The sequence below is a fragment of the Cygnus olor genome, chromosome 3 (assembly GCF_009769625.2).
Source record: "Cygnus olor isolate bCygOlo1 chromosome 3, bCygOlo1.pri.v2, whole genome shotgun sequence".
In the NCBI taxonomy this organism is placed as follows: domain Eukaryota; kingdom Metazoa; phylum Chordata; class Aves; order Anseriformes; family Anatidae; genus Cygnus; species Cygnus olor.
In genome coordinates, this window is record NC_049171.1 from 60,904,539 (window position 1) to 61,158,839 (window position 254,301).

A 254,301-nucleotide genomic window follows, 5' to 3' on the forward strand; every position below is an offset into this window, starting at 1 on the left:
TGTAAAGTTTCCATGACTAGTTCCTTACACAACATTTCTACCAGTAAGCTATTGGGGTAATATACTCCAAAGTCAGGCATGACATTGTCCTACAAAAAGTGTTCATAGAAAATGGATATCCCAGCATGTCACCCAGTTACAGAAACAAAAATCTAAATATATTTATTCTGTGGAAGAAAGTAAGGCCACCACAAGGTGATGGAAATCTACAAGCCATTGTTCTTTGGGAAAGTCAAAACAAACAAAACTACATTTGCCTGACCAAAACCCGATGAAGTAGAGAACAAAATCTCGAAATACCATGCCTTTTTGAACAGTAGTGAGTCACAAATTACAAGCAAAATTCATATTCCTCTATAGGGTAAGGGTAATCCCTAAAACCTGGAGAGGAAACTGAGAACAGAAGACAGGAAGGCCCTGAGGCTTTTAGAAACTGCTGAAAAAAAAACACAACACTATTTCCATAGTAGGCTGGAACACGTAAAAAAAAAGCCAGAGACTCTCTGAATTCTGACACATGAGTAGGGCAGTACAGAAAGGGTGATTTTCTGATAATGCCAGCTTTGTCTGAGGAAGGCCAGAACAGTGGATGTCAATCATTCTGCACTATAGAGAGACAAATAGCCAGTTGGGCTAGAATATTAGCCAAAATACTTATGAACTGTGTGATTGCCAAGTACAACTAAAATGTCACTGGAAAGGTTAAGAGTATGTTTTCTTACTGGGGAATTCCAGAGGAACTATTACAAAAAAAAAAAAAAATGACCATGGTTTATAGGGCAAAGTTTCAAAGCTTTTTTGGCAAGATATAATTTCCACCGCTTTATCACCAGCCTTCAATATCCTCAAGCAAAGGCAGAGACTGGAAGAAATGTGCAGACAAGATGATCCTTCCTTGGCACAGCTACGTACAGATCAGCTCCTGTTATGTCAGCTAAATAAAACAGACTTCACAGGGAAGCACTTGCCTTCTCTGTGATGGATGCTTGAAAAAACTCTCATCTGTCTGTTCATCCATCTATTTGTAGAAGATAGAGGTTATACAGACTATATTATGACAATGTCCAGTTGTCTCTGCACCATTTAGATTTAGATGGGAATTTAAGATGAGGAGCAAAGGTGAACAATATCTGCAAAAATCACAGGAAAATTTGTCTCAGCAAAATCATTAGCGTGTTTCCACAGAAAATGCTGAGGTATTATCAGGAGTGCCTATAATTGCACATTTAAACAGAAACAGCAACATTGCAAGGCCCAGAGGTATCTGAAGTCAAAAAATCACATGATTTTCCAACAGAAGGAACCTCTGGTAGTGCAAAATGTAAAAATAGGTGTAATACATATCTACTTTAGTTGAAGGTTTTTATTCCTCACAGCTGCACAGTCAAAGGAACCTGTGAAGTATGAACCGGTATGAGATTTCTGCCCATCTTTAAAACATCCTTACAGCAGCTCCAAGCAGTGTAATCAGCTCAGGACACTTATTTGACCAAGCCTGAAAACTAGGGACGCACCATTTAAACATTGTCGTTGTTGACTACTTCATCAGTTACATTAGAAGCATTCAAAATGTTTCTCAGTTCTGTCCAGATTCCTCCAGAAGCACATTTCATCTGAGCCAGGGTAAATGCCTTCAGCTTCATTCTGGATCTCTAGAAGATGCTGGTACCAGAGGAGAGAATGTGTTTGTTTGTCTGTGTGTGACCGTGTGTGTATGTTAGCCTACCACACTGAAATTTAGGACATCTGAGGTTAATTCCTGCCCCTTCCTGTATAATCGTACAGTCCTTACATGCCTGTCAAGAAGTCATTTGTCATGGATCCATGCTGGCACTTGGTGTGTTGCCACAGCTGATTTCTGGTACCTCATCCTAAGAGCTGTCCTACTATCCAGTTTTATTTGTGCGGAGTGTGGGGGTGTAAGCAGACATTGGCCTCTTCATTGAGTTAAAGCAACATCTGACAAGTTATAGATCAGTAAGGAGGGATGCTTTACTTATTCATATGCACCTCCCAGCAATTTAGCTGGTGCCTTAATTGTCTCGTTTAAGAAAAGTGAGTTGCCTCTACTTGCCGTATTTCTACCCACTAAGCACTAAGAATCCACCTCATTTTAGCATTGTCAGAGCTACGAAAGGTTTTGCCTCCTTTCTTCCTCCTTTTATTTTGCACAGCAATCACACCCAGTGCAAGACTGCCTTCTCATAGTGACCAGTTTAAAAAGAATCAGATTCTCAAGAAGATGGAATTGTTCTGTAATGTTTGCTTATGTAAAATTGATGTGTTTAAAAAAAATCGCTCCGCAGAGGAACTACCATCATACCTGTCCTTCTCACTGACAAAAGAGAATATCCCTGAAAACTGCATTTTACCTGAAACTGGAATAAACCATTTTAGTGAGAGTTCCATGTGAAAGCATACAGAGAGGTAAGACACTAAAAAATAATATATGATTTAAAGTGAACAAAAAATGAACTCAGCATAATGAAGTTAGTACACTCTTGCTTTATTCTTAATGAACAAAGTAGTAAATATTTTATTACAGACTTAAGACTAATAGGTGACTAAGTAAAGGAAATTTTTTCCAATAATAATGTCTCATGACAACTCACTTAGCCAGTTCTCACAGGAAGAAGAGGAAAAAATATCCACCTTTGACCTAAATGTATGGACCAGAAAAGCTGTATATGGCTATATCTGATCCTTATCTAGCAATCATATCCCCATCAAACTGAAGTCCAAACAATTGCACCCAAAGCAAGTTCACCTCCGAGAAGAAGTTAAGCACTCTCAATGCTCAGTTTCTGTAGCATCTCCAAAAATAACCGAGAAATCAGAACCCAACTGCTGACCTTGTGGTACTACAGGCAGATGATGATCCAGCTCCCTCTTCACAGCTCTTTGTGCTTGACAGCGCTGACAACACTAGAGCTTGTTTTCGTCAATATACTATCCAGATATGACTCAGAAGACATATGGAGAATAGATATGTGTACTAGCAAGATTCAATTTTTAAAGTCACTTTTCTGTTCATAACCACACTGAAAAAAAAAAAAAAAGAAGAAAAAAAAGAACACAACACAAAACCAAACAACAAAAACATGCAAAACTGACAAAAACTGTCACTAATACTGTCTAAATCATTAGCTGGTAATCTCCTGGCCTTTAACTTCAGTGAGGGTTGGAACGGGGAAAAGTGCTTAATGTGTAATTCTGGAAAACATCTATTCAGGGAAAATTCTTAGATTAAAAAAAAAATCATTACAAAAATAAAAAAAATGAAAGATTATGACAGTTGAACACATAACCCAAATGTATTGGTTACCACTAAATAAATAGATAAATAGATAGATAAATAAGTAATTCAGTTTGCTATGGAGACTTTTGCATCACAATACTTCTGGAAAATAACAGCTGCATATACATAGGAGAATATGCTTTCCACTTGTGCAGCACACCTTTGAAGCTGTATGCATAATGTGGCCATGTACTGGGCGATCTATAATCCATACTAGAAAGCAACAGTAGATGGCCTACTTTTCACAAAAAGTGAGAGCTAGAGAAAACCACATTGTGCCATAGGGAGGGGAAGCACATGCATAGCCTTCATTATTAATTGGCATACACAGAAAGAGCAAGCAGAAACAAGACTAGTAAAAGAAAGAAGGGAATTCTCCCCGGAAACATATGGGAAGCACAACACAAAAGTAATAAAACATTAAAGAATAGAGATACAAACACCAGTGTGTCCAGAAAGTGCAATCATTAGCAATGAACATAATGAAAGCACTAGAAGTGTGACTGCAAAAGTTAATGGCTTCTCTTACACGTGTGAGAGAGTGCACAGCAAGAGACTAGGGTATCTAAATAAGAACTGTATGAAAGAGTCTTCCAAGTATCGTTTTCTATATAACTCACCACCCTTCACCAAAGGGAGAAGTAAAGGAAAGCACAGAAAATTCCATTTTGACACCTGTCTTCTAAAGCTGTTTTCATTTTCACAATTTATCTTTGTAGTTCCTGCACAACGGAGCTACAAAAAGCAAACACTTGCAACAAGTCAGTCCTGCAGTAGACCTTCTTTTCCTTTCACTTATGCCACCGGTTTACTGCAGCAACTCCTCTTCAAAATCGGCACTAAGGCTCAAATCCCTAAAGAAAAACAAGCACCCAGCTTCTGTTTAGGCGCCCTCTGTTCAGGAAGCTGAGCATACTGCCTGTTCAATGCTTTTGACTATCCTTTTCCTATCTGGTTGAGCTCTCAAACCACAAGTTTCCGAGTGCTGTCGATGAACATTTACAGGGTACCTCAGGAAATATTTTTTCAGGTCCCCAAACCATTTGCAACACTGGAAAACCAGTGCATGTGAATGAATGCAGATGCAATGGTGCTCTCAGTTTGAAAATTTACTGCTAAAAAGCACTTTGTGAGTGCGCTTTGAAACAGAATACACAAAGTTTGTTGGCCATGAGTACTCAATAAGAACACAGTGATTGCTTCAGAACAATAGCAATCACCTCCTTAACCACTTAGCCTTACTTCTAGTTAGGATACAGCACTTCTTTCAAAACTAATGGTGTGATGCAGGAGAAGTTTAATTGAATGAAATGGAAGTGGTTACAGGCACAAGGAAGTCAGGAAGGAGCACGGCGCTATTTGGATACACGGTGTTACTGCAAACATAATTTGACTAGCTCTTAAACAGCAGTGGGTAACAAGGGTTGCAAGATATAAAAGGGAGGTAATTAATTTTGCCTTGACCTGAAATGATTACTTTTCTTGCCAATCTTTTGGCACCTCCTACTGACTAATATAGAAAGGAGTGACATTGGGCCTGAGGATGTAAAACAAACACAGTGCGAAAGAAAAAGCTTTACCATGCAGCCTACATTAGGCTACTACAGCAACAGGGCAAGTGTGAAGGAAAATTTAAAAAAAAAAGAAAAAAAAAAGAAGGGGGTGTTTGATTCTACTTCATGATACCCAGTTAGTGCAATGCTGGCAGAAAGATTGAGAGGGGGAGGGTATAAGCATCTAAAATATTGGATTATTATAAGAGGATAATGGACTAAGTGGGAAACAGGGTTTTGTGTGTGTCCATGACAATTCTACAAGATGGGGTTAGTAATGAGTTAGCCTGTTAAAAAGCCTCTAAGAAAACACACCAATGAGTGAGTCAGGACCATAGGAGACACATCTCCTTTACTTATCTTCCAGTACAAAATTTTTTGATTTTATAATTTTATTTTTACTGGACTTTATAGCCAATGGGCTTGACAAGACAAGAGGCTGTCCACACTGTTATTTAAACCAGTGTAAATGCAATGCATTTCCTTCCAATGTATCACAGTCAACAGGACAAGATGATAGAAAGACTGCTGTAAGGGGAGGATCACGCCTTCCTCCCCAGTGATGTGACATGGAAACCTTAAGCAGTGGGCGTCTATGAGACTTTGCTGTGTTCTGCATTGCACAAGTGGATAAACTTATTTGCACGTGCTCACCTTCAGCAGCACTACTATGGTTTACAGATTAAGCTCAGCTTTCAGTTACAGCAGGGTAAACCTAGAGTACCTCAAAAAAACATCAGAGGAGTCAATTTACATTTACAAGAGCAAAAATGGGAGAAAAGCAGCAGGCTGGATCTTCTGTTAAAGCAGTGCAAAGGTGCACTTCAGAGGACACATTTAAAAGCAGCTACAGAACAAAAGCCACTCTCCTTGCCAGCCGGGCATACATTATAGTAACCACACCCTACTAGGTAAACTGTACATAGAGCAAATCACTTCTTTTGTGAATAGGGTTTACTTTATCATTTTGAAAGGCATATTGCTATGTCTTGACATATTAGAATGCTTAAATGAATCACTTAAGAAAATAAACGTATTTGCCTATGTTTACATTTATTTGTCCTACCCTCTATTATTAACCAAATTTGTCTAATATTTTTATCACATCGCGTTTAAAATAAATAAATAAATAAACACAGCAGTTGCCTTTGAAATACTCATTGCTAACAGTAAAATAAAGGCAAGAATACGCGTAGTCTCCTGTGTGGCAAGACTAGGTGGAAAGGATGTATTGCTCCAGGTGCGCTGATAACATTCAATGTCAGCACCCCACCACGTTTCTAATTTTCTATTGCTTTGAATGTTAGTGACCCGCTAGAGGTTAAAAAAAGATGGAGCTGTAGGTGCAACAAGTGCTTCTTCTTGTCAGTGCTGTGTTTCGACAAGAAAAAACTAATGAAATCGTTCTGTGTGGTACGTTTCCACAACACGGGCTGCCCTCGCAGCACCACCAAGCCTGCCCTGCTCGGGCAGCCCGCTCTGCGCGGTTCTGCTGATGCCTAAGGAACCGGTGCCACTTGCCCCGAGCCTCATTTTGCACCTACTATACTGTGCCGTTTCAGAACAAATGAAATAACAGCTTCTGTACAACATATGTTCAGTTCCTATAGTACTCTATTTTTGCAGTTGGAAGGCCTCAGGCATTGCTCTCCTTCCAAGCCATACACAAACAAAGAGGGTTTACCACAAAAAAAGAACCTCTGCTGAAGCGTGGAAGGTTTACCTTCACTCCCTCACTCGAGATCCTAATTTCACCAAGTTGTGTCCCTTCCTTTCGCTCTGGTACTGTGTAGCTTGAACCTACAGTTGTCTCCCAGCAGCAGCCCAGGTCCATCTTGGTTTCCCTTAACCTTTTAAACCAATGGGATCATCCAAGACTTAGCCATGAGGAGAACCTAGATGTTATACCTGGAAGAGAACAGTGCTCCTATTCTGTTGGTAGTCCTTTTCATACAAAATTTCAGTTGATTCAGTCTAACCTTATCACTGAATACTTACTTCTACCTGACCTGGGCTAAGGCCAATGTTCACTTTAAAAATGAATGAAGAAATAAGGCAGTCGGCTGGTATCGGCCTACATCACTGCTCTCTTATTCTAGTTCTGTATGAGAACGCGAGGCAGATTTGCAGCGTAGGTGCTCTGGTATAATCTGTGGCTCACGCAGTGGTGTAGCGGGCTCTAAAAGTGCATGTGCCGAAACCATGTGTGAATGTTCAAGATCTAGGCTATGCCGTCCACACGGCTGGAGCAGGAGAGTCAACAGAGCTCCTCCTTTCTCTGAAGACAGGGACATGCTACAAAGTGTGACGAGGAACAGGAGCCCGGTCCTGCAGAAGAGACTGCAGCCCTAGGCTCTGCACAGACAGCAGTTTCCAGCTGCTGATCTGGTGGCATGGAGGTGGCCACATCTCCTGAGGCCCATCAGTTCACCACACATTTTGGCCCTGACCAGGCCTGCACAACGTTGGCCTTCAGCGGGGCAGGGGGCAGCCATTCCCACTGAGGCACTTGCTGCCCTCAGGGTCCCCATGGCCACACAAATTGGTGCGGTGACACCTCCAGCTGCCTTTGAGGCAGGAACCCTCCCCAACGCCAGGGGTGCCAGGCATGTGCTCGCAACCAACACATTTTACTGGAAGGAAGATGTTGATAAACATTGTTGGACATAAACTACATCTGCGAGTAAAGGAACCTGGGTACACAGACTCCTTTAAGTGATTTGGTGCTTGACACAACCAGCATTAAACTGGTATTAAACCAGAGTAAATCCCCTGCCTCTCTCCCCAGAGTTTTTAATCTACCCTTATCTTATTTTAAGAGCAACTATGTTAGGAAGTCTACATTGGGGGAAACACACTTTTTTTTTTTTTTATTTTGCTTCAAATGTGTTAACAATAATTATTGAAAATATTTCTTGCCAAAATATCAGAAAAAAAAAAAAAAAAAGATTTTCAATGATAAAAATACCACAACTGCATTTGAAACTTTACAGTAACTACAGTCTAAAAGTGAAACTAAAAAAAGTGAAAGTTGCTTATTGTTTTTCGCTGCACAATCTGAGAGAAATGCAGAAAGTAAACAAAAAGCAGATATTAACATGCATTTATAAAAATGCTTCTGGCACTCTAAGATGCCTTCGGACCAGAAGGAAAGAAAGGTGAGCATTTATAACACTCATGGTAGAAAGAAATGTTTTTGTGATCACATAAATTGTTAGACACTGATTTCACAATATTCCTTTCAGATTCTTTGACAAACGTAGAAAAATTAGGAATAACAAATAGGTAGAGATGGCTCGTGGGATTATCCAAAGTCTAAAAAGAGTTTATACAGATACCTCCGATCCATCTGGAAAATCCCAGTGTAAGGGCTTACTACTCTTCTTCTCCCAGATAAACTTCCTTTAAAATTCCTTTTCTATTTGGTTAGCGTTGGCAATACTTGGCCCAGGTCATGCCAGCTAAATGGTAGATCACTACAGGAAGATATTAAGGATGAACACAACACATCGTGGGTTTGATGTTTAACTAGGATTCTCGAAATTTTCTTAACATGCTTTTAACTTCACTTTGAGGATTTTGTTGCAGCGGAGGTGCTGGAAATCAGGTAATTCAATGTGTATTTACCATTTATATAATTACTTTTATTAAATTACTTGTATAATTTGTGTAAGTAAAAGATCACCAGAACACACAGTTATACTGTTTACAATTGCTCTGTCAGTTGATGCAATTACTATAAATAGGCTCAGAGACATCACTAATTAATGAAGTTGGAAGGGTAATGTAAGAAGCCTACTACTGCACATCTAGGGCATATGATCTTTAAGTTCAGATGCAGAAGGGTGATTTCTTTTTCTTTAGGGCTTTGGCGAGGATTTACTAAAAAGAACCCTCACACCCCAAATTGCCTCAGGATACACATGCTCAGGAAAGAAAATAAAATAGTAGAGTCATGGTTCATTTTTAGCTAAACTTTTAACATTAAAAATGAAGCAACACCAGTGAAGTGTATGTACATGCCTTACTGATTTTAGTGGTTTTTATATATGCAGACTTGGAGAAGACTGATCTTTAAACCTGGAGTGATGTTGTTATTTCCCTCTTTACTTTGAACACAATAAAAATGTGTTTTATTTGCAATTTTAAGTATTTTTATAAACCAAATGTTTTTTTTTTTCAATCTGGGAAGAAAAAAAAAAAAGTATTTATTCAGAGTCACTTGAGAAAAAATGTAGTCTTACAGAAAACCTTCAGAAGAAAATTGTGCATATTAACAGTTCTCTTGAGAGCAATAGACATTCTTTGCATTTATTCAGCAAATTTACATCCAAATCGGGAAGATGTTGGATTTGTCTCAGCTCACATTGAAATATTGCAAAAATCAACAGGGGAAAATGCTTCCCACAGAAGTAGGAAGAAATAACCTTGCACAGTTCAGTTTCTACCTCTGTGGGAAACTGTAGGCAACATGACCACACCATTTCACTGAAATGCACATTTTCAGACACAGAATAAATAGTACCTACTAACTGCAGATCTAATGCATCCTGCTACAGACTTGTAGCTGCACTGACTACAGGCCCAGCATCAGGCCTCCTACATACATAAGCAATACACCCCTGCAGAGCCGCGCTCAGAAGTCTCTCTTTAAATAGCTGCCTGCGAAGGATTTGGGATTAGATCCTAGCAGAGCTGTAGAAGTGTCATCCCCATTAACTATAATGAAAGCAACATTTTGCACACAAAAATATATATATATATACTCTTGTGGATTATTATCAGCTTTGATTCTGGATCATTTACTTTTTTTTTTTTTTTTTTCCAAAGGAATGAAAGGCAATATTCCCAACACTCGGCTACAGCATGGACACTGAGATGTCTTTTCAAAGGAGCCCATGCAGTTTTTATATCTTCTCTCTGATTTCCTTCATCCCCAAACACTTTACCCAATACTCCCCAAATCTTTACCCCAAAACCACCTCCAAAATAGAGGGATCTGAGCGCCCAACTTCTCTGCTGATGCCAGCACACACTTTATAAAGTTATCTGAATCACAGAATCATGGAATATCCCGAGTTGGAAGGGACCCACAAGGATCATCGAGTCCAGCTCCAGAATCTGGGTTCAAAACAGAGCTGAGTTAGTTTCCCAGTTCTCCCAGTGCCATTAGCATTAAAGCACTCCCTTCCTGGCAGAGAAACGCTGTGCAAAGACGGGAAGATTTCACCGCACAAAGCACCTTCCCCCCGCACTTAGTCCCCTTGTGCAGCAGACCCATTTCACAGCTAGGCAAATGGAGGCCGGGAGGCGGGCAGCTCCCGTCGGAGGTGTGAGCAGGGCGAAGCAGGCACGACACGCTCATCACTCGGGACAACGAGCGATCCCGTGAAGACGCCTCCTCACGACTAGGGGAGACGGGCGGGCAGGGCAAATCCCTCCCGCTGCAGGACACACGGGGCCCGAGGGCCCGAGGTGACCCGACGGGGCGGTCGCCGCCCCCGGCCGCCCCCCCGGGGCTCGCCCGCGGTCCCGCGGCGGGAGGCGCGGCCCCGCCCCGGCCCGGCCCGGCTCGGCTCGGCCCGGCCCCCCCCGGCGGCGGCTCATTGATGAGCCGCGAGCCTTTGAGGAAAGGGCGAGAGCGCCGAAAGCGCTGCAGAGCCCCGATTTTTCAAAGTGCAGCGTAGCCTGGGAACTTTGCATGTTTCGCCATTTTTCGCGTCCTGACTCATTTCTGTATCAAAAAAATGTGCTCTTTGGAGCTCGGCGGACACCCACCGCCTCTCCCGAGCAGCGGCGGCACATCCACAGCGCCTGGCAGCGGCGAGGGGAACTAGAGCAAAAATCCCCCGCGCTACGGGCAGCACCCCACTGTGTCCCCCTGACCCCCCCCCCCCCCGCATTTCACACTTTCCGTCGGGGGGCGAGGGCTGCCGCGGGCAGCGCAGCAGGTGCACCCGAACAGCGCCCCTAGGACCGGCGGGGAGGCACCGAGGCACCCACCGCGGGTCGCCGAGCCCCCCCCCCCCCCCCCCCCCGGAGCGGGGCGGGGATCCCCGCTGCCCCACGCGAGGTGGGGGTCCCCGTGTCCCCCCGACGTGCCCCCAGCGAAAGCCCTCCCGGCGCGGGGGCTGCGGCCGCACCTTCGAGGGGGTTGAGGGCGGGCAGCGGCGGGAGGAAGGGCGGGAGGCGGAGGGAGGTGGGGGGGGAGGAACGGGGGGGCCCCGCCGGGCGCAGCGCCCCGAGCCGCCCGCCCCGCGCCCCGCCGCCGCGGTACGGGGCCGCCGCTCGGCGCCAGGCGCCTGCGCACTGCAGGGGCGCCAGATTTGGCGGGAGGGGGAGTGTCCAAAAGGCCTTTGTTTGATGGCATCTCTGTTTACAGAGTTTACTCTTTAATCTCAACCTGTTTCCTCCTCCTCCTCCCGCGGCTCCTCGGCACTCCGGTGCGCGGCGGCGGAGCGCCTGGGCGCAGCCCGGCAGCAGGGCGCGGGCTCCCCCCGTCCTCCTCCCCCAGCGGCCGGTGCGAGGATGGCCCGGAGACCCCGGCACAGGTAACCCGCCTGTCACACGGCGCCGCGGACACCTCGGACCGGGGGGCAGCGGCTCGGCAGACCCCCGACCCCCGCCCGGCACCGGGGCACCCCGCGGCACGGCAGCGCCGGGAGTCCCCCGCCCCGAAGGCGCCGGCAAAGCGGCGGTCCCCGGACGGGGCGGGCGGCCCCGAGCCCCCCACGCGTGCCGGGGGGACCGGGGCTAGGTGCCCACGGCACGGCGGGGCTCTGCGCCCCGCAGCTGCCCACCGGGAAGATGTCGGGCGCAGGTAGCGCGTCCCGTCCCGTCCTGTCCCGTCCCGTCCCGTCCCATTCATTCATTCAGTGCCGGCGGGGTGGGACGGCAGGTGGGCGGCGGGCGCGGGGTTGGACTCTTTTTTTTTTTTTCCTTTCCTTTTTTTTTTTTTTTCCTCTTCTTCTTGGCTTGATTTTGCAGCCGCGGCCCCTTTGCCGTCAGGAGCGCCGGTACGATTGCGCCCCGCCAGGTTTGGCTTCTTCCCGCACACGCCGCTCGCCACATGCCGGGGCGCGGCGGCGCGGGCGGGCGGCTGCGGGAGCTGCGGCTCCGACGGGGCGCTCGGCGGGAGCTGTCACCCGCGGCTCGCCTCCGGGACGGGGGCGATCCCTGCCGCTCAGTGCCGTGCCGTGCCATCCCGCGCCGCGCCGTGCCGTGCCGCGCCGCGCCGCGCCGTGCCGTGCCGTGCCGTGCTGTGCCGCGCCAGGGGCCGGGGGCAGCGACGCCCCGGGGGCTGCGGGCTGGGCTGGACGGGACGGGACGGGATATCGATGGATGGCGTGGCGGCGTCCCCCGCTGCGGGGCGGTCGCGCAGTGCGGGCTTGTTGTCTAATTAGCCGGGGTCGGCGGGTCGGACACGTGGAGGCTTTTTCTCTTTCTCTTTGCAGCCCGGCATCCTCCCCGCTTCCCCTCCCCTCCCGCCGGGCTGCGTGTGACAGGGGAGAAAGTGGCGCTCCCGCCTTTCCCTGCCCGTCTGCGGACGGCATTCGGGACCTCGGGGCGCGTTCCTAAGGGAAAAGGGGGCTCGCGGGGCGGCAGCGGGCGCAGGGCCGCCGGGCGAGCGCCGGGCCGTACTTTCGGTGCTGGCGGGGGGGTGCCGCCGGGGCTGGCTATGAATCAGCCGGGCTGTCTCTCCCGACAGCGAGGGGCAGCCGTCGCCTGCCTCGCGGGCGCCTCCCGCAGGGCCCCGCCGGGTGCGGGCTCGGCCGCCGGCGGCGGAGGGGGCGGGGGCGGGGGGGCCGGGGCTGCGGCAGCACCGCGGGGCGCGGAGCGGAGCGGGGCCGGCGGCGGGAGCGGGCGCGGGCTCTGCCCCGCGGGGCCGCTGCCCGAATTCCTTCAATCACGGGAGCAGCGGCGAGTCATTTCCTCTCCGCCCCCCTTTTTTTTTCCTTTTTTTTTATTCTTTTTTTTTTTTTTCGTTTTTTTTTCATTTTTTTCTTTCTTTTTCTTTTTTTTTTCCTTTTCTTTCTTTTTCCCTTACTACTTTTTTTCTCTTCCTTCTTTTTTTCTCTTCCTTCTTTTTTCTCTTCCTTCTTTTTTTCTCTTCTTTTTCTTTTGTTTCCTTTTTTATTTTTTTTCCTTTCCTTCCCCCACCCCCCGTAACGTTACCCCCTTCACCCCCTGCCGCAGGGAGCCGCGCCCGGGGGGCAGAGGCGCAAAGCGACGCTTCTCCCAGCGCCCGCTGCTCCTTTGAAGATGCCGGGCGTCCTGAAATCCCATGGCCCCTCTCCTGCTGGAGAGCACGGGTAGCACGGCGGGGCTCGCTGCGTGCCGCGGCGGTGCCCGCCAGGCCCCGGTTATTTAAATAACCCGGCTGCCTCGCTGGCATCGCGGCGGGATGGCTGTGCCCCGCTGCGGGACGCGTCCCGGGTGCTTTTACCGCCTGCGAAACTCGTTTTCAAACCGATACTTGGAAATGGAGCCGCAGAGCTTCCTTTGGCATCCGGGCAGTCGCCCAGCTGTCTCCGCGTGTCGTTCCGAAAAGCGAACCCGCCGTCCGTGCGGGCCCCACAGCGCTGCGTTGCCTGTGGGGCCATGCAGGCTGTGGGGCTGTGGCACCGGGGCGTGAGGCAGGGGCACCCCGCAGAGGCCGGGGGGGAGGCCGGTGGCGTCAGGGCGGGCACCGGAAAGCATCCTGCGACACGCAGGGTTCGTGGCACATGCCGCAGGCCTGAGGGCTGAGGGCGTGATTAGCCCCGCGTAGTTTCGGAGAGTCTACACTCAGCAGCTTGCATCTGGGGAGGTGTTGGCATCTTGGCTGAACAGCCCGTGCTTCCCTCGCTGCAGCTCGACTTAAAACGTGATCTCCCGACAACGGGATAACAGGGGAAACAATGCCCGGTGGTTACCTGGCGGAGGGTACAGTGGATTGTTTTATTACGAAACGACTTGATTTGAATGTCTCAGTCACACCTAAACATGCCGTACCGTACCCCACCATCAGATACATCACAGATAGCTTAACATCGTCCCTTTTCTAGCACTGTGGTTTCCATCTCTCAGCTAAAGTGTCAAAACTGCTGTTCATATCTTAGAAGCTGGAAATAAAACATTTCCCACCAGAGAGACAGCTCTTGTTGCAAAACACTCCTTTAGTTAACTGGGTAGAGCAAGGGCTGTTTGTGAAAGCAGTAATAGAGTCCTTTCTGCCCATGGATAGCCTCTGGGGAAATCCCTTAGTCATGAATTAGGTGAGTAGCAGAGTATTTCAAAAACACTATGAGGTATTTAGAAGTGGAGTAGAGGTAATAAAGTCTTAAGTTAGCAAACTGGGTTGTATAAAATAGCTCAGTCATTCATCTGTTGGTTGCAGGATATTAAATATCCTTGTCCTCGGCCCTTGTCTGTCTAGACCCATAAATGGCAGGCACGTTTTACATTAGTTTATTGCACATTAATGCTACCACTTACTGGCTTTACTTAATTAGAGAAACCTCTGACTTCACATATAGGGTTCATAAAGATAGTCTCAGACAAGGTTATTACTGGTCAGCTTTTTGTATTTGCACACAGTCTATCTTATTTGGGAACAGTAGCGCTATCTGTTCTATTAAACATAAAAACCCCCTAATATTTTTCAGAACGTGTGGCATGAGTTAAAGATTTTGAGCGTGTACTTGTGTAATGGACACAGCCTCTAGTTCTCTTTATTGTCCCAAACATTGTATTTTAATTTGAAACCTTCATTGGTTGAAAGTTTGCCAAATGTGTAATTCACCACTGATCTAACAGTATGAGCAGGTCTAAACATGCACAGTAATAAGAAGGTTGCCAGCCCTTTGCTTGTATCTGTGGATACCAAAAACAGCAGAACCAGTTCGGAATACTAGAACAACAGAATGCAGAACAAAATCTTGTTGTGCAAGTTTTAAAACTTTTATCTGTGTAACCTTTGTAAAGATTGTAGTGTTTTCTGTGTGCTTTGTAATTAAGCAGCTCAAGTCCTCATGTTCTGCTCTGTGTCTCCCTGTGTTTCCTTCTGCAGTATATACAGTAGTGATGATGATGAAGAAGATGTCGAGATGTACGATCATGATTATGATGGTCTGCTTCCTAAGACCGGAAAACGTCACCTAGGAAAAACCAGGTGGACCCGTGAAGAGGTACATACGAGTTCATTCATCTCCAGCATGTGAAAAGCCAGAGAGAGAGCAGGGATCACGTTCTTCTCTGAGTTACTTATTTGCATGCCAACTTCAATAACAATGCCATGCACATGAACAAGGATGTTTTCCACCTATTAGTTACATTCAGTGCTTTACTTAGCTTTGAGAATCACTGTTTTCTTTTAAATAAAACCCATGAGCGCCATTTTTTTAAAATGGCCACCAAGGTCTATGTTACAGGTATCTGAGTCAGTGCAATCCCTGTTGGAGAAACAGCTCAAGAGTCACCTGCAGCAATGCTGGGCTGTTAGTGCTGCCTCTTTTTGTTTGAGAATGGTTGCCATGCGAGGACTGGCGTGTGCTCAGTGTCCCACAGCAGCAAACAACTGTGGCAGACACTGCTGCAGTCCTTTTGTGCCATTTGAAATTTGCACTTTAATTGCAGCGTTATGATTCTGAGTGGAAATAAATTAAAAGCTGGAAGAAAGAAACCCAGCGGTACCAAAATTGAGCATTCAGAATGTGTTTTGCTTCTGGAGGTCAGAATGCGTCTTAGTCACACTACCCTTGTGCTGACTTTCCAGATAAATTCTGGTATCAAACTCCTTCGCCAGGTGGATGTCCTGTGGCCATTTAACTGGTTTGAGCTTATTGTGAAATACATTAATATGGTTATTAAGTTATGTTTTGACTTTCTCCTCTCTGACAATGTATATTGATATATAAACAGTGGCAGGTCACCTCTTGTAAGCGTTTTTTATTTTTTTAAATCATAGCCTGCTCTTGCAGAGATGGATGTGGTCGTGATACAGTGTGGGAGGAAGGGATGGCAGCGTAGCCCAATGGCCACTTTCCTGTCACATGAACTGGGAGCAGACTGGGAGGCGCTAATGGGGAAGGGGAGGGTCGCTGCCCTCCTCTTATCTCTTGGGGCACTTCTCTCTTGTGTTGCACGACCTCGATCTTTCCCAGGACATGACATTGCTTTCTTTTGTCTTCAGGGTCTATATTTCTGGCCTTACTATTAAAAATGCTGGGACAAATTTCTTGCTGTTGCAAGTATGCAAAACTCCCTCACAACAATCAGGAGCAAAAAGGAGCCATTAATTTTATTGTGCATTCATTGTATGCGGACCAGCAATGAGCAAATTACTGGAACTCCCATTACTTGCAAGACATTTAAAGCTTGAGGCTGTGATTTTCAGAGGTCTCCAGACAGCTGGGTGCCTGAGTGTTACTGAATTTCATTGTTTTTCTGATGCTTGGCATCTAAACATCCATGCGCTCCTGTAAATCCAGTACTAGAGTAACAGTTACATTGCTTTGAGCAGTAAAATGGGAATGTCAATGCAAGTCAAACAAGAGCACAGAAAAAGTCAGTCTTCCTCCTACAGCACAATAAAGAACCTACCAAAATCAATTTCTTCTGATCTAGGCAATTAAAAATATGAGAAGAGTACAGACCACCTCTCCTTACTCTCAGGACACGACTGAACAAAAGAAATAAATGCATAAGGAGCTAAAAAGGGGCCACTTTTTTTTGAATACATCTCATCTGCATTTTAAGAGATTGCAATATTAATTTTTTTTTTTAATGATTCAGGATGAGAAACTGAAGAAGCTTGTGGAGCAGAATGGCACAGAAGACTGGAAAGTCATTGCCAATTTCCTTCCTGTAGGTGGACATTGGTTTCTGTTTCCAGTTCTAGTGACAACTCTTTATCAGAGGTTTCCAAGTAAGGGAAGGGGGAGTGGCTTTTCATAGTTCATTTTTTTTTTGCAGAAGATATAAAACCTCCACAGTTGGGGACCTCAGAATTTTGGTTAGAATATTGTGGAAACCCTTATCTTAATTTTCCTTGCATTTCTCAGGAGGGGTTGGGAAACATCAGACAGGCTACAGTGGAGGGTAGGGAGATGTTGCACAGTAGATGGTCAATATAACACTGAAACAAAATGTCTTAGCACAAAGGAAAAGTAGCTTTGGTGAATTATAAGTGAGTGGTTTAGAAAATAATTGTTTTGTGAACACTTCAGCTCTTGTAGAAATACTACATGTGAAAGCATGACAGCTATTGTACCAGATGGTGAAGATACAGCTTGTGTAGTTGTGGCCATACAGTCATAACTGCAGAAACTATGGAAATATTATCAAATTCAGTGAGCAAGCTGATAGTTCGGCACCTTCTTCTCAGACTTCCCAAGTCTTAAGTGTTTAGTACAGTACAGACCTACTGTACCACTCACATGTTTTCAGTTCATTTACAAAACTCCCACGTGTTTAGTCATCGTAGTTGGCAGTGGAATATGTTGGGGACAAGTGTACCTAGATAAGAACATTATCAGTCTATGTTCATCTGTTTCAAAGAATGATCTACTTTGCATGTTTTACATTTCATTAGAATCGGACAGATGTTCAGTGCCAGCACCGATGGCAGAAGGTACTAAACCCAGAACTTATCAAAGGTCCATGGACTAAAGAGGAGGATCAAAGGGTAATCAGTTTTCCTTTCCATCTGATTAATACCTTAATAATGGATTCCATGTTTTGGGGCAAAACTCCAAGAGACTTCAGTGGTCTCACCTCTAATGTGGCCTAAGGCAGGACTGATCCTTTAGCATCAATGTTGAGTATTTGTTTGCATTGTGCTTTCTGAGTTTTCTACACAAATTAATTCATGTTGCTTTACAGCACTGTCACATAGAAATGCAATCTAGAAATGTCTTAATTATTGCCAGATTTTTTTCCTTTTGGGTAAAAGTATAAATGGGAAATGGGGAACCTTAATCATGTGTTAGTTTTACCTTGGCAATTTTGAGAAATGTTGTTGAAACTGTTGCTCCACCACAGAAAAAAAAAAAACAAAAATCATTGATTCATTATGCATCATTAAATACAGGCAGTTTTTATGTCCTTCTTTGAAGGTAATAGAACTCGTGCAGAAATACGGTCCAAAGCGCTGGTCTGTCATTGCTAAGCATTTGAAGGGAAGGATTGGAAAGCAGTGCAGGGAGAGGTGGCACAACCATTTGAATCCAGAAGTGAAGAAAACCTCCTGGACAGAAGAGGAAGATAGAATTATTTACCAGGCACACAAGAGACTGGGAAACAGATGGGCAGAAATTGCAAAGTTGCTGCCTGGACGGTAATGATATATACCTTCAGCTTTTAAATAGGAAAAAAAGGGAAAAGCTGCAGGTCTGAGCAGGCTGTTTCAATTGCCTCGGCCTGCACATTATACATCAAAAATTTTGGAATCAAAACCTGGCAAGCCAGTGACATCAATGTGTGTTTGTCTTGGTGGGGAACTGTACTATTTGGTCAGTACGTGGAACAGTACGATATTTTTACGTGCTTTTAATGTTTGCCATAGTCAAAAAAACAGTAAGTAGAGCAAGACCATGACAGTTTCCTAAATGTATGTGCAGTCTTATTTTGTGCTTTCAATTAATCGACAAGATTTCAATTGATTTAACAGTGAAGGATCAGACTCTGCAAGTGGAACTTTACATTCAGCTAAGGGTATACCTGCAAAGTGACATCCCATCTGTTTATTCAAAATGGTTTAAGAGAAGGCTGCTTCAAACATGTGTAATTGCTCATGAATCATCCAGACATTTTTGACCTGTTAAAAATCCACGTATAAAATAGGAGAAACTGACTTTCTCTGACTCCAGTCATAGAAATACTTGTCTCATTGAAAATATATCCACAAGTTGTGTGCAATTTCAGAGATTCAGTATCTTATATGCTCTGTAGTAAAAGTGACTCGACATCAAGTGTAGTCAAGCAAATAATGTAAGCAAAAGAAGGTTTTCCCTTTCCATTTTTATTCCTGTTACCTGGCAAAACATCTTCAAGATGTAACTGTAATGCCTGAGATCATGATATCCTTTTAAGTGGGCATTCCATACGTTTCTTTTGCCTCCAAGAAGAAAACAAGAAAACAGTTGCCACTTGGAAAGTTTTTCTGTAGCCTTCACACATCACAGATACTGATGTCAACAGTATCGTGTGGTGGTGATTTTTTTTCAAGTAGAGGAGCTGTTGCTAAGAGTACTCTTACAGTCTCACAGAATTGATAAGTTTGCTTTTTCTGATTCATGTATTCGAGAACTTGAATCTTAGTTTCTCTGCAGCTAAGAAAAATCACAACAGCTTTGTTTACTGGATTTGTGTACATAGGACAATGTCGTCATTGTCTAGGTGACCAGTTGGAAAGTTGTTTGGGAGTTAGTCTTTTCACAGCTGTGCTCCATATCCATAGTCTTTCCTTCCAGCAATGGAACACAATAAAACAGTAAGACTTACAAAGATGACGTTGGCAGTCTTCAGGGCAGTCTCAAAGGGTTGTTGGCCTTCTCTCTCACCTTACCTCATGGGAAAGAGGTGAAGCTGAAGTTGTTAATGTCTCACAGTTTGAGTACTTCAAGCTTAGAGATGGCTTCAAAAAGTGTATAAACAACAGTACCCCATTTGTATTTTTCCCTGCCTTTTATAGTGAGCATCTTTCCTGAGAGGCTGAGAATAGTGTCTGTAAAGGTCAGGGCCAGAGGATGGTCAGGGAAGGGCTCGAGGTTTAAACAGAAATGCTAACAGCAGTTTCCTGCCCATTCACCTCAGTCTGAATTGGAAGCACTTGCTTTTAGCACCCCTCACTTTTAACATTGGTATTTCTGTTGCAGGACTGATAACGCTATCAAGAACCACTGGAATTCCACCATGCGCCGCAAGGTTGAGCAGGAGGGTTACCTGCAGGAGTCCTCCAAAGCCGGCCACTCCTCGGCAGCCGCCGGCTTTCAGAAGAGCAACCACTTGATGGCCTTTGCTCACAACCCGCCTTCTGCCCAGCTCCCGGTGGCCAGCCAGCCCCCGCTGGGCAGTGACTACCCCTACTACCACATCACTGAGCCACAGAACGTAAGCTCCCGAGAAACGCTTCTCATTTTTGTTTTGCTTTGTTTAATGGGTGGGTGCGATTTGGCCGTATCTGATTCCAGGAAGAGGGAAGGGTTTTTTCCCAGTCTCCGAGGACATGTTTGAGGTCAGGCAAGGATGGCTTTGGCTTAAGCACTGATGGGTCTATGTACACTTCAAGTTGACTGCTGGTGTTCAGGTGGTGGAATCAGGTTTAGCGGTTTTAGTGTATTGTAAGCAATGGAAATGTTTTGAGTACTGTTTCTTACAGTGGTGAATATATATGCATTTTGAAAATCAGTTGAATCTGGTTAATTCTGTATTGTATGTCAAAATCTCCCACGTTCACTTCAGTCATATTCTGCTTATGGGTTGCCTGTCAGAACCAAGTAAACAAGTATTGTTTTTAATCTGATTCCTTTCCTATTAGTGATTAATAATGAAACAGGCCACTGCTTTAAACACTTACATTGTAGAGTTTTAGACGATAATAAATTGCATCTTTTGCATTTTCACTTCAATTTAGAAAAATCTTACAAATGCGTCTATAAATTATTCATCTTTTCTCATTCAGGAAGGGTACATACTTCATATATGAATTTTCTTTCTTCCTCTGTAATGCTCACTGTCATATTCCTAAAAGCTGTTCATTTTGCTTGTAAATGTTTTTGGATTTTTTTTTGCTATTTTGTCTCCATAGCTTATAAATTTTAAAAGCAAATTTTTGTTTAACACAAATTCACAATGCCAGCAGATAACAGTGTCTTTTGTTTTTTGGCCTAGGTCGCTGGTCAGATCCCATATCCAGTAGCACTGCATGTAAATATTGTCAATGTTCCTCAGCCAGCTGCTGCAGCTATTCAGGTAGATAATTTGAACATCATTTCGAGAGTCAATTTGTTAAACATTTGCTAAGTCAAAACGCAAACATCTTACATTAAGGAAACATTTTAATGTAATATGTGTGGAGAGAAAATGGGGAAGGTGGGGGAGTTCTGACAAGGCTAATAATTGCTTTTTCTGAAGTGAATTTAACACACAATAATTGTCTTCTGGTGTGGTAGCTTTCACTTTCTCCATTTCAAATGTCTGTACTGAAATTCAGCAGGGACTTTGATAGTGGAAAACACAATTGACGTTTGTTTCATCTTTGAGTCTAATTTGGCTATTATAACCACAGGACGGCAAGCCATAAGCATTTTAGTTGCTACATCCTATCAGACCTTTATCTTTTCTTTTCCCTTAACTCTTAATTTCAGAGACACTATAATGATGAAGACCCTGAGAAAGAAAAACGAATAAAGGAATTAGAGTTGCTACTAATGTCGACTGAGAATGAACTGAAAGGGCAGCAGGCATTACCAGTAAGATTGTCACTGTGTGCTTGGATGGAGGGATAGCAGCATTACCCCAGTGCTTGTCTTTTTAACTTTTTACTCCCCCTTTGCCTTCGATACTAATCAAGGCTCTATATTTCCGTTTTAAAAGGATGAAACATAGCACATGTATATTCTGTATCTGCCTTGTAAATTCTTTGATAAAAAAAATCAATTTGCGTGTATTTTACTTTGCAAAATGGGAGCAGGGCTGGGCTCTGTAATATTACATAATATTGGAACCGTGATGATCGTACTAAAATGAAAAATCCCACAGATCTTAAATCAATAGGATCTGCATTTCTGAAAGTGTGCAATGGTTCATGTGATGAAAATGTAGTGCCTGTACGTTAGATTTTTCTTCTCTGTTGTATTCTTCTCTGCAGCTGTGTTTTATACTTTGTAAGCTTCAGACTTGGTGCATGTTTGACAGTTCGTTTTACTTCTCCGAATAGTGTTAGATCCTTCATAACTGCATGTGTGGAACAAATGCTGGCTATTACTGAATTCTCACACTTTGTTGTATATGCCATTGGATGTTAATATGTGAAAAACCTTACTTAGTCACTTAACACCATCACCAAAGCCAAGAATCTCCCCAAATCATTTTTGAAGATAGGTGATAGCCAGCAGTTTCTTTTTTTTTACATATATATTTTTTATTTTTGGGTAATATTTAAATTAATAGTAAAACAACTGCATGCATGGTACGTTAGTTTGGCCACTTTTTAACTTTAGTTAATATTTTGCAATTTCTTCTGTTGCATGATCACACTGGAAAGAAACTTCTGTTAATTTGTTCTTCTGCTTTCCTAACCACGTTGATTTGACAGCCTCTTCATTGCATTGGTGTAAGCTGTAGTGTTAGACAGGGATAGAAGAAGAAAAGGAGATAAGCAAACAAAAGCAACTCTAACTCTAAACCCTTTAGCCTTTTACAGTGCTGAGTGCTCACTAGGGAAATCCTGCCGTTTCTTGCTTCTCACAGAAAATGACTTGCAGACAGCTTTTGAACTTTTTGGAGTTAACGCAGTTTGAATTGATAATATGTTAGTCATGATACATGCTCATAATCCTGGAAGTAAATTATGAGGTAACTTTGGGATAACAAATAAGATGCTGATATTACTTAAAACGAGATCTTGCACTGATGAAAGGAAACATCTTGACAAATGTTTCATAGGCATAAGTTTTTAGATGATGATGCAACTACTTTTATCTTTCCTCCAGTGGCATCTGACACCTTGTGCAATTTCATTGCTAAGTTCCTTCTGCCTTTTCCCCCCCCCCCTTTTTCTTTTTTTTTCCTTCTTCTTTTAGACACAGAACCACACGTCAAACTACCCCGGCTGGCACAGCACCACGGTTGCTGACAATACCAGGACCAGTGGTGACAATGCACCTGTTTCCTGTTTGGGGGAACATCACCACTGTACTCCATCTCCACCGGTGGATCATGGTTGCTTACCTGAGGAAAGTGCATCCCCCGCACGGTGCATGATTGTTCACCAGAGCAACATCCTGGATAATGTTAAGAATCTCTTAGAATTTGCAGAAACACTCCAGTTAATAGACTCCGTAAGTAGAACTGCCGCCTCAGGTGAATTTGTGTGTGGTCAAGGAATAAGGGGAGAGGAACTGGGACCATCCTAAAAGTGTTTTTCTTCTTTGTTTTTGTTTTTTCTTTTTCGAAGTAACTTCTAACTGCTACAAGATCTGAAGCTTAGCTTCTGTATAACGACACACGGTTGCTCATAAACGAAGCCCCCATTTGTGAAAGCGTGTGTTTTTTGTGGGTGTCACCCTTTTCTGCTGCATCTTGTTATTGGGAGTGTGATTCTTAGCAAACTACACAATAGGAGTTTGAAACAGTCTCTTACTATGTTGCATCTCCTTAAACTAAAATCAGAGACACTGTGGAAGATTTTAAACACTGAAACAAAACTTTTTTATATTTGAAATGACACATGCTGTAGGTTTATGTGTGGCTGCTCATGTATCTGCATCCTTTTCTAAAACTTTTTGTCGTAGCATCAATAGCTGCTTCTCAAGACTTAAGGAGCTTGTCCTTGCATATGTGAAGAAAACGTGGATTTTAACTTATAGGCAGCTGAGTGACATTGACATGTCTTCTTCTCATTATGGTCTCCAAGAAACCATGTGTAACAGGCATGGTGCGTTGAAATAGGTTTGTTGGTGGCACCCTGCTTCGGCTGCAGAGATGGCTGCTTCACGCAGTGCCATGTCCCATTCAGCATGTCCAGAACAGTAATGCTGGTTTAGAGGAGACCAGTCTTGGTTTAGAGTCCAAGGCGCTCATTTCTCTGTAATGATTTTCTGTCTTTGTACCCTGCAGAAAATGCTGGACAAGCAGATAGTAAGGACCTCATTTGACTCATTGTTTCTTTAGAAGCTCAGTTGCCAGCAACACTGCTAGGGTGATAGCTTGATATGCTTGAGGTATCGACCGAAAACACACAAAAGCCATCAGAGTATTACTACTCGAATAAACAGGGTCAAGTGGAAATGAATTGGGAAAGACTTTGCTGGTGGTGGTTACTGGTATATCCTAGCGCTGTATTTTCATGAGGTGGCACTATACACTGTCTTATAGCTCCGTGCCTCCCACGTTGTTTCAGGATCCTTCATCATGGGGTGATCTCAGCAGTTTTGAATTCTTTGAAGACACAGACACTTCGGCTAGCAAAGCTCCCTCAGGCAGAGCCGCACAGCTTCAGCACAGAGCGGCCAGTGCATGTAGACCTCCAGGACACCCCACCACAAACCTGAGCAAAATCTTGTTGAGTCAGGGCCTTCCTGGCTCACCAAAGTCCTTGTCTGCCTCACAGGGCAGCCCGGCTCCGTGGGTGCTTCTTCGCAAAAGGAGAGGGCACTCCAGCCCCTTAGCCAGTGGCCACAGTAGCGCCTCGGTACTGGCTGACGGCAGCAGCTCAACTCCTAAGCGCTCCCCTGTCAAAAGCCTGCCCTTCTCTCCCTCGCAGGTAGATCAAGACTTCTGCACAGATGTTACTAATTCTCAAAAGTCACCGCAGTGTTAACAATTTAGAAACTAATCCCTTGGAACAAATGACTAATTGCCGTTGCGCTTGTTGATTTCACTCCGTGTTTGAATCTTCTCACTGCTCCTAGTCTTCACCACTGGGTCCAGATCACCAGCAAGCTAACTGTTGATTCTCTTCTTTTAAATTCATCTGTGGGGCTTGGGTTTTTGTTTGTTTGTTTGTTTGCTTGATTTGGATCATTTTTGTAGGAGAATACGATTGCTTGCTTTGCTTTTGCTGTTAACTCTTTCAACTACCAGAGTTTAACATTTCTGATCATTTGTAATACTTTCCATCTCTGTCCACTTACAGTATGATTCACATTGACATAGAAAACCCCAAGCTGCATTTAAATAGCATTCAGGTTGTGAGACAAACTGACAACAACCAGAAAATTCAAATCGTGGCTCGCCATCCTCAATACCAGCCATGTGGGGTAGAGTGGAGTAGGAATGAGGAGAAAATTGGCCTCTTAAAATTGCCTGGTGTGCACTTTGGAATTCCTGTCCATTGTTACTTTGTTTCACAGCTGTGGCACTATTTAAAAGTGTTGTGTTTTGGATTTGTTTGTCTGTTTCTGTTGTTTTTGCCTTGGTTTGGCGTTAGTCTTTAAAGTCAGAGAAACACTATTGCATGAAGGTTACCAAAAGATTGCAAGTAATGATCTCCCACTATATCTCCAGTTATGCATTAGGTATTTTAATCATATATCGTTTGCCCAGTGAAACGATACCACGACACTCACAGATTTGTAGACACTAGAAACGGAAGCCACATTTTAGGTTACTAAGTAGAACTCAATGCAGAAGCGATTTTCTCCAGACTGTTACCACTGCCTCCTTTTCAGTCAGCTGTCTCCATTCCAAAACATTCCATGCAGCCATCACAGGAAGCAATTTTCATTTTATGCTGTGATAGTGGAGCACTTTGTTTTGAGAGAGAGATGATAGGAAATTTTGCTTACTGTCGTAACTGCTTTATTTACTACTTCAAAAATTCCTAGATTGTCCTAATAAATCTTTGTGGAGTTTAGCCCCATCTCCTGTGAGTTTCTTTTTGAAACATCCCCTACTCATTTTCACTTGGTTCTTACCTCGAGCAAGAGGTAAGACTCTTACCTTACTGCTCTTAATATTAATTACAATATATGTGCAGAAAATACAAATCAGGTTTTTAAGATTTCTCTCGTAAAGTAATGGAGAAAGTTTCTGATTGGAACCGAGTGTCATTTTGTTTGTAATTTCCCACTCTGGAAATGCTAGTTTTTGCTTCCTGAATGCTCCAAACTGAGTACAGTTTTGTCACATAGTCTGATACCCCACATGCACCTGCCCATATTGTAGAAACAGGAGATTTACTTGCAGCAATGAGAGGGAAATGGTTTCTTTTCCTTCTGTTCAATAAAGTCAATTTAAGAAGTCAGCCTTGCAATCTAGATGGTCTTGCTGATTTTTCCTTTTCCTGCCTACAGTTCTTAAACACCTCATCCAATCATGAAAATCTGAACCTCGACAACCCTGCGCTAACTTCCACACCGGTGTGTGGCCATAAGATGGCTGTTTCCACCCCATTCCACAGGGACCAGACTTTCAAAACTCAGAAGGAAAATCATGTGTAAGTCTGTAATCACATTTTGTTGTCAGATTCTTTAGGGTTAATTTCTTCAGGTTTGCACACAACCAAAGTTCTGGGTAACTGTATGCTTCCTGTGGAGATGTGCTCTAATACATTCAGATTTTTCTTAGTTTGGAGTAAAACTTCCACTGTATAACTTCAGAGATGGGTTATTGTCATTCACATAGACTCACAAGTTTTTTTTAAACAAAGCCATTCTGCCTTACCACAGTTAAATAGATGTTCTTCCAGAAAAGCAAAATGGAGTATATGATTGATGGAAAATATTTTTCAGAGTCTTATCACTATCGTTGCCTCTATGCGTGTATTTTTGTAAGGTGCTAATATTTCTAAGCATGTTCCTTTAAAGTTTTTCTCCCTCTTTCTAAAGTTTCAGAACTCCCGCAATCAAGAGGTCGATATTGGAGAGCTCTCCGAGAACACCCACTCCATTCAAAAACGCACTTGCAGCTCAGGAAATCAAATACGGTCCTTTGAAGATGCTGGTAAGAAGGAAACAATGATAAAAGTTGCTTTGATATTAGTGCAGAGGGATGTTCTGGGACTTGCATGTAACGTTTCTTCCTTTCAGCCTCAAACTCCGACTCATCTTGTAGAAGATCTGCAGGACGTTATCAAGCAGGAGTCGGAGGAATCTGCGATAGTGGCTGGGCTACATGAAAGTGGACCCCCTTTGCTGAAGAAAATCAAACAAGAGGTAAATCACAAACTTACCTGAGGCAATTTAATTCAGCCCTCTTTGCTGAGAAACTTAGACCAATACCATTTTCTGTTAAATAGCTGTGTCTGTTTTTCTTTCATGTGAGCCCCAAGATCTTAGTGTCGGTTCTATATAGTGTACTAGGCATGCCTAATTCATCTCCCATTGATTTCCATAGAAGTCTTTTTGCTGTTTTCAGCAGGGGTTTGCTTGGGCTGTTCTAATGCAGTTTTCATTTGAAACTTAAAAAGAAAAAAAATTAGACAGGAATTTGGATTGAATCTTTCTAATATTGGTGAAAACTATAGAAGAACCCCACAGGGACCAAGCTACATGGAGTGACTTAGAAACCTGAACATTTGAGGATGTTGCATTATATTACTTTGTCACTAAAATTCTAAAAATACTTATATTCTCAAGCCTTTTTAGGGGATTAAACTCTTGAATACTGACAGAGCACTGAGTGCAAGTATTCAAAGTTTTATTAGGAGAGGATTTTTTTTTGAGAACCTTGAACATGCTTTTCAACAAAGAGCAAGGTTGCTGTAAAAGAAAGTACTGTAAATGCATTGTGCACAGCTGTGAAGAATATTTGTTCGATTTGTTAAACAACTGACAGATATATCTCCTTCTGGTCAGTTAGGTACTGTTTTTTTCATGGTTCCTTTCCTGCTTTTAGGTGGAGTCTCCAACAGATAAAGCTGGAAATTTTTTTTGCTCGAATCACTGGGAAGGGGAAAACCTGAACACTCAGCTCTTTACACATGCATCTACTATGGAAGATGTGCCAGTAAGTGCAAGCTTTCACACCACTAAATGATTTTTTTTTCTGTTTCGCACCCCTTTCAGTTCTTAAAAGGAAAAGATTTTTATGGTTGACCTTTCTCACCAGTAGGCATTACTAATTACATCCATATTGTTTTCCTGTATTAAGCACATAAGAAGCAAAATTGTGCTCTTAATTAGATCACTGTGATGCATATAGAAGGCCGCAGAAGTTGCAGTCCCTGAAAAAGCCCTTAGTCTTTATAAAAAGCGTGCACGTGGAGGGCATCTGTGCCTGCGTATAGAAATGAGTGGGTCACAGAGTTAAAACTGTTAAAAGAAGAAGACACTCTGTTTTGTTTTGTGCAGAGAAGACCTGGTATGTTCGTGGTTCCCTTTGTCCCACCAGACTGCTTGGTGCTGCTGTTGTTCTTGCACTCGGGAGTTTCAGGCTGAAGTGTGCTCCCAGGCAGAGCATGCGTTTGTGGCAGTTCAAAGTCAGGCCGGGTTTGCTTTTAATATGTTCAAATTCAGGTTGTTTTCTTGAGTTCCTGACAACATTTTTTTTCTTTCCCTGTTCAGAATCTTCTTACCAGCTCCATTTTAAAAATGCCAGTGTCGGAAGAGGATGGTAGTTTTCACAAAACATTTGCCGTACCTAGGAACAGGCCACTAGCTAGTCCACTGCAGGTAACAAAAAATACCCTTTATATATATATATATAAATGTCCTTTATGTATATGTATATGTATATATGCCTAATGCTTTCTGACAGACTGATTTTAGGCTGTTGGATAAGGGACAACATTCAGATGAACATGGTTGAGGATCTCAGCATGCTTCTGGATGCAAGGAGATGGTGCTCAGAGCAGTGCTGGGGAGCTGAGCGTGGCAAAGCCCTGCACGTGGGGTGCTGCATCTCAGCAGGCTCCGGTGTTGCAGGGGTGGGATAGTCCCTGGCTGGCTTTCACACCGCGCCAACCATTACTCACCAAAGCAATTCCCAGGCACGGTGCGGGAGCTAACGTGGGCCGGAGGCTTTTTCCTGCAGACTTGTTGGACGCGGTTGTGCTGTTTTGGAGAGCGGGAGGGTTTGATAGTAGGGCGCTGGCCAAAACTTGTTAGCCAGCCTGGGGCGGGAGGAGGGACTCCGGCAGCCACGGTGCGCAGGTTCGGGTGCGCAGGTTCGGGTGCAGCCGGGGTTCCCTGAGCGCTAGCTGCGGCAGCACACTGGAGGTGCAGGAGCCTCCTAAACGCTCCTTGTACGTCCTGAGGCCTCTGAGCTGAACTAAATGTGCGACACTTTTAATGCAAGACAGATGTCAGGCTGGGTTTTGGGCACGTAGGCTTCTTCCAAGTGCTAGCAATTGTATACATTTGCTATGCTTTTGCTGTTACATCGGGCCTGATCCAAAGCCCACCAAAGGCATTAGCAGCCTTTTTGTCAATTTGTGTAGGCTTCAGATCAGGCCCTCCAACCTCTTTCAGAGAACAAAATGCAGTGTAGATAATGATTAATTGTACTTTCACCACAACCCTTCTTTTTGAGGTGGATGAATAAGTGATTTTACATCCCTTCTCCACATGGGTGAGTTGAGGGAGAGCGTGTCATTCCCCAGAGTGAGTCACTGTCAGACTTTTTTAATTTAATTTCCTTAAATTATAACTCCACAGTTCCTGACTTTCAGAAAGATAGTCCACGTGGCTAGAACTTTCTTTCCCCTCTCTCTCTAAAATTTACAGTAGGGGTTATTTGCAGTAAAAAAGAATGAACAAAACCTGGTTTAGATTAAGCATCTCTAGCCTGGCATTATAAGGATATTAAAATTTCACACATGTCCCCGTTTTTGCATTTCAAACATCAGTAATATATGCTGATGGCAGTAACAGAACTGTGTGAGAACTGGATTTTTATTTCGTAGGAATTCCATGATTTCATCACCCATTTTCCCTTTGAAATGTCAATGAAACAGCCTGAAATTTAAACAAAGCAAACCACTTCCGGATGAAACATTACAGTTTACTGTGGAGCAGGTTTACATTTTGCATTGTAGAGTCTTTTGGTGAGAACAGCTTCGGGGAGCAGGGTCGGTGTCTCCCCTCTGCAGGGGGGTGTCCACAGGGGCAAAGACTCACACTCACACTCACTGATTTGCTCTTTGCTCATGAGCTGCACCACGGTGGGGGTCCAGAGAAGGGTTTGAAGACTCGCCCTCTCCCTGCTATCTGAATTCAGGGCAGTCGTTTGGGGACTGACCTCGAATCATCTCATGGCGGAGCAGCCCAGGGCTCCCACTCTGTGGGCACGTGTGCCTGGGCTCTCTGGTGCCTGGCCACATCCAGCACGCGGACCCCAGGCTCCGCAGTAGACTTAGGGCAAAATTTTCAGGTAGCTAAACAGAACATGGCGTGGGTTGTCCTGTTACATGGTGGTTGCCTGCGCTCTGCCTGTAATAAAAATGAAGCATCTGAGGCGCCTGTAGAGTAGGATCTTTTGATCTTGGGTATAACAATGTTATGTTTCCTGCTATCTAAAAATAATTTCTTTACAAGCTGCTATAAACGAAAGGGCTTGTTTAACCTACTCTTCTAACTCATGCTGGTTTTGGCCAGGAAGTTTATACAAATAAGGTTGTGGGCTATTCTGGATCCCATTCTTTAGTCCTTGGTCAGGAAAAACCTTTAGTTTTGCATGCTAAAAATCAGGTATTCTCATTGTTTGGATAAAGATGACTTTTGCTTAGGTAGAACTGAGTTAAAAAGGATTTCCCAACTCATCTGTGTTTAAAAAGTGTTGAACTGAAAGAAAAAGCAGTTGTAAAAAGCCCCCAAATGAATACTTAGTTGCGGCTTCTTTGTGTACCAGTATGAAGGTAAAATTATTCTACTTGCCAATGAAGAAACACTGAGTGTTTCAACTGAAATGTAACCTAAACAAAAAAAATGAGGTTAGAGGCATATGTGTCTGCAGCATAGACAGGTTTTTCAGAATGAAATACAGTCATTTCATGACAATGCTGTACTGGGTGTCCACTGCTGCACAGTCTTAGTGCCACAGCTATGAGGGGAAATCTTCTTCCCCAACAAAGCTTGCTTGGCCCCAAGAGGGGAATTTGGTGTCATACAGCACCAAAAAGAGCTGTGGTCTGGATCTGATTCATGCCAGAACGGGTGCGTTGCTGTTGTGTCCCTGTGTTTCTCCCCATCTACAACAGGGCAGCCGTGTGCCTATCTTGAGGACACAGCCTGTCTAAAGGGTGCAAAGGTGCAAAGCAATTGAAAATGCTGGTATTTGCGCTTCATTTTTGACTTGTAGCATTTTGTACGTGATCAGATTTTAGCGTCTTACTGTTCTGTGCTTTCCATCTTTTTGTTGTATTGCCCATGTACACGTATTCACACGCAGACACATGGATGCACACACACTGAACTAAATCCATCGATTCCATGCAGGTAGAAATGAAACACCAGGGAACTCGTCAGGGTGAAATTTAATTGTGGCTGCATATGTTTACATTGCTGCTGTTAATACTTTGGGACTGATCCAACAATTCTTACTGAGGCAAATTCTCATTGACTTCAGTCCAAGTACGAATTATAGCACTCTTTCCACATTGGGATATGTGCATGGAGAGGGAAGAGAGAAAGAGTGCTACACTTTTTTTTTCCCCAATACTCTTTTAATTGTTCCTAAAATTCTATTTTGTTTTAAATTTCAACTTACATAAGAGGGAAGTAGTATGTTTACCAGCCTGCAACATTTTTCATTGCTTTAGTAACTTGCACCGCATTTACTTAAAGAAAAAGATTCATGGCTAGCCATAAGCTCAGCAAAGTGTTTGATTACTTACAAACGTTCAAAGCAAACTCTTAAAGGTATTTTTGACCGCATTTTGGATGCACAACTGATCATACACAACTTGGTAAATGATAGCTGATGACCGTATCAGTTGGCATGATGTGATTCACCATCACTTGAGAGGAACAGCGTGTGACATCATTCGGCAGGCAAGGGCAGGATATAACAGCACAGGGAATGTGGCAGTATCAGTATTACTTGTCAGAACAAAGGGAGAAAATGTCCTTAAACCCAAGGAGTTTGGGGTTCATTCTCATTTGATCCCCTCTGTGTAAAACACTGGGTGCAAAAGCATCTGTGTGTAGAACCTTTCTAGTAAGGTGTGAAGATTCAGCCTGCATTTTTGTCCTGCAAGGCAAATCTTATGGTTTTGCATTGGGTATTCTCTTTCTGGCAGGAACAAGAGATGTCTTGCCATCCCCAGGTGTGCCTAAGCATGGAATTAGTCTTACACTGCATTGCATGGACCCCAATATTTTTGCTTTATAGTGGTAGAGTTAGTTACAACCAGTGTTCTATATTTTTGTCACTCATACCACGCTCAGTTTCAATGCAGGGAGATCTTGGCCTCACTAGGAATTTTTTCAAGTGTTAAGATTCTGGGGTAGCGTATGAAGCCCACATCGAGGCAGACTGATGACCTATACAGAGCATTTGCTTGAATTGCACCAAATAAGTGGTTACATAAAAACTATGTTTCTGGCTGTTCCTGTCTAAAAGTTATGTTTTATTTCTCATTATGTTCTGTAGCCAGTCAAACAAGTAGCAGTACATAATTCAAACTATCCTAACATAGACATTTTAACAGTTAGAAAAGTAGGCTAAATTGTAGGCCATCCACCTAACCCTGCAGGCTATCAAAAGACACCATGAAATGGAGCCTTTTAAGAAAATAGCGCTGCTTTGATATCTTCTTCCCCCAGTAACAAAGGAAACAACACAAGGTAAAAGCCCTGCAAGCTAAAGAGAATGTTCTTAAACCCATAGCTCCTGTCACTTTCCATTTTTTAACCACAGACTGACACGTTTCAGCTCGAATTTCCTGACTTTCAGCGGTTTATGTAACCCTTTTCTTTAAAGAGTAAGTTTAAAGGATTTTAAAACAGTTACTTGGTTAACCTTTTCAAGAGCATGAGCTGTCATTAGCCTTAATTTTCTCCATTTAAAAAGCAAGTTGTGGAATTTCATTTACAGCTAGTTGGAAGACAGAGCTTATAGGCGAGGCAGCAGGCTCTCCTGCAGCAGCAGACCTCAAGAGGAGCCTTTCTCTGGCTTTCCTCCATGCCTCTTTCAGGGAAGAAAATCTCAAAGTCTCATACTCTGCTTTGTTTAATCTAGGGAAAGGGGAAAACATGCTGTGTTCAAGTCCTGTGAGTTTCAAGATTTACATAGCAAAGAAAAGTAGCTGTGAAGTTCTCCCGCACCAAAGTTATCTGTTCTCTCCTGATCTGTACAGGAGCTGTGCTTTGCGCAGGTGAGGAAAGCAAAGGGAGGTTGGAAGGTACAGGTCGGTCATTGCAGGTTTTCTTCCCAGAGCAGCAGAATTTAGGTTGTGAACAGTTCAGGAGTTGTAGCTGCCACGAGCAGGTGATGGTCTTGCAGCTTTCAGAAGCTGTGGAGCAGTTGCAGAAAAGGGAAGGCTTGGCAGTCAGCCATTTGCAGCCATGTGTTCTCATCTGTGAATAAAAATAAAATTACTTAAGGTCCAAACTAGAAGGGTACCGAAGATCCTAATGTGAGTTGCAGGTGCTCAGACCATTTCCATCTCTCCCCCATGAGTCTTACTTAGAAAGCTCATACTTCTCAAACAGGAGTTTTGTCTGAGTAAGGGCTTCAGGGTTAAGCTCTTAAAAGCACCATCAAATAGCTCCGCCTAGCACTGGTATCAGGCTTTTAATAAAAGCTGAAGAGTTTGGCTGTTTTTTTCTTGCACATGTAGCAAGCTGTATTTCTGAACAACTGCAGAAACCACAGAGTTTGGAGAAAGTCTGTCCCACGCCCCAGAGAAAAACTCGCAGAAATAGTACTCTGCCTTAGGAAATGGAGTGGAGTAGTAGAGTTGTTAGCTGGTCTTTGCTGTCTGCTCGTGATCAGTAGAAGAGCTTCCCTTGGTTCTGCATTCTTACGGAGTAGAAAACCAAACTGTTATGCATTATATCCATCACATCCTGCTGGGAAAATCCTTTGTTTAGGGCACTGGCATTGATTGTTTCAGTGCTTAGGAAGGAATACTGCGTTTCTGTTGTAAGCCTTCTCTTCTGTGGCATGTTCTGCAGATTTGGCTAATGTGACGCAAACGTATGTAACACCAGCAACTTTGCTGGAGCTGCTGAAGACATCTGTCAGCGCAGCGGGGATTTAAAATCTGTCTTTTAAAATATTTCTTTGCCCAAGCACTCATACAGCACTTGCAGCAGTTGGCGAGCTCTGCAGGGCACTGCTGCAGTGGCGTTTGGTTTTGCTCTCCCGTCACAGGCAAGGTGTCGTGATGCAGGAACTCTCGTACAGCGCATGAAGAGGCAGGCTCGAGTGCAGAGAGTTCGAAGAGCACCTTTCCAGAGGCTTTTCTTTCCTTACTCTTGCCTGTTTTCTCTAGATGGTCCAAGTTTTTATTTAAAGTGCTTTAACTGGATATCCCAGTTACAGCTCTGACAGCTTGTTTACTGTTCATATCTGCCCAAGGGCAGCTGAAGGCACATTACAGGATAAGTGAGGTAGTCCTGCTGCCAGGAGAAGGATGTGCTGGTAGGATTACTGAGGTTAAAAAAAAAAAAAGAAAAGAAAAAAAGAACCGGGGAGAACAACATAGCTGGAACTGTACCATGGGTCTGTAATTTTATGCTATGGGAACTCACAGTAGCATACCTTCTTCTTCCCTTACTCCCAGTTTTAATTTTAAAAACTGCTGTGCATGGAAGAGAAAAATGCAGCTATGGAAATACTGGCAGACAAGGCTTAAATTCTTTTAATTAACAGCAAAATTAAGAGTAGTGTCCTGCTCTTTGAGCCAATAAAAGACATATTTGGAATGAATCATACTGCGGAAATCCCTTTCTTTCCCCACTGGCTAGGGATTTAGGTGCCAAAAGGAACACCTCACTCTTAGACGGCTGAATTTAAGTGGAATGAATCCCCTGAACTGATGAAAACATGCACATCAGTATCAGTGGGTTTGGGGTCCGGCCTTTTGGCTTCTAATTACAAAGCTTCTGCATTTCCATCCATTGATCGGCAGAGTTGGACCTTTAAAAGTGATAGGGGAGATAAAATGAGCTTTCTCCAAAAGGAGTGTTTTAACTGTGTTTCTGGGCTGTTTTCCTGCATGCCCCTAGCTTTTTGCCCGGTTCTCTTCTCTTCTGATGAGTCTGGGAAGCGCTGTTGTCTGCCGGGCACTGACGCTTTCTGGTAGCAGAGCGCTGTCGATACTTGCTGAGACACTGACATGGAAGGAGACAACGTGTTTCTCAGCCTCCAGTTTTGCTTCCCCTTTTTACTCGGTGATCCCTAAGCTGCGGGTGTTCAGCCCCGGAACCTGGGTCGTGAGACCCAGCGCTCCCTGCCAAGGGTGGAAGCGGAGTTTCTCGCATTCAGATGACTTTCACACATGCCTCCGGCGCTGCGCTGCAGGGCTGGCAAGGCGAAGGCATTGTGCTTTGTTATGTACTTGCTGCTCAGAGCCAAGACTTCACACAGAATATGTTTATTAAAAATGCCTACTGTAAATGTTATGTGAGTTCCCCGGGATAAAATTGAAAATTCCCAGTAAGTAGGCTGCTTTAGTAAATACACCACTTTGGGTCAAATTCTGCATTTGCCATCTTCAGTGAGACTGGAAAGTTAGTCTCATTTTATATATTGCCCTAGGAGGAAAAAAAAAAAGTGTAAGGTATTTCTGGGAAAATAATACCAAGGTTGAAACTCAGTGAGGCAGCCTGTCCCACACTGTCTCTGCAGCAGAATTTCGTGCAGGCAGGAGTTGGGGATCCGACTGATCCTCCCATCGCTTCCCATGCCGACTGCACCCTGATTCCCCAGGGTGCTGGGACACCCTGGGACACCCTGGGAGAGGGCAAGGGGTTACAGCCCATGCAGCTTCTGCTGCTCCTCTGACATCAGGCTAAGCGAAGACCAGGCTTTAGGTGGAATGAGTGACATGTAGCAGCCTGCTGAGATGTTGGAGATAGCAGGATACTGATTTTTTTTTTTTTCTTTTCTAAGCACATGGCTGTTAATACAAAGAGCTCAGTGTAGATACTAACAATTAAGCCTAATTTATGAAATCGGGACACTACTTGCCTGAAGTTACTTCCAGTTTTTAAAAATTGGGCTTTTCCTAATATGTTTCCAGTTATTTAGGGGACTGCTGATCTAACTTTTTTAGACCAGTGCTTTGAAGCTTTGGAAGATCACAGGGAAACATTGGCTGGACACGTATTTCTGTCCTTCAAAATGATGGATATTTTGGAACTACCAATTGCTTTTGAGGTGCACAGACCAAATCTGACTTCTAAGTAAGACTAATGGCATTGCACCAGCCATTAGCTTGATACCTGATTGATGCAAATGTCTCTGAGATAATACGGGAAAGTGCGTTAGTCCCACTGAGGAGCTATAGGAGGTTGCAGGTTCCCAGCTGATGTAGGCACCTTTGTAAAAGTTACCCTGGAAGCTGTCTAAGCAAAACATAAGAGAAACTGTGGCATGTCCCATGCGTGTCTGCAGCACACAAAAAGTGTGTCACACCTGGTTTTGGCTGTGGTGTGTACCCGAGGCTGAGCCACAGCACAAAGTATACAGCCCACTCAGGCTGAACAACACCAGAAAGAGGTGTATCATGTTTGTTCACTTCACAGAGGTGGCTTTCCCACAAAAAGCTGCAGAAACTAATGATTTGAGGTCAGGCCTTGTTCTCCTTCACACGGAGAACTCCTACTGAAACTCGGCAAGAGTTTTGCTTGCAAAGAGATGTCAGGAGCAAAGGCAACATTTGGAACATGTCTACAGGGAAGAGAAAGCCATGTCTGGGGAATCGCAGAGGACTAGCATGCTTGTCCCCATCTTGGTTGTGCTTGTTCTTTGGTTTTGTCCCTTTTGAGCCTGTAAGCTCTCCAGAACAGGGAACCTCCATCCTTGTGTCTGTACCAGTACCCTGATTAGGGCAAGTAATGAAATTTATCTACATTTTGTATGTTGCAGAGCCTTTTGACCATACATACGCACCAGATAACACTGTTTACAGTCTGAAGAGCATTCTCTGAGAGCGTAGTTTAAGGATCCTCTTGCACAGCTAGCAACTAGAAGGAGCATCATAAAGAGCCATGGGCATGTCAGGACACTTCTGCTCTTAGCAGACAGTTTGCAGTCCACTCATTATGCTTCATCCAGTGTCCTAGTTATTGGGAGGGCTTTGGCCATCTTGTTGAGTGATGTAGATCTTGAAATGCAAAGATGATTCTGTTGAAAGCAGACGGAAACAGATTTGTCTCCTGATTTGTCTTTGTTGGTGGATCTTGGGCTTAGACCTTCTTAACCTCGAAGAGTACTTTGACCCCCCTGTTGGCAGGCAACCTTCAGCTGAGGACAGCTGTGTGCTTTTTTGGAATGCAGGGCGTTCATGCAACTGCTTCTATATAACAATCTAGTTTTTATTTAGGGCTTAATGAATACCTCAATGTGGAAAAACAGATGGACTGAGTAAGTGAAAGAGTTCAAGAAATAAAACAAAACGTGTGTTTAAGTGTGTGTGTTATACTGGTAAATTCCAGGAGCTTTGAAATTTCTTTACTGTTTATAGCTCAAGGCAATGCGAAACATCTCGCATGTGTAGTGAGTAAATAAACACACTGCACACAGCCTTCTGTGCAGATATGTTTATCTCACTTTAACATTATACTAAATGGTGTCTCTAACCTCCATAAATACCACAAGAAGTAAAATGGCTTACTTGATAATTAAAATGCTGTTTCTGCCAAGGGTCCCCCCACATCTCTTCTCTTTTGCCAGAGGAGCTCTGCTAATGGGCACGTGCTAATCGCTGCGCACAGGTGAAAACAGCTTTGAGTGCAGGCCTGTTTGTTAGCTGTGGTCAGGCCATCGGGATCATCGGGGTGGTTCGGGGAGTGCAGAGGCATTGCAGCTGCATCGTTAGAATGAGGGCTCAGCAGTCATTTTTCTGTGGTTACTGCACCAAGCATAACTGAAGGTTTTAACCTGCCTGTGCCCTGTTGACTGTAAAGTCCACCTGCAAATAAAGTGTCTGTTTAGACCTTTAATGGAGAGGAAAGATAAAAGGCGAGGCTGTAAATGTGGACTTGTAGAGAAGAAACCGAGTGGGAACTTGGGAGGTTTTGAATCCTGGCTCTGCTGGGTGGTCTGGTCTGCCCATCCCTCAGGTCGCAAGCTGGGAAGCAGGGACAGCATGTTTTTGGCTCTTGTGTCAAGGCTTCACTTTCTGTGGAGATGGCACAACATCCCGCTGCAGGTTCGCGCAAATCTTAATGGCAAGTTTGCAGCTCAAGGGACGCAACCAATTCACTTGATGTTCACCCCAAATCTCCCCACTGTTTCCTTCCAACTCAGCATCTGAACAACGCTTGGGAGTCGGCGTCCTGCGGGAAGATCGAGGACCAGATGGCCCTGACCGACCAGGCGCGCAAGTACATGGCCTCGTTCCCAACCCGGACTCTGGTGATGTGAAAGGGCCGACGGACTTCTCCGGAGAAGCATTATGGTTGTCAAACACTCCACGTTCGCTGGGAAGTCCCTGTTCCTCTGCGTGAAGACTTTCATTGAATGGGAGACAAGCCTATCTTTGTTGTGGTACAACAGTTGGGAGCAGCACGAAGTGCATTTAGTCACTGAGCATATATATTCTTGTTGGATTTCACCCAACTTAAGAGGATTTTTTTTTTTTTGAGTAAGTGATACTTGCCTAAATTATTAGGTACTAAGTTTTAATCAGTAATTAATGATCTTAAGTGCAGACTTATAATACAGGTAATTTTTTTTTTGTACTTTCTGAGATCAAGCAGACCTAATGCACCAGTATTGTTATTTCAGTGATGTGCTATTCAGGGGTGGGGTTTTGTTTGTTTCTTTTTTATTTTTTTATAATAAAGAGCAGGTACTCAAACAGATTTATTTTAAATCACTGAACAAAATGCATTGGTGTAAAATACCGAAGTGAAAAGCATTACTACACACGCTAGTCTGTGCAAAGGGGGAAAACTGATCCAAGATCGTGAATGCTCAGACGTCCATGCCTCTTGAAATACTCTTTCATCCTGTTTATGGTTCTAGACCATTATACATTGTGTGTTTCTGTTGGGGGGAGTTAATTAGCTTGCTTTAAAAAAATATTACTGTATGAAACATAGATTTATGAGAAAAATTATATTTTTATTCAGTAATTTAATTTTGTAAATGCCAAATGAATACTGTGTTTTGCTGCTACAGACCTTAGCGTGTAGACATGCTGCTAGTGTAAAAGGAGCAGTAGAGCTTTATATGGAAAGAAAACAGATGTTGATGTTAGCTAATTGACTATGCACTAGCATTTCAGACCTTTTTATTTTAAATTTTTTTTACATCATTTATATTTTTCCCTTTTTTTTATAAGCAATATTTTTGAACACTGTTCCTGGGAGATTTTTTTGTCTGGATGTGTTGTTTTGTTTCTCATTGGTTTATAACAGCATGCATTGCACCTTCACATGTTTGGGAGAACACTGTCTTGTTCATGTTGTCTGTTTTGTTCCATGTCTAGCTAATTGTTCCCTAACTTGGGTCTTGTGTACTGAATCAGGTTCTTAGAAATACATGGTTCTTTGTACTGCCATACCAAACCTTTATCGATATGGCAAAACACTGATTTTATTTTATTTTTTTTAATTTTTATTTTTTTTAATAACAGCCTCTGACTTTGCTGCCTTAATAGCATTTGGTGCAGCTTCATCTGCACTTAATTTTTTATATGACAATGTACTGCCTTGTAGATAAATAAAGTGTGTTCTTTTTTACTTAAACCCACATGGTCTCCTAATCTTGTTTGTCTTTAATGTTTTGGCAATGTTGTTATAGGCAACAATCAAGCCACGAAGGTTTTTTTCCAGCACACTTAGATAAGTGAGGAAGAGAGTTTTGCACACCATAGGTAGCCTCAACATCCTCAATTCTCATTGATTGTTAACAAAGTTGAAGGAGCACAGCACAAAACAGTAGTTGGCAGGTTGTGGGCTCAAGGTGCATCTGTAGGGACACCAAGGTCCAGATAAGCTTCAGCTGGTGGGAGGGTAATTGCAGCTTGTATGCAAAACTGCTGTTCTACCAAAATACTGATTAATCTATTCCATCATTTAAGACCATCAGATCAAGAATCAACTGAATAAGAGCAAAATATTCTGGAGCTCCAGTGCTGTGGAACAAACTTTTTCACACCTGTCTTTCTTAAGAAACCAGAGGTGAGAATATAGTTCGAAACCCCACTGCATTATGCTCCACAGCAAGTTACTGGGCAGACCTGAGGACATTCAGCTCCAGAAAAGCTAGAAAATATAAACAATTGGCTTCTTAAAATAATGAAAGAAGCATGCAACTTGCAAGGAAGAATTTTCATTTTATTTAGGGGCCTTAAAATGCATCTTTTGCTGAGGTTTCTGCAAGTGCTCCAAAGTCATTCCTGAGAGCGGACTACAGCTCTGTGAAGGAATCAATTGAGGTCAGTTCCAAAAGGTCTCTGAAGGCTGCTGGCGAGGGCTAGGGTGCATCAAAGCCCCATGACTGTTTGGGGGAGAGCTGTCCCAGTAAGGACATATAGGAATATTGTTTGCAGCTCTGCTGCTGCCGTGCTCATACAGAGCATCCCAGGGAGCATCACACTAATTTTAGAAAGGGGAACCTGAGCTTTCCAGGATTGGGAGGTTGGCAGGAGGAGTGGAGGTGGGTAGATGGAGAGAAGAAGGACCAGTTTCCAAGCCTATGTAGCGGAGGGACCCAGGCAGAGGCAGCCCCTAGGTAGTTTAGGAGCAGTTGCTGCAGGCAGGCCCCCAGCGCAGGGTATGGATTACAGAGGAGAGGAAGTCTGCGGGAGCGCTTGCATTTGTGAAGGTTGTGGGCTCAAGCCGTAGAAACACTTGTGCAAGATGCATAAGGGGACTGCAGGGCTTCATGGGGTGCAACTTGGGAAGAGGGAAAGGTCTGTCTTTGAGGCATGCCACAGCTTAAGCAATGTGTTGCAGTTTAAAGGAAAAAAAAAAAAAGGAAAAAGAAACACCAAGCTTACAACAGGTCTTAGAGGCAAAGCTCTTGCTTTGTGAGGCTCCAGCTGTAACTGCACCAGGCATGGCAGAGTTCAAACAGGTCATTATCCAGCACCTTGTGCAGAGCAGTGCCAGGAAGCATGGCGGCTCACTCTGCAGGTGCCCAACATGAGGATTTTCTTCTTCCTATGCCTTCAGCTGATTTAAAATACATTTTTAACATGCAAAGTCATTGCAATAATTTTGTTGTTGATGGGCACACTTACCTCTAATATGGAGGAAAATGTTTCTTTTTCTCCTCTCTCATTTCACTGAAAATGTAAACCACTTGCTAGATTAAGGGTGATTTGCATATGATTCTGCATGCATGTGGCACTCAGCATGAGCGAAGGAAAAGGCTTTGTTTGAATGCTGTAGCCCAGGAACATGATTATTTTTCCTCCACCAATACTCGGTAAATTTCCTTTGCAACAAAAGTGCCACCTCCTACAAGTATTTCTCACACAAGTATCCCACAATGTGACTGTGTTCTGTTTACAGTCAAAATACACATCTTTCCTTCAGAGGTCCAAGAGGTGTCCTATGTGTCTGTTAAACTCTGTATTGAGTATTGACAGGCAGGCAAGATTTAACCTGAGTCAGGTCCCTGTAAATGGTCTTGGTGATAGTTATTTGGCCTTAAGTGGCCCTTTTTGCAGGTGTATAGCCATCCCAGACTCATTTAAAGCTAGAGTAACCTACCAAAATGAAGGGAAAACAGGTTCAGTCAAGTTCTCATTTAATGGAGGGTAGATATTTAGCTCAAATTCCTATTAACCTTTCTCTTCACCGTAATTACAACTTAATAATGTTGTAAGTGGGAATTCTTTTGATTTCTGAAAAGAATGTAAATTATCATTTCAGCATGTGCCATTAATTAAAAACGAAGAGGCAAAGGAGCCAGGGCAAAATTGAAGGAAAATACCAGACTGTGAGGTGTTTCCCAGCTAGACTATATAATTCTCTAGCTTTCCTCAGCACACTGTTCCTCAGTAAAATATACTCTATGCAGAGAGTCCCAGGGGTTCAAGTCCCACAGGTCCTACCTATGTGAAAGCTATCAGCCTAAACTGAAAAAGTGCCAGAGCTTGGAATGTTTGGGGAAAAACAAACAAACACACACACATGCAAAAAAAAAACCAACCAAACAAACAAAAAAAACACTACAGCTTGAATGAATGAGACAGACATTGTCATTAGAAGCCAAAACAATAAGTCTGCTGAGGGTAAAGCACAGAGTGCAGCACTGAATATTCTGTAGCAGAGACTGATCTTCCAAAAAAGCCAGAAAAAGTTTTTTTTCTCAGTATTTGCAATCTTGATCCTCATCCACACCAGCTAAATCAATGGCCACCAACACTCCCTCAAGCCTACACAGCCAGTCATGTAGGCAGAGGGTGTTTTGTAGAGTTATAGGGTTATATATGTTGATGATATATGCTATCATTATAGTATTCACTTCCTCTTACTCCTGCCATATTCAATTGCATTTCTGCCTTAGACCTGATTTGGGACAGGGATGATGACAAAGGACAGAAAGAAAATCTGTTAATAGAAATTTGTTTTAAAAACCCTATCCCCCAAAGTGGAAAAGAGAATGTTAAAATACTTCAGTTTGGGGAAGAAGGAATGATTCTGAGGCACTGTTCTTCATCTTACGCGTTTCCTTTTTCCCTGGCTTGGGTGGAGTCAGTCAATAGCCCAGATGCTGCTCAGGCTCAGCTGGGTGGCTTTTTCCCTGAGCAGCCAGGGAAAGACCGTGGGCACATCTTCCAGTTACTGGGATAATGTCTTGGTTCAAACAGAAGCTGCTGTTCCTGACCAAATGTGCTTGTTCCCTTTGTTTGATTCTTTTCTTTGAACTTGACTTGGATATTTCAGACATTTTCACTGAAGACCCCTGGTACCATTGTAGACTCTATGCTTTCTTTGCTCTTAGTGACTCATGCAGGTAAGATAATGAAGATAAATCATAAAGGTCCAAATTCTGCCTTCAGACGTGCTTGCAAGCTGGCACTGGATATACAGCTCATTGTTAAAGGCTGGAAAATGCAGCCACTCCACCATTATTTTTCCATAAATTATTTGTGATAATTTTACTTTTCACAATCCTTCTTGACACCTAACATTTCTAGAAGGCATCTTTCCAATCCACTTGAGTATCACAACAACTGCTGATGTTATTTTATTTTTTAATGAGTGTCTGCTTCTCAGGCTGCATGGATTCCCATTTATGAGCTCATTCGACTTACACCTGAGGAAATTTCATTCCATGGAGAAACAGCTTTCCCTACCTGATCAAGTTACTGCTCATCACTACAGATGCAACAGGCACTCTTCACACACATCTGCCAGAGAAGTGTTCACCAACAGCGAAGAAGAAAGTTTCAGGAAGCTCTCCCCAAGCAGGTTTCTACCCTAACCATCGAGACCACCTCTGTATCTCCCAGTTCCTGCCAGCCCAGCTGCAAGCCCGCCGTGGCTGTCCCGATAAAGTCAGCAATGTGAGAGTCTTGAAAGTGTGCATGCAGGTGTGCTTTCCTGCAAGCTCTATCTCTGGTCGCTGCCTCTAATGTTTCATTAACTCTCTCATCAGTGTGCATCAATATAGGAGTTATCTGAACTCGGAGGGAGGCTGTAGCTATTTAAGCAATGGGTTTTCAGCATCTGGGTTCCTATTAGCTCTAGGCGGAGACCTCAGAGGCACCGGCTCAGCCTTCCTGTGCAGATAAAGGTGTGCACTGCGCCGCTTGCATCTGCTGCTGGGTGGGAGATGGAAACCTTCACAGGATTTTCAGCTTGTACCTGACCAACCAGTGCTCACTGCACATCACAATAAAACCGAGAAATAGCCATGGTTTGCTTCAGTCAGAGGTCTAAAATATCTTTCAGTGAAGTAATGGAGAAAGGCAATGATGCTTTTCTTTTCCTTTCAGCTCTGCTCATCCTCGTGGCCATCCTTGGTCTTCCCATAGCTGCTTCTGGCAGACTCAGCTCCATTTCAAAGTACATTCCCATTACTGGGTTTGGCCCAAACCCCACTAAAAACTATTTGCAAAAAATAGCTGGTTTCCATGACCTCAGTGATTTCAAGCCCATACTTCATGTGGATGGAGAATATGGATTACTCCCTTCTCACAGCTGACAGGCCCCAGCCACCCCTCTCTCAGGACAGGCCCCACATGCTTAGGCCTGTAGTCCTGGTACCCCCGGGGTAAGGGATTGCCCTCGCTGAACAGCAAGCTCAGGTTATAACTGCAGTACTGCCTTCTGGTCAAGCCCCATCTGTGCACCACGACCTTTCACTGGGGTGACTTCGCCTCTTATGGTAGGATCTGACTCACCACCTTCTCAGCAGGGCCCAGGATGGGGACGATGCCTCCTGCAGCCCAGTGAAGGTCCTGTGGTGGCTCCCCATGGGGAGACCTCCTGAGTTAACACTGATTAAGGTATGCCCTTAACTTTTTCTGATCAAAGAGGTTAGAGTAATCCTTTCTTCACCAACCTCTGATTTGTGGCCACATCCTCTAACAGAAAACACATAACAAACGCCATTCATATGGCGATAAGCTACAGAGCCAATGTGACAGTCAGCCCGCCATCACCGCTCTAAAAAACATCTCTTTCTAGTTCGGATTTTCATTGCACCTGTGGCACAGCTAGTTCGGATCTCACAAAAAGCCCCCCAGTTACAAGGGAGGAGTGAGCCTGACACACACCTGCCCCACAATTTTGCCACAGGCATCATAAAGCAGCAAACTCACTTACATGATGATTAAAATAAGCTGCCAGATTTTTTTTTCCTATTGTTAAGTTGTCACTTCTAAGGCTTGCTACACGGTCTGACATACAAAAAATAGCTGTTACCATCCTCTCTGGCACTGGATCAATGGAACAACCAGGTTTTTATATGACAGCTTGAATGGATAGAGTGTGAAATTTAAATGATACCTCGGTTTGCCTTCCTAACTGTCAGAGGGGTACAAGTTCTTCTTCCTTCCTCTTTAACACCAGTAACTGACTTTTTTTTTCTTTTTTTTTTTTTTTTTCCTCTGAAGGATTTTCAATAGCAGAAATTGGTCTATTGTTTAAAGGACAGGAAGTTTTCCAGAAGGCCTTAAGAGCCCATAGGCTTTTAAAGCTGACAGTGAAGGTGTTATAACTTCAGCCTTGCTATGCCAAAGGAGGTTTTTACACCCTAATCCAAACTTCCCACTAGATCTGAGGTTTGGGAATGCAGGAAAGCCTGGTGGGTACACACATAGGTTTGGTCTTACTAGTTTTCTATTTGCTGTGCATGTAAGTTGGCAAAGGGCAGGTTGCCCTAGTTCTGGAGCAATGCTCCAGAAAAGTATTACAGTGATGGAGATGTTATGAGAAGCTGCATGTCACAAAACAATGCAACACAACATTTTGCCCTTGCATTTTCTAAGTCCCTGAATCTCCTGAAGAAGTTTTCATTCCGATGAGAACTGCTGTAAGTCAGCAAAGGAGAAGCACTGACTTGCCCCAGGAGGTGATCTTTTTCTGTTGTGTTTACTCATGTTAAGTGCATGCAAATACAATCATCTCTCTATATATATGCAGTTACTTATCTGACTAAAAACTGTAAAGATGTTTTACTGAGGAGGCCCAAATCATTACTAGCAGGTTGAACGTATCATAGGTCTTATATCACATGCTTTGGTAATGGAGACTCTTGGCCACCAGAACAGAAATCGCAGAGGATAGAATTCAGACAAACATCAGACTCATAAAAAGAGAAAACGATCCAAACAAGAGGTTGCTGTGAGAACATCTTCTGCGATGAGAACTGAAACTGCAAGTCACTGGTTTTCATTGAAAGCAATGCAACCAAGAGTCTGAAATCAGTCATGTCCCCCAACTGATGAGTCGTCTGAAAATCTGCCACCTTCCAGAATACATGGATCTTGAGATCTCTCATCTTGCTCATTTGTGATCACAGATTTCTGTAAAAGGGTATCTCTTGTTTAAAAACAAATAAAAATAGAGATTCCAGGGGGAAAAATAATGTCTGAAGTTGTCCAAGACATTTTCTTTCACCCAGTGAATAATAGATTAATTTTTAAATTTTTAAATTTATGTTGCAAGTGATTTCACACAAGTCCATTTACAGAGGTTTGTCCAGATACACTGCAGCTTAGAGTGGACTGGACTTAATTTCACAATCATGTTTTAACCTAATTCATGCATGCCTGATGCAAGCATTTCAACTAGAGTCAATGGGAGTAATCATGTGAATAACACATGAGGGATTCGGCCTGAAAATCCCTACTACCATCATTTGTGGGTCAAGGTTGGTCTGCTTGAGGAAAAGCACAATGCAGTGACAACAGTGAATGGCCTTTACATGGTCCATTTCCGAGAGATACAATGATACCACCAAACCACCAGGACTGTAGGCACATAATGAAAAGTGACAATGCAGTCATTTGTGAAGGATATAAGACAGTCACAGTAGTTAGGGCAACATTTGCATAATCACATTAACTTTAAGGACCTACTTTAAAATTGACCTAACAATGGTTGTCATTGTTTAAAGCCACAGCTGTCCATGCTGATCTGACAATATGCTTGGCCAACTTGTGTTGCAGCCATCTTCTTCAGGAGGATTGAGAAAGTTTGACTGAAAAAATCATGGGCTCCAGGACATCCTGTGAACGCTTGGCCTCCCATCATGGTTCCGGTATCTGGGAATTGAAGGGTTTCAAAAGTGTACTTTTTTCAAGCTGTTTTGTTTTCATTGGGACTGAAGTAATATATTGACATGGCTTTCCTTATTTTTCAGTATTGATCATAAAGGTTGTGTAATAAAACACACGCGGACTAGTTGGTAAAACATGGATGGTCTAAGCCTTGGTTATTTGAGATATGTATGAGTTACAGCTAGGATTTGAAAAGGTCAGAATGTTTTACTCATGGCATGACGTTTCAGCCACGTGGTCCTTGTACACATATGAAAGAGTGGACTATTTCTGTCTTCATATGTGCTTTGCACAGTCATTTTCCCCTGCAAAATTGCTGATATTTAACCAAAAATGTACCTGGGAAGGGTTCAGTAGAAAAATATTTACTTAAATTATCAATACATTTCACGCTAGCTGGCCATATGCAAAGTTATGATGAAAAAGCAGATTCTTACTACCTAAGGTTTCTTTTCTTTGTTCTCATTAGAAAGGCAGCCTTTGTCCACCTTGAAAAACATGTTTATTTTAAGTATTTTCAGGATTCTCAGTCAAGCAAGGTGGTACTGGATTAGCTGCAGGGAACTTCAAGTTTCAGTTAGAGTGTGTCTTCTTTGAATAACGCTAACCACAGGTAAGAGAATGACTAGAACACATACTCTAGACTGGAAAACAAATAAAGAGAAATGTCGAAGAAAAAAAAATGTTGTAGCAGAAACGGTTCAGCCCTTTCTGAGAATGAGGTTGAGGAAAACTAGTTTTTCCTTGCCCTGTTATGCCTAGTTAGCATAGCCCAGCATAAGCTCATGAACTTTAACTGACTTTTTGTTTTGCATTGCATATACCTGTGATTAAAAATCCATTTAGACTCCACACTCTCACTTGGTCTTAAACCATGATACCAAGTTGAAATTATTTTTATATCATTTAAAAGGGAGAAGCTCTCCTGCCTCCACGCTGTGGATCTAGGACTTGAAATTTTACAAGGGCATATTGTTTGTGATTCCCGTTCCCATGCAGATCCACACAAATTTGAGCAAGTCATGACCTCTGAAGATTTAATTTGGCACACGAGTGGCAGAGGCTCACTACAGCTTGACAGCTTACCTCCTTGCGGAGCCTCTGGGCAACGCACACCAGCCATTGGAGGCTGCAGCTGGCCATCTGTGACCGTGCTCCTCGCCCTCTGGGGCTGCTGCAGCATCACACAGCAGCTCAGCTCAGCTCAGCTCAGCTCAGCTCAACTCCTTCCATCTTCCAAGCGGCCTCCTGCTGTCCCTCACTGAGGCTAACGGGGAAGGATGTTACCTGACACAAGTGCAGAGGGATACAGAGCAATGCAGGTACAAAGACAAGTTGGAAGCAATGGGAACTACTGGCTAGGATCCATATGTAAATGTGTGTATGAGTGTGTGCACGCACATAAATGTGACTGTGTAATGAAGATTAGTCTTATCATGCACATAGAGAAAAGTGGGGAGTGAGAGGAGGGTGAATTAATTGCACAGAGAACCTCAATTCTGACTCCCCTAACTTTGAAGTACCACACTCCCAAGCCTTAATGGTCTTTTAATTTATACTTTAAATGATAATTTTTGTTTTGATTATTCAAAAGATGGGCAACATTTTACACTAACACTTTACATTCAAGCAAAGTAATTGAAAAGATGCAAATGTCTATAATGAAAAGATATGCAGAATGCACTTCTGTGTTAAGCACGGGTAAAATGAATAAGCATATTAATATAGGCAAAGCTTCATTAACCACAGTGTTATTTAAATTTCAGGCACTTAGTACTTCATGAGGATCAGCATTCTTTCCTCATACTCATATCTGAACATATTAAGTCTACTGGAATAGTTCAATATCATTACGTGAGAACTGCAGATACAGCAAAGATAGGGGTGAAATCTATGAAACTTCTTCAGAAACACCTATACCGTTTCAGCACTTTTATCCTGTTTCAATACTTCAGAAAAAAAAATACTTTGGGTCTGAAAGAAAATACAGATTTATATCATTTAGACTCACAAGCATTCATTTTCCCACACCAAGGAAAGCCTCAGAGGTGAATACTGCTGAAAAAGAAAATGCAATGGTTGTGCAGTACTCTCTTCTGACAGTCAAAATCAGCCTTTGGCAGGTTAAATGATGTAACACTTTCATTTGATCTTATTTTAGGTATCCCCTATAGCAGTCCCTTTATCTTAAGTTAATATCAGGATTCATTATTTACTTTTGGAAATCAGCAGTGTGCTACTTATACAGTCCCATGGACTTGGTTATTACCAAATGCAGTTCTATTGCAATGAGTTAACCATATATTTAATTATGCAAAAAGTCTTGCATATGTTCATGCAAATCAAATAGTAGAGATCGAGGACTGAATAGATATTTTTCAATGTGACAAGAATGACATGAATAGCCCTGGGATTTCTGTCTAGTGACACTCAGTATTTCACAGGAAAGATTAAAATGTGTAGAGCACATAGGTATGAAGAACTTGGGAATCGATCAACATGCTGAGTAAGTGGAGTGCCAAACACCTTCCCATCATTAGACATGTCTGGCACCACGTGTCTATCAAGAATATTTATGCATTCACACAGCAAAACACAAGGAAACAAATGCCATTCCAGCACACCGTCACATACAAACCCATACATACAACACGGTTAAAACCTGCCTTAAAACAAAACTTTACCAAGTGAAAGCCTAACAATAAAACAGCATAGCTTTTAACTCAGACCTTCTCCACTAACTTGGTTCATTCAAAGTTTGTACAACCAAAGAGGAAGTTCTCTTCAGAAAATCACACTTACCTTTTGGGCTTGGTTCATTTGAGGCAAAAACCTTTTCATTTGTATAAGTGATCTGCATTCATGTAGTTCAGTTACTACTATTTGCTAACAGATTAGAGTATTTCAGGTTTCAGCTCCACCAATTTTACACAGACTATGCCACTTCCACAAAATCTGTGTGTGCATTTGGAGAGCAATTTGAAATGATGTCAAATAAAAGCTCACAACAACATAAAATTGCCTATTTACAAATAGCACCTATTGGGAAAAAAGTACAGACAATAAATGTCACAGTAAATTCAACCTGTCTGTAAGATGAGAAATAACTAATGCATCTGGACATAATACAAGGCATAGCAATAGCATTATAACTGCTTTATGTAATTCCCCAAACAAAAGAGATATAATGAGTCATTTATCTAAATGGCATCAATATTCTGCCAAACATAAGATAACACTGAAGAGTGTGGATAGAAAGTTCGGAAACCCATTCAGATACGATGCAACATAGGATCATGTAAGCGCTCATCAGCTATCATGAAATGTGACTCATTTACAGCACAGTAAGACAAAGTTTATAGGGAGAGCAATATTTTTTATTAGACTACTTGATACAGCTTCTTAGACCAATAGTTGAACCAATGCAAATATACCACAGACTTTGTTTTTCTCTGTAGCAGATAGCAGAATCTCATCTATGTCCTTAAACAACCACAGCTACAAAAGCATTCATAAATTACATGAGACACATGGGACAAAGTGGTGTCCCATGACTATATGTGAAACTAGCATTGCGAACTGAGTATTGACCAGACCCTCCTACACAAAGTTAAATGTGTCCTTAACACCACAGGTGAGAAAGTCCAAATATCATAGAACACATAGGAGCACACTGCCTAATAAACCTGATAAGATCCTTGGTTCAACTATTATTACATCTTGCCTTGCACAGCAGATGGTGGTGCCTGTTGTGGTACAGACAGGTGAGATGGTGAGATCCATCTACAAACCAGCTCAGTACACAGGGTACTGCAGGTCTTGACATGTGAGATTTTCTTAATCTTTCTTAATACCAGTTATTCTGTAGCCACCTACCCATGCTATGTACATAAAAATACACTGCTTACAGGAAGATGAGCATGAGAAGGTCATTGTCAGCTCAAAATAAAATTAATATAAAAATAACATCAAACCAACTACCTACTCTAGAGCCCTCACATATTTCATTGCAATATGCATGTGGGCTATTTTCAGCTGCTGTAACTTGCTGATCTCCATTTAGCAACTTCTGTATTTTTTTCCTCTTTATAAGGCACTTTGAAGGCGTGGGGCTATACAGCAGTGATGTAAAACAACTATCTTAGAAAACAACCTACATTAAACATCTGTTTGTATCATTAAATAAAAAGGGCAAAAAATCAGATGGCTTTTGTTTCTAATAGTATTTCCAAAGCCCACACAAACATTACATAGCTCTCTTACTTTTCCATTGGATATCTTTCTTCCCTCTGCTAAAGGTCCTTTCATAGAAACTGTTAACCTAGCAAGTCTTACGCTTTCCTCACATAAATACCTCCACTCTTACTATGGCTGTTAAATTGTTGCTTATTTCTATCACAAGAGCAATTAAAATATCAAGGAGAACCTTATTGTATGACACAATGTAACACAACCCCAGAAAATTCCCATTGTGCCAACCAGAATTTGCTGTTACCAGATTTATTTAAGAGTATTGTATTGTCAGGAGAATAGATCCAGCATCTACAAAGGGTCTCTGTGTTGTCTGCTGCTCTACTACTGGTGATGAAGGTACCTTCAAGGGCAGATGAGACTATTTATTTTCATCCTACACCAGCACATTACGACATAAACCTATAGGGTCTCTGTGAGAACTTCTTTTGTGAGCACACATCAAGCCATACAGTTAGTTCCCCCATGCAATCCTTTGCCTTGTATTGGATTATTGGAAGAAATACAACAGCCCTTCTGTCAAGGAAATGCACTAATGATATGGCATGGCATGTATTATAAAGTGGCTGCTTGTCCCTTCTGCATAATGTCGCTCAGTTTGGGATTCCTTTTGGGATTGTGTCTTCTAAAACAAAGAAAGGGAAGTGAAGGGAAGGGAAGGGAAGGGAAAAATGAAAAGAAAAAGAGAAAAAGAAAAGAAAAAGAGAAAAAGGAAAAGGAAATAAAAAGTAAAAAGAAGAAGGAAAAAGAAAAGGAAAAAAAAGAGGGAGGGAAAATTCTCAAGCTATTTCTTCTGAGTTGAGAACTCCACACCGTGGCTAGGCACACAGAGCCTGCTGCCTGTTGTGTGCTTTGCCATGCTATGTGGCAATGCAATAACTTTGATCCCTGGGGAGGTGAAGCGGAAGTTGGTCTTCACCATTAAATTTTTTTATAGACAGCAAAGTCCATCCTTCCACCTGCATCCAAAGCACTGAGGCAGCTGGCAGAACAAAGTGCTAGAGAAAAATAGTTGACCAGAATCTATCTGAAATTGCCAGCATACAGGTGCAGTCTTGTTTTTCATCTCAGTCGCAGCAGTCCCTAGTGACTGTCAATGTTTTACTGAGACTAATTAACCCTTTTTTGCCTAGGGGGAACCAACTTAAAAACCAACACCAAAACAAAACAAAACAAAAAACACCACCCAAGCTTAAAATTACATGAGTAAAGAAAGCATATCTAGTCCAAAACAGTGCCACAAACTAAAAGGTTGCTACAAGGGTGAAAAAGAAACAGCCAATGTATGAGGAAAACTTCGCATCTTGGGATCGCCGAGGCTGTTCCAAGCACTAGCATGTTGCTTCTCACACCTGAATGAGGAGGTAAAGATAAACAGAGAAATCACCCACTGCTGAAGCACAGCCAGTGCTTGAGTGTAAAGGAGGAGTTGTTAGAAAGGAATAGTAAAACTAAACAATAAACTTGGATAAGTACTGTAGACAGGAAGTCAGGAAATGTAAACAACTGAGAAGATAAGAGAAAGATAAGAATTTGAGGATAGATAAGAATTCCCAAAACTCTAGCTTGGCTGAGACGTCAATATTAAACATTCCTTTGGATCTTCATGAAGAAGAAGTGGCCAAGGAGCTTTCCAATCTTTAACCTTCTTGCTCAGAGAAGCCAGGAAATACAAATGATCTGTGAAAAAGACAGGGCCATTCCTTGTGATGCATTTTCTTGTGCTCCTTCTCGGCCCAGTTGTTCAGGTCCTAAACTATGGGTTTGCATTACTCCCCCGGGGAGATTATTCCACAATCCCAATGTTAGAATTTTTCCATTTACATGTAGTCTAAGTGACGCTTCTCATTTTCATCTCATTCCTGCTGCTTATAACTCTCCCCTGAAAACAAAATATCCATCATTACTTTTTACAAGTTTCAAATATGTACCTCATTTTCATTCACTGAAATAATTTCACTCATTTCACTCCTGGTGATGCCCAAACTCTGGTTTGAGTCCCTCCAGCCATCCACTGCAGCCACAAGGAGGAGAGGTTCTCGCCTCCTGCCACCATCACCTGCCACCGCAGTGCAGTCATCTTGGCATGATGGTCTATTATTCCCCTTCTAATCACACAGTGAGCATGTCTGACTTCACTACCAGAGAACTTTTGTCCCTTGTGGAAAGTATATTTGGTCCAGGTAACTTTTTACCCCAACACAAGTTTTTCCACTTCAGCGTTATTTATGACCCAATCACACTTTTGATTTGTCACAAATAGAAATAAACTGACAGCTTCCCATCCACCACCAAAAAAAAAGCTGAGCTAGACCACAACAGAAAGGCCAAACAGGTTAGCAGCCTCTGGGCTTACTTTCACCTTCTTCCTTTGGTATGACCACATTAGCAGGAGAGGAAGGCATATGCAGGAAAAATAAGGGAGACATTCACTGCCTTGCTCTGTTTTTCCGCCAAGCTTTCGTGATTTCTGTGCCTCAGTTTCCAGGGTGCAGATTACAGAAGAGTGCTCTGCAGCTGGTCTCCAGCTGTGACAAAACCCAAACTCAGACCTGCCAAAGTCTCCGTAGCCATAAATAAGGCTGTTTTGGTAAACAGAGTAATGCATAGTGCTGGGACTAAAAGGACAAAGCCTGGAAGGCAGGGCCGTGATGCAATTGCTTGGCCACCTTTGGCTGGACCGCACTCAGACGTCTGCTGCTGTGCTTGTTGTACCTTCTGTACCCCTCGCTTTGAAGGGTACCATGCACGGACTCTGTGAAAGGAAAATCATTTTCCTTGCCAAAAACACTTCAACAGCAAGTGTTGGACATTGTATGGTGACAAAAATAGAAAATACACTTGGAAGGCATCTCAAGAGGTCACTATGTTCATCCTCATGCTGATAGGCAGCGTGAAGCCTAAGAGACATTTCTACAATAGATTTGTTTAACCTCCTCTTACATGTCTTCAGTGGGGGAGACGCCACAAGTTTCTTCAGGCCTCTTTGTTCTTAACAAAGTGTTTTATTCTGAAAGTCTTACCTGCATCTTCCTTGCTGCAGTTCAAGCCCATTCCTTCTTTTTCAATTGGCAAAACACGTAGAGAACAGTTTCTTATTTTTCTCTTTGCAGCAATGTTAACAGTTAAAATTAACATATGATCATCCTCTAATGCAATGGAGTGCGATTTGGAAATATTAGTCTTTGGGAGCCTTCAGCTGAAATACCATGCAGCTGAGTAACGCAGTATGACAGGATGTGTTCCCCGCCTGCAAAGGGCTCCCAAGTCCAGGGCTCAGGACCTGACTGGATTCACTGTTAGACTGAAATTCCTCAGCAAGTGGAATTCTGAGCTCGCAGAACGACTTCCTCCCATTCATAAATCATATCACTTTGCATATATTTGAATGGTCAAACCTCTATTTAGTCCCTGGAATGATTTGTTCTTTCATTAATGGAGACTAGATGAAAGCCGCAGATAACGGCTCATGGTGATTGAACATGAAGCACAACTCCTTTATTGTACAGGATCTGCAGCCCGAGCACCATGGCAATAATCTAATGATGCCAAAACTTGGATGCCCTTCAAATGCTTTGGAACAATAGGTGCTGTCAGCATGACCTACACAAAGTACCAGCAACCAAGCAGCCAGAGCCTGAGGTTACCCGTTCCCTCTTTCCTTGTGGACGGTGGGTGAGCGCAGCACCTCCGGGGGCACCCCAAAAGCTGGCCAAGGACCAGCATCACCCAGACCCAGTGCATTTGGGCTCCTCATTCTTACCCAGACCCCTAAAACCTGTCTGCCACTGGCACCACGGCTAAAACTCATGCAGAGGTGAATCAGGTCCTTATAGAGTAGTTGTGCCAAGCAGCTCCCACTGGCTTCAGTGGGATTTGCCCAGCAATGAAGCGTGTAAATATTTACGCTTTCAGAACTTCCACGTTTTAAAGTCAACCCAAGGATCAGCCAGGGTAAGGGCTGTGGGGTGGAAGCTAATACCTAAAGCTGCTCCACTTTAAAGTAGATGGTGGAGGAACCTTTTCAGGGCCACGTGCGCCACTCACTACAGACAATAAGTCGATTGAGTGTGTTCAGCTGTGCATCAGGCCCTGTAGAAGAAATGTCCAGCTTCCATCGCTTGCCACCAAACCCCAAGTTATTTTAATGGCTGGTGGGATTACTCAACATAAATGCTATAAAGTCCATATGTACTCTGTGTAACATAAAATTAAATACGTTCAGCTGGAGTGAATGCATTTTACTTGCAGGCAAAAAGTGATTTCTCAGCCTAATACGCAGAGTAAATTTGGCGCTTTCAGGGCGTTTGTGGGAATTGGAAAGGGTGGGGAAAATAACCCAACCTAAACATGGTGTAGTTAATTTCCTGACTGTTATTTCCCTCTTTTCTGCTAAATGGTTGCATTCACTGACTACATTATTTCCTGAATAGAAATGGTGTTAATTCTGAGCTGTGGAGAAAGAGTCCTCCTTCTCTCCACGTTGAGAAAAAATGTGAGATCATTACAAACCACTCATTGACTGAAACCACAAAAGAAGAAAAATGGACTTGAAAAAAGGCCCAGTTCTATAACAGTGAAACATTTCCAGTTGGACTGTGGTATTTATTTTAGTTTAAACATATTGCTCAGTGAATTATTGAACTGGAGGTGCATAGGTCAGAACCCACCAGGAATCCCCTCCTTTCCTATCACAGTAGTAGTTTATTTTCCAAAAGCCTAAGTGGTTGCAGCCCATATCAGTCCAGTTTCAACCTAAAGATACTTACAATCCTTAATGAGGGTGTGCTTACCATTGGGATGAACACTGGAATTGCAGCATGACCCTCTGATCTTTTGATGCTGCATTATTATTTCATATATTGTAAAACAGGCACTGTCTCCTCACTCACTTGTTAACATATTTGTGTTTTGTTACCAAATCAGCACACCATCCTGTATGCTAGGCGTGCATTCCTGTTTGTGGGGGACAGCAACTTGTGTCCTTTCCTTGCCAGCTTATCCAGCATTTATCTCCTCTGTCTGTTTTGATGGTAATTATCACTTATGAATGCAAGAAACCCGAGGGGAAAAGAACCTCTCTTTCCCTGCCATGGAACATACTTCAAGGCTTTGAGTTTTCCTGGCCAGACTCCCACCCCAGATTTTTGGAGCTCCTACTGGAGCTTTGCTCTACTGGGTTTGCTCTACAGTCTCTGATAGCTGCCAGGGGAGAGTGTGTTGTCATAAGTAACAGTCGCCAAGTACAGCTGAACAATCCTCCCTTACAAAGACAGGCCTTTTACAGAGCTTTTTCATCTCATGTCTGCTATTGCCAGCCCCCCCCAAAACAAGATCAACACAATTGCCTATCCAAGCCATAAGACTGAAAACCATGAGTTTACACAACTATGTAAAACAATCCTCAAAACTTAGTCCCATCATAAGTATGGACTCTTTGCCAATTACTTACTGAGTCATACAGGTGCGTGACAGCTGAACCTTTGAGATTCTGCTAGACAAGGGCCTGAGGACTGTACATTGTCAAGGCATCCTTACACAGATTAGCTCTCAGGCTGTCTCCAGAAGAAATGTTAGTATCTTCAGCTAAAGGCAGGGAAATTGAGGCTGGGGTTCAATTTACCCAAGGCAATGCCATAAATCACTGGAACAGCACGATTAAAACTGAATAGCCATGGGCTCATGAGTTCTGTAGAGAGATTCAGGGTCAGGATTTTTGCTCCAGTTAGAGATTTATGACAGAGGAGGTAATGAATAAAACATTTTCACCGTCATTTTTTCTCAAAGAGCAGTTAAGTACCAGCACTGATCTAGTGGGTCTTACAGATGATATTTTAGAGGACGAAAAAGGCAACTAATAATAGTACATGTAACAGAGAGATGAAAGGAAATATATGACCATCTAATTTAAATGTTCCCAGAAATACTTCTTGCTGTGTCACACCGCTGTCAGATAAAACTAAGCTAGTCCACAAAAGAGAAAGAAATAATAATAGCCATGCTATGTAAAAAAAAATAAAAATCACATAGACATAGATCATACCAAACAGAGGGCTGCCTAACTTGTTGCTTTCTATAAAAACCTAAAAATGTTTAAGCACCGCTGTCATGCTTCCACTGCTGGGCCCGATTTGTCTACAGGTTTCAATATGCATTGCCCCAAACTAGAGCAAAGTATTCCTGCTGATGCTTCACCAGCATAACTTGGAAAGAAAAAAGCATCTGATCTTACACATCTTATCCTTGCTAATATCAACACCCAGATGGCTTTCTTTAAAAAAAGGCATAGTGTATTGTTGATTCACTTACTTTGTTTGAGCCTACTGCCCCTAACATTTTTTGTAATAAAACCAAAATACATTTCATATATTTACCTTTGGTTCCTTCTTCCTGTACTCTGCACAGATCTTACTGACTGTTATTTTAGTGATTTGCATCATTTGTTCCATTTTCCAAAATCATTTTTAATTATGATCACTCCCTACAGACAGCTTGCAAACTCCTGGTGTCACGCACAAGTTTTATAAATACTACTGCATCATCCAACTCATTAATGGAAATAGTGAATAGAAGTGACAGAGAGCTGACCTCAGGGACCTCCCTTGCAATATCTCCCTGGTATGATAACTAAACTTGGGTAAGTCTTTTTTGAATACAGCTTTTCTTTTTTAATTAGTTATGCATCAACTCCTTATGATAGTTTCATCTAGACCATATTTCTCTTCTTTGTTTACTAAAAATATCATATGAGACAGTATCAAAAACCTTACCAAAATCAAAATTTTTCAGTCTTATTCATTTAGATTAGTTATATTACCAAAAAAGCAAATTCATTAGAATAGTCAATGCCAGTGTTTTTCATACAAAGATTTTTCCTAAAAACAGTCTTTAAATAAGCACAGAAGTTCTCTCTGAAAAACTTTCAATACCTTCTACATTTCCTGTGACACTGTAATTACTATTTTTTAAAAATTACTGTAAAATTGCTGCTGATATTTTTATTAAATACTGATGAAACATAGGATAATAAAATAGGTCATTGAATATTTAGACAACAGTTAAAGATTAATCTGATTTAAGTTAAAATATTATGAAAAAAGTCATGAAAACAGATGCAAATTAAATCCAACAAAATGGAAACAATCATTTCAATGTCTTCTGTGAAATCATTTGCTTGGTTTTCAGGTAGCACTAAGATCCCAACAGCTTTAAACTCAATTTGGCTGAGTACTTTTCACCCTACAGCAGACACTTCAGCACGTTAGGACGGAGGCAGTAAAAACCAGTTCCATTCACACCTTTCCAGTCAAAGAAAATTACAAGGATAGAGGCAAACAACCAGCCAACCAACCTAAACAAGAAACCCCGAGCTTCAAAAAGGCCGGTACAAAATAAGGCAGCTCTATCAATATTTGCCCACATTTGCCCAGGAGTGAAAAAGTTCTTTGAGCTACACGAGGCACGAGCGCTTGAAGAAGTGAGTCACCCTGCGGGTGTCCGTCAGAGGGCTGCGTTGTGCTCCGTGCCCGGGCGGCTGGCACGCTGCCACCCCTCCGTCTCTCCATTTCAGCTGGAATGTTACAGAGGAGGCGGCAGGCCAGCAGGGAGCAGAGAGCAGCTGCGAGGGAGAATGGGAGCAGCACCGCCAATCCCATGTCCTGCCCGGAGCCCTTCATCTTGCGTCAAGTCACAATGGAAGCTCCAAGTCACAACGGAAGTCTGCAAGTGAGGTTAGCCACCACTCAGTGGATATTTCGGGTACAAATATATTCTGCAAATTTGGAATCTGGGTCAGCCCATTGTGAGGTCCTAAGAAAGGTCCTAAACTTGCCTGATTTTAGGTTTAGGAACAGATGGCAATGCTCCAGAAAAAGATACCAAGAGTTCAAACAAATTAGGAACAGGTTTCCTGGATGATACAGAGCTAAGTTTCCAATATGTGTTACCAAACATTCAAAAAAGGCACAAGAAAAGAAAAATCAAACATTCACAGATGTTATGGTGCTACTCTCAGCATGGGAACCTGGCAGTGTTCAGATGACTCAGTGAAGCAACCTCAGCCTACAAAAAGACTGAATCTTGGCAGTGTCTGACCTGTGTGTCAACCCCGGTGTGCTACACCACTTACTCTTTCCTCTCCATGCAAAACTCGTTCCCAGAATTAGCTAAACATCAGGTTTATCATGTTTAGTGACAGGCCCAATCTAAATGCACTTATTGGTTAGGCTGACAGGGATTTTAGTTTTACAGCATTTTCTTCCAAAGCTTACAGTTTTTCATAGCCTTAGGAGGAATCTTCATTGTTAGTGGTATGACCATCAGCATTACTGGTCCTGTATTGCATCCTGTTTTACTGGCATGAAAATACACCAGTGAATGAATGCTAAGTATTGTTGTCCACCCCCTACTCCCTCCCCCCCAAAAAAGCTCTCCCAATAGACCAAACTGAATCAAGCTGTTGCTTGACAGTCCGAACCAATCTGATGGGTGTTGGGAGGTGGATCTCAGTTACAGGTAGAGCAGGAGGCAGAAAACCTTAGACTATGTCTACACAGGCCTCTGCCCTTCATCACAGCATTTGACCAACAATTAGAACCCCGGCACTATCAGAATTCTTTTTCCCCCCATGAATTCAGGCTGTTCACAGACCTAATTTCGGGCACCGAGTCTGTATCTCTTGGCACACAAACCTGATGTCAAAAAACTGCCTCCAGTGATTCTCAGCAAACACCAGGTGCTCAAGTTTCCAAATGTGACCTGAGAACTTATGCTATTTTGTTGCCAAAGAGTACAAAGAGCTAAATTCCAGCAATGCTGAACAACTGAGGCACCTTGGGGTCCCAGGCAGGAGTTTCCTCCAGCAAATAGTGCCTGCAAGGCCATGCCCTTCACTGCACAGCAGGGCAGTGGAGGGCGATGTGCAGCTCCATGCCTTCTGCCAGCCTTTACAAGTCAATGCTGTGTCATCAAGGAAAGCCACCCCAAAATATTTATTGTGCCAGAGCATTCTGCCTCCATTAACTGAAAGACATTTTTAGTCACCCTCAGCTGTAACCTGGGCTCGTCAGTGCCCGCCATGCTGCTGGTTCAACAGGAGGAGTGGTGGGAGCCCTGCCGGTGCCCTTAGCCACAATGCAGAGCGAGCACATTGACTGCCCCTTCTGCCCTTCTCCTGATGTCACTTTCTCATTATGACATTATACCAAGCCACAATAGGGATTAACCACCCCCCTATAAGCTTATTATAGGCTTATGCAGGCTGTTAAGAGCTTGGCTTTACATGGCATTTCTTTTAATGAGTCCAGGGATGATGTCACTCCTACAGCCATGACTGCATATCCCCATTAAGCACTAAAATTAATGCAGAACATAAAATTGAGTTGCTTTATACAGTGTCCACACAAAGGTGTCAAAAACCCTGATGAAATGCAGAGAAAAAAAAATGGCTGATGATGCAATGGCAAAATAAAAACTTCAAAGTGGAACTAAAGGAACATTTCCAGTCCATGAAAAATAACCACTGCCAAGTGAGTAACATGTGGCGATGACAACTAATTGCATTTACTACGCACCTCTCACCTGCAGCAGTGGATAAACCGACAAAGGCTTAATTTGTGCACATTAAAACAAGAAGTGCAAGCAAGGAAGCAAAACAACCTATTCTACTTACCAAAATTTAGGAAGGGAGAAAGAGGAATTTTCTTCTAATTATACAGATGTGCAGTGCATGGAGGACCTATTCGAATCAACGTTAAGAACGAAAATTTGATTTGTGAGAAATTTGTACTAATTCTCAACTCACAGAATTTCATTGCAACCTTCTCACTATTATTAAACAAAACTGAATGTCTTTAGCATGGGCAGAGAAACAACGATAAGGAGTGATCGAAAAATAGTTAAACCAGCACTGAGTGTTTCAGCTCCAACTCTGAATTTCATCACCAGAAAACATGGCAAGGGCCTGCACTGACTCACGAAGTGTATGAAAAAGAGGTTCCTTAGCTGAACATGCCCACAGAACATCATTAACTGCCTTTCTGACTCCCAGAAGAGTAGGATCTAAGCCAATATATTCTGCAATGATTTCCTTTCCAGCTAGTACCTCTGCCTGCACTGACTCTGCCATGGCCACTCCATGGTGTTAGTGAATGTGGCTCTGGGAAATATTTCTAAATTCAGAGAAATCATGGTAATATTGAGTGCTCTAATGCTTTATTATTATTATTATTATTATTTTTATTTTTATTTTTATTTTCCTTTCCAGCTATACCTGCATTTTATGTGACTACAGGGTTTTCAAACAGCTATATCATAACAGTCTGTCGCAAGCGTATTGGGTGTTTCAGTTTGCCAGACCTGTCATAATAAATTAATTACAGGATGTTGCAGAAATGGCTCGGTTCCAGCAGCATCTTGCACAGTTTAATATAGCCCTATTTCCCCATTTCGATGTATTTGTGGTTAGATAAATCCTCAGAAAATTTACAGCTGCTACACACTAGTTTATTATACTCCCTGCCTGTGCAGGCGATATAAGTGCAACAAGAATTTGATGTCTTCTCAGTGCATAGATTTTACTGATACTGCTTTACCAGTGTGGAAACATTTTTCCGCTAAAAGTGGCGTCTGCAGTTTCTGAGTATTAGACAGACCTTGTAAATTGTTTGCCACAACCAAACACAGTGCAAATTCATTGGCCTGACAAAGTCCTCACACACACATACACACACCCCAAAGCCATCAAACAGGTGGCTGGAGTTCTGGATGGAAACTCCATAGTAGAGCTATTTTCACTTATGAGTACAAGCTATTTTTGCAGTCATCCAAGTTAGTGTATGTTCATTGACAAACTACAGCCATGATGGGGCTACTGAAAGCCTTGCCAGCTTTGCTGAAACTTTGAGAAGAGGGGTTTATTCACCCTGAGCAGCTTGCAGGACTGGAACTCTCAACATACGTGTCACCGCTGGAGAACAGACCATCCTGAAGGGGAAGGCAGCAACCAACCAGCACAGAACAGACAGCAGGAAGGATAAAACACTGTGAGTAAGGCACATCTATACATACGAAAAGGATCACATATTTAATGTTCAAACCAGCAGCTAGATGTTTGGTGTGAAAATCTCATTGCTGCTGTAGCTACTCTAAAGCGGATAAAGAGTCTGGAGGGGAATGGATCAAGGCAGAGGTGCGCACTGCAAAAGACAACGACTAGAAAGGTGCCCTCTGAAGACCCGTGCCCGAAGCAGAATTAGGGAACCAAAGCCTCAGCTACCCCAGCAGCATGAGCTGGTACATAAGCCAGATACTTGGAGCTTTCTGGACTGTAGCTCAGAGATAGAACAGTGCCAAGTTATGAATTGCTGGGAAGCCACAGGAGAATATTCTTCATGGGTTCTAAGAGTCCACTCAAAAAGCTCCTGTAAATAGCACAACATTTAAATGTATTAAAAGGTGAAGTGGTTAAATATCTTAATTTCTAAAGCCCAAAAAACATGACTGAAGCCACTAAAGCTCTGCTATAACACGCCTTCCCACTATCTTCTGTTCCTTCTTCTAAAGTTCCAATTTCTAATTGCCACACTCTTGCAAGTCTCCCCCACACAGTAGTTTTCTTCTTAAGTTGGTTATTTCCCTCTCTCAGACCTCCGCTTGTTTCTATTCCTTACATGCAGCAGGTTTGCTCCTAATGCACATATTTATACTTCAAGCAGTAAAAGTCCTTGAACTGATGCAATATGTTTTTACAAGTGCAGGTGTACATCCATAAATTAGTTTGTCCAAAACATTCTGGGCAGCCATTGGACAGAATGCTAAGGAAAAACACCTCAGTACAAGCCTGTACCTGACCCTTTCCAGCCTGCCTTTACTATTCAGAAAATACTCCTATCTCCTCCCAGTTTCCACATCCACAAAATAGGCTGTACTGCACACATACTAATTTCATATGTGCTAGAAAAGGATCATTAAACACCCCCCCACTCTTTGTGTTTACCAAACAAGTGTTTTTGCTTTAGTCTGCTCCCGCCTTAAATGAAGTATTTCCTATTCACCTTAGTAATTAGAGCAGAAGGATGTAGTGAATGAAGTGCCTCATTATCAAGTTTGTATCCACAGTCTCTGCAGAATGGCTACCATGCCGGCTATTTTTCATAGCTGTCTGCTTTCGCTTGTAATGGGCCATTGTTAACCCTAAATGATCCTGACATTCAATTCTCTGTCAGACAATTGGGTCCAGCCGGCAGATTTAGTTCACTAGTCAACAGAGACTTTCGGTTGTCATGTTCCTCTGTGTTCCCATTAGCCCTTGTTTGACTGCGATCCATCCCCTACTGCCTTCTGAATTAAGTGATGCTACAAATACAATTATTGCGTTTTATGATGTCTGTTCCTCAAATTATTTTAAGGAAAAAAAATAAATGCAATCTGATAGCTATTGGGAAACACAGGAAAAATGTGCCATCCCTTCTTTCCTATTTTCTTAATTTATACATTCATTCTTCACAGTACCTCTGACAAATTACAAAAATGTAATAGGAGCTGTATGTAGTAACCACACACACAAAAACTAAAAACGCCAGAACAATGAAAGACCTACTGTGCTGTTATCACCAGGCAGTTATAAATATCTAATATTTACCCTTTTTTAAACCAGTTTTTATCTGTGTTGTTCTAGCAATGAATTAGTATCACCCTGTAAAAATTCCTCAAACAGATGTTTATAATTCTGGTATTTCAAGTCATGGTTTAGGGAGCAATTTTGCAGGGCACTCATGTTTTAGGGTACTTAATGTAGTTCTTCAGCTTAAAAAAAAAAAAAAAAAAAGGAAAATTTCAGGAGGTAATCTGAATCCTTCTTGAATTCTTGTCTTCTTCTAAATACTTGTACAGTTTTCAGCAAATGTATACAATGTTCATTTTGAAGTGATTTGAAAAATATGTAGGTTGCATTGAAATAGAAACAAGAAGCATTATACGAAGTTAAATTTCAAAACTTTTCTAAACTATTATTCTATTCTGAACTGTTTATGTTTTATTCTTTAAAAGAAAAGAAGAATGCTTTTTAGAAAGAAAAACTTTAAAATGCCAACAGCAACATCTGAAGAATGATTCATCTCTCAAGAAAAACTGTTTTTACAATGAATGTATTAGCCATATTTCTGAACAAAAGGTAAAAACTGTAATTTCTAGTGTGCCCTGTTAATAATTTGTTGAGAAGTGATAATAGTCTGAAGGTTCTAACTTAAATACTGAAAGAACACTTCAACTTTTTTTAATTGCAGGTCCTTATTTTTGTTCATTTTCTGGTAAATGAATGCAGAAACCTCTAATACCGCAGTGATTTGGTATAAAGCAATAGAAAAATCCAGCCAACCATGTGATAGGGAGGAAAAAAAAAATATAAAAACAAAACAAAAGATATTGCAATTACAAGAAAACATTATGAAAAGTTTATTTTCAACTCCCTGCATTTTCATGTTTGGCTCTTATCTGATTTCTTCTGCTTAATTGTTATTTGGAACTGTGCCTTGGAAGACACTACTGCTGCCTCTCCTCTCAATTTGGAAAGTGTGGCAGAGCAGCTCTATTCAGCTTCAGAGCAGTGAACATAATTGGAGCCCTAGTTCGCAAGCATGAAAGGAGGTGCTGTGCCTTTGATTAGAACTACCATCTCTCTGTGGTGTTTATCTGAAGTGTTATTTCTGTCTTCAGCATCCACAATGCCAAATTAACATTTTACAATGCCTTCCAATGAGCTCCGAGATCTTGGCTACTGCTCAGCTCTCCCTGACGTGGAGCCTGATGTCACGCTCTGCCCTTCTTTTAAGTGCAACCCTGGACATTTTAACGAAACCTAAGATGTTGAGATTTTTCTCTTTTCTAAAATCTTTAAAACCCGCATGTCATGCAGAATTATGAATTTGAATATATTGCAAAAGTAAAAGCATAAGAAGCAAGTAGCCTTGCTGGAAGCAGGCAGTCCCTGGACTAAGATAATTTTACAGAACCTATGACTGGGAAAGAGATGTTCATAATGTTCCAATACACACACGTGTCCCATTTAGGAGAGAACTCCATACACATGCACTAGGCAAAGCCGAGCTAGGACTGCTGGCAAAGAACCATTACCAGTGGGCCAGTGGGGCCAAAAAGAACATTTGCTGCTCCTTCTTACTCAAAAGAAACAGGTTTACAGGTTTGTCTGGTTTAACATGTGCAGGGAAGGTATTAGAATATATAGCAACTAGTGCTCTGCATCTGGGTGCATTTCACACATCAGTGCCCAACATTGTTATTTTCACTTCTTTTTTTAATGGAATCAAGTGCTCTGTCTACTAAATAAGGGCTTTCTAATTTTATGTTATTTATTGCTTCAGAGGGGGAGGAGGAAGAATTTCCTAGCAGAGTAAAAATAAACTGGACATCATCAGCCAGAAAAAATACCAGCACTAACTGATAGGAAGTGTTTCATTTAATATAAAACATAAATTATTTAGAATTGTAGATAATTAGCAAAGTTATTAGTAAAAGTTCACAACATAATACTCAAGCAAAAAAAAAAAAGATTAATGACACATACAGCTGAATAAAGACTACAAGAAAAAGTATAACAATACACAGTTTGATAATGAAATATTTCATTCAGAAGAAAGAACACTTATTTGGCAAGACTGCTGCCAAAGCAGCCAGGAACTCTGACAAAACTGCAATGCACCTTTATTATACGCATAAAAATCTCATTTGAAAATATAAGTGCCTGGAATTTGCAACACTTATTTGGATTGGAAAGCATGAACAGTCCCACTGAAGTCTGACCAGTTGCATAGGTAGTTACTCAACAATTTGCTTAAGTGCTGCACTATGTGGTCCAAGTGAATATTTCATGTCGGAAAAAAAATAATAAATAAAAGCTCATGTTTTCAGGTACATTGTAATGTCAGCATTCCTTTGGAACTTCACCATCCTGAACACTGCTCTATTTTATATACAAAAAAAAAAAAAAAAGCTAATTCAAGAACTTTTGTTGTGGTTGGGTTTGTTTTGTTCTAGATCACACTTTTGGACTCAATTCTCTGCTCACAATAGACTGATCTGCAGTCCACAGAAATGCCTGCTTAGCCTAACTTAGGATATAACCAGATGGTTAACATTGTATTTGTCAGTGGGATTCTCACAAAATATGAAAGTGCATTTCAGATTTTACCAGTCTAGTGAGGAGCTGGACATTCAAGTTCTGTTAATTTCAAGGAACCCTGATCAAAATTATTTTGAACAGGGTTACACCACTGTTAAGTCACAACTGCCACCATTTTGTGTATTTTAGTTCTTTGTTGTTGTTTTTTCTTGTCGATCTTAGAAGCAAGATTGAAGTTGCATCATTCAAATACATTTCTGTGTGTATACTGAATGTCACATTGGTATTTGGAATTAAATTATGACTATACGTCATAGCATTCAGGCTCAAAGGCAATATTTGTCTTTCCACTTTTGCTCAAGTTCAAGCCTCTCGCTGCCCTTTTCTTCTTCTTCAATTCCACCCCATGGGCTGTAGGTTCATTTTCAACACCATTAGCTGTAACTGATGATACAGAAGAATCGAGACCCATTAAGTTGGTCTGATTTTCTGTCTCGTTCTTCTGTATCCTTTTCTTCTTTTTCTTTACACCTCTAGGGGAAAGTGGATATAAAAAGAGTAAAAGAAACACAAAGTTAGCTCAAATTTAGAGCTTTTTCTACACACAGCTGATGCATTAAAGCAATTGTCTGTCTGTCCCCCTTGAGTACAATGCTCAAACAGCTACAAAAACTACCATTCCACTGCAGAACAAAGACAGAAAAAACATGAGGACAAAATGAGACCACTCTATTAGCCTGCTTTTCAACATGTCATAGCACTGCTTTAAAAAGAACCTCTCATGATCTTAAAAATCAGCAAGTCTTGTTCAACAATCAACACATCATTAAAAATACAAATTACCACTCTCCTCCAATCATAAAAGCCATTGCACTTTTACTCTTTTCTAAGCTCAAACACCAAAATACTTGCAATTTAAGAGAAATTCATGTTTTATTTATTTAACCATTGTATGGGAGACAGGCAGACAAAGTGCAAAAGATTAGTTTTTCCATTTGAACTTACCTAAACTATGATATGTTCATAGAATTAGTGATTTTTATGTCTATTTGTGCTTCTCAGACTTTGTACAATGACAAAACAAGGCAAGCTCCTGTGTTTTTACCAGTTAGCGCCTCAAACAAGGGAACCAGGCTGGTCTTGTAGATGTTGCCAGTGACTATGCAGATGTTACACCACTTCTACCATGCATCCCCATTCTTGACAGAAGCTGTAACTTTATATATACAATACTCATTTAAATGTAATCTATCAAGAGCAGGTACTGTCTTTGTTTAAAATTTGTATTGCATGTAGCATAAACTGATCTTTCTTTGTGACCAGAACTATTAATGCTGGATGCTGCTGAAATATGTAAACAAGCAGAGGAATCAAGACTGAAGAATGCAATGAGATGGTGTAGTTTCCCAAAAAACACTGCTGTAAGACCATTACTAATGGTGATATTGTGCTAATGTAATAATTTTTATAGATTAAAATGTTTACATATTGGCCTTCCTAATGGAATTAATACTATCTGCCTGTAAGTTTTATTTATTTCTTTTAAGCTAAACTGTTTATTCATGAAAATGTGAATTGCTGCAGCTCTAATACCAGAACATCCTGAGGGAAAAGGTTCAGGAAGTTAATACCCTCTGCATTACGATTCCTAGGACAAGCTGAAAAGTATTGCCACCTGAGGAAACCAGAGATCAGAATCATAATTAACCAGTAAGTACAATTTTCTACCAAACTGAGTGTTCAGCTGGGTTTGATGTGTAATTATTGTAAATCTATGGAGAGAGCACTACCTTGTGCAGCTCAAGAAAACTGTAAAATGGGAATATATCTAGGGATATACAAGTCTGTGCTGAGAGATGATATCTAATCATTAATATTCAAAGGGTGAGGCTACCATGCAGATTTTTGGCATAAATTTAATCTACTCAAATTTTGAGAAGAGGTGTTCATCTTTTCATTATTTGAACATCACATCAGATGCAGCAATGTAACTAATCTTTGAGATGCTTGGATAAAAACCTTAGTTAACATCTATTATATAGACATTTCTGTTTCTTCTAGAGTCTGCAGAAGACAGGTTAACTGCTTGGCTAAGATAAAAATCAGCTGCCATCTTGGATAATTATTTTCATGTTGAAGATAACTGAAATAAAAAATAAATTGAATTGAAATAAATAAATTGAATAAGTGAATAAATTGTTGAAATTTATTTTCATGTTGAAAAATGGTATTTTCTATCTGGAAATTCTGAAAGATAGGTATTCCATCAGAACTTGCCCTTCAGTTTCTTTTGCAGCAGGTACTGTGGTCATAATGAATACTGTTCTTTATTAGGCAAACCATCAAACAACCACTTGGAAGCTCAAAGATACTGTGAATTGTGGAGGTGCAAAGTTTCACTTTTCCATACAGAACCTGCATACTTGGTAATCACAACTGAACTGATTGCTACAAAATTTAGTTACTGATCGGTTCCTTTCATGTATTAGCATATGACATGGATGTTAAATATGTTTTCATAGAAAACAGGAAGAAAATGGAAACTTTTGAATCGAATATTTAATCACAGATTGGACTGGATCTCAAGTCACGTTGAAATCGCTTTTAGATGCTACAATAGAAAACTTTTCCAGTTAAAATCTTAACTCTAGCCTTTGTGTCATTTTCTAGATATTTCAACAAGCCAACTGCCATGATACAGGAAAACTGCAGTTCTGTCACAGCGCCCGTGGGTCATGGTTTCAGGTACAGAGAAGTGACAGTTTTAATGAAAAATATGCAGCCATGTTTCTGAGATGTTTTACTATCTAATGCGTACTACATGGATAACCTCTAAACAGAAACATTGAGCTGTCTTTCAAAGTAGTGGCAAAGAGAAGAATATCCTCTTCCAGCTACTAAAACATAGCAAGAACTTATAGTCTCTTCTGAAAAAAACAAAAACAAAAAAATGGTGTTTGCGGTCACTTCTATAATAAAAGACAACTGAATTACATTTCATTGTGTTCTACTTCATGGAAAAGCTTGCAAAATATATACTTTCAAGGCAGCAAATATATAACAAAGCCTAGAATGTCTGGTCAAAGTGAAGCAAAATACAATACAGCACCGTAGTACTGAAACATCTGTTCTTCTCCCTTTCATATTAGCTCTCCCCTCATAAGGTATAGCATCAAACACTATCTCATGGCATCTTTCACTCTCCCTCACCAACAATCAGGTGTAAATGGCTCAGTGCCTTGAGAGTTTGTGAAAGAGGCTCTGAAACACTGCTCTTCGTCCAGACGAGAGAGCAATGACATGAAGCACGACTTCAGATTGCCATCTCCATAACATTCCTACTCCAAAGGTTCAGGAGGAGGGAGTACATTCCAGCAACAAAGGCATGCAGGCAGCTTCCCTCAAATTTTTGAAATGTAACTGAAGAAGTTTGGGTTCTATTTCTTCAGCATGATACTTCAGCCTGACCTCTTCTCAGGGTAGACTTAGCTTCCATTAAAATGAGTATTTCACATTTGACATGACTTGAAATTCTTGAATTTGATTAAATAATTTGTGATTCCACATTTTAAATCTGTGGTCCCGCGTTAATCAGTGTTTGCCTGGGAAAAGGCACTCAAACAAATTGTTTGCTGAAGTTCTACTAACACTGTCCAGTCATCAAATTTTTGATAATGGTTTCTGACAGACTGTATCAACTGTCACAGTAACTGTACTTTTAAGGCATTTCCTTCCTTAAGTCCTATCAGGATAGTCATGCTCAAAATTCAACCCTGAATTATACCAACTTATTACCAACTTATAGTTTTACAGTCCCTTTCTCATCAAACATGAGTGTTGAACTTTCCACTCATAATTTATATTCAAATCTAGATACAGGTGGAGATGTAAAAAAAATCATTTAGGATTTACAGAAGTTAAAATTAGATATGTAAGTGCATCTGCAACGCTGAGGGAGGGTTATGGGACCAGTCTGGAAAATAATCAGTGAAATAACTTTGCTTAGATGACAGATACCTAAAGTGGTAGATAAAATACCTCAAGAAGTATTTTCAGATGATTTTTTCCAGGTACAAATGATTGCAATAGCTAAATATATTGTAGCAGCTCCTGTTCAAAATGTTGAGATCTTATCTGCTTACAGCACACAACAAATGAACACAATTTTTAAGAAATGCAAGTGTCACAATCAAAGATGGTAGCTTGCACCTTCTCAGTACGTGACCTTTTCCAATTTGTATTACTTTTTAGAAGGTGTAAAAATATTTTTTAATTTGTATCAATAAAGTCTAATACATAACAAAGGAAAGCCATAGGACAATCCCGTGTCCCTTAGTTTTTATTCTGATGTACATTATGGTATATGTTTTTGTTTGTATATGTATATAGAAATTGTTATTTCCTTCACATTTTAAGTGTGAAGTACTCTTTTTGAATAAGTATCCTAAGGTTACCTTCTTGTTTTGCTTGCTAAGACAGTTTCCTAACAGTAGTTACAGATGTAACACTGCAAATCATTTCAAATATTTCTTGCTTACTGTGTTGCAGGTGAGTCTCTATCTGTGTCATGACCTGAGATACATTTCAGGTCCCCCGTCTTACGGATGACTGGTGACATCTGTAAAAGAAAAAAAAAGCAGGAAGGTAGAAAGAAGAAAGACAATGGGGCCAACACATGTACATTGAAAACCCACCAGCTTCCTGAATAAGGAGAGAATATACCTCGTTTGAAAAATAATGTCTATCAGCCATAAAATGTTAACTCCTATGTGGTTATGAACAAGGAAACAGTAGCCTGGTTTAAAAAAAAAAAAAAGCTACTTCCAAATAGAAGACAGTTCAGGTATGTGTAGAAACAAGAAGTTATGAATCTGCTAAACTTAAAATACAAACAGTCTGTGAAAAGTAAGTTATGTCTGCTACTGGAGAATGCTAAAAAGCCATCTCATTGCATAGTTTTAACAAGAGATGCCTAGGCTTTAAAAAAAAAAAACACTCCAGGTTGCTTTACTACTCAGGGCTCAAAAGAAAAAGAAAAAAAAAAATGCAATTAGCCCTCTGTAAACACTCTAATTCCATCAGGAAGACATCATGTCCCTTTTAGATTTTTTTTTCAGTTAGTACGAGACCTGAGATTACTGTCTTCAGGGACACCTTATTTTCTCTAGCTTCTTCCACCCAGACCATTCACAAATGTCTTATATAAACCATACAGCTTAATTTTCACGGAGGACAGAAGCCAACACAACTGACAGACTCGCTCAGAATTTGCTCTTTTGGAACAGGGCATACACACACATCCAGCCATGGACTTCAGGCCTCCAGAGCACCCACAAACAACAACTGTGGAAAGCAGGACAGCACGCAATGCTATTGGTGAAAAACTGTTGTGGACTTCAGGTTGACAGGATTGCTACATTCTTTAAGTGTCTGGTATGGTATGCATGAAAGAAAAACAGGAGTTATATCCAGGCAGCTGTTGTGACAGTAGCAACTGGTCCCTACAAAGAAACTGGAGAAAAAGTGTCATGTCCTAGAGCCCTAGGCCAGAGAAAGCAGGGACAGATTAGATCTGGTACTTTCCAAAAAGTAATATTTTTCAGGGACTAAAGAGAAGAATGGGCTTGAAACTAACTTGGCCCATGCTTATGATTTTTTAGTTCAGCTTCAGATTCATAGCCTGCCTAAAGCAAAACATTGTTCCTGAATTCCTCGGATGGCCCTGGTGTTAAAAAGATCAGCCCATTCAGTTCTGCCAAGCATAGATGTACTCATTTGCTTGTAAATAAGATGTTTAATGTTCTGGTATCAGCTTGAATTGCTCCAGGAAAGAGCTAGTTATTGACGTTACTGCGCTGGAAAGGCTTGGTAAAATATGAGCAGTATTTGGAAGGGAGTGCCATTCAGCAACTCTAGAGTGCCCGACAACAACACAGCATCTAAAAAAGTAGCCACAAAGTCAACAAGGATTTTTTGGAAGTAACAGAAAGGGGAAAAAAAGATAGTTCTTGACACTTCAGTCTGCCAACTGTTTATTTCATTTTGTGTGACCTTATATGCAAGGTATCACTCTAGTGATAGTCACTCTACATAGAATGGAAACAGAAAACAATGGGTTGCTTCACAACCTTTTTTTTTTTTTTAAATAAATTAAGCATTTGTTTCAGTATGTTGAAACAGAGTGAAAATACCCTGTTTTCAGACACTAAATTTATCCATCGCAGATTTCAAAGCCCTAATAAAAAACACTTAAAATTTCCCTGTCAAGTGCTATTGTCCAATTTTAATTCTGGGTAAAGTGAGGCACAGATTAAAATTGTCTTGACACACAAATAAAGACTGTACTAGAAACAGAACTCATATTTCCCAAACCTCACTTTTAGGTCTTGAAGAGTTTAATTACTTTCTTAAACTCAAAATGGAATTAAATAAAATAAAATCTAGTCAACGCAAGTAGTTTAATTAAATTTGAACTTTTTTGTCTTGGTCTTGCTCCCTAGTATTATTTTGTTAGTTTAATATTATTTTACTGCTGAGTTAGAAGAAACAGGATCAAGCTCCCATTGACTTACTGATCATATTAAGCACACTGCCCACAACAACCATGTGCAAACATTAGTCATTAGAATTAGTCTACTGAAATAACAGTTTACTAGATTAATTTAGACAAAAATCAGCATATTACAATGTACTAATGTAGCATTGGCTGGGCTAGGAAAAAAATCTTCTGTTTCACAGACAAAATTCTTGTTAATACAGCAATAACTTTAGACTAAGTCAATGGTACAATTAAACAAAAGGAAGAAATATAATGCCATTCATATGAAAACACAAGTGACTGATGTAAAGGGAATGACTCTTAAATAACTAATACTTCCTACATCATTCGTAACCTTGTAGCTCCTTGCCATACACAATAAGGCACTCCCTTTACTTGCAGTCAGAACTAATTTTTTCCCTGAAAACCCTATGTGAACAATGCTGAACTAGTTTTTTTTTTTGATGTTCCATTTTTAAGCTAATGTGACAATCTCTATATTGTACTAATACTATAATTAAATATGGATCTTTCCAAAGTCCATTCCGCCAGAATTCCCTTAAATGACACTACAGAAGACTGACATCTCTTACATTTTAAAATACTTTCGAACACCAAAACACAAAAAATTATGCTTGTTTTACAGTCAGGAGGTTAAAATACCCACTAAATTAAGCTTCTTAACTGAAAGTTCCTATGATCTGTTTTTAAAACTACTTGTTACACAGGCTTTTATATATTCAAGCACAGCATTTCAGCATGGGTACCAAGGAAAGAAGAGCACACAATTAGACTACCTTGGAAAAGCTGTGTTCAGCTGGCATGGTAATTAATGAGAATTCCTAGGGTACATAGGGACAGACTCCCAATTCTCCAGAGTACTGTTTGAATATGATAGCTTTCTTACCTCATTCCTACAAACTTTCAAGCACTTAATGAGGCAGGAACTGCACAGATACAAGATCTTTTTGAAGCAGATCTCACTGCCACTACCTTCTGTTCTTCACTATCCCACTTATCCTTGCGTCATTCTTAGCCCAGTCCTCGACCTACATTTCCCATCCCAGCGACGTAGGCAAGCAGTAATAGTACTGAAGGAATAGGTGAGGTGGGGGCAGATGCAAGAAGGCAGTGCATTAACTAGATGGTGCAACAAGAGGATGAAAGCAGCAGGAGGAGCACAGTGAATGAGGCAGTGGAGGGTAGGGGAGCAGGCAAGAGGTATACAGCTAATGAGGCTGTAGTAACACTTGTATATGGAGAGTGCACCAGGGGCATGCTAATATAAGAAGCAGGCAACAGAATTCTAGAGTATGGCTGAGGAGACTGCTTATCTCCTTTTCCCATTTCTAAACCTCTTTGACCTCTGATTTTGCATGGGCATATCTCACGGGAAGCTCTGAACACCTCTCCACTATTGTCAATGTGTCTGTACTAAGATTCAGCAAACTCTGCATTGTAACATGGTGTTAGCTATGAAGTTCATCCACAGTGCAGAGCTTAAACATTCAAACCAAATTACCAGAGCTGCGTTTGTTCTAAACAAAAAATACAGTAAATGCGTCAGGTAATTAATATTCATATCTTGAACTTTTCTGTTCACAAGAACAAATACTGAACACAGTACAACATATGAGTTCCTTGTGCAGTGCCACGAGTGGTGTTGTTTTGTTGCCTTATTCTAATTCTCCACCCTTTGAAAAATACAGCACACCAGAAATGCAGGAGACACCATCAGTTCATCCCGAAGTTTCTTTTGCTTTGTTTACTACCACAAAACCAAAAATTGTAATAAAGCCTGACATGTTTACTGTGTTACTTTCCTTTTCTAGAGGACACGCTTGCTGTACAGTTCATTTGGCCTTGATTCTTTGATCCTTAATACTGTTGGTGTTTCTACACAAGAAGTGACCAAGACAAAAAAATAAAATAAATGAAAGGCTAAGTATACAAAAACAGTTCAGTTCCTGATCCCTGTTGCAGAATCCACAGAAGTACCTTAAGCAATAAACGCTCCCTGTGCATTCATGGAAAGAATCAGATGCATCAGAACACACTTCACAGGAAAACCTGAAGCAGAGTGCATCTAAAGGAATTAACAAGGACAAAGTCTTATCCTAACTCTAGATTTTTTGCAGTACTTTCCTCTAGGCTGCATAGAGTTGTTTCTATAACCAAGGTCTGGAGAGGTAATCTGACAGGTTAAGAGGCAGATGGACAGGATGGAATGGTGCATGCAATCTGAATTTATTTTCTTCCTCTATTTTAGTGATGCAAGCCATGAAAGTAAATGCTCTAAACTTTCCCATAGAAGCTGTTTCTACAGAACCTCATCTAATTAAAGATTCATTGGATCACAGACAACAAGAACAAACATGTCTGTGTATTTTAAATTAGTCTTTAGGACATTAAACTCTTTTTGTATTAAGTCTATATTTTGTTTTCTACTGCAGTCCATGGATGAAATGATTTATACCAACATACTTTACCACCCAAGACCTATGTTAAAGCCTCCTCTCAAAATTTTTCTAATGAGTCAAGTTTGGAAGAAATGATTGTGACACCACACCACACTCCTTATTTCCCTCATCCTATTCTGTACCTACCCAAAGATTTCCCCATTAAATCAACAATTGACAGGAAGCTTTGCTAGTGGAATTGCATAGATTTGTTTTGCCCTGACCTTATTTAAATGCAATAATTATATATATATATATTTTATATATATATATATATATATAAAGTTCTCTAATATTAAGTACCAACCTATCTAAACCAGATCACCATATTGTCAACCCTATGTCTAAAATTATTACCTCAGTTACAAGTATCTAACAAAACTGCAGCTCTGTGTACATAAAAGACATTGAAATGAATTTGTATCTTTCCCTTGAAAAGCAGCTAAACCACTGAAGTGTTCGGGACTATGCTAACATTCACTAGCTTCCGCATCTAGGAATGCTAGAGCAACAGGCACAGAGGACTTCGCCTTGTCCAGTCTTTGAAACTGCGAAATCCTGGGCCTGCTCACAGCTAGGAGAGACCTGCAGGAAATCTAGTGGATGAAAATCATAATTTTAAGTGTCACAGCTGAATACTGACAAATACCATATCTCTGAAATCAAATCACTGGAAGACTGTTTGAGAGACAGCAAAATAAAGAGGAGGAAGAGTGGAGACAAGATGCTTCAGACTGAAGCACTATGGTTCAGAACAGGTGTTTTTGGTCTTGAAGTCTTGGCATCTGGGAACTCATCTGTGGTTACAGCTTTGCATTAAAATTTGCATAAAAATAGTTCAATCCTCTTCAGAAAGAGGCTATGAGGACCCGAGGAGAAAACAATGGGGAAGAGAGAAGTTAGCTTGTTTTTGAGAGCTATCTTAACAATATAAACGTCGCTCAATAGTATTTTTGGTTCTGCTTCGCCGGTTCAGCGTCTCAGCCTGATTCTTCCTATCTTTAAATAGACCACAGTCACTTACAGCAAATGGCTATGGATGTCATATCATCTTTGACTTTTTCCCAGTAGATACTAGTTTGCTTATTAAACAAATAACTTTTATTTCAATAACTCAAATAACACTATAGACACAGGCACAAACATTTATGAGACAGAACTCATAGGAACCACAGAGGTGGTTTTGGACCTGAAAAAGAAAGAGCTACCAGCTGACAAATGAAGTAGCAAAACAAATGCTTAATACTATTCAATCTGAATAGTACAAGCTCCATTTTAAAGGGAAAACAGTATCTAAAAATAACAAACTACAGAACTAAAAAGATGAAATATGTTAAGGTCAGATTTTGCTTGAGGAAAATAGTCTATTCCTAGTAGATGGTACCATAGTAAATTTCTGTCAGAAGAAAGGTTTCTTCTAGAACAATCAAAACAGTTACCAGGATTTGCGAAGTTGTATCTATCTTATGCCTATTCAATAATTGCTGAGGAAGACCACACAGCAACCTTGCAGACTGATTCTAAAAATGCACGGCATCTTTCAGCCCGGAAGGTGTCAATGCCTTTAGAAGAGATCTGTAATCACATTATACAAGAACGAAGCCCAGAATTATCAGCTTCACCATTCTAATTCAATTGAATATCACATTTTAGAGGGTTTGCAACCTTTCTGAATCTTCAAAATAGACACACATCTGATGTCTGAAAGTCTTCAGCTCTATTGATTGAAAAAAATTCTACCATGCTAATTTTTATAAATGTTTCTCAGATTCTCAGATCTTTCCAGTCCCTCCTTTTCCTAACAGTTGATCAGTCAATGAATTGTTTCCCAGTAACCTGAAGAAAGGCACAATTAAAGAATGAAACAGAATCAGAACAAACTACAAAATTAACATTTTTGACGAAACTAGCAAAGTTTCTAGCTAGTATTTTTGGAGATACTGTTGAGTAACTTTGTTATGCTTTTTAATTTTTAGTTATAATTAATGAATTGTGAGTCCACAAAACCAACCACATTGAAAGAGCTCAAGCCCAGAGGAAAAGCCTCAATAGCTTGGCAGGTTATTTTACAGATGCTAGGCTGTCTTATAACCTACTCTGGGGAAAGAAGAGTGAGAACATGAATTATTTATGTGAACACAGTGATAATCTCAGAATTTGTTTAAATATACATACAGTCAAATTTTGATGATCTCTAGTTAGATTATCCAAACCATGTAATAACAATGTAGTTCTAGGAAGTAAACAATTTATTTTCATGCTTATGATCATTATTTTACACCTTGACTTAATTTTTCAAAGATAAATATACTAGGAAGAATATTTTCTTATGATTTTAACTGATATTTTAAATTACTGCTTTGTTTTGTCCATCACTCCTTCCCACTATTCCCATATAACCCAACTGAAATACTTAACATTCAGAATCTTTTTAGAGGCATTTCACATAAAAAGTGGTAGGCCAACCTAAATTATAAAACCTGTTCACAAGGCTTTTAGACAGCAGTACATTTCTGGCCAAAAAAAAAAAAAAAAAAAAAAAAGGTACTGTATTGAATTTGAAATGTCTCAGACTTGCCAAAATTTTACAAAACCCCAAATTCTGATTTCTAGCACAAACCTATTTGAATTCCTGTCTTTTCTGCATTCAGCTTAAGGCACCTGAAAACAGCAGATTTACTGGACCAGCCAGATGGTAGGTCTGTCCCCAATACTTGGAATTCTTCAACAGCATAGTGAGAGCTTCACTCCATGAAATTTCTATTGGCAGTTTAAATGTATGTTGTAATTAAACATGATTATGACCTAATTTTGTGGCTCGGGAGTTAAGTAACTCATAAGGCAGGAAAACGAGGTTTGCATAAAATTATTATGTTATGAATGCAAAGCTGATGGTAGAAATCATTTTGAAAGCTCTTTGAACTACAACAAAATGGCCTGTATTTGCAAACATTAATATTGGACCCTAAGTATTACACACTCTTCAAATGTTAATGATTCCATTTAATTCACTCATCGTAATTTCTGATGCTTAGCTAGATAGTTAGGTACTTATAATATCCGCAGTTGGAAAACTATTTTTAATAAGATTATCTGGTATTGTGATTCAAACTACCGTATTCTTCATCTGCATTTCAGGTGCCCTTTTTAGACTAGTATGGTAGCAAAATCTCATGAGTAGCTGCTATGATGATTTCCACAGTAATAATATTTTTGCAGTCTTAATTAAATATTTAAATATTCCTTAAAAATACATAAAGAACAAGAGATGTATCAAACCTGGATATAACTAAGTATTTGGGAAAGTATGCTTGTGGAAAAAGGCAAAAAAAAGAGCACAACAACAAAAAATATCGGTTATATTTTATAGTCTGTTTTAACAACTTAAGCAACAACTTAATTATTTAATACATTTTCTGGATTTTCAAAGAAAACATGCTTCCTTTTCTGTCAAGATAAAAATCATAGGGTATTACAGAAAAATGATTTTTCATATTTCTCATGTAAAAGAAATTGGTATTTCCTTTCAGCTCTACTAATGAAAAAACCCGAAAGGAATAGGAAGAAAAGTTGCTGTGTCACTGCTGCAACACAGGAACTGCCATAACTGATCAGACCCCCAGTGGTCCTCTGAGCAGTCTCAGAAGTATCTGGTATTGCCTAAAGTCAAAGCACTATAGAACTTTCCTTCACTATGACAAACAGCTCAGTGACATTTGTTTCGTCTATGCAGCACTCAGCAGTTTTTGTAAAACCATTGCACTTGAAGGCATCTCATGCTTTCCAGAGAGATTTAATTCATTTGCTGTAACTTCAGCTCAGTATCTTTTTGGTGAATTATACAGCATATATGCAAGTATGCTAAATACTTGTGTAACCTAAAAAAATAAAAAAATAAAATAAAATAAAAACAGCAGCCAGATTTGTGTTTCCTACTCATTTAGATGCTTTTAGAATCTCAGCCATTACATCAGCCTTACACTTTTTATTAAAAAAATTAATCCCCGAATGTCTAAGTTTTAATAGTGTCTTGTAGTAGCTAATTTGCCAGATAACTAAGCATGGCATAAACAAGAATTTCCATCTCTAAATACTGGATGTGTTCCATTTCAGCTTCATGTTCCCTGTTCTTGTTTAACAACAGGAGAGGGGGAAAAAAGATTGCATCCAATTCACCTCTCTACACCATGTATTATGGTGTACTCTCTTCTTCATTGCTCATTCTTTGACAGTATCTAACTTGTAACCATTATACCAATCTCTTATGCCATTTTCTCCAGCACTTGAAAATGTTTCATGACTTTTCTTGACCCCTGGTGATTTTGTGGTGTTGATCAATGCTACACAAGATGAAAAGCAACATATCTGCCTGCTTTTGGACTATTATTGTATACTTTATGCATTATACCATTTGAATATCTGTATGGACTGTATGTGCTTTACCACAAAATTCAAACTAATGATTAATGATATGGTAAATTTAATTTAAAGTGCCAGCAGAATCACAGTGAAGAAAATTTTGATGAAACATTACTAAAACTGTTACTGGAAGAGCTACTAGTAATACAAAAATGATAGAATAGTATGTCAACCACAGACACTTGACAAAATCTAGAGCTAATCAAAAATGACTTATAAAGTTGAATAACAAATATTGGTTGTAACTGACAAATGTAAGTTAGCGTGCACAAAAATTGTTTTGATCTAATTAACAAACTAGATTTCTACTAAACTAAAACAAACAAACAAAAAAGGATTAGGACAAAAATGATCAAGTCTTAATGACAATAACTACCTCAGCTCTTCCCCTGTTTCTAATCTGGGTATGTGTGAAACAGGGTGAGTATAGCAACATATTCCCTCTGTGATACCCTTCTTGCCTCCAGCAACATAGATAACAGATAAAAGAAATCCTCCTGCTTTCTAGTAATGAAGTTATTTTTCCTGAATTTGTTCCACTCTGACTTTGGAGGAAAGCATGTATCTGGAAGTAATGCAGCCTTGCCTTTCTGGGACAATGATATTTGACTTTTAGTTTCTCAGCCATGAAGTGGCAACAGATACTTCAGATTAATTATTACTACTCGATGTGGTGATTAATTTCATTTTTAAAGTATAGTTAGAAACATAACACTCATAACATTCAATTTACAGCAGCTGGCTTCAACAAGACGGTTGGCTTCAACAAGACTGCCAAGTGAGTAATCTGTACTAAATAATTTAATAAATGTTACCTCCCTATTCACATATACAAAAAAAAAAAAAAGTTACACAAAGTAGGTTAATAGAAGTGGCTTTGAGCGTTTTAACCTTCAACATTACAATATATTACATAGCAAAGATACACCATCTGATAAAAGAAAAAAAAGTAACCAAGCCACTCTGCATACTTTGAGTCCTGTAAGTCAGACAAAGTATTAAATTCAATTTTAGAGAAGTATATAGAAAAGTCAAATCACTTGAAAGGAATCTGAACAAAAATCCCCTTTAAATTGGTTATATTAGTAGTAGTTGACTAAATGAGTAGCTGCTGAAAGCATACTTAAGAGGGCTACAAACACTTTGGAATAAAACAATTCTTAAAGTCTAACAGTTGCCGAACTCATTTCTATTACTACTTTGCTGTTTTACAGTGTAAGACAATCATCATCTTTATTTCACAGAAGGGGAACATAAGCTACACAGAAAGTTAGTAAGTTTCTGATTCTCTGTCTAGAGAAGTGAAAATTGTTTGGCCTGCTTTGAACAGGGCAGTATTTCAAAAGATCTGGACAAAAACTACCACCTTAATATTTTTTTCCATCATGTACATTTTCTCTAACGTTACTAAAAACTGGCTGCTATTCCTTTGCTGTTTTGTGCATTCCAGCTTCTAACTAAAATCACAAAAATAGGAATGTTTCTGCATGGAATACAACATGTGATGCGTAAACAACAATGCTGCAACCCAAAAGCTGTATACTATGGGAGTGGAGAGACTTCATATCTGATCAAGAGCTTTAACAGTTGGTAAAAACTCTTGTTTACTTACTTAAAATGTACTTTAGGGATAAAAATAACTAACCAAGGAGAAAACCCCTAAAAGTACTATTTCAGTAGTACCTTACATATTACAGCAAAAAACAATTACGCCTGGAATTAAGAAAAAGGGATGGAGTCAGAAAAACCAATATACTGCTCTGTTTAAGGTTTCTTGGTATTTCTTTCCTTTATTCCTCCAAACTATAAAGTCTCCTCCTGAGCAACCTACAGGATGAGAGCAGTCATTCATATCAGAGGATCATCATCAGCTTTTAAATAGAAAGATCCACTGACAAATAAGTAGGTTTGTATGCAGGATATCGCATTGTCTGGTAATGAGGCTTTATGATCATACTGGGTATCTTAATTAGGGAAGTACTATATGGACTGGAAAATGCTTGAGAGAAAACATCACAGCTTTTGTTCTTTTAGCAACCTGACAGATATGGAAATCTCATAGCAGAAAATTTGAAGATTCTGTGGGCAGTACATATTCCAAGAATGACAATCAAGTGCCAGAAAATGTGTCGCTTTTGACAAATCCATGTTGTTCCTTAAAAAGTTACTTCTATTTAGTAACTGTTAGACACTTCTATCAACCTTGGATTCAATGGCAGATTAGGCACTCTTTATAATGGTTCAAGAATAGGTAGAATATTTAATTGACACAAGAAATGAACATTAGCCATCTGCTGAAAAAAAAATCTGCTGTACTGGAATGAGGTCTATGCATCAGATTTTTTATTTTTTTTTCCAAAAAGAAAGGAAAATTAATACAGTCCACCTGGCATACAAAGGATGTACTTTACCACTACTTATAGAACTTTCTTCTCAGTTATTACCTTTTGTAGTGTTGGAGAACCTTCCTTTGCTTCTGTGGGTCCTTCAGGCAGAAGTGGAGCAGAATCCGATACTAATCCTGAAGGCTGTTCTTCATATTCTTCTGAAAGCAGGATTCATAATTCATCATTGTGAGAGCCATGGAAGAATTATAGAAGTATCTATTTTATTTGAACAACTATGACATTATGATCTAACCAAAAATGGGATGTGAACTAATACTAGTCAAAAATGTTTGAAACTAAACTTGATTGAATTGATTAAAATTTGCCCATTAACTTTATGCTTAGATTTAAATTCATAGGTAATAAAAACAATCAAACATTTACATGACTAGGAACAATGGCTATAGCAACAGCAATAAAATTCATACTTCTTTTGATTCATTATTAATATGGTCAACAACTGAAACAAATTATACACTTCCCTGTGCTCCCAAGTTGGCCAACTACCTCAAAATACATTTGTTAAAACTTTCTCAAGAGCAACAGGACATTATTGAAGATTCTCCCTAGAGACTGCTCTCTGGCTTATTTTGCAAGGAAGAGAGCAAGGAGAAAATGCAGAGGATGTGTGAGGGGAGGACAAAGGGTAAGGACACCAGTTCAACTTATTTTAAGTAGCATCATCTAGTTAGCACAGTAGCATGTCCAAGTTTTTTAAGGAATGGGCAGAAATCTTAGAGTTCACTTGGAAGATAGTGGGAGGAACTAGCAAATGGGGGGAAAACATCTTGAGAAATGTTGGGTTAAAAGATTTCTAAACACCAGTATAACTGATAGCTAGATAGTTTAGGAAAGCAAATGTATTTCCTGTAGCATGCAACCACACAATATATACATAAATTGAATACTAACAACTGGTAGAATACTGAGCATCTTTACATCAACTGACTCAGTCAGATGCTTCCAATATTATTTTTTCAGTTACATTTAGTTTTTGCTGTATTAGTTGAGTCAAAACCATTTTAACAACGAGGGCCTGGTAGCAAGTTCAATGTTCAGACATGACATTTAACCATCACTGCTCTTTTATAGCTTCATACGGAAATCCACCTACTTGGGAACAGAGCAATCTGCATTAGAGTTGAGGGAGGGATTTTTTTTTTTTTTTACAAATGGTAACCAGTTAGAGCTAAGCAATATTGCCTATAAAAGCCTAAGATGCCAGCAAAATGCTAAGATGTGTCCTAAAACATTGGCAAGGCAGGGCATGAACCAGGTGGCTATATGTAATAAAGAATGAGGAATCAATCCAGTTAACTGATAATCAAGGCAGTACTATATAAGCTGGAATGTTTAATTGTCAATACCTTTTAAAGTCAGGTATGCCAACTTGCTAAGTGGTTAGCTGACTTTATACAATTTCTGCATCACAATAAGGCATCATTATGCCATCTGTGTGCTACATAAATTCATATCTTCAGAATAATAAGCAGTACAGCATAGTAAAATCTTGGACCATCAGTTAAACCCACATTGGTATACCAGGAAGACAGCAGTAAACTTACTTTCACCAGCCACATAATTAGCTGGAAAATAGCCTTGCTGTCCATTTGCTAGGCTGCCAAACCACCAGTTATCATTATCTTTGTATAACACTTGGATAATGTCACTGCGATGGATGGTTAGCTCATCTGATCGATGCGCTGTGTAGTCATAAAGAGCCACTACCTAAAAGAGAGATAAGAGCACCACAGCTTTATCACAACCATGCCACAGAGAAAAAAGCGCAACATTCACTTCCTCTTGCAGAAAAGCAGCTGAAACCAAAGCTGCACTTTGGTAAAAGCTGAGGCTGTCTCAAGTTTTGCTAATGGGATCAGGGGTGGTGGGAAAGCAGCAGGAGAGGCAAGATAAAGGACTGTGGGATTGTAGAAATGGTTAAGAACATTCAATTCACTAAGATTAGCTTCAAAACAGCAGCTGTTAGTTTTATAAGCAATTTACTTGTGAAGCAAAAGGAAAAAAAACACTTCATACATTCACTTTCTCAGAATTGTTACACCACCTTCAGATCCCACTTTGTGCGCACGAAGCATATGTGTTCAAACAAATACTTCACCAGTGCTACAGTTTTACCAGAAGGAAAATTTTAGTGGAAAAATGTCATTGCAAAGTTTTGCTTTGATCGGTTCCTTTTTTTTTTTTTTTTTTTGCTTGTTTAGAAATAAGGATTTGCATATACGATTTTAAAAATATCTGCAAAAAATAGGTATATATTCCATTTCATATAACAAAGCCATTTGCCACTGAAAAACACAATACTTTTCAGGATAAAAGTGGTAACAGTGGTCAACATCATGCACACTACATATAATGCATTACCAGAAGCCTGCTTTCTACTCTGAATATGAAGATATCAAGCATAATTTCTTATTTATTTCCCCTGTTCTATGAACAAAAATCTGTCCTGACAAATTCAGAGTCAGAAAAAAATGAAAAGAAGTGAACTGAAAGAATAAGGGAATTGCTCACTTCCCTCATCATAAGTGGAAATCAGAATTATGACTTATTTTACAAAAAGAACACTATTTCCCTACATATAATCCTCACCTCAGGTCCCCCTATGAAATCATAGACAGGTCAGAAACAGAGATTATTAGGGAGTGATAGAAAGAATAGGGGATTAAAGACAGCAAAGTCATTATGAAAATAGGGATTTGGAGTAAACTTCCTTTTATTACCTATGAATGCATTTAAATCCTAAAATTGCTGATCTGTACAGTGCTTTTCATATTTGTATTTCTATTTTCAGTATGATCACCTACAAGTTATAGGTGTAAAAATGTAACCAATGTCATTTGTATGACATTGTATGAAAATACTTGCACATCACTGATGAATCACTTATGAATGGGAAAAAATGAAAATGTTTCTACCATTGAAAGTTGAATTGGTAATTTGTGAGCTGGTCAGCATCAAAGCATTAATAACAAACAACTTAGCTGTCAGTAGACAGGAAATACATCTAAATGTGTGAACAGTAATCATGAGCTTACATGAAGGAGCTAAACAATGACCATCCTTTGTCATAATTCTCCTCCCTGCATTAACAAAGCTAATACAACTACAGGTGATGTTGACAGTATAGAAATATGAACTACGGAATAGAACAGAACCAAATTAAAACACACTACAGAGCACCATACAGAAGCAGTGCAGAACTGGAAGCTTAAATTATGATGTCCAGTAAGGGGTGCTATAACAGTAGCCACTTCAGCTTAATGGCAAAGGTTTCCTTAGTGATAGTACTATGAAAGGTCACTTAAGGTAAAAGGAATTTAGCACTAATTACTTAGCAGAATGAAACCCAATGAAAGGCAGAGTAATAAATACTTCTTTTTGCTGTGCCTTTTTGCAAGGCAGTTTTAGTGTAAATGTTTTGTCGTTTGGAAAAAATTACAAAAATTCAGTAACATGGAAACACTGCCAACAAACAGTTCAAACCAACCAAGCAAGCACCGCAATCTGTCTCCCAGAAATAAAAAAATAAAATACCAATGTGTCCTGTACCACAACTGGTTTAGCAAGCCTGAAAATTTAAAAGAAATGTGGAAATTGCCGTTATATTCTCTGGAGACAAATGATCAGAAAATGAGCATGAGGGGGATACAGGAAATGCATCTCTGGATCAAAGAAGAATATAAAAGCCTCACAATTATGCCCAAAGCAATGGAATTTCTTCTGATGTGATATTCAGATACGTGTTAAATGCTGTCTGGGTCCAAATCAAGTAAAAAGAAGTTAAAAATCTACATCCATCAACATTTTACGAAATGACTTTTCAGGAGTGATATAAGAACAGCAGTAACATGGGTAATGGTGGTTATGAACATGTTGATAAGGATAATCTAGAGTGGCAAAAAAATCATTGGGATCATGCTAAAAAAGAAGTTTTCAAAAGCACAGATGCTGTGCAACAGGTAATGGAGATAATGCAAAAAGTTACATAATACTTACTGTCTCTTGCCTGAGTGGGCAACTGTTTCCTCCTCTTTCCCCCAGTGCAGCTAGGCAGTCATCATTCTAGAAGAAGAAATGATTTCAACTTTAACGTGAAGTATTTTAATATACTAGAATTTTAAGTATTTTCCATATTTGTCACATCTGCTGCTGCAGCAAAAAAAAACTACAATAAAAATACTTTTTTTAAAAAGAAAAAGCAGAAGTGATGTTGAGCAACCATGAGTAATATTGACTATACAGATGTTTAGAATATATTCACTAAGTTTTTCAAGTATGTGCACTCTGCTAAAGACAACATGTGGGAGGACAGGATTGATGATTACACAGTCTAAGCTTGTCTGCACTGAAAATAATACAGTAGATGTTTAAGAAATTGTTGCAGTTAACTTTAGCTCTGAACTGGTATGCAAAAGATGTCACTTTCATGTAATGGAGAATTTCAGGTTGGTCTTAACATAACTAATACTTTCACATTCAGTTCTAATTGCTCCATCTTTGACACTTACTCTTCAGACTTCCAATGAAGTCAAAGGAATACCATATATAAAATGTAATAATTAGGGTGTGCCAGTAGCTAAAAAATTTGATTTCTGTCAAAAAACAGAGCCTTTCATTTGCGAGATATAAAACAGAAATACAGTGAAAATTAGCAGAAGAGAAATCAGAACAATGGAAGAGATTGAACTTTGCTGGTTGCTTAAATTAACTTTTTCCAACGGCCTATTTTCACAATGTGGAAACCAGTTTCCCCTAGATTTTGCGTGCATCAAAGGATACCAACTACATTGTGGAATAGAAATACTACATAGCAATTAAAATATTTTAGAAGAATCAAATGTGAATATTGTGGAGTAAACAACATTTCCAGCTATAACAGATTGTGCCATGTTATAAACAACATTGATATTTGAGAATTTCTATCCAACATACTACTTTTTCATATTTTAGAGCCCATTTAACTGTCTTTTGCATTAACTTTTCTCTTTTTTTTTTTAAATGTACTTAAAATATATTGCTCCCTTTATTATCTATTTATATTAGGATGATTCAAGAAACATCATTATTGCAATCTTCAACAGAATAAATGGCATTCTGTAGGACAGAGATTCTTGCCCTTACACGTTGTTTTCTTAACTTAGCTATGCTTATCCCATACAGGAAAGAAATCTTTTATACTCCTGCAAACCAAGGTTTCATATTGTCTCCAGATTGTTTAGGCAGCGTCACAATAGTTAGATACACACACAGTGCATACTGATGAATGCAGTACAAAAGTGAACAGTTGCACTCAGTTATTATAATTTACCAGAACATCTAAGCCTACCACCTAGAGTTCTGAATAATTGTGTGTATACACAGAGGACAAAAACAAAACAAAAAAAACAAAACAAAAAAGACCCAACAAAACAAAACAACAACAAAAAAACAAACCTGCCTGATTTGATAAGCAAATTTTGAACAAAGAACAGTGGAAGCGCAGTTCAGAGTAAGAGGTCTGATCAATGGTCTACCGGTAGCTAGCAGTGCCTTCCACATTTCAGCTAATTCTCATTTTTCATTCTCAAGGTTAAGAGAACTGTGCAGGCAATGTGCTTAGCCTGTGGGATGGGAGTGCCTCCTGTTGCTCAAAAATGATTCATCAGAATTATTAGTAGTATTATTTAGGTATCTAGCTCAGGTACTCACATTGCCCCATTTATTGTGTCTCAATCTGACTCTTTTTGTTTTTTTTTAATAAAGTATTTATGTGCTCTCAAACACTCGATGTAAGAAGACCTCGAAGGGAGCAAGTTGTTTGGAAATAACAAGCTAAAATCCATGAATCATCCTGAGACTATGCTGAATGTTCTCAGATACTGCGTTAAACTTTTAAGGCAACACCAATCCAGAGAATTTCTTCTTAAAGAGGTACATGAAACACGGCATAGGCTGCCCATACATCCCCCTTCCAGTCCCTGTGGCAGCTGAAACACGAACTGGGGAATTGCCTGCGGCTGCTTACCACAAGCGTGCTAACCCTGTGTAGTACCGGAGCCGGCTCTGCCACGCTATGTGATTTACCAAACATCCTAACTACCAGTTACTCTGGTAGTAAACCACCCAGCAAAAACAACTGGCATTTCAGTCTAAAAACATTAGATTTTTTAATGCCATATCAAAAGATTAAGCCACATTTTCAGGCTTACAAAAAAGCAACAGGTGTACTGAAGTGTACAAATACACTGTTCTTAATGTAATATTAATGTCTTCTTTTTTTAATGCAAGATGGAAGCCAGTTAATCCTCTTCTTGCATCCATACAGACATGGGGTCTATAGTTATGCTCCAAGGAGCTGGTCTTACTGTGAGGCAAACCATCTGTGAGAAAACGGAATAAAATGCTTGCTGAAAAAGCCCACCATGTCACATTGATTTGGCTCAGACAAAACTGTGAGAAGCTTTTAGCATAAGGAACATCCTCAGATGAAGACAAATGGATCCAGCAGTTGTTTCAGAGCTCCACACCATGGAGCATTATATCGGTTATCCACAACAGGCCCACTTAAAGCTTCGGTTTTACTAACAAAAATGAACAAAAAATGTTTTAATAACTAATACGAGAGAGCACTGCAGGTAAGAATCACCTGGTAAATAAGTTGCTGTATCAAGTGTCACTGATTCCTACTAATAGCACTAATTAAAATATTTATGGCTTCTTCTTAACTGGGCATTTTCAGTGATTGTGGTAACAGAGGTTTTGCTTTTATATTCAGGCAGATTCAGGTGGCCAACAAGATTTGGGCATCAGAGGGCATTCGTGACCTTAAAAGAAGCAGCACTGAGTAAGAAGTGATATGTTTTTTACTGCCTTTTCTGAAAAATTTCAGCAGTTCATTTCCAGCACTGAACAAATATACTTCAAGTACCACAAGTATCTGCCCGCTTCCTGTCAGAGGGAGAGACTCGGTGACACAAAGAAGGACAAACGTCTCTTTCCTCAATGCTGCACAGTGCCACAGGTTCTCTCCAGCTCCCTGTACCTCTCTCTGCCAGAGTGGAAGAGAAACCGGGAGTATGACTTGTGCAGACACTCCAGCAAGGACACGGAGAATGTGTATTACAGCTTCCCTTGTCTGGTCAACAGATCCGTGCCTCAGTGCTTAACACCTGAGGTTCTGAGACTAAGGTTTTTTGGTGGTGGTGGCTTTGCTTTTGCTTGTTTTTAAGAACAGAAAATTAGAAATGAACACACAACACTGGGAAAAAAACAAACAAAAAAAACCACAACAACATGACTGGCTTAAAAATGTGATAATACTGAAAGCGTTTTTAAAATTTATGGAATGTGAGCTTCTACAGTTTCTCTGTTGTTTTCATTTTTCCTTATGAAGCCAAGTGTTAGAAATTTACTTAATCCTCTCCTTCCCTAAGAACATCATGTAATCTCTTTACTCCAGGAACTGAAGTTTTAAACGAAACACAAAATAAGCTGAGAGTTAACATAAAGTAATGTAATATTGTTAGCACTGTCATATTTTTGTTCTTGCTCTCTGTTCCAATTAATTGTCAACACATGCTGAGCTCAGGACACTTAACTGCACAAATTTAGTCTACAGGAAACAGAAGTACAAGGACAGTATTAACAGCTAAATTAAAATGATTCTAAAAGCATTAGCTGCTAAGAATAATGTACTCTTCTTTGGTCTTAATTAATCTGTCTGCTATCACAAAACTAGTGTAAAGATACTTCCTTAGGCTTCAGATGACTACAATCCTTATTTGATTACAGCCTTTCAATATTTAATGAGCATGGGAATCTATAATCTGCCTAGAGGAAATAAAACAAAAAACAAAAAAACAATAACCTGTGCCAGGCTGCACTTTATTGAAACCTACAATGTACAAACAGAAAACAGAAATGCAAACACAGCTGCTGCAGTAAAGCCCACAGGGATTAAAAAAAAAAAAAGAAAAAAAGAAAAAAGACAGGAAAGAAAAGAAAAAAAGGGAAAAAAAGATCAATTCAGATGTATGTGGAATACTCCAGCTCCTAAAATTATTCAAAACCTTTTCAACTGTTTTGTCATTTGTTACTATTTTCCTTTCTTGATATGAACAAATCAATTTATCTGCACTAACAACATATACATATTTTGGCATATTATTATTTATATACCAGAAAATGTAACTAAAATACTCAAAACCTTAATCTAACCCTCAGGGAAAAAATATTTAGTATTTACCAAAACAGCTGATCGTATAAATGCTTATAAAGCTTTCTGTGAAAGAGAACACTAAAATACTCGTTGAATAATTTATCATTTTTCCTAAAAATTAGACAGCGATGGCTTATAAGTCAAAAATGTATAAACAAGAACCAATTAGACAAAAAAAGAAATAGCAATGGAAAACTGAACTTTCAAAAATTTTTGGTGAATCCTATGCGCCTTACAAGCCTACTGTTAACAGATTCTATTAAATGATGCAGGTCCAAAAAAGACAACCCCAAACCTCAAACTGTAAAACAACTATAAACAATCCATGTTAATTTATGTCATTTTCTAACATTTCTCTGAAAAATTGCAATCACTATACAATTAACACAGAATGTTAAATGCAGACATTCTGTACATGGGGGCAGGGAGGACTAACATGTCCTGTACAACAGGCCCAGCCTTCTAGAGCTCCCTACACTTTCAATGTCCAGACCACCACTCACTCTTCCATCATCTGATGAGTCCCTCCATGCTTAATCCAGGTTTATCAAGTGTGTAGTTGGAATTAATGGCATTTACAGATCCTGCTGGTTTTTTATTACAGTGATCAGGAAACAAGAAATATAATAAAGGAAAAAATAACATTACTGTATGCTTCCAATCAATACTTACATATAAGCAATTAAATTAACAGAGGATAGCTGTGATGTCACTTGTTACAAAAAGATGAAATATGAGTAAATAGTAAAAACAGGATTAAATTTCAAGATACTGTCCCATTTTTCTCCCCCATCGATGCCCATATTCTTAATAAGAATCAATAATACTGGACTGTGATTTTGGCTTATTTATTTCTAGATAACAAAAAGTAAAACTTGAAAAAAATAAAGCTTTAATTTGCAGATATCTGATCTCTCTACCAGCTAGCAGTGGCAGAACCTTATTTGCCCTTGCAGACAATTTGCTTGAATTCTTTTGTGAATAAAGACAGGATAAAAAAAAAAAAAAACCTCTCTACAATAAGAACTTGTGAATAATGACATTTTAAAGTTAAACATCAATTTAAAAAAAATGCAAAGATAGAATTCCTTACCGTCTGTATTCTACCCAATAGTGTTCCGCTAAGAGGATTTCCTACTGGGCTGAAACACCCTGTGAAAAGAAAAGGCTGTGAATTTTTTGCTTGTTATCCTTTTCCACCGAATAAACCATTTTATTTTAAAATCATTATGTTAGCAGGATATGTTTGACAAAATTCTAATGAAAAGCAGCAGCATCTTTCAGTCGCAACTATGCATCCTTCAGTCAGGAACAGTTGGAGGGTTTATTTAACTAACAGACCTGACACAAGGTTAACTAATCCAATATTTCCATTCAAATGATTTGGAGAAATAGCTCTAACTATGTCCACATGCCACCTCGTGCTCAGAGCTGACACTATTATCTAGCCTGTATTGCTTTTCTCTTCATTGAATTTCCAAGTAATGCATACAAAGTTTTCCAACAGAAACGATCACAAAAACTCTCAAAGGAATTACTTCCTTATTTTATCTGAAAGAATAACTATGCCTATTCAGTAGTTCCCTTTGATCATCTGAGTTCCTATCACAACACATCTTGCTGTTTATTTTATTCATTCTCAACATAGTGCATTTGAACAAGTACTTGTAAATTCTTTTATTTCCAAACTATTATGTTAACTACTAAGCCCAGGAAAATCCTTTCATCACTTATGGATTTACCTTTTTGTTATTGGTCTCCTCAGCTGTATACTTAAGAAAACATCTTAAAAAGATACAAAAATCTGAAAATTGTTGAACACGACAATGAAAAATGCTACTGCTTCACTGGAGAATGTTTTTTCTTTTCTCAAGTATAGTGATGCCAGACAACACAGAGTTAAGCTCACTGGATTTTCTCTGTGAGACACTAGATTTGAAACAAGCTATGTTTTCGAACACGAATGAGTTCTGAAAACTCATTTTCATTTACCACTCCAAAAGCCTACTCTTAAGGAGCCCAGTATATGAATAAAGAGGATTTTTGAGATTCAGATTCCCATGTACTGGCACAGCTCCATAGGGAAGCTTGCACAATTCCACCTACAGTATACTTTCTAAAGCCTAGTGGTTTAGACTTTCACAGGAGATTTACTCATAAATGTTTAATCATTAAGATATTTAGATATTTCCAAATATAATAAAAGATGCAAGATCAAACAATCATAATTAAGCCATGCTCCTGCAGATCATTTGTATGTCAATATTTTTTTACTTGTGAAAAATCCTAAATAAGTACAATAATTAATTTTTAAATCTAGTATATGAACTAAAAAATGTGATCTTAATCATTTAAAAAAAAGTTTGTATAAATTCTGAAATTCTTCATTTTGAAAGGCTTGCTTTAATTTTTATTTCATTAATTTCCACTCTTTGTGGAAGAGGAAAAGAGACAAGAATAGAAACTGTGTTCTGAATTCAACTGACACTCAAAGATGGGAGACCTGAAGCTTACATTTCTTCAAGTATGTTATTTGCCAAAACATTTGTTCAGCACTAACACCAAAGATCAGTGTTCCTACTAACGTTGCTATCTGTGTAGTCATACATAGATACATATGGATATACTATTGCATACAGGTGTCATATCAACTATTTGATTAAAAACAGTTCAAACTCAAGACTAATAAAATATCTGCACGATAAAAAAAATATTTTTCCCTTTGGATAATTGTAGTGTCTATGCCAGTTCACATAAATCCATTCTAAGGTAAAAGTTGTAAAAAACATATCATGAAATCAATTGCTTATTTGAAAGAAAAATCTTCCAAGTTTAATAAAAATGCCCCCCCCCCCCTTTTTTTTTTTTAAAACAGTAACACCAATTACTTTCTTGTTCTCCTGTGGAGAAAGATGTATTACCTCTGAGTACCTCAGGACTGTATTTATGTGAGTACTCCCGTGGGCCTCTATATGCAGCCGCTTGTCAAGTGAAGACTTAATTGGGGGAATATCAGTCTAACCATAAAACCTGAATAAAGGCAGTGCAGACCTGTTCTGCTGCAAGCACAGGAAAGAGGCAGATTTGTAACTCAAAGACGTAAGGAATACTGTACTGAATTCTAGCATCTAGCACTGGTTGTGACTTAGCATTTCCTGTCAGCAGAGCCTTCTTTCAAAGCAAGCAGGGAATTCCTATTACTTTGCTTGAGGTGCAAATGCTGACCAGAGCACAGCACACTCGGTTTCAAGTGTTCTGTGCTCCACAGAGCCAATGCTATTTGTTCATATTGATCGTGATCTGGTTACCCCTGACTGTTCTTTAGTGTTATCCTTGGTTGTTTTCAGCTATCAAGCATTATTAGCCTTCACATTGATGACACTGACATTTAAAAACCACAGTTGAAACCTCCCTCATTCACAAAACAAGGTCCATTCAGCAAGCAAGGAAATCCATCCCTTCATTCTCAAACGATGCAGTAGATTTTTAAAGCAATGCTACACAGTTATTGGCTTGACATGGTTCCACGCCTGATGAAGCATGTAAATGACACCGAGCAGGTGTGACTAACAGCCTCAGCAGTGCTTGCTTCAATTCTCTCTGATCCAGGCTGGGCAAACTTTCCAACTACTGTACCGAGGTACTGAAATTGAGGTCAGGATTGCAGAAGGACATTTCATCCAAAAATGATGTTTACAGAACACCATGACTTGTGGGGGCTTTTACTTAGCCTGATAAAGGTAATTAAATCTCCTGTAAGGTCAAACCTGAAAAAAACACATTCCTCCAGGTCTTTTTGGACTGTCTTATCTTAATGATGCTTCAGAATCACTACTGGGGAAGTGCTTCTATTGACTCAGAGGATTTATTTGAACTTTCCAACAATCATCTCTCTTAACAGCTTCTGATGTCACCTTCAACGCCCTGTACATCTCGAGAAGCTAATCTTTCCTGTGAAAGTATTAACATTTGAATTGCTGTATTTCCTATTACTCTGCACTGATTCTTCAGAGGTCTCCTTCACAAGGTATTTTATATGAGAAGAATAAATCACTTCTAGGAAAACCTACTGCTAGTGTCCAAATGTGATGTTAAATGTCTCAAAACGATAGGTGCTATTGCTTTTTCTTATATGACCAGAATTTCCCCATTGACACAATTTAACAGCAGGACAGCTCTTATTATTTTGCGAGTCCAAGCATGCACTGAGTTTATGTAAATGACGACCAAATTGATATCTTGTGAGAAACAGGATAGCTGGCTGCCTTGATGGGGAGTCTCAAATTGTATTAGTTTCCTGTACAATTTAAACAGTGAACTGCAAATGCATCCTTTGTCCCCTGGCCATTTCTGGTGATATATTCTCCGCCAGTATAATCACAACTAAAGAGGAAAGATAGAAACCAGGTAGTTGTTCTCCTGTCCAGAACACATGTCCACATTACCAGGTTCCCAGTTTTATTGTGTGCTTTCACTGGAAGAAAAATATTACCCCCTACTCTAGATAAGCATGTTGTGTGAAGCGATCAAATTCCAAATAGTTGGGCTGAAATACACCGGATGCAGATGAGTTCAGTTCCACACAGATTAGATTTATACAGAAATTTAAATGAGGAAGTAGCTTGTATTTCACAACAATGATAACAACAGTGCCTCCAAAATAGCACTAGCAATTAATTGAGAACACTTCCTATTAAACAGCAGCATCTTTAGTTATTGCATTTGTTCTAAAGTAATAGCAAGAGAGCTAGGACAGGGACAAAATGTCCTTCTAGGTAGTCACATGATTATACTATTATCATATTGGAGTACCTACGACCACCTAATATGAAATGTTTATGTGAAAAAATCCTCTTTTAACAGAGGCTGAGACAATTCTCGTGTTTGGTTTTTTTTATTAACTTTTCAAAAGAGTAGTTTTTCTCCCTTCATGAAATTCTCTTGATAAACTAATTCTGTAAATCAATAAAAGTATTTTTGCATCATAAATCTCTGATAATTCCAATCTCTTGGAATCTACAGTTAGTGAAATCACACAAAGGTTTAGCATGGAAAGTCCTCAGAAAATCAATGAACAATACCACTGAACAAATAAATAACTAGAAAACAGAAAGAAGGTAATATTCCAGCTTATTTCGGTGATGAACCCCTCTAAAGCATACAGAGAAAAAAAGAAATCTTATCTATTCCAGTTTCACATTATTAATTTTGTCTTTAAAAAGAAAAAAAGAGAAATGCCCTGAAAGACATGAAAATAAACTCTGCTTCTAAGAAATAGCATTTCTTATTGCAGACATACATCTTGTAATTTATATTGTGGCCTCTTGCAACATAGCATGGTTAAAATATACCCAAATAAACAATAAACATCTCAAAAAAAAGGCATCTGAAACATACGATGAATACGTGTGTATCAGCTCATCCCCTTTTCCAATCACCTTTTGTGGCTTTACAACTATTTCTAGTAAACAATTATGTTTTCAGCAGAGTCACCTAATCAAAAGTATGACTTTTGCGACAAGATCTTTAAGTACGCAGTGTAATCTTTAATTCAGGTTTCAAGAAAAAGGTTTTTATTTGTTTGTTTTTAAAATAAAAGTTTTCAGAGCAGTATAACTCAGTTCTTTCTGGGACTTTATTTTCCAAGCTAGGTATTGTATAAGAGAAAGAAGACCATTTTGTAATGATATAAATACATATTAAACTTCTCTCAAAGGCTTTATCCTCACAATAATTATGCTTTAACAGATCAAACAGAATTCATTAAATAAAAGAATTGTTTATATATTGGATAAGAAACTGTTTTCCTTTACTTAAGCACAAGATCACAAATACTTTCAAAACCCACCACAAACATCTTCAGATGCAGTTCACATAAAACTAAAGGAAAGGATGCACTCATTGAACACACACGTACCTTTTCATTTTACCAGCAAAACAGACGTTATTACTAACGTCCAACACTGTAGGTGAGCACTCACTTCAAATTCTATTACAAATTACTTAGTCTAGCTCCTATGGTTCTCAATGTATTCTAAACTGAACGGAAAATAGCTAGGACCAAAATGTATTGAAATTTGTTTAAACAGAGTTTAATCTGTATCGTCGCTTTTAAAACCACTTTGAAACACATTCAGCTGAAGCTGTAAAGCATTAAAACCTCTTTCAAAAGCTGTTCCTTGCCTTACTCTGAATTGACTATTTTTATCAGTCTTTCTAAAATATTGTTTTATTTTTAACTAGTCTGAGGCCAAAGGAAATGGTTAATTCTCTTCAGAGCCTGTATCTTCCACGTATATTCTCAAAACAGACTGTTCTGACATGCTATATATTTAAGTGTACATGCGAAGTGCTGTGATGGCATCACTACTGAATGCAGCCTTCTGCAAACACCCACATGGCTCTTGCAATATATTCTGCAGACTCACAGAACTCTACCCAATGACAGGTGAGCCCATGTTGTTACTAGCCTCTCCTCATCTTTTCCCCACTTACGTTTTCTTTCAGAGCAACCAATTCATCACCTCAATCCTGGGATCATTTTCTAAATGGGATTCCAATTTGTTACCTATATCTATCCATTTAAAAACAAAGCATAAAGGACAAATAAAATCCCTCTGTTTATTGTCTTACTTTCTACAATATAAATATATATATATAAACTTCATTTATTATACCCGTTAGATATGAGAACTGTTTTCATTTTATATACTTAAAAAGTGTGTGTGTGTGTGTGTGAGAGAGAGAGAGAGAGAGAGAGAAACTCCAGCTTTACAGCTGCCAGATGTCACTGCTCTAGTTAGTGTAGAGAGTGATCTAGGTGTCAGTGACAAAAAAAATCAATTAAGAGCTGTGCTGACAGGTGGGGAAAGGCATAACATCTTTTTGTTTCCTTTCCCCATTCCCATTAGTATTATGAAAACTCACAAACCAACAAAAGACACAAAACTTAGAAACATATGTCAATAGATCAGACTGTGAATGACACTCAAAATACTACACTATACAGAAAAATCTGCACAGGAGGATATAAGCTTTCCATCAGAAAGTATGCAATATTTATCTTTTTACCAATTGTTTACTAAATGCTGGTCTTAAAAACAGTTACCCAGAAAACTAACTTCAGAGAGTTACACAATTCAGTACCATGCAGTTCCACACATACTGCTGCTGCTTCTTCCACAACACCAAGTGATTTTCCAGCAGATGCACCAACTCCAGGTATTAGGAGAAAGTTGGCTTTGCAAACCGAGAGTTGGTCACGTTCTTCCTCAACTGAGCAAGACAGATGGTCTAATGTGCTTAAACACAGTAACTTTCCTATCCAAGGACTGATACAGTTATCTATGGCTACTGCATCTGGTTGTCTCTGATTCCCCAGCCCAAATGACCAAGTACACCCTTGCAGAAGAGCTAAGTGAATGCTACCAGTGGAATGGAGCAAGGCTTGAATTCACACCTGTAGATCCACAAAGAGATATCTTCACTGCAACACCAGCTAATTCCAATACTCATATAAGAGATCTCAGAATCAGACAGCACCAACATGAAAAACACTGCGCTTCTGGCAGTGCCACATCCCACAATATAATTACACCTACCATCAGCCAAAGGAATGCACAGAGATACTCATGCAAGGTTAGCCATCATTTTAATTCCTGGTTCAAGATGCACATGGATACAAACATGAATGTGTTCTGCATCTCAGAATAATCCTCCAGAAGGAACTATAGAGACAGTCTGTCACTGTCTTTGAGGAGAAGAGTGTTTCCATATACATACATTCACCCTGTACTTTGGCATAATGAACATGCAGAATTTGGCCCCTATTTACCAAAGATATAATGAAGTAAAAGCTATTGCATCACAAAAACAATAAAAAAATCTAACTTTTTAATTAGAGATTAAAATCAAATACATTTAGCAGCCTACACACCCACCTAATTATTTCTGAGTAATCTTATCAAATCATCATCTCACATTTTTCTTGCAAATGTTAAGTTTCTACAGTACCATATATAAACAATGCAAGTAGTAGCACGTGTCCCGAGCATTCTTTTGAAGTAAAGAACATATATTGAATCCATGCTAATCAGGAACGTGCTAATTTATAACAACCTTACATCATAATGGCATTAGATACAATTGAAAAATGAACAGGGGTTATAGTACCCAGTTGTTTCTTTCTACAGTGTAGAGAACGGAAAGTGACTGTACAGCAAACATCAATAAGCCTCTATAGATAACATCAGCATTCTGAAATCAGATTGGCAATATTATTTACAAGTTCTAGATAGCAGATAAAAAAAGATGTAAGGAAAATGCAGACTCTGACACATACTTTGTATTAATAAGGGTTATTTTTCTTCTAGTGCTGCAGATAGCCTGAGAAAGTAATTACTATTTTTGCTAAGCTCATCAGAACTATTTAAAAGGAAAAAACAAACAAAACTAAATTCAATTTGAAAAAGAAACTTGTGTTGTATTATATTAAATAAAGCTTGTGATGTTACCCTGTGGAAAAGCACATCCAAGGAATAGAGCAACTGCAGCACCTACACTTGTGGATGCACATTACTGAAGAAATAACCTTCACTTTTGGTTTTGGTAGCATTTTTGCTTCTGTTGTGCTGTATTAATTTATTCTCCTGCAATGGGAGGAAATAGCAGGATATATGCCTATCTTTTTCCCAAGACATGTTATGATAGTCATGATACAACCACACCTGACTAGAGAGAAAAAAAATATTCTTTAATGAAAATTAAGCAAACAAGAAAAATAAAAGTTATTTACTCTGAGTGGTTCCTCTCACAACTGAAATTCAGCAATAACCAGTTAATTATATCACACATTCTCTTTTTTTCTAATGTCAGTTAAAATAACTTCTGACTATGGTTCATACTGCATCTGCAATAACTCCAAATCCATATAAAAGCAGCAACTACTAAGTTTTCATATTCATCAGTAAGAAAAATTACATTATTGAGGTCTGAATATTCAAGGACAGGAAATTCTTCTCCATACCTTACTACAAAAGTATCCCATTTTTATATATTATGCACTGTGAAATATATCTGGGTTTCTTTAAAACTGACTTAGCACTGCTAACTGATACACAAACATTTGTTCCTTTGGAAGGACCAAACCACCATAGAAAACACAGAAAACTGCCTACTAGTGTTCTAAAAGTTTGGAACTCTGAAAGCATATACCTTAAGCTTTTTCACATAAAAGAATATAGCTGTTAGATCTTCCTAGATGGTTTCTGCACATTTGCACACGCCAAGTTATCAGCTCAAGCACTGGTGATACAGACAACTCCAGACACACCTTGTTCTCATTGCAGGATTCTTGGAACTTACCCTGAAAAGGATTTGTTTTGGTATGAAGAAAAGCTGATTTACAGAAAGATCCTTAATTCAAACCACAATTTAAATTGCTGAAGATCCTTTATGTATATGAGTAGATAAAAATGTTAGAACTGTCCCTTATGCTCCTCAGCACAAGGAAAACAACCTTCTGATAAAGTACTGCTGTCAAGGTACACATGATGTGGTATATTGTAGGCGTGCATTATAGGTATGCACTGCACTTCAGATTCTCCAAGAGCCGCACAAATGTGTCTTCTCCTGTTAGTTCTGTTTTTTATACAAAAGCAGTAAAATCTGAAGCAACAACAGTTAGGCTGTAAAATCTTTTAAGACTGAGTGGATAAACACAAAAGGGGAAAAGCTACCACAAACTGATCTATACGTAGCCTAAAACAAAGGTTCTGAATTGATTTCTAGAATGAAAAATTCCAAGAACTCAGTGTGACTTGGAGTCTTTAAGAGATAAAAGCTAAGTTGGTTTTAGCTTGCACCTGGTTCACAATAGCAGTTCTTCCAACAGTGACCTGCATAATTAGGAAGTTAGCATTGGTGGTTCAGTGGTAGAATTCTCGCCTGCCACGCGGGAGGCCCGGGTTCGATTCCCGGCCAATGCAATGGTCTTTTGCCCAGGATGGTGGTGGAGTCACCATCCCTGGAGGTGTTTAAGGAAAGGTTGGACTTGGTGCTTAGGGACATGGTTTAGTGGGTGACATTGGTAGTAGGGTGATGGTTGGACCAGATGATCTTGAAGATCTTTTCCAACCTTAATGACTCCATGATTCTATGGATAGATTCTCCTGAATAAATAGAGGTGACATACCTCACTGCTCAAGACATCCTTAAACAAAAAACTTCAAGGGCAAGACCATAGTATTATTATTATTATGGTGACCTCTGCTTAAATGTGGTTATCCAAAATGAAAATTCAAAGATGCAAAGAGCAGGGAAACACAGCCTATTTACTCTCTTCACCTGCAGAATAACAGAAAATATGACACGTTACAAAGTGAAACTAAGCAGTTACAGTCCTTGCCAGAAAAAAAAAAAAAGAAAAGAAAAAAGAAAATAGGGGAATTGCTTCTTATGCTCTACTGGTGGATAGGGACAAACAGAAGCTTGGTGAAAGAATTCCCAAAACATCTGCTAGTAGTCAATTTATCACACCAAAAGATGTTCAATATACATTAAGTAGGCTACAATTTTCTGTTTTATTCTTTGGCATATTAGCTGCAGCAGTCCGTTTCCTTCGACTAGTCGATAGGCTCTATATGGATTCTGGAAAGACCTGTATCAATATACGTATCACTGCAACAGACCTCAACAAATCTAGAAAAAATAAAAAGCAGTGAGGTACCAGATGCTATTACAGTCAGCTGAAGTAGAGACAGTGTCCCTCTTTTCAAAACAGGAGATGTGGACAGGACAGGGAATGGGGATGCCATATGCTACAACCAGCCTCCAGATGAGATATGCAACATTTCAAATACTATCTGCTACACAGCCTGAATAAGAGTCTTCTGCAGAAGGATTGCCTTGCACGTTGGAGCTAGGCCTGAGGTCTACCCAGGAAACACTAAATTGTTTGTTTGAGGAAAAGGTAAAGAACAGATTCCACAGGTTCTTTTCTTCACTTGAGTGTGCCTTAAGATTGCAGAAAACTCCCAAATGAAGAAGTGATATGCAGAGTTTTAAGAGTTTCTACCACCTCATTTGAGTCAACAAGCAAATGAGTCACTGTTCCTTAAAACTTCCAGTGAGCAAGAGAGCAAGCTAACAGCGAGGAGGCAGGCTCTGCTGAAAATCTGGATCAAAGCGGCATGTTGAGACCAGCTCTGTAAGTATTACCAGTCACAAAGCTGTGTGACAACACCAATGGGCAATGCGTAAGTTATGCACCCATACACACTTTCAATTATCTGTACATTTTCTTAATGCTTTCCCAGCCACCATCCCCTATGATCAGTTTCTATAGGACCAACATAATCAGTACTAACCTACCATGAGCTATATTGGTACCACAGTCGATGAATAAATTGCAGACTGTAGTATGGTCCACAGATTCCCAAAGTTAATTTAAAAGTCATTACTTAAAAAAAAAAAAACAACGAATTGTGAGGGAAGATGGCTCTCACTGAACTTGGTGCTTCAACAATGAGAATAAAAGAAGTTACACCTGAATCCATAAAAATTCATTTCTTTCACACAGATAAAAATACAACTACAAAACTAGCAAAGCATATTTAGAAAAGTTGAAGAAGTATGTATGCAAAGGATCGAAAATGTATCTTAAAAATAAGGCGGTTTTTAAGTGTACTTGTTTTCTGCTTGCTTGCCAAAACACAGAATGAAATCAAAGGAGCTTGGCGCCCTCAGGGAGGGAAGGGAGATGCCTCCCTCCTGTACACCATGGCTGCCACAGGGTCCTCTGCATAGTCCTTACAGCTGCTCTGGAAATGACTAGAACTGAAGTACTAGAGCAATACATGTAAGGATGAATTTACTCACCTTATTCCTGCATGCTTATTGCTACACAGATAGCATCCTTGCTGACCTGAACTTTCTTCTGGACAGAGAGTTGATGTTTTACTGCACAGTCCTTTGACATAAGAAGTGTTTCCACCTCTAAAAACAGCTAGAATTTCATTTAAGCACACACTTTGTCAATATTTTCTGTCTTGCATTTCCACAGCTCAGAAAAATACAGACAAGCTCAGACTGAAAACAGTTAACACGAGGTCTCTACTTAGGAATTAATTAGATTTGGTTGGTTTAGGATCCACATAATTGAGAAAGTAAGGGCACACTCAGGCCAAATCACTTTTGGCAAAGTCCTTCCACAGTACTACGTCACACCCTGATTTTGCAATCTATACCCACTGCTGCCAAACAGAGAGTAATGCTTCATTTAATCCACACCCTTGTATAATTTGGCTGAAAGTACTTCCTTTACCCTGAAGGCACAGCAGTAATTACCCTAACATACACCAATTTCAAGTAAATATAAATGGTGTTCTTCTGATAAAGTTTTTGGAATCTTCAAAGATTACTGTTATTGTGCTCTGTATTTAGCGTAATTTTTAGAGAAATATTTTAATTAACTTGCCTAGAAGAAACATGAAAAAGAACATATAATAAAGGAACATGTGTATCTTTGATCTCAGTATAAACAATTCTTGCAAGTTTAACTAGAAAATACAAACTCTTCTGACATTTATAACATCTTATCAATCAGATAGAGGAAACTGGATAACCAACCTTTTAAAATTGAAGAACTAGATTGTCATTAATGTTAATGGTTTTGTCTCTATGTCTTTGCTATTCTGTTGGAACATTTTTGTGGTTAGATGTATCTATTTATACATCTTTTGTTTTCAAATTAAAAAATCATTTTTACTATTCATTTTGTAAATGTAAACACTCAGCTCTTCTACCTTAAAATAAGGTCCTGTATTTGTGCCTTGGGCCAAAACTCTGACATTGGCAACTGATACTGGCAGCAAAGCATGGGGGGGCTGCAGAGCTCTGTGGAAGTTCCTTCCCCGCCAGAATTTCCTGAGCAGCCTGTGAGCTACAGTAAAGACATGGCTGTGTTCTGGTACTCTTGATTTTTGTTTACTGCCAAAGTCAGCTACGAAGTAAGGCAAAGTATCCTTAAATTGCTCTAGTGACTGAGCAGAAGGAATAAAATCTAGGAAGTATGTGCAAAGGTTGGCTGCAGGTGACAATCGAGTCTTCATAATCTATTTGCACTGAAGAAACTGAGACACAATAGTCAAGTATTTGGCCTTCAAAATGTAAATTGTATAGCAAAATAGCTTATAAAGGAAAAAGAGAGGCATAAGAAGAGTCTTGTGATAGATGTGTCTATTATTTAAAGAAGGAAATTAATTTTGACAAAATATTTTAGGTTAAATCTTTCAGTTCTTTTACTCCTCTATGAGAAAATAATTTAAAAAATTAAAAAAAATATTTTCTTACTCTGTTCTCTTTACTATTGTCCCTAAGGGAAAGGCTAGAGATAAGAATACCTTAAAATGAATGACCATTTTCCCCAGGGGAGTTCCCATTCAAATTAACACACAGACATATACAATAAACATTTTATACCTAATGTTTTGCTTTTGAAAAAAATATCTACAGTGAAGCCAGGTAAATAAGTCAGCTAACACTTGCTGAAGATCCAATTTGTGTGTTTAGCTTGCACTTTGTCTCTATCCAGTTCTTTTGTACTTTTTTGAGAACAAAGAAATTCTAGCAACTGGATGCCATCATAGAATCATTAGAGAATGGTTCAGGTTGGAAAGGACCTTAAAGACTATCCAGTTCTAACCCTGCTGCCATGGGCAGGGACACCTCCCACTAGACCAGGTTGCTAAAAGCCCCATCCAATCTGGCCTTGAACACTTCCAGGGGCACCTACAACTTCTCTTGGCAACCTGTACCCATGCCTCACCACCCTCTAAGTAAAGAATTTTGTCCCTATATCTAATCTAAACCTATACCCCCCACCATTTTTTTAAAAAAAAAAAGCTTAAAGCCATTACCCCTTGTCCTATAACTACATGCCTTTGTAAAAAGTCCCTCTCCAGATTTCCTGTAGGCCCCCTTTAGGTACTCAAAGGCTGCCATAAGGTCTCCCCAAAGCCTTTTCTTCTCCAGGCTGAACAACCCCAATTCTCTCAGCCTGTCTTCATAGGAGAGGTGCTCCAGCCCTCTGATCATCCCCATGGCCCTGCTTTGGACTTGCTCCAACAGATCCATGCCTTTCTTACACTAGGGGCCCAAGAGCTGAACGCAGTAGTCCAGGTAGGGTGTCACAAGAGCAGAACAGAGGGAATCACCTCCCTATACCTGCTGGTCAGATTTCTTTTGATGCAGCCCAGGATACTGTTGGCTTTCTGGGCTGCAAGTACACCTTGCAGCCCAGAAATGCTCACGTTGAGCTACTCATCAACCAACAGACCCAGGTCCTTCTCATCACGGTTGCTCTCAATCCATTCTCCATCTAGCCTGTATTTGTGCTTGGAATTGCCCTGACCCAGGTGCAGGACCCTGTGTTTGGTCTTTCTGAACTTCATTGGGTTTGCACAGGCCCACCTCTCAAGCCTGTCAAGGTCCCTCTGGATGGCATCCCATCCCTCCAGTGTGTCAACCATGTGACACAGATTGGTGTTGTCAGCAGACTTGTTGAGGGTGAACTCAATCCCACAGTTCATGCCACTAGCAAAGATGTTAAACAGCACCAGTCCCAATACTGACCCCTGAGGAACATCACTCATCACTAGTCTCCATTTGGACATTGAACCATTGACTGCAACTCTTTGAATGTGATCACCCAGCCAATTCCTTATCCACTGACTGGTCCATCTGTCTAATCCATGTCTCTCCGATTTAGAGACAAGGGGCAGTCATGTGGGACAGTGTCAAATGGTTTACACAGGTCCAGGTTGATGATGTCAGTTGTTCTTCCGTTATCCAGCAACAGTGTAGCCCTGTCACAGAAGGCCACCAAATTTGTCAGGCATGATTTGCCCTTAGTGGAGCCATGTTGGCTGTCACCAATCACCTCCTTACTTTCTATGTGCCTTAGCACAGTTTCCAGGAGGATCTGCTCCATGATCCTTCCAGGCACAGAGGTGAGACTGACTGGCCTGTAGTCCTTCCTTTTTCTCCCTTTTTAAAAACAGGGGTTGTTTCCCCTTTTCTAGTCAGTGGGAACTTCAGACTGCAATGACTTCTCAAATAGGATAAACAGTGGCTTAGCAACTTCATCCACCAGTTCCCACAGGACTCACAAATGCATCTCATCAGGTTCCACGGACTTGTGCACTAGCACACTAGCATACATATGAGGGTGTAACTTCCAACAACATTTCTGCAGCATCTCTGCAAAAATGTGAATTTTGTTACTTGATGTACCCTAAAACACCCAAACATGAAGAGTATTTTAAGAGCATTTGGATAATGCATAAATATTTTTTGATAACTGGTGTAAAAACTTACTTTATGGACTGGTTGAGACAGAAAAGGTACGTTTTGAATAGTCTATCAAATATAATTGAGGACTTAAATGCGAAGTCAATTTTGCTAACATCTTCAGAGAGCAAGAAAGACTTCTTTGAAGCTTTTGCTTTATGCAGGTGGAAAACACCTTTGACTGTCAGCTGTGTTAACAGAGAGAAAATTTCTAATTGTTCTCAACCCTGCCAAAGCACTATGTTTTTTGGTTTTGAGACTTTAAGATACAAGAACCATCATGTTTCTAGAACATAACATAACTGATTTTTAAAAGCAAGTTTAATTAACTAGTTTTATTGAAGTCAAAGTTTTACTCAAAAGATCTATGTAATATCTATAGTTAAGTTTCAATCTACCACATAGTTAACAATTAGGGTCACTGCTAATTACAGCTACTTATAGCCTAAAATTTATCTTAGAAAACATACCCTGAACACAGTGGGAGTTACTGAAGAGTCACTGCTGAACAAAGCCTAAAAACGCATTTAATTTCTTTCATGGTATGCCACAGATCTGCAAAACCATGCCTCTGAGTGCAGGAAGGTGATTTCTCTGTGCAAAGATGTTTAAAATCTTAAGGAGGGAAGGAAATGAACCAAAAAAAATGAGATTTTAATATCACTCAATAAATGGATAATTGAAAGCTGTAGCTTTTGCTACTTCCTTATTTATTTAAGGAAATAACAACTAGATAATGGCTTATCCCGTAAGAAGATACAAGGATCAGCACATGATAAGGAAAAGGCAGGAATTGCACTAGCACACTGTAGTGCTGCAGAGTAGCATTATAAGATAGATATAATAAAGTTAGCACTGAAGCATGAGTGTAAGCAGAGCTATACAGCACAAGGAGAGTAAAACCTCAATTGTAGATACCAAAGATTTTTAGTCTTAGATTTTTATTTTTTTTAATGGAGTAGGTGACAGCTTTGTCAAGAGCATATAGGTAAGAATTTTGAGGCTTTGAAGAAGGATATTTTGGGGGTACCTGCTATAGACTGCCTGATCAAGAAGAGCAACCGAATAAAGCTTTCTTTAAACAGCAGGAAGGGTCACAATCATAGACCCTGCGTCTCACAGAAAATTTTAACCATTTTATATCTGCTTAAAAGACAAAAACATAGGCTACAAGCAATTCAGACTTCTTGAAAAACACCTGAAAGACAATGTGGCCATTGGTCACAGCCAACACAGGCTAACTGTATCCTGGGGTGCATCAGGCATGGCACTGCTAGCCAAGTCAAGGGAAGAAATTGTCCCTCTCTTCTCTGGTGCTGCCTCACCTCAAGTGCTGTGTGCAGTTTTGGGTGCCACGGTATAAGAACATAAAACCACTAGAAGGTGCCCAAAGGAGGGTTATGAAGGTGGTGAAGGGTCTAGAGGGCAAGGCGTATGAGGAGCAGCTGAGGGCCCTTGGTTTTTCAGCCCCAAGACAGAGCAGGCTGAGGGGAGGCCTCATGGCGGCCTGCAGCTCCCTCACAAGGGGAGTGGAGGGGCAGGCGCTGAGCTCTGCTCTCTGGGGACAGCGACAGGACCCGAGGGAACGGCATGGAGCTGGGACAGGGGAGCGTCAGGCTGGGTGTGAGGGAAAGGTTCTGCACCCAGAGGGTGGTCAGGAACTGGGACAGGCTCCCCAGGGCAGCGGTCACAGCACCGATCAGAGTTTAAGAAATGTTTGGACAACGCTCTCATACACATGGTCTGATTTTTTGGGAGGTCCTGTGTGGAACCTGAGCTGGATTTGATGATCCCTGTGGGTGCCTTCCAACTCAGGATATTCTATGATTCTATAAGTGTGCTGGGGACAACTTTTTGATACAGATGCTAGACAGGCTAAGGTGGGCTGCATCTCTGACACTGATAACAATTAATAAAGCAGAACTGACTGGAGACAAAGGCAGTCCTACCTCAGTGACCATGAGATAACTGATCTTGGGGGAAGTGAGGAAGGCAAGAAGCAGAACAAAACAAGAACTATGGGGTTCATGAAAGCCTACATACAGTGAAAGTGTGCACTTGAAGTAAAGCTAAAATATACTATATATTTGAAAGGGCGCAGAACCCATCTGTTAAATAAGCATGCATGTTTAAAGACACAGTAGTGAATGTTACTTTCGTTTGAAATCCTATAAAATCATTTACAGCTATTTCTACAAATATATCTGGATACAGTAAGATTTAAAACTCAGGAAAGATTTGCAGTATTACTGCTATCACTAATAAATCACAAAAGTAGATCCTCAGTCCTTCCACTATTTCTACCTATTGGAAGACCTAGACAATTAAATTGTCATGTTAAAAGAAGAAAGTGCTGCATGCATCCATGCTACTACACTGTCCACATCACAAGACATCAACTACAATGTTAAGTTAGTAGAGCAAGAACATACACCAGTTACATAGTTAAAAAGATTGCTAGTAGGATTACATGCTACCTTTGTAGAGTTCACTGTAATTAAAATTCCGCATTTTGCTTTGAGAAGCATTAAATACACAGCAAAAAATTGATGGGGAGCATGAGAAGGAAGACAGAATAACTGCCTACATAGCACTCAGGAATATGTAACCATTCACTGGACAAAAATTAAGGATCCTTGTATTAGAGGCAGTTGATGATGATGTATTATTTTATTATACAAAAAACATATAGGGTGCATAAACGAAACCAACAGATGAAAAAGTTTTGTGCTTCCAGCAGACTCCATACACGAGTAGATCTGTTTCAGTACAGATTATAAAGAAGATTATTATATATATTACATATATTATATTATACATTTATATATAGAGAAGTATATATATTACAGTTTTTATATTATTCAAAAGTAAAACTAAACCGACAGTTAACAGCTACAAACATGAACACCTATCTTCACACTTAAGAAATGGTGAAAGATGAACTAAATAAGTAAAGCTTTCTCGTATATTTCAATAAAAGCAATTCTATCACAGCAGCAGAACTTGAAGGACACCAAAATGACAGAAAAATCATTTAGGATTTGTTAAGATTTTCTTACGGGAAATTTATTTCAGTTGTGCTCCACTAGACTTTCTTCATTTTCTCACTGCTTTCACTGACTGGTGAAAGACCATTAAAATTTACCTCTTTTCACTATACTTCTCTTCCATAATTAATACCCTATATCTGAGGATCATGTTAAAGTATTAATCAGTTTTGGAAACAACCATTCTGGAAGCATGCATAAACATCTAGAACACATATCTACATTTGATCATTCTACTTAAGAAGTTGCCATCAACACATTTATCTGTGCTTCTGCAAGCTTCAAGACACTGGCTTGAGCAATATTACACACTAAGTTGTCAAATGGATATAATGTTAATGTTCTTCAAATGGCTAGTCCACTTATTTTAACCACTTATTCTATCTATTCTATTTAAAGTATGTAGAAAATAGAATATGTATTCTCTTTCTGTAAGATTTTCATATGCTGGAAACAATAATATCTATTTCACAGCAGATGCTTATTATGCTTATTACGGATTTTTTCTTAAGGTAGAAAAATGGAAATGCACAAGTTCATTGGTAGCTGACCATTTGTGCTGTGGCTGAGAGTGATTGTAAAACTAGTGGTCAATCTAGTGTTCCATGCTAAGGACTCATTCTTAAAAAAATACAAAATGTAATTATAACATGCTTTGCAAATAATTTTATGTTCCATTATGAGATAATTCCATATAATTAGAGACTATTCTTTTCTGTACTATCAACATTTTAAATCTCTATTACCTGCTTCTAGTTCACTATATATTCCCTTCTTCCCCTAGACTTCTTTTTACTCTTCTGAAGGATACAAAACAAAAAAATAAACACTTGGAAACTAAGGTTCCAATTTCCTGTCTTCATAGGTTCCCAAAAAAGAAAAAAGCATATGGAATTACCTATTTTGTTGTTAAACATTATGATTAGCAATGCAACAAGATATTATCAAAGTAATTACGTATCACAAAAACGTGGAGGTTGATTGCTTACCCTTTTTCTCAAAATCTTTGAACACAATGTTTTAGGAAAAATTAAATATAAATTAAATACAACTGTAAACAGACTACTGAGCACTACTGCTTGTAAGTAAAATGCTTTTCTTATTATTGTTTTCCTCTATTAATACATACTCTTTTTTAAAATATGATTTCATTGTTTTGCGGTGTCTGTGCTCAAGATACTTCAAAACAAAATGTTAAATTAAGAAAAACTGGCAATCACACACTGTTCTGGGAACTTACAGCATTAATAAGTGTACATATAAAAGAAAATGAACATTATGAAGGAACAAATATCAGTATGGGACAGTATCACACTGCACTTCATAATAAACAATATCACATAACAACCTGGCCACTCCCTGAAAGAGCTACAAAGCAAAGTTTATACAGACAGAAGAAAAATCCTAGCAGAAGTTATTACTCATTCGCTAGAGAGAGCGATCAAATAAAGAAAAACATACCACTTTTAGCTGTGAAAGCATACAGAGGATTCAGTGGAGTGCTCAGAGTGCTCGGCAGTCTTAGCTTGGAGTGTGGTGACAGTGATGATGGCGCAGGAAGCAAGAGATTTGAGCTTGCCTGTAATAGGAAAGACAAATCAGAAAATGAAGTGTAATTTCCTGGGTTACTTGCTGATGCAACAGCTAAGACAGAAATAATTACTTATTTGAACTAACTATTAAATTCTAGGAAAAAATTAAGACAAGTGGATGGAAAATAGCAATTTAGATGGGACAGTTTTTTGTTGTTTTTCTTTTTAACATTTGGAGAGAGTGTTGTGGAAGAATTATTGACTGAGCTACAAACTGAACTGCATGTTTTTATACAGGCATAAACTCTCAAGCAGTGAGAAGTGTAAAGAATTGCTTGAATTAGCATCTTGTTGCATCTTAGTATATAAAGATACAATGTCATTTACATATGGTTATAAACTGTGATATATAAAATAACTTCCCATTTTTGAGTAGTCAAACCATGCTAAATCTAAGAAGAGATTACTCAATATAAGTCTGAGAGAAAGAAAAAATAAAAAAGTTAAACCAGTCCTAACTCCAAACTTATTTCTGCAAGCCAACACAGCACACTTAGTCCAAAACACCAGGCACTTCCTTTATGTAAGCTACACAAAAAAATACCTGCAGTCATAATTTCCATAATAACAAAGATAATATAGTTAAAATTTGATTTGCTGTGGAGTTTCTTGGCATACATGCTTCTAGTACAAAGCATAAACGTTTCCCAAACTTTACTCTTGACATATTATCCCACAGAGCCTATATAAAAAATATGAAATTGAGTTTTTCACATAATCAAATCGAAAATTTTACTATTTGTTAACTGTTTTTACTGTCTGCCTTTGGTAAAATGGCCGAAAGAGAGGGAAAATAGACCTTAAATAAAAGATTTGTAAATTTCTTCAAACAAAGTAGATATGAATGCTACTTTTTTTTTTTTTTTGAGTTATTTACATAAAACATAATTTTTAACCCGTTCAAAAATCAAGCCTCTTACACAATGTAGAACAATGTGCATAGTCGCTTATTCTAACTAAAAGCCTTCTCTCACTTCCTTACACTTCAGTAAAGTTCAATCAGACCCTTAAACTTCACTTGGGGGCCAAAACATAACAATGACATTTTTCAAGTTTTCAATTTACTGGCTTACTTTATTTAAAGAAACGAAGACAGTAAAACAAAGAGTTTTATTCCCAGAAATGATATAATTTATATAAATACTACTTCTGTCATATAATAAATATTAAATAATTCAACAGGTTTCATTAAAGCAGAGCATTTGTGCATTGGCTGGTGTCCTGGGAGGAAGGCAATACAGAACTAAAAATGTGTGTTGAGTAACCTGACTGGGGCATGGAGGATATCTGCTATCATCTCCTCTTTATTACTCCGCTAGACCTTCATCTTACTGTAAAGTCATCTATTGAAAGAAGCATATGTTAAAAACTGCCTTTTACTAGTGGAGTACTCTCTCAGCAACTACATGTGATTGTTATGACTATATTCCAAAAGTGAACAGAAAGAAAAGCAAGACAAAATCAGATCAGCCAAGGAACATGATATAAAAGCTTTAAAGCCTCTAGATTTTAGTGCCTTTGACTGAATGTTAATAAATACCAATTGTGTAATGTAAGCATGTTGGCAAGACCTGGTTTTGTGAACAACAACAAAATCAATCTGCTTTTGGCACATTTACATATGGAAGCAACTAAGTTTCATTAATATAAAGTTTTCTGTGATACACACAAATACGGAAAGCCATTAACTTATGTATTTACTCAAACACAGAAAAGTAATCCTGTTACGCAAACATGTTGAGCCCAGTTTGCTGGTGCTTCATCTCCTTTTATCGACTGTTTGCTCTAGTGGGAGCCCTTCTGCAGGAAGACTGCAATTAGATCCCTCCTCTGCATGAATTTTGTGCTGGGTGCACACTACTGGCTTTTTCCTCACAACAATTAAAAAAATGCATGTTTTGCAGTCAGGTATGCTCATGAAACATTTTGGAATTCTCTTTCAAATTTGACAGCAAACAAATGGATTCCAACCCTACTAGGGAATAAAGACAGGTTGAATGTATCAGTCTTTGGAAATCTAACTAAACACAGCAGAGCAAACTATTCCAAACTACCACTTACAGACACTTCTCTGGCTCATTTTGGGGGGAAAGGGGGAGAGCAAAAAAAACAGGAGAAACTTTTTTTTTGATCACGATGCTTGAATGAAATGAGGAGAGAGATTTACAAACTGAGTTTGTAAATATTCCTGTACAGTATTTAATTCACTTCTTTATTTTCCTGCTGTTACCCAAATACTTTCATTAAACATGCCACATAACATGCTTTGAAATCAAATGCACTAGACACATATATTAGAAGTGAATGTGCTCCTGAAGATTTAAGAAAATCAGGCATTTAAAAATGCAAAGTCAGTTCTATCTTACAACTCTTCCTCTCCAAGTCCTTAAAAGCAAGATAAAAACAAAACAAAAACAACGAAACAAAAACAACAAACCCACAACCCCCATGCTTTTATAAAAAAGAGATTTAAAAGCCAGTGATAAATTTAAGAAGTCTGCCAAGAGGGATTCATTCCTCCCCTTAAGCGCAGGGAAGCTCATTCCAGGTGAGCTATACAAGACTGCCCATCTGAAGTAAATGTAGAATCAGTTTCATGACCTTTGTGCCACTAGCTCCCAAGTATTACTTAAATCTCTTAAAAGACCCAAGGGGAGGACAACAAAAACAACACACCACCACCACCACCATAGGAGAGGAAGGAACTATTCAGATATTAAATGAGGACTAATGATTCAACAGAATTGTTTCCAGGTAAAGTTTAGTGTTCTATGAAGAGTAATTAATTTTCCTACAACAGACATCAGGCTACCTACGGAATAGGGTGAAGCAATCTTTTTTTTTTTTTGAAATACATGCTGTGGGAAGGCATTGCTAAATACCTTTACAACAACGAGCAAAGTTGGCTAAGATAACCAACCATCAATCTAGTTTTTTTTCACAACAGGCTTCACTTGCTTCATGCAAAAACCACAGCTTTATCAAAGACACAGTTTACTATCCTGAATTGAGTAAAACTTAAGTTATAACATTCATGTAGTTTTTGTAGCAATAAAAAGATACCTACATATTTTTTGCCAAGTTTAAACAAACATGATTTGCATTTTCTTTTTTGCTAGGGCAGCTCTATGCAAATTATGCAAATATATGTTTTCAGTGGAACTAGTTTTCACATTAAAAGTGAACTGCATGAGACAAAAAACCAGAATACTGCAAGACTTGACAGGCTGACAACAGCCATTTCTTTTTTTTTTTTTTTTCCTGAGAATGGAATTTTATGACCTTTGCAACCAATATAATCAACATTTCCATATGTACTTGCAAGTCAAATCAAGCTGGCCAGCTCTATACTGCCTCTTACTCTTTTAGTTTTAGTCTTCCCTTTTGAAACTTCAGGGCTGTAGGACGCTGTTTTTAAAGACAATTTAAAAAATGTTAAATTCCTTAAGATCATGGTTTAAATAAGAGTTAACAACTGAATCTGATACAAAACCAAAGCAAATTCTATTCTTCTAGCACTGAGAAAAATACGTAAGTGATAATGTTTAAATAGTACAATACAATTTTTAAATTTGCAATGTAAGTGTGAATCAAGTTTATATCTAGGTAAAAATGTATTTATTTCTATCACAATAGTTTTAGAAGGTGTCCAGCAAAGGCTGGAATTTTGTTGTGGCAGGCATATTGCAATCACTCAGACAAATCTATTCTACTCATAAGTAACTTCTAGTCTAAATGTGAAATACCAAAATCGTGAAATAAGTTATCGTCCTCTTACACACAGGTAAAATTAAAACACACTGACTTTGTCAGAAGTAAGCTTGTTCACCCCATGTTCCCTGCAGTCTTCCTACTCTGATTATTCCTATCAGGAACTCATCTAGATTATAACGTAGCTCCCCTGTGATTTGTGTGCTTTATTGTTTTTCCCCATAGAAGCCCAGAAATGATTAGGGCATACATGTGGAAACAGAAGCTAGAAGGTGCTCAATCCTACAGTTTAGAGATAGCCATTGTACAGTGTAGATACAGCCATTGCCTACAGCTGATACATCTCAGCACACAGTAATTTTATATATATATTTTCAATTTCTGATTTCTGCCAGAGTTCCTGCAGTTCAATTACAGGCTTACCACAAAAAAATATATATTTTTAATCTTAAGATTTTTTTTTTATTGTTAAGAATTACACATTTGAAGTAGTAGGCTATTAAGCCACAAAGGAAACCAAATTCTTTGTACAAGGCACAAAACAGTTAAATATAGGTTACACTACACAGACTTACTCAATCATCAAGCACTGAGAGTATGACCTTTCCTGGATTGGACAAAACTGGCATTTCGGCATGAGAACATGTCTGGATATACAAGTTAGCAGAATTGGCTAATGTCATCAGCAATAGCAGTACAAACTAGGTCTGTTACCTTAATAAAAGCCATATGTAAACTGTGGACTCTTCCAAGGTTGGTTTTGAATCTTGCTATCAAAGATGATATGACCAGGAAAAAAAAAAAAAAAGACTTTTCTTTACTAGTTACAGGGAAAAAAAAGGGTATCATTTTCTTGGAAATGGAGACGGATTTAACTTGTATCCCATTCAAAACACACCCAAAGATTATGTTACAATTTTATTTCTCTTCCTTTTAAGAAAAATAGACACCAGAAATTCTTCTGACTCACAGCTGCTCAAATACATACAGAAACCTATTCCTCTGCATCTGGTGATAAAAAGACATTAGGACATAACTCTAAATACAGCATACAGTTTCAGGTAATCGTGTAAATACTCAGACATTTGTAAGCCCCCTCCCCCTTTATTCACCAACTAAAGCATCTGGGTATACTCTAGGCTTTCCCAAGCATATATAAAATCCGTTTTAGGTAGATTTTTCTGATTTGTTTTTCCAAGATGATGTTCAAAAGGTATATTTTCTGTGAAAACATTACCATTCCTATTATTCTAAATAACAAAAGAGTAACTTTCTATAAGCCAGCTTGAATTTCACTACATTGTTTTTAAAGCTATGTATTTTAAACAAAAAATGTAATCTAATTTCTTAAATTGACAAGCCATCATTTGCTTGTTCCAGAGATTAACTGTAATGTAACTATAATGAGAGAAGGCAAAAAAAAAAAAAAAAAAAAGAAGCAACCTGATAGATTTCCTCATAATAAAGCAGCACTTTTGAATGCAAATTTATAGTTATTTTAATCTATTTTGTTTGAATGAGAAACAAATTGCTTACTCCAGCTGAGAGAATATAAAAGGAATTTGTGAAACTTTCTTAAAAATCCTTTGAGGCTTATTCTTCTATAATCTTTTTTTTTTTTACTCTTGATTTACAGTATCTCAGTATCTGGGCCACAAGTAGTGTTCCTTCTCACCCAACATGTTGCAAGAAACTATCTCCACCCCAAAAAAACACTAATATAAAATGGACAACAATGCTATTAAGCGAATTGAATCAATGCATCTTTATGGTACTTTCTTGCATAACATGTCCTTGTTAACAAGAAGTGCTTTCTCCACACCTTGGTGACAATAAGCCAGCTGGCACGAGCAGATATAATCTATTCTCTTTTACCAGTATGAGTGAGCCTAGCTTTCTTTACTCTAAATACAATTTGAATATACGTAACACTGCTCAGATACCCCCGTTTACTTTGTTCAGCAGGGAGAAAACAAACAGCGACTAACTTTTGCTTAATACTGTACAAACATTCATGGCAAGAAAACTAAGGTGACAAAACTGGAAATAAAATTAAAGGACCAATCAGCAAAATCCACATAAAAAGATATAAACATATTGCTAATGATAAATAAAAGCTTAGAGAGAGGAAAAAGTCCTCAATATAACTAACTTAGATATTCAGGGAACTCAGGGGAAGACTTCGCAATTCTGGTACCAGACCTTACTAGAGATGTCACTTTGGAAGAAGCTCACACTGCACAAAGCCAAGCTGGAATGCCTATTTAAAAAGAATTACTCATTTCTAAGGTAGCTACCCAGACAATGACATTTATTTATAAGTAAAATACCTTGCTTTTACCAGTTTTCTTTTATTTACCGCATAAGTGTGGAAAGACTAGCAATTACTGCAGAATAACTAACTAGTAAATCCATACAAAGTAGTATGAAGACAGGGTATGTGTAACCACTCATCACATTCATGCCAAATTCCCTTTATTTACAAAATACAGTCAATAGTTTCCTTTCTTTCAAATCATCTGCCTGTATTATTTTAAATTTCATTTTATATTTATTAAAAAAAAGAAGAATGCCTAGAAAAAAAGTGTTACTAAGAGAAGTGTATTCTAACATAGGGAAATACAGATTTTTAAGGATATGACTTGCTTTGTAGTGTTTTCACAGAGAAGAAAACTAGGGGAAAAAAAAGAGTTTTGTTCAACTTTTCCTAACAAAAGCAATGTAATCTAAAAGCAATTTATAATGGTGTCCAACTGCCTTATATTTAAAACTGGCACATTTAATGAATTTGCATGGAAAATTCTTAAAGATATACAAAGGGAAATTCTGGCAAAACATTCATTTGATATTAAGTATTTACCTATATCAATCCTCTAATAATACTTGAGTCACTTCATATTAACAATTGCTTTGCTATCACAACCATTCAACAGTATCTGCTTGACAAATGGAAAAAAAAAGTAAAATGCATAAGATTATAGGGTTTTGGACCCCAAAGTGGTTTCGCCATGCCTTATAAAACACATCCTTGTAAGTCTGCATCTTGGAGTAGCAAAAAAAGTTATTTTAGTATTACTTTTATTATTAGAATAATAACTGCAACGGAATTTCCTAGAACAAGAAAATTATTTCCTAGCTTCTGAAAACGAATACTGGGGGAAGAGGGAAGGGAAATAAAAAGAAAGAATACAGTAGTCTTCAAAAGCTCCTATTTCATTTAGGAGACCTTATTCCAGTGGACTGTATTGCACAGGTAATCAGAAAAATGATTGCCTATGTTATAGCATCGTGTTTTCCATGAATATGATAATTAAATAACTGTAACCCAAACCAACCATCATGTAGCAGTCCATATCGATGTGACTTGAGTTTCCTATAGAAGTAATTTTGAGAAAAGTAGCCTTGATAAATATTTTAAAATTCAACTAAATTTAAATGGATTTTTAAAATTATTTACTAATCTGATGAAAAGAGTATTAGTAACTTTTCTGGAGAATTACCACACAACCCATTGGCAAATAACATGACAATGCCACATATTTAACAGTATAACTTACATTTATATATACACACACGCACACATACATACTATTCGTGATTTTATGTATTTCTATCACAACTTCCCTCTCACTCATCTCTACCTGATCCCCTTGCAAAGCTGAGAAGCTCTAATCAGTTTTGTCACTGCATGCAAACTCTTCCATACCTCTTGGCAATTGTTTTACTCTTGCTTGAGCTTCTTCCAATTTTACTATATTCTTTTACAGAAGGGGTATCCAGAACAAATTTACGTATACAATACACGGGCTCACCCAAGATTTCTTAAGTAAAAACACAAAAGCCTCCTCTCCATATTCAGTTTGGAATAGGATAGATCTTTAAATTTTTAAGGTGGTTTTAAATTTTTAAATCTTTAAAAAATGAACAACAACAAAAAAACAACTATTCAGTGACAGTTTTGCTTCTAATAAGAAAGAAAACTAAGTTTTTTTTCAACTATAGGATGCACAATAGGGGAAAAATGGCTTCCTATCTATTTGCAAGTTTTGTTTGGGAGAAAATTACAATAACTCTATGAATTTACTGAGAGTGAAAAAGAAGTTTTAAGAATACTGAGTATTTTTTATACATAAGATAGATAAGATTACAGAATGTCAGTAGCTCCTCTGACAACTTGTAGGAAAAAAAAAAGTTGTATTGAAGGCAAGATCAAGTAAAAAAAACTATTTCAGCCAGCAGAGACATTACAGCATCTCCCTGTACTTGCCAAAAACATTCACATAACTGGCAGTACATTAAAATGAATCCTCAGTACTTACTATATTGTGACCTTCTGGTTTTCCATCTTCAAGTAGAAGTTACGTTACTACAGAGCACTTGTCTTCCTGACCTACACTAAAACCCAGATGTCAGGCATGGTATCTTGGAATCTGCCAAATACAGGACAACCTGGAAGGCAGATTCTGACAATGGCAGCATAAAAAGAGACACCACTTCAGCATCTGGCTCTCGGTCTTTGTTGCAGACAAAATGACAAGTTTCCAGCTTCTTCCACCTGATGGCTTAGATAGCATCAGTGTCATGTTTATGTATTCACTACAAAGGCTATGTACCTTTTCTGAAAAGCAGTGGCTTTAAATTCTATAGATGAGTTCTGTTTTGCATCCCAACTAAATTCTAAAAGAAGGCCATCACAGAGAACTACATATCATAGGATTTGACATATACTGTATCAAAGCATCATATATGACAATGTAGTCATACAGCTTAATGATCAACGTGCACTACATTCAGTGCAAGCTGAGGTAGAAAGCTTCTGGATGCTCTCCCAGTACCTACTCTCTTAATGAATTCTGGTGTAGTAATACACTTAAGGAACAAAAAAACCACAACAATTGTAGGGAGTTCTGTGTATAGGGAAAAATTCTTCTACATTCTACTCATGTAACATTATACTGAAAATCCTCTGAGTAACAGAATTTTGGTAATCTCCTCAATAACCTTTTAATAACTTTTTTTTGTTTGTTTCAGAAATATGCCATGATGACTGGAAAAAGCCAAGCATTTTTAATTAATTTAGAATTATTCACATATTAAGAGATAAGGCAGCCAATATATAATTGATTCTAGCAATCTGCAGAGCATAAATAGACGCTGTCCTCAAGTTTTTTTCTCTTTCAAGTTATAGCATGCAAAGTTTTGACATTAAAAAAAAATCACAATTTCACAGCTAGGATATTATACCTTTAAAAGAAGTCCTTCTTTCCATATCTACATAACATGTATTACCCTCTTGCTTTGCAAAGTTATAAATAGGTATTTTGATTGCTAGATGGAAGTGAAATTTTAAGTACATAAGTAGTAACATTGAAAGAAATGCATTTGAGTTCTTTTAATGACTAGAGATGGATTAAGTGTTTTCCTATCAAAAACATCTGTGAATAGAAACATACATTAGCATTAGTTCCCTGAGGCACAGATAAATAATTGCTGCCAAGATTCACTACAGTGCAATTTCCCTGTGAGGTAAAGAAGCCAGCTCCGCATTCTGGATTTATAAAGAAATTCATATTTACATTTCCAACTGAAAATGATACAGAAACATTTTTATCACACATGCTGTAATGTAGCTAAACAATCTAGCTTTTGTGAATTCCTAAATCCTTGTAGTCCAATATTCAACTCCTGGTTCTAATTACATGTTTTCTGGGCTAACAATAATGGTAATGGTGTAGAGGAGAAGGAAAGAAAGTTCTATCATTCATTAAGGTTCATGTTTAGGTACTGAAGAAGAAAAACAACCAAAAACATTGATCTATAGGGACCTAAAAAGGAGACACTGGTCACAACACCAAAAACACAGCTCATACAGGATCAGAATTTTTTCAGTTTCTGTCTAGCTTAAACTGAATTTTCACATATTCACATTACATCTCCAAATCATACAGCTAAGTTGTAGATCTCCAAACTCTGCATTTACAAGTTAATTTTATATCCATCAGTTACTGCTGTTACACACTTGCAGGTGTCACCCAGAGATCTCTGGGCTGGCACATCTGTTGTCTGGAAACTCCAACACCTTTGTCTCATAAAGCATGACCCCAGGCCTGATCTCAGGCCACGTTTACTGCCTACAAGGCATGCCGCTAACATGCTTTTTCCAACATAGTACTCCATATATGTCTGCGACAAGCCGCTGGTGTGCAAACATGACCTGTAAACCAGTACAAAGTTTGCATAGTTTCCAGTCCTACATAGCATCAGACAAATACATACAAGACAACACCTGCAGTCTCATTTGGATTTTCACATTCCAGCCCCATCATGCAGCAGCCTGCCACCATACGTATGGCTTCATTGACTCCTGTATTCATTTTAGGCAGACTGAGCATCTTGTACCCAGACACTCTGACATATTTTCTCATATAATCAGCTGAGATGAAGCTTTTATTAGGCTTACTCTGACTAACATGTTAGCAAAGCATTGATGGGAGTACACACTTTAACAAAGGCTCCAGCAAAACCTACACTTAATTTTTTGCAAGCATCATTTTTCACATGAGAAAGAGAGCTGTACGTGCATATATGTATATACATCCAAAGCTATAAATCCAGATTACAAGTGAGTAGATACTTTGAGTTTTAATGTTAACATTACCAAGATCTACGTAAATTCTACCATTTAGTCATGGATGTTATCAAGTCATGTAAAACACAAGCCCAGAAGACTATGTAAAAGTGCTGCTGATGGGTAAATAAGCATTATTTCATATTGAAATATATAATTCTGCAAAGATAATGATAATTACTAAATTGAAATAAGTCAAGAGAAATTAAAACTTTCTATCTGGATGTATTATTTTATATTTTAAAAACAACAACAACTTATTTTTTAAATTAAGGACACTTTAATTGGAAAAAAATGAAAGATGAAACTGTTTCTTAAAAACCAGCAAACATATTTTGAAATAGTATTTGTGATGCAAGCTGCTAGTGTCTTCACAGACGAGTAATAATAAGAGACCATTTCAAACACGCAACTTATCAACAGGCTGATTGAGGCCAAAAACTGTACTGGCAATGCTTAGTAAAATTGATTCTGAAGTACTACATTTAGTTCTGAAAGTAACGTTGATGGCAATAAGTATATATATATTCATTATGTCTGCAATTACTTCACAGTCAACATTCATCCCAGATTTCCTAACAAAAAATAGGCTTATCTACTTACATTGATAATCAGTCCATCAGTTTTCTTAATCCCCTGCAAATTTTAAACCTCCTCCAATCAAATTTCAGTCAAACTGAACAGAGGAATAGAGGTCTCAGAAATACTATGTCCTTAAAGTTTCATTAAAGCAAATGGTAGACCAGAGAACAAAACCCCAAATAAGTCTACACATTAACAGAAAGGTTGGCAAAAGCTGGCAAAACCAAACTGTATCAAATGCTATAAAGTCCACATAGGAAAGAGACAAATGAAAATCATAGGAAACCGTGCTTCATGTGTTGTGCTACTCAAGGAACTACATGGTTTACCTTGTTTCTTATACCAGTTTCATAATCTGAGTGGTGCTGTTGCACCACTGTCTAAAGACACCGCCACAGTAGCTGTGCAGCTCTTGAAAAGCAACAGCCATTTCATTATTCTTGCTTAACTACTCCAAGTTGTGCAGAGTGGACTACTTTAACTAAACTGTAAGTGGAAGATCAATTACTAGAAACTGTAAAGCCATCTACTGCAATGACATAGGAAACCTCTCACGAAATTCCACTGGAAAAGAAAGACGTTATGTTTATTTTGTGCTTGCAAGACAGGACAGAAGCATTAGCTGTGATTCACTGAAAGGTCATACAAAATGCTCCCACCTATAGCAGAACTGGGCAGTCTTTTAATTCATGTGCATAGCTGCAAGGCATTACCCTTTCTAGGAATGTGAAACTAAGACTGCATCCACACAAGTATTTTTAACTTGAAGTAGCAGCACACCTTCTGAGTGTCTCCCAGAATCATTCTCACCTACAGTGCGCTGCTCCGCATTGCAGTGTGGTTCTGGTCTGCAGGAACAGGATTTGTCTTGCTTAGTATCCCTTTTTCCTCTTTACAAGTCCTACCTCCTGTTGACTTCCCCCATGCTAAGGCTATTCTCTCTTGTACTACTCTTTCCTAACTGCTGTTCCACCTAGTGGCAACATATTTCTTCAGTCACCCAGTGTGATGCTACCCAAGACCAGAAGGAAACAACACTACTCAACAAATCATGCTGAGCAGCTAGAGCTTCTCTGGCAGCAGGACAATCTTATGTTAGTGGTATTGGGAAACTGCAGATTTCATGATTGTCACTGAATATAAGGGGACCAATGATCAGTGTTGCATGAAGTTCAAAAGATGGAGGCTGTCTTTTGAAGACTTAGGCAGACAGCTAGCTGTTTGTGGCAGCACAACAGCTGTGTCCTCACTACAGAGGTTCTGTGTTGCTGTACAGATCCTGTTTTTACAGCTTAAAAAGACCCCTGTGAGGGATCATCAGCATTCACAGACTTCTCTTCTGCATGCTCACAGCTGCAACCCTTATCAACAACTCCCTGTGACGGTACTCATGATTTCAACTAAAGTAAGCATACTGCCCTCTTACACATGAAGGGAAGAGGTGAGCTTACAAAACTTCAGGTGGAACCACAGAATTGGTCCCTGGTCTGCAAAGAGGTACTGAACTTCTTTGGTTTGACCACAACGGCTATTAATGACTTCAACAATACTGCAAAGACCAATGATATGGTAACAGCATCATGTAAAACAAGTTAAGATTGTATTCACAGTCCCAAGAACATTAGTGCTGACAAGTACAGGTTGGACTGATTCCTACTTATTTGAGACTTTAAGCATGAGAAGGCTGAAGCTGTTTGTCATAGTGGTGATCTCCCCACCTCTGCATTCTATTGAGCACAAAATGCTGCAGGAGCTGCAGGCCTCCCTGCCTGCCATCAGCCACTATCGGCGAACACTGACTGCACACTCCTAACCCTTCAGTCTTGGACCTTTCTCCACTGATAGCCTACAGAGCATCACAGTCAGTTTGGCTTTGGGGAGGAAAGGTCTTGCAGGAAGGGTGCGAGGTACAGAGTTCCTTTTATTCCTTGTTTCAGTGGATCAGTACAGAGGATACTAGTTGTGGGCAACGTACCCCACAAGGAGGAAGGAAAAGGATGCTCTGGTACATCTGTCAGCATGACATGAGTCTACAGCACATATGGTGAACAGTGTCAGATAAGAACACAGATAAATGCTCCACTGAGTGGATGCTGGAAAAACAAAGCATGAGATAGACATCACTGTGGGAGACACCATATGCACCATATGCTCTCTTTTGTTTTTCTAACACCAACCTTCCCTCTACTCTCCCCATCCAAAGGTCAGCAGATCATAGGACAGACCCTCATGGAGCACATGACCAGTCATGACATAAGGTAGCTTTCCAGTGTTGGGCACAGAGGTAACTGTTCAAAGCTCTATTTCATCTGTTCTCCACAGAAGCTAGAGCACCAGTACACACCCCAATACATCCAATATCTTGCAAAAAAATTACATCCTTGGGAACCTGAGGCTAGAGGGAATGGGCACAGGTAACAAACCAGTGAATTGTGTTCTTATCCAAGTCAAGAACTTACGGGAGTGCTGGTCCAGAAAGCCATCCTACAGCAAGGACGGACAGATGGAGGGAAGGAAGCAAACACTGGCTTAAGTTCCAGTTTTGCCCAGGTAGAGCTTCCTGACTCAGCAGCCTGGAATTTCTGATAAGGCAGACAGGCACCACACCCACATACAAGAAATGATCCTGTCCCTCACTGGAAAGGAGATCCCGTTGATTCTATGTCTGACTGCTGAAATTGAGTATCACAATTCCTATCAATGAAAAGAAATCTCCACCCAAGACCTCAGTGGTTCATAAACTTCCTTGAAGAGCTTTTCGAAGTTTTTATAATCATCACTGCTCTGGGACAGACATCAGACCGAATATGGGCTCTTCCAACTGCCATCCTGTACTATTTGGAAATCCATACAGCCAAAAGGCTCAGATGACCTTTCCAACATCTCCCTTATATATGGTTCAAGGGTAGAGGTTTTGGAGGATGCTGTCCAAGACCTTGATCATGGTTCTGCTCATATGGACTTGCCCATCCTAAACTGGTCAGTCCTGAACAGTGGGAGTTTGGGGTTACAAAACTTCAGTGGCTGAAAGTAATTTTATTAAACACTGTTACAGAATCATAGAATGCTTTGGGTCGGAAAGGACCTTAAAGACCACTTAATTCCAACCCTACTGCCATGGGCAGGGACACCTCCCACCAGACCAGATTGTTCAAAACCCCATCCAGCCTGGCCTTAAACACTTCCAGGGATGAGGCATCCATAGCTTCTCTGGGCAACCTGTTCCTGTGCCTCACCATCTTCAGAGTAAAGAAGTTCTTCCCTTTACCTAATCTACCTTCTTTTAGCTTAAAACCTTTACACCTTGTCCTGTCAATACACTCCATGACAAAGAGTCCCTCTCCAGCTTTCCTGTAGGAAAGGAAGCTTTTCTTTAGGTACTGGAAGGCTGATATAAGGTCTCCCTAGAGCTTTCACTTCTCCAGGCTGACACCATAGGCTTACACCATCTCATCTAACTACAGAAACATAGTGCAAATTCTTGTCAAAAGGCTTCAGTGTACTCTACAATGACATAAAATGAATGCCCACTGCTGCCATCCTATAGCCTAGGCATTACATGGTTCTGCTAAACCAGATTTGTCTCCCAGAAGCCCAAATCCCTGGCTAATCAGGGACCAAGCAGTTGGAATGGTAAAAACTCACAAATTTATTATCCCAGTCTTCTTCTTTAAACAAGAAGACATCTAGAAGAGAAAGAAAATAATAGAAGAGAAAGAAAATAAATTTCTTCTAGAGCGTCTTCCTGAAAAAAAATGTCTCAGATGCAAGGTTATATGCTCCATTCCCTCCATAGTTTATACATCTCTTTGGCTCATAATCAACTTCAAGGCACCAGGGCTCACTTGTAGATGAAGATGGACAATGAGAAGAAACATAAAAAAAGGCTTCCTTCCTTACGTGAGCCATACATAAGGGTACAGGCAGCAGCAACACGCTACCATTTCACTCAGAGTGAGGCACTGGAACAGATTGCCCAGAGAAATTGTGGATGCCCCATCCCTGTACGTGTTCAAGGCCAGGCTGGATGGGGCCTTGACCAACCTGATCTAGTGGGTGGCATCCATGCCCATGGCAGGGGGGTTGGAACTATATGATCTCTGAGGTCCCTTCCAACCCAAGCCATTCTAAGATTCTACAATTATCCATGGAAGCTACAGTACGGTATTTTATAAAGGGGTCCGCTAGGAGCTCACAGTCCAGAAGGCACAAGGTTGTGGGATAGCTTTTCTTTGGATAGTTTCAAAGTACAGGCATAATGGGAATGTAAGGAACCACACTACATCTAAACCAAATCAAAACCCCTAGAACTTGAGGAGAGAAGCTACAGTATCCTCAGCAATAAGTACTTTCATCTAATCGTCTGCATCTTTTGTGCTTCACTAATTAATGAAGACAAAGGTGAAAGCTACATAAAATCAATATGCACTCAAAAATACTTAAAATGAAAAAAAATATGCAAAACCAAATACAGATCATATCATTGTGTACAGCAATCATAACTGCACAGTTCTGGAATATTCTACGTTCTTGTCACAAGCAAAATAGCCTCAAGTCTTTACTTAACTTAAAAACCTTTTGTAATTGGCAATAATTACTGATTCAAATACTGAGAAATAAGCAAGACAAACAGTCAAAAATACTTAGAAATACGTTTCCTCCCTCTTTGACTGCCTCAACTTTACTCCAAACATCTCTCCTTTCCCCTTCCAAGTCTCTAGTTCCTTTGCTTTTGCTACTGCATTATACACAGTCCCTTTGGTAAAGCAATGGGTGGTGCAGGAGACTGGGATTAGCACACAGTGGTTTCTTCTTTAGGCCTCTCCTGGTTTCTTACTCTCTTCAGCTGCTTTAATGTGAGTCCTCCACAGACCAAAGTACCCCCTTAGGGGCTGTATCTTCTCCAGCATGGATTCCTCCATGGGTTGCAGTTGTTCAGAGGTGTACCTCCTCCAGTCTTTTCCTTTGTGTGCCCTCACACATCTCCTCCTGCGTTTCCTTTTCTGCCTTTTCTATTATCTCCCCCTTTAACTCCATTTGTATAGTTCTGTGTCTCCTCCATGTCTTCTTAAATCCTCCCTCCTGTATCTCCAATTGTGTCTCCTCATGTGCTTCCCTTCGCCACCCCTCCACTCTGGTGTCTCTTGCCCCTCACAGACATATCCTTCCTTAAATATGTTTTTGCAGAGGTACCACATGCTCTTCTGATTATTTCCAATTTCAGTGTGCAGTGGGCCAATACTGACCTTTGCAGAGCTTGCTGGAAACGTCTGTGCCCACCACAGGGCAGTTCATCTCCTGTCACGCAGGTCAGCCCTGCAGCCCCCCACCATGAAACTTCTGCCACTTCTGCCAAATACAATTCTAGAGGTGTATAAACAAACGCAACCACCTCTAATGACCTTTCTAAAGCTCAGCCATAATGATCATATTGATCCATGGAGTAAATTGTATGAATGGCAATAAGCATTAACATAAAGCATTCCTTGTCATCAATGCTTGATAAACAAGAGTAACCAAGCTTTACATGATTAATCTCTTCTGAAGAGATACTTATAGATGCATTAGTATCACTGATATGTATTCATTTCTGATGGGATTCAAAGACTACATAAATATGTTTTGTTACATACACCATTCACAGAATATGAACTTTGCCTGAGGAAACTATATATTCCTGGAAAGTAATGAAAGTTGACTTACCATAACAGAATCAAGTTTTTGTTTCAGCTTTTGCATTCTCATTGATGTTCTTGCAACGCTGACAAAATGATCTGCTGGAGACATCACTGAACTTTTTTGCATTGGAATTTCAGAAAAACTGCTAAAAATTTGTGGCCCTCTTGGTGCAGCTGAGGTAAGTGATGAGCTGAGATCTTTTACAAGTTCAGCTTCCTGTTGTGCAACTGTAGAAATAGCCAATATTAATATGTCAGGTGAAGCCTTACATTATCATGGGAGAAAAAATTTCGACGCCCACTGTCATTTTACCAGCCACATCCTCAGTGAAACACCATAACAATTTGTAAATAGTGCAATGGGGAAAACCTGAAAAAGAAATGAAATTTTCCCCATCCATTGTCCCCTACTTCTCCCTAAAGCCTCCTGACCACAATGGTCCCCTTCTATTATTTGTGTTCGGTAGCCTCTCACACTGAGCTGGCATTATGGTATTGCTGATAAAGAGTGGTGCTCTCCATGAAGAAATTGGGGGGGGGGGGGGGAAGGAAAGATATTTTCAAAGGCTAGGAAGCATATAGCTTGCCATGAGTTCAAGTCAACGATTTTACTGTGTATATCTCCTCAAGGCTTTTTCAAATTAGTTCAAGTGAGCTTATTATACTTGAGGAAAATTTCAGAAGCTGCTAGACATATATATGGGCACAGGAGTCATTCCTAGGAGGTAGCAGACTCTTTCTAGAACAGGACACTGTCATTAAAAGTTATGCCCACTCTCATTTAAACACATCATTTGACTTTTGTCATTTTTATACTGAGGTCTCAAGCCAACAAAGGTTAACAGAATTCTTCATGTAACTTCTGTCCAGGATATTTATAAAAGTTCTTGTGCATGTAAAACACCTACTGTTGGAGTCTGAAAAACTGTGTCAGTGACTAAAATTAGTATTACTATATGATTAACTCTTTCAATACTAAAGCAGTAAGACTATCTTCCGAAAGCAAACTGTATGCTTTCAACCAAAAAAGGAACAAAAAGTTACTAACAGACAATATAGAAAATACCACAACCTATGCAAAATCTTACTGTCACCAGTGACTTAGTTAAACAGTCAGATGATACAAATAACTACCAGTGTGATATCAGTGTGATCTCTAAATATACACACATTAAACTACCTTATTAGCTTTTTAAAGACTGTCTACTAAACAGTCCATTTTATTTTCAACTGACAAATTTTCCATTGTTCTCTAGAATGCAGATATCTTACTGAGTTGAAGTTTAGTACTGAATACTGATAGTAAAGTCATTCCACTTTATTTTCCTGTAAAAGTCAACCAGTTCAATAGACAAATAACCTGAGCTGTGAGATTTGATATGAGTAATCTCATTAGTACATGCTATTTAAAAAGTAAATTTATAAAGACAGGATTAGCTTTATAAACCTATGTTCACTGCAAATATAATTCAAACAAAAATCTGTTAAAGATATGCAAAAATTAATGCATAATTCGCATTAACATTATCTACTGTCAAGATGTAACATGACATCTGAAACTATGTGCTTAATTGAAACAATGACACTGCTAAAGCTAACCACAAAAACACAAAACCAGAGAAGACTGCAAAAGACAGTCTGGACTTTGTTTTGCAGATCACAAATTCAAAGCTAGCATTTCTCACCAAATTCTCTTTAACATGCAGATAACATGGAGAATAAATATATCTGCCACAGATACTTAACACCCATTAATAAAACAATCTATACACTCTCATATGAATTAATTTCTGTAGAGCTCTTCATCATTACTTTTTAACTTAATCAACACAAAATACTGACATTTTTTAAAGCTATTCAATATTTTTCAGAATGATGGTATTTTCTGGCTTCATAATCCACCCTGATTCTGAAATGAGGATTCTAAATATTTACATGACGCTTCCTATATGCCATAAAGTGCTGACAGACTCACACAGAACAATACAGTAATACATCTAAAACTGAAGCAGAAAAGACCTCTAGTTATTGCCTAGTTCAACCACCCTGTTCAGAGTAAAGTCCAGTCAGGTTTTCATAGAATGGTTTGGATTGGAAGGGACCTTAAAGACCACCTAATTCCAGCCCTCCTGCCATTGGCAGGGACACCTCCCACCAGACCAGGTTGCCCAAAACCCCATCCAGCCTGGCCTTGAACACCTCCAGGGATGGGGCATCCATAGCTTCTCTGGGCAACCTGTTCCAGCACCTCAGAACCTTCTGAGTGTAGAATTTCTTCCTTACATCTAATCTAAATCTACCCTTTTTTAGTTTAAAGCCATTACTCCTTGTCCTCTCACTACACTCCCTGACAAAGAGTCCCTCTCCAGCTTTCTTGTAGGCCCCTTTTGGTACTGGAATGCTGCAATGAGGTCTCCCCGAAGCCTCTCGGTATCTCCCAGGATACAGATAGATACTATCACCAAATTCTTTTTCCTTCAAAAGCACAAACACTAGCAAATCACTTTGAAAAATAAAACATTTACAAGCACATGTATGAAAAGACTTTGTACTGTACCTTTATAATCATAAATATATACAAGTATGGGTTGGTTTTGACCAAAGGCACAAAATGACACCATGTGTTCATGTGGATGAAAGGCAACATCACGAAGCGGAGATGTGAAAGAAAGTTCAGAATATATTGCCACCTGATCTCCTACAAAAGTGAAATATGGTTATCAGTACCATGGAAACTTATTTTATACAGTTGACTAACTGCAGTATTTTGTAAGGTGCCAAAGCACTGTAAGTCTTTGTTTAGCTTTCTGAAGTAGTCAGTGATTCTGAAGCTATAAACTAATTCATTTTTATACTCATCTTAAAAAGCTAAACACACAGCTTAACAACTTAAACAATATATTACTGTAGTATGGCAAATGCAAGTACTTCGCATACCACTGTTTGAGTTGTTTAAAGCCTGTATTACTGCAACGTAGTGACTGCCACTGTAAATATTCTTCGGACATTTTCCTTATTGAAAAATATTATTTGGCATAAAAAAAAATAAAAAAAATTGTCTTAAGTTTTTAAGTTATTCAAGAAGTCAGAAAACACCTACAGATGTGTAGCTACAGGAAACCTCAGAGGATGCATCAGGTTAGCTGAGTTGTGTTTTTCTGATAAGCAAGTTCTGGAAAGGTGGTGTTCCACAGTATTTGTTTGTGCCTGAATTTCACCAGAGATAGCTATCTTAGTTGTGGATTTCAATTATTTAATATTGACAGTGGGAGTGAAAGTTGACCAAAACACACAAACACACAGAAAAAAGTTGACTTAAAACACTGTTGTGCATTTTGTTTTAAGATGTTCATCTGCATATTGTGGAATTGCAGCTGAGTTTAAGGTGCTCCATTCCTGCTAAATACCACAAATGCAACCTCTGCCTATTTATCTAGAGGATTAGATCTTGAAAATCAGTAACAGCTATTTAAAAAGTAGAGCTAAGGCTTCAAGATTTAAGAACATCTTACTGAAGTTTTATTTCATACCAAAAGGGTGTTTCAATAAAGCTTAAAGAACCCTTTCCTCACCATCTTGACAAACTGGCTTAAAAACCATAAAATTACCTGTTTCTGGATTCCAAACATACGCCTTCCCATCTTCACTTCCAGAAAAAAGGAACGTGCCACATGGTGTTAAGGTGCTGTGAATCTTTTCTCTGTAATTTGTGGCACCTATATATTTCTTTGTAGCCAAACTGAAGATAAAGAACAGTTTGTAAACATAGCAGATACTTCCACATTAGTAAACCCACTTCTTGCTGAGTGTAGTGTTTACCCTTCATTTTCCCTGTTTTTTAATGAACCTGAAATTATAGATAATTTAGTAGATGTCTTTGTCTTTCATTACCAAAGGCATATACTCAGATCTAGAGAATGAATATGGCTATAGCTATTTGAGTTTTCTTGATTCTGGGATTCAAAGAAAATGGGGAAATTAGCACTATTATTCCAAGCTCTGCCAATATTTTCATTATGTTTCTTGAGTTTGATTACATCCCAGTAGTGCTTGTATTTATCCAGCAGCTCTCCTTAAACTTTTCAGGCTAATGTCTCACTGGCTACAAAAACAGCAGTAGAATCAACAAATTTCAAACATCAACATTAATTATTTTACCATTAATATTAATAGTTTTAATACTATTTTGCTACTTAGCTATCCTTTGTTTTTTTCAGTGAGACACTGCTGGTCAGCATAGTTATAATGACCTACTAATTAACTACTTTTAAATAGTTTGTTAACAACATGTAACAGAGAATTTGCAAAAGGGTTTAAAGAAGCATAACCCAGCTTGTAAGAGGCCATCTCAAACATGAGGTACAGCTGGGAAAGAGGTATGGAAGTTCAAAGTGGAGACTAATATATGAGTAATACTGTGATGCAGATTTTGAGGCAAGAACGGCAGTAGACCATGACAGCCCTCAAAGAATGAAGACATTAATATTTAAAACATGTTACTGAAGAGACAATGGACATATGCTGGGAAAAGTGTAATGCAATTAATATGACTGGATAGTAGAATTACTTTTAACAATATTCTGGATAAATATACCTGAGATACAATTCTATTTGACAAGAAGGGGAAAAGTATGCTATAATGATCACAGTGCAAGCCCATATTCGCCCAAACAAGAGCTTCTGGTGTGTGAACAGAAAGACAATCTCTCTGAGATGTCACGTAGAATAGCTCTGCAAAATGTGAAACTAACCTGCAAAAGAAAGAAACCCCAAGGTCTGAACCAAAACCCTGATCACATACCTGAGTGACAGGACAGTAGCATTACCCAATAAGATCAAAAAAAAAGTTGAAAGAGGACAGTTCAGAACAACTATCTGTCAAAGTGAATTGTGTTGATCTGTGACCTCCACCCCCTCTTTTCTCATACAGGGAATGAACAGTTAATGATGACGTGTAAAATTATCACTACTGGGTATCTGACCCTGTGGTTTATTGATAGACTTAAGCCAATGTAACTTTGGGTTGTGGTCAAAGCAGCAGTCCTGCTGCTACCCTCTCCACCCTTATTTTCCCAGGCTCTCCCTCACTTCTCTAGCGTTTTGGCAGCTATTGAATGAGTTAGATCAGATAGTTGATTAAAATGAAAATTAATCATTTGTTTTTTGTAGACTGATTTTTAGTCGGATCAGTTCACTGATCTGACTTAGCCTGCATCCAAAGATCTGTAGAGCTGATGCAGAGAAAATGCTAGGAATACATGGCCAAAGGTGTGGGAGACAGGGGGAGATGCTGTATCCTACTGATAAACTGACTTAAAATAATTGTGCAATTGCATACCATCTTAACCCTTTCTAAGAGGTTTAATATGCACATTCAGTTTTCTTTCTTAAACTACAACTCTCTGCACTTTTCTGGAATGGTATTGATAGGAGATCATCACCAGCTTTAAATAAACTCTACAAGTTACCTCAGTTAATCCGCTGATTTCATGCTTTTGTTACATGGATAGCTTAGTCTTCTAGCATGGTTGTTATAGTTTAACATTTGCAGTTACAAATGAAGAGAGACACTTTAAAACTGGAAAGTCTTCAGCTAGCTCAAACACCCAACCCAATATTATTAAAGAGTGAGATTTCCAGGGGGTGGGGAGGGTACTTCCCTCAGTTAATTTCATGTAGAACACCAGAGACCTTTCATTTCCTGCATGGTGAGGGTCACCCTTTGGCTCCTTTCATGGATAGGGAGCCCATGAAATTAAAGATGGGATGAATCATTTACAAAGAGCATTCATATCTGTAATGTGACTTTCCAGAAGAGAATGTTCAGGTGCATCTTATCAATGTGTGCAACTGATGAGAGTGAGACTCTTCTCAGTTTTGCATAGTTAAAGGATAAGAAGCAATGGGAACCAACTGAAACACAGGATATTCCAATTAAACCTATGAAGAAGCGTCCTTTACTTTGAGGGCAAACAAACACTAGACCATATTGCTCACAGAAGTTGTGGAGTCTTCATCCTTGGAGACATTCAGCTGGACAAAGCTCTGAGCAACATATTCTCACCTACTCTTAGAGGGGGGGTGGACAAGACACTCTCCAGAGGTTGCATCCAACCACAACAACTTGAGTGATTCTGTCAACCCCTTGTTTTCTACTGTAATTTATTCTTATAAATAATTCTACTGTAATTTATTATTAAAGCATTATGTTCACAACTAGTAAAAGTAAGAAAATAAAAAAATCAGGTTAAGATATTTTACCACTTGCTCAATATAACCATTATATACATCACTGCATTATTCTGTACATATGATGATGATCTCCATTCCATTTTTATCATGAAAACACTCTTCCACAGTCTTTCTAATGTAAAACTAAAGCACAAATATATGAATATTATAATTTCAAAGTTATTCTCAGGCCTAGATTCCATTTTTAAAAGTGAATGCAGTCTTTAGGAGATTATGGTATTTTCTTTCATGCTGCCTTCAGTAAGTAATCCAGTCATTTTTAGATACTCTGTTCTAAAAGACTTACCCAACATCACACAAAAGGTATGCAACACAACAGTGTTTTGAAACCATTTCCTAGCCCTAATATTGCTATCCTTAGTTATTAGGACATCTGTTCTTCTTCACAGCCATAATATATTTAGTAGCTTTACGGCACCTTATTTCCCTGCTAAGTAAGTTTTAAAAACAAAGGAAAATATGCACTAATACCAAAATCTACTTACATTCTGAGATCCATAACTCTCAGGGTACTGTCTTTGGCATGTATTAATAAACGCCTTCCATTTGGATGCACCTCCAAATGATTTACTGGAGTTCCTCTAATATCATTTTCTTTTATTTCCTACAGAAAAAGGTGTTTTAGAACTCATGTTTGTAAACATTATTATTCATTTTTCTCTTCCATTACTCTTTTCGTGCTCTCTTCACTCTATTCAAGTACTGAAAATGTCTGTTCCTAGATTAAGGCACTGTATCCCAAGCAATCAGCTTTTCACAACCAAAAAACAGACTATATTGTGACTCTAAACTTCTGAAACACAGTTGATGACAGAAATGCTGATTGAACACTACATCTCAAAAGTATGAACAAAGTTGATTTGTAAAACCTGTGGTCTATTTTATTGTTGCCTCTAGAGAATAAGTTTAATGAATTAGCATCTATCTGTTAATAACATTATTAAACCTCAAGCATTTTCATGTTTTATACATATAAAATAAAAAATGCAAAGTAATTCCGAAGTGCTAAGTCAATGAAACATAGCATGTTCTATCAGCTGCTTCATACTGTTAACAAGTTGTTTAAAGAAAATACACCTTTCCAGTTAAACAAATGTTAATGTATTAAAAAAATGAATTCAAATCAAATGACTAGATTTGGAACAGTTCACATAAATATTACAATGCTTGTTTAAGAAATCTGTATACCTTATTAATTCTCCAGTGTTGAAATAGGTGTTGAGAACTTCCTTTCACAGATGTATCCCAAACTATTATCAGTCCTGAACTATCTCCCGAGAACATGTGGAGCCCTGTGAAATAAAGACTTCATATAAGAATACCATGCAAAAGAACAAATAAAGAGGATTTATGAACAATAAACAACTTTTTCTATTATTTTTGTGAATAGGCAAACACCAATGCTTCCCTCTCTTTTGCTATGATGTACTCAGTGCAAATACACTGACACAGTTTAATGGCGGACTTGGCAGTGCTAGGTTAAAGGCTGAACTAGATCATCTCAGAGGCCTTTTCCAACCTAAAGGATTCTATAATTCTGCTCAAACTTGCGTGCTGAAAGCTGAAACCACAAATATGCATTTAGCAAATAAGTTAGACACAGGGATGCTGAAAATGTTATTAAATGTATTCTTTTTCTACTTTTATTCCAGGGAGCCATCAAAAAAGAACATTTATAGCTTAATGAGTGTTACATGATCATCTACTGTTTACCTATACGTTCTCTGGAAACACCTTGAACAAATTCCAATAGTTGTTCTTAAGCACAATTTATTTATTTATTTATTTTTACAAAAATGCATCTTTCCTCTTCTTAGTATATACTCCCATAATCATCCCCAAAAATGAAACACACAACTACTAATGATGTCACTAATACCAGAAGTCAAACGCTTTCAAGTACCTTATTCATTCATCTATCTTCAACTCTTCAACATCCAGTAGTACATCTCTCATACCCACTTTCAGCTATTAATCTACGCGTTAACATTCCTCACAATGTTATAACTAATCTCTGTCCTTCTCTCACTTCTCAGCATTAGCAGAGAAAGTGGAAAAGTTCATCACCTTCCCACTTCTTCAGTGTAGCATTAAAATTCTCACAATCTAATTACTGCTACCTTATTTTCCTCTATCTTTGTATTTAGTTGACAGCTTTGAACAATATAGAGGAGCTGTCTTCACTACTGTTCTGATCATGAAATCTTCTGAAGTGCTAGGATAGTTCTCTAGAAGCTGGTTTCAAATACCTACTTCTGCTTTTAAGTTACTGCATAATTCTTCCACTTCTTTATCTCAACTTACTTTTTTCAAACTTACCTCTCTACATTAGCTACTAGGCTTTTCACCTGCATCCTGATGCATTTGCATCTTCTGAATAGCAGCTTCTGTGCTCTATTTTCTGCTAGTTTTTACTGCGACAGATACAAAACATTAGCTAACAATAGCTAGCTACAGGAACAATGCAAACTAAACTACTATAAAAATTTGCCCAGTCATGATTGCTGGATCACTATATATTTGTTTGCTTGTCTTTTCTATGCTTATCTTTTCTGATTACTCTTCAATTACAACAGGGACTACACGTCCCTTTCTGTTTGCCCAAAATAGTACCAAATAATGCACAATACTGATATATTAATTGCTAACACAACTAAAATAATTCTATTATAGCATTTCATATTGTTGCTATGAAATGAGGCTCAAGCAACACTCAAACTGATCTTCGATTGAAATGAGTAATATTTGAAGTAATACTATGTATATACCTTCTGCATCAAAACAAAGTGTGTTGATGAAACTTTTGTGACCATCAAGCTCCTGTAGCAGTTGCCCATGGATTTCTTTCACATTTGCATTCCAGATTCTAATTACAGAATCATAACATCCTGTCACCACCAAAGAGTCAGCAACTGGGTGGTACTTTGCAGTGTAAACAAATGAAGGATGAGGGAAAACTCTCACTGCAGATGCAGCCCGTGTTTCAATTTTCCACATTCTAAAAGGAAAGGATATCTATTGAATAAAGCAATCACATACACATGTATAATTGATGTATTTTGTGCTAGTGGTTCTAAAGTCAAATGCTTGCAAATACTTAACAGTATTTGTTTACCTTACTAATTTGTTTCACCTATATTTAATCCTTCAATATCATTTTCTCAAACAAGAATTAAGATATGTTTAATACCTCACAAAGTACTCCATCTTCCAGGTAATTTCATGACTACATACTCATTTAATGGTTATTTTGCACATTTTTGAATAAACAAAGCAATGCATGGAATGGTTTGGTTTCTTTTTCTTTCAGTAATTATAAACACATTATTTTAGATGTTCTAGCATTAATGGGGAAAAAAAGTAGAATGACAAAAAAAACAACCAACCAACCAGGCAACCAAACACCAAAAAAAACCCACAAAGGAACATTCAGGACCACTAAATATAACTAGAACTCCAGAAAATTTTAAAACAACAATTACGTACCACACCATGATGATCATGATTCTCAAGGACCTTTTCTTCATGTAAACCCAGTTTTTACTACGGCTCTATTTCCTATCCTTCACCACCCACACCTGTAAGATCAGATCTTTCTTAGGTATTTTTTTTTGCGTGCACCTATATTGAGCCTTCTCCCAAGATGAGGTTAAAGAATGGAATAGTACCTTAACCATAAAATACAGGCGGGTAGCATTTTCAGAGAGCACAGTTACAACACAGAATTTAATTGTTTGAGTGCTATCCTTTCAGGCGCTGTTTCTGGTGACTGCTGAAGAATTCTAAGCTTACTCTGAGGTAAGTCCATTACAAAATTACAATCTTTAAGAGTACACCATTTAACTTGCAACTTACCATGCAAAGGTCACAAACCTATCTTTTAGAATGGCTTTACTCTAACAACAGAAAAGTTTATTTATTGCTCAGAAATAATGAGGGACTAAAGCCTGGGTATCCTCAGGAGCAGCAGTGCCAATATGAAACACTATATAAAGAAGGATTCACCTAAGTTCTCAAACTTCGCTTTAAGATGCCTTAGAACTCAAGTCTGAGAGATGATCCAGGTAATAAACGGATATGACTTTACAATTACAGGGTATCTTTTGGTCCTCATCCTTTAATTCTACCATGTTTCTCAGGCCAAATGTTCCCAACATGAAAGCAAAAAAGAAGAACTCCTTTCCTAAACTGAGGCACTTTTAAGGAGCTTACGGCAACAGACAATAAATACAGGAAATAACTCATACAGTGACTATGTGTAGTACACAGAAAAGGAGGCAGATTACTACAGTTTCATCATGCTGCCACAAATTCAAGAATTGAGGAACAGCTGGACTGTTTAAATATAAATGACTGAAATCGATATTTACTTTAATATCAAAATTTTTTCTTTAATCTGCATCCAAACAAACAAAAAAAGGAAAGAAAAACATGGAACAAGCACTCAAAATATTCTCTTTATTCCTATGCAGAAAAGGGGAGAGGGGGTGGGTGGGGAGGGGGCAAAAAGGCTCCACATATACAATGCATCGTTTAACAATTCTTCTGGCATTTTAATTATGCAACTCCCTGTAGCATTACTGAGTTGCACAACAGAAACAACAGATAGGAATCTGAAGAGCTTAAAAAAAAAAGTCTATGAAAACCTATGAAGTTGCTTGTAGTAAAATTCTGCAGTGTCATAGCCATATTATCAAGTTCTTTCTGTAGTTTTGAGAGTTTTGCTTTGAAACCTCAAACAGATCATGATTTTAACATTTTAACAGTTAACACTGCATTGAAGCACACTTTTTAATTGTTGAGGAAAACGTTTTCATCTTCAGACTCAAATAATATTGAATTATAATTACAGTAATTAAAGTTGAAGTATTTAACTATATCTCCAGAAACTCAAAAGCTTATATATGTGCAACATGGCAACTATAAATTTCCTGCCTCAAGTTCAAATTTTTAACCTTAATACTGCATTCAGAATATGACAACTCTCTAAGGATAGAGTACTCCAATTGTCTCAGTGATTTCTTGAAATACAATGCCTTTTTTCCTGCTGTACATTTAGATACTACATTTTTTTTTGCAAAAGCTTTGCTCTCAAATTTACATACACAAAATTGCACCACTCTCTCTCACACTTCCGAAGCTGCCAGAACATTTCTATCACACGTACCTGACGGTACCATCAGAGGATGCAGTAAGAAGGTATTGATTGTCCTTTGACCAACAAAGATCATACACAATGTTAAGGTGACCATAAAATTCTCTCAGGAATTGTCCAGAAGGAATTTCATACACTAATGGAAGTTCAAATAGGAAAATAAAATTTTTGTAAGTGTTTACAATCCATTATACACAATTACTAGTGCAAAGTTTAGTCTAGTCTCATGCTGAGTTTTTGCTAGCATAAGTCAATTCATTTTCTTTACCTTCTCATTTTCAGAAAACAGTATCAAATAGTTGCTAGGTATACATGGACAGCAAGCATATACTTCCATCTAGTGGTTCATGGATGCCACAAATGCCTTAATGCTTAAGAGATTGGGCCCGCGAGGTTTAAATTATTAGAACCACATTAGGATTATTATTTCTTTTTTAATTTCTGAAACTGTGGCTGCAGATGACCAATGTTAGATAAACATTAAGATAGAGATCATTTTTCTGTAGATGTACAATAAAGGAATCTAGACTTACAGTTCCTTGCATTTAAACATTTACTTTGTACACTTGAAATACTACTCTCTGTAAATCTAAAAATTCTTATGCAGAAAAGTACTATGCAGTTGATGCTTGTGAACAAGCAGCCCTAAGTCTGAGTAATAAGGAATATTTGTAGTTCCATCTGAACTGGACTATAGAAGACAGCAGCCTCCAGTCTGGAGATGACAGTTTTCCAGACGTGATGATAGATTAGAGGAAAAAAAAAAGTGGGGGGTGAGGGTTCAAAAAGTTATTTCACTTAAAACCTTATTATCAGAAAACATGTTCTTTATGTAAACTGATTTAGTACTTCCATTAGGATTCTGTGCAGAAATACTGTTATTTCATGTCATTGACTTGTATATATACTACCATGTATGAAAAGCCAGTTCCAGCCCTATTAACTCAGACAGATCATTTCCTCAAGTCTTTAATGCACAGAAAATTTACAAGATACACTATAAAACAAAACCTCTTAAAAAATTAAAAATGCACTTTTTCCTTTAATGCCAAACTAATTCGATTATAGGGAAAAAAAAATAACTTACAAGCAATGGGGTATCCATTCCTTCCAGCACATGCTGCTGCCAGGGTTTTCCCATCATGCGAGAAACGAATACAGAAACAACCCATATCTCCACCTCGCAGTGAAAACAGATGTTTGTTTGGTATGCGACAAGCCTAGCTTTTCAGGCAAGAATTGGGATTACAGAGTTATAAATATCAACTAATCAATGCTTAAAAAAAAAACATTCTCAACTATGTCATGCATAAGTCTTCAAAAGCTATTAATAGCCAAAGTGAATTTAAAAGAAAAATTCAACCTTATAAAGAGACACAGTTCTGCAGCATAACTTAAATCGCATTTACTTTGTATGTTCATTTCTGCACATTATAACAGACAAATAAAAAGTCCTTAAAACCCAAGAAAATCTAAAATTAACATTTCCTTCAGTTTAAAATATGCTTAATCATGACTATCCTCAGTAATATAAGCTATGAAATTAGTAAGTCAAACTTGTTTAAGGAGTCTAAGCACAACTTTTACTAACTTAATGGCATGAACTCATAAGAGTAACTACAGGAACTCAAAAGTTTGGTCTACCAAATCACCTTCATCATTCCTCATCTGTATTTCAATTTTCCATTTCTTTTAATTTTTTTTTATTTTTTCAGAGTCTAACTGGAGATGAAATATTTCAAGAAAATATACAGGTAGTATAGCATCTCTTTCTCTCTTAAAATATTTCCTCTGTTTTATCCATGGGCTTTTTCCCCAGAACTAAATTAAAACTTTAAGGGAAATTAAAATATCCAGAGTGGTTATACGAATATTTAACCTAAACTTGATTTTTAAGAGTGACAAATGTGTATGAACAGATTCCTACGCATTTAAAACATACAAACAGACCTGGTTATTAAATAATTATGTATTCACTCTTCACTCGAGAATAAAGGTAAACACATTTTTTAGAAACTAAACGTGTTTTAATGCTTTTTAACCTCTCTAAAATAAATCATTACAATGTTGAATCTATAAATTTCAGCTTAGAACAAACTTCTTAGAGTTCACGAAGCTGCAATTCACATACAACTTATAAGTAATTCATAATTATATGGAGGATTTTTAAAAATAACATCGCCTATCAATCTATATCTCTGGAGACAGATACAAATATACTGTGGTTCTTTAAAAGGTAATTTAGCTTTAAAGATAAAAGAGTCATTTTTATGTATATAAAGGAAATAATAATTTGGAGTGATTATTATTTCTTTTAAAAGAAATATCTGCTTTAATATTCTTTGGAGCAAAGACATGCAACATCATGATAATCTTACTGAAACTCTTTCACAAGATACCACATCATAAAAGAGATGATCACTGCTAATAAGGGTTCTTCATTATGTGTATGGACTGGTCTAAGAATAAAAGAGCTGCCTTGTTTGTTTGTTTTTGGATGTCAAGCAAATATTCTTAGGATTATATTTCACTTGGTTTTGAATACACACTTAGCTGCAGAACTGCAATTTTCTACAATTAACATTAACATAAATATGCATTTTATGTATCCTGCTATTTGTAGTAAGAAAATTTGCATTGTAAAACAGACTTGACTGTTCTTTACTATTATAATTAGCAAACATTATTGGGAAATAAAATGAAGTTCAGGTATATTTAAGTGTTCTCTTTGAAAGGACTTGTACAACTGAGCTGAAATCTAGAAACTGTCTTACTTCCACTACCTGAATAGCCCTACTCTTTCAGATCCTTGAGAATTCTGAAGATTAAAAACACCTGACTGTTCTGGGAAAAAATGATTAGATCAGCCATATTTGGTTAGACGTTATGCCTCCGCTACTATTTCTAAGAGTTCCTTATGTTTTGTATTTTGTTTAGTAGTTTTCTTGTTATTGTTTTAATGTTTCAATGAATGACTTGCTTCATAACACATCATAAAAATAAAGCTATTAAAAGGTAGTAGAATTTTAAACTATTTTTCTTCAAAAAGCAAAGAAATATACTTCACCTGTCCAGGCAATCTTGTCCATTTAAGTTGTTCCTTTTTCTCCTCTGGAGAAGTGATTTCACATGATTTTTTAGATCCCTCTCTCTGAAGCTCACACAGTGTTGCACTACTTTTTTCCTGCTGAACAGCCGCCATAGAACGGAAAGAAGGAGCAACCTTAAGGCAAACAAATTAATTATCAGGAAAAATGTTTTGAAATGAACAGTGTGATATCTGAAAAGATTAAAAAGTACTTTTAACTTTAAATGCATTACATTTTTACATCTGAAAAATGAAGAGACTGAAAGAAACCTCATACATGAAAATCGAATAGCAAAAATTTAAAGCAATTCAGAGTTAAGTGACTTACTGTCCCTCTCACTTACAGAATTTACACACCTGCATAAGCCCTGTGACTTAAAATAGTGTTTCTCCTAATGAGAAGGAATACCTGTTTTCCAGAACATGCCCTGAAAGTTTTCTGACTGTCAATGGCAGAATATGCAAAGTTGCACACAGGAGAGAATGTCTATTTTTTAAAGATAGCTGTGAAGTTCTGAGTTTGGAACATGAATCTTAAGATGCAAAGTTCTTACGATAACTAGTTACGTACTAACCAATTTATATCCTACATATAAGTACTGCTTTTATATGCACGCATACAGATGCATCATACATACACTCCAGTTAGTTACTAACTCCTACAGAAAAGTCTGTGTATCTGTAAATATATTTAATTTAACTCACGTGATCTGGAAGTTTTATGCCTCTTATGGTTACATACAAAGTTGATGGATAACGATTTCTAGGACATCTTGCCCACCAGTCATAAACCTCAACAACATTTGAATGTGACCTGGTCTTTGGAGGTGGGTAATACAGTTGCAGACGGAGTTTTCCATCAATGTTTAGAATTCCATTTGCACCAACAAGCTGGGAGAGCAGTTAAAAAGAGAAGAAGCATTACGTTAACACAAAATTAATAGAAGTCTTAGAGTATTTCTAATATTGTAAACAACTACAGGATAAACTCTAAAATCTACTTCCCATCGGGGAAGTTTATTCCTAAAAGCAATAACGAAATAAGCATGTATTAAATATCCCCTTCATCAAATCACTAAGATTAAAGCTTAGATGGCAGTCTAGTTCTTAAATATACTTCACGTGCACAGCGACAACATCCGGTAGGTGGGATGCCCTCTGCAGTCCTACTGACTTTTTTTTTTTTAAATACCACTTGCTGGAATCACCCAAATCTCAAATGACTGTAAATCCATGAAAAGCCTCTTCCTGCCTCCTCACCCACGTGAGTTTGAATGCTACAGCAAAGGGCATAGGTAAGGCTTTGACTCAGAGCAGACTTTCTTCCCATTCTGTCTCATTGACTCAGAGCAGAAGATACATGAAAGCATTAACTCTTCCAGTTTCTGAGAGAAGAGTTCTCTTTATTGATCTAAATAGAGTTAGAAAAATGAATTCCTATTACTGATTAAAAATCAATACATGCTGTTAGAACATGAATTAATGCTTGTGTTTTCCTTTTTGGGTACCTACTGCCATTAACACTGACCACTGTTTATCCAGACACTTCTACTTTGACTGATAGATGAAAGAATAGATGTAATAAAGAATAAGTAATGAAGAACAGGTTGTAATTTTATTTGTATTTATGAGCTTGAAATTCATTCTTCCATTTGCTCAGAAGTAGGCTGTGTTGAATGCCCAGATATACACCCAAACAGGGAATACCACACCCCTGATTTCTGCAGATTCATGTTGGGAAGTGTCGAGAAGAGAATCAGTACAGAATGACCTGGAGGTCCCTGTGCTTTCCCCTAAGCTTGCAGTCCATTTATCCTCTCCTGTATGTCTCGTGCTATGGACTGCTCAATGACTGTCAAGATCTACCATCCAAAGGGGTAGGTCAAAATGTACAATCTTCAGGCAAGTTAGAGCACATAATACCTTGTTAGCTCTCAGAAGTCCCATTTGGCACACTCAAGTCTCTCTAAAAAGGAGAAAAAGGTACATGACGTGTGGGCTAAACTACCTATATATCTCATTTCAGGCTTTGCATTTAAAATGACAGGCATTTTATTATCAGGCTAGGGAGTCTTTCCAAAGACCAGAAAACTAAAAATGGCATTAAAATACAGCACAGCCGAGGTACATAAATCAGCAGATTTGTTCTTTCCTTTGCAAAGACAATCTCATGAAAATTTTTAAAAAATAAATCTACGCTTGACAAATAAGCAAAATTCTTACACATCCTATACTTTTTTGAAAAAAATAAATTTTTCACTGATAAATGTATTCCTATAGATTTTATGTGGGGAAAGGAGAGGGAAAGGAGGGAACAGACAGGCAAGAAAAGATTTGTTTTTCATCTCTGTTGTCTGGAAATATTCAGAAATGTTTCACCACTTCATAAAAAGCTAGTTTATTTTAGATAACTTAATAAAAAACATTTATAATTTTTGCTTCTTCCTTGAAATATTTACAATACCTTTAGAAATGCCCAACAGATTTTTCGGAAACCACATTCCTGAATTTGTGTATCAGAGTTGGCTCTCACTTCATCCATACTTAGAAAATCAAGGATCTGCAAGCATTAACAAGGAATATAAGTGTACTTCTAATGAATATATACTTAGTATTAATAGAAAATACTGATGAAAATATGCTAGAGGTGATTCATTAAATTAAAGAGATTTCAATTTTAGGCAAGTACAAAAACAGTACTTCTTCCATACAAGTACACCATTAGAAAAAACAGAACCTTTTGCATTTGCCTCATAACTATATACGACATATTTTAAAAAAGAACATAAATCTGATCTTAAAAAAAATATTTTCTTCCTTTCTGTCTCATTAGAAAATAAAAAAGTTCATGTGTAATTTTCGTAAATCCTATATAGTTCACAAATCATACATATAGATAATAAATCCTACAGCCAGAACCAGCTGTAAATTAATCTAGCTGGAAACGGTTGGTCAAAAATGGTTAGGTCCTTTCCTAACTTCATCAGTTATGCCCACAAGATTCTTCATTTTTCTGATCAGACCAGAATCTTCTCATATTTAGCAACTCCTGTAATTCTTCCAGTATATCATTCTATCTTGAAATTTTTACTTCAAAACCTACACTGAAATCAAACAGTAGGCTTTCAGTGTAGTCATACTTTGGCTCTCCATTGTTAATGTGATTCCCATGAAGAATCTTTACACTCAGCTGTAATTACTTTTGTGCTAAGTAACCAGGGACTCTTAATTCTATAAATGTGTTCATTTATGAGCATCACAGAACACAAAGAAACATACAGGGATATTGTATATACAATGTATATGAAATATTTTTTAAAATGAAAAAATAATTATTGCATTAACTTTTTGTTTTCTATTTAATACTGCAGAATCTCATATATATACATTCTTATAAATACTGTAATACTTGAGCTGAAAATTATGTTGAATATATACTCCACAATTTTTTTTTCCTATAAACACAACCATATTGGGGGCTGAACTAATAATTACTTTATGAAGAATGAGAGAGAAGCAGATATCTAAAAAAATTAATGGAAAACAAGGCAACAGCTTGTTCATTGGTACAAGAGAAAAGGTATTGCTACAAGCAGACAGACTCCATCTTTGAGTTTCTCATGCTTAAACTTTGTTTCGTATTTCAAGAATGTGGGAAAGAAATTGATATCCTCTTTATGTGGTGCCACCCCTCCTGATCTAGAACAATCTTACTAATCTTTTCAAGTTCATAAGTTTCATGAGTTCATAAGAAAGCTTTCTTCCCCTTGCTGCTTACAGAACGTTTTTTAGCTTATAAATAACATTAGCAATCACCAATACTGCTTTTTGATATCTCCACTTAATGCTGTATCTTAAAGCTTTGCTATTAATTCAATATAACTGAAATAAGACATCTGAATAAGCGAAATTTATACCGTTGAAGAAACACAAATGTAACAAAATCATAACAAGCAAAAATTTTAAATATTTAATCTTACCTCAAAAAACAGAATTACCCGAGGGCTTTCTTCAGTATTTTGAATAAAATAACTAAAGCGCTCATTAAATATTACTTGCTCCTCCCATTCTGGAACTGTTGATTTAAACCGTCTGAAGTCATATGGTTGCGTCATAATAGGAAGAACATGCTCTATTTGTTCTTCTTCATAATAAGATGAAACTTTCCTCTCGCTGTTTGAAAATTTCCAAACAGTTATAATTGTTATAATGGCTTAAAAAAAGGAATCTCAAATGAAACAGTAATTTAAGTTAGTGAAAGCAAATACAAGATACCATTTATTTGATTTTAGAAGAAAAATAAAAATCTAAAGCCACACAAAGCTTAAGGCAATTGACAACATATGTAGAAATGCAACAGGCTGAATTGCAAAACCCTAGCAATCAAATTACTATGACCAACTTTAGTCCATAGACCCTTCCAGGATCACTATGCATAAGCAGGGTTGAAATCTGTTTTTTGGGATACGTATCGATAATGACAGTGGAAAGAGGCAACTGAAGTGATTAGAAATACAAAGAACTAAACTTCATTTCAGGATTTTACAAGTCCTTTTATAAAAATGAAAAGGCAAGTGCTACTTAAGCTACAAGAATTTTGCTTACTTATTCTAATCTTGGCTTCTACATATTTTTGAGATTTGATAAATTTTCTCTCTGGAAAGAATATAGAATAAACCATGCTGTAAATGCATGAACCTTGACAGCATTAGAAGTAGTGTAGAGTGTTTAAAACTCAAAAAGAAAGGAATACCACCCAAATTTACAGTATGAATATCTGCATTATCCGAGATGTAGAAGCTAACAAATGACCTTCCAAGCTTCAGGCTGTGGGGTGGCCTCATTGTGGCTTTTCAGTATTTAAAGAGGACTTACAAAAAGATGGGGAGAGACCCTTTACTCAATCAGATAATGACAGGAGGAGGGGGAAGAGTTTTAAACTAAAGGAAGGGAGATTTAGATTAGAGGTTAGGAGGAAATTCTTCACTCAGAGGGAGGTGAGGCACTGGAACAGATTACTCAGAGAGGTTGTGGATGCCCCATCTCTGGAGGTGTTCAAGATCAGGTTGGATGAGGCCCTGGGCAACCTGATCTAGTGGGTGGCATCCCTGCCTCTGGCAGGGGGATTGGAACTACATTATCTTTAAGGTCCCTTCCAATCCGAGCCATTCTGTGGTTACTTCCATATTATATTTTCTAGGGATTAAAAAAAAAAAAGCATTTATCACAGACAACAGATAGTTTATTAAAAAAAGTCACCTATGATCCTTCTTGACATATAAGCCACTTCTTTCATCAACAACGTGGATTTTAACCATAGGATGAGATACCAGGAGATCAGTTTTAAGTCGATCAGATCGATGGATATAAACTCCCAATACAAGATCATCATCAAAACCAAATTTAGACTGAACTGAAACTTCTGAATCCTTCATTTCCTCATCATTTTCTGCAGTAACTCCTGTGTTATCTTCTAGAAATAGTAACAAAACAACAACAACCACCAGAAGTTACTATGTTCTGCTAGTGACAGTTTAAAGGAACAAAAACACTTTGCATTCCTTTAGCAATAAATGGTAAAGTAATAGTATTTCATATGTTCTTTTTGTAATAGGTTAAATAAAATCATAAAATTTGAATGACTGAATGCATAGTATATATAAATTCATACAATCTATTCCTATTAACAAACATTTTTATTTAAAGGCAGAGGTCTTTCTCTTAATTGACAGAAGTTCTTTGCCACAAGGACTGAAAATTCATGCAGTTCAGTATCCTGCTCTGGACTACATCCTACAGCTTTTTTTAAAGAGAAAAAAAAAAAAAAGCCTGAATCTATCAAACATTGGCTAAAGAACATCCTGATTTAGAAGTTAAAGTAAGACTGCCACCCTTAATAGTTATCAAAAGACCTATTCCTCGTGAATTTGTGTAACGTCCCTTTTAAAAAAAATCACTTATTTTGGTCTCTGCAACATCTGAAGAAATGAGTTCTCCAACTCTCCAGTATATGTTGTGTGAAAAAGTATTTCTTATGTTTAAATAGAGCACCACATTAAAACAGTGGTGATACAGCCTTTACAATGTAAATAAGAAGTGATGAAATAACAAAAAGGCAATTAGAATATGCACCTAAGTAATGAACTGTAAAGTTGGTAGCTATATAAAATATTATTCTTAAAAGACACTTGTTAACTACTTCACAATTCTGAAGTTATCTCCAGTAAAAGAATTCTCAAGATTTTGGATAGATACATCAAATTAACTTCCTTTAAAAAAAAAAAAGTATTAGAATTGGAAGCACAAAAATACAAGTAACTAAATAAACTTCAATAACTTCAACATCAGTCTCAGTCACTTTCATTAGTACTACAGGCAAAATACTTTAAAAAACAAACAAAAAAACCAGAGGCTTAGATAAAGCAGCACACCATTCTAACATTTTGCTGGCATACCTTTTTTGGTTTTCTTTTTAACCTTCTTTGCTTTTGGTTTCTGTTTTTCCATGCTTTCCTCCAGGTTCTGTCCTTCTGATACAAATTGCCTTTCCAATGAATGATTTTCATTGCTATCTTCTGCTGGGTGATGCTGTAGCTCAGAAAGGGACATTGCACTGAAATGTTATGGATTACTGTCAGCAATTGCAATCTATTGCAAATATGAATACAACTGTTTGTTAACATCATTAATCTCATTAATCCACCTGAAACTTCATCTTTAGTTCTCTACCTTACCATCTGTGTATCTTGAAAATACAACATTCTCGCCACCCCACCCCCCCCCCCCCCGGCTCCCTGGAATTCATCTCTTTCCTTTTTCCATTCCAAACACTTTCCTGTGTGTGTGCAGAACCATTCACTTGAATAAAGCTAAGTGTATAGTTTTTTTGCTGGATTAGGGCCATCACTCATTACCAAAACAACATACTAAATGGTTAAGAGTGGGTTCCACATAAAACAGACATCAAATGGTATTTTTAAAAAAGTTATACAAAATCTGTAAATTTAATATTAATCTCAGCATTATGAAACGCTATTTAGTAATTACTTCCGTAACAGAATTATCCATTTGTTCATCACTTAGAAAAAAATGTACAGGCAAAAGCTCTCTGACAAACTATACTACATGTGTATGAACTTTCAGCAAAGGTTTTCATATTGTTTTAAGGTAGTTTATCACAGTACCTTGTTTCAGCTTCACAAAATACTGTGATTTCTTTCTTCTTTTTCTTCTTTTTGCCCACTTCATCATTCAGTGCAACTTCGTGGCTTTGAACAGTGGAAGTAAATTCAGACATCTGTTCTTTAAGTTTCATTCTTATTTTCTTTTTAATTGCATTTACCTCTTCCTCAGCCACATGCAGCTGATAGGCTTGAATTAGTTCTTCTTCCTCTTCTAATTCAGTTACATTTCTCACTTCAGTCAAGGAATTTTTAATCTTTCTATCACCTTCTTGATGAGGTACATCTGTTTGTGATTTACTTTTTGTTTTTTTCTTTGGAAAATCATTTATCTTTTTTTCAAAACTCTCCAGTTTAGCTTCATATAAATTTTCCTCCTCATTAAATTGTTCTTGTAACAGTGATTTCTTTTTCTTCTTGTTAGACTTCGGTTGCTTGTTTGCCTCTCCACTAACAATATCATTATTTATCTTCTCTGCAATTGATGCTTTCTCTCTGAGTTTATTTTTTGTAAATCGGGGACTCTCTTCTTCAGGTTTATATGTGTTGTGTATAATTGCTTCATCATTCCCACTTTCTTTAGTTAGATCAATATTAGTTCTAAAGGTGTCAAGCTATAAAGGAAAAGAATATAAAACATACTTGTAATAAAAATTACATTCTAAGGATGAACATGCTACTTTGTTATTTTTTAAGCAACATTACACAAAGAAAAAAGCAAAATGAAATCAAGGATCTAAGTTTTCTTACTTAAAATTAACAAGTGACAGATTGAAAGACAACAGATAATTTGCACTGAAAACAAAACAAACAAACAAACAGAAAATTATGTTTGGGCACTTCACCTTCAGTTTATTTTCACTATGTTTTTAAATGACTCTTATGTATATCCAGGAAAAAAGAAATCCGCAAGTCCACTCCATAAGTATACGTGAATGCTTTACACTATGAAACCCTTAAAGAAAACACGTAGCATGAAAACATTTGTTTAAATGTTTAAGAACATTTAAAACCCAAGCTAGAGACAAACTTTTTGATAATGAAATTTTATTAGAAAGTGTTAAAACTGAAAAACTGATTCCAAAATCTTACTCCAAGAGTATATATAAAGATAAAAAATCCACATTAGTCTTAGTTAAATGACAAATAATTAATCTAAAGACCAGCCTAGTAAAACTAGCAGAGATTAATCTCAGTTAATACATTTGTCTTTGTACTCCTTCTGACCACTGTTAGTGTTTTTTATAGAACATGTAGTAAACTTTCCTTCCTCCTTCAGGTGTCTTTTCCTGGTTTACTAACCAGCATAACTACAAACAACACAGCAAGTAACTTATGCCCAGTTCTGTAAGAAGCTTGACACACAGATTGCTGTTCCTCGATGGAGTTTCTATAAAGTCACCGTGGTTCATTTACTCTATCTTCTTAAATAAAACTGGAGTTTCCATATGAAACATTACGAAAGGACTTTAAAACACAAAGAATGTGCTTACATACACATAGAATGTGCACAATCTTTTCTTTGCTGAGACCTTCCTCCCTCAATAAACATGGCCAGCTTCCACTTCTAGCTAGGATTCTTCTCTCAGTTACAAAATCACATTTGTCTCAAACATTTTTAGGAATGGACAGTATGTGTAAAAGAAGGTATGATCACCAAAATGTATAAACTTACAAGAAGAGAAGAAAATACTTGACATGGACAGAGAGTGAAGTTGCAGTGGCAATCACATTTTGGAGGATCATGACTTTAAAACGCTAGCCTGTGAGAATAATAATATTCCATGACTAGGAAGAGTATACTCATTATGCAAGTCAACTGCCTCCACGCTGTATGGCCAGAATTACGTGAACCTGCAAACCTTCATCACTATCTTGTTTTACTCACATCTGACATTCAAAGAGATAGCACGGAGAGCAAGGAAAGTATTATACCCATTGACAAATGAGTACGCAGAAGAAAGAAAAAGTTGGAATTACATGAGTAAAAACACAGGAGGGAAAAATCACAGACGTTTATTATTTGTATAGGAAAATCATCAAATAAAAGCAGTGCTACAAAAAAATAACTTTAACAGCTGAAGTCTGAAACTAGAAAGTTGTAAAACGCACTAACTAGAATTACTCACTCTACATATTAAACAACACTATCCTAATAAAATATAGAGACAACGGGCACAAACTGAAACATGGGAAGTTCCAGATGAGCATGGGGAAACATTTCTTTACTGTGACGGTGACAGAGCACGGGAACGGGTTGCCCAGAGAGGTTGTAGAGTCTCCTTTGGAGATATTCAAAACCTGCCTGAGTGCGATCCTGGGCAATGTGCCCAGGAGGCAAGGTGATCCTGCTCTGCAGGGAGGTTGGACTAGATGATCTTCAGAGGTCCCTTCCAACCTCAACCATTCTCCGATTCTGTGAAATGAATAAGTATCTAGAACCCAATTTAAGCATACTTATCAAATATATCAGAAAAAATCAAAACCCATCCACGTAACTTTTCAGTAGGTGTCTTTATTTTTAGCTCCCCACGTCTAAAAATAGTTTAAATTATCTCAACATGAAATCATGAAAAGGCCTGTCTTGTACCGTCACCTTTTTTTGCTTAAATAGACCACTAACATCCTTTTTATTCATAAGTCAATGATTTATGTGGAAGAGCACATATAAATAACTTGAAAAAGAGAAAGTAAGGGAAATAAAATAGTATTTAAAGCAATGAGCTCTACAAAAGCTGAAAAAAAAAATAAAGTAATGCTAATAGATTATCCACCTCCTCTTCTGATAGGCTTTAACCGCAGAGCATGTGGAATCTAGGTTAAAACATACCAACAGTTGTTAAGACACATCAGTGACCATAACTAAGGTTATGTTAATTTTTGATCATTAATGCATTAAGCCCTGTACTGGGCTTACATGGCAAGGTTTTGGTAGCAGGAGGGCTCTGTGGGGGGATGGGGGGAGGGGGAGGGCTCTGCACAGGCAGCCTCTGTGAGCAGAGCCCAGCAGCTTCCCCATATCAGATCAGAGCCAGCTCCAGCTGGCTCCAAAAGGGACCTACCACTGGCCAGAGCCAAGCCAGGGAGCAATGCTGAGTGGGCCTCTGGGAGAGCAGATTTAAGGAAGGGAAAAAACTGCTGCACAACAGCAGCTAGGAGAGAGGAGTGAGAAAATGTGAGAGAAACAGCCCTACCTGCAGACCCGAAGGTCAGTGCAGGAGGTGCTCCAGGCAGGCAGCAGCAGTTCCCCTGCGGCCTGTGGAGAGGCCCCTGCTGGAGCAGGCTGTCCCCCTGCAGCCCATGGGTCCCACACGGAGCAGATCTCCACGCTGCAGCCCCCCCGTGGAGGAGCCCCCGGTGGAGCAGGTGGATGTGGCCTGGAGGAGGCTGCGGCCCATGGAGAGCCCCCGCAGGAGCAGGCCCCGGGCCAGAGCTGCAGCCTGTGGAGAGGAGCCCACGCAGGAGCAGGTGGATCTGACCTGAAGGAGGCTGTGGCCTCCTGAGAGGATCCCCACTAGAACAGACACCGTGATGGAGCTGCAGCCCATGGAGAGGGGACCACACAGGAGCAGGTGACCTGGCAGGAGCTGCTGCCCATGGGGGACCCATGTTGGAGCAGTTTGATCCTGACGGATGGACCCCGTGGTACGGAGCCATGTGGGAGCAGTTCTTGAAGAGCTGCTGCCTGTGGGCAGCCCCCGCAGGCTCAGCTCGGGAAGGACGGCATCCCGTGGGAGGGACCCCACGGGGAGCAGGGGCAGAGAGGGACCGTGAGGGAACGGTGGAGACGAAGCGTTAGGGAGCTCCCATTTCCCTGTGCATCTTGGTGGGTGGGAAGTAGAAGAGGGTGGAAGTTGTTTGTAGTTTGCTTTTGCTTCTCACTGCTCTAGTCTGTTATCAGTTGGCAATAAATTACATTAATCTCACAAGCTGAGTCTGTTTTGTCCGTGACAGTAATTCATGAATTATCTCCTTATCCTCATCTGAACCCATAAGCTTTTTTTTTCCTATTGTATTTTTCTCCCCATCCTGTTGAGGAGTGGGAGTGAGAGCGCATCTGTGTGGTGACTGGCTACCTATTGGTGTTAAACCACAAGCACATAAAGTGGAATTCTTTGAGAAACCCCAAACAAACAATAACAAAAACTCATATCTGACCTGTTTGAGAGTTTAAAATAACTTTGGCATGCAAGAATCATTTCCTAAAACAAACCTAGTTGTTGCAAAATCCTGCTTGAAATATTTACTAGAACCTGTTATTTATTATGCCTACAAAAACATTTGTCCACAAAAATACAGTACACAGTCACTTGATTATAGGAAATTTACTCTTCAGAAAAAAAAAATCCACCAACAAACAAAAAACAGAGTATCCTCATAATGAAGGAAAACAATCACAAACTGCTGCAAATTCCAGGAACATTAAAAGATACTGCAAGCAACACAAAGCTGTTTCAGGACTGTAGTTAAAACAAATTTTTCAGACACAGCCTGTGTGATCTTAGTTCAGGCCACATTTTCTATGTATACCATTTAATTAAATATAATTATTAAAACATTATTTGCGTCAGATTAGGTCTTAGGCAGAGACATGGATACTGGTATAGATCCTCCATCTGAAATGAAGGACAAAAGAACTAAAAGCAATCACCTGTATGTAACACACTTGAACTGAGTTAGAAAAAAACAGTTCAGCAGCTAAAGCTGAATGACAAAGCAGACCTTTCACTGGCCATAGCTGACATCTCTATCTCCATTACTTGCCCTTCATTTCGATCAGTTGTGGCTTGGAACTCATCCTGCCCTACTGTCATGGTCTTTCCCCTTCCAGTCATTCTGCTTCTTTTCTCTCCAGACAGTGGGCACACAGAGTATAGCAGACAAGAGGTCTCTTTACCCTCACTTCTGACATTTAAAATCAGAGCAGCCTCCTGCAGTTCCAAACTCAGGTTTCAAGGAAACAGTGGCCTATGACAGGAAAGGTTATATTACTTCAAGAAAAGCAAGGTTCATTAAGGACAAAAGCAACAGCCTAGAACATTTCCATTGGAAACACGCTCTCAGCCATGACCTGTTTCTGATCAAACCTGGGAAACCATTTATGGCAATTATGTGACACAAAGACAACCATTGCTGACAAATTCCATGTTATTTCAAGACACACAAAACACTACACAGTTAAGTTATATGAAGTGAACAAACTGTAACAGAACCAAACAACCCCCTCCATCTCCTCTTCTCCCACACACATTTATTTCTTACTAAGAAAAGAAAGCTGAAGCTTTTACAGAAATTTCTACAAGAATGCAACCAGCATGGAAAATATCAACCTGAGCTCTTACATCTTTGCCAGACATTAAGGAAACACTCTGAATGGTCTTTGCAGTATTTCAATACATGTTCTTCAAGTTCTTCAGTACTTCGACAGGTTTAAGTTTACAGCTTCACCAAAACCATAAAGTTAGGCTTTCACACTGATACTAAAAATGCTTCTGAATTTGCTTGTGTACCATTAGCCATGATTATACTGCAAGTGTTTCTAGCCAACTCCAAAATAGTAGTGTTTTACATGAGAATCTTCAGGAATAAAAACTAGTTTTAAAACCAAAGTAAGCTTAAAATATTTATGAGAGTAAATATATAGTTGCATTCTGTATCACAACTCTGAGTTTTATATAAAAGTATATTCAGAATAGTTACATAATAAATACATGTACAATTTTGGTATTCAAGAAAATATCATTTCTTTGTCTTAACTAAGTTATAAAAGAATGAACATTCACTTCCAACATGTGGTATGGATGCAACTGTAAGAAAAAAGATTGACAGCATAAAGTCTAACAGGAAAAAAAAATAAAATAAAAAAGGAACATTTGCCTTTTAATCAATTTTCTTTCTTTTGAAATTCCAAACATTAAAAGTCAATAATTGGGATATATAGGACACGAACATTTATTTTTCTGCTCAGAAAAAAAGTTACAATACGAACCATAACTTAGAGGAATCTCACAGGCTCTTTTAATGGAAGATACGCCACAAACAAAGATGTCATCTAGCCATAAAGACAGGTTGATAGAAGCATTCCTAACCTTCAAGTCACAAGCTAAGGCAAATATCTTAAGAACAGGTGGACTGCAATGATACATGTAAAGATATGCTGATTACAGAGATCAAAATGAAAATAGTACATTTCAAATGTTATTTGATATTGTTTCTAAATAGTTATACCAGTAACTTTAGGGAATGTAATAAAGTTGCTGATTATCTAAACTCCCACTGATTCTCAATTCACAGATGTATTATTACTCTCAAGACCAAATACTGTTATGTCCATGATCCTACAAGTCCATCATTCAAACTCCCACCGAAGTCAATACTGAATATGAAAATCTTAAATCTTTTCTGAAAAAATGGAATGGAAAAAAAGTATTGACATACTTTAAATGAGTCCGTACCTGTGTACTCCACTTACTCTTTACCAATGTTACACTCCAAATAATTTTGGAATACCTCTGAATTACAAGGATCAATTTACGGTACATAAACAATAAATAAAAGCCACATGAAAACCAAAAGATACAGGCAGAAATACTCTTTACATTTTTAAAAAAAAAAGAGTTTATATCTCCTTTCTACAATACATTTTCGTGGTCTTTTTCCACTAAGGAAGGCAACCAAACAAAGCGTGGCTGTGTTCAAACTTACCACAATATTCTCTTGAGAGTGGAACTTCTTTTTCTTTGATTTCTTGTTGTCTGTTAGGCCAGCATGACGTCTGAAGATTTCCTCAAAGCGAACTTTGGTTTTTGCCTTTGCCTCACTTTCAACTGAAAAAGAAAATTGGACTATGATTCAATAATCACCATTGCTATAAGAGTGCCTAATCATACTTTACAATTTCAGTAGAGAGGAATTATTTTAATCAGGAAAAAATTACCAAGAAATTTGCTTAGTATTCAGTTAAGAATTTCCACTGACTATATAAACTGCAGGAGTATAACTCAGCAACACTGTACAAACATGCCACACTGCTACCTGTTGCTGAAACTGGCACTGTTTACTGTTTCGTGAAGAAAGGAGATTTTTTGAACAGCACACATATCAAGATCAAGCATCAAGCAAACCTTGGGTCAGCCAAAGCAGACAACAGATTATTCCCTTCATTGTTTATGAGCAGTAGTACACTGACAATGGAGATGACAAACTGTCCCCAGGAGAAGGGGCAGCTCTGGGTTCTTACTGAGCCTAGAAGCCAGAAGAGCACCACCATGGGCAGATCTGCAAGAGGCAGAAGTGCCCATGGATTTGAAATCAGCTATAGCCCTGCCTGAGAGCCCCTGACTTCCATGACAGTGCTATCAGCAGCATTTCAATCCTTGAAGCAGTAGGTGTTCTAGCCCCCTGCCCCCCCACCTAAGTAATGCTTACCTTGCAGTGAAAGTATTAAAAATGCATTGTGTCACACCACTAAAAAAGGCTACTGAATCCTTAGCTATAGCATATGTCATTGAAACAAAAACATTTACAGAAGCCCTCAAATTTAAAACAAAAAATAATAGCAAAAACAATACTTTGAAAATCAGCTATAAGCATGGACTCAAAATAGAAACAATGCAGGATGAAAAATTTATGGACAGAAGTAACACATATCATATAATTCTGACTATAAAATACACATTAGAAATGAAACACAAAGGGTTCTTACCTGCTGGCATTTTCAGTCCTCAGTTAAAAGCGGCTCAGCACACCAGATGCTTCTTCCTCAGAATTCACCATTCTGTTTAAAGTAATTAACAACTTTAATTAACATAACTGGTCCATAGACTTGAAGCTACAAATTGAATGCACGCTAATTAACATCAAGGATGAGTACAGGCCTTTTAGACAAATGGTCTAGAAATAAGTATTTCTCTAAATTATGACAAGTTCTCTCAGATCTCAGCTCAGAATGCTCAGCATATGAGATACTTAGTTACCTGAGAGCAAATAAAAAAACTGCTATGACAATAAAAATATGTATTTTTCTAGATAATAGTCAGTATTTCAGTACTGCAGTTCTCCAATCTTAAAACAAAAAACAATCAAACAGCAACACCACAAACACAAAAACAGTAACAACTGTACAGTGTATTTAAATAGCGAACCATGAAGCCATTTATATTGAAGTTTTTCTAATCAGTTTCCTGTCTGATAGCATCATAAACGAAGTCACATTTTAGCCAACTGATAGCCTACAATGAAAAGATTCACAGCTGCCAGCAAATCTAACTTTATTGCAAATCCCTGAATATTTACATTTACATAAAGCAGTTGTATTTTATATAAAGCAGACAAGCAATCACATGAAACTCATTTCTTTAAAGAAAAAATGTTAGGCCCTCCTGGTTGTGAAGAAAAGCTTACAAATGTAATTCAAACCAAAGCTGGAAGGCAAATAAAACTATTACGCAGCTTTATCTTCTCATCAAAAACAAAAAAATCATAATGTTTCACAAAAAAACTTTAATACAAAAAGCTGTTTTGTAAACAGTGGAACTAATGAAACCTAGCTTTCTATGAATATGTTATGTTCCCCTGAGCCTTCCATGCAGCACACTACCATACCCACCTGCCCTTCCAACAGCACATCAGGCAGCAGCTCCAAGTCCTCCCTGCAGAACACCTTTTGTTAGACGTCACTCGCACATTCACCGGACACCCAGACTACACCAGTTCTAGTAAATTAAGACATACCAGTAAATATTGTTAAATCATCCTTGGCACAGGTTTAGTACAACCCATCTAGCACTCTCCCAACAACTCCTGCAATACGGTTTAGGAGTTAGTATGGATGATAGATTGTTATTAACAGGCAGCTTGCATGTGGACACTCTGATTTGGAGCTAAGAAAGTTTAACAGCATGAAAGCAGGCCATGCATACCACTTAGCCTCAACACCATAAATCACTCCCAGGCAAATGTATTTTACAAGTACACACTTACGTGCCCCCAGAATCTGCACTACAGTACCCTCAGATCCCTCCCATTTCTCTTTCACAGTGTTATTTGTTTCTTCCTTGTTCCCCACAGGCTACAAAATTTCAGGTCATTTCATATTTCTTACTCACAGTAGTTTGGCCCGCCTGCTTGCAAACCCAAACCAAATTAAAAAAAAAAAAAAACACACAAAAAAACGCCAAGCACAAGGGTTGGTTTGGGATTAAAGAAGTACTGCTTAGTCAGTTTCCCGGTGTCATTAGTTTATTTTGTGTGCTAAGCAAAGCATTTATACTAAGTATCCAACAGTGCCTAAGGATGTTTGAAATTTACAAGGATGACCAGAAGTGACTTCACAGGAAATGTTTTGTTGTGTAATTTCATGCTTTCACCCACAGGGTAGGAATATTTTCCCTTACTAAAAATATTTTGACTGGTAAAGCAAAGTTTTACTGTCACAACTGAACAATAACTTAAAAATAACACAAATGCCTAATTCTTACAGGAAATGAAAAACAGAAAATATTACTGAAAGTAAATCTACCCTTGAAATTTAACCTGTTATACAAATGGACCATTTAAAAAGTAATAGTCATTAAATGCTGCTTTTCAAGTAGTTGATTCACAATCAGCTAGAAAATATTTATAATTTGAAGGAGTTGAAAACAAAAGATAAAATACAGCACATTCAATCACTTTAATCATTCATGGTGAATGACAAGAACACATAAGATTCTGTTATGATTACTTTAGTGACCTCAACCACCTCTCCAAAAAACTAATTATAAACAACAAATGAAATGATTAAGTGCTCTCAAGTTTAAAAAAAAAGTAAGAGATAATGCATAACAGCACAACAACTAAAGCGCATACGTATTTCAACTATTGAAATAACTTTATAGCCGAAATAACTTTATAGCCAAAGGATAAATGAACCATACCACAAAAACAAACAAACAACAAACCTGCAGCTAAATTAATTTTGAAGATCCTTTTGCTTATAATGGAACCAATACCTTGTACGTACCAGTGTTCTCTGTAAAATGCATAGATTCACCAAGTTCACCAGTGACTGCATCATTTTCTATTTACCTCTATATATTCAGTAAATACTCTATCCTCTTGCGACAATAAAATTGAGGTGATGTCCTACAATGATAGTCCTTGTATTTCATACACACTTGCAATTTAGAATTACATGACATTTGACATGGTGCATTAAAGCAACTATTAGCTTTGTGTAAATATAGATCATTAATCAACAGGGTAAGAACAAGAGTGTTTACTCAGTTTAATCTCACCTTAAAATAGTAGAGATTTAATCTTACATTGGAGTTCAGCAACCACAGCGCCCCAATCTGTATAAACTCAGTTATCATAGAGATTAATCTGGCAAGATGCACTTATGCCTGGCCATATTTGATCTTTTCCATGTTAGTTAACACAAAGCAATCCAGGAGTGACAAAAATATGTATTTGGGAACAGTAGTATATTCCAGCCATCAGGAATAGCCAGGAAAACTATATCGTGAAATCTTCCAAGAATTACTAGACACCTCCCTGAAATTAATTTAACTTGCTATTTAATATTTCACCCGTGTTTCTAAACAATTCTCCATCAAATTTTTGTTGTTTTCACAGTATTTTACAACAGAATAAGTAGCTACATTCTGCATCTGTAAAATGGGCATTCTCAATGTCATAAGGCATGTCATGAGCCACACCTTTCAGGAAAAAAGACTTCAATTAATCACCATAATAGGACAATCCCAAAAGCAATGTATCTTACAATGAAGCAGAACACACATAATTTGTACGAAACAGTGGGAACTGAAAAGTTCCCTACCCCACTTGGACCACTTTGGAAGCTGAGCTGACATAATATAACTGCACATTTGAGGATTTCCATGAACTAAAAACACTTTTTTTTTTCCTTCTATTGCAACAAGCGAGTGCCACCTAGGGTTGCTATCAGGCTTTGTTTATTTTTCGTCTTTTAGACAAAATCAGTCATCTGGTAGCGGTACCCCTCGGATTTAAGAATCAGGCATTTTTTAACGTGCCTTACAACGTTTCTATTTAAGAAACAGGCGTTCGCGCTACCTTTAAAGCTAACTTCACTATAATCACCACGTAAGCACCCAAGCACCCAGGGAACGCACGGCGCCTGACGCGCCGGCAGGGGCTGGCAGAACCCTCACAGGCCAGGCACGGCGCTGGGCGCCGCCGTGCGCTGCAGCCCGCCCCAGTCGGGTACAGACGCAACGGCCGCCGGGGCGCACCGCTCCCCCCGCCCCCCGGGCCCCGACTCACGTGCTGCTGCTGCTCCTAGTACTAGTACCAGTAGTGCTGCTGCTGCTGCTGCTACTGCAGCCGCCCCCGTCTAACTCCTCCAATGGTCTCGCCCTCGCCCCCCCGCCTCCGCAGCGCCACGCAGGTGGTTCGGCCGAAAACAATACCAGCTGCCAGGGAAACAGCGCGCATGCGCCGCGCGCGCCCCTCACGGCCCCGTTTGAATAGGGCGGCCGCGGGTGTTTTCCCGCCATAAAGGCGCGCATGCGCGTTAAGCCGCGGCGGCGGGCGGGGGATGGAGCAAGAGGCGTACCCGGGCGCATGCGCAGTGCCTCCCTCCCCGCCTGGGCGCTCCCCTGTGGCGGTGCCGCCCTTCTGTGCTCACTGCCGGGGCCGCTGCAGGCCGAGGGGTAGGGTGGCCCGAGGAGGAGCTCCGAGGAGTGGCCGTTTTTGGGAATTTGCCCTTTTTTAAATTGGAAATTTGAAAACAAAATTTGTGAAAAGCTTTAGTAACAAAAGCCATTTACATCATCCACTTCAAAAATGTCAGAAGTAGCTCTGTTGAGGTCCACCTAATGATGAAAGCTGGTTACAGAAGGATGAAATACCTGGGTGATGCTATTTGTTGAACTCAGGAGGTTTTCTATGAGCTGAATGGCATAGACATCAGCTTTTGAAAATAGTACAAATAAATTTACTGAAGCTATGCAGGTTCTTGAGCTATGCAGATACTTAATTTCTTGTGTTGATTTAGTAGATAACTTATGCAATGGTTTGTTCTCCAGCAGTAAGAAATGATTTATTGTTATGGAAGAACTGTTTGTTCATTTGCAATTTGTTAATAATAAAAAAGTAAATAAATTGTTGATGTCCAAGTTATCTCAAACACTGGGAGGGTCACTGTTTAGACCCAGAAACCCATGTAGGTTTTGGATGAACATGGCCATATCTGTTCAGAAGTGAAGTAAAATTAGCCTTCAGCTGCCCATGTGCCATTGGTACAACCTAGAGGTGGGTTAATGCTTGGAATAGATACCATAGAATCATCGAATCATTAAGGTCGGAAAAGACCTTCAAGATCATGTAGTCCAACCATCACCATGTCACCCACTAAACCATGTCCCTAAGCACCAGTCCAACCTTACTAGGATAATGATACACAGTTCCCAAGAGTACTATGCCTAGAATTCTGTCAAAGAGTTAGACCTTCTGTCAGAATATACATACTGAAATCATTTGCTTGTTTCTCAAATATTATGTCAGATGCTGTTTTTTTCTCCCCCTAATTACCTGCTCTGCCTGTCCTCAAATGCTTATGTGCACCTATCTGATTGGTAGGGGAATGAGATACTAGTGGAAAAACTATTGCCTCTAAACAATTAAGTGCATTTTTCATATTCCTAATTACTAATGTGCAGGAATCTTTGCAATACCAGGCTTCTTGCTGACAATGTATTGCAGTTTTCCCCATGGTTAAAGTTAAAATGATGCAAACTCTACTGAATTAGAAGTCCAAATATGGAAGCTAGTGCTTTTTATATCTAGAGTTGTGAGAAACTGGTTCTTTGAAATTCTTTTTATTTTTTTTCCTAGCAACTGTTACCTATATATGGTTATGCAAGTATGATGAGGTGAAAAAATGTTCATGCATGGCATCTGCAAATGTAACTTTCTAGTTCTAATGTCTAATGTGTCTAATGTTTCTAGTAAGAAATGTTCACTTACAGAAACGTAATTGTCAGAGGAGCTGAGTTCAGTTTTAGTAGTATACTGTAGTCCTTAAGCGAGTAGTTTTAGTGAACAATGAAAGATTATGTTGAGATATTTAGAGGAAAATACATAAAACTTAAAGCTAACTAGAACTACTGAATTGTTAACAGTTTCATTTGAGGTCAGTCCCAATTTTACATGTATATTTTTGTTCCCCCCACTCTTTGTATTTTCATGCATTACTCTTAATACAATCATCTCTAAATACAAAGAATGAGAATTTGTGTAGGAATGTATGCAAAACATTTCCACCAAAAGATGGTTAGGGTTGTCATCCATGACAATGTTCTGCAATTCTAAAGTAAATTTGGTGCCAGACATATGAGAATTTCAAATCTAGACTAGTCTGGGTAGAAAAGCGTTTATCTTCACTCAAATTTGCAAAGTCTGCAGTGTGCAAACTGGAGATAGATACTTTACGCATTGTTCCTTCATATTTATGAGTTTTCTGGGTGTAGCTATGATTGGGTTTAGGTTAGGGTTTATGTTTGCAGAAGCTATTGCTCCCAGGCTAAGATAAGGCAAACCCCCAAAGGGACTGTGACCCATGAACAGCCCATGCCAGAGCAGTTACTTCCCTGCAGGGTTTGTGACCTGTGGGTAAGCCTGTGGAGCAAGCACTTCCCCGAAGGGACTGCAACCACTGGGGGTACCCATGCCAACACAGATACACATCTGAAGGAAGGTGGATAAGCCCATGCCATAGCAGGTAATTGCCCGAAGGGACTGCAGCTGTGGGTGAGCCAACATTTGGATCACATACACCCCAAAAAGGACTACAGTCTGTAGAGGACCCACACTGGAGCATAATAAAAGAGTGAAAAGGAAGGAACAGCAGAGAGAAACCTTTTATGTATTGACCTCAAATCCCTGTACTGATCACTGCCTCATCGAAGGGACTGAGCATAACTTGTGGCAATAATGAGGACAGAGGAGAGTGTGGTGGGTTTATGTGGCCAGTTTTGGTAGCAAGGGGTTACAGGGGAGTCTTCTGAGAGAAGAATCGAGAAGCTGCCCCATGTTAGATAAGGGCCAGAGTCTGACGGCTAAAAAGGGACCCGCCGCTGGCCAGAGCCGAGTCAATAAACGATGCTGTTTGCGCCTCTGTGAGAACATATTTAAGAAAGGAAAAAAAAAATGCTACACAGCGGCTAGGAGAGCGAGGAGTGAGAACCAGCCCTGCAGACCCAAAGGTTAGTGCAGCAGGAGGGCAGGAGGTGCTCCAGGCAGGAAGCAGCAGTTCCCCTGCGGCCTGTGGAGAGGCCCCTGGTGGAGCAGGCTGTCCCCCTGCAGCCCATGGGTCCCACATGGAGCAGATCTCCACGCTGCAGCCCCACCGTGGAGGAGCCGCCCGTGGAGCAGGTGGATGGGGCCTGGAGGAGGCTGCAGCCCATGGAGAGCTGCCGCAGGAGCAGGCCCCGGGCCGGAGCTGCTGCCCATGGAGAGGAGCCCGCGCAGGAGCAGGGGGACTGGGGGGAGCTGCCGGCCACCTGTGGGGGACCCGTGCTGGAGCAGTTTGCTCCTGGGGGATGGACCCCGTGGTACGGAGCCGTGTGGGAGCAGTTCTTGAAGAGCTGCTGCCTGTGGGCAGCCTCCCCAGTATCAGTTCGGGAAGAACAGCATCCCCCACACTGAAGGAGGGGCAGAGAGTGACCATGAAGGAGTGGCGTAGGGAAAGCGCTATAGACTGACTGCAGCCCCCATTCCCCATTCCCCTGTGCTGCTTGGGGGGAGGAGGTAGAAGAGGGTGGGTGAGGGAGAGGTGGTTTTAGTTTGTTTTCTTTGTTTCTCACTTCTCTAGTTTGTTAGTAATAGGCAATAAACTTAATTAATCTCCCTAAGCTGAGTCTGTTTTGCCCATGATAATAGTTGTTAAGTGATCTCCCTGTCCTTATCTCCACCCTTGAGCCCTTTTCATCATATTTTCTCCTCCTTTCCCTTTGAGGACGGGGAGTGAGAGAGTGGTTGTGGTGGAGCTCAGCTGCCCACCTGAGTAAAACCACCACAGAGAGATGTTTGAGGTGAAATGAGCCTGGGAGTGAAGATGAGCCTGGGAAAAGTGGAGGACAGATATTCTAAATGTTTGTCTATTTTGTTTTGTTTTGTTTTGTTTCACAAGACATGAATCAGTCATTAAATATTTATGTTAATTGCCAAGAAATTAAGTTAAATTCCCCAAGTTGAGTCTGCTACCCTATTTGCACGTTATATCATGGGATTCTTGATGGCTGGGGAGAATGTTTACTTGTATTCTTATCTGAACGGCTTCCCCAGGGACCTTCAATTGTAGAAGAACATGCCTGTGGTAGGGATATTCCTCTGGTAAAAGGCTACACAAACTTAGGTCATTGAGAATCTGTAGGACTGAAAGGTAAACTAGGATGTATTACCAAGGACAACAGAACATTCTGTCCCTTCACATTTGACAGTAACTGCGGCTTTACTGCCTATTTTTGTAGACGGTACTAAATAAAACAGCCTGAAATCCATTTTTTGGCCCAGAGGCCAACTGGCATGGCACAGCTTCCATAAAGATAAACTCTATTACCAACCAATGCCTGCTTGGAATAATCTGTGACTTTCACTAAACCCTGGCTAACCACAGTGTTGTTACATGTTACATACTTCTTGGCACAGTTCGAAACTGCATCAAGAACCATGCTATCTGGGCTGTTAATATACCAGATGTCATACTCATGCCCTGACCCCATTTATTTTTTTGGCATCCTTGTAGCTATTAATCACAATGTGTGATTAGAGAATTTGAGTATGGGGTCTACATCCTCCAAACTTCTTAAAGTACCTCTACTTCTGCCCATTAGACTTCAGCTTCTGGAATACTGCAGTATGATTCCCTTAATTTTTGGAACATTATTGTTCCTCCTGACCAGTTTTGAAACATGTCAAATGATTATTCTGTCATCCCTATAAAGTTTTAGATATCTTAGTTGCTGTTATCTCAGAATCTCTCCTTGGGATCAGTGTTGGTGTCTGATGCTATTTAAAATAACCCTTGATACCCTGACTGACTTCCAGATTCACAAAGATCTGTAAGACCTCCAGAAGAACACAGATATGCCACATCTGTGTATATGTCTTAAGCACCTTAGGGCCATTTCAAATGGCAAAGGAGGCTTGTGCTAACAACCCTAGTCAGTACAGCATGGAGAGCAACTGCATTCGTTACCTGCTGTATGTGTACTTTCGGATGGGCAGAATCACTATTAACTGCCTTTGAGTCTGTCTTTGGTACTGTCATGGAAGTTTCACTCTGCATGTAGGGCTCTCTGGGGAAGACTCATAGCTAATTAAAAGGATGATGGAGTTCTCTTCACTGTATTAAAGCTTTTAGATTATGATTAAAGTTCTCCTAATAGTTGGAATGGAACAAACTATAGTATATATTGCTGGATTTGGCAAACCAACAGGCCTGTGGAAATTGAGACAGGTTGAAATGAAAAGCGATTAATCTTTTATGGTGAACACTGAAGGGTGCTGTCAGTCTTGAATTTATGCTTCCTGTAGAGATTAGGGTTGAGGTTAAATGAGAGGCTGAGTGGCTCAGAGGACTAAGGTGAGGATTGATGCCTACCATGTAAAGGCCCTTCCAGGATATGCAGGGGTGTCATTCGTAGAATGGTAGCTGCTGGGACTTTCGTCAGATAGATCTTCTTACAGCAAGACTGAAGAAAGATCTTTCTTTTCAAATCTGTTGAATAGTAAGATTATGCAAAGCCCCAAGGCTTGGATGAAAGCTGGGCCTGGCAGAGTGAGTGACATATGAAAGTTAGGAGGCTTGGCTATGCTTAATTCAAGAACAGTCATTTTTAATCTTTGACATTGAAGCCAGATTTGATGTTGTCAAAGATTTGGCTTGTCAGGAGTAAAAATGGGCTACAGGGCCTTCTAAGTAAACTGTCACCAGACATCAAGTTTTCCTATTAGTAGTACAAACTTGGGTGAAGTCTCCAGTAATAATTCTTTTATAAAAGCATCTTATAGATTTCTGTGGCCATTACATCTACGAAAGACCCCTATTTCAGCAGTCTGAGTGGTCCTGCAGTCTGCAGTCTTCTAAACAAAAAGCTGTTAAGACAGTTTTCCATGTTGGAGGAAAATGCCATCACACTTCTTCAGTTGAGTTGTTTAGTCAGATGTTTTTTGGGAATAGGCAGAAAGATGTAGTGTACTCTGTGATAAAGCCAAGAATATATGTTAATGTTAAATTTGGTACCTTCAAGCTGGGATGGCTAGAAATCTCTATTCTGCCATTAAGAATATTCCAGATACAAATCTACTGTAAGCCAAGATTTGACATGCTGATCTAAAGAAGGTTTTTTTCCATGTTTCTTCCAATGAAGTCCTCTATCTTGTAGTTCTTCCTATGTACTTTTCATAGTGCATAACATGATCTGCTGATACTAAGTAGTTCTTACCTTTGCAAGTGACATTTGCACTGCAGCTCAGAATGTTGCAATGTGTTTTCCAAAGTCAGGGTCACAAATATACTTTTTCCATTTCCTGACAGTGAAATGTGTTTGGAAAACATTGCAAAGGCAATGGAAATCAGGGGCAACATCTAAGAGATCCAGCCTGGGAAGTTCCTCAGCCCAAAAAATCATGGGATGATTTTTGTCTGTACTTCGGTGACCACACCAAAGAAAAGTATGTATATTCCAAACAAAATGCATCCTGCACAAAAGCATACACAAGTAAACAAACCTTGTTCTGCTGTACAGAGGAAAAGAAGACTCTTGAAAAACAAAGGTTACATGGCTGTATGGAATTTTATTCTTCAATGAACTGTAAAACCTGTGGTCACTTTATTCACCTTTTAGGTGAAGGGGCTTGTATTTGGAAAGCTTCACATTACTTACCTTACATTTGCTGTGTGTGGGAAAATAGAAGGCAATATGTACAATGATGACGTATTATAGTCTACAATAAAGTTTGCAGATATCATGGGTATTCTGAAAATCTTGCAGCAATTCTAGGATGATGTAGAATGGTGCAAGGTTCTTGTCAACTCAAAAAAAAAAAAAAGTAAAATTGGTCACATTCAGGGAACAACCTCTAGGTGTCACTTGAAGTTATAAAATAAAACGGGATTTGAGCTGGGTAATTCACGCAGCTCTAAAGATGGTGGTATTTTAGCACGTGTTGTTTAACTGATTAGTGGGTTATTTTCTCTTGATAGTGAAATATAAATTAGTTTCTATTATTGGGTATTCTGAGCAAACGATCTGACGGTTTCACGTAAATTGAAGCTAGTGTAATTTACAGGGCAACTCATAGCAGAATTTTAATGATATTGATAAGAAAAAGAAATGTCACAAAAATGACTAATGTTAATTACCAACTTCTTTAATAAACTTAGAAACCGGTTGTGCAAGATGCTTAGTATTCTGAGCTCAGTGTATCTTACATGCCAAATTTCTAGTGCTTTGAAAACAATTCGTAAGGTCTTAACTATTTTGGAAATCTGATTTTAACTAAATATGCAGATACTGGCACTATAAATGTCTGTACATGCTTATTTGACAGTGTAAATGTCTATGGCCTTTTCTCAGAACTTCAGCTCTTTGAGGTGAAATGTTTTCATGAAGATCTTGAATCATGATCATGATCATGAAGGTCTTGAAGATCTTGAATGTAAAGATCTTGAATTTTTAGTTCAATCCTTGATACATCCCCTATTCCTAAAGTTTGTGTCTTTATTTCAGGGGGATACAGAAGCATGTAATGTACTCAGTCCTTTCTTAGAAAAGATTTTTTGCATGTGCTTAAGAATGTCCTTTACCCTCATCCGCTTGTTGAGCCGTAATTATCATCTTAAATGTAAGTATTTTCCTGAGTAATGACAAGAAACAATTGTGGCAATAGGTGTTTGTTTGTTTGTTTGCTTTCTCTTCCATTTTATCACCTTATTGGTGGTGAGAGTTCTCCCAAAGCTCAGATTTCTGTAATGCAGATTTATTTCACAGTTTACTACATTTTTTACTTGTAGATTGATGACAGGAAATTCACATATTAATATTCAGAGAAACATCTAAATAAATCTACTTTTGTCTATTTGAAGATGTCTTCAGTTTAGGAATATTTTAAATATTGTAAGAAAGCCCAACCTTAATTGTCATATGAATAGAGAGACTTGGACCAAAGCTGAAACTAAAAGGTAGCATGGTCTTAGGATCTGATATTAAGGGAAAATGTAAGATTTACTGTTATAACAGGAGGAAAAGAATGAAATAGACTATTTTTGTTTAAGAACCAGAAAACTAGGATTCAGAAGCCGCATATTCAAATTGTCTTTCCAGAGAATGAGGTCATGAGCCTTCTGCAGCAAAATTTTGATACCAATTTCAGTAGGGTTAAAGTTTCTCCAGCAATATCTCCTGAAGTATAGCTAAATCTCTACTGATTTTGTTCACGTCTTCAGAATAAGAATGTTTAGATAGTCCTGTCTTTCTGAAAGTAAGTTATCAGTAACACTATGTTCACATAGAGCTGCAGGTACCTTGCCACAGGATGGCAGTATAGCAGCATGTGTCATTAAATCTAATTTTTCCAAAGTATTTTGAAAACACTGGTCATTGGAGATAAAATTTGCCTTCAACTAAGTGCAGCATTATTTCTTTTTAACTTTCAATATGTCATTGTTCCCTTTGTATGGTTACTGCGTCTTTGCACACATTTTAATTACATTGTTTTTCTTTTGGGCTCTTTTTAGCCATACAATATGCTTTAATTAAGAATGATTATGAGAGCTTGTCTCTCCTGAATTTCCCTATTGTGCCCTATGATTAATAGTTTTCTATTTGTATACTACTTGTCACCATCCTTTTTGAGAAAAGTAATTTATTCTTTAAAATGTATTTCTTGATTTGTTTCATCTGATATATTTTCTTTCCTTTAAAGCCTTTTTTTTTTTTTCAAATAAAACTGCCTTCACTGCAGTTTTGCAAGACTTATTTATCAAAAACACTATTGTTGCTTGCACTTTCTGGCTTTTATATCAAAGCCAATAAAACTTTTCATCCTTTTGTTATTAGAAATGGGATAATGAAATTCTGAACTTACTGAAGTCTGAATTTCTAGGTAGACCTAGTCTACCCAGGCTCCAAACCTGTTGCCTATTGCACATGGCCAATACACATGAAAGACCTGATTTTGGTAGAGAGCAGATGGGGCTTGAGCATGTCTAAATAGCAGTCAGAAGTGAGATTGCTTGCAGTGTCTTTTCAACTTAATCTAACTCCAGGAAAGACTGGATAAGTTTTGACCGGGTTTTATTTTGTTGTGCAGTGCAGCAAATCATAAGTCTCATAACTTTGTACTGAAATTCTGCATTCAGCCAAATGTGCAGTTTATTTCTGCAGCGATGGGCACTGAGTAACTAGGTAACTTTGCCCTTATTAGGGTGGTGCATTGATACAATGGTATAGTCAGATTTTGGTATCTGCACAGAAAAAGTGAAGACTTTACCTTTAATTTGTCTTTCTTAAAGACAGCATTCTGTCCAAGTCATAATGAGGATAAAGATACTTTAGAAATCAGTCTAAGTTGACATTTCAAATTTATTTTGAAGTAAAAGAATTGCAGAATGAAACTTGGTGAAGAAAATGACTAATTGAACGTCCAAATGGCTTGATGATAGAGCATAGAAATGAACACCACATTTTTTTTCATGGAATATTCCTCCTTAAATAATGTACAAAGCAATAACAAAAAATTCTTGTAAAGATGCTTATAGTTTAAAAAAATTCAGTAAGTAATTCAGATACTCGGCACAGACATGATCTAAATCTCTGTTCTCCCATTTCTGCATTTTCTGTTGAGCTAGAAACTGAAAACTGATTGAAGATGCTTTTCTATCTTTTCACTTTTCAGTGTTGACTAGGTCTACATTGTTCTTTCCCCATCTCTAGAGATCTTTAAGAATCTGCCCTTGGCAGGTTTCTTTATATATCTTTATCCTGTTACAACTCATAATGAGTATATATTTTAGCCATTATCTATTTAGCTAATATGTACATATTAGCAATTCTGCATTTTTTAAATCCCACTTAAATGCCTATCTTGATTCTGTTATCCCCTGAGCACAGGCATAACTTCATTTAGACTGAAGTCATTATCAAAAAGTTTTTTTATTTTCCCTGTATCTGATTTCAATAGACTAGCGAACTGGCGGAGGAGCTGGCCAAGTCGCTTTCCATCATTTTTTGGCAGTCCTGGCTATCAGGAGAGGTCCCAGTCGACTGGCGGCTAGCAAATGTGACGCCCGTCTACAAGAAGGGCCGGAGGGTAGACCCAGGGAACTATAGGCCTGTTAGTTTGACCTCAGTGCCAGGGAAGCTCATGGAGCAGCTTATCTTGAATGTCGTCACACGGCACTTGAAGGGCAAGCAGGCGATCAGGCCCAGTCAGCATGGGTTTATGAAAGGTAGGTCCTGCTTGACGAACCTGATCTCCTTCTATGACCAAGTGACGTGCCTGGTGGATGAGGGGAAGGCTGTGGATGTGATCTGCCTTGACTTCAGTAAGGCTTTTGACACCGTTTCCCACAACATTCTCCTCAAGAAACTGGCTGCTCGTGGCTTGGACTGGCGTACGCTTCGTTGCATTAAAAACTGGCTGGGTAGCCGGGCCCAAAGTGTTGTGGTGAATGCAGTCAAATCCAGTTGGAGGCCAGTTACTAGTGGAGTCCCCCAGGGCTCAGTGCTGCGGCCAGTCCTCTTTAATATCTTTATCGATGACCTGGACGAGGGGATCGAGTGTACCCTCAGTAAGTTTGCAGGTGACACCAAGTTAGGTGCATGTGTCGATCTGCTCAAGGGCAGGAAGGCTCTGCAGGAGGATCTGGATAGGCTGGACCGATGGGCTGAGGTCAACTGTATGAAGTTCAACAAGGCCAAAAGCCGGGTCCTGCACCTGGGGCGCAACGACCCCAAGCAGAGCTACAGGCTGGGAGATGAGTGGTTGGAAAGCTGCCTGGCAGAGAAGGACCTGGGAATACTGGTTGATAGGCAGCTGAATATGAGCCAGCAGTGTGCTCAGGTGGCCAAGAAGGCCAACAGCATCCTGGCTTGTATAAGAAGCAGTGTGGCCAGCAGGTCTAGGGAGGTGATTGTTCCCCTGTACTCAGCTCTGGTGAGGTCGCACCTTGAGTACTGTGTTCAGTTTTGGGCCCCTCACTACAAGAAGGACATGGAGGTGCTCGAGAGAGTCCAGAGAAGGGCGACAAGGCTGGTGTGGGGTCTGGAAAACAAGTCTTACGAGGAGCGGCTGAGGGAGCTGGGGTTGTTTAGCCTGGAGAAGAGGAGGCTCAGGGGAGACCTCATCACTCTCTATAGGTACCTTAAAGGAGGCTGTAGAGAGGTGGGGGTTGGTCTATTCTCCCACGTGCCTGGTGGCAGGACGAGGGGGAATGGGCTAAAGTTGCGCCAGGGGAGGTTTAGGTTGGATATTAGGAAGAACTTCTTTACTGAAAGGGTTGTTAGGCATTGGAATGGACTGCCCAGGGAAGTGGTTGAGTCACCATCCCTGGAGGACTTTAAAAGACGTTTAGATGTAGTCCTTAGTGATATGGTTTAGTGGAGGTCATGTTAGTGTCAGGACAGAGGTTGGAGTAGATGATCTTGGAGGTCTCTTCCAACCTAGACGATTCTGTGATTCTGTGACTTTTATTAACTCAGTTTCTAACTTTCGCTTCTAAATCCAGAAATCTAGGAATTGCCCTTGATCCTCTCTCTTATCCTTCTACAAGCTTTTTTTTTATTATTATTATTATTTTTTTGTCTTTTATAATGCTGTTTGTGCTTAACATGGTATTGCCAACTCTTTTTCTGCTTGTGCCATTTTTTTTCCTTGACTAATACAGCTTCTTGTGTTATAGTCTTTCTATATCCTCTTTCTGTTAAACTAGATAATCTGAAGACAGCTCTTATTTCTTGTTGCTGCAAGAGGATAGTGGTAAGTCCTCTTTTTCTTCAGGAAGTAGAATACCCATGTGTTTTGCCACTGGTTTCAAGTCTTGTAAAACAAGGACATAGGAACCTGACCACATCGGAAGCAAAGCCATCACACACACATACACAGATCAAACAGAAAACCTACCTTGTATAAAGCCAATGTATTGGAAAATAACAGTATCCATGTTCATTTGTTTCCTCCTGAAATATTTTTCAGATATGTTTACTACTTGCATCTCCTTGGTGTTTTGATGGGCAAAATTTCTCTCTATGCATTTTTACGATTTTGCAAACTCTGTTTCTTGCCCACAGTCATTTTGTACTAGCAGTCTTTTCCTAAGATTTTAGATACTCAGATTCTGCTTATCAGATACAGTAATTTTTCATCATCCTCCATTTCAGAATTATACCTCTGGGTTCAGTCACTTTGCTTCTACATGTCTCTGGTCTCTTTGTCATTTCTCTGACTTGGGCCTGCAGATCCCCATAGGATTAAAAGATTATGTTTGAACTACACCAACTCTCTGAAGATTTCACATAGTGCTTATTGAATTACCTTCTCTCGTCTAAATGGTTTTGCTTTTCCATTTCCACAGTACAGCCCAGTATTTCTCTGCATTATTGGAAGAAGCTGAAAAACATTTCAGTCCTCATTCCTATGTAACATATATAAGTTCAGCTACTAGTGAATGGGTATGAAATTGTTTTCATTACTCACTATGCTTTTTTGTGTATTTTGTGTTACTATGCATTTTTCATGTCACATAGCTCTCACTTTTTGTTTGCATTGTCTGAACTCGAATATTTTATGACTTGATAGAGCCTGTCTATCCCAGGCTAGTTCACTGAATTAGCTCTACTTCCTAGTTTTAGTAGTTGCAATGACCAGTACTGATCAAATGAGTTGGGGAGAGAAGAGACTGATATACTTGCCCTCAAAACATAGAATACAGAACTCCAAAATGATCTGCAGTCTATTTGTCCTTTTTAAGGCAAGGAGAGCTATACCCATATCATTGCAGGCGGTTCTTGAAATCTTCCAGAGATGGAGATTCCACAGCCTCTTCACCCATGGGGTTCTGAGGAGCTGTTACCCTTTCTCTTAGGAAGTTATTCTCCCTTTTGCTACCATTTAGGTCTATTAATCCTGTTCACCACGGAGAGACTAGATTATTGCTTTTCTCTTTGTGTCAGTGAAGGGGAGCTCTCTCCTCTGGAATTGGTCCAAATCTTTCTGAAAGTGTGGTGCCTACATGAAAGGCAGTGCTACAGCTAGTGTCTTAGTGTTGAAAATGCAAAATAACTGCTTTACAGGTCTTTTGGATCATAGTCATAAATGCTTTTTCCAATGACATTGGTATTACTGACTCACAACTCTTGATCCCTCCAGTTTTGGATCCTGTTCAGCAGAACTCCTAGCTAAACATTTGCCAAGCTGTATACATGCTTATTGTTTTGCATGTCATCCTGCGCATGTCCTTACTGAATTGCATTCTCTTTTTTCAGATTTATTTCCTGTTTGTCAAGATTACTTTGAATTATAGCACTCTTGTCTAAAATGCTTGCAGTTCCTCACAGATTGGTGTAACTGACAGTTTAAAAATCTTCCTCTTTATTATACCATCGAGTTAATAGCTAGTACATCAAATAGTATCAGACCCAGGGCAGACTCCTGCAAATCTCATCGATACAGCCTTCCATGTTGACAGTGAATTAATGATAGCTACTTCTGAATTGTTTTTCAACCATTTTTATATCATCCATATGCTTATTTTCTCAATGCTAGGTATCTCATGACTTGCTTATGCAAGTCTTATGTGAGGCTACCAAAAATTTACAAGAGATGGACGTGTGCCATCTGTTGTCTTTACCTAATACCCAAAGCTTTTTACCCTCTCACAGAAAGTTTTGTATGATCTGAAACAATTTATTTTCAACACAGCCATGATGGTTGCTACTTCAGTCATTTAGGGGGTTGATTATTCATTTCATTACTTTTTTTTTTTTTTTAATCGGAACTGCTGCTAAACTGATTGTTATATAATTTCCTGTGTATAACCTTTAATGTTTTCTCTGCTCTTCAATAGGTGCCCTTATCCAGCTTTTGAAGTTCTTAGAGACAGTCCAGAGTAGGATTACAAAACCAGATCTGTAAAAGTATTGCAATGTAGGACTAATTCTCTTTATTAGAATGAAAAGTGAGGTGACTCAATTAAGGTGACTGTCTTGAGGTACTTAGGAACGGAAGGTGCATCTGAAAGGGAGAGAAACTAGGGGGCTATGACATGTCATGGTCACTATGGAAAATTTGCCTCTGAAAATCCATTTGTTCATCCTTCTTGGACATTCTAGAGAGAAAATTGTAATTACATTATCTGCAGCACACTCTTAATAGTTGCAACTCAGCATCACCAGTTATTCCACTTCAGTTATTATGCTGAAGATAGTTGACAGTGCCTGCAGAATTCAGAATACAAAGATCAGTACTCAACAAAATATTATATTTTTTCCTCCAATCTGCCTATGAAGTATCAGACTTAAGCATTACTAGACATCAGAATAGCTTTGAGGTGGAGCAGAGTTTTTTGCTGCTAAATCAGAGATTTTGTTCTTTTTCTCAGGCTCATATTAATCCTTATCTTTGGAGGTGGGAACATTTTCTCTGGCTTGTTTGACAGAGCTTTTTATTCTTTCAGTAGCTTCAGGCATGGTTTGCTTGCTAATATTCATCTCAGCTTAGCCAGTGTCATAACTGTTGAGAGCCAAACCACTGTCTTTGCTTGGGTTGTATAGCTTAATCTTCTAGGAATGGGGAAACATTTTACAAGAGTTCCAAGCCCCCTGCCATGGGCAGGAACACTTACTGCTAGACCCCGTTGCTCAAATCCCCATCCAACCTGGCCTTGAACACTTCCAGGGATGGGGCATCCACAACTGTGATATGAACACTTCCAGATAACAAGACCCCTGTTAAAGGCAAATAATTTAGATTGATTTCTGCTGCTTCAAGTCAACTGAGAGACTTTCTTGCTTGTTGTAGAGAATTAGTCTTATATTTTCAGTCTTCTTTCTGTTAAAAAATAAAATAAAAATGAATCAGTGCATACTTAAAATGTCATTATGTGTCTCAGCCAGAAAGTAGGACCAAGTTGTCCTCTAGTGTGTACCATTGTTCCCATGAGCCATGTAAGAGGTAGAAGTTTATCATCACTCAAGTTGCTTACAGCTGACATTTGCTTGTTTCAGGATTAAGGTTTTGATTAAAAAAAAAAAAAAAAAAAGACGAGTAAATGCACTGACTACTTTTTAGTAACAAAAAGTATTGAGTAGTAGGGGGTTTTTTTGGCACTGAGAATTACCTTGTTCTTTTAGACTTTGTATGGTTACATGTTAAGATCTTTTCAATTAAGACTTTAAAGAATGTCTTTCTTATGCTTTTCAAGTTTTACCGAACTACAATATAAGGCAATTTGATAACAAAGACATTGATGTCTTGTATCCTTGTATCAGACTGGTTTAATTGGTAATCTCGCATTTGGTCAGGCAATTCTGAGGCTGTTGAGCTTGATGATTCAAGCTTCACACTGTTACAAGGCTAGACAGAGATAGCACTTTAACCTAAAGTCATCTACACTGACAACTGTCATGATGCTTTCATGAATTAGTAGATTTTAGCTGGAACTGTAGTTACAATTGCAGTAATTTCCAGGGCTGCTTGAAAGACCATCCTTAGTTCCCCAATAGCCTTCTCTTGGCCACCTCTGTGGTAGCAGAATTTTCTTGTGAGACAGGCCATGCTTTGTCCTTAAGATTTCAGGAGCCTGGATTGTTCTCAGAACCAGAAAGGGAGAAGTAGAAAGTCCAGCTGCTTGAGGGAATTCTGCTTTTTTTTTTTTTTTTTTTTTTTTTTTAATTCGTGACTGTCAGAGTAATTCTCTTCATCTTCCTTTACTTTTGCATCTTTGTGTAGGAGTTAGAAGTGCTCTGAGTTGGTGACTTAGAGAAAACAGATGAGTTCATTTTGTTCTTCTCAGTCTCATGGGACAAGTTCAGTTTGGAGGCCAGGGATCTGATAAATGCAGAATTGTGAACTCTTGTAGCAGAAGATGAAGTTCTCTTCTTTGCTATGGTGACATGTTTCAACGGAGACTAGCTGTGATTCAGATGCACCTGATAAAAGCATACCATTATCTCTGTCATTTTCTCATTAATGATCATGTGCTATTATTACAAAGAGCTGACAGAAAACTGCATAAATTATCATGCAATTATATAATAATTGGCCCTCAAATGTATATTTTATAGAAAAATTAAGTAGTCAGATGAGCTTTTGTGCACAAGTCCAAAAAAAAATTATCTACCACACTAAGTTTACACTTAAAAGCCAGTATAAAAATGTGTTTTTGTTGATAAATGAAGTTCTCTAGATCCATCCAGCAAGTGACTACTTTTTAGGCAACAAACTGCATTTCATTAGCAGAGAAGTTAAAATTTGTTATCTCTATTGAAATAACTACCAAGATTAAAGATCATAGGAAATATGCAAGGGTATGTTTATACTCCAGGAGGTTTCCTTACTCCTACTCCAAATGGTAGTTCTTAACTCTGGGAGGCTGTGCCTGGGGGTGCAGTCCTTCCAAGAACTGGGTCACATTTCTAGCCATTGCAAAAATTTTCCACTATTTTCAATTCTTAGTTCTGCCAACCATGCAAAAGAAGAGACATTCCAAACAAAGTATCCAACAGACAGTATATATGTTTTTTTGACATTTCTATTTTTCTCCAGATGTAGTAATATGTTCTTTGTAATGTAACTTTTGTACTATATTGAAACAAACTTATTTTTACTTTTCTCCTACATCTTTTCTGCTAGGAAGTTCAATTTCATGGAGGCAAATAAGAGATGTTCCATTCCCCTGTGGGTGAGAACACTTCCTGACTCCTCTTGGAGTGTCATGCCGTTATAGATTGGGAAGTACCAAAGAATCTGGTGGGAACTTCTCAACTAAATTGAAATGGCTTTGGCTTGCAGCTTGGATGCCAGATTTGGGGAAAGAAAGAAGCCTCTTTAATGAGCATTTGTAAAAGCCTTTCTCTATGGGGAGAGGATCTGATGGTCGGGGATTGCCTTGAACTGTCCTATTCATACTCCAGGCAAAGCTGGCAAGTTAACAAACTGTTACATGCATACATTCTTCAGGGATGAGAGAACTGAGAAAAAATAATAATCAAAGACAGATCCAAAAATCAGAACACTAGATGTGCTTTATAAAAAAAAATAACTCATTCTTAGAATATTGTAACATTTCTACTTTAAGTAAGCTTTTGAAAACATTCTTGGTGAAAATAATGATCATGGTCAAATCATCAAGTTAAGAACCATTTATGTATCTGGATAACATATATTAAAGACTGAGACTGCTTACTTGATAGAAAGTATATACATGCTTTTTCTTGGGAATGACGACAGTTTACAGAGTGGAAAACAGACTTTCCCAAGCAAACAGGGAAGGAATCATTACCTTCTGAAAGGAAGAGTCAGGGTATGTAGATATGAGACTAGGAAAGGTCTAGAAATTAGCTCTGTGTGTGTTATAGCTGCATTATATTTGTTTGAGAATCTCAGGATCTCCTTAAGATCTAAGAGAGGACTAATATGAGGAAGAATAATTTTCATTTGGCACTAGTTTCAATGTCCACCTGGAACTGAAGAGAAAGGGAGTTTCTTCTGGAACCCTCATAATATCTCCTTATTTAAGATGTGTTTTTTTTGTTTTGTTTTGTTTTTTTTTTGTTTTGTTTTGTTTTGTTTTCTTTCTATTCTGAAGGATATTTTGCTGATAGTTCACTGTCCCTCTATACATGAGGATCACTCAGACTTAAATCTTTCACCTGTTTTGCAGAAACCTTGCTTTTCAGATTTGGCACAAAGCAAACACAGGGATGTAAACTGGGTTGCACATTCACAAAAAATATTAAAGACATAAAGATACCAAGTTCCCTCTTGGGTGAGAAGAACACAAAGCCAACATTTATGTCATTTGCATTCAAAACTAACAGTTTTGAACAGAAACTGAATGAGATATGCTTACATTTACTGTTTGTAGAGATGTGTTCTCACCTATACTTTGTCTCATCTGTGTATTATTTTTCTCAGGGCAATGAAGTCAAATACAGAGTTTTATTTTGACTTTGACAGGTTTGTAAAGCTCTATCCAGTACTGAAATAAGTGATGCACTGGTAAAATAGCATATCTGTTTTAAAACAAACAGATTATCTGATTGTTATACTCTAAATGGAGGCTAAAAGTCTCAAAAGTAAGGTTCCTTTTCAAAAGAAGTATGGAATAGTCTAAGTTAAGAAAACAACTTTGCCTCTCATGTGTACCTAGAGTTCTGTATATGCAAAGCTTAGAAAAAAAGAAGCTAGCAGAGATATTACAAGGGGATGAAAGCCAGCTGATTTTCTGGTTCCCACTCCATTCTGTGTTTTTGCTTTTTTCTTTTTCCTGAGGAAACCCAAGGAAACCTAGCAACTTGGGGAAAGCATTGCTTTTTCTTTTCTTTTTTTTTTTTTTCTAATGGATCAAATATTTTCAGCTTAAAAATAGTCACGACTGTTCCTGCACATTTTGAATATGAAGTGGCATTGTGTCTTAATTGATGCTGAAGACTAATGAGCAGTGTTGAATCAATCCAATATCATCCTACCTGCTGCAAATATTCATTAGATTTATGTCAGTTTTGTCACCTTGTTTGTTTTTGTTTTTGTTTTAAAGAGGTCACATGCAAGGTCATAGCTTATGAGAAGCTGTTGAGGAATTTAATCTTTCTGTAAGCTTACTTATTTAACAGAGACAATTATTATATAAAGAACATTTGAAGTTTGCAATCCCTGTTAAGTATCTTATAACATTTATTAAAAAAATTAAAGTTTCAATTTCATGCTGAAATTTTCCACATTACATTGAAAATTACTCTTGGCACACTAATAAATTCACTAGTAATCGCCTTGCTATACAACTAGATATCTAAGTTAAATTCATGGTAGATTGTTAAAGAGTACATCCTCAGATGTATTAGTGTATGCCCAAGCTTGAATGGGAGCAAATACAACTTAATAGTCCTTCTGAGTGAAAGACTAAAACTCTGTTGTGTTTTTTTTTCCTTTATTCAAAGAAAACCGAAGAACTACAGAGACTTAAAATCATTTTTTTGATTAAGATATGAAATATTTAGTATTTTTATAGATCAATAATACTACACCTCTTGCATGCAAACAGAAAACTATCCTCTGAAACATCATCTTGCAATAGCAGTCAGGTGTTCTAAATTAGAAAAATAGGGAAGTGATGCCATAATATTTGTCTGGCTTCATCAAGCACTTTTTCCCCCAGGGTGTATGAGATATTACAAGAACAAAGACATTAATAATTAGATGGCAACATTAATATCTGGACACACTGATTAAAGAAGTTAGATGATCTGCATGGGAATAACATGTACCATAGTGTTTTGCCACTCAAAGCTCACTGCCATAGAAAAAGGGCCTTCTGTATTGTCTCACAGATGTTAACTGACTTCTTGAAGCCATTCAGCTTCTGAGATAAAGGGTAGAAAGTTTAGGAGGAGGAGGAGGACAGTGATGGCACAATTACTGTGTGCTGTATACCAACATTTAAGTGGAAAAATTTATAATTCATTGTCACCACCAGACCAAATATGTGTGTCAAACATGATTACTGAAACACATTTTTATGCTAGAATCCCTTAACACATTTTTCCTAGTTAGTAATAGCCAACTAGTCCATAATTGCCCTAACATAAGCTATTGTTTCGCCCAGCGTTAGCTATTTTCTACTGCTTTAAGTCTCGCAGAATCAGCACTAAAGCTGAATACTTTCCCAACATAAGTGCACACAAATGACATCTCCCTGTGAGACAGGAATGAGACCCCAGTACACAACACTGTTTAAACTTCAATTCCAATTTTAGAATTGACCACAGCTGCAAGATCCACACTTCCCTAGAAGCCTCCATAAGCAACTCAGCATTTCCAACGTTCCCAGCATCAGATCTCACCCTAGGCCATAGAGGATCCATTGTTAAGACTAACTTTCAGCCCATATTCTACCAAGCCATAACCTTAAACCTATTTGAAAGCAGTTATAGTCCCTGCCAAGTGACTCTGACGCAACACTTAGCTGGTCTCATTCACCCTTGCCACTATTAGTTCTTATACTACGTCTGTTAAGTGCGGCAGCAAAGCAAAATCTTACAGCCCTGGTGTCATAAGTCCTAAGTATAACACTAATCTTAGCTAACTACAGCCCAGTGACCACCAGATGCCCAGTCATCTGCCATGAATCTTTCTGTGCTGCTTGCATCAGCACCAGTCTTGGCAGTTTCCAGGACAAACATAAGTCTTCAGTCTTGACTGTCCTAAATGCAAAATCTGACACAATCAGACCTGAACCCTGGCCTTAACTGCAGGCCAACAACCCCAGCATTGGCCAAATGAACTATGAGACAAATACCATTTGTCGGGCCCAGCCTCCTTCCCTGCTTTGCAGGCCTTACAATATCTAACAGCAAGTCTCATTCTTCAGCCCTGAGTTTCACTGGGAACCATGTCTAAAAAGTCAGATTTAGAACATGGCTGAAAATAATTTTTTCTTGTAATGTCTGAGAGTTGTTGTTCCCCAGGACTTATCTACTGACTTGGGGGAGCAGTTCAACCAACTCTTAACATTTCCAAAATACAATTGACATTTTAAGGAACTTTCTATCCACTTTTTCTCTAAGTAAGATAAAGCACTTTTCAACAACTGAAGCATCCAAGAAGAAGTACTGGAATAAAACAGTTGTTAAAAAGGAGCAATATGTAAGCCCTAAAACTCTCTACCCAAGGTTTCTGAAGAATTTAACGATGAAGTGTCTGAGATGCTAACAAAACCAGGTAGTTTCTTCAAAATCAACTGCTATTGGAAGGTTGAAAATGTGAATCTGTTCCCACAATCAGGTGATGACTTCTCCAGGAATCTTGTTGGCAATACCTGTAGCAGCAGCACGTGATGGCAACCACAGTCACGAGCTAAGTGAGTCCCACTCAGAGGGCATTGGGGCAGTCTCATAGTCTCCTGAAAAGAGATTGATGCGGGGAGATCTTGCAGGGGAGCAGCAGTGCAGGGCATGTGCAGGGGCACATGCAGGGGAGCAGCAGCACTCCTTGCACTGCTGTTTTCTGTCAGTGCTAGCTGTTTGCTGAGCAGTTCTGGACTTTGCTTCTACATCTTCTGGGAGCTTTTCTGTCATTTCCAGATTCAGCCTTTGTTGTCGGGAAAGGAGAAACCTGGTTAAGCAGAGTCAACACTAGTTCAGCTAGTGTTAGGGGATTCAGCCAGTGTTAGGGGACAGCCACATAATTGGTAGTCCCTCAGCAAATGTCCCAAGGTATAGCTCTCAGAAGCAGCTCTTTGCCCAGAAGGGCACACAGAAGGGAGCCAGAAATTAGCTGAAGACCATATGGGACTCATTAACAATAGTGTTGCACCACTGGGCACAGTTCCAAGCACCAAATGGAGCACTACCCCAGGCACAGCAGAGGCCTCTACTCAAGTCACAGCTCCGGTGGGAAGAGGAAGCACCCCAGATTTTAGGCTGCAGAGAGTGCCTCTCCCAAAGTCTGGAGCAGGGAAAAACAGTGTCCTTGCCTGCAGAAGGTGTGTGATAGAGCTATTTTGCCAAGGTGAGGAGCTGTGAGAACAAGAGAAAAAACTGCATGGCATAACAGGAGACACTGCAGGAGCAAGAGCCTGAACCTCAAACTGCACAGAGGGAAGGGCAGCTAGAGACTGTGGTCAGCTGTGGGCTTAATGGAGGGCTCCGGGCTGGGAAGGGCAGGAAGCTTGTGGCTTCTGGTAAGAGGAGGATGACTTCTCCACCTGCGGATCTGCAGTTGCAGTACTGGTTCAGTGTGCTGGTAGCAGACAAAGGGAAGAAAGCCATCCCTATGGATGCATTAGAGCCACTTGATGAACCACACATTAGCACCAAGAGGAGGCCCAGACTGATAGCAGTGGTGGACTCCCTTCTGCAAGGCACAGATGCCCCAGTTTGCTGACCTGACTTCCTGTCTAGGGAGATCTGTTGCTTGCTGGGAACTCAGATCTAGCATGTTGCAAAGAAACTGCCAAGGCTTGTCTGGCCTTTGTACTATTTTTCTTGCTGATGAATTACATTGGCAGCATTAATACTTTTGGGAGGACCTTGAGCATATCAAGAGTGACTAGGCAGCTTTGGGAGTAAGGGTCAAAGGCATAGAGGCCCAGGTGGTGGTCTCTTCGATCTTGTTGGTGCAGAGGAAAGGCAGACAGGAGAGGAGAGGAGACAGATTCTGTGGATAAACATCTGGTTGTATGGCTGATGTTGTTGACAGCAATTTGGCTTTTATGAGCACAGGATTCATTTTGTGCGTTAGGGACTGTTAGAGAGAGACGGTGAAAGGGCCCTGCAGAAAAGGGCAAGGGAGTCTTGGCAGGCAGCAAGCTGAACGTGAGCCAGCAGCATGCCCTGGCAGCAAAGAAAGCCAACAGCATCCTGATCTATACTAGCAGGAGCACAGCCAGTAGGTGAAGGGAAGGAATTATCCCCCTTTACTAAGCACTCAGAAGATCCCTACTCATGAAACAATATCTGGAGTGCTGTATCCAATGTCAAGCCCCTCCGGTTTAGGAGAGACATTGATAAACCTCGGTCAGTTCCACAGGGGGCAACCAAGATGGTCAGGGCCTGGAGTACTCACTTTGTGAGGGAAGGCTGAAGAACTGGTCTTGTACAGCCTGGAAGAGATAAAGTTTTGGGGAGACTTAACAGCAGTCTTGTCCTAGCCATGAGGAAGTTAACAAGAAAATGGAACCAGACTTTTCAGAACACTGTATGGTAGAGGACAAGAGACAGCAGGTGTGAAGCAAGATATACATATATACATATCTTATACCTGACTGTCCATACAGAAAAACCTTTTTACCATGGGGACAATCAACCACTGGAAAAATTTGCCCAGTGGGTCTGTACATTCTCCATACTTGTATTTTTTTGTGACGTGGATAGATAAAGCCCTGAGCAACCTTGTCTGACCCCACAGGTGACCCTGCTTTGAGCAGAAGGTTGGAGTAGAAATCTCTAGAGGTCTATTCTGGCCTACATTGTCCTGTGATAGGATGAATATCCTATGATCCAATTAATTTTAAAAATGATGAACCAGTAAACTCACTGATGAATACCAGAGTATTTACATGTTGTGCCTTAGCCGTACTGCCTATTTCCCCTGAACTTCTTGTTTCCAAATTCACAAAACAAGACATAAAGGCTTCTGAGTTTCAGTCTGGAGTCTTGGCTTTAACAACCAGGAAAGGGAACTTGCTCTGATCTGGTGGATTGCGCACTGTAGTGGTTGAAAAGTGCCTACCTGTTCCAATTTACCAATTCTACTAGGTTTCCAGCAGGGGTTAGCGTCTTAATGGCCCATTCTAACTGCATCAGTATTTTTCTGTTAGACCCCTTCCTTCTGTGTGAGGGAAACTACTTTAAAAGAAGATTAAATTGAGAAATACAGAATACTTGAAAAATAATGATAGGGGAGAGCAGCCTCACTTTGCATCATTCAGGTATTTAAAAAAGTTACCAGAAAGACAACTGTGGTAACTTACAAGAACCTATTCATTAAATTAAGAAATTGGGTTAAAATACATATATGTTTACACAAAAATAATGAGGTTAATAACATTAACATGCCAAGCAGTACATTCAAATGAACATACACAGGTAATGACATTTGAATAATTTCTAGTGCTTTGATCAGTTACTTCAAAAGTGATTTGCTAGAAGTTACAAGTATTATGCTGTATTTAATTTGTAGAGAATTGTGGCACAGTGAAGTGATTTGTTGAAGGTCACTTGGCAGACTCTGGAAAAGAATTCTGATCTTCTGAGCCCAAAATGTGTGTTCTGTTAAACTGTAGGGAAAATTAGACTGAATCTCTTTGACCTGAACTGGTCACAAAGCCAGTAGTTGGATATTGTAATATATTAAGCTGTTTTCATTTTCTGATACTGGCACCAGTTAAACATATAAATTGAGTAATAACTACATTACCGCTTTATACTTTGTCTTAAAATGAGTTATCCATTCATATGATGAGTGTCATATTGACTTGTTTACATATTTCTCACATAACTATATTCTCCCTGATATACAACAGCTTAAAAAATAATGAAATTTTGGACAAATGTCCCTAAAGAAAACCAGGTCTTTGGCAGGCCATTTTACAAAACCATATTTTCCTTCATATTCTCCCTCACACATCTACATTCACACTGTCCCTGTATATACGGCCAAACATTTGCCACGAGAAAGCTTACTGTTTGATAAGCCATGCCCACAAGCTGTTCCCTGCTTTCCACTCTAGAGCGAAGGTGCAAATACTCCATACTTTTGACTCCCCTAAACCTTTTAAATCTGCATTGTTTTAGGTGAAAGTTCTGTGAGTCCTCTTTGAAGTTATCTGATTCCCCTTCTACTAATTGGCCTCAAGAATCTCTTTTGAACAGTACCTAATATTCTTTGTTATGGACAACCCACATGTCTGTATCCACTGAAGTGGCTTTCACGTATTGTCGGAGCAGCTTTCACTAGTGCCACGCCTGGATTTTCTTGGGCCCAGAATGACTTTCTCCTATGTTTCTGTAACTGGCTCTGTGCTTCCATTTGTCATGGTAGGGCAGAGCTCCACAGAAACAGTGCTTCCTAAGTCTGAAATACTCTTGCTTGAGCATGATTTACATTACAGAAACATCACCAAAGAACTCAGTCTTGGCAATGCACTTGTTGGCATCAGTCTAATACTCTTGGTTATTCTTGTTGGCATTGGTGTAGCTATGCTTTATCATCTGGCATTGTTTATGGGGATGCAGCTGTACAAATTTCACCAAGATATTATTTTGCTGTTGGCAAAGGCTGTCCCCTTCAACACTTAGAACTTCACTGAACATTTCAGTGAAGTGTTTGAAGTGATGCTTGGAAGTGTCTCTTGGCTCCAACCTTTGGACTTTCCAGGACAGGTCCAGGAAGCTTCACTATAAGGGGAGAGACCTCACTGTGAGAGCAGTTTCTTATTCGTTCTTTCAGCTGTTGATGATGACAACTGCCAAAGGCCTCAATAAGGTATGCTGTCCCTCATGCAGATCTCTATTGATATATTTTTCAGGACAAAGGCACAGTTCAGACCCATTCTGAGTTTCTTCCTGAGGTTGTGTTCAATTCCACTTCAGTCAGAACTTTAATCACAGTAATTATATTCTAAGCCACAGATTGTCATCACCAAGATTTTCCTCTATAACTTGGTTGATAGGCAAGCTGTCAACATTTTATGTTGATAGGCCAAGACTTCTACAAAGTATCTCACCTCTTCTCTTTAGTGACAAAAAGACAGACTAGGTGTATCAACACAAAAACATATTGATGAGTAGTTAATTGTATTATAGTATGCCTGCAAATATCAAGGCCTTGGACTTGAAGTGACATCAGTGACCTCATCAGTGACCATCAGTCACTTGAAGTGACTTAGACTTGAAGTGACATCAGTGACCTTTCTGCAAAATGCCTCCATCCCTGAGTTTTGCATAGGCACCTTCTGAGCATTGGTTGCTTTACAGAAGTCCTTTTCAACCCTCTGTCTTTGGAAGACATACTGTTCAGCTTCAGAGTCCAGGATCATTCTCCAGGTCAATAATTTTATAGGTGTCTTTCATGTAGTCATGAAAGTAGTACTGTGTGAAAATGCATATAAGCAAGTACTCAAGGGAGAAAGATGGCCATATATGGTTCTTCTTTAAAATATTTTGTCTAATTGTACATTCACAAATACCCTTCTGCCCCTCTCTCTTTGTTTCTTTGGAATTTTTCTACTTCTGTGCTGAGAAGCACAGCAGGTACCTCTTCTGTTTATACCAGCTCCTACAGCATGCTGAGAAGGTCAGGTTGCCTGCACACCTTATGAATAGTGTTGAGGAAAAAAATCTGACCTTGGAAACGAATGTGTATATTTATTGATATACAAATCTGTAACTGAGCAAGGTATTTTTAAGAGGAATAATTTCAGTTCGATACCATGTCTATCACTTTATCTAACTGTGGTAACTCTGTCTCACCCATGGTATTATTCTTATCATGTCAGTTACACAAAATTAAGTTAGAGTGTGAAAGACTAAGTGAAAATACTCAGTGTTATGTACTTTTCAATTCACAGCTGTTAATTTCAAAAGTGGTTTCTTCTTTAATTTAAACAAATCATATACACTTTCTACATACAATAAAACAATAATCTCCCAATACTGAAATGGCTGAAGAAATAAAATGTAAGTATTACAGCCAAAATTACACATTCTTATGATCTCAGCTAGAGAGTATTGTTGGACTACAGGACTGACTTTACTTATTTTCCAACTTTGCTTACATCAAAGTGACTAACAGTCAGAATTGACAATAGACAGTTAGTCAAACCTCTGCACTAAACTGAAGTAGTTCATGCTGTCAGCAAAGCACCAGAGAGTCATCTTCCTGTATTTTTTAATCCAATTAGTACATGCTTAAACAAATTGGGGAAGAAAAAAGGATTGCAAAGCTATAAAGACAGTGAAGACTTGTGCTTTTGACATAACTTTTCAGCTGTCATTTCAGGGCATGTTGATTTTCTGTTTCATTGTGGATTGACTTAGAAGCTTTGGTTTCAAGTTTCTCCCTTGGTCACTTAGTTCAGTTTCTATGAAGACAGGCAGAAGGGAGTTCACATAGTAAATATTTTTGCAAACTCTCCTTTCCAAGTTTCTCTGACTGTCATAATGGCATACTTGAGGGCCCTTCAGCTGTTTTTAAGGAGGCCTGAAAGGACAGAATTTGTGAACCAGAGAAACTCTCTGAGATGGCTTAATGAGGTACAAAAGGGACCTGGGAAAATAGGAACTTTATAACTCCTGACTCAGTGTAGCAGTGGAGAAAAGAGGATCTCCCTAGAGATGTAGCTCCCACTTGAATGAGAAAAGGGTGCTCTTTGGCACATAGATCCAATGGAAATGCCACTGGGTATCACTGCTCATCCTTCTTCTGTTCTTCTTCCCCTCTTCCCCATGCTGGCGGTGGACACCCAGGGGGTGCTGGTATGGTCTACATGGCTTGAACTACGGTCAAACTGCTCTTTAGTGTTCCTCTGTACCTCAGTCCTTCCCTCCTAACACTCGAGCTAGCAGAGTCAGGATACCTTAAAGCTCAGGGTATGTGCCACAGCCCTGAAACCACAGAGCTACTCCAGCTCAGTTTTCTGGCTCACTTGTACTCACCAGATCCTCAATGTGCCTCTTCCAGCTGTGTGGCAGACCCCACCAGCTGTGTTAACACTTCATGATGTTTTCAGAAGCTCCCAGTTCCAGGGCTGAGGAGTCCTGAAAGAGTGAGAGAGATGGAAACTTCTACAATAGGTGTTGACCAAAATCAAGACTCCTTTGTTTTTCACAATTATGCTTTAAAAGGGATTATAATTATAATAATAATAGTCTAATATTTTTATTAAAATTTTGCACTTCTGAAAGATTAAATCATAACCTCCCTGCACAGAATCTGATGTTTTACTTTAAAAAGCAGATCAAACATAGTAAACTGAGTCAAGTGATATGTTTCTCTTTGATCCACATGATCTAATGGAACCAGTCTTATAATACTCTTGAAACCAGCCTTATATACTCTTGAAAGTATACCTTTCAATCAGGTTGACATACAATGCTTTGTGTTAATACTAACACAGGGGAGAGGGTACAAGGAGGGAAGGCTCTTGGGATGAGAAGGAGCATTGCATGTTTGATATGATACAGAGATCAGTTTTTTTGCTTCGCTGGGGTGATACTGCATACCCCCCATGATGTTATGCTCACTACTAAAGGAGTCACTCCTGCATTGTAGGATCTTTTCGGATGTGTCAAGTCGATATTGCAGCTGTCTTGACCTTCCCTTCCATTTCCTGGGCAGGCAACAGCATCGTATCTGTTTGTCCTCCTGAGGAACAAGGCAAGATAAAGAAGATGCAGGTAAGCAGTTATCACATTCTGCTGGAAGGGACCACATACTTCCAGAAAATAGGTCTAGAGTATATGACTGTAACATGCTTTTTGCTGGATGGACATGTTACTTAGAAGTCAGATTATTGTTCTTTGCCAGTTTTTGCTTTGATAGGCATTCCTGGACTCATTGTATGATCTCTAGAATTTCAGCTCACACTTCTGAAATATGGTATATTATCAGAACAACCTCAAGGATAATCATTCTACTTTACTAAAGTATTTGAGATTTCAAAATCTGACTTCATTTCAAATTGGGCAACAGCCAAATATTTTTAAAATTCTCAGAAAAAAAAAATCAAATAGATTGATCAAAACATTTTAGCTGTAACGTTTACCTTGAGTGACATTTTAATACTTTAACACAAATTTGGTCAAATTTATAATTTCTAAACAAACAAAAAAAAAAATCCATGTTTCATTTCATAAACATCGTAATGTTTAAGGCCATTGGAGCTATTTTCATTTTTTCTTAAAGGAAGTTCACTTAAAGCAAATGTGATTTTGAAAGCATACTATTTCCTCTTATATCCCTGTTAAGATTTCAGTCATTTATTCACTCTGTTTATTTGCTAGGCCTGCTATGAACTATCACAAAACTTAAACAAATTATAAGGCTTAGTTGTTTAAGTTTGGACAGAAAATGTGCTGCAAATTGTTATTAGCTTTGTTGAAGTCTGCCCTCAGATTTGCAGTAGTTCCTGCTTGGCCCTTTCAGGTATATAAGAACAGGTATAGCAAGAAGCTTCATGCACTACCTTTTCCTCATTTCTAAAGTGCTCAATTAGATAGGCATTTTCATGTGTATGTGCATACATACATGTATGCAATGTATGTAATAAAATGCAATGTTGATTTCTGCTGTATGTGCACTCCAGACGCTATAAATATATTATAAAGTATGTGTGCTTTAAACAAAGCATCTAAAGTATCTTGTGCTTATTATTGGAAATGACCAGATAAAACGCTCAAGCTTATTCAGGAGGTTGGACTTTTTTTCTGCCTTTTTTTTTTTTTTTTTCATTTCCAAGTAGCTAATTAAAGCCATAACTAAAATAATCTCTTACATCTTAAAGTCAAAATTTTCCTGCACACCACGGGGAATATGCAGTGGATCAAGATGCTTTTACTAAAAAATCAGAGGAATTGAAGGGATGCAAGGTATCTTGATTCCTAGAAATACAAACACTTTTACAAATGTATATACAACTTTTTGGAACCCTTAAAAATATTTGGCGTGCACTTTTTTTGTGCTACATGGACATTTTCCTCATTATCTGAATTTAAAGCTGGTTTGCATCAAACTGATAATCTGCCTCTCTTAGCTGCCTCCAGTAATTTTTTTTTCATTGGGTTGTGTGTGGTGTGTGTGCTTAAGAAAACAACGTTAGGTTGTGCTATCTGATCTTAACATGCTGTACTGTTGTGGTGAATTTCTTAATGCACCAGGGTGTCCATCAGGCCCCAGATACAACCACAAAGCCAAGCCAGTGACGCAAATCAGCAGCTGATATAAACAAGTTGACACAAACCAGAAACTAAGCTAGCAGTGAACCTCCGGAGATGCTTCTTTTTTATTTTATTTTATTTTTTGTATTTTTTTTCTTTTTCTTTCCCTCTCTCTGTCTCTATTATTTTTTTTTTAAATGAGGAGAAACATTTCTCAGCAACTGAAATGCTTTTGCATTTCAAGTCATTGCCTCCAACTTCCCAATTAACTGAAATTTGTCTCTGCAATGTGCAATTTTGGGAGGAGAAAATATGACACTTATAGTGTGTTTAAAAGTACAGAGGACACAGAGACTGTGCGTCCTAGACCTGGCATGTTTGTTTATCATTGAAAGTGCCTTGATGAACTCTTTTCCTCTCTATCTGCCATTTAATAATCCATAGGAATACTTGACAGAAGGCACTGTAGTGCTTTACTGAAGTGCTGTAATTTTTTCTTCATCTCTTCACCATTACATGATTAAGTGGGTATAATCACATTCTCTAAAGGTCTTTTATTTTGTTTATTTCCAGGTTTTGGTTTGTCTTTCAAAGACAAACAGAACAAGAGATACAACCTGATCCTAAAGCTTGACTGTATTTAAAGTTATGGCAGCATCAGATATATAAAGAATCCCCAATCTATTTTCGACACTCCATTTTAAATCATGTCAGTTTATTTGATTAACCTTTGCTTACAAACTAGAATAAATGTATTTACAAAACTTAAAGGCTGTACATAGATCAAGTAGCTAACTTTCCTTAACAAAAATGCTTTTGAAGAGTAGAAACAGTAGCTGTTACATATGTATTTGCAGTAGAAAATAGTATTTGTCTTTTGCTAGGGAAATACATGTATCACCATGCTCAAACTCCTCCTCATCATGCTACAAATCTGTTTCTATTACAGAGATAACAAATAGGATGTAAAAGCCCTGTTCCTCAGAGCTTTCAAACCATGCATCTAGGCCTGCTAGAAAATACAAGAGTTGTCAGTCAGGGCACCTTGAAGCTAATGTCTTCTTTTTAATAGTCCATATAATACCATACCAAGAAATTACTTCCATACGTATGTGAAATTGTATGAAGAAATGTACGTGTTATGAAGAGCAGGACATTTTTTGTATTTATAAATAGAGAAATGTCATCTACTGGATATTATAATTAACTGAAGAGTAGGTTAGTTAGGAAATGCTAGCAGTTGTTGCAATTATGACCTTTTGCAAAAATGCTTTTAACGCACTTTCCACAGAAAGTGGGCTGATAATACAAGATAAGGAAACTGCAGGTCATATGACTTTTTTTTTTTCTGATTATCTTTTATCCACCAAATAAAATGCAGATAATATTGCCTGCTAAACTATAAAGTAGACTATAGTCTTCTGTCATTACCATCCCCCATCTCAATGCAGTATAGAAGATGATGATAAATAGGTATTTTCAGAGGCATGTTGAGAGGTCAGTAGAGTGAAACTGATATTTTTCTTTGCCATCCAACTTTTATTGTTTTTTTATCAACTTTAAAACAAAACAAAACAAACAAACTGGGGCCACTATGCTTAGCTCCATTCAGTTTTAGGAAAGGTTTCCAGGGATTAAAGTTCAGTTTTGAAGATTATGTATTTAAATTACAGAGCGTACTTTATTACTGCTTAGGTACATATTCTGCCCACTGCTTATTTCAATGCAGTATTAATGATACACAATGCAGTACCATCTATGTAAAGCATAAAATATAATTGTTATCCTCCTTATCTTGTTGTTCTTAGCTCTGGATTATACATTTTATTCTCTGTAAGAAATACTGCTGCAGTTTGGGGAACTACCATACATGTACAAGGGAACGTTTACATGTGTATCTAGTCAGACAGGTGCTGTCAAGCTTCTGTGTCCAATGTAGACAGCACGGGATCACTGGGCTTCGGTCTCTCTCATGCGGATGGGAGGACCATGAAGCTATCTGGATATCAGCATGGTCACACTAGGGTTGGTGCCTGCAGAGAGACAGAGAGAAGTGGGCAAATCTTGTCTTTAAATAAGACTGAGAGGGATTCTTTTCTTCTTCAGTCACAATGCAGCTCCGAAACTGGGCTGCTTGTAACCTGCTGTTCCCATCAGCAGGACAGTACTTGTAGACAATGGTTTCAGTGAGCATCTCAAGTAAAATCCATATTAATGAGTGCTGGCAGCCCTGCTATGTGCCGGCTCAGCCCTGTTCTGCACAGTCCCCATGTGCACTCCTTGCAGCTGAAAGGAGAGGTTGTGTGGCCAGTGGACTAACAGAGGGGTGACTGGGTGGGGTATGGAGCACAGGCCAATTGCTCTGCCGCCTCTATGTTTGATTTTGCCTACAACGACAAAAAAACTTGAGTGGGCCTGATTGATAACAATGAGATAGATACATCCTTCATGAAGTCAGTTTTCTCCAACAGCTCTACTGGAGATGGTGGTTTGAATATGGAAATCCTCCAGAAAGGAAGACAAAGAAATGACAGCCTAATGCTGAGTTTTAAAAACTGCACTTCTGGCAAGTTTCAGGAGATGGGTGGAGGGAAGACTAAAAGGTTATATCTGTGCTATCTTTTGACAGTTGCCCTCAAGACAGTATGTTTGGACATATTAAGGATAGCAGCCCTATATATACTATCCTAAATTCAGTAGAGGTATAGGAGTTACTAGATGTCTTCCTGTATTAACTGGCACAACCAACAGACCACCTGCAAGCACCTGTGTAAGGAGGTAGACAGGCTGCAGAGCATATGACTTAGGCCATAATTGCAGAAGCAACACTTGGTGTTGACTTGTCCAGTGAAGCTCTCAGGCATGAAGCTTTGGACAGGCAGAAAAACAGACAGTATTTTTATTATAATGAGGACTGGTTCCATTGTGGAGCCCGCCAAGAAAGAGGAAAGCATGCTGCACGGACGACAGATCTCGTGATTTGGAGGAGAAGCCCTTGGCAGAGTGTGGGATGGGTTTGGACTGGATTTCTTTTTTCCTGAGAGTCCTATGACCTCACCTGAAAGAAAAGAAAAATTAAAAAATTTATTTAAAACCCATCCAAACCAGGCAGATGCATGCAAACAATGCCTCAGTCCCGTATGTTCTTCAGGGATGACTTCTAATCCCCGAGTCCCCAGAGGGTGAAGGGAGGATGGGTGTAGAGTCAGCCCTTGTCTGGAAGGCCCAGGAAAACAGACCTGGGGGTCATATAGAAAATCTATATACAGGAAACACCCTAGAGTAGGCAGGGAAAGCCTGCTCACAGCTCAGCAGCCTGGCGGGGCCAGGGAAAATATGACAGCTTGCAGGCCTAGTGTGGTTATGTCTAAATACAGTCTGAATAGTCTCTAGTTGGAAAGGCCTTATCGGGACTGTCTGATGGGATTTGTTACAGGCCGCAATGCACTCTGCTGCAGTCTTGCACCAGGGTCAGTATTGTGATGACAAATGAGGCTATTAAAATGGGAGCCTGTAACAGTGTTATAAAAAGGCTTTTACAGTTGTATTTTTATCTAGTACTTTTACAAAATGAGAGAAAAAAGTATGTTGTAAGAATCTGAATGCATGCTTATGCAGTGAAAACAATGTCAGACATGAACATGAACAAGAGAGAAATTAAAGTGGACCAGTGAGAGGGTACAGAGAAGAGGAAAGGTACTAAAAGGAAACAGAGGTGAATATTTCGGATATCTAATTTGAAAGTCATCCAGAGCTCATATTTTTCTAAATCTGGTCAAAAATAAGTGAAACTGTGGACCCTAAAACCTCAAGGTAGAAGTGTTTAGATGCCTTCTTGTAATCTGTACTTAGAATTTCTGGGGAATACAAGTTGCTATAGAACAACTTTTCTGCTGTATTGACATAGCTTGTTCTGTCCAGAACTGAAAAATAGAGTGGAGGGAAATTAAAAATTGTATGAAATATATAATAATTGATTTAAATTTAGGGTGACAAATCATTAGATTTAAGACAAGTTTAGATAAAAAGTGGTGAGATAATTATGTATTTGCTTATCTTCTCTCACAATACAAACCCTAGGCTATGCTAATGGAATTTTAAGATAATACATTTAAAATAGATTTAAAATAATTACACAATTGATATTTAATATGTGGAGTGGATCTTCCACAGGACAGAAGAGTCTAGAAATAATGAGGAGTCAGTATGAGATGAGAGTATTCCCCCCAAAAAACACAAACCCAAACTAGATGAGATTTAGAAAGTTAAGAACAGATATAATATTGTACTTCATTATAATCTTTAACTGAATCTGTAGCAGATTTACTGAGATCTACTGCAAATATGATAGTAATCACAGATCCTAGTCTGACCACCCTCTCTGATTCAGTTTTTCAGTTCCTGTGTTTTATGTTCCTCCTCCAGAATATCTCTATGGCTGAAAAAAAATTATATCAGATTGCTTGAACATTAGGCACGATGCCAAAGCTCTTAAGATCTTTCAGGAGCTGCCCCAGCTAAAGCTTGATACTTCTTTAAAACTGTATGTCTGGCAGGGCTGTACATCCTTAGCTATTCTTTTGCTTCCAGAGGGATGTAGACAGGACAAAAACTTTTGCAGGCACTTGCTACTTCCCCGTAGTTGTCCACAGCCTATGCTAGCTTCTTTAGTCAGTGATTCAAGTTCAGCTTAGTCTTTTTCTCAGATACATGCAATTCTTTTAAGAACTAGCCTGGCTGCTTTTCTCAGAGATTTCATGTTCATATTTTACAGTCTTGGAACTCAGTTTTACTGAGCTGCTGTAAGAAATCCAGTCTCTAGCATAGCTGCAGTCAGGCAGCAATGCAGTTCCCTAGAAGAATATTACAGGTATCTGTAGGATTACACAGGAAAACTGTAGAATATACGTAGCTTCATGTTACAGCCAGTCTCAAATATTGCAGTTCTTATAAAGAGACAACAGCATGTGGATGAGGGTGGTCTAGTGAGTAATGCATTCTTGGATTTCCAAAAAACTTTTCACAAAGGCCTTCACAATGATTTCTGAAGAGACCAAACTTCTGCTGGAGAAAAGAAAAAAATATCTTTTCAGGGATAAATTACTGGTTAAAAGATGGGTAAGTTCTCACAGTGGTGGGAGGTTTCCATTGGAGTCTCATGAGGTTATGTGCTGGGAAATGTGCTGTTCAGCTATTCATAAGGAGGCGGAAAAATGTGGTGGAACAAGGATATGAAGAAATTTTCCAATAATCAAAAATTGTTCAGGACGGCCAAAACTGGGGCTAGCTACAAATGGATTTTGTAGTCTTTACTAACTGGGTAAAAAGAGTCTTGAGTCTTAATACTGATAATGTAAAGGGAGGGTGGGGTGGAGGAATGATACTTAATTATGTCTACAAAGCAATGGACTTTAAATGAGTTATGAGCTGTTACTTTTAAGGAAAGACATCTTATACTCTCTCTGTGTAGGCCTCTGAAAACATCAGCTGACATATTACCAGTCAAAAACGTGAAAAGAATGAGGAAAGGAAGAGAGAAAAATAAACAGTGTCATTACACCACTAAATAATCCAGGATATGCCCACATCTTGAATATTAAGTGCAGTTCTGGTTGCCTAGTTCCAGAAAGTAAATATTAAGATATAAAGAAGTATGGGGAAAAAAATGATCAGGAGTATGGCACAGGGAGAGTTAATAGATTAGGAAAGACCTTTTTGGTGTGGAAAAAGAGCAGAGATCGGTTGAAAGTCAAAAGCATAATAAAATCACGGAGAAGGTAAGGAATGATTATGCACGTCATAACACAGGAACCGTAAAAGCAGCTTAAATCCAAAACAAAGGAAGTACTTTTCCACACAGTGCATAGTTAAATTGTTGGATTCATTGTCCCAAGATCTTGAGGCCAAAAGTATGATGGTTTTCAAAATGAAGTTAAAACAAGCAAGCAACAACAAAAACAAACAAACACAAGATAGGATATATTCACATTGCCAGATTGACAGTAAACATAATGGCCCAAATATGCCTTCCGTCTAAGGCATGTAAGACACTCTGTATGCCCTACTTTTGTACTCTTTCTCTAAGCATCTGCTCTTGGCTGTCATCAGCATTACTTTTGGGACCAGTGTAGCCATTCTGTTTATGTACTCACTTGTTGTTCATCAAAATTGAAAACTTTTGGGTTTGACTCTTAAAACATTTTATTAATGATTTTAAAACTACAGTTCAGAGTGGTTGAGGTTTTGTGTACTTAGTGTTAAATCTTGAAGGATTCTGCTCATCAGAAAAAGTGACCTTGCACCCTGTAAAAATCCAGTCCCTTTAAGCTGTCACAAAGACAGGAACCTTTGTTTGAAAATGTTTACTTTCTTCTGTTTGTTAAAGGAGGTTTTAAATGTACAGATCTCTGCATAGAGTTGGCAAGGTTTCCGATTCAATATTTATCAAGAGTTAATTCTTTTTGTAGAGACATCAGACAAACATTATTGTTTCACTTCATATTTACGGGTGTCTTCAAATGATGAGGCTACTACATTCTGCTGTGCTTTTTGTATCCCACTTAGAAATAGGCCAATTTCAGAAGATTTTCAGGCTCAGATGGATTTGTGTAATCATCCTAATTTGAGCCGGAGATCTTCAGAAAACAGGCATTCTCATGAGACTGCTGGTATTTCCTGTTTCTCATCAGAGCTGAAATACAGTAGCAGAGGAAGAGCTTTTCTCTCATACTGTATGGTATCTGTGTTTCTGGCTGAAGCCAGGGAGTGCCATGGTGCATAAAAATGAAAGAAAACAAAGCAAATTTTGTGTAATCTTTTCAAATCCCAGAAAATGTTCATATTTGGCTTGAGTTCTGACAGCAGCAGTTCACCCTTCCCTAGTGTCGTGATATATTTTTGTTCAGAAATAAAGACTGATATGCCATTTTTTGAATTTACATACATGCTTTTCGTAAAGTTCTTTTTTTTTCTGTAAAGCTCAGATGTATAAATTTTACATTTTAATGACATAAGTATTGTACAATGGCACTGAACAAACTAACCATGAAGTAACATTTTAGGACTAAGAATACTTGTCTGGTATCTCTTAATGAGATACGTAGTAAATTAGAACAGGACCTTGCTGGTTTTCTTGAAAGCTATCTAGTGATTGCTTTTATAAAATTTACAGTTCTGGATAAAGTTAATGTATTATATAGGTTGCAAACCCAAAAGGTCAGACATCAACTTCAGACAGTTACAAAGCAAACAAGTTAGAACCAGAACAGAAGACTTCTATTGACATAGAGGATTATAATAACGTGGAGTGATGCCATTGTGTGTGTGTCCTCCCAGTACGTATGCAGTCATTTTACATTAACTTTAAAAATTCACGTAAAAGTTGGTGGTGCTCTCTTTTAGTATAGTTGTATATTTTAATGGTATGTTTGTGTGTGTAGATATTGTTTATATATATGATATGAAACACTAAAATGCAAGTATATATATATGTGTTCATATAAGAAATGCTGAGGAGTAGATGGTTTGAGCTTTTTAGATTTCATGTGTATTCCAACAGCATCAGGCTTTGGCTGTTATTTTCACCCTGCTGATCACATGATTTTGTTGTGGTGAATGTTTGCGTAAGTGAGGTTTTTCTTGTGGATTTCCTGCAGATACTGGGGAGCAGCAGATTACGTGCAGGTAGCAAGACAGTTTACTATTCCGGATGTTAAGACATGTAGACAGCTTCTGAAATGTTTTTTTAAAATATTCCTCTTCTGGTATATTAGAGGAAAACCTAGTGTGAGTGCCCCAAACACAGTACCTAATTATCCTGTCTGTGGTGTGTTGCTATGCTGTAAAGCCATTTCCTGTGAATAAACCAGTAACAGAATCAAACTGATACCGCTGCTGCTAATTGGAGAAATTTTAGAAACTCCACTCAAACTCTGTTCCTGAAGAAAAATTTAGTGATATATATATATATCCCCAAACATACACATCCCCAAGTTTCTAATAGTGTTCACTAGTGTTACAAGATCAGACCTTTTTTTCCACTTTGCAGATACGATTGGTACTGGGAAGATTTTCAAATTGGTGTGAAGCGTATTCTTCCCAATCACAGCACAGTTGTCAGACAGAAAAGGAAAGTTTGTCATACTTAGCAAACTCTTCGTTTTGAAAATGGTAAAAAGATTTCTGGCTCATAGAAGCTAATTCAATGAGGGAAGTAAGTTTACAAGGATTGCTTAGTGAATCTAGGGAACTTTGAGATACTTCACAACCTGGAGGTAGTACCAACCTTGTTTTAAGCTATTTCCTTGATGAACACAGAATCTGCAGTGGCCCAGGTTAGGTCTGTCTGCAACCTAACCTTTTTCAGTCCATTTCTCCTGGTGAATTCAGAACACCAAATCAGCATCCTGGATGCTTCTACAGCATTTCTGGGAATGAAGTGCATCGCATCAAAATGAGATTCAAAACTTGAAGCACCTTGAGAATCTGGCTGCCTAAAATCAACCAGCAGCTGCCTTAAAGCCAACAATACTGTGGAAATGCTAGAAAGGAAACTGCTGAGGGTAGACACGCATCTTGAATGTTTCCCTTCTCTGAAGCCCAGAGATGATCTTCTCTGAACTTTAAAAATGATTTCTTTACTTAGGTGCAAAACTCAGAGAACATTTCTAAACTCTGGGTTAAAAAACAGTCTCTAAGTTAAAAAACAGCTTGGCAGGGCTAATTCCATTAAGTTATGTCTGGAGACACACGTGGTGGTTCCCATCTTTTGTAAAACAGGTTACTACTCATAACACTTGCTCTGAAAGTACAAGATTTTGGTCAGTAATTTTCTCTGCTTAAAGGCTTTTAGACCCACAATTATCACCACCCATAACAAAATCCTAATCAGAGACTAGAGAATATTAAAGGAGAGAGAACATTTTTCATTGCATTCATTGAAAGCATACAGGAAAATTCAAGAATGATTAGGTCAGGAAGAAAATCTCTGACAAATCAGGAATCTTTGGAAGATAATCTATGAGGAATCAGGAATCTCTTGTATTTTACTACTTACTTACTACCTTTTTCTAGGAGAAAAATCTCATGGTCTCTAATCCCTGTTTTAAGCATCATTCTTGAGTTTCATGTGGAGGAATTATTTAGTAAAACACAAAAGCAATCTGAGGTGGTGTTTGGGGTGGTTCTAAATTGAAGATGATAAGGTGAGTGTCCTGGCTTATAGGATATAATATACAAAACCACTTTGCTACTGCATTTATAGGGACCTCAAAGCTTCAGGTGTATTTTATGTATGGTTTAGGAATACCTATCAGACTGGGCCCCTCACATATTTTAGCAGAAATCTACGTGTTCTGTATCCTGGAAATGATCCAGGCATTGAATTGTCCAGTTTATTGAGATATGGACTATTCTCATCATCCTCAGAAGTATACAGAGGACCCTAATGGAAAGCATGAAAAGGTGAGTGCGTCTGATTTAAACACTTGATACCTAATACATCTAAATCTTAGGTGCACATTAGGCACCTGAGCTGTCTGCTGCATCTGACCCACAAAGCTATTTTGAGTTGTACTTTTATTTATTTATTTATTTATTTTCCTTCAGGATCTGGTCAGTTCTACCTCTTTTCATTTCTGATGGAATACTGCAAGGACTTAAGAAAATCCTTAGGTTTGTGAACACACTTTAAGTCATTCTTTGAAATCAAAGATGTGCGTATGGTCCTGCAGAACTAGGCCTCAACATTGTAATGATTTTACTTCATTACTTCAAATTCACCAGTTAGAATGTGTGCTGTATGTTAAGTTGCTGTATCAACATATCATGACTGATATTTTTTACAAGATATTATTTTATCTTAAAGTTTTTTCACCCCTGATCAAGAGTTCTAGCCTAGAGATTATGGTTTTAAACATATATATCCTGGTATACATGCATAGATAGATTACTCCTTCATTTCTAATGTTCCTTACCATGAGTTTTATGGGAAGAAACCTCCTGAAATGATTCCCCAGTGTTCTTTCATCTGAGTTTAGGGCTGGTGCTAGTAAGAAAGGTTGCAACATCTGTCTAGACTGCATCAGCTAGTCTTAAAATCTCCTCAGTGTGTAGGGGTTTGCTTTTTATGCCCTGCCTGCGCTCTTCACCCCTTCTCTTTGTAGACATTCGAAGAGAGATTGACCATCATAGGAGGTAATACTAATCCAAGCACATGGGCAAAGTCAAATATGGTTCCTAGAGGAAAATACAGGTGTTTGTATATGTTGAAGACAGTAATTAGACAAGACTAGATAAGAGAACGCTCCAAGTGTGGGCGATGGGTTTTGTGCATTTATGTGGGAAGGAGAGAATAGGAGTGAAAAAGGCCAACGCAGAGAGAGAAGCAAAAATATCAAGTCACTGGTGAAACTGAAAACACAGGATGAGCGATATTTTTAGTATTTTTAGAAGAGTTTTCTCCAAGATCATCAGTTTGCAGCATAAGCAAAACCTTGGTAAGGTCAGCAAGCTGTACCCACACCCAGCTCATCCACCTCTGGAGACTGTGATTGAATAGAAGGATTTCCTGGAATGAAATGTGGAGAAATGTTGACCAAAACATTAATAAATGACTGCCATGTAGTTATCAAACCTACATCAGTTGTCAAAATCATCATGAGCCCTGTAAACTAATTAAAATGATTAGTATAATTTTTTTTTTTTGAAAATGAGGAGACAGTAATCCAGTAAAAGAAAGAAGTGCCAGAGTAAAGTCTAGAGTTCAGACAAAATACTTCAGTCTGAGTCTGTTAGCTTCAGCTTGTTCTGCAATAGTGCTGAAGAGATTTCTAAACCAACAAATCCATCCACAACAAGATGAAGAGGAAAAACAAATAGGAAGGAGAAGAAGTCTAGTACGGGGCAGGGATATTGCAAATCTGGCTTCTGTTCCCTTCACTCTCAATAGCTTTGGGTTGACAATAATGACTGAGAAGTAAAGAGATTTTCCCATTTTTCCTGCTTATATTTTTGTTCCCACAATTTACAATTGTCTACAAAAATGTCCAAAAATGTCCAAAATGTCCAAAAATGTACAAAAATGTCTACAGTTCATGTCTGCCCAATCCACATCTCAAGTTATATGCTGAGGTCTTCATGAAGAGGTAGCACAGGCCTCATTTTTGGGTGTTCCTTGAAACAACCCCGAGTTTGCTTAGTGGTTGGTACTAAAAAGTGTGCAAGGCAAGCCTGTAAGTGAACACAGGTCCAGACCTTTGCTGGAGGTGGAGTTTAGATGTAGCCATATTGACCAGCAAAACAGGGGCAAGTAGGCAGAGTGTCTGTAACTACTGAATAATATGCTGCATAATAGCATTTCTATCAGTACACAACTTTCTTTTCTTTTCTTTTAAAGGAGTAAGACAATGAACTCTGTTTTCTACAATGTCATATTGCTTTTTAGATACTTATTTTAGAATATTTTTAAACTCCTAAATTTCCAGGAAATGGTTACTTCATTACTACAGAGTTACTAGCTGTTATTGCACATCTTGGCCTGTTTCCACAAAAATAGCAAAATAACTTTACCAGATGCTGATGAGTCTTTTCTACAGTGGGAGCAAGTCTAGCTGAAATAATGAAATGACATGAAGAATTATGCCATCAAAAAGTGCTTCCTTAAGAAAAAACTGAGATTCTTCCTTACGGTCCAAAACTTGAGCACTCGTTTTTCCACTTCAGTTCTGTGAAGGGAATCCTCTGTTCAGACAAGCTCTTTGTAATGTTTAAAAGTTCACTTACAAATAGTCAAACATGAACTAAATTATTTTTGCTATTGCAGAGTATGTTTTACTTTTCTTCTTTGCTTTCTTTCCTTTCTACTTGCAGTTTTTCCAAGAAAAATTAGCTTCTCGTAATTTTTTTCTGGAAGAGGTAAAATGGCAACAACAATACCCCTAGTAGTACCGAAAGATTTTCAAAACTTGCATGAAATAATATTGGATTCAGAGAATTAATTCAATTCACTGATTGAATTAACAATCAGTGAGATTTTACAACTGTATTTCAATAAATGGGCATAATACTTATGTAACATAGTGGAATTTTACACTCTTTGTACAATTACTAGTTTATTCTGTCTATGTAATTTGTGGTAATAAATTTAAATAAGAAGGAGTGTATCAGACCTTAGTACTATTAACTCTTCAAAGGAGATTTTTGTTTTCAGTTTTTTGCTACAATCATTTGAAACTACTTTTTTTTCAAAAGTGTAGTTTGAAAGATTGGAGTACTAGTAGCAATGGAGGTTATAGCGAGCAAAATATTGTAGCTGTCCTACAGTGGAACAAATAGAAGAAAACAGGAGAGAAAAGAATCACAATGAATTTACATTGCATATAATCTTGACTTCTCTAACTTCCTAGAATCATAGCATCATAGAATGACTTGAGTTGGAGGGGACTTCTAAAGATCATCTAGTTATAGTCCCAATAACGTGGGCAGGGACACCATAGATCAGGGTTGCTCAAATTGCCTAAACTGGTTTCTCAACATCTCCTCTGAAGTTGTCACTCTCTAGGCAGAGTGATGTTACCATTGCAAATCTGTCCCAAGCGTATATATGAGTGGTATGTTAGCATATCGAGCCCAGCTCCTTGAGATAATTGGAATCAGCTTGCAAAAAAGCCACTGTCAGTGGAAAAGGAAGTTATTCTAATGCACATCTTAAGTGCCACTGCTACTTAATAAACACATAATTAGAAACGCTATAAATAGAGTACACAAGTTGGTCTTCTAGTTGCTTCAGCTGTAGCAGAAACCTTTGCAGTACATGATTGTGTAAGGCCCCTTTTGCACAGCAATATGACGAAGGAAAGGGTTGGACATGACCTATTCATCAGAATGCTGACATTTGCATCGTGGGGTTAGGGTAATGTGAGATGGATGATAACTTATGTAATGAACTTTTGAAAACCTTTTGGAAATGTTTCCAAGAGGTTGGTTTATTTGTTTTGGACAATCTGAGGTTGGGTCTGGTGGGGAATTTGACCACACATCCCAAATATGTTCCTCAATCCTCTTGCAGAAGAGGAAAAGAGTCGGAAGATGAGAGTGTGAGAGTAGGAAATCTTTGGAAGATGAATAACTGCATGGAAAAAGAGGCCTGGAGACTCGTTTCTTGGAGGATCATTTCTCTCCTCCTCCTGAGAAATATTTCCCATGACCATCAACATTAATCATGAGCTATGATGCCTTTGTGTTTCATCAAAACCTTGGACATTTAGTTTTAAGATGCATTATTAGTAAACAGACTAATTTGGCAGATTCCTAGTACAAAATATATTAAAAGAATAAAATCAATAAATCTTGGGAGATACCATGAGATAGAACCTCCTTCTGTTTCACTGCACAGGGTATTTTTTTCCTGACTTGTTTTAAAGCATTTTGCTTTCCATTTTTAATCCATAATTTATACTGTACAAAGCAGAATGTATTTCTAAAGACCTTTATCTTTCTCAGTGTAGCCACACACAGTCATAAACACATTATAATCTGCCAATCTATTTGCTAAACGTATTTAACAACCTAGTTGTTAGAATACACTATAGCAAATTTCCTTTCTTTAAATGATCAATAGTTGAATATAGCAGAGTTACAATATCAAACATCTGAATAATAAACTGAGATCTAAATTAGCAAACTAAATTATACAAAAACATGGAAACATCTGTCTCCCATTGTATAAAGCATACTTGCTTTGAAAAAAGAGACATCAAATCTTACAGTTGTAGTTTTGGATACAGTTTATTTATTGTTCACAGAATAGATCAGTTAATTAAAATATTACACATTTTTTCTGAGTAAGAATCCCTTTTGCTTTCAACTAAACCTTTGATTCCTGATCCTGTAATTATAGTTAAAGCTCGTTTACCTTTAAATTGCAGGATTTCCTGCAATGCTAAAAACTGCATTCTTGTCTCCTCTTCTCCAGGCTGAACAGTCCCAACTCTCTCAGCCTCTCCTCATAGGAGGCTGTGAGAGAACAGGTCAAGACCCATTTTTAAAGTTTTAAAGATGTTTTTTAAGTTTTAAAACTTCTGTGCTTGTCCTTGAAAAGCACCTTCTTCATAAGTTTTTTCTGAAAATTTCCCAAAGTTTTGAGCATTGAATAGATAAATTACTGTCTTAAAGCAAGATTAAATTCGTCTTTACAATAGAATTTATTTTATCCACTCTTATAATAGGATTCAAAATGTAATAAGTATTGAGTACGAATAGATATAGAGAAAAGTAATGTCTCTAATTAATCTTAAAAATATTAGGGCAAGGACTTACATCCCCACATCTCCAAAACATAGGTTTCTACCACTCCAGGTAAATGTCATGCTTTGTTAAACTGTTGGCTTCAAAAGGACTTTGTTACGTTCTGAAAGCTGAGGTCAGCAACTAGTGAAAAACAGAAACAAAACAAACAAACAAACAAACAAACACACCAAGTTAAAGCCTCATTGAAGTTGATGCCAAAAGTACATTATGTACATTAAAATTAACAGAATCAGAATCTGGACTTAAAGGTGGAGAAGTCCTGAGAATAAAAACTCTGTTTAATTGTTACATAATTTATTTACATGTAATGAGCATGTAAGTTTTCAAGAAATAAAATTGTGTGGAAAGATTGAAAGGTTAATAATTGAGTTTCAGCATCTCAAAAGAAATCAGTGAAAGAGAAAAAAAATAATCTCTGAAGAAATAAACCTTTGTGTTACCTAGAAAGTCTCCATGCTTTCCTGCATTGATTTTAGTATCTCTGCCAACACTAATGTAAAACCAAGCTGAACATATTCTCTTTCCTAAAAGTACCTTAAGTCATACAACATAGAATAGCTCTGCATGCGGAAAGAATTAACAAGCATGGGGGTTTTTAGATGTGGGAGTTCCTCCTTAACACTCATCAGTGTTGCATGTAAGCTTCAAAACAACATTTTAATGACCACTCTCTGTGGAAATGTGTAAATAATTTTGGCTTTATTTTTTAGTTAGTTATTTTCTTTAAAGAGTTTTGCGAATAAATGTTTTGATTGTATTTAGTAACCTCAGCTTTTTGCAATGAAAGCCATTTGTTAGAAAATAATACTATATATGAGCTTAGCATGTGTTGGATTTGTTAATACAGACCAAGTTTTAACACAGTTATTTTAATTTTTAGACTCCCTAACAAAAACATATATATGTTCCTGCTGTATAGACTATGGGGCTTTGTACATGTGGAATAGAAAAAAAGTTGCCTCATCATTTAAACCTTTACATAAGCTGGAACTGACAGTAGCATCTTTTAACACTATGACAGCGTGATGGAAGGAAGATATGGCACATATCAACTATAACAGCTAAATCTCACTCTTCCCTACATTATATGATTTTCTATTAATATAACAAAAGTCAGTGTTCCATGAGCACAATGTTTCAGAGAAAGCCTCTTTATACATGAGTACTGTGAGTGCCTAATGTCACAAGCACGTAAAGCTTGAGATTGGTCATATGTGATGTTTTCTTCTAGTTACACCTGCATTTCCACAAGACGTCAGTCTGTAAGAACAGTATTATACCAGGCAGTAACAGCAGCTAATCATCCATTTTATTGTTGTCTAATCTTCAAGAATGCAATGTGGCTAAAGACCAACAGTGATGCTCTGTGAAGAAGGCTCAAAGCCCGTAAGAAAATTAGATTTACGAAGAAATGTTATAGTCTGTGGCAAATAGAGACAAGTCTGGTCCTTTTCAAGCTTTAAATCTTGACGTTGATTGTTTTGGAACTGAATCGAGTAACTTCAGTAACAGTTTAGTTTACTGCATATAAAGTGCAATAAAATGATTTGAATGGCTAGCTGGCTAATACTGGCAGTTTGCAGTCTAATGACTGAAAAGACAAAATCAAACAAAATAGTTTCAGATCAGTAGGTATGTCAATTATCTTTAGTTAATTCACTAATAACATAAGCTACCCAGCCAGCTAACACAGATAACAGTGATTTTTCATTACTGTGAATGAACAAAATAAATTTGAGTTAACATGCTGATGAGAGAGGAGTTAAGAAAGCAATGGGGATTTAAAGTCAGTATCTTCTTCACTTCCATTTATTCCCTTCATATTATTTGCAGGACCAAGGTCAACCCCAGAATAAAAGTCTCCTTTTCCAGTAAACCAACTTTATACTTACATTTTTAGATTTGTTTATGTTCCTGTATTTTGTAGGGTATAATAAAATTACTCTTTAGCTCTTCCCCTGAGGGGAAAGCAACAATGTTTACAAGCTGTGGGAATTATCCAGAGATATAACTGAGGTTATTATCTACACCCATCACACTGTTTGCAATTAAGAGGTCACCTTGGACTTTCTCCTGCTTTCAAGTAACCCATCTGCAAGTAGTGATTACTAATGGTATTTATTTCATAGCTTTTATTGTTGTTTATTTTAGTCTGCTCATAAGCAAGAAGTTACCATCTATTGTTTTAGTCAAAGACTTTTCCCCAGCTTTTCAAGATCCTCCTTGTTATTGCAACATTGAGCTTTATATTACATCTGAAGATGAAGCAGGAATTTTACTGGTGTAGAGTGTGATGGTTGGCTTGCTAAGTCATATAGAAAAGGTGTTTTTCTTTATCAATAGCAGCTGCATACACTGATAGCATATGACTTCATCCCTTCTAAATAATAGTAAATAATAGATTACCATAACTTAAGAATAGGTTCTCTTAACAATTATGCTTTCACTTTTGAAGGCAAAATTTTACTTTACGTAAGTAATAGTTGTTTTATATCTGTGCCTCTGTTAACATTGGCTATCAGTATTTCTGGTACATTTGTATTTCAAAAATTTTGCCCCCCAAAGTTTAGGTGGTTTAGCTTCTGTCAACTTCAGAGAACATCCTTTCCACTGTAGTATAAGATAGTAATTATGATAAATGGAAGTACTTAAATGTACTCTCATTTACAGAAGGACTTTGTAAATTCACTGCCTTCACATCAGTAATTTACTTCTCACTGTCATCTTCAGGTGTCTCTAACAGAGCTTTGATCTATTCACCTCTAGGACTAGCTGAAAAACTTCTTTCTGAGTTTGTGATGTGGTATTTGGAGAGTCTTTTATTCATAGAGAAGCAGACTGATACTGAGTTAATTTTGTTTTATAAGTCAGTGGTAAATAATGTAGGGGACAGAAGCCTCTAATAGAGAATTCTGAAGATGAATGTGACTGACTTGTGCCGCAGTTGCACTTCATCCTCACTGAATATTAAGAATAGAAGTAAGAAAATTTAATTCTGAGGGCTTGTCAGATTTAGGAATATATCTATACAGTACAGTGGAGCATAGCACAGAGACATCTGTACTTTCTCATGACTACACTATTTCTGGAACTCAGTCTACCACTACCAGACAGAATCAGGCAGAGCTAAAGTACTGAAATGATGTAATGTGGATGAGTTGGGTCAGGTTGGTGCCAGCACTGACAGGCCTCCATCACATGGTAGAGATACCCTTTTAATCCTTTTCCAGTTGCTATATCACTAAGCAAACATTATGTAACATACAAATTTTACTGCCTTGTCACTTTTAATGTGCTACTCCAAACATCTCTCTTTACGTTGCCTAAGACTTTGTTCAAAACTGCTTTGCACTGGCCAGTCATATATAAAAACTGAATGGTAAGGGGTTACTGGTGACAGAATAATAGTAAATACTCCTTTAAATAGGAACTTAAACTTAAAAAAAAAAATACAGTAAGAGTGCCTAGTCTCCTATACAAAGCCTTAAGCGTTAAGAGTTAATAGTCGGTCCACATAATTAGATTTCTGCTGCACTAGAGCAATATTTTTTAGGCTACAGAGTATTTCCTTTTGAAAGACAGATTTTTTTTTTTTATTCCATGTTGCTGTCACCTCTACAGATTGTGCTATTAACGTTTATATTACCTTTGATGGGGAAATGCCTATTGTTTGAAAGATACCCTGAAGATTAGCTAAGCATTTCATCTGGCAGTATCAATAAGTCATCCTTTGTATCAGAGTGTATTGACCAGCAAATCCCTGCATCCTGGAGAAGAAAAGCCCTGAAGATTGTGTAATGTCATCCTTACAAAGTAACAGGAAAAATGGAAGGGTAATATAGATATATATGTGACTGGTGGGTCATAAAATCACCCTAACAGGTGCTGGGCTGGTTACCAGTGGATTAATCTGACCAGCAGCTGATGCATTCCTATTTTAAGGTCACTCTGTGCTACTGACTTTTCAGCAAGGTCCTTCCGCTATGATGTTTCTCAGGAAATTAAAAAGGTTTATAGGTTAATGATGGACTGAACTGGATTACTGTTACAGGTGTCTGAGAACAATATGGCAGCTCAGTTTTCCACATTTCAGTGTCTCATCCTTTTAGACAGGATGCTGGGATCTCTTGAACAACTCTTTATTTTTTCTGAATGCTTTCTTCTTTGTATTCTACAAAGAAAAAGATAAGCATAAGATAATTAAGATAAGATAGTTCCTTATTACTTTTTCTTGTATACTGGAGCTGAGGTAAAGGGGCAGGGTGTCTTTCCTTAGAACTTTAAGGAAAATACACAGGCCTGAAACACTGTGAAACATTTTGCATTACCCATCACTTCTCTGTGCAAGCTTGCTCTTCTGGTCTGCAAATGAGGCAAGGCTGTGAAATATTTTTAATATAGAGAGATTGAAACTATTTTTAATACTACATATAATTACATAAGAAATAAAGGTATCAGTAGCTTCTTAGCATATAGTAATCCATTTTAGCTGTTCTCAGGAGGTATAAGTAGTGTTATGCTTTACACTTTCTTCATATATCTATTTTTCCAACAAAACAATGACTACTAGGCCAGTCTGAATCATTCTTAAGGGGATTTTATTTTGACTTATTTGTTTGAGAGTTTGCTTTATAACTTCAAATGAAACCTCCCATAACATTATTCTCTGAAACAAAATGACTAAAACATTTTCCCTTCTTTGCCAGTGAAATGATAATTCTTTAAACTGACGTGATACATCCTTAGGGCATGTTATCCTCTGAATCATTTTTTTTTTTTAATTTATTATAAAACTGTGGTATATAGTTTGCCACACAGTGTAGAAATCTTTGGAGTGATTGATAGTATCTTATCCCTTATTCTTTTTCCAAGTACTTTGTCAGAGTCTCAGTAGGGATTTCTTCCATCATATAAAATACTTGCCAATATTGATACTTAGTAGGCCAAAATCATGTCTCCCTTTATTTCTTGGGCAACCTCTAATGCAGGGGTACTAATTCTCTAAGTCAAGTCTCCAAAACATTACACCAGAATAATATATACTTCTGAATGAGATTGCCCACTCTAGCTATGAAGAAATTACTATATATAACTGCTGCTGTATTTGAGAGTTCTTTGGCAGTATACAGTAGAGCTTTCAGTACAGCTTGGATTATTATCTTTGTAATGTGCCACATATATAGCTTTATACTGAAGAACAGATGTTAGAGCAAACAAAATCAGAATAAAAATGTAAATATATGTCTTTTATTTTTTAAAAACTACACAGAATTTTCTATAACGTGCAATTCTATTTCAGACTCTATCCTGATACTTCACAGTAACAGAAATTGCGCAACACCAGTATTTTTTCTGTTTTTCTTCTTCTTTTTTTTTTTTTCCCCAGGCATCTCCTTTCTTTTCTCAATTTTCTAACTTGTTAGTTCCATTGGAATTCTCAAACTTGAACAATTCAAAGTAAAAGGGTTCAGTAAAACCTGTCTGCCCCCTTTACTGTAAATTTATAGCACTATTGAGGGCTTTTAATTTACCGAGGCAATAATTATAGTTAAAACTTTTTATAAAGTTATACCTAATGAATGATTTAGTAGTTTCAAGAGTGAATGGCTTTGTTGTTTTAATATCCATTATTCCTATCCTTTTTTTCATATCCATTATTGACTTTAAAAAGGCTGCCCCTTTCAGATAAGCAAGAGTCTGAAGGAAAAACAATTATTTATCTTCTTTAGCCTGTAGTCGTACATAATCTTGATCTTGTGAAAAGGATTTATCCATGTTCTTTATATATCTTAGTTACAATAATTGCAGAGACAGTGAAAGAAAGGAGTGTCCATGTTTTATCTGTAGCATGGGATGTTTAATCCATCTTTTCTCAACCCTTCGAGGATAAACACTTCCTATTGAAACCACAACAATCTTCCTGACTTTTCACTTCTTACATTTTTTACTCATACTTCTAAAGAAGCAATTTTTCAATTATAACACAGTTCTCGAACTTGTGTTTGTGCTTTGAAAGTCTGATAGGGAATACTTGACCTTGGGGGTTGGGAGGAGGGGGAGAGTAGAGGAATAGGATTTCTAAATAATTTATTTATATAATACGCTTCAGAATGAGATTTTCCATGTCTTACAAGTCTCTTCTTTGCCTTTCTCGACACCCTACAGATGACAACCCTGTGAATGAGATGGTTCTTTATTTCACGTTGCCTCTCTGCTTTTAGTCTCCCATCAAAATTAATTCCTTGCATGTTTGCTTCTGAAATACCCATTTCACTTTTTTCTTAGGCTTTTTTAGTACAGCTCCTCTTGATGTTTTCCCTAGAAGCTTTTTTATCTAGAAACTATAATGGGGAATCTAATTCAAATGGTACTGCCAGGTGCTACTATTCTTTTTTTACAGAGAGACTCACACATAGTGTATTACCTCTTTGCAAATCAATTTCAGGCCTATTTCTGGTTACTTCTCTTCAAGATACGCAGCTAATCTGCTTCTTTTAGGTCTATTGCCATCTGAAGGACAATCCTATCTGTGCCAATACAGTGAAGCATTATGTTGTGACACATGATGATTACAAAGTGCCAGGAAGAGCTACAGGTAGAGCAGGAGACATGGAAGACTAATCTGTCCCTCTGGAAGGGAAGACTGATGCTCTGTGCAAGGCCAGATGGACACCTTCTGACAGGAGACACAGTAATAAAACTGTACAGTATGGCCCTCTGAGGCTCAGGGAATGGCTGGAGGTTTTGGAGGGTGTTGACAGAGGGCTCAGTCTCACTATCTCTTGGTTGTTCAGAGCATCCATCATGGACTTTGCTAATATCACATGCCACATTCCAAACGTGCTGCTCACTACCAGTCACTGTCATGGTCTTATGTCATTATTTGACACAAAGAAAGTGAGTGGCCAAACATGTCCCCAAGAAGGCCACTCTTTTGGTCAGATTTGGATATCTCATCCAGGATTTAAAGAATGTGAACCTGTGGAAACCTGCAGACTCAGACTCCTATAGATCAGCATGATAGTCCAGTATTGACAGTCCTCCACTCAACTTCACGCTTACCCTCAAGACATTATCATCACATTCCAGTGCCATGTCACAACCTGCATCCTGCATTTGGATGGCTACAATACAGTCATAAGGGGTACTGTTCCATTAGACAGCCTTGTAACATACTGTAGGGCCCCAAATCCAAGTGCCATCAGATTACAGCAGAAAAGGCAAGATCCTCTATATGGACACTAGCTCAAATTTGGTAACTATCACTAATATTTATATAGCCTGATGGTATTTGGTGTATGCTCAGGAAATTCTCTGGTTGCTTCTAACTTCACTAGTTAGCTTGTCTGGGCAGTCATTAATTTGCCTGCCAGACCTTTGTATGTCTCCTTTTGTTGCTAGATGTACGTCTGCACATATATAACAGTTGCTCATCTACTTGCAGATCTCCGTTACAGATTCTGGGCAGTTTATCACTTGTGTATATGCTGGCTGCAGTCTTCTACTTCAGAATACTTCCACACATAGGGCTGAGATAATTTTCTCCTCAGTGATCTGGGTCTTGAGTATTTTTGCATCTGGCAGTGCATATCCTTATCTCATCTTCATAATTCCAGCATTCTCTAAAGGCCTGAGACATCTCTACTATTGTCTGACCATCTCAACAGAGGCTATACAACCATTATATAATTGCTTTCAGATTCTTCACAGTTCTGCTTTTAAAATGGACATGTAACTAGCTTTGCTGATGCTTCTGAATGAGTTGATAAGTTTAAATATTCTCATGCTCCAAGGTTATCTTAGCTTAAAATTCAGCTGTGTACACTGGTGGCTTCTATAAAATACAGCTGTGTAGTTTTGATAATAAAATTAGGGTGTCTTAGAGTTCTGGTACATGGCTCTCAGTAATCTCAGGGATGATAAATCACTAATAATCTCTTTTTCCCTGAGAATAATTCTTAAGAATTTAACATACCATTGCACTTATTCTCTCCCCTCCATCTCAACCTCCCACCACCACTACCCGGGAAGGCCCTGGGAGTTTATAAACTCAGAATTTAGAATTCAGAATAGCTCAGCTGGAAGGTACCTACAAAGATCATCAAGTCCAGCTGCCTGACCACATCAGGGCTACCAAGCATTATGATAACCTTTTCATTAATTAGTGCCTGTAGGCCTGTGCCTATGCTGATTTGCCTTTATTTATTTATTTATTTATTTATTGTGCTCTCTGTGGGGGTCTGCAAGTATCATATCACAATTTTAACCTTTTTTAGTTGAAATTCATTTCCTTGCTTCCTGATGACAGAAATGAGATCTTTGTGTTCCTTTACCTGAAAGTGAAAGGTATCTCTGAAAATCTGTCAGAAACATCTAGCTACACTAATTGACACTAGTGTGACTACCTTAGTAGTCACAAGATACTAGCAACAATAGTGTTATTCTTCCACTGCAGATTTTAGTCCAAATTACAATTTCTAGATTCTTTATCTGTCTACTCATGGCTGAAATAAAGTGAAGAATGATTTCCTCATCCACTAGTATTTGTCAGTATTTGTGTATGGGATTGGAAAGTATTATTTTTTGCCATATCCATAACATTTGAAGAATGTTCAAATTAAGGTTTTGGGCATGTGGTAGTTTAGTACTTTTGTTTACACCGTTTGGGTTTTGCCTTGCTTCACTGGATGCCAAGCCATTTTTGACATTTCTTACTCTAGAGACGAATCCTTTTTCCATTTGCTTGACTACTCCTATTATATGTTCCTTTATTTACAGAATATTACTGAAGGCAGATGATGTTGTGAGTCAGTCAGTTTATTCACTTTGAGATGAAATATATCTGTGAACTGAATCCTTATAAAAGATCTTGCTATCTTTTAGCTGTTTTGCTAAAACTCCAGCTATGTCAGACTGTATTGTTCTCAAGGATGTTTTTTTGTTGTGCCTGCATATCTGTTATACTAATAATCTATCTCAGATTTAATCTTTTTAAATCCCTACTTTTTCTTCATTTTTTTTCCTTCTTTTTTTTTTTTTTTTTTTCTGGGAACAGTGACATTTATAGTTTTTGCACAATTTACATATTCTTAAATGTTATTCTATTTGTGATTATTGTTGCTCATACAGTCATCTCAGATTGATTTGTCATTACTATACACAAAAAGGTCATAATGATAGAACATCCTCTTTTGGGAAGATCTCTACCACAGTACTGTGAATGGAATACTGGTTATATCAGGTCCAGATGTGGCTTCAGAAAATGGAAGCCAAATTTTTTTTTAAGGTTTTAGCCTGGATGATTCTGAACTATGGTTTTGTTTAAATGTTGACTACAAAATCAGCATAAATACATTCATATTTCAATACAAAATGCTACTATACAAAATTGGTAATTTTCTGAATTTCTACTTCCCCTCCCACCACTGTAATTCCAAACCATTTTTGCTTTTCAATTTTTAGGTGAAATTGACAGCGGTAAATTACTGTTCATTAGCAAAACATAAAAAGATGCTACCAGAATATTTCAAATCTGTAGTTGCTAGGCTAACAGAGAATGACTGCAGCTTCTTACTGTATCTAGTCTTTCAGTTAATAGCTTTAAACTCTGACTTTTGTAGTATGCACTCTTAGATCATGAATTAAGCACATTTCAAGTGGTTTAAATAGAATAACCAAGAGACAATATTAATGGAAATTTTGATATCTAAATTAACGAACATTTATTTAGTAGTAATTGTAATATTTTGCTGTTGGCAATAGCATATTAAAAGAGAAAAAAAATGTTATTGTGAATACAAAAATCTGGCAATTTCTATATGGCAGCATTCAATTAGTGCCAGACACAAAGACTGCCTGGAATCTGCCTGGAATGTCCCTGGAGTTCATATGCGACTTTATATCGGAACCAGTGGTACTTATTTTGGGCCTCAGTTTAGTAAACCTATTTTTCTGGATAACACTTGACCATATGCTGTGTTGAAGAGGAATAACACTTTAAGAGGTGTTTCAGTGTTCTATTGATTCAACGATACTTTTTGGAAGAACCAGTCTTCTGGTTCTCCCAAAGACTTGCATGTTCTCATAGACAAGAAGTGGTTAAACTGGTTATTGAAAACAAGAAAAGAAACACAAAATTCCTCCCCAGACTCAAAAGCTTTTCATCTTTTACAAAGATAGTAAGGAGAGTATTTTTACCTCTGCTTCCAGTATAAAAATGGAAGATTTTACATCTATGTAGCTTAGCAGCAGCCTTGCCATGTGGAAGGTGTTTGTTTATTTTGTTAATGTTGAGTTCCATTCTTTTATATTTGTTTTCTTTTTCTTTTCTAGGGTGATAGGGTTGAAGCAACAGGATGAGAGATCTCAAGCATGCTGCTAAATATTGTGGTCTGACAAAACTACATGGCTTCCTTTATCAAGACAGCTGTGTTTTTACGTAAACAATCTTAATTTGGCCTGCAGAAGGATCACGCCTGATACTCAAATGTACTACCTTGGAAGGTCACCTTGACTTCCCCAAGGAGCTTGCTTCAAGGCATTCAGAATGCCAGACCAGAAAGCCTCACAGACTGAGGTATATTTATTGTTTACTACTTAGGAAAAATAGTACTGCAGTGAAAACAACAGCTTCCAAAATAGCAAAGAAAGTTACTGCTACTCACAGAATAATTTTGGAATAAATATTGCTGAATGGACTGCTTCATTTTGATAATCATTCCTACTATGGATCACAGGGAATAGTTAAACTAAAATTAGGCTTCAGTTAAATAGATCTTTATAAGTGTTTACTGGCTTTTCATAGATGTTATTAGGATTATTCATAGAAGCAAGACATGACTGGGCAGATGAGTAATTCACAGCAGTTATATATGCAACTCTGCAATATGTAGCAATTAAAGAAATTGGTCTTTTATTTTAATAACAACTGATGATAGATAACTTGGCCAATGCCTAGAAAGACTCATTATAAAGAATGTCAAACATGAGCTGAAAGATGCTGTCCTGTTTATTAAAAATCAGTTACACTAAAATCATTAGGTTTGTTTGTTTGTTTTTCACTGCAAAATTTTAACAGAAAAAGTAACCAACAATCTCTTTAAATAGTAACTGGATATTAAAGCCAGTTCTGAAACTTAGTCTGGTTTTCCTTCTCCAGGTATGCACTATCTCTAAGAAACAACCCATCTTTTTTACATTCAGATGAATGCTAATGTATATTATTTGGACCAAATTGCTAATCTACCTTATGAAAGAGTCTTTTTTTTCAGTCTTAGTGCTTCACATTTCATTAAATATTGTGTTTGTGTAGCAAGAAGCAGAAGAAGGGAAGCTGTTTTGCAATGTAGCTTGTAAACTTTTCAGTATCTTGTTTCTTTTTGTGTGTAATGAAACACACAGAAAAATGTTCTGAAAGAACTTTTTGAAGCCATGGTTGATATTCCAGACATGAAATGCCAAAATCAAGATTTCCACAGCAACAAATATGATATTATGTAGGATCTTCAAAATGTTATGCGGTCAAATATACCGGGATAGACATGGGGGTTTGTAGAAAGCTTTTGAACACTGTTTGTTTTGTGCACCATCAATTATGTCACCTGATGTACATCTGCATCCCTTCTACGTGGGTAAGGTTTTGTTTGTCTGTATCTGTGCACATATACAGAGTTTTGTCCATTTCTCTGTTTTAAAGAGTTTTACAGTCTGCCATCAGAAACCCCTGAAAAGAAGCCTTGCTGATCTTGACTGCATCTCTCTCCAGACTAAAGACCTTTGTGTCTAATCAGATCCATGATCATGTAACTGAAGATTTTTAGGATGCATCCATGCCTAAGAGCAGAATATTGTAGTATATTCAAGATTATAGGTTTTATTATTGTTTCTTAACAGTAAATATTCAACAATGCAGAGCCAGGATATCTTTCTATAGGACCCGAAGACTGAAATTAAATCTAAAACACTAGCACAGACTCAGAGAAGGGCTCTTCAATGAAACAATATTTTAGTGTAATGAATGTTTATTTCTAAGAGGAAGTAATTTATGTCTGAACTGAAACTTGTGACGAAATCTACATCATTTACTAAAAATTATTAATATGTTTTTCTTCATATAGCTAATTTATTCTTTGCATGAATATACATATAGGAATATGTACAACAAATAATGTACCTTTTTTCTTTTCAAAATAATCTAACTTTGTTAGAATAATTCTAACTTTGTTAGAAGTTTGAGTATTGTTTTAATATTTATCATGAAGTTTCATGTCAATTTTCAAAAACCCAAAGCTAGGTGAAACAGAAAAAAATGTTCTCTTGAATATTCAAAGGTACATCTGTCTATTCTGTCTAATTACTTTAATATAAAAAACTATATGATTTTTGTAGGGCAAATCAGCACCGAATCTCATCATAGTGAGCAGATGATATAACTATAGCTGATCAGTTTTGCTCTTTATTTTGTATTTTTGCTTAGGAAGACTGGTCTATAAAACCATAGGTCATTTATGCTTGTGTAGCTTGAGGGCCACACACGACTGTGGAGCATTCCCCTCCTGGAATTAGGCTCTGCAAGGCTTGATCTCGGTCTTCCTTGTAGACGTTCCTCAGCTCATTCATCCAAATGATCTGTGAACTAAAACTTTCAGCTTCTGTTAAGTAATGATGATAACTGTGACACTGATTAGGCTGTAAATTTGGGCATTTGCCTTCATATTGATATTTGAGACAGAACTCACATGCAGCAGTTTTCTGAAGCATTGTTGCTGAAAAGCTGAAAGGTTCTTACGGTCTTCCATACATATATTAAGATGTTGAAAAGTTGAAAGTAAGTTCAACAAAAAGTTTGTTTGTTTGTTTGTTTGTTTTGTTTTGTTTTCCATGGGAAAACCTCTGCTTTTTTAGATGCAACTGAATCTTACAATACCAGAAATCCTGAACTTAGCTTAATGCTGGGCTTCTAAGAGGTGCCTAGAACACCTTTTAATCTAAACTTGCAACAGAGATATTATAATACTCTGTTATCATATTAGATTTAGACAAAACTATTTCAGATCTCCTGATCATTATTCCATCATATTTGATGGAATATCTAAGTTGCTTTTTTCTGCCACTTCATTAAGAAAAAAGATTCATCTCAACTTGTCAGAATCCAGTCAGGTCAGTATCACAAATTTTGCATAGATAAAATGGCAACACTGCCTGCTGCTTTCCATCATCATCTCTCAGTAAGATTTCTTCTAAATAATAACTGAAGTGCACTAGTGATGCTATGCAATCAGATCTAACACCTTTCTTCAAGTTGGTTATTACTAGGAATGAGTCCACGTTACAAAACTTCCAGCATAGTAAATGCAAGTCAAACATGGCAAAACTAATTTGATGTAAGCACCAAACTGGTGCTGGGGAATGGTAAAATCTTTTACTTATACTGTACAAACAGTCACAAAGACAGAGTTGGATTCATAGACCGTTTAGACATTTCTTTGGCAAATATCTATGTTTATGTAATGAAAAGGGAAATTGAAATATGAATAGTGAATTCATTTCTCATTATTTACCTCTCTGTTACCAGACAACTTGAAATATTTCAGATATTCATCTGGAGTTCAAAAGGAGATAAACAATAATTCACATGTAATGAATAGTTATTGCTTGGCAGTTCCTCAGGACAGATATTTTTTAATATGTCACTTTAAGAATACATGTAAACATATTTTTGAAAACTCAGACAACTTCTAAATGCTTCACAGAGTGGTATAACCGAAGGTCACATTTAACTACTTGCCTCCCCACCAGTCATGATATCATTTCATTTTGCCAAATATCACAGAGTTAATTGACACTAATCCTTGGTTGGCCTGTTGTTGTCAGAAGCTGTCAGTTCTGCTGGTAGTATTTTAGCAACATGGAATGGACTAAGTAGCTGTGATGTGGCTAAATAGAGCATATTTACTTGCCAGTACTTTCATTTCAGTTCTTCCCTTGTCAGGAAGGTGATTTTTAAATGAAAGGTATTTTTAAATTAAAAAAAAAAAAAAAAAACATACAAACGAACAAAACAAAACAAAAAAATTGCTCTAAAGCTCATTTTTGTATTCTTCTGTGGCTTGCATTAGACTGATGAGTTCCTGCTGCTAGTTAAGTCTGTGGAGATTTATGTTTCAGCATGTAATGGAATTTTCTATAGAAATTTTTTTTGTTATTTTTTTGTTTTTTTCAATGGTCTTTCTCATCAGGTAAATGAAAATTTGATGCAATTAAAAGGCACGTGCAAAGAGATAAGATCATGGTACAGCATAGCTGATGTTAATGCTCTGAGAGCACTTTTCAGACTGAAAAATTGATCATTATATCAATGCTAGTTGTCACTAAGCTCCAGAATGCAGAACTGTAAATCAGTAGTCTGGAAATACAGAAGAAATAATGCACAGGCACAAAGTAATCATTGTCTTCCTAGAGGATACATGGTGGGTTAGCTTAAGTTGCATACTAACTTAGGATAAAAGAATTGCTTCCAATGATGCTGAAAAACACCTTGTCCTGACTGCAGAGAAAATTAAGTGCCTCTTTTACAAAGACTGCTTCATTAGATATCCAAAATGTAGGTAGAAGATGTAGGGGGAGAATGGACAGACACGTTTCTTTGTCTACATGGAGCTAGAGACAAGCTAGTTAAAAGCAAAATGGACTATGTATGATCTCACCAACAGTCATGAAGACTGAAACTAAAGAACCCGTCACAAAGAAGTGTAAAGAATGGATGCCACTTTGAACACAAAATTAACAGATTCAGTAAAGGAATTCCCAGATGAGAATTCTTAGCTTGTGAGGTACAGGATCACATGGTTTAATAATTTATTTGGGTCTTTATCTAAGACAAAGTGTTATAAATATCATTAGCTGCAATATCTTCCATTGTGTTCAAGTCAGTGTTTGTTTCTTTATCCCTTTTGATCTTAATATTTCATGCACTTATATTAACATTGTTTATATGTATTATTATCTCAACTGTACCTAGTGAATGCACAAGTGACAATAAACACAAACTGAAATACAAGAAATTCAATTAAAACATAAGAAAAAAAGCATTTTTACAGTGACAGTGGCCAAAGACTAGAGTAGGTTGCCCAGAGGTCACAGAGCCTCCATCTTTGGAAATACATAAGCCTAGATGAACAATCCTCTGAGGAAACTGTTCTATTTGTCCCTTCTTTGACTAGTAAGGTTGGCTACATGATGTCTAGAGGTCCCTTCCAACCTCAACTATTCTGTGAAGTAATCTATGACTATGTTTGGTTAGTAGTAGTTTTGTTTTGTTTTGTTTTGTTTTGTATTTGTACTTACAGATCTGCTTAGAACTGATTGTAAGAAAAGTGTAAACTCATGCTAATGCCATTTTGTGTCAGAACCCTGAAATATCCCATATTGCAGTACCTTCAGTACGTTTTTCTAAAGTTGAATGCATTACAGGCATATACAATAAAGAATCTCAGCTTATTTTGTACCTTGAGAAATCTCTCCCTTGTATTGATGTAGAAGGGAAAAAAAAATCAAACTTTGCGTGTAACTAGGAATGCCTACACAAGGAAAAAGCAAAAAATACTGCAGAACAAAAGGGACAGGAAACACATAGTGTAGAGCAAGGATAGTCTTGGCATAGCTGGTATCTGGATAATGCGAGCAAGTGATTTTTCTCAAGCTAGATTTCCAGGCTAATCAGTCCCATTTCCAGTATTTGTACCTGAGGTCAACATTTCTAATTTTTCAAGAATGCACCGTTTTGGGTAGAGTGGGAGATCATATAAGCAGTCTCGCTGAGCTGCCAGTCAGAAGTAGCCGTGCTGGCCGAGAGCCTGTCAGTTCCTGTCGTGCTCTTCCACCACTGCTCTTGGCTGCGTGCTCATGGCAGTCAGAGATTCCAACGTTTCCTGTTCAGCCACCGGATGGAAAGGAAGCTCCATGTGCTTCCTGGTGCTAGAGGTGGCACAGGCAGTGGGATGGCCAGTAAAAGCAAATGCACAAAAATGTGACAGGATTTGGTGGCCTCTCAGAGCGAGGCTTTGTGTCGTCCTGCTTGAAAGCAATCACTGTGCTTGTGTATAATTAGTTGTATGACTAAGCCCTTATCCACAGACCCAAAACAAAAAGAATTAGAGAGTTTAAAGGTTTAGAGATCCTTGATTATTGTTTCCGCTTTCTTTCTTAAATGAATCTTATGATACATTTCTGGACTTAGATCAGTCAGGGTTGTATCACTCTTGTATCACCTCAGAAAACAAGGCTTATACTGATTGTTTCAGTTAATTTAATGCTTATGGAAAGTGTCAGAAAAGCTGATAGAATTAAAGCTCTCCTTTTCTGGAATGATACTCCTCTAAGTTCTATGCTATGCCTCCAAACTCTGCTTGAAACCTGTTTGCTGCATCTTAAATCTCTCTTTTTCCATATTTTCTGACCTATCTTGGACCCCATACCAGTTGGTGTAAATCATCATAACACCCTAAAATTAATTCACACTGTGCTGGCTTATAGCAGGTAAGGCTTTTGCCCAGAAAAAAAAATGTAGGAATGTGGAATGTCTCTGAGTATAGAAACAACAGACCTGTTTAGACTAACTTGGAGGTGGTGCATTCAACCAGAGCCAGCATGGATCTGAAATGGCCACAGCTGTATGTGCTCCTGTGACACAGCTGCTGCTCCAGCAAAGGCCTCATTTTGCTGGCATGATGTCCTCCCAGGAGGAGCAGCAACCCTGGCAGTCCATCCAGTGTCCTTGAGTTCCTCATGACACTGGAGCAGGGGTAATTCACCAGGTTGAGATGGGGCAAGGGGAGGTGGCAGTGGTGGAAGGCACTGTGCTTGAGGAAATCTCAATCCTGTTCTTGGCTCTGCCATTGTCTCCTTGTCCTCCCTGGGTAAGATAAGCCCATGTGCTCTGTCATGGGGTCTGCAGGCTCTGTGAACTCCTGTCTAGTTCAGCAGTCAACAAAATAGTTCACTGCACTGCTGGGATATCGGCATCTGATTTTTGGCAGGCTTCAGGTAGTTCATCTGCTTCAATGCTCTGCATTTCCTTCATTTCCTTCAAGTTAACTTCAGTTCATTCCTCTTATCTGCTAGTGGGTTTTTGTTTGTTTGCTTGTTTGTTTTTGGTAACCTTATCTTGCCTTTCTATAGTTGAAGAGAATTTTTCTCCGTTATCTCTGGCTTTACCATTGTCCTTCTGAGCAGTACTAACTCATACAGAATGCACTACAAATGGCAAGTTATCTTAAGATAACTATACTAGGGAGCTCTTTTTTTTCTTTTTTTTTTTTTTTTTCTGAAGAGAAACAGATGAATTGCTACTATAAATATTTCTTTTTAAATAGAAATTTTTAGGGCTTTAGTATTTTTAATCTGTTTCTTGTTAAAAGAAAAACAAAGCAAAACAAAACAAAAAGGCAAAATCATTGCTCTCTGTTACAATGTAGATCACTTAAATACTATCACAGCAATTAGTTTTCCATAACAATCAGTTTATCTTAATTTAATACTTTTGTGTTTTTTTCACAAACCATTCCCCTTTCATGCATTTTTCTTCCACTATGCACACTATCTTGCAGACTTTCAGCAGAAGAATAACCGGTTCTGGTCACTGTTCTACTTCTCATGGTGAGTGAACCTGCAGCCTTTCCTGCTCTTCACCAGTCACTTCCCACTGTACCAGATGTCATTTCTTACCCACTGGACACTTGCCTCTTTTGCAAATAGCATTTGTATGGTCATTCACTCTGGTCACATGCACTGATGCCAGGCATGTTGTCTCTAATTTAGGCTAACCATTGTTCTGCAGTCATAGCCAGGAATGAAGAGAGTGGTCACAAGATTGTGTAACTAGTTAACTGTTATTCATTGTTTTTATATTTTCTTCAAATTTTGCTGTGTTTCAGTTAATATATATATATATACTGAAAAACAAGTTTATTTGCTTTTCCTTGTCTTCCAGTTGACTTATTTGATACACATTTGGAAGAAAAATAAATCTCCATTTAATAAACAAATCCAGTTTAATGAACTAGGTTATTAGTACCTTTACTTGCAAAGAATTTTCCTGTTTAACATCTGATTCTTTGACATTTCCAGAAAGGGACACAGCAAGACGTAGAGAGATGTCTGGCCTAACACCTGAATCCACCCCATACAGAAATATGAAAACATGAGGCATGCTGACTTCAGCTCCCATGAAGTATTATCTTGACATTGAAATAAATCTGTTTTTCATTTGAAAATTTTCATTATTTGAAATTCTGCCATAAGTTTCATCAGAATTGTCTGTAGAAGATAAAATATTTTTTTACCGGCTGTGCTCAAGACACAATAATCTAGTTCCAGCAGAAAATATCCTGTTCCAGTGTGCTTGATCCTTTTTCTCCAGTATTTCAGCTCACAACAGAGCAGCAGTTCATCTGCTAGGATACTGGTGGTAGTACTGGGAAAATGTTTGGGAAAGGACGAGGTGGGGGAGAAAGTTATGTGACCCAGATGTTTTGCATTGCAGTGTCGGACAAAAAGAGACATAATGAGTGGGGAAGAAGCATGGATTCTAGCTGTAATGTTCTGTATTTTTGCAAATATGGGGAACAGGACAACTTATTAGTAAAGAAAGCCCAGAAACATCTATAAATAGGGCACAGGTAGGGACAAGCAATGTTCTAAATGCATAAGGCAAAACACAATTTCTATACCTTAAGGAGGACTTGGAGGGGAAGACATTGTCCAATACCACTTAACTCTTCAGTTTGTATAATGGTATCAAGTCCTCCAAGGACATGTCCAAAATTTCCCCAAGATATTCAGGAGGTCAGGGATATTATAAGTGAAGGGAAAGCCTCTTAAGCTGCTAAAATTTTAATCTATTGAACATGCGTGGACTTCCTTCCCCACCCTTCCCAATGGCACGAAACTTAATCAACTAGGGTCAGGGTCCAGAGGGATGACAAAAGGCACATCCTTGATACAAAGGGGGTTTACTCCTTCCTCTATCCACCCCAGGTTTTATTCTGAAACTTGAAACACTCAGTTTAAGGTCACTGAAGTTAGTTCACATGGAGAAAACATTTTTTTTTCCATAGCCTTGTCCTTCAAAGCAGCTAAGCTATTTTTTTCTGTAATATTCCCAAAACAAACAGAAAAAAAATGAAAACTGGCCCAATGTAGACAACTAAGATGGAAAATTTTACCCCAAATGATTGAAACTTGGCAAAGCTTCAAGCACCTGAAAAGGGCAATTAAATGGGAGGTGTCAGGGAATCTAAATAGGTTGTACTATTAGTTTTGGCTTTGAAATACATATTAAAACCATTATTTTATAGTTCCTAATGTGTTAATCAAATGCATTCATTTTCCTTTTCAGTTGTCTACAGATACAGTAATCCTGGCAGCAGCTCTATAACAGTGATTAAATATAGGTACTAAAACAGATTGTGTTTTGGTCTTCTGGTAAGAAGCTGTAAGAAGCCCAGCAGTATTTATATGCTTTGATGACCCACATGAGTCTTGGATGTATATAGTGTATATTTGAACTTTTCCTGTTCAAATGCATAGTTAGCTTGTTAAGTTGGACAGATGATGGAGAAATAGAAGGCATAGGCAGTGAGTGGCCAATAGTGCCTGTTATCACTGAAGTTCACTAATAAGAGGTCCCATGTGCTATGTGTATGATCATGGTCTAGAAGGGATTTATCCATGGAGGTGGATGAAATTAATGATTTTTCTGACACTCCTTGGTCCATCAGGTGGGATGAAGGGCTAAATTCTTCTAGCATATCTCCAGTAAGATCAGTGGAATTGATCAGTGCTGAGTTTAAACCACTGAGTCTTAATATAGTTGATGTTAAATGTCATAGTTCTACAGCTACTGCCTAACTTCAGATCTCTCAAGCTTTGAACACTTTTTGAATGGTTCTTTTCAAAATGGTTCCAAAAACACAGAAAGGATCACTTTTCATTCCAAAGTTAAAACAGAGGGAGAGAGAGAGAATAATCAAAACAGTTATTTCCAAGGAAAAAAAAATCAGGTTCTTGTCTAAGTCACTTTGGTGAGAGGGAGGCTGCACCAGTGTATTAGGAGCAGAATTTGATCTGTTCTTTGAAATAAAATTACACTACTTTAGTGTGCAAAATTTGATTACCTTTTTTTGTTTTTTAATTTATCTGAGAAAGTCATGAATACAGGAGATTATCTTTTACTCATGGGACTCCAGCGTGTGTTATTCGAATTAAACCAGAATACCCAGATGTAAATGAGCTGCTTTTTTAGAGTTCACAGGATGTTCACATTGGCTCAAGTTCTTTAAGACAGACTCCATAACACTTTATTATTTTATTTTCTTAACTCTGAAGGAACATTGTCTGCCTCTGCAAAAAGTGTTGAATAATTACTTGCTCTGACTGAGTATTGACATTTCTTATGCCACCTCTCCCCATAAAGTGCTGGACAGAAATGGCCCCTGAAGTGTATAAACAGAAGCAAATATTCCTGATGGTTTATGGTGGACATCAGCACAGAACTTATTTGCACCCCAAGAGAATTTGCCAGAAACTGCAGAAAAATGAGCATACTACCCAAATTATGCCATTACTAAGCCATTTAAATACAACTTAATTATGAACTAAATTATTGTTGGTAACGACAAGGATTTTTTATATTTTGTATACCAAAACTTTAGGCCCTGATGGTGTCAGGTGGTGGAGGAGGTTGTGATTTTGTTTTCCATCCACATTCTATCACAGGGATCCCAAAAAACATTTAGGTAGACCACATTTAATCACAATGCAGACAGTATCTCATGATCTCACTACACAGTCTCTGTGACCATTTCACATAACTTGTCATCATATGACATTCCTCTGGTAGTAGTGAAATTGCTTACATGGGAAATATCTAATGTATTTTAGGATTTTTTTCATGGGAGATAGCAAGGAAAAACAAAGAAAACAGTCAATTTGCAAAGAGAAACACTGACATTTACCAAGTAGCCATTTAGAAATAGTTTTCCTAGCTTCCGTACCATCAGAAATGTTTACTTTGGATTTGGGGACAGTTGAAAACAGATCTGCCCTTTGCAGCAAGAAATGAGAGTGGCACATGCAATCATGCCAACAGCCTGTAGTTTACCATTGTGTCTCTGACAGGGACCTCTATCAGCTTCTTCAAAAACTTTAGAGAATGAACTGGCCACGGAAATATTCTTCTTGACCCAGGTTAGTTAGATGTTGATACGTGCCTTGAAGCCTAACTCCCTCCACAAACTCCCTTGGGCTTTCAGAAATGCTTACTTTGGATGTTCTTATTATCCACACACATCCAAGACATTTTGAGTCCTGCTGGACTGTTGACCTAAATGGCACTTTGTGGCATGAATCCCAGGCTGATTGCATGTTCTAGGTAATTATTTCATTCATATTCCATTTACCACACCACAATTTGGAAAAAAAGTTTAGGTTCAGCATCTAGCTACGTGTGCCAGCTCTACATTGATTCATATATTATACAAAAGAGAATCACCAAGGTCAGCAATATGTAGAATATTAATCTAAGAAAGAAGAGCTCTCATTCAGTGGTCATTAAAACCAGGAATATATATATATATATTGAATGCAAGTAGGCCTTGAACAACATTCTAGCAGTAAGACTGAAGACAACAATAGAAAAATCTGGCTGAATACACAAGTGTATATAAGTGTTATATCTTTGTTATTTGTTTTGCATTACAAGTATCTAATATTTAATGTTTGTTTTATGCCATTTAATTTACAGGGAAAAAAGAAGGTCCTTATTTAGCAAGCACAAATCTGTGTTCTGGAAGCTTTGAAACCTTCTTGCACAAGTCCAATGTTTTAAATACAAGCTGAGTCTCTTAAAGCCTTAGGAACAAAAGTATTGCACTAAGCTATAAATGAAATAACAAATGGTAAATATAGTATATACAGCATAGTATATATACAGCATATACATCTGTGTAAATATAAAATTTAGTGTGTGTGCGCCTTTAGCCTGAAGATTTTCACAAATATTAGTTATGAATCCTTTTGCTTAGCAAGTGTTGAATATTTGGCACAGAAGACCTGTGTTTACTACAGCAATCTTCTATATCCACATATTAAATTCCCATTTCATTCAGGGGTTGATGTTGCCTCAACATCTGCAGAAAACTGCTTATATAGCTACTGCTGTATTGAGGCTGGGGGAGCATGCTATACTCACCACAGGCATTAAGATCTATGTGGCATTTCCTCAGTGCTGCACAAACAGGTAGATTTTTCATGGGACAAAAAGTATCTGGAGCCTACTAGAGGCTCCGTGTGACCAAGCAGCTCCTTTCTGGAGCGCTCTCATCATCTGTATTCTCTGATGCCTGACTGCCTGTAAGAGCTCCTGTACCTGCTTATCCACTGCTCTCACCTTCCTCAACTCTCCCTTATTTTTTGCCAGACTTATCCACCTCTAAAATAACCCCACTGACAACATTTTATAAGGCCAGAGATGGCTTAGTTAACTTGAATTTTGCAGGGAATCAAATATTGTCGTTCATTTTGTTCTATTCCTTTCTCTGTTTTTCATTTTTCAGAACGCTTATAAAAGCTTCAATGTAAGGCCTGTGTTATTTTTATGTTTGCAGATTATCTAGCATAACATGATATGGTCCACACTTTCATCAGCCTTAAAAATATAACATTGTTCAAACATTATATTTCACCACCATTTTCCCTGGCTACTGAAACATGGGATAGGACACATTAACTGCTTGAAAATGTAAAATAGCAGCATTTAGCTGCCAAGGGCTGGACATGGAGAATACATTGACCCTGTAAAAATCTCCCTAAGTTTTTGGTTAATTATTCATCTTGAATGTGATCCAATTAAAGTTGCACATAAAAATGCTGTCGTGTCTTGAGTAACTAGCACTTTAACATTTCAGATTCTGACTTTTTTTGTTAGCCCAGTGTTGCAACCTAGCATTCATCCAAGGCAATGCAGACTGTTCTTCCTCACATAGCAGCTGCCACAATATGCAGCTGTCTGTACAGCTGAGGGTTTCCACTCTTCAGAGTGTGAATTCTCACTATGTGCTCTTCTCTAGAGATATTTCGGAGAGACACAGAAAAGAACAGTTCAGGAAACAACACTGGTCTCACAGTGATGACCCAGAGCATCCCAGAGAAATGGCCCTGGTCAGGTGAAAGCACCTTCAAAGTGAAAGGGAACTAAAAATATGCAGGCAGAGAGAAGGGACTGCTGTGCTCACACCAGCACAGAGCCAGCCCTGCCTTTTAAGCAGGCTGTTAATCATATTGGATGCTTCCTCCAGCCGTCTCCAGAGCTGATCTGGAGCCTGCAAGCACTGGGGCTGGTGTGTGGATAGTGGTACCTTGGAAGACGTTCACAGTCCCTGAGACTACTCATCCTGAATTTCTTGGCTGCTTCCTTTTCTCCCACAAGGGCTTGGTTTGTGGAATCCTAAGTCTCTGCATCACCTTTGATGCAGGAAGAAAGAAGGGATGGGAACAGCAGGCATGTCCACGTAGTTAAGGGTGCTGTCATACATCCTACTATAAGACTAGGGGATGGCTCCTGTGTCTGGAAGAATGTGGCTGCATGTGGAAGTAGACAAGGGGGTTGGCATCAACATTTCTGCATAAGAGAAAGAAGTAGGGGCAGAGAGCACCACCTCCACTGTGCTGGGACAGAATCCTGGGGCCCAGCTGGGAAGGAGAAAGAAGGGTAGTAATGTGGCTACAAAATTAGAATGAAATAGTGTCCCAATAAGAAAAATAAATAAAAATGGAGTTATCAGGGGTGCATTTTTATGGTATATGTTGTGACAGTGTATGTTGTGGGGGAGCAATGGGGAACTAAAGTGTTAAGCATGCTCATTAAAGTAGTGGAAACTGTAAAAGTGCCCAAAGAAGATATTAATGTTGCCTGAATTTCTGACCTTGCTCAGGTTTGTGTTGCTCTCTGCTGGAATGCAGACAATTCAATCAAAAGAGGCTTGATAAAGGCTCTTTCAAAGAAACAGGCTTTAAGAAACACAATGATGCATCTCAAACAGTCTTTGATAATTCAGCTTCAAAGAAACTAAGAACTAAGCCAATAGTGGGCAGCTCCCTCCAAACTAGGATAATAGTGTATAGGTCCAACCAGTAGAAGGAAGAGAGTGAGGGCGAGATAAATGCTAGGCTAAATCCATAATAAGAGTAAAAGTCTTATTCAAATCACTGGATGTTTTTTCGAGTTATTTTAATATGACCAGCATTTCACATAATGTGTTTTCTTTCAATTATTTATTTTTCCTCAAAAATGTTTCTATTAGTATAACATTTGGGAAATATGATGGTTTGACCTCCAGGGCCCTGAAGAGGTCCAATCCCAGCACAAATACAACAAGTGCAGCAAGAGATCAAAATCCTTCATAGTGCCCTACTTATGCTCTATAAAGTTAGAGCCTCCTGTCCTTCTTTTGAAAAATATTCAGTTTTTCACTTAATCCATTTTGAAGACATGGGTCTATGCATTGTTTCAGGGATTCAAAATTTAACAATGGAGGAGTTTCTTCTAAGAGAGAGAAAAACACTGATTCTTTGTTCCACCCTGGGTATTTTGGATAGCATACCTCACAGCCATACTAACTGTGATGACTGTCGTTTTTGTGATGTTGAAGTTGTCAGCTAAAGCTTTCACCTGGGTAATTTAGTATTTGACTTTTTGTTTGGAGAAAGGAGGGGAAGAAAGAATGGCCAGTTGTTTTTTGTTTGTTTGTTTGTTTGTTTTTTCTTCAGTTCAAGTTTTGTTTTCACAAGTAATAACAAGGGTATTCAACACTATAAGGAAGTAAAAACAATAATAATAATACAAGAAATAGAGATGAATTTTACTTTCATATTTATCATTAAAATCAAGGAAGATTTGTTATAACCAATGCACAAAATTAGTGTATACTTGATATAAAATGATAAAATGATAGAAATCATTTATGCACGTGAAAGGCAAAGCAAATCTCTCAGTTTATATATACTTGGAAAATATTTGTTTGCTGAGTCCATGCTGAGCATCTTTCCTGCCTTTTCTTAGAATGGTTCCTCATCTCTCTGTGGTTAGCCAGACTGACACATGGTTTGTGTCATTTAAGAATTGTTTAAGTTTTAAGAATTGAACAAATCTCTGCTCTTTGTACTCTTCATTTATGCTGCTGACATATCACTCAAATAACTAGATATGCATTACTCAAAATATTTTTCATTTTGATTTTGATAGCTTCATCTAAATCATATATACATCACTGGAATGTTGCTAAGCCTCTAAAATTAGGATGTTAGAAAGAAAACTACATCCTTCCATTCTTTTTAGTGGAGACTACCATTCAGAATATTACAGAAATAGGTTAGCAGATATAGAAACAAGATAGAGTCTAGTCATCCCCCCAAAATTCTGTCTTTTCCATTTAACACCAGATAGTGGAACTGAGCTGGCTGACAGGCACTACAAAACTTGGCCAATAAGTTCATCTCACTTAAGGTAAATGCCAAGGCAAGATCTATATGGCTAATGGTGGCAGAAAGGAGCTAGTGGTTGAAGTTTTTTTTGTTTACGCTGGCCATTTCCATGATGTAAGTTACGAATTTACAACGGAAGAAGTTGTGTACCAGTAATAACTAATGCAGTAGTTATGAATTGCTGTGCAAAGGAAGGAACAAGCAGGTTGGGATAGTAACAGTAGATAGCCTTTTAAACTAGTTTTATTATCAGAAAAAAAATGAACCTGGAACCACACCCTGTCTCACAGATTCATTTTCTCTTCTCTTAATCCTCATCCTCAGTTGTCTGGCAGTTTCTGCCCGAAAAAAAATTGAATTCTGTAGAGAGCTATGTATACAAAGAAAAAAAAAAAAAAAGAAAAAAGAAAAAAAAGATGAGTGCTGTTTAAATTACCTCTCTTGTATATGTGCTATACATATGTTGGAAAGAGTCCAGCGGAGGGCCACAAAGATGATACGGGGCCTGGAGCATCTTCCCTATGAGGAAAGGCTGCGAGACCTGGGTCTGTTCAGCCTGAAGAAGAGAAGACTGAGAGGGGATCTTATCAGTGTGTATAAATACCTGAGGTGTGGGAGACAGCGGGATTTGGCCAACCTCTTCTCAGTGGTTTGTGGGGATAGGACAAGGGGCAATGGCCACAAGATAGAGCACAGGAAGTTCCGCCCCAGCATGCGAAAGAACTTCTTCATGGTGAGGATGATAGAGCACTGGAACAGGCTGCCTAGGGAGGTTGTGGAGTCTCCCTCTCTGGAGATATTCAAGGCACATCTGGACACCTACCTGGGCAGCCTACTCTAAGGAGCCTGCTTTGGCAGGGGAGTTGGACCCGATGATCTTTTGAGGTCCCTTCCATCCCCTTCGATTCTGTGATTCTGTGATTCTGTGATGTTGAGTACATTTTTCTTCCACTACTCATGTTTCACTTGATCTCACCTGGCAGATTCATAAACTACAACCCAGACATCTGAGGAGCCATTCCTTGTAGTTTATAGACCTAGTTCAGCCATGCACACAAACTGAAGGTGAGATTCATTTAGGAACAAGAACAAAAGCTCATCCATCGATGTAAAAGCCACAGGGCTTCCATTTATCTAACTCTTAACTTTCTTGCTAGCCTGGTAGGGAATGAGCCAAGAGGCAGAGACAGTAGAAAAATTATTTACTCAGAGCAACTGAAATTAGATTAGCTGTTAGTAGACATTGAACTGGAACAACAACAGGTTTAATGAGAATGCTGTGGGAACATAAATACATTGATATAGATGCTTGGGCAAGTAAGAAAGGACTTTTAACAGGATGAGAAAGTGGTTAGACTCTGGGCAGGGCTATGTGGCAGGAAGGGGTTATGTGGAGTAGGGAAGATTGCAGCAGTCATTCAGAGAGCGAACTCTTCTGCTAATTGGGTTTAACAGTAGATTTGTGTTTATACACCACATTTTGGAAAGGTCAGTGCAGGAAAAGATTGCCAGGCCCCTGAGCTTGTTTTTTTTTTTTCTGCCCATGAACTGGTTTTATACATCCCATTTGTGAGGTCTTTCTGTGCAATCTTTCTTCCCTAGAGGATCTCATCACATAACCTTTTTGCAAGTTCTTCCCTGAGTGTGTCACGGCAGGGATCATATCCTGCAATCGACCTTCTGAATTCAGAACAGTTTCAGAATAGTCTGAGCCCTCACAGACAGTCACCAGCTCTCTTCCTCCAGAAACCCGAGGAAATTCCTGGGGACATGCTGTCTATCCACCTCACTGGTTATCAAGTTGCCCAAGGGCGCAAGGGTTCAGAGGAGGACTGTACAGGGACCAGCATTCTTGGGACACCAGGGAACAAGAAGAGAATATCAATATCAGGAAACCCAATACTGATTTGCCAATCATCAGCTGTTATGTACCTATGCATGAACTCACATGATGGCATCTGTGATGCTAATCCTGAAAGTTACAGATATCTGACTTAATTTCCTAAGTCCAGTCTTCATTACCACTGTCTGACTAAAGCTCTGGAGAATGGTGTAACCTTCAGGAAAACTAAACCACAAGGATGGAAAGGGGAATGTAAAAAGGGAGAGCTGCCTGTGGTGAAAGATGAAGTGATTAAGAAGCCTTCTCCACAGACGTGGCAGCACAGAGTTGAGACTACTCCTGATCAGCCTAAGGAAACAAATCCAGGAACGCACTGGATAGATTATGATGTTTGAATAGAAGAAACAGCATCTATCTGCTGGCCCACTGTAAAAGAGGCTGGTGAGACTAACTTTACAACGAAGAGGGTGACAGACTTTTCAGGTAAGTAAAATACCAAAAAACTGAAAGTCATGTTTTAAAAAGATATACTGACTTATTAGGAAAATGAATATTTTAATGAGGTGAAGATTAAGAATTAATAAGAATATCATGGTTGCCCTGAAACTGTCTGAGAGGAAGATCTGAGAGTCAAATTAGATTGCTAGTTCTTGCTACTTTTGTTACGTTCAGCTTTGGCCAATTTACTTTGAAATTACTGATGCCCCTCCCCTCAAGTTTTTAAATTGGCAGAACTCAAAAGGCAAAGTTAACATTTTCTTTTTGCTAGAATCAAAGCTTTCATTGTATTAGGATTGCAGTAGCCATGATGGTGCAGGGATATGAGAGGCCAAGTTTAAAGGGAAAGAACCATACCTTCCTTGAATAGCTAGGAAAAACAGGCAAGCTTTATGGTTCACGTGCTTTCCCAGCCAGTGCTCCAATAGTCAAGCTGGGTGAGGGTAGCTCAAGCATTCAGCTCATATTGATGCCTGAAATTGCTAAACAGAATTCGAGAGCCTGGTTGCTTGCAGCACTGGCTCCCTCCACCTGCTGTTCGCTCTGTCTCCTGCAATGACAAGATAAGCCACCACTGAAGTGCATGTGCACATGAGCAGGGGGCAAATTTGGCAGCCAGTGCTTGTCTTTCATTGCAGAACACTTTCAAATCCATGAAAGAAGATCGCTATGAAAGATGCTGGTATTTATTTTACAGTATTACTAGTGCAGCAGCTGCTAGACGGTATGTGGCACTATTTGAAAGGTTCTCAGCAAAATTTGCTATTCATTCTAGGCAGTGATTGCTTGGATAAACCTTGCAAAAAGTAGGTGTATGCAGTATGATCCTGTGCAAAAATACTTGCTTTATCAAAATTGCCACTAGCTTGAATACAGCTATAATATATGTTACAAATATTTTCATAAAGTTTTCAGGTCTAATAAACTGGCCAGGCTGTGTGGCTTGAAATGAAATCCAGGTGAATAATACGTTTTGAATAATTTGAATGTTACTTCTTTTTCTCCTTACAGAATAATAAAAGCATATCTCACTTTCCTCAGTTGCTTTTGAGAAGTGTTCAAACTTTCTGCAATGAGATTCAACTCCAAAACATATGTGTGCATTTGGTATTTATTTCAGTATGTTGTTTCATTGTTAACACCAGATGTCATATGGATTCATTTTCATTTTCAAACAGGTTAAGTATAAAAATAATTTATTGCAAAAAATACTGCGCTATGTGATTGTAAAATCCAACAGTTGTCATCACTAGCACTTTTAATGTCAATATTTTGGTTTCAATTAATGTTTATACCACCACATCCTGACTTTGATATCCATGGATAGCATCAAAGCCAAGGAAAATGAACATGAGCAAAGGTTGTCTTGTGAATTGTTGTAGTACCAAAGTCAGTGAATTACTGCAGACGTTTTTGTAGCATTCAGTCTTCTCTCCTGAATTGCATGTTTTAATCTTATGCCCACCATTCTAGTAAAAAAAAAAAAGGGGGGGGGGGGGGGGGGGGGACGGGACATGGACCTACAATCTGTTCTGTGTGAAAGCATATCCTGTATAGCTGAAATTTAGATTATGTATCCTTCCTGCCCTACCTTCTTTCCTCCAAGAAGCTTCTACTATATTGACAATTTAGAAAAACATGTCCTAAACTGAAAATAGTAGATTTTCCCAGTTTTTGTCTTTCAGATGTTTTCAGATGGCAATCCATTATCCCACAAGATATTTCATCTGAGTCCTTTGGAGTATCTTTTCTCAGGTTTCATGTAACTGCAACTCTAAAATTGTGTGTATGTTTTGTTTCTTATGTATTTTCCCGGACTGGGATCAAATGATGGAGAGGGCTAGCCATTAAGAGCTAAATACACCAGAGATGAGCAACCTGCACACAGAAGGTACATATAAAGTGCAGTTGTCAAAACTCTCGTAAGACTGGATGGATCAGCATTTACTTTCTAGTGGTCTGTACCCATTTTACATAATACATTTAATGATTACAGCACAGATCAGAGTGGAGCAGATGCATGCAAACTGTACATTGTATAAGTTAAGGTGAAATAAGGTAAAATAATGCCATCTCTACTTTTAGTTATTGCTTTTCAGAAATTAAAACTTTAAAAAAAAAAAAAAAAAGCAGTTATAAGTATATTGTGTTAGCTCATATTATAAATCTGCTTCAGGAGCAGATTTATTTTGCTTTTCATGCAATCTGGGATAAGATTGCATTCTGAGCTGCCAAGCTAGTCACTGGCAACACATATGAGGGCAGGAGCCTTGGGAGCTATTGTAGATCACACTGTTGTCACCTCAGAAATGCAAATGGGGACTAGAGTCTCTTCAGTTTTCCAATAATCTGTGAAGGCTTAGGAAAGGCTAGTTGGCTTTAAAGGTGCCTATTAATGCTGTCTAGTTCCAGAGCTGGCTTTAGGCAAAAGCTGCTGCAGTGGACTTTAAATGGTCCCTGTCAGCCTTAAACCATCTCAGCTAGGACATGCAGAGGTTCTAACATGTAAACCATGGAAGAGAGAGATCTTGTGGGATAGAAAAGGTGGCTGGGAGAGCAAGGAGGCTAGGGCTTTAGATGAGGTCAGAAACGTGGCCTTCAGAAGAGATGTACAAATGTAACTATTGAATACAGTTGCTAGTGTTTATTTGTACTCCTTGAAAAGGAAGGCTGGCCTTAGATACAGGGATGCTTTATATTTGGTCCAAATTTCTGTAAAGTCGATTGAACATTTCCCAAATATCTGGAAAGTTGAAACAGAAGTAGATGTTGATAATTGAACAGATAAAAAGTATAAATCCCTTCTAGAGTATGAGAAGCCTCTTCAGGCAGTCACAAAAAGCTTGCAAAAAGATGTTGACTAACTTAAAATCATAGAATCAAAGAATATCCTGAGTTGGAAGGGATCCACAAGGATCATTGGGTCCAACTCCTGGCTCCACACAGGGCCATCCAAAAAGCAAACCCTATGTCTGTCCAAATGCTTCTTGAACTCTGGCAGGTTTGCTGCTGTGACTACTTTTCTCTGGAGCCTGTCCCAGTGCCCAACCACCCTCTGGATGCAGAACCTTTCCCTAACACCCAGCCTGACCCTCCCCTGTCCCAGCTCCATGCCGTTCCCTCAGGTCCTGTCGCTGTCCCCAGAGAGCAGAGCTCAGCTCCTGCCCCTCCGCTCCCCTCGTGAGGAAGCTGCAGGCCACCATGAGTACAGTCCAATACAGTCCAGCCCCTCCATTACATACAGCTCCACCACCCAGCAAGCCTGGTGTTGTGTAGACCATCCCACGATCAAGAAACCCAAAATTCTGCTAGTGATACCAGCCTTGCAGCCATGTATTGATCAGCTGGGTCTGTCTGCCTGTTCCTTTCAATATTGTTCTCTGCTACTGGAAGGATAGAGGAAAACTACCTGTGCTCCTGATCCTTTAACCTATTGTCCTAAGGTCCTGCAGTCTCTTTTGATTGCCCTTGGACTTCCCTTTTCTACTTCATCACTGCTGACCTGAAAAAACAATAATGGATAAAAATCAGAGGTCTGTATGTACCAGGCTAGTGAGCTTTCTTGTAAAGTCTCTTACCCCAGACACAGGGAGGCAGCAGACTTCCCTGTGGGTTGGGTCTGGTCAGCAAATCAGGCCCTCTGCTTACCTCAGAAGGGAGTCGCTAATGGTAACAACCCTTTCTTTTTTTCATGATACAGGTGGTAGGCTGACTTTCCCTAGGTGACCCCTCCAACCTGGGGGGACCTTTGCCCACATCATTGTTTGTCTGTCCATCAAATTCCAGAGCCTCATACCTGTTGTATGGGCACCTGGGAAAGTGAGGTAGACAGGGAGAGGGATCACCATCTGCCCTGAGCAGAAACTTGCTTCCATTCCCCCATCCCTTAGGTCCCCTCCTTCTGGCTGGTGGCGAGAGGGTAGGAGATCCTTCGCTTCTTTTGTGGCAGGCTGACGCATCTGTCTCAGGGATGGTAGGGAATGATCCCACCAGTCCATCTCCTTCTCCAACTCCCTAACGGTCCTCAGCCCACCCACCTTCTCCTGCAGCTCTGCCACCAGGCTGAGCAGTTCTTCTACCTGGGTGCACCTCCCACAGGTGTATTCACCGCTGCCGTCAGACACTGACAGAAAGCGTGGGCACACTCTGCAGCCTCAGATCTGGATGGCTGCATGTTCCCTTGGGAGCTCTGTCTGGGTAGCTGCATCACTTTTTGTGGCAGGAGAGGCCACAGGGGACGCAGAGGACATAAATTTCTGCCAGGTGGATGCCATGACTGGAGCTCCTTGCGAGCGGGTTACAACCACCATTGGAAGTGGCAGTGACAGCACCCTCCCTGCGCACCCTCCTGCACAAATTGCTGCACTGCTCCCTGGCTGATGCACCACAGCCTGTTAGCCCACCCTGGTTTCAGCACTCTCCAGGGCTGGCTTTTGGGAAACCCCCCTGTAAGCTTCGATCTCCCACTATGCTGCAGAATGTGCCTGCACTGGTGCTGACCGCCTCAACAATTGATGCTTCTGCTTATTCATTCTAGCAGATGTGGGTTTTTGGTTCCTATGGGACCCAGGAGAGGAGGCAGGTTTCCTCTAGGGTGAGAAAGTTAATCCTAAATAGGCTTTTCAGGGAAATTACAAGAAGAGCCTGGATTAGGCAGACAGCTTCCTCTGGTACGTGTTGTAACTCTATCCACTGTGAATTTGTAAGGTTAGATTTAGGCTTTGAAGTGAAGGTCTGCATGCTTTTTTGGAGGACATAATTTCCATTTGTCATGAGCCGACACGAGAAATGGAGCTTTGCCTTTGTAAGCCCTGCTCAAAGAATGATGGCAACTCCATGAGCCTAAAGCATGTGACCCCAAATTCAATAGGTGCTCTCTCAGCGGGAGGGCTTGCTGCACTGGACTCTGGCTATCACAGTCTGTCTGTGGGCGTCATCATTAATTGAAGCCCTTAATAAAATGGAAAATGTATTCTCACTCTTCGTTTCTTAGAAACCCAAATACAAGAGGGACTGACTTTATGAAAGTGCTTTAGCAATGCGCATTCCATAGTTTATCCCATCAGATTGGACTACAGCTATGCAGAACACACTGTACTTCCTCAAGGGCACCCTTTTAAATGAGCCAACAATATAAAAACCTTGTGGGCAACATGAGCCAGGCCTGCACATGTTTTTAGTCTTCACATCTGTTTAACCAGCAATCATAGCAGCATCTCCCTATAAAAACAACAAATCTTAAGCTTCTTCTTATTTTTTAATGTAAAAGCTTTAATATCATGAACTTCATGTCAGGATCCTCCCTGAGTGCACTCAGGGGCCTTCCTGGTCCTGACAAGCAACATAGAGGACTCCACCAATTTGCTAGAATGGGGTCCCCTTGAGAAATGCAGATGGTCTTTGATAGCCATATACTGTGTGGGGATTTTAGTGGTGTCTCACAGTATTAGGACACCCGAACTAGCATGAATACCCAAAGCAGTGTAGCTGTGATGGCATAAGGTGCCCTTAACAGTTATTTACTATATGTAAGACTAATATGAAAGTAGCTTAACTGACTTGCTGAAACATCATAGTGGGAAATATGTGACATGAATAGAGAGAGAATTCACTTTTCCAAGGCAATGTTTGTTTTTTACAGCTGCTTTTTCTCTTGCACTGACTCATTTATTTTGTGTTCTCTCACTTAGCAGTGAATACAATAGAGGTACTTCATACAAATTATTAAGGGCATAACTCTTATTTATTCCCACAGGACAACTCATGTTCTAATACTACATGATGATGATGGCAATAAATTGCTGTATTCATATCCACAGAAATGCCAAAATCCATCTAACCAGTGACTGCTATACTTTGTGACCTGTATTAAAAGAACAGTAATATAATGTCCAAATGTAATAACAGTAATATAAAAACAGTAATATAATGTCCAAAGAACAGTAATATAATGTCCAAATCTGCATAAATACTCACACTGTTTGAAATAGGCAGATATATGTATATATGTGTGCGAGTGCCTGTGTGTAAATCTTTATATATACACACTCTGATACGTTGAGTCAGCACTACAAAGAAGTATTGATTTACTTACCACAGCTGTGAAATCAGATGGGTGTAATATCTTACTGAGACTTTTCAAGTTCCCTGTTTACATGTGTTACAGGTAACTACCATACTAAAAAAACCAAGTCACTAAAATGGCACTTTGCTGGAGGGTTCGGGATTGTAGATTGTAGAGCAGGAGAGAGAGAGAGAAAGAGAAGCAGAAGCTCACAGGCTAAAGCAAACATATATGGAAGTCTCTACAAATCATTATACCACAGAGTTGCCTTTCAGGAAAACTAGAGTTCATTGTATGGTCTGTAGCTGTTGTGTTGAAATGACTCGGACATTTTTTGTATATGTTTGTTTTACCCTTTGTCACTACCTTTCCATACTATCTCATGATCTTCAGTCATTCTCCTATTCCTACTTTTTTTTCTCATCTCTGTACGGGCTTCTTTCTTCTCCCTGAAGCCCGGACACTAGTACAAAAGAAATTAGCACCTAACTCTACTGGGTTCTTAATTAGCTAGGAAGAGCAGTTGCATTTTTAGCACAAACTGAGATAATTGTGAGATATTTTTTATCCTGAAGTTTAGAAGTGTTTTGCTGAGAGTTTTATGGCTAGGAGATTTGACCAAATTACAATTTATAGCAACATAATTTTGATGATGGAAGCAGCATATGATTGCCCAGCTCCTGGAAGATATTCCTGCCAAGTTTTATGTTTGTATTGCAAAGTTTGGAGACACTAGAGTTCATCACTAAAACATCGCCAAGAGTTCAGTATGGGAAGAAAAGTTATATTTCTTCGATCATGCTGAAAGAAAGAGCTAAACTTTTTATTTTTCTTCCAAATCAGAAAAAAAAAAAAAAAAGTCAAAGCTGACACATAGTAAGAAAAAGAAACCTAACCTGAATCATTATATCTGATAAAGTTATAAGAAAGTGAAAATTTTAAGTGGTGAATCTGGAGATCATCAGTTCTGGCCAAATTCATAGGTAACTTGATCACTTGTGTTGTGACAATTATTTGGTGCTTTGTTAGTGTCAGTCTATGTACCAAAAAAATAGAAAATTTCCACAGCATTTGGCATGGACAATACACTTAAGAAAACAATGTAACTCTCTTCTGACAGTTGCCATGAATCTACATATCAGCAGTAATAACCTCTGTGTAGTCTCACATATAAAATCCTGATTTACCTTATTTCTATAAATGCTGCTCTCTGGAAAGAGTACCTTCCTTACCCCTTCTTTCCTTCTTGTCTTAAATCTGAACAATTTGAGGAAAAGCAAGATTACTGGTTAATCTGCTAATCTTCCTTCCCCAAAACATTCTTCAAGACAGATTCATGAAGCACTGGCACCTCAGAACAAGGGCAGTAGAATATTAAAATAGCATTTCTGAGATTATTACAGTGAAGTTATTCTGTAAGATAGACAAACCTAAGAGGTGTTTAAGGCTTTCAACTCTCTGGCAAACTTGATGAACTGCTGCTTCACAGTGACAGCAGTCCTTTGGGGTCCTGCATTTTACACATTTACAAGTACTCTTATCTGACTATCCCAGTCCTCCACTTCTCTTACTTGGTAAATATAACATTAAAAGAAATCAGTATTAATACTGGAGCCACACTAATAGTTTGCTTCTTAAAAAAGAAAAAAAAAAAAAAAAAAAGATTAGAAACTTATTTCAGACTTCACAGCCAGCTGTTTAAGATGGAAGGCTGACGAAACGCATTCACAGTAGAGAAAGAAAGTTGCAAGTTACCAATTAAAATGCTGTAGGATGCATAACATATTGCAGCAGTAAGTGGGAAAACACCAAGATTTTATATAATGTGTTCCAAGAAAGATAAGAAAACATAAATTACACATAAAATTGAATTGACATAATACAGTGAATAAATTTACCAAATGGTATCTTATTCAGTAGAATATAAGAAACATAACAGAATGGGTGCCAAGCATGCTAAACAGGGTAAAATTCTTGACAAAAAATATATAGTTCACTGCACTATCAAAGCTAATGTATCAATAAACAAATAACTTAGTGAAGCTTATAACAAACATATGAAAAACTGAATGAGGGACCACAAAAATAGATAAACTGTAGAGTAATAGATTTTGATTTGCAAACACATCAACAAAGATATAGGTATAATACATAAATAAGTACAGGCAGCAATAGATCAGCAAAGAAATAGACTGCTTTGTCACAGAGAGAGGGGAAATTTTAACAGCAAAAGGACAACCTAACACATCTTCCTTATCACATTTCAGTTTAACTGCTAAATATTTGTTCTTAGTTACGTATAGATTTTGTATGCTTCTCATACAAGTTGTAATATTTTATAGCTTTTATAAATACAAAGGGGCTAAGAGATGAAGTAAAGTTCTAGCTTAGAATCTGAATTTTTTTTACTTTTTTTTTGAGAGTGGGGTTAAAGGGTGGTGGTCCAGTGCCAATGAGGACAGAGTTTGGATTTTGGAGTCTACATCATATTGTTATGTCTAAAATTAATATTTTTCTAACACATACAATGGGGATGTCATTATGTGATACAGATATGTTTGGACGGAATTTACATTGCTTTGCTTTTGCTACTTTTGCTCACTCTTCTTGAAAGCTTTCTTCATTATAAGAAAGTATCATTTATTTAGTGTGTAGTAATGTTGTGAATAATCTCACTTTATGCTAAATTTCTAAACATAAGGCACCTACTATAAGCTAGGTTTCTTTCATAATCAATGAATAGCATTGAGCTCTTCCAAAGGGCACTTCTACTCATTCTGATGATTATAAATGGAACCTTGTTAAGTGAGATGAGTATCCTATTAATAAATGAAGTTAAGATGAATCAATATCCAAGTCTCTTCAATTAAGCATTACTAACGTAAAATTAATGCAAAGAAGCTCATATGCTGTAAACTCACAAATTAACTCACTTTGCAGGAATTTCCCCATATAAATACTACAAATAGTCCTAATCACTTTCTTGTGATATTAATGGAGTATATTCCCTTCAAGGATTGTTAGTGTCCACCACAACCTGAAATCACAAGATGTAACCAAGATAGAAGAGTGCAGTTAACTTACATTAAAATTTATTGATTACATTTATTCAAAGCTTTCTATAACCTGGATAGTTTTCCCTTCCCTAAAATTTATGTAACTGCAATTTATTCACTCCTTTCTTCACAACCTTCACTCCTCTGCCACACTTTTTTTACTCTGATATGGAAATAAAAAAAATATGGCTTTTGCTACAGTTTTAAATGAGAATTTTTACGAGCTAGTGGGGTGACAGTTGTAAAGAGGAGTTTGTGTCCTACACAATCCTGCCTGAGAAGGATCTGAAGGGAGGTGTGGATTCAGAGTTCACAGTATTTAAAAGTAATTCAGTTACCATTTTTCTTTCCATCTTGTTATGCTGTTAATTTTTAAAGCAATTTCTTTTTTCTCCTTACCCTCAGGATTCCCTTTCCATCTGCAGTTTGTTGATATTTTTATTCCATATACTCTGTATTTGTCATTACAACATTCTATCAGGAATATATGACAGAAAATATTCTGGTCAGGGCTGGAATTCATTTCCTAAAGATGTTCAAAAGAGGTGTCTCCGTTACACAACAATTTATTTCCTGTTCACTTGAGATATTGTTGCAATACTTAGTTTATCCCACAGGTTCATTCTGTCTAGGTCGTTCCAAGTATGTTGAGCAGACCCTATCAATGTACAGCTTTTACTAACAAGGCAGGGTTCTGGTGGATAGAACCTGGCTCTAGGATACAGACTGTGTCTCCATCTTCAGTGCTGACTCCTGTGAACCTGGGGAGAAGGTTTAATTATTCTATGACTACATTTCTGCACATTTAATAAGGAAAAATGAAGTTATCAATAGTTGTCCTAACATTTGAGATAGACAAAAAAATGCTGGAGACAGAGATGGAGATGTTTGATTCTAATACAACAGTATAATTCCAGTATGTTGATGAGATTGCCTTTTTAAGCATTCTTTCAAAATCCTTAAAACTTCTAAATAATTTTCCAGAGGGAGGTTGTGTGGCACATGGAAACTGATAATTCTTTTTTCTCTCTCCCTGTTTGCCACTTCTCTGATTTCATTCTTTGTTGACACAGCTCTTTGTATTTGGTGTGAAGACTTAACTTCACTGTTGATACTGTACAGCACACTACATAGTGTCCTGGTATATAAACATTATTGAAAATAATCTAGAAAAAAGTTTTTGCTGTTTTAATTGTTTCTTTTATACCTTGGTGTGCAATTTAACAAGGTACACTCGTGAAAGATTTCTGAGACTTAAAAATAGAATTTTTCCCAAGGACAGTATTCTGCAATCTAGACTCCTGGAAGAGAATTAAAAACTATTGAAGTGACTCAGAATTAATACAGTCCTTAAATCCTTATGGGAAGGGCCAGTGCCAAAACCAGAACACTGTTGTATCAGTGATATATGGCTGTTATCTTGTTTACTGCAGAAGACATGCAGAGTGAGAAGGTTGGCTGAACAAGTGAGAAGTGCTTCTGCTACAGCTATATAATTAAATTTCAGGTCCAGCAGACAGATCTAGGATCTCTGGCACAGTGTCTTACAGACTAGTAAGTGGCTAAAAGCTTAAGACCTCCTACCATGATCTGATTTCAGAGAGAGTGGCATTAGTTTAGTACGTCATTATTTTGTTGTTGTGGAATGTGATAAAATACAAAAGTTATTTTGAATCTTCTCTTCACAAGAACTTTATACCACAGAAAAATGACTTAAGGTTTAGGTATTTACAGATATATGTAGATTTACAGCAATATATTATATATAAAAAACCAATTACATTTTCAAGCACTTGTCTCGATTTTTGTCAACTGTATTTGCAACATAATCTTTGCTCGAGAATGTTTAAACATTACAGAATGTTCATCTTTGCTAGGATTCATGTTTGAAGCCATTAATAAATATATAGATGTTCATAATTTAGTAAGAACTCTGTCTTTATAAACAATTTTTCTGTTGTCTGATGCTTAAAACCATATGATAACTCCACGTGACAAACTAAACAAAAGACATTTTATATATAATATATCATTCCTCTTCTCCTAAAGGCAGCTTGAGGCTAGGGTGCTTGTCAGGTTTAAAACTCAGGGTCTGGAGCAGGTCTGGATCAGATTAGAGTGTCAGAGAGGAACAAAAATACAGTTGCTTCTTTTTCAATGAGTGGTAGCTGTTTAGCTGAAGTTTCTGTGTAATTCCTGACAGTGTGTGTACAAGGAAATATTTTGTGAATAAGCAGATTATACTAAGAAATTACTTATGGTTCCTTGTAATGGATTTCTTTTCTAACTGCAAAATGGATGTGTAATACTCATAAACCTGCTATCATTTTTCAAAGTAGCCATGCTCTTATTACTAGCTTTCTTGCTTCCTTATCCATTGCTGCTCACTTTCCATCTTCATTAGTTGTGTACTTTCAAGTGATCATCCACTGTGAAAGTAGGAACTTAGTCTTCCTTGCAACTTCTTCTTGTAAAGCACTAAAAGACGTGCTTTAAAAGACTCAACTGTCCCAAATTCACAGTCCTGGCAAGTTCTTATTGTATAGGAGAAAGCAATAAGTGAAATACACATTTATGTACACCAAAACACCTTTCTAGGGAGATGTTTCATCACGCTACCACTTAAGTTGTGTTCTGGACCCAAGGGTATTGAAACATAAATGCAGCATATTTAAGAAAGAGTTCTTAATACTTCCTGGAATTTTATTAAAAGTTCACATGCAGTTCCTCCTGCTTTATGGAAAAAGAAAAAGACAACAACAACAACAACCTACAACAACAACAACAAAAAAACACCTATATGAAGATTTTTCCAAGAATTAAGAATCCATCATAGGGACAAGGAATACTTTCTAGAGGTGTTAAATAGCACTATTGCAGAAACTTAGCATGTCACACATACTGAATAAATAAAAAAAAGACAGCTCCTGTTGGTGGCTCAGGAAGAAGTGGTATCATTGAAAATTAGACAGATTTGTTTATGCTTACTAAAAATAAAAGCTAGAAAGAAGAAACATCCTAAGTATGTGTTGAACATTATTCATATTCCCTTGAGGAAGTTCTAACTTTTATCATGCCTTGTACTGAAAAAAAAAACAACACCATTTTCACTGAATACCTATATTACACCTAGCACAGTAAACACTGGCAAGACATTTCTGTAATATGCCATGACATTAAAAAGTCCATAATAAAGTAGAGATTTCTACATCTAACAATTGGGTCCTGCTGTCCATACATCTAAGTAGTAAAAAAAACTGTCAAAGTAAGGTTTGCAGAAAAAGAATGCAAAAAGACGACTAGCATCCAAGAACCATGAGCTGTAAACCAGCATGTTTTTTAGTTCAGAATGAGACTACCTTCAATTAGAGAAAAATAACAGGAGAGTCATATGACGTGATAGGGTTAAAAGCTATCAAGAAGGTAAAATACCTTTCTATGGTTTGGGAACTTCAGGGCACCATCACTTCCTGGAGGAGAAGTTACACGAAGCTTTCATGGGAAAAATGTTTGCAAATGATAGTAACATTATAAAAGATAGCCATAGAGTCACACAAATTCATCTTCAGGCAGATGTGGCTTCCAGTTGTGATGGCAGTCAGAACTGGTGGACTTATAAACTTGTTATAAGACTGCTGTGTTTTGCAGAACAAGATTATAGAGAGACTGGCTGAATATTCTGATTTTAATAGTTACGTAGATGTTTGAAATCTGATGCTGTTATGTCTGTTTGGAGAAGGAAGACATGGGAAAGTGCATTTTTTAATTAAGTTTGTTTCAGCCAACTAAAATACAAAGTCAGAGCTGTTTGACATTACAGTCACAGCTAACGTTTCCCTTGGTTAATCAGAATTCTAGCAGGCTACTGGACTTTGCTGATTTCTAAACTGCCAGATGCTCTTTCCAATGATTACCAGATATGGATCAATAAAATGAGATCCTTACCAGCCTTTTTTCTGAGTGTTTTATAATACTGAAAATTTGAGCTGTATATAATTGAGATGTTTGTGACGAGTATTTCCTGGTAAACTTTTCCACAGGCAAACTAAGAAAAATAATAATGTATATGAGTGTATTCAGCCTGGCAAATTGTAACCCCTGATATGATGCTAAGCCTCAGTGCAAAGGATACTGAAAATCTACCCGTAGTCTGAAATGCTGTTCACTGATGCTTTGAAGTCCATCTGCTAGAAGAACAAAAAAGATTATAGAAAAGATTATAGATTATAGAAAAAGTTTATAGAACATGACATCTTTTATCCACGTCCTTTAGAAAGCTACAGTCTATCTGTGCTACAAAAAAGTAAAAACCAAACCAAACCAAACCAAACCAAACCAAACAAAACAAACAAATAAACAAACAAAAACCACTTTAATACGGTTAAAGAATTTCACGAGCAAGATGTTGATGTAAACACTTCAGCCAGTGTGGTTTGTGGTATATAGTCCTTGCTCAATTTTACAAATAGAAGCCTTTCTGTAACATCTAGTAAACATTTAAAAAAAAAAATAAAAAAAATAAACATAATGGCATTAACAGTATTCCTTTTATTCCTTTTCTCCAAACTTTAATTCCTGGATTCAATCTTCTTTATAAGATATTTCAACAGCTGGTCAAAAGTCCTTTATAGTATAAATTAATTGAGATACATTTAAATGAGCTAAGTGAGTTTACAACTTTTTGGGGGAGGGTCCACACTTTCTAGCTTAATGGTTCAATCAGGCTATAATTTTGAATCAAAATATTTTTCCAAAGCATTCATATGCCAGTAGTAACTAAGACTTCAAGCATCCAGATCTGCAATCAAAAGTGTAATAACTCATTACAGACTAATGTCATAGGACATCTTGCAGCAATTCTCAGTCACTAACTACCTTGTTACTTAAGAACTTAAGACCATGTGGACTTGACTGTCATGGGTTTGGATTATACTCATATTTAAATGTAAGTGGAAGAGAAGGAAAAATTGTGGAGACTTCCACATTTTAATATAGGAACTGGACAAATGAGTCTACAAGTCCCACTCATGTTCACATTTACAAAGAATATTTTGTCATCCTAACATAATAATATGATTTATGTACAAGAAGCAGACAGTTTTAAATCCTGAAACATGTTTCTAATAATATCTGTGATGCCAGATCACTCAACTTCACTACTTCAGTTTCTGTATAGAGTCTTTCTGATTACTGCAGGATTTTTAAGGAATCAGTGAGGAAGAATAAATTTAAAATGGAAGCAGTAGTAAGAGGAGGAATACAAATTACTAATTCTGTTTATAATGAGAAAGTTCTTTATAAGATGGATGTTCAGTGTCTGGGAAAAAAAAAAAAAAAGAGAGAGGGAGAGAGAGAGAGAGAGAGAATAAATATCAGCATAGGTTAGTCAATCAGAAAAATGCCACAAATATCTATCTGTTGTGGCTGTGAAGAAATGGCAATCACAATCCTGAGATGTATCCAAAAAAGTGTTTTCTAGAAAAGATCAGATAGCCTGTGAATGCCTTCAGCTAGAAAACTTTGTGCAGTTCTACCCACGTATATTTTAGATGCATTTGTTCAAAAGTAATACAGATCCAAAGAAGGCCTGCAGTGACAACTGAGGAAATGTAGACAGTGTTCTACAAAATGAGAAAAAGAGCTTGGTTTGTTTTCCCTAGCAAGTGGAGCTTGAGAAGAAATACTGTTGTATTGCATTCATGCAATGCATTGATAGAAAATGCATTGATGAAGTGCATTTATAACAGAAAAAGCGAATAACTGCTAGACTTGTCATTTCTAAATTTAGGATGGAAGTTAGAATAAAGTTTCTAACCACCAAAGGTAAGAGACTCTAAAAGAAGATTCCAGTAGGAGGAGTGTAGGTAGGCATCCTAACCACTTTTGATTCCTTCATGAAAAGGACTATACGACATGCAACAGCAGGAGATTGATAGGCTTTTATGTTGTCAGATATGTAAATTCAACATTATAAATCCACCAAAGTTTCAGTTATAAAAAATACTTTTTAGCAAGACTCAAGAATATTCATCCTTGGGTAATGAAGCAGAATTTGAAAACGTACATGGTTTTAAAAAGGAAATATGCAGCTTGTTGCTGTTGTATATTTTCAGTGAGAAAGACATTATGAAGTAGTGAATAGGCTCAAGGCTAGTTATTGTAATAGTTATTGTAATACCTGCAGAATATCTTAGTGTGTTCTTGTCTCAATTCCATAAATATTGTTCTATCTAGGACTTGTCTGGAACTGCATTTAAGGTAGCAACGAATAAGTTCAATGCCACTATTTATTTGTAACATTTGAGAGTGATTGTGTCTGTCCTTGAAAACAAATTGTGCATAGATATTAGCTAATAGGCTAGGATTCAGTTCAGTAAGCCTGAGGTAATCTTGGTAACCTATAAGAAGTAACTGAATGCATTCAAAGACTATACCTGTTCCTCCTATTTAATGTTTCTGTTTTTCATAACTCATGTTTACAAACTACTGTAGCGTTGATGCCAGGCTGCTGTAAAATAATCATATTTCAGTGCTACTGAGGAAGGCTATTCTCCATATTTGGCTTGCAAACTGCATCAGTCTGCTTTGAACACAGACCAGGTCACTGCAAGATATGCTTTTTCCATTTCGAGATTAGATCATTTGCACGTATTATGAAAGATTGAACTTTAAATTGATCAAGAAGCCATAGCTGGTACAGAATGTGACACCTGATACTAAAATACTAAAGCATTGCATTTTGGCAGAATACAGGCCAAACTGAATACTTGCAAACATCCATGCTAATTTCCAGATGCAGTTGAATCATCATCATCATCATCATCAGTTGGATCATTTTGCAAGAATGGTCTAGAATCTATGTGTTTCAGAACCAGTTTTATATCCTATATCATTCTGCCACAACCCTGGTCAATGGGAGCATTTGAACTGGAGCAAGAAATTAAGGGGAAAAAATGAGTAATACCGAAAAGTAAGAGAAACATCAATCCAAGAGGAGGGTTTTTTTAGGTACCTACAGCTTTGAATTTTTTTTTTTTCCTGTCTCTTGTTTGGTCTTATATTGCCAAAATTTAATCTTGTTTTGTGCTCAAGAGACAGTTAACCTCCTTACCCAGACTGTGAAAAAAAGTCAAACAGAGGAAAATGGCGTTTGTAAGAGAAGACAATGATATTATATTTGACTTTTATTGTAAAGTTGCTTTGTTGGTATGATTGTATAGAAACAACCTTTAAATATTAGGATTAAAGTTTGGGATACACACTCTCCTTTTATATGCTAGACTTTGCAACATTAAAAAATTGTAAGGGCCTGAGTTTATAGATAATATATGGCAGAAGCCCTGGACGTGCCAGCTATCACTTTTATTCTCCATAAGACATCACTTCAGTCAAGACTTCTTTTTCCTCAAGATTCCAGGCACTAGTACTTAAAAAATTTATTACACTCAGGATATGAAAGATATGTATAAAAATCAAATGTCAAGGTTTCTTTCTGTTTGTTTTTAATTCCAAAGAAAGGCTCTCATTCTCTCTTGTGTGGGGATTTTGAGGAAGATGACAAATAAATTACAAAGCTTGAGAAAATTGCTTCCAGACAACACTAGAAAAGAACAAAAAGCCACTGAAACCATTTGACTCAGCCTTGGTTTCTTCCAATGAAAACGAAAAAATCCATCTGGTCTCAGAAGCAGAAGGATTAAACTTTAGAATGAACTAAGATTGTGATGAGTAAAATACAGGCTAAACTAAAAAGCTTTGTTTGTGTGCATGTATGTGAAAAATAGAGGTAGTCTAACAGAGTAATTCCACTTCAGGAAGCAAAAAGAGTGTTTTTGTTTGCTTGTTTTGTCTGTTTGTTGCTGTTTCTTTGTTTGCTTCATAAATTTTTCAATCAGCTTTTATAAATATAAAAGTATATAGAAAAAATATTAAAAAGCCATGGTGGTACAGTCCTCTGTACGTGAACAACTCTATTAATATCTCCCACAATTGTCTCTTTGTATGATGTTGGTCGACAGTTCTGTGTTGCAAAACACATGAAGTTCATCGGCATCATTAGATCAGGTAATCAATGTATGAAAACCAGTAATAAGGGAAAAGCTGCACATATCCCTGCTGCGTTACTGTCCTTTGACTTTTTGCTGCTGTAGCCTAAAATACAAGGTGCATCTGTTTAACAGGTTGCAAATAGGCTGGACCAACTGTTTCCAGCAGATGTGAGTCAGAACTCTCCAGAGATGCTTTTGAACTGCACACCATATTTGTAACACACAGATCTGGTTGGGAGAGTACTCGTGGGAGAAGGTTGTGAGAGTCTCATACCCTGTGCAGAGTGAGACCTGACAGGAGGCTTGCACTAAATGAGCTTTGTCAGAGGTTGACCGCAGCAAGAAAGAATTACAGTATGTTCAACAACTCAGTGATAACGTCTTCAGAGAAACCATACCATCATTTAGCACAAAAACATCGCTAAGCTTTAAGGATAACAGAGCTGAACACAGGATAACGGAAATGTGTACTTGGTTGGTGAATGCACAGCGAAGTAAAAAGACTTACCAAAGCAGCTGATCAGTGATACCACCAGGAATACAACTGCCTAAGTGTAGCACGCTGTCTAGTGCCCTACCTAACAAAGTACTGGACTAATGGTAGACCTAAAATGTGTTCTTATTTATTCTTGCTAATGAAATAATAAGAAACTGTCTTATGCAAATCATGTTCCAGTTTATGAAAATATTGATTTGGCTTGGGGGAATTTCACTGTGATTTTCAAGCATAAAATTCTAACTATTTTTATATTTAAAATACATGAAGTTGCAAATAAAAAATATATGTTCTCTCCTTACTAAGCTACAAAGGCATTTGAAGAGTGGAAGCCTTTCCCTTCAACAACATCTTCTCAAACCAAAAACAAGTCCCAGAGAGAACCAGTGTGGTTGGCTCCTTCAAAAGCAAGAGCCTGATGCAAAGAGGGAGCCTGGCAACACTGCTTTCAACAGAGCCAGCTCAAGCAGACCAGCCAGTGTGCTTCTTGGCTGTGGACTGCAAGGATGCTGCCACTGGCTCAAGTCCTGCAAGGGGAGCTCCCATTTCATGATGTGGAGGAGAGAAAGACACCCACCCTCACACATGCACGTATGTGTCCACTCACATACATGCACAAACATTGTGTGCACACCCGTGTTCCTGTCAATGTTTGCCAAGCTACCTAACCCACTTCACTTTCCTCCTATTTTTTCATAACTTAGCTAAGACAGACTGCTATGAGATAGAAAGGCAATATCAATAACAGGAGTTTCTGCCTCACTGGAACAACATCTGACTGCTTTGTATGCACAGTCTGTGCTGCTGGGGAGCCACTCCTACCTCATAAGCCCATTCTTCTAGCATTATTTCCATTGTTATGCATTTTTGCCATCCTTCATCATTATCTGAAATGAACTGACATTAGTTTTGGCAGAAAAAAAAATTGGCAGAAAAAAAGCAGTTCAAATAAACCTATGTGAGCCTTCAAAAATATTTGATGCATTATTGAAAGAGAAAAACAGCTGTAAGAAAGTGTTTTATAGCTTACTGTGTAATCATAGAGACAAATATTCTACAAATCAGTGAATCTGCAATGGCAATATGATGAGGGCAGTCCCAAATGATGCTGGGTTGCTGTTACTCACAATTCTCATCTAAGCCTGTGGTTATTTTTAAGCTGTGTGATTTACCCTTAAACAGCCCTTAAATCAGGTTATTTTTCTGAATTCCCTGAGGTTAGCTGCTGCAATAGGGCATTTAGAAACATGGTCCTGCTTTTTTTCTGCAACTTCTCATTGTTTTCTGACCAAGAGAACCCTGAAGCTACAGATGAGGACTCAGTTTCTGGTTATGTGTAAATGACCGATTGAAAGGCTAGGTTGCTCAGTAAATAAGATGTTGGACTGGGTGAGTTTGATAATTGATTCTGTGAAATCTTCTTGTTTCCCAAACCAAATACACACATATATTTCCTTAGACAGAATAGTCATACCTTCTCAGCCCGTCTCCTTCTCTCTTTTACAAGCTGTTCTCCCTGTGATCGTGTGGTTTCAGCAATGCATACTCCACCTCTTCACTACTTTGGCTCTCTTTAATCCATAAAAACTCTTCCTTCCTTGGTGGACTAAACTCCTGAAACAGGTCCCAGTACAGAACTGATACCATTTGACCATGCTTTGGTTTACCACTCCATTCGTAAGCTGCAGCAGAGCAGCCACACTGGAATGCAATGCTCACTGCCACTGAAGCTAACCGCAGCTGGAAGCAAACTGTGGGTCACTCTTCCCCTTGCCTTCCCTTCATTTTCTGATGTATACTTTGGTATCAGCACAGCAGCTATTTTGTCTGAAGGAGACACGGAGTCACCATTAATGATATTCTCAAGAGGATACTGCTGTGGACTTCCCTGGACTTCTGGTATTTGCTATTAATGCATATTTCTGTAGCACTCACTTCCCTGTTGGCTGTGCTTGTGCAGGTCTCACAGGTTTCAAGTGAATGGATAATCATATCTAACAAGCAGTCCAGGACAAAGTGTGTACCATTGCAAAATCAAGAGACATATGTCTGCATTTAATTTTGTTAGGACAACGAGGATATCTATAGGTTTTTAGAAGTAGTTGAATTTAGGTATTTGCATGTAACTACTGCCTAATCAAAAGACTGACAAAGCATGAGAGCATTTTACAGGCCACAAACAAAGCTGCTATCACATTATAGCAGCCGTCACAGTGATTACTACCTTCTAATAAAATGTAGCCCATTGGAATATTTTATTTATGACTTGTGTTAAGCACATTTTTAAACCAGTTGGTGCTATTAAGTCATCTTGTTTAACTTCCTTCATACACCATGTAATTTCGTTCTCCAACTCCAGTACTAAGATTTTGATATGGTAAAGACACTCAGATATGATTTGAAGGTACCAAGAGATGGTTATTCAATTACTCTCAGCTGTACTTTGTTCCAGAATTATTTGGTATTTTTTAATGTCTATTCTTTGTCTTATTTACTGAAATACCTACGAACTTTTGTCCTGGAATCCGACCTCATTATGCTAAGTTTCACAGACACATAGAACAAAAAGAAAGGGTGAGTGCTACAGTTGCCAATCTAGGTGATTATTCAAAGAAGTGCTAATCCCTTTATTTTGGCCAGAGTGCTATCCAAATTGACTCTGATTCTCTTGCAGGCTGTCTTGCTAGGCTTATATTTTCCTGTTCTTTTACTACACGAATTCAAGTTTTAGTAATTTGTTATTGTGATGCCAAATTGCTGTGGAAGAACTCTGATTAACTGCACTGATACAGTGAGTTTTGTCCAGAGTTACAGATTATATTTTGGGCAACACAAACTGCGTTATGGGGATATATTTCTATATATGCACTTACACACCTGGAGCTACAGTTTCATTACAATGAACGTAGGTGGTTGTGTTGCTGATATGTGAAAGCTGATGATTGGAGCATGCAGTTCATCCAGACAGTGCCAGTAGTAACACTTAAAAATCATTTTCATGGTCTTTGGGATAGAATTTGTCTTTGTTTGGGAAGGGAGGGGGTTAACTTGAAACGAACGAACGAACGAACGAATGAACGAAAGAAAGAGAAAGAAAGAGAAAGAAAGAAAGAAAGAAAGAAAAAGGAAGGAAGGAAGGAAGGAAGGAAGGAAGGAAGGAAGGAAGGAAGGAAGGAAGGAAGAAATAAAAAAGAAAGAAAGAACGAAAGAAAGAAAGAAAGAAAGAAAGAAAAAGAAAGAAAGAAAAAATTCAAGCAAAGTAAAGCAGAAAATGTCCTTTGTTCCCACTTCAACACTGTATGCTGCAAGCACTCTTACTTCTTCTTCATAACTATGTAAATTTTGAACAGATAATCACAGCCCACTCATCTACTGTTGATATTTCAGGCTCATTTCATTGTTATACATGTTAGTGATTTCACGACTGTTATATTATCTTTTGCAAATAGAGGTATTACTACGATAAATATGAAGGATTTTTTTTGTAAGATGTAAAATTTCTATTTGGTCTTTACTTTATCTTCTACTGATATTTGAAATGTTGAGTTTAAAGGAATGATATATTTTCTTTATAACCTTAAAAAATGCTGGGAATGTTTTCCTAGGTAAAGAAAGGTTGGTATTTGAAAGGTGGAAAAAAAGACTAATTTGCTCTTGGGAGAATTAATAAATTAAATACTGACTACACTCAGTTATGAAAGTTTTAAAGAGAAATGTATTTATTTTGCATACATTGAGATGAGATCTCTATGTGAATTGAGAACAAACCAGATTTTGAGCAGAATTTTCACACATTTTACATTGTCAATTACAAAACAGAATGAAAGAAATTAAATTCAAAGTTTCAACTGAAGAAAAAAATCTGAAAAAAAATTGTTTGATTAAACCATTTAATTTAGATAAAACTGAAATTTTCTGATTTAATTTTCCATGTTTTTGTATAAAGAATGTTAAAAATAAGATCTTCAAGAGATTTCTGAAAATGGCAAGCATTTTATTTTTCTTCTTTGGGGATTCTTACCTTTCCTTGAAGCATCTTCCTTTTGAAATATTTGCCAATGGAAGAAGAAATACTTGTAGGATTTCTAGTGTGCTCAAGATACTAAAGAAATGCTAGAAGTGAAGCTTACAAAATACTAAATTTTAAAAGACTGCTAAACTCCAGCTCAGCTCTACCTGACAAAGTAGGTCAGTAGACCAGAGAACAACAGCAAGTTTATAAGCAAGTTCCAACAAAATATACAAGATAAACTGATTTGATCAATAATGTGACCCAACACAAACATAAGAACAGTGTTTTGAAATATCCCCCATCTTAATGGGAGTGACAGGAAGGGAGTAGTTTCCAGGTCTATCAGTGTAACACAGAATTGTGTTCTGCTGTTATATGTGCTGCTAAATAAGATTTGTTACTGCATAACTTCAGACTGAAATGATATGACATCATTCATTTGCCAGATAAACCATGTTGTGGACCAGTTTGTTCTCCAGATGATTTTCTTAAGATACATTGACAGCTTTTCAGTTAAACATTTTCAGGTAGCCAGACATATAATAGTAGTATTTAATTATAGCTGAATTCTTACAAATAGTTCAAACTGTTCTAGTGATTCCATAGTCGTGGAACCATGAAACTATAAAGTTGGAAAGGACTTCAGGAGCTTATCCAGTCCAACATCCAGCACAGAGCAGCATCCAATATTCATTCAGAAGCACACAAGTATAAGCAGAGTCATTGTTTGTCTTCCCAGGTGTGCTACACTTGCATGTCTTTAGAAATGCCCGCATTTGCACATTTGTGTGCAACATGTCTGTTTAATTCCTCATCTCTTTTTTTTTATTTTTATTTTTTGGCTAATTTCTGGGCTTCAAATGTGTAAAAATGATATTTTAGATTTGGTGAAGGGCAATTGTACTGAGAACCTATAAATAAAAGAGGTTTTGCTCTTTCCTCTCTCTCTTATCTTGAACTTATAGGTCCTTCAGCTTTGTCTTTTAGCAGTGGCCCTATTAAATTGTGGCCCAGAATGCTTGAAAAAACATGTTTCAAGAACTATTTCTAGTTCTGAATAGTCTGGATTTTAAAACCTCTGAGCATTCAGTGTAAAAATGAAATCAAATTTCTGTGTGGGTTATTGTGAAAGAAAACTTTTGCCAGATGCCTCCTCCTTTTCTCATTCAGTTGCTTAATTTGAGTTTTTTGATCAATGACCTGGGCTGTCCCCAACTTTCTTTTTGTTTTGAATTTTCATAAACAGATTGGATATAGTTTTGTGGTAATGTCTGCTGAATGGGAAGCAATTACTGCTGGAGATCTAAATTAGCAAAGCTTTAAATCCTATTGAAGCAAGAGTGTAACCAACAACATTTGTGTTAATAGTTACCAAGACTCTTTTCTAAGTGTCATTTTTAGAACAGACTTCAGCACTTAAGAGTCTAAGTCTATATTTTGTCTGTCAAACCGGAAGTGTTCCATAAATGTCCTCAAATGAAACATACAAAGTAAACATACACTTCTACTTTGAGTGTTGTCTATATGCACATATATGTTATGATGTGTTTTCATACAGCAGTGGCTTGAGTCAGACTCTGTTTTGCCATGGATACACCTGGAAGATAGTCTTCATACTACATGGGTCCATGTCCATCAGCTCAGCTACTCCTCTGAATCAAAACACTTTACAAGTAAAGCAAAACATTTTTGAATGAACAAACAAACACACAAAGTAACAACCCTTTTTGTCTATTATTTTGTTCACCACTTTTGGCTGGGGGCTGCTTTTTCTTTGGTTCTA

The 254,301-nt window shown here is 38.4% G+C and overlaps 2 protein-coding genes, 1 long non-coding RNA gene and 1 other non-coding gene across 13 annotated transcripts; 3 read left to right on the forward strand and 1 right to left on the reverse strand.

Annotated features, from left to right (window-relative positions):
• Positions 1–11,103: 11,103 nt before the first annotated feature.
• On the forward strand, positions 11,104–39,359 carry MYB (MYB proto-oncogene, transcription factor). 5 transcript variants are annotated; one of them, XM_040553105.1, is made up of 16 exons: positions 11,104–11,402; positions 14,903–15,020; positions 16,627–16,698; positions 17,426–17,518; positions 17,949–18,169; positions 19,710–19,944; positions 20,725–20,805; positions 21,201–21,305; positions 22,638–22,895; positions 23,957–24,319; positions 25,851–25,993; positions 26,385–26,499; positions 26,586–26,711; positions 27,394–27,504; positions 28,062–28,169; positions 37,918–39,332. In XM_040553105.1, exons 1-16 carry the CDS (start codon positions 11,380–11,382, stop codon positions 38,032–38,034), a joined length of 2,289 nt encoding a protein of 762 aa, XP_040409039.1. In that variant the 5' UTR covers positions 11,104–11,379; the 3' UTR covers positions 38,035–39,332. The 5 variants fall into 5 exon arrangements, with proteins under 5 accessions (XP_040409039.1, XP_040409043.1, XP_040409042.1 ...); XM_040553108.1 differs by having other exon boundaries at positions 11,201–11,402; positions 24,167–24,319; XM_040553109.1 differs by lacking the exon at positions 23,957–24,319 and having other exon boundaries at positions 37,918–39,359.
• Positions 39,360–65,069: 25,710 nt separating this feature from the next.
• Positions 65,070–159,513, reverse strand: AHI1 (Abelson helper integration site 1). Of its 6 annotated transcripts, none has more exons than XM_040552610.1 (26): positions 159,320–159,513; positions 156,639–156,744; positions 155,736–155,807; positions 154,736–154,857; positions 148,034–148,644; positions 147,305–147,462; positions 146,109–146,322; positions 144,830–145,022; positions 143,314–143,409; positions 141,555–141,740; positions 140,829–140,984; positions 138,849–138,981; positions 137,774–137,897; positions 135,375–135,604; positions 133,795–133,898; positions 133,092–133,210; positions 129,963–130,093; positions 128,912–129,052; positions 126,380–126,582; positions 109,625–109,742; positions 90,862–90,920; positions 85,568–85,633; positions 83,116–83,278; positions 81,608–81,705; positions 70,286–70,365; positions 65,070–66,280 (listed from the first exon to the last, which is right to left on the reverse strand). In XM_040552610.1, the coding sequence occupies exons 3-26, from the start codon at positions 155,743–155,745 to the stop codon at positions 66,052–66,054; spliced, it is 3,744 nt and encodes a 1,247-aa protein (XP_040408544.1). In that variant the 5' UTR covers positions 155,746–155,807; positions 156,639–156,744; positions 159,320–159,513; the 3' UTR covers positions 65,070–66,051. The 6 variants fall into 6 exon arrangements, with proteins under 6 accessions (XP_040408544.1, XP_040408540.1, XP_040408542.1 ...); XM_040552606.1 differs by having other exon boundaries at positions 81,608–81,708; XM_040552608.1 differs by lacking the exon at positions 159,320–159,513 and adding an exon at positions 159,110–159,258 and having other exon boundaries at positions 81,608–81,708.
• Positions 99,684–99,754, forward strand: TRNAG-GCC. The gene has a single exon. It is a non-coding gene; the product is annotated as a tRNA-Gly (tRNA).
• A 26,937-nt stretch (positions 159,514–186,450) lies between the features above and the next one.
• On the forward strand, positions 186,451–221,223 carry LOC121068452. The gene is made up of 5 exons (XR_005818891.1): positions 186,451–186,573; positions 187,052–187,176; positions 213,295–213,538; positions 220,569–220,617; positions 221,089–221,223. It is a non-coding gene; the product is annotated as an uncharacterized LOC121068452 (long non-coding RNA).
• Positions 221,224–254,301: the final 33,078 nt, after the last annotated feature.

Excerpts from the sequence above, each read along its gene's own strand:
- MYB (XM_040553105.1), top strand. The coding sequence starts at position 11,380 with ATGGCCCGGAGACCCCGGCACAG. Across the intron at positions 18,170-19,709 it reads GCAAAGTTGCTGCCTGGACG|GACTGATAACGCTATCAAGA; the intron begins GTAATGATATAT and ends TTTCTGTTGCAG. Across the intron at positions 26,712-27,393 it reads TGAAGAAAATCAAACAAGAG|GTGGAGTCTCCAACAGATAA; the intron begins GTAAATCACAAA and ends TCCTGCTTTTAG.
- AHI1 (XM_040552606.1), bottom strand. Across the intron at positions 126,583-128,911 it reads ATATATTTATGATTATAAAG|TTGCACAACAGGAAGCTGAA; the intron begins GTACAGTACAAA and ends CTATTTCTACAG. Across the intron at positions 85,634-90,861 it reads TATTGGGTAGAATACAGACG|AATGATGACTGCCTAGCTGC; the intron begins GTAAGGAATTCT and ends TTCTTCTTCTAG.